Raw genomic sequence first — 288,358 nt, 5'->3', positions numbered from 1 at the left:
CAATGACTTGACCCAAAAAAATCATAAGGCAGTAAATTTCTCCATACTCTCCCTTATCTCTCTGATGTAAATAGGGATGTCCTAAGGAAAAGCGAGTCATTCTGGGATGAAATCATAAACTGGGACGGCTTCTGTAAATCCAAGACTTTCCCTGAAAAATGGGGACACTTGAAGGGTCTGATACCAGTTGCAGAAAGCCACAGGATAGGAGAGCACTCTTGCACTCAGGTCCCACTTGATGGCTTCCCACAGGCATCTGGGTAGCCACTATGAGAATAAGATGCTGGACAAGATGGGCCATTGGTGTGAGTGGGAAGCTGATACAAAATTTCAAGGCGAAATGGTCTGGTGGACTTGCCCCCCACTCTGGCCTCAATTTCCCTTTGTTGAACTATAACTTTCTATTTTTAACAGGCCTCACTCAGTTACTTTTGAAAGGGTATATAACACTGCACTCAGCTACTGTCCACTATAGCGGTGGCACTCGATTAGTGGCAACATTGGCAGCCATTTTGAATTTATTGAAAAGACCTTAACACAAGGCATTATGGGGGAGGGGGACAAAATGGCACCTGCTTCAGTCCTCTACCCCCCAAAAAAAACAATAACCTGGAAGTTTGGGGTTCTAAATTGTGCTTGGAGTCTGCTTGAGTACAACAGGTTTTTTACTGGTTTAGTGGAGGGGATTCTCTATTTAAAGGATTGTCAGGTCTAAGTCTGGTTTAAAGGGGGGGGGGGCGGAATCACAGGAAGGGACAGCAGGAAGGGCCTTGAAATTGCCACTCTGATGAGCAGACACACAGATGACAAAGTTACAATCTGCTTTGGTACAAAGTTGTTATTAGTCAAGGGATATCAGAACCTTGAAATGCCTCTGCTTAGAGGTTGCTTGTGTTCCTTTTCCTTACACATGTTCCTAAGGCATCGGTAGGAAAGTGCCATGACGGCTGGGCAGCTAGACTGCATATGCATTATGTAGACAGACTTGGGGGAAGGGAAGCATTCCAAGACAGTTGCCGCTGCACTCATGGTTAGGAGAGGAGTGTCATTGTGTTCATTGGCCTTTTCCCTTCTGAGTGTCTCTTGCAGCACATTGAAGAAGTAAAAAGGTGAGCCTATTCTGCAGAAGCTGACTGGTACTACAAAGCATGTCATTTAAGCTGGCTAAGAATTGGGTGTATGGCTGAGAAACATTTTGGCAAAGCTCCCAGAAATAAGTTGCCTGCTTGCCTGCCTGAGGAACACATCTCACTATTGCCAAGTTGCAAAGACATTTCCTTCGCCTGCCTAAGAAAACATGTCTACAAAAAGAATGTGATAATCTGCCCTGTAGTCATTAGGGAGTTTGATTGAAGTCCTATTGTGATGGCACGGTGCTGAAAGAACCATTATTCTGAGTCAAGCCTTGTTGCCACACCCCACTGGAAAATAGAGAATGTAGCACTAGGAACGATACACAAAGACTAGTAATAATTAGGATACATGTTAGCTCCTTGTGGAAGCTCTGTGTGGAGGATAACAAGGTGAATTGAGGTAATTTGGGGGTTTTATCCCTGTCCCTGTCCCAAACACACCCAGACCATCAAGGGACAAGCAACTGGATTTTTAGTTCTTTATTGGCAAAACACTTGGTTGCATCAGCTCCTAGTGTGCAACACTCCCCACTAACTAGCTGTCTAGGTTATCTGTAACTGCAGACCTGTGGTCTGTCTTGGACAGCTGGAACAACAGCTTAGCCCCACCCCCCTTGATTGACACGGTGCACTCAAGCACCCGGAGGCTCCACCTCAATGGCTGCTTTATGTGTTCCCATTGCTTCAAGCCCCTCCTTGAGTGTGGAGGCAATGGAGGTGGGGGATCCACTGGCTTTCAAAGACACAACTCTCTCTGAGAGCACTGCCGGTTTTCCTGATTCCATGTCCTCCTTTAGCGCTTCTGCTATCTCCTCTTTTCCAGTCTCTGGTTGCCCAGTCTCCTCCTCCTGACTCCCCTCTTCCACCACCACCACCAGCTGCCTCATGGGTGGCACAGAACCCCACAAATCACTCAATCCTCCTCCTTTCCGGTTCCCTTGTCTCCACCTGCCTCTGCTCCTGTCCATCCCTGACATTCCCAAGTCAAAACACAATTTCAGTACTTCGATACCACCACCACCCCAGTTGGAACAGGGGCCTCCCAAAGTTTCATGTTGCTCTGCTTTATTCTGAAATATTCTGTAATAATAATAATAATAATAATAATAATAATAATAATAATAATAATTTATTATTTATACCCTGCCCATCTGGCTGAGTTTCCCCAGTCACTCTGGGCGGCTCCCAATCGAGTGTTAAAAACAATACAGCATTAAATATTAAAAACTTCCCTAAACAGGGCTGCCTTCAGATGTCTTTTAAAGATAGGATAGCTGCTTATTTCCTTCACGTCTGAAGGGAGGGTGTTCCACAGGGTGGGCGCCACTACGGAGAAGGTCCTCTGTCTGGTTCCCTATAACCTCACTTCTCGAAATGAGGAACCACCAGAAGGCCCTCGGCGCTGGATCTCAGTGTCCGGGTTGAACAATGGGGTGGAGAAGCTCCTTCAAGTTGAAAGGCCTATATCAGATGGCACAAGCAAGCAACATAATATATATTTATATACACATACATACATACATACATACATACATATCCCACCCATCTGGTTGGGTTTCCCCAGCCACTCTGGGTGGCTCCCAACAGAATATTATTATTAATAATAAAAACAATAAAACATCAAACATTAAAAACTTCCCTAAACAGGGAAAGTTAATTTTGTATGTACAAGTGAAAAGACACATCATTTGGTCACATCTTGATTACTTTAAGGTAGGAAAGAAAACAAAACACCACCCCCTTCAAAAATATGAAACTAATAATGCATTTTGGATTTTAATTGGCATGTTGCCCCAATGTGGAATATGGTAAAAAATTCCGCCACAAAAGTCCCTGGACCTACAGTATCTGTGTGCAGTTTAGCAGGCTTAATCCACTCTGGAGGGGCTCCCATGCCTGTAAATTTTACACACTTTGGTCAAAAGGGGAAGACATTATAGCCTTTTTAGATACAGGCATCTATAGTAAATAGGGGAATGCGGAACTTCATTTTATGCAGAGTAACTTGTAGTCCAAAATGCATATCAAAGCAGAGAGAGCACAGAGCAACTCAAAAATACAGGTACAATGTGAGTATTGGGTCTCAAACACTCCTCTGATAAATTTTTTTTAAAAAAAAGACTAATTAAGTAAGTACAATCAAATTAGTGTTATTTTGACATATCATGGTGCATCAGTTTGCCTGCAGCACAGATAAATCCAAAGAAAAATCAGGTTAATAGCAGCCAGATCCTTCCATTAATTGTAAATTGTACTTTAATTAGACACACATAAAGATGTTAGTAATAATAATTTAACAAATAACAGTAAAAGACTAAAACCTGCACAGTGCAACAAGATGAAGTAGCAAAAATGCTGGCTATGTAAAAAGAAGAAGAAGAAGTATCTGCAGGAGATAAAACTGTTCATTAAAAGTAGGACTGCATTCTTTAATTGATTAGATTAATAGTTTTAAATACATTTGACTCAATTAAAAAGTGACCACAAGCATTTAGGCAGAAGGTTATACAGATTCTTTGTAATATTTGTGGGCAGTTTTTAAACATTAAAAAAAATAATCCTGGATGGTTTAGCTGTTTATTTTGTTGCACGATTACTTCACCAGATCTTTTATCAGTTAGTATTTTAAAATATATTTTAATGGAACACCAATATTTGGAATATTTTACTTAAAAGTTGAAATCAAGCTGTTGTCCTCCCTGCCTTTTGACCCCCAGTCCCAATGGGCACCAATCAGTACTGATCATGCTTTGAACCTACTAAAGTTCCATATCAGTCTCCTCAAAGCACTGTTATTGCTTCTATGTACTAAGAACTGTCCAGTTCTATTGTCCACCCCCACTGGTTTTGCTAAAAAGTGTTTTTGTTTAATCCTAACCAGTGAACATCAAGAGCCAGCAGTTCATTCAGGGTGTGCTTCATTCCTTCGTTCATTCATATTCTTGCTTGTTGAACCATTCAGGGGGAGAGCACTAACAAGAGTCTTCATCTTCCTCCTCCTCCTCCTTTTCCGTGGGGCTTCTAACTGGCCATTATATATAATAAAGAGTTGCTGAAGTGCATTGTCTGATGTGTGAACTACTTGTCACACAAAATGCTTGGCAAGCTATTCAAAGAAAGATACTATCTTGGCACCAGGTCACAGTGTCCTCAGCATGTTGAACAGCACCTTCCAACACAAGGGTTCCCTTTAAGGTAATACAGTGATATCCAATCCCAAAATGCAGTAAATGGGAGCAGTTTAGTGCTGTGGCGATACCTGTCCTCATTTCCTCAAAAGTTTACCCCTCCTCTGTGAAAGAGGCTACTGTTTTTCTGCTTCATTTTCAGGGCATTTTAGAATGTCAGTGGCTGTGTGATTTTGAGCTTATATTGCCATTCTGAGGTGGCCGTGGGTGTGCTGTATGTTTTTCTTCACAATAAACATTTCTCCAGTGCTCTGCAGCCTCCCTGGGTGCCCACACCTCCTTATCTGCAAAAGCTCTGTGGAAGAATTGCCTCATGGGGTCTAACCATCAGCTGTTATTGGCATCTTCCAGGAGGGCATTCCCACAGGCCAATTACTGAAAAAGGCATTCTGCCTGGTTCCCTGTAACCTCACTTCTTGAAATGAGGGAACTGCCAGAAGGCCCTCAGTGTCCAGGCTGAACGATGAGGGTGGGGATGCTCCTTCAGGTATACAAACACTCACCTACAGGGAGAAGATTTATTTTTTTGTTGGTACTAAAGCAGTTGTGTACATTGCCAATGGAGTAGAGGGTTGCAACCAATGCTAGTCCCACTCAGAGTAGACTCCTTGGAATCAGATATATAGGTGCATTAATTTCAGTGCATTTTCTTTGATTATCGTTTGGTTGGATACAGCCCAGGTTATTCAATGCTAGAATAACACATTTCCTTTGGGTAACTCTAGTAGCCTATTATCAGCTTCTACACAAGGGGTCCTCCAGACCTTTCTATCTGATGCCTGGAACTCTCCCCAAGTCACACCCCTCAATGGGTCTGCTTTGCAGCCAGAGTGTTTTGGCTAACCTTTAACTCTGACAATGCCTCTTACTTATTTCATTGGAGGATAGAGATAGTGTGTTTGTGTGTGTAGAAACTAGCCAACTATATAAAGCTAAAATTTGCCAGAAGGCCCTCAGTTCTTTTCCCCCTGCAAGAACATGATGGCCATCTTGAGCACAATGCTCTCTCACAATTTTGGGATGCAACCTCATGTAGGTCATGTGACTCATGCAGGTGTGCAGTCCTAGAAGTTGGCATCCCATTTCTGCCCCTGTGTTGCGTTGGAAGGTAAGCAGGTGATCATCAGCCTGAGGGCTCTGCCTGCTTTTGTCTCTGGCCCCAGCCACAACTAGCATGCGGTCCTCCCGCTGACTCCCCCTCAGCTGTAGGGCAGCTGAGTGGGAGGAAGCAGACAGACTCCTTGGAGGCCCCATGGAGCACCCTGCCCTGGCTCACCCCACCCCACGGGCAGCTGGCCCCACCTCTGGGCATAGGGCACACGTGCCGCCCCAGGTGCCCAATCGGCTTGCTCCACCTCTGAATGCATATACAGTGCTACCTCGGTTTAAGAACAGTCCGGTTTAAGAACAATTTGGTTTACAACGCCGCAAAACTGGAAATAGTGTCTTGGTTTGAGAACTTTACCTCAGTCTATGAATGGAAGCCAAATGGTGGAAGGGCACTGGAGGTGGGAGGCCCCATTAGGGAAAGCGCACTTCGGTTTAAGAATGGTTTTGGTTTAAGAACGGACTTCCAGAATGGATTAAGTTTGTAAACCGAGGTACCACTGTACTTCATTACTTGTTTTTCAGCTAACACATACCCTGCAACTGTCTCAGAAAAACAGGGACACCCCTTTTTCCCCTGCAAGAACATGACGGCCATCTTGAGCACAATGCTCTCTCACAGTTTTGGGATGCAACCTCATGTAGGTCATGTGACTCATGCAGGTGTGCAGCCCTAGAAGATGGCATCCCATTTCTGCCCCTGTGTTGCGTTGGAAGGTAAGCAGGTGATCATCAGCCTTTTTAAGAAAGCCTTTGGCTTGATTTAATTGCTCTGTTTTGTAGTTCTTTGTTTCTTTTATTTGTGATTTTTTAATTGTTTGTTTATTTTAAAATGTATACCTGTAGTAATGCTGTGCTGAAAACTTACCCAGCAATATTTTTTTTTACCATCTCTATCAATTAATTCACCAATCAATCTGAAAGCCAGCAGATGTTACAGAACTTTTACAAAGGCTGGATCAATAAAGTTACTACAAAGCCTCATATAGGTAGATAGATATATCATATTAGGTTTAAAAATTAATTTAAGCAATAGCTGCCATGTTGAAAGTAATGGAAACATGCATAGTGCATCTCTGGCAGTTGAAAAAGAAAACCTGCCTTTCATGTGCTGCAATTCACATTTCACATTTGCCTAAATTCAATTGATTACATACCTTTCATGCACAGATTGCTCTCGAAATTATATACAAGACAGCTGCCAGACACCAGAGAAGCAATTCAGTAAATAGAGAAATTTCACCGGTTTCAACTATTTATACTGGAGTAATCCCATTAAAGCTGTCAAGAGTTCTGGAATTAGTGGATTCGTTTTCTAGAGTAAGTGGCTTCTGCTTCTGAAAGGAATGGAGCAACACAGATGTTTGCTATTATAACTCCCTAGAGGAACTTCATCAGTGTTAGCGATAGGTTATTTCACCACATCTTGAAGAGGCTTAGGACAGCAAGGTTTCCCTAATTGTTAAGGATCGTTCACCTTTTTGAAAAACCATACAATAATTAGGAAAAACAACAACCCTAAAATAGGAAAATGTATTACGGGTAGAGTTTGTCTCTACTTGGGGGGGGGGGAGAGGGGTCTTTGGAATACAGCAGTGGGCATCTTGCTTTGCTGTGGATCTAGACAATGCCAGCCCCTTGTAAGGGAGGTACTTAGAAAAGGTGATAATACATTTTAAGGATAATGATGATGAAACAGGGCAAGATCTAGTCCAATGTATCTTCAGTTTCTCTGTAACTCTTTGATAACTCATGTTACCAGACAGAGAATTCCTTCGGGACCTTGTATTGAACCAACATTTCATCCCATCAATTTTCTTTTCTTTTATGTATTTTCTTTTCTTAAATGTATATCCTACTTTTCTAGCATCCTGGAATGCAAGGCACTGTGCAGGTGGTTCCTGGGTTACCTATCTAGGCCCAACCAGACCTGCTTGGTGGCAGCTTTATCTGCCTTCAAACCACACCCTCATATAATGGATGTATGGAGTAGGTGTTTTTATTTCTTTATATGCCAACTTCTTTTACAAGGAGCTCAAAGCAGCATAACTACATTGCCCCCATTTTATTCTTGCAACTACAGCACACTAACTGCTATTATACACTCGCTGTGATGAGAAACACTTTCAACACCAAAGTTAAAAGTTAAAAAAGTTAAAACAAAAATTAATCTCCCTAATTGTTTTTGCTTAACGTGTACTAGTTTGCCGAGTTAAATATTGAAATGCCTTATCTGAAATCCACCTCACCAATCATTTTTTCCTGACAAGGCTTATGCAAAATAAAAGAATTCTCTTCCTGGTAATTTGACATACTCTTTCTCTGCAGCTCATTGAGGAATCTACAGAAGATAGGGCCCACCTCATTCTCTTGGATGTCATCTTTCTTCAAATTTATGTCATTCTGCCTCCCCCCCTGCAAGGACTGCCCATATATAAATCTTTACAGGGCCAGAAACAAGGATGAGCTTTATTGGCCATCTGCCAGGGCCTATAACCCTGCAGGGGGTCCACTCATGACCCACAGAAATCCCTGGCATAGCGATCACTGCGTCTCATTCTTGCTTCCTTTCATGTGTTGTCTTTCCCTCCAGCCATGCAAGCAGTGGCAAGAGCAAAGATCTGGATCAAGTATCGGACCTGCCCTACCATTAAGCAGAATGGTGTGGCTGCCATGGGAGGCTGCCATAATAGCTGCTCCCCTCTCCTTTGGCCCTTTCCCCCTGTAACAGGACAGATCTGTGCATACCTGTGATGGACTACTTGGGGCTCAATAGTCATTTGCTAGCACTTGGTGCTTTAAGCAGGTCACACCAACAGGCACCAACTAGACAATGACTCTTGAGGGGACCACATGTGGATATTGCCTGCAGACTCTACCTAATGGGTGGTGCCAGAGAGGAGCAGGGGGACAGGGGGTAAGGGTACCCCCCAAAAAAAACAAGGAGCTCCCCCCTACTTGCTTCTCCTATATGACCTGGGACCCTCGTATCTACAGGACCACCTCTCCTGGTATGCCCCGCAAAGGACCTTATGGTACGCTAATAATAATATATTGGAGGTTCCAGGCCTCAATGAGGTTAGGCTGGCCTTGACCAGAGCCAGGGCCTTTTTGGCCCTGGCCCCAGTCTGGTGGAACGCTCTGTTGCAAGAGACCAGGGCCCTGGGGGACTTGACATCTTTCCGCAGGGCCTGCAAGACAGAGCTGTTCCACCAGGATTTTGGTCAGGGCTCAGTCTGACCCCTCTCCTCTTACAAGACCCTGCATATAAGTGGCTTCTCTAACCCTTCTCACTGCTCATACAAATAATTGAGCTTGGTGAGTACTTAAGGTTCCTAACCCCTATAGGTATAATTTGTGGGTAGCCATCTGATCTTATTTTGATTTTAATCTGATTTGAAGTTGCATTTCAGTTGATTGCTGAATTTTATGTCTTAGTGTGTTATATATTTTGATGTTAGCTGCCCTGAGCCTGGTTCTGCCCGGGGAGGGCAGGGTATAAATAAAATTATTATTATTATTATTATTATTATTATTATTATTATTATTATTCCCCACTGCTGAACTTCTGTCATTAACATTTACTGTTATTTATCTTTCTGTGGTCCTTAAACTGGACTTTAAAGTATAGGTTGTGGCCTACAGTGATAACAGGTATTAATATGTGCATTCCCCAAATATATTCTAGAGAAATAATACAAATACATTGTATATAGTATTTCTACCATTAGTCATCTACTCAGAAACATGTAAGAATTATTGGCACTTGGAAGAAATGTAATCCCTGGAAACCAACACTTTTCACTTTGGAGTGATTCTAGGAATCATATCCAAGAATATTTTATACATTAGAAAACTGAAGTGTACTGTGCATAACTTGGGAAAAGGCACAGAAATATCCACCAACTTACTTTTACACCAACATTTGAATCAGGGATAAAAAGGAATACATGAAATAATAGTAGTAAAAAAAGAAAATTAAGAGGTTGTTTGTCAGCATAAGTATCTTTGAAAAACTCAACGGGACATTGTGTTATTCCTTCTGTTTTATATGAATTATTAGCAGCTTTCAGCCCAAGAATTTGCTGGTTTGTTCAAATCAACATAGGATAAAAAATCCACCAACCCCTTTCACCTGTTTTTATTGCTCTTGTAGGGTTGCAAGGTCATAATGCTCAGTGACAATAGCAGTATTCATATGTTACATTCAACGTGTGTACAATCTGTGTTCCTGTGTACACAAACAGTAGAGCTGTATACTTGTACAGTTATTCACATGTAATGTTCAATGAGTGTACAATCTCTCTCTGCGCGTACACAATTGTGAAGCTGTACAAATCAACGAGTGCACACTCTATGCAAATAGTTGCACATGTGTAGGAACAGGGTGTACTCACAGACAACATAACATGGGAACAAGCCAAATAACAGGGACAATCAAGAGCATCTCCCTCCCCAGGAACTCAGCCATGCCAGGGTCTATTACCTAGCAACCCTTGGCTCCCCTTGGCTCCCTTGTCCACTATTCTGAGACCTCCAAACTTCCCTCGCCTATTACCTTCTTTTCTGGCAATATCTCCTAGCTTTTCCTATCCAAAGAACCAGAACCATTTTGTCTACCATGCCCCCTGACTTTAAGCCCTTCCTTTAGACCCCCTGTGATTTGCATGGTGGACATCCTTAGGCTATTCTTCCAAAAACAGACAATCACGTTCCTTTTGCTTCACTACACAATAGGGAAGAGCAAGCTAGACTTCTTCCTCCCTCGTGGACCTCAGAGCTTGGAGGAAGCAAACTTGCCTGGGCACAAAAATATATTTATGCTTCTTCCTATTGCATCCTTCTCCTCAACTTCTATGGAGAAACAAAGGACATTGTCCTGCCACAGGGTTTGTGGATGATGGCAAGGGGTTGCGGAGATATAGCTATGCATAGAAAAGAAAGATATGATTTGGCTGACTGCATAAATGCTGCTTTGAGAACCTTGTTGATGGGCAGGATGTAAATGCCAACAGCCAGAAAAGGCTGGATCCAGATTTCATTATCCATCGGTGGGACTTAAGTTAGGTGGAGCATAAGTTAGGTGGAGGATTTAGTTTACATTTAGAGGCAAACCTACCAGATTTGCAGTTTCCAAAACTATTTGTGAATTGAAACATAGTCATCCTTCAAAATTGCCCTGAATTTTATGGTGCAGTACTCCTGCCAAATGCAGTACAGAAATGCATATATTGGGATAAAAGTATGCATAGCATGCGTACATCAGTGGAAAGAAAAGACAAAAATGTATTAGGGGAAATTGCTTTGCAAAAATGTGCATATTAGCTAAAGTTGTATACATAAATGTGTATATTAGGAGATTTGCTCTAAAATGCTAATGAAGCTGGACCCTACTCCAAATGGATCTGGACATGCTCCTAAGCCACAGCCCTGCCCTGATAACACAGGGTTCACTTTCACAATTGTGTGTTGGCTTATAGCATAGATGTAATTAGAATCCCCTTTCAGACTTTCCCACTCAATTCTGGAAGGCTGGAGTTGAAGCAGGTGTACATGAAGGCAATAGGGACAGTACTGGCAAGCATAGCCTAATATCTTTTCCATTAGAAGATTGAGAGCCAGTGTGGTGTAGTGGTTAAGAGCGGTAGTCTCGTAATCTGGGGAACCGGGTTCGCGTCTCTGCTCCTCCACATGCAGCTGTTGGGTGACCTTGGGCCAGTCATACTTCTTTGAAGTCTCTCAGTCCCACTCACCTCACCGAGTGTTTGTTGTGGGGGAAGAAGGGAAAGGAGAATGTTAGCCGCTTTGAGACTCCTTAAAAGGGAGTGAAAGGCGGGATATCAAATCCAAACTCTTCTTCTCTTCTTCATTAGTTGGGACAACTTGTTCAGGAATAATGCATAAACAATGCATCTCCTCTCTATGCAAATGGAAAGTGTTTTGTATGGTGGAGCCACATTACAAATGCAGACTTCTCATTTTAGGTTTAAGTGCTATTTAGAAGACTGGGATTTAAGTGCTTTACTGTGTGCTTAAGTCACATTGATGATGTTCCTAGCTTTCTTCAGATCACCCTTACTAATTTCAGCTTCTGTTCTAGAATCCAAGCCATGTTTATCACCTTCGTTTCCCCTTGGTCTTTTTGCTTGGCCGTTCTTTATTCTAGTTTTTGTTCAGAACCTCCAGAATATCTTCTGCATTTCCTACCCTGTTTTTCCCTTGTCTTTCTCTTTGATGGCACGCCTTTCACAGAAACCTCCCCCTCCCTCCACCAAAGTAGCTTCCTGAACTGTAGCTGTGTAGGAATTGATTGGTAGTACATCAGCGACTTGGCGCTCAGCAGGGAAGTATCGAAGGGCAAATTATCAAGGCGCTCTTACAAAGCTGAATTTTGATAAGTCCAGCTGGAGATGTTATGGTTGTGACCTTAAAGTGAAAAGGCATAAAGCTGGAAAAAAGACCTTTGTCTTATATGACTTTCTGTTAGTGTCAGGGGTAATTCTTCCTTAGAGTATAAGTATAAACAGAAGAAGATATGCTATACTATTGCTTGGATATGGACTTATGCACAGTGGGATTTCTTAGCGTTCCTTAATTAGTAGTATTGGGTAAAATCCAGACTTAGTCATAACTAGAGCAAACCTACTGAAAACAATGGGACTTAGGTTAGTCATGATTAGTCAATTTTGGTTTTTCCAAGGTTCTAAATTTTCCAATCTTGAGTTCAGTTCTCCACATAACCACAACTATTTGTGATTTATTTATTTAATTATTTATTTTTTAAAAAACACAACCTCATGAAAATTTATCAGTGCACATTTCTTCCAATATACACTTTGGGTATGCAGTTTTTTCTAATATACCCATTTTTTAAAAGCCAATCCCTTCAACCTAATGAACATTTGTATGTTAACTGATATATGTGTTACGATGTACACTTAACCCTGGTATATGCATTTTTATAGACATAACTTGGAGAACTGCATTGTAAAATGAAGTGTGATAGCTATTTCAATTCACTTGTTGCAAATTAGGAAAGCTTGCCTTTAAATGTGAACTGAATTATCTCCCATCCCTAATAAAGATAAAGTATATGAGGCTTAGAACAAGAGAACGCCAAGCAGCAAGTTGAGCATTTATCTGGAGGGTTTGGAGGGAAGGAGATGGTCTCTCAGATATTTAGAGCTTTAAACACTAACAGGGGCCCAGAAGCAAAGTGGCAGCCAATGTGGACTAAGCTAAGATGGCGTCAGGTCAGACAGTCAGCTCTGGAGCTCTGCAGATCATAACTGAGTTTTAATTGATTTCAACCTTTTTTAAAAAACCTGGCAGCCAATGGAGCTGCCTTAGAACAAGGGATATATGAATTCTTAAGGTAATTCCAGTCTGCCTCTGCATTTTGAATTAGATGATGTTTCTTCCACAGCAGTCCCATGTAGAGTGCATTGCAACAATCCATTCTGAAAGTTCTTCTTCTTCTTTGGCGATCACTTGTACTCACTCACCGGATCATCACCTTGTCGTGGTGAATGGGCTTGAACGTTCCTATGACCCTTGTGAGCGAAGCCGTCGGGAATCTCATACTCCCAGCAGGGTCACCCAAGGCGGTAAGGTCAAAGGGAAGGAGTGAGACAAAGAATGTTCCAAGAAGTCCTCAATGGCAGAACAGGCAGATGATAACAAGCAGTATGTTACAACGACTGTGAAGGTGGATGAAGGCTGCAGCAGATAAGAATCTAATGGTCGTTGTGACTACTCATGCCATCGGAACAGAGCCTTATTGCAATTCCAGTCTGCTGCTGCATTTTGAACCAGTTGATGTTTCTGAGTTGTCTTCCAGGGCAGTCCCATGTAGAGTGCATTGCAACAATCTATTCTGAAAGTTACCATAGCATGGAATACTGTGGACATGTGATCTTTGCCCAAGAAGGACTGGAGCTGGAAATAGGCACTTCTAGCTATCAAGGCTTCCTGGGGCTCAAATGACAATGTTGGACCCCAAGCTATGAACCTGCTCCTTCTGGGAGGGTACAACCCCATCCAGAAAAGGCCAACTATCCACCTCTGGGAATTGAGAACGTGCAGCACATGGTCTTCCATTGTCTTTTCAAAATTCAGTTTCAGTTTTACTTGTGGACTGCTAAGAAAAGCAAGTAGGCAGGACCAACTGATTGCTAAGAAATGAATTGGCTCCTGCCTTCAAGTATTCTTGCCAATGAGTTCAAAGCACACTTGGATAATTGACAAGCACTCACCCCTTATACTTAAATCTGGGAAGGGGGCATTTTTTAAATTAGCATGTAATGCAAACAAAGCAAAACACTTTTTAACACATCCGATGGCAGTTCTGCATGGATTCCTTATCCCTCTTAGGCACCTCCTTCACAAAGGTTTCAGCTATGGGTATACACGTAGTGTCATTAAGAGATGAACAGAACAATCCTCACCCCTGATTCAGAGCAGCAGAACACAGTGGCAGATTGACTAATGCATATGGGAGTGCTACAAAAGGGCATTTCATTACCCTCATGTAAAATGCCCTGAACTCTTTGGAGGAAGGGAGCTTAGTGGGATAGGGAGTTTTCTTCAACCCAAGGTCTGCATCACCTGAAGACAACCTTCTGGAGGACATATACCAGCAGGATATTAACTTGGAATTATAATGTTTTTATATGCATCATATGTGACTCTGGGTCTGCAAACATGGCTATAGTGTGTTCACTAATAAGCTTATTGTGTTCATTTTGTTTTCAAAAAGTGCTTAACTTTTAGACCTATTTCCACGTGGTGGTAGAGGGATGATTTCAAGGCCTCACAAGGAGCTCCTCACAGAGACTTTTTAAAATACTTCATAGAATTCTGCATTGACCCTCATTATCATTACCAAAGAAGAACCAACATGAAAATTGAAATGGCATTTTTTCCACTTTGGTTTAGGTCTTTGTTTCTTCTGTGGTTACAGCTTCAGTCTATTGACCTTCAAAATATGCTACAAGAGCCATTACATTTCTTGTCAGTTTTTTCCTCCCCCCCCATCCATGGTTTTTGTGGAGGGGTGGTGCTGGAAGGAAGACAGATAGATGCCTGCAGGGTGACAGTGATGTTTACTCATACATCTTGTTTGTGCAGGAAGAAGGAAGCTACAGCCAATAGAAACTTGATCTCAAGAGACCTGAGTTGAGTTTCTGGATCATTCACACACCTGACCTTTGCAACTTTATACAAGTCTGTACCTGCTCACCTTGTTCCTTTATTATTCATCTGTAGCACTTTTAAACTCCAAAAAGAAAGAGGAAGCATTTGCAATAGATACTTGTCTGTATAAATGTAAAAAAGATTTAATTAACTTCCATCTATTTATCTTCTCTTATTTGTGTGACAGAGAGCTCACATGTGAATGAATGATGCTAAAAAACAACTCATTTGCTATCATTTGGGTGGAATTCAACATTGTGCTCTTCCATTCATTCCATCTGTGCAAGCATTGCAGTTTTCAATGTGAAATGACCACCCTCTCTTTCATCCCTGTGCTGGTCTAACATTCCCCTGCAAGTCCCATTGTGCAAGTGGAAGTCCATACATAGGGCTTCTGCAGACAGGGCTGGTTAGGTAAATTCCATCCTTAGTTCCTTGGGATAGTTCATATCCTTCAACATTTCTCCAATGAAAATAGGGATGTCCCATTCCATAATGATAATTTTACTATTTATACCCCACACATCTTATTGGGTTACCCAGCCACTCTGGGCAGCTTCCAACATATATAAAAAACATAATAAAACATTAAACATTTAAAAAACCTTCCCTATACAGGATTGCCTTCAGATGGTTTGGGGGTTTGATAACTCCAAACCCTCCAACATTTCTCCAATGAAAATAGGGACATCCTATTTGCAGATGACGTGGTGAAATCTGTAGAAGAACCAATAGAGTCAATTCCAAAAGCATATATATATGAGAAAAAACAGGTCTTAAAATTAACAAAGATTAAACCAAGCTCCCGCTTAAAAAAACAACCCATGAAAGATGAGAGTAAAAATAAATTACAAAATATATCAGGTCTAAAGATCGAAAAGGTTAAGTATTTAGGTGTATGGTTAACAGCAAAGCATATAAATCTATATAAATATAACTATTTGAAAACCTAGGAGGATGGAGGATATTAAAAGAAATTTGCAAATATGGGGTAGAGTGAAACTTTTGTTGCTTGGTAGAGTGTTGACCATAAAGATGAATATATTACCAAGAATGTTATTTTTGTTTCAATCAATATTGGTGATCGGCAAGACAGATTGCTTCAACAAATGTTAAAAAGATATTTCTAAATATATCTGGCGAGGGAAAAAACTGAGAATAACACATAAAATACTAATAGACACAAAAGATAAAGAATATAATATGAAGCATCTTGTCTGTGCTGGTTGAAGGAATGGTTGCTATTGAAGAATCCTCATATTTTAGAATTGGAAGGTCACAATATTTTAGATTTGGAAGGTCACACTTATCTGTGGTATGAAAAGGTGAAAGTACATGAAGGTTTTTTCTCTTGGGAATTATAGGATTGGAACTACCCAAACAGTATAGAAATTTATTTATGTATGATACTACAGCTGCAAGAATATTATTTGCCCCAAAGTGAAAGAATGAATTGGTTCCGATGAAAGAAGATTGGATACAGAAACTAATGGAGTATGCAGAAATAGTGAAACTTAGCAGAAGGATAAGAAATCAAGACAACAAACTTTTTAGAAAGGAATGGAAGTGGTTTATTGAGGACAGTGGTCTCTCGGGTTATGAACTTAATTCGTTCCGGAAGTCCGTTCTTAACCTGAAACCGTTCTTAACCTGAAGTACCACTTTAGCTAATGGGGCCTTCCGCTGCTGCACGATTTCTGTTCTCATCCTGAGGCAAAGTTCTTAACCCAAGGTACTACTGAGTTAGTGGAGTTTGTAACCTGAAGTGTTTGTAACCCGAGGTGTTTGTGACCCGAGGTACCACTGTATTAACAAACAAACTGAAAACAGATCAAGACATTGGTAGGATTATTGTAAAAACTTGCAGTTTTAAAAATGTATGTGAGATATTTATAAGAATAGATGAATAAAAGAATATGTTAAGACAATTTGGAGTATGGAAGAAAGGACAAAAATAAATATAAGGAACTTCAGAAAGAGGGGGTAGGGAGTAAAACTGAAAATGTTAAAACTTGGCAAAATAATTATTGTAATGTATATAAATCAAAATTATATATTTTTTTAAAAAAGAAGAAAATAAAATAGGGACATCCTACCATACCCTCCAACTTTTCTTCAGTGACAACAGGGACATCCTAAGGAAAAGTGGGGCATTCTGGGATCAAATCAGAAACCGGGACGTCTTCTCTGGATCAGGGATGTCCCTGGGAAATAGGGCACTTGGAGGGTCTGATAGTTTAGGAAGGTGATAAACAATGCAATTTTACACATGTTGTCTCAGACATGTATCATGGGGTTTGTCATTTTCTCTGCAGAGAAAAATGCCTGCCTATCTACCTACCTGCTCCACTCGCTGCTCACTTCAAACACTATTTGGTTTTTTTTGGAGCCTTCCTTTTCAATACTGTAAAAGTCTCAAGATTTTTAAGTTTTCAAGCACTTCAGGAGAACACTCAAAAAGCTCATATGATCTTTGAAACAAGTTGGGGGCAGAGTCTAGAGCACTTTAGAGATGATAAGTCCTGTTTCAGGTAATCTTTTGGTCTTCACAGAACCCTTGCAGAGCAACTGCTGGCGTTCAATGATTTCTAAATTAATTTGGAAAGTAGGTACTGACTTGAGAAGAAAGCCACACCTGCACTATACATTCAAAGCAGAGTCATACCACATTAAACAGTCCTGGCTTCTAGTAAAGAATCCTGGGAACTTTGGTTTGTTAAGACTAAACGGCCTCGGTCCTGTATACCTGAAGAAACGTCTCCACCCCAATCGTCTAGCCTGGACACTGAGGTCCAGCGCCGAGGGCCTTCTGGCGGTTCCCTCACTGCGAGAAGCAGAGGTTACAGGGAACCAGGCAGAGGGCCTTCTTGGTAGTGGCACCTGCCCTATGGAACACCTTCCCACCAGACGTCAAGGCAATAAGCAACTATTTTACTTTTAAAAGACAGCTGAAGGCGGCCCTGTTTAGGGACATTTGTAATGTTTGATGCTGCATTGTTTTTAATATTCGGTTAGAAGCTGCCCAGAGTGGGTGGGGTATAAATAAGAATTATTATTATTATTATTATTATTATTATTATTATTATTATTATTATTAAGTGCCAAGAGTTGCCAGGAGACTTGTTTTCCCCTCACAGAGCTAAACTTCTCAGAGTTCCCTGGGAAGAGAGATTGCTTGTTAAACCACCTTGGGAATCATAGCTCTGGCGGGAGAATAGGGGTCTCCAAACTGCTCTGCACTAGAGCATAGAGATTGCCACATGTGCAAAACAATTCTCGTGCCTGTGTTTTGGGGAATCTGTGTAAGCATGGTGTCATCATAACTCTAGTCCACCGTTCCAGAATTCTTCTGTGCAGTATTAAATGTCATTATATCACCTTATGTTGCAACAAACAAACAAAAAGAATCTGTAGCATTTTGCCTTTAGAATTTAGAAACTGTGAGTTTGTAGACTGTGAGCAACACATCTGTGTTTCAGGGTGTAGCAATTTGAGCGATCGGTACACAGACACATCCTCACCTATGTAGAGGTGTGAAGACATCAATGAAAAGGTCGATGAATTATGTGCAACCACTGGTGTGAAACCATCCATGAATCATCGCCTTAATTCAGCTCCTAAATAACTACCATGCAATCGACAAATCAACCTGAGCTGCTCCCAGAGATGGCCAATGCCCCGTGCCCAGGCTGTGTGCATGGCTTTCTGCTTCTTAGGGTTTCAGCTGCTTTGGAGAAGTGAGCAAGATGTGAGGTGACAGGCTTGAAAGCCTAAAGAGGAAGGCTTCCGATTGTGATCTTCTGAAAATTTAAAAACTGAAAAAGAAGTGCATATTGCAATTTAATATTGATAAGAGGAGGGAAGACAAGGCGTCTGTGCATCTCAAACTCCCCCTTTGTTTGAGCTTCTGTAGTTGCTGTAATATTGATTTGTAGGTTAGCGAATAGGTGCAAAATGGTATTGTTATTCTGCTGAACATGCAATAAGGCAGATTTCCCCAACCTGATGCTTCTTCCGAGATATTTAAAATTACAACTCCCAGCAGTCCCAACCTGCATGACCAATGGTTATGGGTGATGGGAGTTGTCCACATAATACAGCTGGAATGCACAAGATTAGAGAAGGCACAATAAGGTGTTGTTTGTTGTTTAGTTGGCATACCGTCCAACATTTCTTCGGCAAAAATAGAGAAGTCCTATTCTACTACTACTACTACTACTTTTGTTGTTTAGTCGTTTAGTCATGTCTGACTCTTCGTGACCCCATGGACCAGAGCACACCAGGCATTCCTGTCTTCCACTGCCTCCCACAGTTTGGTCAAACTCATGCTGCTGTCCAACCATCTCGTCCTCTGTCGTCCCCTTCTCCTTGTGCCCTCCATCTTTCCCAACATCAGGGTCTTTTCCAGAGAGTCTACTCTTCTCATGAGGTGGCCAAAGTATTGGAGCCTCAGCTTCACAATCTGTCCTTCCAGTGAGCACTCAGGGCTGATTTCCTTCAGAATGGATAGGTTTGATCTTCTTGCAGTCCATGGGACTCTCAAGAGTCTCCTCCAGCACCATAATTCAAAGGCATCAATTCTTCGGCGATCAGCCTTCTTTATGGTCCAGCTCTCCCTTCCATACATCACCACTGGGAAAACCATAGCTTTAACACATGGCTTTAAACTCCATGGACAAAGACAACAATAAGGAGAGGTTGTAACTTTAATTAATCTAAACAACCCAACTCCCCCCAACCAGCTTCCCTCAAAATATTTAGGACTACAACTGAGTATGAGTGAATCTGTTAACTTTGTTGTTTATCCATTTCCCATTTTTCCAAACTTAAGTTCAGTCCTCCATATTTCTACATTTGTTTGCATTAAAAAGAAGAAGACCGACTGGACTTTTGTTGGGGGGGGGGGCAGAATCGACGTGATTGGTCAGTTAAGTATTTCTATTGCTTTACTTGATCGGGGGGGGGGGAGCTGCCCCCCTGCCCCCCTGGCTATGCCCATGCTGCCTGGAGAGATCCATTTCACCCCTTCCCAGTTGGCTATTCGCTGAAGTGTGAAGGTCTTCCTCTTCTAGGAGGACCGTTAGTTGTTACTGATTTTAATGAACTGTGATTGACAGGTTTTTTTTCCTGGTGTTCTTCAGGTCTTTTCTTTCTGGTGTTTGGTGCTCTTTTTCTTCTTTTAAGCAATGATTTCTTTGTGGTTTGTTGTGTACTTTTGTTTTGTTATCCGCCTTGAATTTTTTGGAAGGTCAGGATACAATTTTTTAAAAATAAGTCTGCCCAAGGCCCTTTGAATTCTCATACACAGAAGAATTGAGAATTCAAGGTGGCTTTCATGTAGCACTAATATGGCAGCATGTAGCAGTTCCCAGTGTAGCTGTCAAGTGTCAATCAATAACATTTGGGATAATGTGCTGGAGGGTGGAGACCAGGTCCCCCACCCACTCTGTTTCACTGCTTTGCTCATTTCAGCTGGGGCAAAACAGTGGCCTATCCTCCTACAATAGCAGGCCCAACCGTGGGAGTTGTGTGCTTCATTGGTTATATGAATAGTCAGCAGTGCATTTTGAGGGGATTGTAGTTAGTTAGATTGTGGTGAATCTATTGTTGTTGGCACCCATCTGTCAGGGAGACAATAGAGGAGTGTGCCTTTAGCGGTGAAGTCAAACTGTTGGAAGATTAAAGCGCCTGTTGTGGCTGTAGAGACCGATACAGGAGAGACATGTTTTCTTGCAGTTGGGGCAGATGAAGACATCCAGTTGTGCTGGTACAAATGCACCATGGTACAAATGCACCAAAAAGGGAAATGGTACAAATGCACCATGGCGTTTCTTCTCTCTGCGCTCCTCCCAGCAGTTATTTCTCCTCTGGTCACTGCTGTGGATACACAACCTGACTGTTTGTCTCCAGGTGCTGCAGTCGTCTGCAAGGGATTCCCACATGGCGGGGTTAATGTTGCCAGCCTTCATGTCTTATTTGCAGACATCTTTGTAATGCAGAGTTGGTTTGCCAAGGAGGCTGGTACCTGAAGCCAACTCCCTATAGAATGTGTCCTTGGAGATCCTGTCATCTTCCATTTTGCAGACATGAACAAGCCAGCATAGACATCACTGAGACAGGAGTGCGAACATGCTGGGAATTTGGGCTTGGGAGAGCCCATGTTTTTCTGGGACTATGTCTTGCCAAGTGATGCCCCAAATCTTCCTAATCCAGTGCACGTGGAAGGCATTGTGGTATCGTTCCTGGCAGTTATAAGTTGCCCCTGACTCACTTCCAGAAAGTTGCTTGCTCAAGACACAAGCAATTGCTTATCGCAATGAAAAATTTACAACAAACTAAAATACAGGGCTGATTATTTGAAAAAGCCTCACAGTTTCAAACATAAGATAAATCTTGGCACAGGTTGTTCTGCATCCATTAAATTTTGCTGCATGAAAGCAAATGTTTCATTCTCAGATTTGTAACGCATTGGCATGTCTCTCTGTGTGGCGTAAAACATTGACCTCCCTATTGTTAGGAAGGCCATATATTTTACAGATGCAAATTAGCTGAGAGCATCAGAACTCTTTTTCTATAAACCCCAATTTTATTAAGTCATCAGGACTCTACAGACTCTCATTGGACTATCCTAAGGATTCCACACAAAATTATGTAATTCTCATATAAGCTAACTTTCCCTAAGATTCACTGGATACACATGCACACATGCTTCTAACATCTATGTACAGTGGTACCCTGGGTTACAGACACTTCAGGTTACGGACTCCGCTAACCCGGAAGTAGTACCTCAGGTTAAGAACTTTACCTCAGGATAAGAACAGAAATCGTGTGGTGGTGGCGCAGCGGCAGCGGGAGGCCCCATTAGCTAAAGTGGTACCTCAGGTTAAGAACAGTTTCATGTTAAGAACGGACCTCCAGAACAAATTAAGTTCTTAACCAGAGGTACCACTGTAGCTATTTTACAAGATTGTGCTTGGCAGAGCAGTTGAAGCAACAGTGGGATCATGTCCCACTCCCCCCACCCCCGGCTTATATACCCTTATCTGCCAGAGTGTACACATGCAACTTGAGACTTCTACTGCGTGGAAGTCATTGCTGTACCTTCTTCTTCAAGTCGCTCCTGGTTCTAGCAGACAGTGGGGTAGGAGATGGCGGGGATTCAACCGGCCCACACCTCATCTGAACCTCCTCTTCCTCAACTTCTGACTTGTCCTGTGTCCCCATCTCTGACTGCTCAGACCCTTCCACTTTCCCCTGCCCTGGTTCCCCATAAATAGGTGGTCCCGTCTCCTGGGTCTGAACCCTCTGCCTCCGTCACACACTCATCAGAACCCTGCCATTCCTTGACAACAAATAATCCAACCTAATTTGTAAGATTTAAACTAAACAGGAGAGAGAATCATGCCAAGAGCAACCAATACAATAGCAGCACTACAGAAGATCACCCTGTTTGCACCTAAAACTCAATTTCAAACAGCCACGGGATCCACCCCATCTCCCACTTGGCATAGTGTAGACACAACACCCTCACCTCACACAGAGAGGCCCTATGCCCACTACCATGAGCTCACATCCCACCAGGTAGCCAAAACCTTTCCTTCCACATGGCCCTGCCAATTGCTATACATTGATCCAAGCTGGAAGCTGTAAATGATGTCTGAGGAAGTTACATCCTTGCCTTCATGGCGACCCACAAAGTGGTGACCCCCCAAAAATGTAAACTCTCACTTTAGATGATGTAAGCCCACCATCCTCCAGCAGTCTTCCTTTTGAGCTGCTTCAGTACAGGGAAACTCCCATCAAATTAACTACTGCCTCTCCTGGTATTAAAAAGGCAATGTCTAGATTAGCTTTTGTAAGCTCATAATCCACCTTGACCTGCATGTTTACCTGCTGTAATGTGGATCCTGACCATGAGGGAGAGGTTTTCTTTGAGGGTACCTCTATAGGGTATGGATGAATCTTTTTTATTTTGTTCTGCTTCCAAGGAAGTGGTAAGCCTATATATTTTCATCTTCATGTGAATATATTTTCCCCTGCATGCACATGAGAGTAAAGCAGGAGTGTTCAGTATGCTACTGAAATAAAAAAGGGAAATAATTGTATACCATACTTGGAGGGGAGGGAGAAAAGAAGGGGAGGGAAACCATAACAACAGGAGCCCCACACTGGTAAAATTGTTGCCTTTAACTATGATGCATTGCTGATCCTTTGTACTGCGAGTCATTCTGAAAATAGAAACTTTATGTTTAATTGATGTATCTGTAATGATTTCTGGCTGAGGGTAGAGCTTCTCTTTGAAGCTGATTGATCACTGCGACGCACTTAAAATTTCATACCACAACAAACCTTTTTGTACTAATAAACAGTGGGGCAATAATGCTCTAGGGCACGGTGGTTCCCTTCCCATTAAAGTGAGGATTTGCAACTTAAGTATGTTCAGGACATAGTTTATGTGCTCCCAAGAAGCCAGCATAATGAACTATTTCTTTTAATGGCAGATTATCCCTGTTTCTATTTCCTGGAGTGAAGACCTCGCAAATTGATGTATCTGTCCTCTGAGGTTTTCAGAGAGGCATTATGGCATTTTAAAATATTAATATGAGAGTACATTTAGCTGAAAGTAGCTAGGCTGCAAGTCTCTGGTGACTGCCGTACGGGTCACCAGAGACTGCCTGTCTCTCAAGGCAAATGATTTACTCTAAGTGTATCATTAAGAACTACTTTTTTGGAATTTATGAGCAAGCTCGTGCACAAAGTTATACGTTATTCCATAAAATTTTTAGTATTTTTATGCTGTTTCTTTCTCTCCATCTTCTCTCTCTCTCTCCCTTTCTCTCTCTCATTTTTTTTTTTTTAAATCCGGTCAGTGTCATAGACAATATGAGTGTGTCACACACCTGTAGTATTGTTGAGATAAATGTATGAGACAGGGCTGGGTTTTCATATCTTTTTAAATAACTTTTGAGAGCTGGTTGTTTTTTTCCCCCTTTTCTGCAAGAAGTGAAAATACTTGCGATTATTTCTCCAAAGAGTTTTTTTTTTAGGGTGGGTAGGGGGTGGGGGAGTGAGAGAAATTCAGTGAATGAGGGCCAGGTGAAAAATGGGTGGTGATGGGGATAATATTCAATCCCCACATGCCACACAGAGTCTTCCTTTTGTGGAAAGCTCAATAATCAGTCTATACACATAGTTGTTCAACATCTTCCTTTTTGTGACAGATGACATAGTGAATTAGCCTCTGACCTTTCAAATTCCACGCCTGAATTTTACCAAGTCAACTAAATATTAATCAGAAAGGCATTAGGCTAACAGGGTTCATTTCTGCCTTGTGATCTACGCCTCTGAGCCTGCCACATTGTTTGAATTTTTTTTATCTTTTCCTTATACACAAATGTGTGCATGTGTGTAAGACTCACAACCCCCACTTCCTCATACCATAAAAAAATCCAGAGGAAGTATTATAAGAAAGTAGTGGTGTTGTTATTATTTGTCATTTCTGTACTGCTTTATATATTTTTAAAAAATCTCAAAGCGGTTTACAACACATTAAAACATCAAATAAAACCATCTAGACTAAATCATTACTGAAGAAAGTCAAATATAAAGTACACATTCAAAGCAACACAATTAACAGGAAACTAAAATATTATGTTAAACATTTCAAGAGAAAAGAAGTCAAATAAATTTAAAACACCATAATTAGCAAGAGAATAAAATATTGCTATTATAATTATTCATTAAATTTCTATATCACCCTTCCTCCAAAGGTCACAGGGTGGTTTACAATATAAAAACACAAAAATACACATCAGAATAACAAACAATAACAATAACTCCTCATACAGTAGGCAGTCCCTGAGAGAGCCATTGGGGTGAAGCGATCTAATTAGGTATCTGAACAGTATTTCTTTGCTTATCTCCAAAAGGCAGATAGCAGCTTGGGGAGGGAGGTTGTTGGTAAAAGGGGAAAGGGTTAAGCTGCCCTCTACCCACTCCATGATCCTGAAGATGTTTCATATCTCTGGCCATGGCTGCTATTCAACTTTGAAAAATAAAAACATCCAGAGATATTATCCCAGATTTTCCCCTGTCTCCCCTAGTTTGTTTCTGAATACATTTATAAAATAAACCAACAGCTTTTTTAAAAAATAGTGAATTGTTGGGAAACGTCCCCCCTCCCTTAAAAATATTTTCTTAGCATAAAAGCATGCTGTAATGGATATAATCTTGTTGTATCTTATTGTACCGTTTCTGACACTCTGTGCTAATAAGAACAACAATAAAAAAATAACAGAGAATCATTCTCGTTTCAACTTTCAGAGTTATTAAGACACTCATCCTCACATTTCAAGAAGTATTTATTTCTCACTGTGACCTTTCAAAGGGTTTAAATGTGTTTGGGGGATTGTTAAAGAGGCTACAAAGATGAACTCGCACTTTCACTGAGTCTTCACTTACACCCATCCTTTCCACTTGGGTTTCCTTGTTCTCAGATCAATACTGACCTTTGTAGCAACGTTTTCAACAGTGAATAATATCTCTGAAGTACCCTAGTCCAGTTCCTCTGACTCCAAATGTAGCTGATGCTCTCCATTAAACGCAAAGTGGGTGTCCCTTCATTTCGTAACCTCGTATTCTACTCCTGTCCTCTACTTGATTTCAATTCATCAAAGTATGGATAATGGAACTTGCTTGAGTATATGTGTCATTTTACAAACTCCGAAGATACACAGAAGACACTTAGAGAAATTGCAGGGCACTGTGTTTTCTTCCATTGCCTGTGGATCATTTACAAATACATGTGGACATGGAGTAGGAGCAAAGTCCTTCTTCATCAGCATCCATCTGTCTTGAAAGACAATGGAGCGTGCCTCCGGAGGTGAAGTCGACATGCTGATTGAGTAGGAGCAAAGTCCTAAACAGGGCATATTAACACTACAAGTCTAAATTGGTTTAAGGGTCTGTTCCTCTTCCCAGAGGGCCTTGAGAGCTCTAGTTCTGTAAGAAGGGCTAAGAACCTCTCACAGACAATTTTCAGCTACCTCTATATTTCCCTGAATGCTTTGGTGGAAGCCATGGCCAGATGACAGACAAAAGAGCACTGTAGGTTTGGACTGTTGACATGATCACAGGATGGAATATAACACGGTATGATCCGGTGTCCAACAATGCAATGGGGGCTTCTCCTTCCTCTCCTTCCTCCATCCTGCTAGACCCACCCTCTTAGCAGCTTAAAATGTTGCAAAAAGTTAAAAAGAAGAGAGAGGCAGCCCTTGGACCATCTCATAAGTACACTACAGCACCCAAGTGCAGTTTGGTCAGTTGTTTATGGGGCTTAAACTGCAGATCAGTGTTCCAATCTGTGCACGGGTTCAAGGGAAGTAAAATGGGAAGCCTTGCTCCAAAATGTGAAGCAAACCAAAATTCTCCCCAAACCTAGTAGTGGGTATTCTCCCACATTAGACATTTATCTAACACTCTCCAGCCTCCTTAGCTGCTTTACCCACTGAGTATCTCACAGCAACATGGCTGCTGCTTTTGTTTTTAAGGGAAATCTTTGTGGGATGTAATCCACTAGGAGCAGTCAAATACAACATTCCTTGTTTTGCTAGAGTGGACATGCAAGGGAATGTTTGGTCCAGCCAGTCAAAACTTCCTGCTCCTCCTGGCTGGAACATCCTTCCTTGCATGTGACTAGTGGGTGGGCGTGACCTTTCCGGACCTGGTAAAAGGACAAGGCATGCTGCCACTCTCTCTCTTCTCCATCTTCCTTTCGTTCTGCAAACTTCCTGGAATGAACTGCTGGCTGCCAGCCAAGCAGTCCCCCCCCCAGTCATCTCCCTTATGGGGTAAACCTGTTAGTATAAGGTTGTAACTTTAAACCTAAAGCCTGCCTTCAGGGATCACGCTGTGCTCTGCCTGATCGTGAGTAAAACATCTTTTTGTTACTTATGAATATGACTGTGGTGTCTTTATTTATTTATTTTTTGAGGGATTCAACGGGTCTTACCAGGAAATATTAGAACACATTTCAATCTGGACAAGCCTGATTGAATTGCATATTGTCTTAAGAAACTCACACGAGTTTGCAACTAGTTTTCTCCTGGGTAATAGGGGAATGCACTCTGCTAAGTAAATGAACTTGCTAGCGCAAGTTAGGAAGGATATTAATAAACAATATATCCTCTCCTGCCCCCCTGAACATTCCCACAATCTTCCCTTTAACAGATATATAGGCTCTTTAACTATAAACACCTCGCTTTTAAAAAAATATCAATGAGCAGTGGCCAGGTGTGCAATAAGCAGTACCCCTGTCTTCTGCACTAACATGAAAGGCCAACGGCCATGGTGTTATCAGGATGTGATGGTACCCAGGGAGGCTGAAGCTTACAGACCCACCAGAGGGATAATTTGCAGGATGGCAGAGAGAATATTGAGAATATTAGCCACTTCAAAAGCAAATGAAGCATAATAAATACCCTTGCATGCCTCCCATGATAATTTCTCTAACCTTTCCTCTTCTCTGTGATAATTTTCAAAAGCAATTTCTTTTCTCATTAACAGATGGAGAATAGGGTTTCTTTTTTTAAGTGCATGAGAAATGCTTGGCAGAGCACTGGTACCCATACCCTATATCTGTCCTGCATATGGAAAGGATTCATATGGGCTTTGCAAATTGTGGAGGCCATCCACACACCTCAAAAAATACCTTTCCATTTAAATATTCCCTTAAATGTGGTAGGTGAGTATATCTATGATTTAGAAACCGTGCCCGTCTTTCTGTGATATGAATGAAAGTGATGAATGAAAGCCCCTGCCCGTTTTTCAGATGCAATACAAGAATCAGCTCAAAGAAGAAGAGAACTTAACTTCCCCCACCCCAAAATGAGGCTTTAATAATAATAATAATAATAATAATAATAATAATAATAATTTATTATTTATACCCCGCCCATCTGGCTGGGCCTCCCCAGCCACTCTGGGCGGCTTCCATAGAAACCAAAAACACAGTAAAATTTCACACGTTAAAAACTTCCCTGAACAGGGCTGCCTTAAGATGTCTTCTGAATGTCAGGTAGTTGTTTATCGCTTTGACATCTGCTGGAAGGGTGTTCCACAGGGCGGGTGCCACTACCGAGAAGGCCCTCTGCCTGGTTCCCTGTAGCTTTGCTTCTCGCAATGAGGGAACCGCCAGAAGGCCCTCGGCGCTGGACCTCAGCGTCCGGGCAGAACGATGGGGGTGGAGACGCTCCTTCAGGTATACTGGACCGAGGCCGTTTAGGGCTTTAAAGGTCAGCACCAACACTTTGAATTGTGCTCGGAAACGTACTGGGAGCCAATGTAGGTCTTTCAAGACCGGTGTTATATGGTCTCGGCGGCCGCCCCCAGTCACCAGTCTAGCTGCCGCATTCTGGATTAGTTGTAGTTTCCGAGTCACCTTCAAAGGTAGCCCCACGTAGAGTGCATTGCAGTAGTCCAAGCGGGAGATAACCAGAGCATGCACCACTCTGGCGAGACAGTCCGCAGGCAGATAGGGTCTCAGCCTACGTACCAGATGGAGCTGGTAAACAGCTGCCCTGGACACAGATTTGACCTGTGCCTCCATGGACAGCTGTGAGTCCAAAATGACTCCCAGGCTGCGCACCTGGTCCTTCAGGGGCACAGTTACCCCATTCAGGACCAGGGAATCCTCCACACCTGCCCGCCTCCTGTCCCCCAAAAACAGTACTTCTGTCTTGTCAGGATTCAACCTCAATCTGTTAGCCGCCATCCATCCTCCAACCGCCTCCAGACACTCACACAGGACCTTCACCGCCCTCACTGGTTCTGATTTAAAAGAGAGGTAGAGCTGAGCATCTCTGCATCTAGCCTGAACCAGTAATATGAAGATCAGCTTTCTACTTTTTTGAGCCACTGAGAAGCTTAAGTATAGCAGTGAGAGTTGAGAGAAGACTAAAGTCAACATCTGACATATGTCATGTAGTTTGGTGCTGCACGGATTTTAAATGGAATGCGGGAGCCAGATTGGGGCTGTGGCAAGGAGGAATAAGAGGCATAAACACACACACATACATACACACTGTGCCATGGTCCTGGTCTACCTAAGTCTTTGTTTTGTCCTTTTTATATTTTGTTGGGAGCCACCCAGAGTGACTGGGGCAACCCAGTCAGATGCACAAGTTACAATGAACAAACAAACAATATCATCAGAAAGCATAGCTCAATATTAATCAAATTGATTGACATCACTGTCACAAAAATGCCATTGTCGTCCCCACCTGCACCCCTCATGTTCTGTTTTTAATTAAACACTTTTATTTCTTAATTTTTTGAGTGCTCATAAATATTTTTTATGTAGCATTCACAGAGAACTTTTCCTGGATGTCCCATGCATTCCACAAGCATCATATCCCAACCAGTGTTCAATTTATGAGGAGAGGGGTGGTCATGTGTCCTACTTTCCACGGCAAAATTCTCCATAGCTTGCTGTTGCTCGTTCCCAGGATTTAGGGCCACTAGTTGTCCCACTTTACAGAGAACAGTCCTCTGTTTGATGGAGTCCTCAGTTTGAAGGGTTGTTTAGTCCAAGCCCAGTTCAAATCTAAGGTACTATAAAAAGGGTGAGCAGGGTCCGACTTGAAATAGCCCTTCAGCACAGAACCTCTGTGGGAAAGGAAGCCAGCACACAGGTCAACTAGTCACAGTTATGCTGAGATGTGAACAGTGGAACCTCGGGTTGCGAACGTAATCCATGAGGGAGGCGCGTTCGCAACCCTCAGCGCTGCGTCTGCGCACACGCGTGATGCAATTCGGTGCTTCTGCACATGCGGAAAGTGCGATTTAATGCTTCTGTGCATGCACAAGCGCTGAAATCCAGAAGTAACCCGTTCCGGTACTTCCAGGTTCAGCGCGGTCCGTTACCCCAAAAATGTGCAACCCACAGCATTCGCAACCCCAGGTATGACTGTATTGTATTTGTCTTTAAATGAGGAGTGCGAAACTAGATCCAACCAATGGGTGGGGGCTTAGTGGGACATGCCCACATGCCAGTCAATCAATGCCACCTCCCATTGCCCAAATATTAGCTTTCTGCACCTGGTACAAACATGTAAGATGCCTTACCCCTCAAGATCCCTTGTCTGTTTTGTTGTCATTAAATGGGGGATCAATGAGTGCCTTCCAGCATCTTTTAGTTGCCTTTGTTCAGTCTTACATTTCTAGCTCCCTGATATTAAATCAGTAGCTCCTCATCACAGCATGGCAGATAATTCATGTTAATAATACATGAATGACAAATACTTTTTAGGCATAGTTCGCTGACCCAGAGATCCAGTGCTACCTCTCTGGTGCACTCTGGAGGGCAAAAAAGAAAAGAAGAAACGTTCTTAATTATTCTGGTGCTTGTCTCCCTTTCCTGCTTCCAATCAGCTACCATAACCTGTTGGTTCCTTTTCCTTGTGCGTCACTCAAAGTGGCCAGGAAGCCTCCCCTAAATGAGAACAGGTGTCAGGTTTTAGGGAATCATCTCCCCCCCCCCATGGCAGCAGACAAGCAGAACAAAGAAAAAGGAGTCTTCTTACCAGTTGGAAACTTTAATAGTCATAGCGAGAGAACAAAGAACCCATCTCCTAGAATGGCGGTGCTCCCAATTAAGAATTACACCCCCTTTTGCCCCTATTAATCCATGTCACTTCTGCGTCTTATAATCTGAGCTTGTAACTGCTGTGCTTTGTGTGCTTTGTGTTCTGCCACTTTCTCAGGTCTTCTTGACCCTGGGCTGAGTGGAGGAATGCTTTCCAGAGATAGTGAATCTGTTATCCCCTTCTCTCCCAGTGTTTCTTCTCCTAGCTGTTCCCCATTCAGTATATCCCAGCTTCTGCCTTCTGAACTGTGCCCCTCTGCAAGCCACTGTTCCAAATCAATACTGTCCTCCTGCTCCTGGGATGATTCAGGATCCAAAACAGGAGCTGGGGGGAAGGGGAGGCTCCCACCATTCCTCCTCAGGGCAGTCCTCCTCAGCACGGTTCCTGACAGCAGGACAGCTATATGAAATGCCCAACTCCATCCAGAGACAACTAAGCCCAGTATCACCTTGTGACTATAAACAATATAATGATGACACTGTTGACACAAGATGACACCCTGTCTCTCAGACTACAAATCCTAGAGCCTCAGGAACCTCAGGAATAGGGGCCACATCAGCACTATACCTGGCCCTCAGAATCCTCCCCAGGCTACAACCCTCACTGGTCCTGCCTTACACCTCAAGTGTTTTTGCCTGGTTGGAATGTGTCATTGAATTCTTGCTTGTCTGAGTGGAGGATGGACAATGTGTGCGTAGAAGCAAGCATATTGTACAAAGGTAAACATTGCATGGGTTGTTCTGCACCAGCGGTTCTCAACCTGTGGGTCGCGACCCCTTTGGGGGTCGAACGACCCTTTCACAGGGGTCGCCCAAGACCAGCTACAATAAACCTACCATTAAAATAATGGACCGGTCATTTCTTCATCAGAGGGCAAACGGGCAAATTTAGCAGGGAATCAAATACTTTCCCCCCTCACTGTATGTAAAAACAACAACACAGAGGAAATCATAGGAAACTTTAATGAACTGTATTGAAGGAACTATGCCACATATCATCTTTTGTATTATTAAAGCTATTGTTATATATTATTTTCATTAGCAAACCATCCCATGACAATGGTTCGTGTAGAGAAGAACGTTAAGAAATTGAGAAACAAGGACAACTTTATATATATAAAGAGAGAAGAGGAGTTCTAGGAGATATCTATCTATCATCTATCTATCTATCTATCTATCTATCTATCTATCTATCTATCTATCTATATCATCTATCTATCTATCTATCTATCTATCTATCTATCTATCTATCATCTATCTATCTATCTATCTATCTATCATCTATCTATCTATCATCTATCATCTATCATCTATCATCTATCTATCTATATCTATCTATCTGTCTATCTATCATCTATCTATCTATCTATCTATCTATCTATCTATCTATCTATCATCTATCTATCTATCATCTATCTATCTATCATCTATCATCTATCTATCTATCTATCTATCTATCTATCTATCTATCTATCTATCTATCATCTATCTATCATCATCTATCTATCTATCATCTATCTATCTATCTATCTATCTATCTATCTATCTATCTATATCTATCTATCTATCATCTATCTATCTTTCTAATCTCCCAGAAGTCCTCTTCTCTCTTCCCAGCTGCTTCTGCTGTCTTCAAAATCATGGTCTCGGCCAGTAGAAAAGCCTGAGGACAGCACAAAGTCTCTCCCTTTGAGACTTTTGCCTCTGGCCCTGCCTGCTACTGGAAGGTTACCCAGAAGGAAAAGTGTCTCTTGGACTGAAATGGTTCCCGATTCCTATCCTAGAGCATCCTTTGCATGCAAATCTCTCCTGGCCCAGCAGTTGTTCAAAGTGTTGCTTGTCCTGTTGGCTCCAGCAAATCTCACAAGATCATGCAAATTGTGAATGTTGCACACCCTTCAGCGGGGCAAGTCTGTATAAGCACCTTCAAACAGAAACTGCCATTTAGGCAGCAATTCTGTGTCAATTTACCTGGAGTAAATCCCATTCAGCTCCATGGGGGCTGATGGCTGAATAGCCACGTCTAGATTGCGTTGTTAGCCTCATTTTGCCCTTCAAGTTATGGGTTTGCAGCTTGGGCCTGAACACTTGGGCTCCAGTAAACTGCAGCTTTCTCCTCCAACCTCCACACCATATGTTCTGCAATTACAGTCAACAGCAGCCTTCATCACAGGAATATCTTGAAATGCTGGGAGTAACATGATAACTCAGAGTGGATCCTTCAACCCTGCACAATCTAAACACCCTCCAAAACCTATGCAATGCTTGCAATTTTAAATTTTTAAATAGTCAAGCCAAGAAATATTATATTGCCTAACTCCATCTAGAATCCCACCCTGAAATATTCGCGTGATCTGGTGTTTATGGAGTGCCCTGGGTAGCACACAGAGAGCACTGTAAATAGGTCAGATTTTATTGTTTATTTTAACAAATGGATCCGCGTGCATTAGCATTGGAGAAAATGTATAAATATTGATTTGAAAACCTGGGGCATACAATAAAAGAGCAACCCTTGTAACCCTTTTAGAGAAAGACAGTCATAAATAAAGTTCATCTCCACCACCCCCTCTTCTTCCCACACACAACAAAACAATTAATGCATAATTCATCACCAAAAAGTATTATCCTCCGCGTTGCTGCCTGATAGAAACTGGAATTTCTTAAGTCTTCAGTCTGCAGTTGAAATTTATTTTCAAAATGAAAAGGAGGACATCATCAGGCATAGGGCGGAGGTGCCATTTTCTATGGAGAGCAACCAATAAGGGCAACTTTGAGGATGTCAGGCTCAAGGATGCAGCTGACAAATGTTTGAATTATTCTAACCATGACAAAAACAAAATCAATAAATGCTGGTGGGAGAGGGCTGGGGAATGGTGATGTGCTTTCTTAGCACACAACTTGGTCATTTGCTGTATTTCTTCTTCTAGTTTTCAGCAATATTAATGGCAGACAGCTGTATATATAATTAAAGACCTTTTTGGTTAAGTAAACTTTTTAAGAAGGAAGGATGCTAATGGGCTGACATGGCTCAATTGCTCCAGCCAAGACAAAACCCAAACAGAGTTTGGAACATCACCTCATTTTTGAAGAGGACCAGCCTTCATCACAACTGTTTGAACCTTTGGGCTGGGATGGAACTCCACATGAGAAAAGATTTCAGAGTATGCATGTCTGCTTAGGACAGTGTTTCCCAAACTTGGGTCTCCAGCTGTTTTTGGACTACAGCTCCCATCATTCCTCACCACTGGTCCTGGTAGCTAGGGATGATGGGAGTTGTAGTCCAAAAACAACTGACGGCCATGGTTTGGGAAACACTGGCTTAGAAGATGGATTGCCCTTCTTAATTATGTCCAGTCAGGGAGCAGCTCTGCCTGTCAACAGCTCTGGCGCCACCTACAGTTGGTCTCCCTGCCTCCCACCCTACCAATCCGGATGGGCATCAGACACCACTGAGTGAGTGGGAGATGACAAGGCTGTGGTACTGGCCATGGTCACCAACACTAGATATGGGGGGGCAAAGCACAGGGCACAGGGCGGTCCACCCCTATTTGTCCATTCCTCAAGGATGGCCCTGCACTCAGACACTCACTATGTAAATTAATGAGAAGGAACCTTAGGTAAGAGTTGAGTGATCTGTCTTCCCAAAAAAGGAAAAGAAAAAAGACTGACTTTCCTGGTATGAAAACACACACCTCCGTACACCTCCCTTTCCCCCCGAACTGTTTTTAGGTTATGTTTAGGGTTTAATTCAGATAAATCAGAATCTACTCTTCAGCTGCCACAAAACATGTAAGTAAGACTAGTTCCTGCTCAGTGAACCTCAAAGTGTTGAAGCAGGAGGTTCAGCGGGTTTCTCATCCAAGCTGCTCATCCAGCCTGAAAAAGGGGCATTGTTTTAATGGAAGACTGCCATCCCTTTATAACCTAACACAGAAGTAGAAATGTACGTCAAAAAGACAGCTGACTCTTTGGGGAAGGAGAAGCGCAGTCAATGGATCAAGCTGCCTGAAAGAGATCATTCTGTGTGCACAGATTTGCTTTGCTGGATGGAGATGAGAAGAAAAGGGGTGTGCGGCTGAGAGGGCGGTATCTCACTGGACAAGCAAAGCGGAGGCCAGGCTGCACACTTTGATAGTCTCCAATGGTGCTTGGATTACAGGGAACTCCCTTCCAGGGAGAGAAGCCTAGATCCAAACCAATGAAATTTGGAATGTACAACATAACATTCATTTGATCTTCAAGTGGGCTTCAGAGGACGGTTTGGCTGGTGCAGGAGAGGGAATGAGAGCCTGTGTGGCATAATGGTTAGAATGTTGGACTTCATCCTAACCTACCTAGTAATGATAAAATGGGGAAGAGAAACATGTACACCACCACCTTGAGCTCCTTGGGGGGGAAAGGTGGTATATAGATGTAATAAATAGATTAAGAAAATGCATTGCATTACAATGCTTGAAGTGAGACATCTAGGAAATTGTGCTTTAACAGATAATAAAGGGCTGTTGTTTTTCTTTTCCTTTAGCTTGTTTATATTTTAATCTCAAGCGTCCATACTTGCCCTCATGCTATCCTAGATTGAGGGGGGGCAAGGGGTGGCAGATGCCCAGAGCAGCAGGTTTGGGGTTTTTTTTTGGGGGGGGGGGTCTTGTAAGGAACAAGTTAGCATTTGTAAGGCAGAATCATAGACACATCTTTCAAGATTCCTCCATTCATTTCCATTAGACTGCTGAGCTTGTATACAGAGCTATACTCTGGGAATTGCAATGGCAATTTTTTAAAAAGAAAAACTTCCCAGTCTTCACTTTATTAATAGGAATGCTATATTGTTGCAGTGCACATAGACAGCAATGGGGAAAATAAAACCTTGATTTCGCAAGACCTCTTAGATATAGGAAATGCATTAAATCATAACCACAACATGTTACGAGTAAATATAAGGACGCTGAGACAGATCAACTTAAATAGACCACATTCTCAACACTAAGGCATATCAGATTTAGACTATTTCCCCCAATTCTACTATAGCTTCATTTAAAACTGTACATCATATTAAGATCAGAACCATAATTCATCTGTTAGTGGCAGAGGTCTGGAGAAAACAGCCCTAGTGGCTCCGAGATAAATCAGCAGCCTTTCGTCTATATTCAGATTGGTTTTGATTGATTTCACTGAGATTTCTGGTAGGATAAAGACTGCAGATTAAGTCTTATTATTCCATACAAACTAGAAAATACCACAGTAAATGTAAAAATACAGGTCATTATCCATCTCTACATGGTGCAACGACAGGCTCTCTTGCCAGTATTATTCTGTGTCCATCAAAAGTGTCAGCTGGCAGAATTTAATCCATGGGTTTCACTCAAATTGCTGATGTCATCAAATAATGCCTGGAGATAGAAATTATTTGATCCCTCCTTCACCCCCTTCCCTCAACCCCATTCAGAGATGGGGAGTGTGATCATGACATGAATTGTGTATTCTGACAGGCAACTGTGCATTTTTTTAAAAAATGTTTATTTTCTTTATTTGTTTCACAAGGTTTATATATCGCTTGACTGTAATAAAACCACAAAGTGGTTTACAAAAAGAATAAAAGAATCAAATTATTATTTTAAAAACAGTTTTAAACAGCTTTTTAAAACATAAAACAATTAAACTCAGCAATAACCTAAAAGCCCGATTAAAACATTGTGCTGTTTAAGAGAAACATTTAACCAAGATTTTTTTTTACAGGTCTTTAGGTTACCAATACATGTTCTTTTTATTGTGTATTTTGTGTTTCTATCTTGTATTGTTATGCTATAACGGCCCTGAGATCTATGGATGAAGGGCGGTATAGAAATTTAACAAATAATAATAGTGCATGTGTGATTTGCCAATGTGAGATCTGTTTCGTTGGATAAAGTGTATTTGAAAGAACAGGATCATGCCATCTTTACCTGGAGGACGGGGAAAGTGATTAGTACAATTTGATTCTAGCACTGCTCTAGAAAGTAACAGTAATATTTTAAACATATTGTAAGCCACCTAAAGAACTTTGCTTAGTGGGTGGGGTATAAATATTGTACTCCAAATAGGAGCATAGGAAGTTGCCTTATACTAAGTCAGGTCATTGGTCCATTAAATTCAATATTGTCTACACTGACTTGCAGCATCTCTCCAGACAGGGAACATTCCCAGCCTTATGTGGAGATGCTGTGGAGGGAACCAAGAACTTTCTGCATGTAGAACAGATGTTCTATGGCCCTTCCCAGTACCCAGGACTTAGTAACATCCAACATAATGTTGCTTCTTCATCATGATATGTACAATCCTCACCAGATAGCAATACCCTTCCACTTCCTATATAGGACAAAGCAGCCAGGATCTATGCAAAAGGATAAATGGACACAGATCTGCCATCAGAAACGGTGACATCCAGTATCTCCACCCTTTCTTTCTAATCCTAATCTCTCTGAAGCAACAGAAAAGTCTAGCTTTATCACCCCTCTCTTTCTCTTCTTTGGTCTAAACATCTCATATTCTCTTGTCTAAGTTACACATGATATCCATCTCTTTCAAGTGTTCCTCATAGGGCTTCTCTTTCTGATCCCATCCTGGGGCCCCCATCTATGGATGTGTTGTAATTTGTCACCAGCCTTCTTTAAATGTCCACCCAGCCAGAATGGGACATGGAGTCTGATGCACAGAACAGAGCAGAATTATTAGTTCCAGTCATCTAGGCACTATGCTTCCATTAAATAACCCTCAGATTGCATGAGCTTTTTTTGGCAGCTGTAGCAGCACACTGCTGGCTCATGTTCAGTTTATGTTGAACTCTGGTGTGCTATCAACTGCCCAGAGAGGTCTGTTGGTCCTTGCTATTAGAAATCACCATAAGGTTACAATCTCTTCCCACCAAGCTTTTTCAGACTGAACTGTTGCAAATATACAGTACTGGCCTTCTGAAGTATTCAGCATTTTAAATTCTGTTTTGCTGGTTTGTTCAGCTGCTTTAGGCTGCGATCCAAGTCAGGGAGTGGTGAAGCAAAGCAGAATGGCTGGGATATCACTGCATCCTCTGCTGCTGGCCTGGGTGGAAAGGATGTGTGCCAATGCCTTGACAACATGACAATATTAGCAATGTATGTACAGACCGCTTATAGATGCAGAATTTCTTTGGTTAAGTATAATGATATTTGGAATGAGTTTATACAGAATATATTAGCTTATATTGATAAAGATATTTGTAATAGGACAATAATACTATACATAATAATAATAATAATAATAATAATAATAATAATAATAAAGTTGTTGTTTGTTTGTTTGTCTGCCTGTCTATCTATCTATCTATCTGTCAATCTATCTATCTATCTACCTATACCCCACCCATCTGGCTGGGTTTCCCCAGCCACTCTGGGTGGCTTCCAACAAAAGATGAGGTAAAGGTACCCCTGAGCGTTAGATCCAGTCGCGGACGACTCTGGGGTTGCAGCGCTCATCTTGCTCTATAGGCTGAGGGAGCCGGCATTTGTCTGCAGACAGCTTCTGGATCATGTGGCCAGCATGACTAAGCCACTTCTAGCAAAACCAGAGCAGCACACGGAAACACCGTTTACCTTCCCGCCGGAGCGGTACCTATTTATCTACTTGCACTTTGATGTGCTTTTGAACTGCTAGGTGGGCAGGAGCTGGGACAGGGCAATGGGAGCTCACCCTGTCGCAGGGATTCGAACCGCCAACCTTCCGATCGGCAAGCCCTAGGCTCAGTGGTTTAGACCACAGCACCACAAGTGTCCTTATAACAAAAGATTAAAAATACATTAAAACATCAGTCATTAAAAACTTCCTTAAACAGGGCTGCTTTCAGATGTCTTCTGAACATCAGATTTAGAATACTAATGTATGGAAATGTAATTGAGTATTTTTCTTTTATTTTTATTCTCATTGTGTTTTTTCCTATTTTTCCCATTGCTCTTTTCAATAAATGAAATTATCCAAATAAAATATCAGTAAAAGGTGGGAGGGGGGGTTGCTGGTGTTTGGACAGATAAACACCTTCACAAATCTGGAGCTGACACAGCAATCAGAACCATCTGATCCAGGTCTCTCTCAGCCCCTCCCTCCCTGGGATGCCTGCCCTATTTGGGGTCTTTCTTCAGCATGCTACTAGTAGGAATCCAATGGCAGCACTTCCACACCTGTTTGGGAGGTTGGGCAAAGAGCACCTCACTGATGAAGTGGCACTGATGGGCAGAGGGACACAGAGGGACACCTTCACCCAGTTCAACTCTCCCCTCGCATCTCAGCACAAAAGGGGAGGTTGAATGTTAGTGTTTTGTTCTCTTCAACTCGTTTCAGTTTTAGCATAGAGAGATTGTACATTACTTTTGAGTACATTTTTGGTGGCAAAGCAATTAAACAATAAATTATAAAATAAATCATCACCACTGAAACTGAAAAAGGACACACACACACACACCTCCTCCCCAAAATGAGTGCAGATGAAAAGTTCCTTCTTAATTTGAATTTGAATCAAAATACATATACACATTTCCGTTACCATCCACATTATCCCCTTTTCAGGAGCAGATGTGTTTGTCAAATAAGTTGTGTCAAGGAAGTTACCTGTATTATAAATTTTCAGGCTTTCAGCTCTTCAAAACCCAAGTTGTGCTCGTTTTCTTTTACTCATTCACTTTAATCCAAACAAGAGATATGTGGTGGTAAAAGGCTCTTACATGATATAATGTATGCAAACTAGTGGGTGATTTCCTCTTTGGCAGCTAATGAACAGCAGCCCAACTAGCGATGCCATGAAATGGTGAAGGGTGTGATCAGGTAATAAAATTGATACACTACATCCAGAAATACTTTTTTAAAAAAGAAATCCCTAAACCTTTTAATGAATGTATGCCAAGAATGTAGTCCAAAGCTTGGGAAATCTCTCATTCTCTGTGACACTTGTTTAGATATTACCTTTGCACTCTGAATGGGTCAGGCAGCTGGTTTTGGTCACTGTTCTGATCTGTCAGATTTCTTTTCCGAATCTGATTTGTTGGATTCTGTGACGATCCAAATTCCTAATATGACATAATAAATTATCTTACTATATTCGCCTCAAAATTCTCACTTATTCCTCATTCAGTTCTATGATGAAATGGGGTTTTGCTTGCATTTTGGGATTGTGCGGATAGTGTTGTTATATAGTATAGTCACTAGGTGGCACTGGACTTGTGTTTGGACAGTGTCTGTCGTTTCCTGTTGCTCTTCAGTTCTTATTGGAGAGAAAACAATAAAGTTGAGAGTGAGTGTGGTGTAGTGGTTAAGAGCAGTGGACTTGTAATCTGGTGAACCGGGTTTGATTCCCTGCTCCTCCACATGCAGCTGCTGGGTGACCTTGGGCTAGTCACACTTCTTTGACGTCTCTCAGCCTCACTCATCTCACAGAGTGTTTGTTGTGGGGGAGGAAGGGAAAGGAGATTGTTAGTTGCTTTGAGACTCCTTTGTTGTTGTTTAGTCGTTCAATCATGTCCTACTCTTCGTGACCCCATGGACCAGAGCACGCCAAGCACACCTGTCTTCTACTGCCTCCTGCAGTTTGGTCAAACTCATGCTGGTAGCTTCGAGAACACTGTCCAGCCATCTCGTCCTCTGTCGTCCCCTTCTCCTTGTGCCCTCCATCTTTCCCAACATCAAGGTCTTTTCCAGGGAGTCTTCTCGTCTCATGAGGTGGCCAAAGTATTGGAGCCTCAGCTTCCAGTGAGCACTCAGGGCTGATTTCCTTAGGGTAGTGATAAAGCGGGATATCAAATCCAAACTCTTCTATTGTCAAGCTTCAGGATTGGTGTGTCCTCTAAGTTTTCTATGACTGCTCAGTTGCATTCCAGTGTTCTGAAATTGCCTTTATATGATATCTACATACTCTATATGCTCTTTCTCTCTATACACACACACATGCCTCTTGGTCTGTTGATGGTACAGGTAAATGAATTGTTTGCAAAGTTCCTTTTGGAAACCCTGTCATATGAAGCACTGAGACCCTTCCCCAGCTGTCTTGTTTCACAATGTAAATATTGAATAATCTCATTCGCCTTCACTTGGGTCGGGAGGTTTGAATAATTTAACAATAGGTCATTTGAGCTCTGTTGTGTCATCAGCTAATTACTGAATTTATGTCCATCAATAGCAAAACTGTGGTAGTATTTTAAATTCCATTTATTGCACTTGAGCTTAATGCTTACTGTTACTCTTCCTCTGCATTTTTTCCCGTCATGAAAATTAACCCACAACATATCTTCTTTTTTCCCCTCCCTCCCCCTCTTCTGGAAAGAAAATAAACAACTCCCTTGCCAAGCCCTTCATTACGCTGCTTCTCTCCCTCGTGAATTGTGATCTAACAGCAGCCTAGCAGAAAGCTTGGGGCCTCTGAAATGTTGCACTAATTTGATTAATACATAGTTACATCCTGTTATGATGCACTTTGCCATGTACATTTTAAATGGAAAATGCAGAGTAGATTTCATTTGAGGTTTTTTTAAAACAACAACAACACACACACACAACAGCAACAGCAATGCAGCATACTAAGTGGTCCTTAATGACAAGCAAGGCAGACACTTTCAACATGCAAACGGGCTATTGTTTGTTAGTTAATGATGATTGGGCTAAAAAATATATATGTTTTTGTAGCTAGTGAAACGCTAGTGAAGCTAAACAGCAGAACGTGCAAATATTTCCTTGCCTAGTGATTTGTTATTGTTGTTGTTTTGTATGTCTCGTAACAATCACCACTTGATGTCGTTGTTCTTTTAAAAAGCTATCTATTCAGGAAAAACATCTAGTTTAAAAACAACATTGCCACGTAAAGGACTTGAATGTGACATCATAAAGTCAGTACAGGGCTGTAGCCTGAGTTGCGTCCTTTTCCAGGTCCCTTTCCTTTAAAAAAATGATAAAGTTAGTTTCTAACCATTTTATTTGAGGAAATATCCATCTACCCCAGTGGTTCCCAATTGGTGGTCCGCTGACCCCAGGGGGTCCAAACAACCCACCAAGGGGGTCTGTGGCACCATTCACATAACAAAAACTACTACAGAGATATCAAAATTTTCAAAAGTAGTGGGTCCATGGCTTGGCTTCTGGAAAAACATTGGGTCAACAGTACTTAAATAATTGGGAACCACTGATCTACACCATGGGTAGGCAACCTAAGGCCCAGGGGCCAGATGTGGCCCAATCGCCATCTCAATCCAGCCCGCGGATGGTCCGGGAATCAGTGTGTTTTTACATCAGAAGAATGTGTCCTTTTATTTAAAATGCATCTCTGGGTTATTTGTGGGGCCTGCCTGGTGTTTTTACATGAGTAGAATTTGTGCTTTTATTTAAAATGCATCTCTGGCTTATTTGTGGGGCATAGGAATTGATTCATATTTTTTTCCAAAATATAATCTGACCCACCACATGGCCTGAGGGATGGTGGACCGGCCCACGGCTGAAAAAGGTTGCTGACCCCTGATCTACACCATACATTTAAAACATTTAAATAACATTAAGAGCTACAATTCCCAGCACCCTTAACAAGCAGGACAGTTGAGGTGTATGAAAAGAACTAGAAGAAGCAAAATCCAGGAACTTGAAGTTGCCATTAACAGTTAGCACCTGAACTACACAATTCTTGTAGTGACAGTCTTGCCCATGACAGTGAGCTGCACTGCATTCCTAAACTTGTATCAATACATGTAAATTATCATATGCAAATGTTATGCCACCTTGGGTCCTTATTTTGTTTTGTCTTTTGGCTGTGTGTTTAATCTTCATGTGTGTGCAGACACCCTAGATTGGCCTTAATATTTAATACCCTCACAGAAAGTCATTTGCACCCAATAATTTTGTGCACAATATGTTTGTGCATCCAAGGAAGTGATGGGAAAGTTCAGGTTACGGGGGTACACCACTCACTATTCCTGCTTCACACTCCAAGCATTTTTGCCTGACTGGAATGTGTGCTTGAATGCTCATCTTGCCTCTTCTTTGTCTGGATGGAAGAGAAAGACGGGTGTGTGCAGAAGCTACTTTAATATAACAATGATAAAATTCCCATCTCCTGCACCATCCACCTTTGACTCTGGCTCTGCCCACCAGAATGTGGCCCCCAGAAGTTGCCCAAAAGGAAATGAGGACCTCAGGCTTGGAAATGGCTTCTCACCTTTGATTTATGGAGTAGACTTAAAGCACGACTTTCCTGGGAACTGTAGTTTGTTAAATGTCCTGGGAACTGAAGGTCTGTGAAGTTGAAACTACAGTTCCCAGAATTCTTTGCAGGGAGTTATGTGCTGTAAATTTGTGTTGAATGCATGTTGAGGATCTGCCCCTGGTTTCATATCCTGGGGGTGATCAAAGGATCCTAGCTTAAATCGCTGAATGCAGTTTTTTCTTAGGTCCTTTTTTCTTCAGCTCCAACTGGAGTTTTGTCGCCTTAAAGCAGCGTGGGGCTGAGTTCATGGGTGTAGCCAATGGGGGGAAGGGAGGGGCAGCTGCCCCCCAAATCAACAAAAACCAATAAAAATACATAGCTAACTGAGGTTCTCCCCACCCCAACAAAAGGTTTGTCCCCCCCCCCCCCAAAAAAAAATCCTGGCTACGCCCATGGCTGATTTCCTTCAGTTATGCATGCAGGGGACATTTTAAAACCATTAGCTCCATCGCTGTTTACTTGCTTATGGCAATAAAACACACGCCTGCTTTAAGTTCAGTGTAAATCCCAAGTCCGGTGCCTTAAATAAGTCTAATGTTTTAAATCAAGATGATGAATCACTAGGCTACATTAGAAGGAACAGTTTCAGCAAATATGGTGCAGAAAAACATCTCTTAGTCAAACTCTGTTTCATTTTTTCCACCCCATGTGTAATTCATGAAGCTTTAAACGGTGCAGGATTATAGATAGCTAAACTGACATTTTTACTTTCACTTAGTGGCCTGAATAATTGGAACACTACGAACATTTGAAATGCTAAAGTAATCATTGCTTTGAATTCGTCTTGTGATGTCATAGCGGCTGATGACTGACATAATAAATTTGAAGGCTATGAAAAGCCTAGAGAGAATACTGGAGATGTTTTGGGGGGTTGTGTTGTTGTTTAAATACACAACAATTAAATGATCTATAACAACCACTAAATTCTCATGCTTTTGTTAATGAAATGCACTTTAAAAGTATGATGTATTGTTATTGTTGATCCACTTCTGGGCAAGGAGTGGAGTTTCATTTAAATTTTTAGTGCATTTCCCTCAAAGTCAGAGAACTGTACTGTGTATGAAAAGAATATCAAATCTCATTAAGACACTGAAGAAGACTGGGAGAGAGCTACTAAAAACTGATAACTCAAAAGGACTGTAGTCCTTTTGGTGTGATATTTGCTTCCATTTACATCAACAAGGGAGCTCAAAGTGGGGGTCACACCCCTATTGTCATGTGGGCTTCCCATGATGTCCATACATGTCACATAAACGTATGTAGGGGAAAGGCCTTTCTGCACATATAGCCAGCATCTCTTATTTCCTGTATACTGTCTACTGTTAGTACCTTCTTTGATGTCCATCATAGAGGAGAATGCAAGAACTGCACCTGGTCTGCGGCTGTGATCCTCCCTGTAGTAGCTAGGGGTATACTCTCTGTTTCCTAAGGGAGACCTATGCCTAGAGTAGTGGAGGACTTCATAGAATCATAGAATCATAGAATTGTAGGGACCCTGGGGGCCATTCTGCATTTCCTGCAATGCAGAAATCTCAACTCAAGCATCCATGACAGAGGACCATCCAAACTCTCCTTTAAAATTTCCAAGTAAGGAGAGTACACCACCTTCTAAGGGAGTCTGTTCCACTGTCGAACAGCTCTTATCATCAGAAAGTTCTTCCTGGTGTTTAGTCAGAATCTCATTTCCTGTAGCCATTGCTTCAGGTCCTACCCTCCAGAGCAGGAGAAAACAAGCTGCCTCCACCGTCCATGTGAGAGCCCTTTAGATATTTGAAGATGGCTATCATATCTCCTCTCGGTCTCCTCTTTTCCAGGCTAAACATACCCAACTACCTCAACCATTCTTCATAAAGCGTGGCTTCCAGACCCTTGATCATCTTGGTTGTGCTCCTCTGCACACGTTCCAGTTTGTCAACATCCTTCTTAAATTGTGGTGTCCAGAACTGGACACAGTATTCCAGGTGTGGTCTGACCAAGGCAGAATAGAGCAAGACTATGACTTCTCTTGATCTGGATACTACACTTCCGTTGATGCATCCTAGAATAGCATTGGCTTGCTGCATCACACTGTTGACTCATGTTAAGCTTGATTCAATTCCTGGAATAGCCAGGCTAGCTTGCTGGTGCAGTGGTATCCAAACTTTTTTCAGAGAGGGCCAGATTTGATGAAGTGAAAGGACCAACCAAGGTTGTTGAGGGCTTTTTTAGGATTTTATCCCAAGGAATAAACTGCCACAGGAACGGATTAGGCCCCCAAAATGGACTTTGGACATGCCTTCTGGTAAGGTAATGGCCCTCTAAGTATGGGTCATTAAGGTATAACTCCCTCAACTCTCTATTAGTTAGAAAGACAAAGTTGTGTGTGCAAGTTGGAAGCTAGAAGCTTGCAGACTGCAGGCTGGCAGCTGGGAGACAGAGCTGTACCTGATTTCTGTTGGAATTCAATGCTATGGTTATGGGAGAAGCAAGATTTTCTTGGGTGTTAATGCTGTGAACCTCTCCATCGTAGGCTCAGTTTGTGTGGATAGATAAACAGATAGATAGATAGATAGATAGATAGATAGATAGATAGATAGACAGACAGACAGATAGATAGATATGTATGTAAATAAACCATATATCATAAAAACACCACGGTCTCCAATGTCCCATGTTCCCAAGTAAACTGAATCCTGGGTAGGCATCTGGAACCCCTGGAATCTCAGAGATTAGGGTGGCATACTGTGCTTGAAAACACATTCAAAGCCCATTTTCCAGCCTCAAGAAATTCTGGGCACTGGGATTTGTTAAGGGTTGATGGGAACTGTAACCCTGTAATGGGTAAATTACAATGCCCAGAATTCTTTGAGGACAAGAAAGTATTTTGAATGTGCTTTAAATGCACATTGTGTATGCAGCCTAATTGTTCAGAGGTGACATAGAAATAAGAGGGGGATTTTTAAAAAGCCAGAAAAAGTAAGGAGGAAATGGATAGGAAGGAAGAAGGAACTCTGTTGGGATGGAAGAACGTTCTACAGGATCCTAATTTTCTGGAGCACATTAGCAGTGATGTGTGTTTGTAGAATGTGAAGACCAGCATATGCCTCTGACTTCATATATATAGATTATTTGCAAATTCTGGGAGTCATAATGATCTCAGGTTCCCTCTAATTTCACCATTCATTTCCATGTCTGTTTGGATAAGCAGGGCTTATGACATGAAATAATAGGGACTTGTTTGTGCTAATGCACTTCTTCACATGTGGCTTGAAGGACTTTTCACCCATGTCAATGTGCTCCTCACAAGCCGAACACAAAAAGTCAAATGTTGACAAGTATTACCTGGACTTGCAAAGTACCAAAAGTCATTAAGAAATGTGGCTGCTTCTGTGTGATGTAACGGAAAAGTATTGTTTCACAAAATGCAGAAGGGAACAAACTGTTCACCTGCCTTCGCCGCATTTAAACTACCACAATTCCACACTCATTAGCAATCTTGGGAAAAAAACTCCCAGAAGCCTTTTCTCTAAAATAGGGCTCGTTTTAGATTTATTATTCAAATTAATAAGATGGTCATGGGAAGAAGCTTCTATCCCAGCTTTTCCAGAAGTTATTACACTCCAGCACCCAGCCCCAAGCAATTGAGGGGGAGGGTTGGGGTGTTAGGGTCCAAGCACCCACATAGAGTCATTCTTACTCCACTTGCTGAGGTGCAAGTTACTTGAATTTGGAGCATGAATAACTTACACCTATGCTAGAGGTGGGAATAGGGTATATAGGTCTCTGGCTCCTGACTGGCATGGGCACATGCTATAAGAGGGAGGGATGTCAGGTGTGCTATGCTAGTCCTTTCACACATGAACTTTCTGCCTATGCTAGGATGAAACCTGCCTTAAGCCAGCCTTGCCAACCTACTCCCCTCCAGATGTGTTGACTGGGCTGGTGGGAGTTCTAGTCCTAAACATCTGGAGTCCAGCAGGTTGAACCTACGCAAAGGCACAGTGCAGCTCAAGTTGGGCACTTTGAAGGCCCACTGGTTTGCATAGATATTTAAACAAATGTTTAACAATGTCTCATTGAAGTCAATGGGACTCTGCCTTAGATCCAGTGAGAGGTTTGGGGGTGTTTTGCTCTGGGATTTATATATATAGCTACTTACATATATTCTTGGGAGTCTGATCCAAGATTCCAGCTTCAGCTAGCTGGCCTGTATTCAGCCCTTAACTGGAGCCAGAAACCTAGCCAGATGTAGATAAATCTCAAGGTCGCCTCTCGTGATTCCCCTAACAGTGATTGCCCCATCATTTCTCTCGGTGCTATCGCCTGGGTCCTTCTTCCAATCTCATGAGCAACATGAGAGATAAAATGCTGCCGGACAAGAGTGGAAACTTGCACATTTGTTTGTGGTTCATGAGTGATTGAGGAAAACGAAAAACCTTTGTCTGACCCACAGCACATGTTGTATTAAAGAAGAAAAGGGAGAGTCGAGAAAAGATAGCCAGAATAATATAATGCCACAGTTACATCTAACAACAGATGTTTCCATTTCTTCGTCTTCTTCATCTTCTTCATCTTCGTGTTTGTCTTCATCTTCTTCTAAAAATAAGATTACTAACAAAAGTAACTTAGCAGTTAGCACACAGATGTCTCCCCCCCCCATGTGTGTGTGCGTGTGTTTTACGGAGAGAGGGGGAGAGAGGAATTGTAAATGAAAGGCATAGAGCATTATGCTCCCTTTGCTGCACTTCCAATTGTGATTTCCATTATGCCGAAAGGAAGCTTATGTGCACAAATCTTCTCCACACTGATGGGGAAATAGATACCCACAGCTGGAAGTATGAAGTACAAAAGCCCATCCTTACACAAATAATTGTCTCCAGGTAATAGGGAAAATGAGTAAAACAAAACTAACAATGCAACAACAGAGACCAGACAATGTTGCAGATGAACCAGAGATGTTGTTTTAAATCACAGGCCATTAAATACCATATTTACTCAAATCTAATGCTCACCTTTTTTTGGCCAAATTACATTGCGAAAATTCAGGCGCAGATTAGATTCAATGGGGCTTTCACATTCGCCAGCAAATACTTTTTTTGTTTCAAGGTTCTGAAAATTGAGGTGTGGTGCACATTAGATTTGGTGGCAAATTAGACTCAAGTAAATGTGGTAATTTTGGGGTGAACTTAATGAGGAACTCAATATGCAACTGGTGGAAATAGCATGTCATGGTAGCAGCCTAATAAAAGGAACGTTTTGTGGGCTGCGGAATTCATTCATAAGGGTAGTATTTTGTCATATTGACAGATTCATCCATCTCTGATTTGTACACATATTGTAGAAATCCCAAAGCTTTGAAATTTTGAGTAGCAAGTGGTTACATCCAGTTTAAGGTTCATATGATAAGGAAAAGAGAGGTGGGGGGGGGCTTAGTGAAATTCACAAAAAAGGAGCTAAATCATGTCTCCCATCATCTTCAAAAAAGTCAATCAACTTTCATAATTGTTGCCTTTTATTTTATTTTATTTATTTTTGTCTTCTGTCATTGATCCCAGAGTTCACCCAACCAGTATGTAATATTCACAGGTACACCTGCCCAGAACATGGAGATTCTATTTTGCTATTATGACCAATAGGTCTTGATAGACTTACCCTCAATGAATTTGTCCAAGCTCTTTTTAAAACCACCAAAGGTATAGACCATCAGAATATCTTTTAGTGGCGAATTTCATAAGTTACATATGCATTGCCCAAGGCCACCCACTTAGTTCTCAGCTAGGGTGGGAGTTCAGCTCAGGCACACATCCAAAGCTCAAGCATGCTGTTTGTGAGTGTGCTGGATAAAGCGAAATGCAATGGATAAAGTCTGAATATATGTGTTTAATTCTACAACTTTAGCGTGTAAGGAACAATTCAGCCAAAAAGGGGAAAAAACACTCCTTGGAAAAATTGAAATAGCACCGCAAACATTTACATGGAGGACTTAAGATCACATTATTTTTCAATTACTTATCGTCATTGATCAGTGCAACAGTTTGACACATTATTTATGGGCTACTGTGATGGATCACATCCGTTTCCATGGTAAAGTAAGCAAATTCTCTGTTTATATCTGATTAAAGTTGAAGGTCATTTTTTGATTATATTTTCTTTTCTCTTACAGCAATATCGGTTGAGGTCTTTCGACTTGAAAATTGGCAACCAGTCATAACAAGATGCTTTTATACTTAAAAACTGACTACAAATTAGAAGGACAATACAATTGTCTATCTGAGAAATGGGAGGAAACTGCCAGAGAAATGCAGCTGGAAATGTATGGAGCGAGACCATTGATTTTATGCTGTCTAATACATTATTTAATCTTTTCAAGCAGCACCTAGTTCCAAGCAACAGCAATAACACTTAGCATTGCATATATAGAGCTCTTTCGACTCTATGGAGCACTTTCGACTCTTAGAGCACTTTAAAATGGGTACGTTCTACCCAACTGAATTCTACTCAGAGTAGACCTATTAAAATTAATGGACCTAAATTAGTCATGCCCATTAATTCCAAGGAGTCTCCTCTGAGTATGATTAACAGGGGATAAAAGCCATTATTCCAATACTCTTTACAATACTTCACATGAAGTTGCCTTGTATTGTTGCACTGTTGATTTATCTAGTTCACTCAATATTGATTGTCTACTCCAGGAGTGAGGAATCTGTGGCCCTGCAGATGTTGCTTGAAGACAGCTGCCATCAACCTTGAGCATTGGCTGACAGAGGCTGATGGAGTTGGAGTTCACTGTATGAAATAGCCACAGTTTCCCTTGGTCTACTCAGGAAATAAGAAGAGCCAGTCAATGGCCCATCTAATTCACCATCTTGCTCTCACAGTGGCCAACCAGGTGCCTTTGGGAAAGCCTCAAGGAGAATCTGAGCACAAGAGCATTATCTCCTCCTCTCCATCTAAGTTGGTGGCCACCACTGCTTTCTGTGGGAACAAGTTCCAAAGTTCAATTAAGTGCTGTGTAAAGAAGTACTTTAAAAAATCTGTCTGACTCTTCCAACACTCATCTTCATTGGATGTCCATGAGTAGGAGTAGGAGTAGTAGTAGTAGTAGTAGCAGTAGTAGCAGTAATAGTAGTAGTAGTAGTTCTTCTTCTTCTTCTTCTTCTTCTTCTTCTTCTTCTTCTTCTTCTTCTTCTTCTTCTTCTTCTTCTTCTTCTTCTTCTTCTTCTCCTCCTCCTCCTCCTCCTCCTCCTCCTCCTCCTCCTCCTATTATTATTATTATTATTGTTATTATTATTATATACTGCCCTTTTTCTGTAGCTCTCAGGGCGATTCACAGAGTTCTAGAGTTGCAAGAGAGGAAGAAAAACTGTTCGTTCTCCACTTTCTCTATGCCATATCTAATTTTATAAACTTCTGACAGACAACAGCTCTACAAGGCCTCAAGCCTGAGAACCAGTTGTCAAGGATTAAACTTGATCTCTAGGACCCTGTCAGAGCCCTCATGCCTCCTTCCCGAAGCCGGGCAAACTTTTACCAGGCTTTGAGGAGGCGCCCTCCTCGGCTGTGCACCCAGTACAGCCACACACCTCATACTGCCCTAAACCCTCCTCTGCTGGCTACTGTTGTTATGTTGCAGGTGTGAGGGTTGAGGTGACTAGCCTAGGGCCACCTATGAATTTGAATTAGGGACTTCCTGCTTTGCAGCTCAGTTTCTTAGGCACTAGCTGTTTGAATGTTTACAATGGTGAACGTGTCAGAATAAGAGCTGGGAAAGTACTAACCTTTCCGTGCTTAGCTTGTCATGTGGTATTTATCTAACCCTCTGGCCCTCTGCTGTTGAATTTCTCTACCAGTGTATATTTATCAGTAAGCCATTGGCAGGTGCAAATGAAACTCCACAGAGTCCAGAAATATAATGTATAAATGTAATTTAACCCCTTCACTAGTAAGGGATTTTTGAGCCAGAGTAATATTCTCAAGCGCTGGAGGGGTCTGGATGGCTGAATCTTCACAGCTTTGCCAATTCCAGAATCAAGTGTTGGTTAGCTCGTTGAGTAGCTCATGGTGTTCCTCTGCACACGCTCTTCACTCAGTTGCTGAAACGTCATATGATGAATTACGTATGTGATATGGCCACAACAGATCAAAGAACCCGTACCAAGATCACTTTAAATCAGGGGCTGGCCTGCCAACCTTTCTGGATCAGTGGGCACATTTCAAATGCTGAGGGAGTGATGTTTTCACTAGTCCCAAAATGGCTGTCATGGGGGCATGGCATGATACAAAATTGTTGCCATGAGGGGCAAAACAGAATTATAGAGAGCATAGTAATGGTGAAGATTTCCCCATAACTGCATTTCCATGCTATTGAATTTCTTTCTGTCATAAAACTGTTAAAGGCACAAGAACAAGGGACAAGGTGAAAGAATAGCCTCTGTGGTCATACAAGTAAAGAATGGGCTAGAAATTGGGCAAACTCTGTGCCTATTACATTCTGTAACGTTCCTGAAGGGGAGGTTTGGGGGAATTTCGGAGTGAACAGCAAAGGGACATAGTAAAGTTCATGAGATTTGTTTGTTTGTATACTGCCCTTCATCTGAATAACACAGGGCAGTTCACAACATAAAAATACAAAATGAGAACACAAAATACACAACAAAACTACAACAAACCAATAACACCCCCCCACCACCACAAACACATCTGAAAGATCATTAGGGTGGAGGGGAAAGCCAAAAGGCCCTGCCCAGTCCCAATTCTTCTTCCATATAGATTTCATGCTAAAATGAGACCAAGTCCCTTCATTTTCATAGTAATCCAGTCTTCCTTTCCCAAACTCAGACTTCAGAAGTTGCACACTTAGGGAAAAAATGGGATTTCATCCACAAGGAAAACAGATCCTAAATCAAACCCATTCCATTCTTGTTCGTTGGCTCCTGACCTCCCCCATTGCCAGACTAAGACTATCTAACACGCTTATGCTCTAATTATTCTGTATCATTTTTAATCAGCTAAAAGCACTCTTTACCACTGCTACTATATTAAACAGTTACACCCAGATGTGCTATTTTGGTTGTAGATGGTTAACGGGTTTTTTCTGGTTACTATGGTGATTATCTTCCCAACTGGTTTACTTACTACCCCGATGCTGTCATCGCATAGTGTTTAATTTATAAAGCCAATCCAAACCCTGGCGGAGGGGAGGGGGGCAGTCACCAATATTTCTCACAACTTTCTTTGATTTATTTTCCGGTGTCAGCCAAGGCATAACATTTATTATGATTCACCTTAGCCTGGTGACATTCCATTTTTCTTATTGAAGAAGATGTTCTTGGAAAAGAGAGATCAACATCCCTTTAGACTTTGGGATATCACATAATAAATGAGGAGGTCTGGCTTTCCTCAGGGCCCCCAATAGGAAGGAGTGTTTATGTTGAAGGATCAAGCCCCCATGAAATATTTACAAAATTTGTTGCGAGGTGTCGAACTATAAATCTCAAGGTTGAAGCCTACATCAAATAGAAGCAGAGACCTATAAAACACGGGGTGAAACAAGATGTCAGGAGACAAAAATGTAAATATTTTAAAGAATTATTTAAATCCTTAAGTGTCTGCCACATAAATAACACAAAATTTATGTTATCAAATGGACTTTGGGGCTGACATTCTAAATATTATAAATGAATTAAATATTTTCATTATAGCAACGCTGTAGAAAAAAGCTGCAGCTTGGACCTGAGGGTAGGATGGCAGTGATGCTCCTTGGATTTTATTTATTTTTTGCTCCAGACAGCTGAACTCTTATCTTCAGTGCACTTCAACAATTCATTCCTCATCCATCCTCAAATCAGTTATGCAAGCCAGGTCTTTAATAGTCCCATTGTACAAAGGGGGAACTGAGGTCAAGATGTAGGAATTTACCCAGGGCCACCAAAGAGTTTTTATGGCTGTGAGGAGGGAAATAGGTGAAATTCACTCACAGCCTGGGAATGTGCACACAGTGGCATACCGTGGGCTACCAGCACCTGGGGCTGTGTGGACGGAGGGGGCGGGGGAGAGAAAGGGACAGAGTACACATGTGCATTCAACTGCCTAATGGTGTCTGTGTCATCCAGGAGATCACAGCCACAGAGATAAGAAAAGAGAAGTCATTCCATTGACTGGAGAGGTCACTTCCTGATTCACATGGATAAGCTCAGCACCAGAAGCAAGTAGCTGTATTGAGGCAGCACCAGGTGTTGAAATTTTGCACCCTTAAGAATTTTGCGCCCAGGGCAACTGCCCCTGGAGCCCCCCCCCCCATGCTACGCCACTGTGTGCATAGTTCCAACCCACCCTGAGAAACTCCAGTATTATCAAAAGTTTAGTTTCCCTTGACATTCTCAAGAATGCGTTCCTAGGCATTTGGGCAATGCCAATGATTGGATGCCTTTATTTTGATTATGAAGGCTATGCAATGGCTCAAGTCAAATCCTGAATTCAATCAGGGTGATTCGGGTCAACCTGGGATTCACCTGGTGTGGTTGAGGCAAACCTGTACCAACTTAGTTTAGAATAGGTCCACCTAGAGCAATCTGGAGCTGTTAAAATAATGCGAGAAGGAGAAACTGGCAGTGTCAAAGGTTTTCTGGATCAAGGGTCAAAAAGGCAGAGAGGTGATTTACTCTTGGAGTGACACTTCAGCTCAGTACAATCTGAACTGCAAAAGGTTCCCCTTCAAAGTGCATACTGATGCAGGGGCAGACTTTGGTAATCTTTCATAAAATGGCGCCCTGTGCGAAGCCAAAATTTGGCGTCCCCAAATGGATCTTCTCAATTATGGATCTTCTCAATTTTTTTGCCCCCTCGGCTCAGTGCCCTGTGTGGAGGAACAACCCGCACCACCCTAAATCCAGTGCTGCTTTCCTGGAAGATACAGCACAGATCAGGCAAGTACATTGAAACATATGGTACATAATGGTGAGTTCAAACCTATTGCCCTGGGGGAGGGGGGTACCATCAGGTCCGCCACCCCCAACATGCGCCGTGCATCCCCCCACCATGCTGGGCGCACACCCCCGTAGGCAGCGCACCATGCCCCCAGGATACGTGTCACGCCCCCAGGACACATGCCATGTCCCCAGGACGTGCACCAGCCATGCCCCCGCCTGCTCTCTGCCCCTGGTGCTGGAGCATGCAGCTTCACCACTGCTCTGACCCAAGGCATTTTGGCACCTGAGACAGATTGCAACATGACCATGGGCAAAGCCAGGGGGGCACCGATATTGGGATCTGCTGCCCCAGTGGATCCTGCCACCTGATATGGCTCCTTCACATTGCTTCATGGGTGTGCTGGCCTTGCTGGCCAACCTCTGACACACACAAAAGCATTCTGTGGAATAAAAACAAATTACAATGCCAAATATAATTAAAACCAGTGGAGAATCAATTAATTTAAGTTCCTAAAAGAATCAGAGCCCTGGATTTTTAAGACTTAGCTAACATGCTTTGGCTCAGCTTAATAACAGACACTTGCCAGATCCATTGTTTGACAAGCAGCAATACGGACTCTCAAAATATAGAAGGATAAGGACTTTGTCCTTTTGTAAAAGTGCTCTGTCATTTTCTACTCATCCTTCACAAAGTTAATATGGTGTGGTCTTAAATGTTGTTAAATCATTTGCTTTCTGAGGTATGTGGGTGACCCTATAGGCCCCTCCCATGTTGTTGACTTCTAGCTCCCATCTGCCCCATCTAATGTGGTCACTGGTCAGTGGTGATATAGTCCTACTGTATCAGGAGGGCCATGGGTTCTACCCCCTAGTCCTAAGACAGGGGTGGAAAAACTTTTCAGCCTGAGGACCACATTCGCTTCAGGGCAATGTGCTGGGAGCCACATCCAAGATAAACTGTGCAGTGGATCTCAAGGCTCAGGAACTTACAGGAGGCAGATGGAGGTTCTTCCTGAATTCAGCAGACATACTCATATGTTTCTAGTGTTGCCTTTGTCTCTTACCTGATATTACCCAAGGGTTCTTTTTCTTAACTCTCATATCAACTGATTTTCCCTCCAACAGCAAGTGGTCCAGAATCCATCAGCAAAAAAGGCTAGTGGGGTCATGTTACACCTAAGCTGTGAGGGCTGCACCAGTTTACCAGGTTCGTTTCTGGGTGCAATTCATCATGTTGAGGATAACCGAAATGGCTTAGTAGTAGTAGTAGTAGTAGTAGTAGTAGTAGTAGTAATAATAATAATAATAATAATAATAATAATAATAATAATAATAATAATTTATATCCCGCCCTCCCCAGCCGAAGCCGGGCTCAGAGCGGCTAACATCAAATGTATAACACATTAACATAAAATCAGACAATCAATTAAAATACATCCTCAAATCAGATCAGGATCAAATAAAATCCAATCAGATGGCAACCCGCAGATTAGGGTTGGGGACCTTAAATGCTCACCAGGCTCAACTGTTTGTGCTGAACTTATATGGGCCTGTGAGAAAAATTGGGAGGCCATTTTCATGCAAGTTCTTATGAAAGGGGAGAGGGAGTCAGACAGAACCCCGACCAAAGGCCTGGCAGAACAGCTCCGTCTTGCAGGCCCTGAGGAAATATGCCAAGTCCCGCAGGGCCCTAGTCTCTTGTGACAGAGCGTTCCACCAGATTGGAGCCACAGCCGAAAAAGTCCTGGCTCTAGTTGAGGCCAGCCTAACCTCTCTGTGGCCTGGGACCTTCAGGATGTTTTTATTTGAAGACCGCAAGTTCCTCTGTGGGACATACCAGGAGAGACGGTCCCGTAGGTACGAGGGTCCTAGGCCGTATAGCTCCTTCTCCAAAATGACTTAGGAAACATAGACACCAGCTGACTTGCAGACTTAGATCTAATTTTTGCTAGCTGCCCTGAGCAGCAGTGTACAATCTAAAAGACAAACAATATATCATTAAAGCAAAAACACTGAAGCTAAATTCCATAAAGCAGCAATATAAAATAAACATAATTTTAAAAGGCAAATAAAATGGGAATTTTGACAATTCAGAGATGGGGAGGAGAGCAACTGGTGGTTTCTACTTCATGAATGGCAAAGGGGCTGTGTTCTACAGTTTAGCAGCAACAGCAGAAGATTCTTGTTTTCAAGTGACCAGCCTTTGTAGGGTTCAGTTCCAATAATATAATTTTCCAAGATGATCTAAGTGATTTTACAGGTCTATACATGGGCAGGCAGTCTTTCAGGTAACCTGGTCCCAGGTTATATGGCACACTGCTAAAATACAACGTGATTTTATTAAGAAAATGACTAAATAAAATTAATTCAAATTTATATGCCTTCTAGAATATAATATAACTCATATACAATATAACTCATCTTCATTATTAACATTTGTCCTGCATTTCCTCAAAAGAGCTCACATACTAGTACATGGATCCTTCTCTCCCTATTTCATCTGCACAACAACCCTGTGAGGTAGGTTAGACTGAGAGATAATAACCAACCAAATATCATTTAGCTTTGGTGTGTCTACATGTACAAAATCGAATGTAGTTTTATTCAGAATCCTCCATAAATCAAAGAACTTCCATTTAAATACCTTAGAATACTTGCATATAGGTGTTTTGCACAGACATTTGCTCCTGCATCCCAGCCCCTACCCCAACGCACCATCTCAGTGGACTCTCCCACCTCCTAACTGCAATATTTCTGGCTACAGGCTTTCGTGTTCTGACTTGTCCCCTTGGAAATGACAAATACCCCACACTGGACAATCAAATAATTTTGCTCCTTCGTCACTCTGGCGTATATTACTGCTAAGACTAATAAGATCAAGTGACTAGGCACACTCAGTGGGGAAAGAAGCAGCCATCGTATGACAACAGTGCTCCTCAGAGATAGACGTGGACTATATGTTATAACTTAGAAAACATGAAGCTGATGTGCAGTGCTTTTTGGAGATGCACCTGCAAACTCATGCTTTGCCTGCTCACACAAATGTGTACCTCTGGGGCCTCCCTCCCTTGCACGACAGTAACTACCCTTCAGGGAGCTTGTCATTTCTTTCCTGATCTCGTCCTCTCTCTCTCCTCCTCTCTTTAAAGGTAAAGCGAAGACGCCTGCCACCTCTGCAAAAAAACGAATTACTTCTGTGAATTTTAATCAGGACATCCTTTTCTGTAATTCATGAGCTAGATGCTAATCAGCCTTTGAGTCATACTTGGGATAGATGATTCAGGGTGGTACAGCTTACTGGCAGGAAGACTGAGGAATAAAACTTGTAAATGTGAGGTGCTGTTGCTGAGGGTGATTCAAGGAGTGACATTCATCATTTGCAGTCATCCATGCTTTAGGTGCACAGCTGCACTTTGCTCTCGCTAACAGCTCAAAGATCTGGCCTGGAAGTAGTTCCTCCAGGAAGATGAACTCAAGAAAAAGATGAGACTGTCATACCCTCTGACATTTCTCTGATGAAAATAGGGACGCCCTATTCCATCATCATCATATTATTATTATTTATACCCCACCCATCTGACTGGGTTGCCCCAGCCACTCTAGGCAGCTTCCAACATATAATAAAACTTTAAATGTTTTTTAAAACTTCCTTATACAGGGCTGCCTTCAGATGTCTTCTAAAGGTTACACATCTCCTTGGCTCAGTGGAGTTGCATAACTCAACCCTCCAACATTTTCCGATGAAATAGGGATGTCCTAACATACCCTCCAACAGTTCTCCAATGAAAATAGGGATGTCCTAAAGACAAGTGGGATATTCCGAGATCATATCAGAAACGAAGGTGGCTTTTGTGAATCCAGGACTATACCTGGAAAATAGGAACACTTGGAGAATCTGGAGTGTCCATGAATTTCTTTGAATTCAGCAGCCTGACTTTCAGATACAGTGGAACCTTGGGTTAAGAACTTAATTTGTTCCAGAGGTCTGTTCTTAACCTGAAACTGTTCTTAACCTGAGACACCACTTTAGCTAATGGGGCCTCCTGCTGCCACCACACCACCGCCGCGCAATTTGTTCTCATCCTGAAACAAAGTTCTTAACCCGAGGTACTATTTCTGGGTTAGCAGAGTCAGGTCCGTATAGTTAAAGCCATGGATTTCCCAGTAGTGATGTATGGAAGTGAGAGCTGGACCATAAAGAAGGCTGATAGCCGAAGAATTGATGCTGTTGAATTATGGTGCTGGAGGAGACTCTTGAGAGTCCCATGGACTGCAAGAAGATCAAACCTATCCATTCTTAAGGAAATCAGCCCTGAGTGCTCACTGGAAGGACAGATCATGAAGCTGAGGCTCCAATACCTTGGCCACCTCATGAGAAGAGAAGACTCCCTGGAAAAGACCCTGATGTTGGGAAAGATGGAGGGCACAAGGAGAAGGGGACGACAGAGGATGAGATGGTTGGACAGTGTTCTCGAGGCTACCAGCATGAGTTTGACCAAGCTGCAGGAGGCGGTGGAGGACAGGGGTGCCTGGCGTGCTCTGATCCATGGGTTCACGAAGAGTCGGACACGACTAAATGACTAAACAACAACAGAGTCTGTAACCTGAAGTGTCTGAAACCTGAAGCATCTGTAACCCAAGGTACCACTGCACTAGTGTGAAAGAAACCCTGGCCAGCGTTTCCCCAACCTGGTACCCTGGATTCAGAGCCGGCCCAGCCCTTAGGTAGACTGACGTGGTTGCCTCAGGTAGCAGAAGCCCCAAAGCGAGAGTCTCATTAGTGCCCCACCTGCCCTGCCTCCTCCACTGCCAGCGCAGAAGCAGCACCAATATTAGTGCTTGTGGAGCACAAAAGAACCTGTGCAATTTGGCTAATATCTCACCCAGAATTGATACTGATGCCAGCATAGCTTTGCCTCCAGCAGCGGAGTTGGCAGGCATGGTAGCAGCAGTGGCAGTGGGAGGGCAAGGCAGCACTTCCTGTTTCACCTCAAACAGCAAAGCATGGCACCCCTGCCTGCAGTTGTTTTTGGGCTCCAATCCTCCCTGACCACTGGCAAATAAAAAATGGAGGGCACCAGTTTGGTGAAAGCTGCCATAGTCCAGGGTGCTATGAACCAGGTTTTGTGGGAGCTAGGGCTGATGGGAGTTGTAGTCAGAGGAACATAGGAAACTGCCTTATACTGAGTCAAACCATTGGCCCATCATACTCAGTATCGTCTACAGTACACTGACTGGCAGAGGCTCTCCGGGGTTCTAGGCATGAGTCTCTCCTGGGAGATGCTGGGGATTCACCACGGCACCTTCTGTATGCAAGGCTGATGCTTTGCCACGGAGCTATAGCCCTTACCCAGCGAGAAACATCTGAAGGGCACCAGGTTGGCCAAGGCTGCTGTAAACCATTCATTCATTTGTGTAGAATAGAGGCAGAAGTGGGCTTTCCTGCTGGACCAACACACATTAATTGCTCTTATTTATTTCCTGCTCTTAACCCGAAGGTCCCAGGGCCAGGTACAGCATGAATACACAATATTAAAAACATTTTTAAAAGAATTAAAAACATTTCTATGGAGACCCTGCATGCCTGTACATGCAAAGTGCTCTCTGCACCACGATAAGTTATTGATCATGTATAGAGAGTCCTCCACTGCTCTGCCACAGATTCCCCACCCCTGTTCTTTAGAAGTGTGCTGTGATTTTTGTTATTGTTATTAAATTATTCAGGTAGTCATCACTGTCTGTTCTCTCTGCATTTATTTTCCCTCTGACCTGACATCTCTATATCTCCTCACCCTCGCTACTCTCTGAATATATCAACATGCTATTTTAGGATTACACTCCGTGCATCTGATAAATGTGGTACCAGAAAGCTTATGCCAAAATAAAATGGCTTGTCTTTAAGGTGCCTCAAGACACTTACTCCGCTACAACAGATTAACATGGCCACCCTCTTGGATATTATTATTATTATTATTATTATTATTATTATTATTATTAAACAGGATCACAATGGAGAAAGAACTGCTTTGTATGGTAAACAGATTTATTTTGGCTGTGCTAGTGTTGTGCTACACTGGCATTTCCTTCACCTATAAAAGGATAGATTGATGTTCTTAAACTCCCAGAGTAACATGCTTGGGATCATCAGCCTATCAAGGCTCTCTGGTGCATGTCTGTAGTCTGCATGCTATATTTGCAGTGCCCTTGTTATGTTACATTACTACACCACTCTGCATCACTGGATGTAGGCTGCATCACTGGATGTAGGCTGATGCAGTTCCCACCCACAGGCCACCAAGCAGAGGGGGTGCAAGACAAAACAACAACATCATTTGTACAGGTACCAACTCAATGCCAGATTTTGTCCTTGCTCAGAGTGCCATATTACCAAAGTCTGTTCCTGCTCTCCACCAAGGAACCAGTGCTGGGATGAGAATGACTCTTAGCATTTAAGGGCATAGTTGACGAAATGCCAAGGTTGCAAATAGCTCTACTTGCTTGTGGAAGATTAGCAGCTGAACCTAACAAAAACATTATTCTTGCTAGTTAGCATGAGAAGGCACTAAAACCACAGAGCTGTATTGCTGACAGGCAGATACTCAAACCATAGAAAATGTAGTGGGAAGAGAGGGCTCCGTGTGATGTCATTTCCCCAGTTCTCCTGGGAGGGAAGGAACATATCTAACATTCTGTTTCCTCCTCCTTTCCCTTGACCAGCTGTGAGGGCAGACATGCCCCATTCTTACTCCAGTCCCAGGCACAGGCTTGAGCCTGTTTTTACTGTAAATATAAGTATTCTACCTGCATAGTTTTTAATGCTGCTGTAGTTGAAAACCAGTGCAAGACTGTTGAGTAAGTAAATTATATTTTAAGCTTACTTTCCAGTCTGCGGTCTGATTTCTTGGTAAAGAGGGGTAAGAAGAAGGGAAGCTTTACTGTATTGGATTGCACATACTGGGCCAGTGAGAAGTGGTCATAGTGCCAACTCTCTCTAGCCTGCTGCCCATGCTAAGCCCTATAAGAGCATCTACTGGATCAGGCCAAAGACCTATCTAGTCCAGCATCTTGTTTCCCACTGTGGCCAACCAGATGCCTCTGAGAAGCCCACAAGGAACACAATAGCCCTCTCTTGCACCTGTTCCCCAGTGGCTGGTATTCCAAGGTAGGCTGACTCTGAGACTGGATATAGAATGTATATTGTATAGCCATTAAGGCTAGTCACCATTAACTTCCATGAATTTATTGGCTCCCTTTTTAAAGCCGTCTGATGCAACACGTCAACAACAATATTACATGATTGCCATTTTGTATCCCTGCTGAAATATGGTTTGAAGCTCAACATCAAAAAAAATGAAGATCATGGCCACTGGTCCCATCACCTCCTGGCAAATAGAAGGGGAATAAACGGAGGCAGTGAGAGATTTTACTTTCTTGGGCTCCATGATCACTGCAGATGGTGACAGCAGCCACAAAATTAAAAGACGCCTGCTTCTTGGGAGAAAAGCAATGACAAACCTAGACAGCATCTTAAAAAGCAGAGACATCACCTTGCCAAAAAAGGTCCGTATAGTTAAAGCTATGGTTTTCCCAGTAGTGATGTATGGAAGTGAGAGCTGGACCATAAAGAAGGCTGATTGCCGAAGAATTGATGCTTTTGAATTATGGTGCTGGAGGAGACTCTTGAGAGTCCCATGGACTGCAAGAAGATCAAACCATTCTGAAGGAAATCAGCCCTGAGTGCTCACTGGAAGGACAGATCATGAAGCTGAGGCTCCAATACCTTGGCCACCTCATGAGAAGAGAAGACTCCCTGGAAAAGACCCTGATGTTGGGAAAGATGGAGGGCACAAGGAGAAGGGGACGACAGAGGACGAGATGGTTGGACAGTGTTCTCGAAGCTACCAGCATGAGTTTGACCAAACTGCGGGAGGCAGTGGAAGACAGGAGTGCCTGGCGTGCTCTGGTCCATGGGGTCACAAAGAGTCGGACACGACTAAACTAAACAACAACAACAACATCCCTGCTGAAAGAAGGTCCCATCTTGGGCTTCCTTTTTACAACACCACCTGAGCGGAGTTTGCAGTCAAAAGTAGCCAGCATAGGCACAGCAGAGTTGATTGACACACAAAGGGTGACAAAGTGTTCTGCCACGGATACGCTGCAGCTAGAGGTGCTTTTTCCTCTCCAAACTGTTGCTTTAAAAGTGTCCATCATCAGCCTGGTAGAGCACATAGTCTGGAGCCAGAGCACCATTGAAATGACAATGGAAATCTAAATCCTCTCAGCAGGAACCATGGCCCTTCCAGCAGTTGGCCCTATCATTTGTAGTTCATGAGAAAGGTCATTCTCCGAGCAGGGCACATTATTAATATTAAAGGGGTAAAGGGGGCCCCTGACCATTAGGTCCAGTCGCAGACAACTCTGGGGTTGCAGCGCTCATCTCGCTTTATTGGCCGAGGAAGCCAGCGTACAGCTTCCAGGTCATGTGGCCAGCACAACTAAGCTGCTTCTGGCGAACCAGAGCAGCGCACGGAAACGCCGTTTACCTTCCCGCCAGAGCGGTACCTATTTATCTACTTGCACTTTGACGTGCTTTCGAACTGCTAGGTTGGCAGGAGCAGGGACGAGCAACGGGAGCTCACCCCATCGCAGGGATTCGAACCATTGACCTTCTGATCGGCAAGTCCTAGGCTCTGTGGTTTAACCCACAGCACCACCCACGTCCCTTTATTATTGTTATTATTAATAATAATATTATTTAATTATAATTAATAGTATTAATATTATTATTTATTAAATTTATACGCTGTCCTTCACAAGGCAGTTTACAGTACATTTATATTTTTGTGGGGGGTTTTATTACTGCATTTATATCCCACTATTCCTCCAAGAAACCCATGGGGGTGTGCAAGCCCCCCACCCCAATATTCCCCTCATAACAACCCTATGAAGTAGGTTAGGCTGCCAGTTGGTGACTAGACCAAGGTGACCCAGTGAACTTCAAGGCTAAGTGGGGATTTGAATCATGGTCCCTCAGAACCTAATCCAACACCATCACCACACTAATCTGCATAGAGAAAACTTCAGGTTCAGTTCTGCACCATGCTCAGTTAAAAGGATAATGGGGGGGGGAGATTGGGGGGGGGTGTTCTGGGGCTGGGTTTCGGAGACCTACTTCCAAACTAGGTCAGTACACCACCAGCCAGGCTAAAAGCTCTACTGGCCACTGACCAAGGAAACTTGGCCAGAACCTCCATGTATAGGAGCAAAATATCAGTGCAGGGGTGGTTCGCTCGTGGTCCTTCAGATATTGCCACCATCGCTGACCAAAGTTGGCTGTGACAGCCAAGGATGATGGGAATCAGAGTCCAGCAAAATTTGGGCGGCGCCAGGTAGCCCCCACACGTAGAAAGGTTGCCTTAGAAAGAATAGTCAGCAGGGCAAAGCTACAACATCCCTGCCTGGAAGATAACGCTGGAGCCCTCTACTCTAGCGGGAAGAATTTTCTTCTTAATATTCTTTAGCTCGGGGCGACTTGTAGCCTGACCCTCCACGCTCCGCTGCAGGCAAGAGGGTACCTGGGCGGGATGAGACCGGGCTCCTCTGTCTCTCCCGCTGCAGCATCATTTGTGAGTTATTCTCTCTCTCCTCCAGCCTCTGGGCTTGCAGAGCCTCAACCCAACCGTAGGGTGCTAACAGCACGTTATTATCCAAACTAGTCTTCCCTGGGTTTAGGATCCGGCTGGCAGAGAGAGAGAGAAAGAGAGAGGGAAAGAAGAGGGGCAGGGACTAATCGGATTGGGAGGGTTTCTCATAATCCCGGCTCGATCTGTTTGTTGCTCCCTCTCCCTCTCCCTCTCTCCCTCCAATATCACTAATGTCATCTCTATTGGCTGCATTAGACAGATGTTCAAAAGCCCCCTCTCTCGCTTAATCTGATCCCTCTGTAATACTTTCACTGCTATTAAAGCCACATGCATCTCTCTCCTCCTCCTCCTCCCCCCACCCCGCCCTATAAGCTTTTACTTTCCCAAGCGGACTTGAGTGGAGTTAGACCGCCTTTTCCAGGCCAAAACGAGATCTGCTGCGCTGGGGAGGGGCGTGTTTGTGTGTGTGGAAACAGACAATCGGATTCCCTCTTCCCTCTCACATCACACACACACACACACACACTCCACCCCTCCATCTGTCTATGTTTCAGGGAACACCCGCAAACAGGGAATGCCGTGGTCCTCTGCCTTTTCTAGGGTACCGCGCAATTGGCACCTTCCGAAGCGAACGGGAGGGGGAGGAGAAGGAGGAGGACAGCCACGTTCGATGGGTTTCCAATGCCTCCCTCTCGTCCAATGGGAATTCCCTCCGGAGAAACCTATGGGAGAGCAGGCACTAACCAAAAGCTGGTGGGCTGTTTGTTTTCGAGTATTTATTTAGAGAAAGTAGTCAAAACAGTTCTTCTGGCCGGAGGCTGTGGAAAGAAAGAAAGAAAGAAAGAAAGAAAGAAAGAAAGAAAGAAAGAAAGAAAGATGGATGGATGGATGGATGTTTTGGCTGCGATGCATTCCATGTTAGCCATACTCAGAATACACTCACTGAAATTAATGAACCTGGTGAAACTGGGTCCATTAAATCCAGTGCGTTCTACTCTGAGTAGAATTTAGTTGGCTAAAGCCTGCAGGATATGGCAGACTTAAGAGGAATAAATGTGCAAGAATTGGATAGTGCAGAGTCGCAACGTCGGATCTGTAGCGGGGGGGGGGGCAAATATACTGACACCCTCATTGTTCGATTACTTTTCTCCCCTCCCTCCCTCTCCTTGCCCACTTAACCCCTTCGCTCCCCACCAGCTTCGCGCGCTCTCTTCCCTTTTGGGTACCATTCGCATCCTTTCCTGGGTCTGAAGCCCACCTTGAGCAGACTTCCACTGGCCTGAGCTGCTCTTCCTGCGGACGCACCGCCTCCACCGATTCCGCCCCATTAGAGAGGTCCATCCGCAGCCTGGGGGTGGCTTCCCGGCGCAGGCCAGGAGCAGGAGGGGATCTTTGGGCGGAGGGGGCGTCTTCCTTTTCCTTCGCGGCCCGGAGCGGCCGAAATGGAACACAGCTGGGGAGTTGCCATCTCTCCTCCCTCTATGTTGAGGGATTTTTTTTCCCCTTCCTCCCCCGCCCTCCCTGCAACTATTGTCCGCCGCAGTTCACTGAACGTGCAAACTGAAAGCAGATGCACCGAAGATAAGAGGCTCTATGGCGAGGGGAGCGGCGAAGGGATTAATTGGGATGATTTACCACTGAAAGAGTAGAAAGAGGGGGTGGGACTCCGCGACATAAAAACAAATAAATAAGCGCATTATTATTATTTTTATTCTGCATATGAGCAGAGAGGAGAGAGGGAATAGATAGATGGATTCCTGCTCAGATCGGACAGCGTTTTCTTTGCGCCGGGACAACGATCGATAAGAGGAGAAATCTTTAAATCAGCGTCGGTGTCAGAACAAATCCAAATAATGCTTCAATTATTTCAATCAATAAAGCATTTTAAGCCCGAAAGATCACATCCCTTTAGTGCATTTTTGTTGCGAGCGCCGGAGAGAGTTTGTTTTGTGGGGTGGTGCGGCTTATTTCAATTGGGTGGTTTTGGAGTGAATTAGCAGGAGGAGGTTGGGGGGGGGGGGAGAGACAAAAACAAAAAAACCTACCCGTGACCCTCAAGAACAACAACAACAATTTATTCGGATTTAGAAGATTTGTTATTTATCGAAGGCTTCTCCCTCTCTCTCTTTAAAAAAATATTCCTCAGTTTTTGATAGAGATAGATAGATAGATAGATAGATAGATAGATAGATAGATGATACATAGATAGATAGATAGAGAGAGAGATGATATAAATATAGACTGATAGATAGATATCAGCTTTGAAGGACGTTCTGGGTTGGCTTTGGTTAACTATCAACCCCCACCCCTTGTAATCGTATAAGCCCGCATGGTGGAGGGGAGGGCTGGAGATGGGGGGGTCTCCCTCTTAATTCATCACCCCCCAGTTCTTTGTATCCAATCAGCAGGTGCATTCTGAGGTCACTGGTGGTTGAATGGATTTCCCCTCTTCCTCATCCCTTCTCCGCTCCCCCACCCCAACTTGTATTCGTCCTAAGTAGATGATACTCGAAACATTTTCCAGGGGTTGTATTTAATTTAAAATAATGATGGGAAGGGGGTGATGGGGAGATAAAATAGAAGTAGCCTGTGCTAACCCAAGCAAAGAGAGATGCGTGCTTGGGAGGAGAGATCCTCTGTCGCTTACCCCGCTTTAAATCCAAAATTGCGCCATCTCTCTCTCTTTCTCTCTCTCTGTAAACAGTTATATCCAGTTAAAGGGAAGCGACAGAGTTAAAGGAACCAGAGGCATTTCACTCCCCTTTCGCCATCTCTGCAACAACTCAGTGGCTTGCTTGTTTGTAAATCTCTCCCCTCCCCCCGCAAATAATTCCTCCTAGCCATTACAAAAAAGAATAATAAAAATCCTCTCCCCTTTGTTGCTTTCCAATCGCCCCGTATGGCTCCATCTGGCTGATATAAACGAATAATCCCTCTTGATACCATTTCTAATCCATTTCTTCTTCTTTTTCTCCTGCCCCCACCATCAGAATTGAAAGTGGAGGGAGGGATTAATAATCATCAAACATGGAAACGACTCCCCCACCCCATTCATCTCTCAAAACAATCGGATCGGGGTTGCTCCGAATTAAACAGATGCCCCGCCGCCCCTCACCCGCTCCTGCACTCTCACTTCCCATAATTTAATATAAGACGGGGGGCGGGGGGGGGGAGAGAAAGAAGTTGAAAAAGAACCATTTCCCTGGTTGTTGAAAATAACGATGACGACGATCATAATAATTGCCGCTGTCCATTTGAGAAAGTTCTACTAAGAAAAGCAACCTATTGATATTTCCCCCCCTAAACAAATCAATACTACGGAACGTTTAAAACATTTCTGAATCAGCCAGGGGCGAAGCAGACCCCTACCCTGCCTCGAATACTTGGGCTGGGTCTTGGGAGAGGACATCTCCTTTAACGCTGAAGCCTTTCTATTTAGTATCCACTATCTTCCATTAAGCCTTCGTCTTTAATTTACTTTCGGCGTGTGTGTGTCCGCGCGTGCGTTCGTGTGTGTGGTGGGGAGTTTTCCAGGAAAGATGAACAGGAGGAAGAGAGTTGTGGTTTTGGGTCGGTGGTGGGGAATCTGTTCTCCATTCTTTCCAGATTTTATTTTCCTATTTTTAGCATTTGGGGAAAATCGTGATTGAGCAAGATTTGGATATATCTTCCCTTCCCTCGTACTTATCTCTCCTATTCCAAGAATCTCCATTGGCTTTGGGTTGGTCCAGATAACACGTCGACTCTTGAATCCTTCTACTTTTCTTTAAAAAGGAAAAGAAAAAAGTTTGCGTTTGATTCTAACGTGTCCTCGCCAGTTCAAGGCCCTTAAAAATAATAAAAAATATTTTTTTTTATGAACAACGAGAAATTTCTTCTGAAATTTCCAGTTTGCCATATATATATATATATATATATATATGCTCAGATTATTTTCCCCCTCCTAAATAATAATAATAGAGAAGCCCTATAGGCTTTCAAAAACCAAATTAAAACAAAAAACCCCCACCAATCCCAATGATAATCCTAATAATGACAGTAATAAATACTGGGGGGGGGGCGGGGAGGAGAAGCGGGGGGAACAGACCAGGCTATGCCTTTCTCCTCACTAGAAGTCAACGGAGATAAAAAATTATAGAGGTGGCGCATTGTTCGGGATGGCGTCCCAGAATAAGAGTTCGGAGAATTGCGGACTCCTTCCTTTTGCTTGTAAATAACTTCGTCGCCGTCGTCCACATTCCCCTGCCAGCGTCCGCATCCTCTGCAGATCTGGAGGAAGAAGCAACTGAGCATTTGACGCAGGGGAGCTCCCGATTAACGGAGAAGCGCCGGACTACGGAACGAACGAGGAGAGAAGGACTCAACTCTCCGCATCACTGCTAAGCCTTGGGTCGTTTCGATTTGATCTGATGCCGGAGATTCTTATCTGAAACCGAGTTGGCGATTTTACAAAGCCTGGGAAGGAAGAGAGAGGAAAGGCAAAAGGGGATATACGGGAGGGAGAGTAAGAAAAAAGAAATAAATCCCAAAAACAAGCGAGCGCAATTTAAGGGAGCCCCTCTCTGCTTTGCAGTTCTGAGTCCCAAATCTTAAATAGTTGATAGCGCATGAAGAAAGTCTGGCAAGAGGAAATCTGCCAGTGGCAGGCGATTTTAAAATTGGAAACACACAGATGCATACTACAATACATTAGAAATTGTTTGCATTTCCCAGGGAAGGGCATTTCCCATTTCTACCGAACCTACATGGATGGGACACACACTCCTATACGAGCCTAATTATATACCTCTGGTGTGCGTCAAACACCTGTAAGCTAGGAATGCGCGCCTCGCACACTGATCCAAAAGTACCGGTGCACACTGTTTATGGCTCCGGTTATGATGCCCGTTGTCCCTCTACATGTTTTCTCATTCAGAATAAGGAAGCCATATTTATTTCAGTGGGACTTACTCGTAGGTAAGGAGTGCTCCGAGCTGCAATCATTTCAATTTTGCTGCTTCCTTTTTTTTAAAAAAGGCAGCAAGTCGCTTTCGGAAGCGCACGACCACTTTGGTCAGGGCGTTCAGAAGATGCCCCTTCCCCAAATTGTTCAAAATCAGGAGCCCTTCCCTTCTGTGGCTCCCGTCCCAACGCCCGTTTCCTTCCTCCAACTCCATAATTTCAAAGCGACTTAAGTGCTGGTTCATCAGGTTTTCCCTTTGTCCGCACCAGCTGTAAATAATGGTTTGGAGATTAGCTAATTAAGCCGCATTAATCACTGATAGAAAGGGGATAAATCAAGGCCCTGCGCCAAATCACCCAAACTCTCCCCTCCAGCGCCAAAGGGAGGAAACGGGCAACTCAATCCGGAGCGGACAGGTGCAGTTTCAATTGCTGCTGGAAGGCAAACTCGTCCACTTCGTCCGTCTTTCTTTCTTTCTTTCTTTCTTTCTTTCTTTCTTTCTTTCTTTCTTTCTTTCTCTCTTTCTCTCTTTCTCTCTTTCTCTCTTTCTCTCTTTCTCTCTTTCTCTCTTTCTCTCTTTCTCTCTCTCTTTCTCTCTCTCTCTCTTTTGGTGGTGGAAAAATCGGATTCATTTATACTTACCGATTGCGAGGCAAAACCCGCCACTTTCGGAAGCCAATTGACAGCAGAACGGGGGGGGGGGGGGAGGGAGAGAGACAATATCGGAGTATCGACCGGAAAGAAGAGCGGGGAAATTCAGAGATTATTTTCCGTTGCCCTGTTTTGACTATCAGCCCCAACCCCGGTCCCGGCACATCCCTTTCAATCCCTCATTTCAGACGAACCCTCTATGGAGAGAGGCAAGGCACCGCGTGCCACTTTCCGTGCAGAAGCAGAATTATAACTCTGCCCACCCCCGTCACAAAATGCCCCTGCTTTCGTCCTACCTCCACATTTTTTAAAAAATCCGGTCACTCCATTGAATCTTACTGTGTGCTCCCCCCCCCACCGCCCCCCTTGCAATGGAGTCGAGAGAGACAAACGGCGCAAGGACTTTGACCTGGTCGTGCTAGCCTTTCCTTAGCCGCGCTAGGGAGCGACGAGCCAACGGGGCACCTGGGTCAGGACCGGTTCCCAGCAAAGCCAAAAACTTTTGCAGAGAAGCCGCCTCCCCTCAGTCCCTTTGCGCCACAGCTCCTGGGCAGTTTGGATACAGATCTAAACCGCAACTTCCTCTCTGGTGCTCAAGAAATATTTTCATCCCGGTGGCCTGTAGAAAGAAGCACCGGTGCGCACCCCGCGGAGAACCGCTTCTCTCTGCAAGCCCTGCTGGACATCCTTCCTTCCCCGCTGCATCCGCAGCATCAGCAGCCAAACTGAGCCGGGCTCCATCCATCCCTCAAGTGCCCTCCATCCCTCCCGAGGTGCGCACAATACTGTCTGTTTTTCTCTGGGCAGCGCTGCCAAGCGCAGGTGGCTCATTCTCTGAATACCAAACCCTCTGAATAGCGCAGCCTCCCCTCTCCCCACCCCACATCAAGCCTGTCTCCCTTTGATTCTCCCACTCCCTTCCTCTTCCTCTTCCTCCTCCTCTCGCTCTCTCTCTTGGTCAAGAACCTTATAATTAATTTTAAGTTAGTCAATGTACCGTATCATTAAAACAGTCTGGGGGAAAAAGCAGCGCCAGAGAGACACAGGGGAGGGAGGGAGATGATTGGGGGGGGGGTTGTGCGGGGGGGGGGGAGTTCGGGGGTGCGAAGAGTTCCACTCACAGAAGAAGAAAGGGGGGGATGGGAGACAGGAGGGTCTATTTGCATAAAGCTTTGTTTTTCGCGTCTGTAGAGCTGCCAAGGGTTATAACGCTAATTGCGCAAGATTAATGTGGCCATTGTTGCGCGTTGCTGGCGACGGTTTTATTTCCCCAAATCTCTCTCTCTCTCTCTCTCTCTCTCGGGGTGGGGGGAGATGCATGCAACCTCCAGACCTGTGGATCCAAGTTGTAAAATCCATAGGATGTGGGTGGGAGGAGGCCATCTTCCTCCCATAATAGCCCCATCGTTCATATTGAAAGAGCCGCTTTATGGGACAGGTGTTTAAATGTGCTTCTCCACTGGAAAAAAAAAAAAGGAGCGACGTTCCGGGGTAGGGATGGGCGGCGGGTGCGCGCTCTGGGTTGCTACATACCGAGTTTCCTAGCTATTATCGTACGCAAGGCTGGATCTGCGCGGCTGGGAAAACCTGTGTAACAGCGCGGTTTAGCGGCCAGAGCGCGTATTTCCAGGGAACCGGAATGGTGGCTCAGAAAAAGCAGGCGATTAAGAGCGGAGCGATGCTGTCCCTTAGCGGACTGAGAGGCAAATGGACGGTTCGCTTCTGCTGTTAAGCAAAGAAACGTGCTCATAAAGTGTGGCTGTGCATGCAGCAGAATTAGGTGGGTTTTGCTGCCCAACCCAGGGGTCTATTTCTCTCCCCCCCCCACTAAAATGGGTGGGATCTCCAAGAGCCAGTGTGTGTGTGGGGGGGATCCCCAAACAGGGATTAAACCACCCCTGCTTGGTTCATTACACCAAGATTTGGTCAGGACTCTTTACAAATCTTAGGTAAAGGTACCCCTGACCATTACATCCAGTCGTGGACGACTCTGGGGTTGCACGCTCATCTCGCTCTATAGGCCGAGGGAGCCGGCATTTGTCCGCAGCCAGCTTCTGGATCATGTGGCCAGCATGACTAAGCCGCTTCTGACGAACCACAGCAGTGCACAGAAACACCATTTACCTTCCTGCCGGAGCAGTACCTATTTATTTACTTGCACTTTGACGCACTTTCCAACTGCTAGGTTGGCAGGAGCAGGGACCGAGCAAGGGCAGCTCACCCCGTGGCAGGGATTCAAACCGCCAGTCTTACCCAGTGCCAAATTACTAAATAGGCAGAGCAGGCACCTGTCTACGAGACCCATGCCTTTTAGGGGCTCTGCAACAACGGATCAAAATATTTCTTTGTTCTTTAAAGAAAATTACAATCAAGCTTTGTTAGTTCAGTGTTATCCCCCTGAGATTTTGACTGCCTAGGAGCCTCCACAGGGTTTTATCCAGCACTGATCTTACCTGGAGATGCTGGAGCTAAACCTGGGTCCTACCCTCCCATAAAGGAGCTGCCTTATACTGATGGACATTGGAACATCTAGCTCAGCGTGTCTACACTGGCTGGCAGCATCTCTCCCAGGTTCCATATGAGATGTCAGGATTATCAGTCAACTGACTGATTTCTAGACCGCCTCTCCAAAGCCAAAACCAGGCTCAAGGTTTGAGATGTTTGTGGTGAGTTCTGGCACCACTTTTTCTGGAAAAATGGCACTGGTTGCAACCGTAACAAAAGTACAGTGGTACCTCGGGTTACATACGCTTCAGGTTACAGACTCCGCTAACCCAGAAATAGTACCTTGGGTTAAAAACTTTGCTTCAGGATGAGAACAGAAATCATGCTCCGGCGGCGCAGCGGCAGTGGGAGGTCCCATTAGCTAATGTGGTGCTTCAGGTTAAGAACAGTTTCAGGTTAAGTACGGACCTCCAGAACGAATTAAGTACTTAACCCGAGGTACCATTGTAGTCGTAAACAATAAACGAAACATCAAAAAATACACAGCCACACCAAACAATTTCCACACCAGTTGGAAGAAGATCTAAAATAGAGATACAAAAAATGACACCCCAGCCCACGAATCTGTTCAGCAGCCTCAGCTTTTGTAGCTGGAGTCAGTCAAGGCCATGCCCACCCAGGCAAAGTGGGGAAACGCCTGCAAGGCAGGAAGCAGGTTTTCCAGGACTCACTGCCAAGAGGGATAAAATCTGGGACCTTCTGTATGCTGGCATAGCAAGCCCTGCTGATGGCGAGGGCGAGTGTGCTGTGCTGGGGGGGCAGGGGACCCTGTGAGGGTGGACCACATGCCAGAGTGACTGCGTCCCTCCTGGAGCTCTGGCAGCTTGGGACATGATGGCTCAGGTGCCCTGCAGGCCCAGAGCCACCCAGGGCAATCTGCCCCTCCTGCACCCCCCTAGCTATGCCAGTGTCTGTATGTTTCTACACAGGTTCTACCACTGAGCTCCCTGCTTTCTCCTTAGCTGGTGGGCATCCTAATGATAACAGGATGCAGCACATCTGCAGACAGGTTTCTAAAATGGCTTCTGGCCCGAGCTTTTCCTAGGAGGTCTGTTTGTTTGAAGTACAGAAGGGAAGAAGGGAGGAGGCAGCCTGTAGTGTGAGCATTGTATTTCAGGCTGAGAATTGATGAGAATTGATTAACCTGAGTTTTCACTTCCGCGGCTTCACCAAGCCTTTTAGCTCTGATGCCTCACTATTACTTAGGGACCTTAAAATGTAGGCCCATGAAATCCTGAGAAAGTTAATATTTCGCTGAACACCTTAGCTGAACAGCTACCCGGGGTTATTCTCACACTGGTGATGCTTTGCTGCCTAGGAAATGTACCCAATAAACTTTTAAAAACCCCAACCTAACAACCATTGCAGTAAAAGTTGAGTGAGGGAGTGCAAGCCAATGTTACTGTTATACATCAGTAAAATATAAAAGCAATTTCTAATGGCAAAGTGAGTATTTAGCAATGGACCTAGCAGAAATAAGGAGCATTTTGCCTTTTCTTCCTCCCACCCTCTTTTATTTATTTTCATTCTGTCCCCCACTTCCACCCCTGTGCACTTCTGCAAGTTTTGGGCACATTCCCATGGAATGTTATCTTAGGATCACAGAATTGTAGAGCTTGGAGGAACCTTAGCAGTAATCTAGCCCAACCCTAGGCACAGTACAGGCTCCACAGTGCAGAATACATGAAACAGTAATAATGATAATAATGATAATAATAATAATAATAATAATAATAATAATAATAATAATAATAATAATATTATACCCCACCCATCTGGCTGGATTTCCCCAGCCACTCTGGGTGGCTTCCAACAAAATATTAATATTAAAATAATGTTTTTAATATTTAATAATATTAAAAATAAAATGAATAAAATAAAGCATCAAGCATAAACAACTTCCATAAACAGGGCTGCCTTCAGATGTTTTCTAAAAGTCAGATAGTTGTTTATTTCCTTGACATCTGATGGGAGGGCATTGCACAAGGCGGGTGCCACTACCGAGAAGGCCCTCTTTCTCTCCACAAAGGAGAGTCCACCATGTCCCATGACACTGTCTTTTCCGCGGTCAAGCAACTTCTAATAGTGAGCCAGAATCTGATTCCTTGCTATTTCCTCCTGACATCTAGAGCAACAAAGAACAAGACTTCTGTGTGTGGTAGTTCAAATAGTGTGTCAGCAGCTGCCCTTTGGAACTCCCTGCCTATTGACATCAGGCAGGCCCCTTTGCTGTATTCTTTCCATCACCTGTTTAAAATATTTGTTTTTGTTTTAGGCAAGCCTATCCAGACACATAGGAGTTACATTTGTTTTACAGTGGTACCTCGGGTTAAGTACTTAATTCGTTCTGGAGAACTGTTCTTAACCTGAAGCAGCACTTTAGCTAATGGGGCCTCCTGCTGCTGCCGCGCCGCCAGAGCATGATTTCTGTTCTCATCCTGAAGCAAAGTTCTTAACCTGAAGCACTATTTCTGGGTTAGCGGAGTCTGTAACCTGAAGCATCTGTAACCTGAAGCGTATGTAACCCAAGGTACCAGTGTATTTCATTTTAGCTCTTGCTGATTTTATTCACCTGTTTTTAAGAATTCATTGTAACCTTTTATATTTTTGTAAATTTTCTTTTAAATCAAGCCTGCTAGGTCAGTACTTGAGAAGGTGGTGGACACCTAGTATGATGCTCTTAATTTCTACACCACTATTATGGGAACGTCTGCAGTTCTACATTTTTGAATGATGGGTTTTGTTTTTGTTTTTTTAAAAAAAACGTTTTCAGTTTTTGTGTGTGTGTGTGTGTGTGTGTGTGTGTGTGTGTGATTGAGAGTTACTTTTTAAAAAGGAAATATTTCATTCTCCGGATTGCAGCGTGCTCAAAAGGAGAGACGCCTTCCTCTGATTGCCTGTTGTGAAGTTTGGTCATTTTCCTGTAGAAATCACTCAGAGGGCAGCCTGATTAATAGACGGAAGCACCAGTATAGCTGGCATTGGCTCAGTGTTGCACTGCTAGCCAGAGAAAGGCTATGTGCTTCCCTTTCAATCTTTCCACCAGCGGAAGTATCTATCTTGGGAGGCGGGGGAGCTTATCTTTTTCAAACATATTTTTAGTCATATTTATTGCACAGTTGTAAATTGCCTTGGGACTTATGTGAAAGGCAATTCATAAATTAGCAAAATTTTACAGATGGAATGAGAACACGCCATGGAGGGGAAGAATTGAGGCATCATCTGAGGACACTTCTCCTTAGCCTGAGCTTCCAGTTCCATAGTCCAGCACATGAATGGCAGTACAGGAAGTAGAAATGGCTCTCTACATGGGGGTGGAACTGCTGGAGTAGCTTTCCAGCAGCTGAGTCAACGTTGAGTACTGGAAGGCAGAGGAAGAGGGTCGAGAGAGCATAGAGGTCATTGCAGTGCAAAAGATACAAAGGAGCTAATCTGGTGCTCCTGCTGGTGTGTTTGCACCTCGCCAACTGCACCGCTAGCATAGTGGTTCCACTCCACTCATGGACCACGTCTGACACAGGAACAAAGTGTCCAAAAAAGCAACAAACATACTTTATCTCTCGGGTGATACGAACATGAACTGGGCGAGCCAGCCTGCACCATTTGCAACCAAGCAGGCAACTTTGAGCACCATCATATTGCTTCCTGTTCACCTGCCCTCTCTAAGTAAGTGACCAGTAACAGGACAGTGGGGAAACAAAAACAGCTTCTGCTTGGCCTTACCCTGCTCCTTTTGGGGGATGTTATTGCAGTCAAACCAACAATTCCTGTTTTGCCAGGCCTGAGGTTTCCCACCCCTGCCCTAGATGATGATGTCATTTTGGGTTTACAAGGATGGGCAAGTCAACAACAGAATCAAGAAGATGAGGCTACTCAGGAAAGTCTTTTGCCAAGCCACCACCTACACTCCAAACCTGGAGCTGACACTGGTGGGGATGCAGTTCTATACATGCCAAGAATTCTGTGTTACATATGCCCGACCCTCCAAAGAATGACAGTTTTCCAGGTTTTCTTGACTGGGGGCAGTTTGAACATCCATGAAAATATTTAAAATTTGCAGTGCAGACTTGATCTTTATTGGAGTTGCACATATGTGCTAATTGAAACCTGCAGCCCTGATTTCAGGTCACAAAGGCTGAGCTGAAGTGCTTTATTTTTGCTGTTTTTGGGAAAAAATAATCCCTCAAGGACAATGGGATTTCCTCCTCCTGGATCCAAATACTCCCCCACTTTTTGCAGATTGCTGCTTGGCAATCAAGGTGTGTTTCCTCTCTCCTCTTGGCAAGGAGGTCTTCCTCTTCCCTAATGGGTGTTATTTCCAAGGCAAAGTGTTGGTGGTGAAGTGGGTGGCCTGGCTTCAAAAGAAGTTGAGCATGGCCTGCCAGATTTGCAATTCAATTGGCAGGCATCCTAGGGAGAGGCTGGGAGCTTGGGGGACTGGGAAGGATGCAGGAACTGACTGTACTCAACCTTTACGATTTCCAAATCACCTAAAATGCAAAATGAGAATTTGGATTCAAGCATGTTTTCCAGATCCTTGCGAGAGCATCAATTCAGCCGGGGTGCATCCGCAGTGAATTTGGAGTCTCAGCTTTTGTAACGGTGGTGGGATAGATTTATTAGCTATGTAGGCAGCTCAAGCACATTTGGCGCTGCACATTCCGTCAGGGGGAAATGGTTCTACTGAAACATCGGTGGTGTTATGTACTGAGTTGAATAGGTTCCAAAATGCAGCAGTCTGATTGGTCCTAGAACAATAGGATCCAAAATGCAGCAGACTGATTGATCCTAGAACAATAAGATTCAGAATGCAGCAGTCTGATTGGTCCTAGAACAATGCAGCAGTATGATTGGTCCGCAGGAGCCACCCAATCCAGCTCCAGGTGGAAGTGAATCCACAACCTGATTGGCCTACAGGAGAATCCTGGAATTAGCCAATCACGTGCAGCCCATTGTGTAAATAATGTATATAAAGCAGATATTTTGAGGGAACTTTCATTCCTCCTCACCACTATGAGCTGAATAAAGAGCATGAAATCCACTCTCGACCCCAAGTATATTTCAGGTTGCCAACCAGCTTTCAAGTGATCACGTCAGCACAGGGGTGCCAACTTGGATGAAATATTGGGGGGGCAGGTAAGCTCTGCCCTGCATAATTGATGTGGGGTGTAATCCTCTGGAGCAGTCAAGTACAAAACTTCCTGTTTGCCTAGAGTAGACATGCAGGGGAATGTTGGTCATGCTAGTTGAAGTTCCTGTTACACCTGGCCTGGAGCATCCTTTCCTTTGCATGTGACTAGTAGGTGGGCGTGACCTTTCCAGACCTGGTAAAACACCGAGTCACGTAGCCATCTCCCTTCTTTTGTGACCTGCCTGCTTCCTGCTTCACCTGGACTGCACTGCTGCACTGTCAGCCCCCAGTCCCTTTGTTACCTCCCATATGCAGCAAACCTGTTTGTACATGTTTGTAACTTTAAGCCTAAAGCCTGCCTTCAGGGATCACACTGTGCTCTGCCTGATTGCGAGTAAAACTTCTTTTTGTTACTTATGAATAAGACTGTGGTGTCTTTATTCTTTTAGGAGGGTTCAAAGAGGTCTGACCAGGAACAATAGAATATATCTCAATCTGGGCAAGCCTGATTGAGTTGCTTATTAAGAGACTCACACGAGTCTGCAACCAGCTTCCTGCTGTGTAAAAGGGGGAAAACACTCTGATGTATAAAGAAACTTGCTAGTGCAAGTTAGGAAGGATTAATCAATACTGTATATCCTCTCCCGTTACCCACAACATTCCCACAACTGATCACATGACGTGGTGCACACACACAATGCCCATCAAATGGGGGGGGGGGAGAGAAAGTGTAGTTTGTTAAGGGTGCTGGGAATTGTAGCTCTGGAGGGGAAAACTGCAGTTCTCAGGATTCTTTTGTGAGTGGGATGTGCTTTAAGTGTGCTTTAAATGTATGGTGTGTGTACAGCTCTAGACAGGAGCAGGATTGCATCCACTGTAAAGGTAAAGGGACCCCTGACCATTAGGTCCAGTCGTGGCCGACTCTGGGGTTGCGGCGCTCATCTCGCTTTATTGGCTGAGGGAGCCGGCGTACAGCTTCCGGGTCATGTGGCTAGCATGACTAAGCCACTTCTGACGAACCAGAGCAGCGCACAGAAACACTGTTTACCTTCCCGCCAGAGTGGTACCTATTTATCTACTTGCACTTTGATGTGCTTTTGAACTGCTAGGTTGGCAGGAGCAGGGACTGAGCAACGGGAGCTCACCCCGTCACAGGGATTCGAACTACCAACCTTCTGATCAGCAAGTCCTAGGCTCTGTGGTTTAACCCACAGCGCCACCCGCGTCCCGTTGCATCCACTGTGTTCCTGCATTAATCTGAGCTTCCCATTTTAGTATCTATGTGCATATAACTTATATATGCATAAGCCCAAGGAGCATGTGGAGATGGCAGTCAGGGAGACTGGACATGGTACTTTCCTATCCACCATATGTCCAGGCAACAAGGCTGGTCATCTGATTAAAACTCCTGCATTCCTTTTGTATCTAATATTCATGCAAACAAAACATGTACAGAGCAGATGTAAACCTGCTGTGGAGCAGGAGGCTGGGACTGGGATCTGCTTAATGGCTCCCTGTGGTCAGGTCTGGTAGCAGATGTATACTTTTAAGTCACTGCGTTGCTTGTTGTGTAAGATAGAAGAGAAACAAGCAAAACTAAGAAGTATTGAAGGGAAGAAAATTTAAAGCTTGTGAGAGTTTCACTATGATTTCCAGACTACAAATTTCCCATGCGCCAGGCTTTTGATGATTATCCGAAATGAACTTCTAAATGTTTGGAAGCCTTCCCAGGAATAATCAACACATGTGAAATATCTGAAAATGATATACACTTTGCATTGAAAGTCATGATAAAGAACCAGCTTGGTTTTAAACTGGAAGCTCCAATGGGGACTGCAATGGCATTTCACTCTAATCTTTCATTTTCTCACTAGGGTGGTCTCCAAGCCATGTGGTTAGCACCGTTTTGAACATATGGCTATGACAAAGACTTGTAAATTGTGAGCCCTGCTTTCGTAATGACACTTGAGTCAATCAGTGACAAAATGCATCATCAACCCATGGGGGTAGCCAGCCAACTTGGTGGCGTCCAGACTCATTTTTTGGGGAGTTTGGAGAAGTGCGTTACCAAATCCAGAGATTGGGATATTTCAACGGGTAGCTGTATTTTGCTTTGTGTATTGTTTTAGGAAATGTGAATTTAGGTTTGCATTAAAATGAAAAGAATTATGGGAATTGTAGTCTGGCAACATCTTTTTTAAAAAAAAAATATTGAATTTTATAACAAATAATGATGCAAATCTCATTTGTCATGTTATTTACAATTATTCTCCCTCCTCTCCTCTGGACTTCCCTCAACTCCCCCTCTGCTGAGTTATTTAGTTTTATTTATTATATCCTGCTTTTCCTACACAAAAATAAAATCCCTTATCAGTTCTCTAAAATATCTGTTAGTCAAATGAAATTGTGAACTTTTATTCAAATCCTGCCAGTGAATCCAGTCCATTCTGTTGTTTCTGCAAATGAACTGTAAATGGTTCCAAGACTCTTTTGTTTGTTTTTTTAAAAGATATTTATTGAAGTTTTACAAACAGAGGAAAATTACAGAATAAAAAGAAAACAAGAGGAAAAAAAGAGAAAAATACAAAAAATACAAAAATACATAGAAAAAAAGATACAAAATACAGAAAAAATATATAGAAAAAATTAAAAACAAATCAATTTTTTCATGTCTTAAATTTCGTTTGCTTATTTCCCTGACCTCCTCACACCTCCCTTTTTTGTATTCCCATTCACATGGTTAGTTCAGCAAATCCTTACCCTCTTTCATTTATCTTAACTCTATATCTCAACATATTATAACTATATATTTTCATCCGTTATCAATCCATTTTTACATATTCTTATTGACCTTGTTACTAAGGCCGCTTAATTTCAATCCAACATCTTTTTAACATTCATTAATTTTACAATGTTTCTGCAAATAGTCTTTAAATTTCTTCCAATCTTCTTCCACCAACTCTTCTCCCTGGTCTCGGATTCTGCCAGTCATTTCCGCCAGTTCCATATAGTCCATCACCTTCATCTGCCACTCTTCCAGGGTGGGTAAATCTTGTGTCTTCCAATACTTTGCAATAAGTATTCTTGCTGCTGTTGTAGCATACATAAAGAAAGTTCTATCCTTCTTTGGCACCAATTGGCCGACTATGCCCAGGAGGAAGGCCTCTGGTTTCTTCAGGAAGGTATATTTAAATACCTTTTTCATTTCATTATAGATCATCTCCCAGAAAGCCTTAATCTTTGGGCACGTCCACCAAAGGTGAAAGAATGTACCTTCATTTTCTTTACATTTCCAACATTTATTATTGGGCAAATGATATATTTTTGCAAGCTTGACTGGTGTCATGTACCACTTGTATATCACTTTCATAAGATTCTCTCTTAGGGCATTACATGCCGTAAATTTCATACCAGTGGTCCACAACTGTTCCCAGTCAGCAAACATAATGTTATGTCCAACATCTTGTGCCCATTTAATCATAGCAGATTTAACCGTTTCATCCTGAGTATTCCATTTCAACAGCAAGTTATACATTCTTGAAAGTATCTTAGTTTTGGGATCTAACAATTCTGTTTCCAATTTTGATTTTTCCACCTGGAAGCCAATTTTTTTGTCCAAATTATAAGCCTCCCTTATTTGATAATAGTGAAGCCAGTCTCGCACTTTATCTTTTAATTTCTCAAAACTCTGCAATTTCAATTTGTCTCCTTCTTGTTCCAAAATTTTCCAATATTTCGGCCATTTGGCCTCCATATTAAGCTTTTTCTGAGCCTTTGCTTCCATCGGTGACAACCACCTTGGGGTTTTATTTTCAAGTAAGTCCTTATATCTTATCCAAACATTAAACAATGCTTTCCTGACAATATGGTTTTTAAATGCTTTATGTGCTTTGACCTTGTCATACCACAAATATGCATGCCACCCAAAAACATTATTACCGTATTTTTCGCTCTATAGGACGCACTTTTTCCCCTCCAAAAATGAAGGGGAAATGTGTGTGCGTCCTATAGGGAGAATGCAGGCTTTCGCTGAAGCCTGCAGAGTGAGAGGGGAGACCCCGCCGCCAGCCCCGCAAGCTCCGGGGACAGTGGGGAGGCGCAGCGCGTCTTCCCGCTGTCCCCGGACCTGATCTGAAGGCGGACGGCGGGGAGAATAGCGCTTCTCTCCGCTGCCTGCCCCGCAAGCTCCAGGGACAGCGGGGAGGCGCAGCGCGTCTCCCCGCTGTCCCCGGACCTGGTCTGAAGGCGGGCGGCGGGTAGAAGAGCGCTTCTCCCCGCTGCCTGCCTCGCAAGCTCCGGGGACAGCTGGGAGGCTCAGCGCGTCTTCCCGCTGTCCCCGGACCTGATCTCAAGGCGGGCGGCGGGGAGAAGAGCGCTTCTCCCCGCTGCCTGCCCCGCAAGCTCCGGGGACAGCTGGGAGGTGCAGCACGTCTTCCCGCTGTCCCCGGACCTGGTCTGAAGGCGGACGGCGGGGAGAATAGCGCTTCTCCCCGCTGCCTGCCCCACAAGCTCCGGGGACAGCGGGGAGGCGCAGCGCGTCTTCCCGCTGTCCCCGGACCTGGTCTGAAGGCGGGCTGCGGGAAGAAGAGCGCTTCTCCCCACTGCCAGCACCACAAGCGCCTGGGGGGGGGGGGAATAAAATTTTTTTCCTTTATTTCCCCCCAAAAAAACTTGATGCGTCCTATGGGCCGGTGCGTCCTATGGAGCGAAAAATACGGTAAAACCTTCTAAATCCAAAATGTCTGTGTTCTCAAGAAGCAGCCATTCTTTCAACCAGCAGAATGCTGCTGATTCATAATAGAGTTTAAGGTCTGGCAGGGCAAATCCACCTCTTTCCTTTACATCAGTTAATATTTTGAATTTTATTCTGGGCTTCTTGCCCTGCCAGACAAATCTAGAAATGTCTCTCTGCCACTTCTTGAAACAGTCCATTTTGTCCAAAATTTGCAATGATTGAAACAAAAATAACATTCTTGGCAATACATTCATCTTTATAACAGCAATTTGACCTAACAAGGAAAGCTTCAAGTTTGACCATATCTCTAGATCCTTTTTCACTTCTGACCAACATTTCTCATAATTGTCTTTAAATAGGTTTAAGTTCTTAGCAGTCATATTAACCCCCAGGTATTTTACTTTCTTAACCAATGTTAAACCTGTCTCCTTCTGAAACCTCTCTTTCTCAATCGGTGTTAAGTTTTTCTCAAGAACTTTAGTTTTTAACTTGTTCAACTTAAATCCTGCCACATGACCAAATTCTTGAATCAATTCTAATACTCTTTTAGTACTAGATTCTGGCTCCTGTAACGTCAGTACTAAGTCATCTGCAAAAGCTTTCAATTTGTACTGTTTGGCTCCGACCTGTATACCTTTACTCAGACGGTCCCTTCTGATCATATGTAGCAGAACCTCCAGGACCGAAATAAAAAGCAATGGGGAAATTGGGCAGCCTTGTCGTGTCCCTTTCTCTATCTTAAATTCCTCTGTCACCACGTTGTTAACTATTAGTTTAGCCTTTTGTTCTGAATAAATTGCACTTATACCATTTTCAAACCCTTGACCAACCCCCATCCCCTGAAGATTTTTCTTCATAAAACTCCAAGAAATATTATCAAAGGCTTTCTCCGCATCTACAAAAATTAAAACTGCTTTAGTATTAATGTTCACTTGCAACTTCTCCAAAATGTTAATTATATTCCTCATGTTGTCAGACAAGTGTGTACCCGGGAGAAAGCCAGCTTGGTCTTTATGTATCTCCTCCACTAATACTTTTTTAACCTTTTAGCCAAGATATCTGCAAAAATTTTGTAATCCACATTAAGCAGGGATATGGGGCGGTAGTTCTTAAGTTGTGTCTTTTCAGACTCATTTTTCGGTATAAGTGTAATGTAGGCTTCCTTCCACGACTCTGGCGCTTTTTCCCCCTCCAAAATTTCATTACAAACCTCCTTTAGTGGTTGAATTATCCAATCCAAGACTCTTTTGAAGTCCTTTTTGTCCTTCTCTCTAGTTTATCTGTTAGCTTAGCCAATTCTGCATAGTTCATCAGCTTTTCTTGCCACTGGAATCTGGTGACATCTTGAGGGTTACAAGTTCCACTATCTCTGTTTCTACCTTGCTTTTATGGAAGAGACTGTTCTAAATGGCTTGGTTACAGCATCATAGAATGGGACACTATGCCCAGATTAGCAAGGGAGCACAGAACTCCAGCTGGGACAGAAAAGGAGATCTTTGGTATCAAAGCGGTTAATCCACATATGTTTGAGAGCATCAGTGGTCCATATGTTTCCAAGTGTCCGGGGCACCTGCAAGACCTTGGTGGTGATGGTTTATAAATAGTCTCTGCTATGGGTTTAGAAACACTATAATGCAATGGGATAAAGTATGGCAAGTAAAGGGAGAGAAACTTATATCATTTGCATTTTGAAGACCATATGTGCCTCTGAGCCTTCATCCACCTTACAGGGACTTTGTGGCCAGGCTGCTGAGGCATTTCCTGGACTCTTTTCAAGGTGTGCCATTATGCTTTTGGGGGTGTGTGTGCTGGCTTTATTGTGTTCGTTTATTGTCTTCAACGTTAGTCCTACTCAGAGCAGACCTATAGAGAATAATGCACACAGCTAACCTCAGCCCACTGATTTCAGTGGGTCTTCCCTAAGATAGTGCTCAGTTGAATACAACTGTTTGTTTGTTTGGTAAGCCGCTTAGGGACAGTTCTGAGAATAAGTGGTATACAAATAGACAAAGTAAATATCGTATTTTTTGCTCTATAAGACTCACTTTTTCCTTCCTAAAAAGTAAGGGGAAATGTGTGTGTGTCTTATGGAGCGAATGCAGGCTGGGCAGCTATCCCAGAAGCCAAAACAGCAAGAGGGATTGCTGCTTTCACTGCGCAGCGATCCCTCTTGCTGTTCTGGCTTCTGAGATTCAGAATATTTTTTTTCTTGTTTTCCTCCTCCAAAAACTAGGTGCGTCTTGTGGTTTGGTGCGTCTTATAGATCGAAAGATACGGTAAATAAAATCACATAATATGGAGGCTAATTTAGTTGCACTTATTTCCAGTTGAAATCAGTGGGGTTTCTTAAGTCATGTTTAACTTGTCCCATTGACTTGTAACTTGGGCTGCTGTCCTAATCCCACTTTCCTGGGATTGGGGGTAAGCCCCATTGAATTAGAAGAGACTTACTTTGGATGCCCCATCTGTATGCTGCATCATTTAATGCTGCATCAAAACACTTTAAAAGGTTGTGGATTCCCCTCCAAAATCCTGGGAGCTGTAGTTGGCTAAGAGTGCTGCGAATTGTTAGGACACCCCTATTCAGTTTCCTGGGAAGAGAGATTGGTTGTTAAACCACTTTGAGAATTGTAGCTCTGTGAGGGGGAATGAGGGCTTCCTGACTGCTCTCAGCATCCTTTGCAGACTGAACTTCCCAGGATTCTTTGGGGGAAGCCAGTACAGTTTAAAGTGGCATGATACAGGTGCCTCTCCCTGCACTTATGCAGGGGTTACATTCTGGACCCCCCCACACACAAAAGTGAAATTGCATAAAGTGGGGAACACCTACTAAAAAGCCTCTACATGCCTATTTTCCCCTGATCTCCTGCTCTCCCTCACACTCTCTCTCCACTCCAGACCAAAATATCTAGAGTTGAATCTCGGGGGCCAGCTGGAGGATGCACAGGAAAGCAGCAGCTGCTGCTGAGCTACCCCACATGTCAGCTGTTAGGCGGAGAGGCTGAGCAGCCTAAACAAAGTCCCACTGTGTCTCCAGTCTCTTTGGAGCTTCCTCCGCCCTCACTGACATCCTCTTCAGGCTCTGGGGAAGGTCTCCTCGGGAGGCATGAGGGCTTTTCAGCTCTCTCCTGCCATTTCCTGGTATACTATTCTCTTTATTTATTTCCTGAAAGACCACGATTTTAAAAAGGAATGGGGAAAATTTATGATAATCCAAATCTTTTAAGTCTCTATTATACCCAAATCTCAACATTAAACTACAAGTGTTATTGCAACCCTACTCATAATTTTAATTGTTTACAATGGTTTTTAAGGTAAATTATATAAGATGCAGGAGGGAAAAGATCAATACAAGGACCCACAAAGGGGAGGAGGGAAGTCCAGGAGATTCTCTGGAATTCTCTTTTTATGTTTGATAATTGTTTGTAAAATCTGAAAAAAAAAATCCTGCACGTATATGCAGTTGCACGTGAGTAGAATGCGCATGGGGGGGTGCCTGTACTGCTTTAAATGTATAGTATCTGAGTCAATGTTATTAGGAGTGCAGTCTTGGGCTGACTCCAACTCATAGTGCAGAATTCCAGAATCCTTTCAGTTTTGCCATGTCCTTTCGATGATGTATGCCTCAAATTGTCACTTCACCCTCCTCTTTCCTCATTGCGGTCGCTTACCAATAGAGTTGTTCAAACATATGGGGCTTACAACTTTGTGTATAACGGGTTGGACAGGTTTTGCTTCCAGACATACGCCTTCTTGCATCTTTTGTGCAAAAGCTCCAGGAAACGAAATGGTACTTTCCACCTTCATAGTGCCTCTCAGTCAAGCTAAGCTGTTTCTTCAACATCTGGAATCCTTTATTATTTTTTTCTATGTCTAGTTTAAGAGAGTTTTGTAGGTGGTAGTCTAGTAAGGGGGGGGAATGGAGAGGGCATACAAAAGGCAGTTGTCTCTAACATCAGGCCCAAAGCAATTTTGCCAGGAAAGTTGGATGCTAATTAACAAAATATTACTGTTACTTCTACTAATAAAAAACAATTATCTTTTGGACTTTAGCTCAGGGCAGCGCTCCAAAAATATTCTGTGTCTGATCAACAGATAAATCCATGGATGTTTCACTGATTTTTCTTGAAGTGACCTCAGGATGAAGGAATGATATAAAAGTGAACAATTTTGAAGAGCTAGCTATCCAAGGGGAAATGGTCCCTGTTATTTCTTATCGCACTGATCTACAAAGCAAGATTTCTTGGCGGTATGGCTTTTAGTTCTCTTTCCATTAAAATAAGGCAAGAAAAAAAGATATTTTAGTGTGGCAGAACCTTTACTTTGAAACTCCTTGCCTAATTATACCAGGCAGGTGCTGTCACTCTGCTCTTTGTGATGCCTACTTACCGTATTTTTCGCTCTATGAGATGCACTTTTTCCCTCCTAAAGAGTAAGGGGAAATGTGTGTGCGTCTTATGGAGCGAATGCAGGCTGGGCAGCTATCCCAGAAGCCAAAACAGCAAGAGGGATCGCTGCGCAGCGAAAGCAACAATCCCTCTTGCTGTTCTGGCTTCTGGGATTCAGAATATTTTTTTTCTTGTTTTCCTCCTCCAAAAACTAGGTGCGTCTTATGGTCTGGTGTGTGTCCTATAGAGCGAAAAATACGGTAAATATTTTTGTTTAGGCAAGCCTTCCCAAACATATAGAAGTTACATCTGTTTTGCTTCCTTTTTAGCTACTGTTGGTTTTGAATCTTGAGTAAAAAATGACCAGGCTGTACCATTTTCAGGAATGTGGAACAAGTTACATGATCGAATGCTGTGCCAACATCTGATCTCCAGTTTCTTGAAAGTATGGATGGGGGGAAAGTTCAGTTCAGTTCAGTTCACATTAAAAGTTGACCCTACCTAATCTGCTGTGTGGGAATCTGAACTGACTGCAGTGCCTGGAGACAGATAGGTCGTGCATCCATAGCAGTGGCCAGAGGAGGAATGACCACTGGGAGGAGCACAGAGAGAAGAAACGTCATGGTGCATCTGCAGCAGCACAACTGGGACTCAGCTACATTAGTAAAGAAAAAGTGTTTTATATGCGTTATAACACTGCTGATGAAGCTGTGGAGTCCCGTCTTTTGCCAACGTAATTGGTCTTTCCTATTCTAATTAATTTAAGAGGGTTCTGGAAGCTTCTCTGTATGAAAGAAACTTCATGATGTTTGGGTTATTCCTTCAGAGAAGCTGCGTACAGCTGGTTTAAAATGGTTCTCTTATCTCTGTCAAGCTCATGCTGACTATAATAATAGGCCAGAAGGAGCCTGGCTCTCTCTTTCTGCCTCTCTTTCCTTCTGGTGTGGTGTTCTGTATGTAGTGTTAAGGTTTAGTCCAGGGGTCAGCAAACTTTTTCAGCAGGGGGCCGGTCCACTGTCCCTCAGACCTTGTGGGAGGGCAGACTATATTGGGGGGAGTTATTATAAGTTTAAGTTAAGTCTGCTGCAACTGGATTTCTTATGGACAGTGCCAAACCTGAATATATTGGATTTGTGACCATTATGCTCATTTGCCTTCAGTAGCAGTAAAGCTCTGCTGGATGAAATGCCTCTGGTCTATTTTTTTTGGGGGGGGGGGAATCCTGCAACATGTTTAAGTTGTTACTCTGCTAACTATACACTGAAATCTACTCTGGATCAATAATGACATAAATAAACATATTAGGCAAAACTGCAGGCAAATATTGCATAAACCAGGAGAAATGTGGACTAAACGTTGATGAATTTTCATGAGGAGGGTTTCTGTTTTTCTTTTTTAATCACAAACTGATGAGGAAATGCAGAGACCTAAACTTAAGAGTGGGAAAAATTAGAAACCAAGAGAAACTGAAATTGACAGATCCACTCATCCCTTACTCAGTGGGGCTTGCTTTGATTGTGCCGTATGTTTGATTAAGAAAGAAAGAAAGAAAGAAAGAAAGAAAGAGAAAGCAATTGCTGGAGAGATACATTCCCCTTGGAACAGACAGAGACACACAGAGAGAAAGATGCACAGCCACAGCATAACGTTGTACTGATGGCCTGTGATGGCTGTATAGAAAAGGAAACTAAGGGCTAACCTTTCATTGGGTGCTATCATTCTCATGACCCTCTAATCATGGTGCTTATCATCAAGCCTTTTTGTTTCTAATTTTCCCTTTTCCTTAGAAGAGCACCTTCCCCTTCAAGTCAAGATCATTCAACAATCTCATGTTTCAAATTCGCCGGCTGGAGAAAGTGTCATGTTGTGTTGGATACGAAGAATAGGAGGGTGCTCATCAATCAGCGGTTTTGCAGGGTGCTAATCCCCGCCACAGTTAGCTGATTTGGCACTCTGAATTTTGACCACTGCCATGGTCAATCACTAAGCAGTTCTATTCAACTTCATCACCCACTATTCTTGTCGAGTATTTTTGCTCTCTTCATCTTGGACACCTAGATAAATACGAGAGAAAAGGTGGCGGCGAGGGGGGGGGGAGAGAGAGAGAGGACAAAACAATCAAAACTCATAATTCCTGAGAGAAATAGACAATGTAGTAGGAATTCTTTCTTTCCTTCATTTATGAGCCCAAGGTATCTTAACATAATTTTACAACTCTCTTCCTTTTGATCGTATTTATTAAAGCTACACACTTTCATTGTTTTGCAGCTCGATCCTACGCATGTATACTCAGGAGTAAATCCCACTGCATTCAATAGGGATGGCTCCCAATTAAGTGAACAAAGGCTTTCAGTCTAGCATTTTCATCAGTAGAAGTTTTAGTCAATTAATCAAGGTGGGGTAGGTTGATTTGGTGTGATAGGGATGGCTTTTTTAAAAAAGCATATTTTAGTTCTGGGGAGCTAGTGAAGTGGGAAATGGAGAAGGGAAATGAACATTAAATTTAAAGAAGAGTCTGCTCACATATGTTTCCCTGCCCCAGACCCTCCAAGTGTCCCTATTTTCCAGGGATAGTTCCAGATTTACAGATGCTGTCCCAGTTTCTGATTTGATCCTGGAATATCCTGCTTTTCTTTAGGATGTCCCTACAGTGGTACCTTGGGTTAAGAACTTAATTGGTTCCGGAGGTCCGTTCTTAACCTGAAACTGTTCTTAACCTGAGGTACCACTTTAGCTAATGGGGCCTCCCGCCACCGCCGTGCGATTTCTGTTCTCATCCTGAAGCAAAGTTCTTAACCTGAGGTACTATTTCTGGGTTAGTGGAGTCTGTAACCTGAAGCGTCTGTAACCTGAGGTACCACTGTATTTTCATTAGAGAAATGTTGGAGGGTATGAAATTAAGTGACCCCTGAGGCAAGGAAATAAGTAACTATACAACCTTTAGTTGGAGGGTAGTTAGAGAGTTTTCTGACCCCTGAGCCGTCTGATGACAGCCCTGTATAGGGAAGGTCTTTTTAATGTTTAATGTTTAATTATGTTTTTGGAAGGCACTCAGAGTGGCTGGGATAACCCAGTCAGATGAGCGGGATATAAACAACAACAACAACCAACAACATCAACATCCATCAGAGAAATCTTGGAGCATATGCTGCCCCCATAAAGTGAGATTGGTAGATATTTCTTTGGCTGCTATCTGCTCCTGTGGCAAAACTGAAATCTTTTTCAGGAGTAGAGTTTTATTTGTAGGACTTCCCTCTGAAGGAGGTATGTCAGAACAGCACTTTTGGCTTTATGGGAGAGATAAGAGAACAAGTTTCATTTCACCAGGCTTTTGAGCTTGAACTCACAGCCCAATCTTAACCATTTCTACTCAGAATAAATCGCTTTGACTTCAGTAGGTGGTGTTAGGATTGAAGCCTAAAACTGCCTCAGATATTGCCTCCTGCTACTGTTAATGCTGTGACGAAAAGTTCAGTGGGTATTGTTGTTCCTTTTACCATCCTCCATTACGGAGAAAATAAATTACATCCAGGAATTGCCTTGAGAAGGAGGCAGAACAACGGGAGCCAGTTTCACAGGGGAAGAACACTTTTAAGAAACTGAAGGATGGATTTGGGCCCAATCCTAATATACTTACTAGATTTTATTAACATTAATGTTAGTTGTGGCAGTGGTAGTAATGATTTATTATATTTTGGGTAAGCCACCTTAAAGGCTTTTGTTGCCAAGTGGCAGGAGAGTGAGGCCTGGGTAATGTGCACATTTATTGATTTGTAATCAATTAATCCAATGAGTCATCGACTAAAAATGCTTTTAACTGTGTGACACCCATGTAACAGATTCCATATTTCACATGACAAACCGAGTCGCTAAGAATCCATGCCCATGTGAATTTTATTTCAATGGATTTCATTCATTCCATTCTCATTCCCATAGGTCTCAAAAGCGGAGGCAGAGGAAACTAGTGCTGTTAGACTACAACTTTCATCATCCCTGACCAGTTCTTTAGTAGTGGATCAGGCATTGTTTCAGGAGACCTCCCATGTAGGCATCTGAGGAATTTTGCTCATTCTCACCACTTCCATTGCCTTCAGTCTTCACATCTGTGCTTTGGAATAGATTTTATTTAAAAAAAAAATTAGTCCAAACAATAAAACCTTGTTGCTGTGCTCACTGCGCAGACTGGGCAGGTACACTTTGAGTGTAATTCTCTGCTTGCCTCTGAATAAGTAAGTCTCACTTAGTTCAACAGTAAATCGGATCCTCCCTTAAAGAGGGAGAGACCTGTTGCAGTGAGACCTGGCAACCAAACCCTGTGTTGTGGGTGGGTATGTTTGGATAGCCACAACACCCAATTGGTAGGTGCCTTGATGTAGGGTTTAATCAGACCAATGGGATGCAAGCAAAACGGATCAAGGGACCTATGCAAGTGACCCAGAGCTTCCTCTTTCGGAATGTGCATCGGAACACCCGCCCACCTCTCCCTATATTTAGGGCTTGACCTTGCTATGCCGTCATGTATTGTCTGTCGTTGGGACAGGGGCACAGCAGGAATTTCCCCCACTTGGCTGATTGGCTGGTGCCATTTGGGTTTCACCTGCCGCGTAGCAGATCTTCACAACTTGTAAGGTTGCGGATAGGTTCTGGTTCAGGTGATAGGGATGGGGAAACACTCTTGCCATCCCTATGTGAAGGGTATTCTGTTAAAGGAATCCAGGGACTCAACGATTTGGTCAACCCCTGTGAGGGGTTGTGCCCGTGCCTGAGTCCAGGGGGACATCTGGGTGGTGGACATAGCCTGTTCCCGGCTTTCCACCTATCCGGGTGTTCACCCTAGGCTAACCTATGCTGGTGCCCTGGGTCAGTGCTACCTGCAACGGTGCAGGGAGCTAGTCGAACCAGAGCCTATGCAACCACTCACTTGCTGTAATCAATAAAGTTGTGGCCTAAATTCTGCCAAAAACAAAAACAAAATTTTGAGTCTTGTCTGAATTTATTTAAGGGGAAGGTTTAAAGATCTGAACACGCAAGTGGGTTTAGGATTGCAACTTATGTTATTCCTCTGTGATGATGGTTACACTTCCCATTTTGTTAGTGATTTTTCTTGGCCTTTTAGTTCCCATATCTGTTAAAGAACGTAATTTTTTATGCACTTGAAGTGCGATTTGATCATAGCGTTGGAAGGGACCTCAGAGGGCATCTAATCCAACCTCCTGCCAATGCAGGAAATCCACTGTTTGGAGGCTTTGCTTGAAAATATCTCACAAAGGAGAGCAATTCTACCTTCCACACCTGCATTGTTGAGCTGTTTGTAGCATTAGGAAATTCTTCCTATTGTTAGTCGAAATCCCCCTCCCCTTTTTTTGGCAATTTGAATCCATTCTCTCAGGTCCTATCTTCTGAGGTTACTGAAAACTTATTGAATCTATCAGCCATGTAATAGCCCTTCAAATATTTGAAGATTGCTATCATGTCACCTCTTAATTGTCCCCAGTGGCGTAGCGTGGGGGGTGCAGGGGGGGCCGGCCGCACCGGGCGCAACATCTGGGGTTAGGGCAAATCCACGGGTTAGGGGGCGCAAATCCACGGGTTAGGGGGCGCAAATCCACGGGCTAGGGGGCGCAAACTACTTGCCTTGCCCCGGGTGCTGACAACCCACGCTACGCCACTGATTGTCCCTTATCCAGAGTAAACAAACCCAGCTCCTTCAACTTTTCCTCACAGGAATTTATCTCCAAGACCCTCGCAAACTTTGATGCAGACAAGCTATGAGCATCACACCAGATTATTCCATATTTGTTGCATGCATTCCTTTACTAAATATATATCCCACTTTTCCTTTGGTTTGTTCCTTGGTATCGGCTCCCAGGCTTGTTTCTTCAGCTATGGTGGTTCCACTCTTGTCTTTTTGCAAAGCTACTTTTGGTGCAGTTTAAAGAGCTACCAAGATAAGGTAGAGCAGGGGTCAGCAAACTCTTTCAGCAGGGGTCCAGTCTACTGTCCCTCAGACCTTGTGGGGGGCCAGACTATATTCTGAAGGGAAAAAATGAATGAATTCCTATGCCCCACAAATAATCCAGAGATGCATTTTAAATAAAAGGACACATTCTACTCATGTAAAAACACACTGATTCCCGGACCGTCCACGGGTCGGATTTAGAAAGTGATTGGGCCGGATCTGGCCCCCGGGCCTTAGTTTGCCTACCCATGAGGTAGAGCTTCATAGATGGTTTTTAAAAAGGATAAAGTATGGACTACACTGACCTCTTGTGGACAACTTGATGAATGCAACAATACCTTACGGATTTGCTCATCAGAAATCACTGCATGGCTTCTAGTTGCGTTGCTGTGTGTTTAAAATGAGAATGAGGATTCAACAAATGACTGGGTTGATTTATACATCCCACAAGCACTTAGACCAGGGATGCAGAACTTATGGCACTTCAGATGCTTTAATGCCCCCCAGATGTTTCCCCTGCCCAGGCCTCTCTGTCTGGCCCCTGTCTCATCAGGTAACAGTGGTACCTTGGGTTACAGACGCTTCATGTTACAGACTCCACTAACCCAGAAATAGTACCTTGGGTTAAGAACTTTGCTTCAGGATGAGAACAGAAATCGTACGGCAGTGGCGGGAGGTCCCATTTGCTAAAGTGGTACCTCAGGTTAAGAACAGTTTCAGGTTTAGAACGGACCTCCAGAACAAATTAAGTTCTTCACCCAAGGTACCACTGTACTCAGAACCTATAGAAGGAATTCCTTCACCGGTTCCATCGCTTCTGCCTCAAGCAAACAGTGCCCATGGATGATCTCTTGGCTGACAGAGAATTTGTATTGCATTGGCAACACCTGTAGTCCATTGCTTTCTTGTAATCATTTCATATAATCTAGGTCTCCAATGTGGCTGCACACTGAGAGTGCTGTAACCTTAAAATTATGTGACTTGTTAGGTTGTTCTCAGGATGCTCATTCTACCTGTTGTTGAACTGTAGAACAATGGTAATCGAGGAGCGTCAGGAAGATTTGGGGCATCACACGGCAGGACAGATTCTCAAGCAAAAATGTGCTCTCCCAAGCCCACAATCCCAGCATCTTTGCACTCCTGTCTCAGCAAAGTGTACGCTGGCTTGTTCATGTCCATAGAAAGGAAATTGGCAGGATTCCCAAGGACCATGCTCTATGGGGAGCTGGTTTCAGGCGCTAGGCCTGTTGGTAGACCAACTCTGTGTTACAAAGATGTTTGCAAACATGGCATGAAGGCTGGCAACATTAACCCTGCCATGTGAGAATTCCTTGCAGAAAACCACAGTGCCTGAAGACAGGCAGTTGGGTCATGCATCCATAGCAATGACCAGAGAGGAAATGACCACTGGGAGGAGCGCAGAGAGAAGAAATGTCATGGTGCATCTGCAGCAGCACAACTGGATGCCTTCATCTCCTTCAGCCACAACAAAACATGCCTCTCCCCTATCAGTCTTTACAACCACAGAAGGCACTGCAACCTTCCAACAGCTTGGCCTCACCCCCAAAGCTGCACTCCTCCATTGCCTCCCAAGACAGAAGGAAGCCAGCAACAGCTTTCATAGCAATGATAATCCATGATCCAGCAGGCACCTCAAAGGCCATCTGGTTCCTTGCCAATATGGGACACCCACTACTACAGGACTTGAATAGATGGCCATTTAGCCTCTGCTTAGAAACCTGGAATGAAGGGAAAGTCCACCATCTGGACGGTGAGAGGTTTAGGCCATGGGATTTTTTAAAACACAGGGATGCTGTGCTGGAGATCTTCCTTGATTAGGACCCCAAGGATGTAGTGGCATTTGGAGTTGAAGAGGGATGTTTACCGTAATTAAACGATGTCAGGAATTATAAAAGCAAGGTAAAAGGAGGGATCAAGGCCAGCGTGCAGTGCTTTTCACCAAACCCAGTGCAGCCCACCCATCATGTATTTTATATAGCTCATCAGGGGTGTGATAAGGCTCCTGTTTGCGCTGTCTTCATGGGGGTGAAAAATGGGGAAGCTGCATCAAACATCTGGTAGGCCCCTTTATGTGTCCAGAGGTGGACAGATGAGAAAGAAGATGGAGTTTCTGCATCTTTAATAGTCGCATGACAAGCGACGCCAGATGAAATCCTCTCTCCTGCACCACTATTAAAGGTGCCGTGTGTGTGTGTGTGTGTGTCTGTCTTCCCTCTTTTTCACCTGGCCAGATTCATTCAAGGCAACATCTGCAAGTTTAGTCACTGAGAGGTGATGTCAGGAGGGAGACAGCTGCCGAATGGAATTCTCCCTGTAGTTTCCCAGCCGCTACACCAAGAAGGCCTCCCTCCCATTAAGCAAATCAAAAGCGAAGCCGATTCTGCAATTAATAGAGAACGTCGTTGTTTACAGCCGCTGTTGCTTTCGATTCAAATCCCATTCATGCAGGGCTCCAGTAAGGGGAAGCTGAAGGCTGTGTCCCCGCAATAGCAAGCATGAAAAATTCAAGGAAATCTTGATAGGATTTGGCACTTCATAAACAAAATATGAACACTCTCCCTATCTTGCCGCACAGCTGCCTTGCCTTCAAAGCGATATTATCCTTAAAAAACGTGCCACAACAAATCTATTTGTATATCAAAATCTGTTTGGCTGCATGTGATATATAGGTCATCTGTTCCAGCTTAACTTGAACTAGAAATTGCCAATTCCCAGAGCTTAGATTGGCTCAGTATCTTATCTTATCTTTTCTTCTTCTGTCTTCAGCCCTCAGTCATGCTGGTGGTGTTTGGCTTAAAAAACCAACCAACCAATCTACTACTTGTACAAATTAGAGCATGGGTAGGCAAACTAAGGCCCGGGGGCCAGATCCAGCCTAATCGCCTTCTAAATCCGGCCTGTGGACGGTCCAGGAATCAGCGTGTTTTTACATGAGTAGAATGTGTCCTTTTATTTAAAATGCATCTCTGGGTTATTTGTGGGGCATAGGAATGTGTTCATTTTTTTCTTCAAAATATAGTCCAGCCTCCCACAAGGTCTGAAGGACAGTGGACCGGCCCCCTGCTGAAAAAGTTTGCTGACCCCTGAATTACAGGCTCATAGAGGGTATGCAACCCATCAGCATTTGACTTATGAATGGATCATATTATATAACATCCTTAGGCTTCAATCCTATATGTGCTTACCTGGAAGTAAGACCCGTTTAACCTAATGGGATTCAGAGTAGACATGCATAGGATTGCATTGCACCACTAATTTACTTGGAGTAGGTATCCAAAATAGCTCTTTCTCACCTGTAACTGTGCAGATTGACACCTGACCCCAAATAGGAACGGGCATTTAATTTCATATAATTTATTTTAAGGGCCTCTCGAGTTCTCCTTTTCTTGCACATTCAGGATGAATTGTGTTCTTGACGGCACGGGGGCAGTCACATGCATTCCTGCTTTCAATACTGTTTATTGTCACAAATGTCTTGCGGTTGCCACCCTGCTACACTTCCCACCAGTGCCTAACCTGTAACATCCTGCTGAAATTGTCAAGGATCGTGACTTTTATGGGTGCAGAACTTTCTTGAGCTTTCTCAAAAACATGCTCTCAGCTGTTGTTTATCTGAGTCTGTGAGACTTGAGGTTGTTGCCCAGAGGTGGGTAATATATATTACTTGCCACCGAGCTCAATTCTATGTTCTCTTTCTGTTTTATGTCTATCTTGGTTGTTTTTTTGCTTCTGTAACTGGATGTGCTCTTATGAGCTGCAGTTTTGAACCTTGCTGCCAATCCAGTACAATCCTGTGCGCTTTTGAACCTCAGTAAGCTATTACTGAATAATTCTATTGCCTGTGTGTGTGTGTGTGTTTTCCTTTGAACTCTGCTGGAGAGCTGGACTTCAAGCATTTGCTACTCTGCTACATTCTGCCCATGACCTGGAGTTGCTGTACTCATGCATGGAGACAAGGGTGTGTGTAACGGGATATTGCACCAGCCCTGTCAGAAATCCTGTAGCTTTTTATACAACCCATGTTCTGATTTATTTTTCTCCTGCTTTGTTGCTCTACAGCGTCCCCTGGAAAACAATTATGTGGTGGCATTGGGGAAATAACACAGAACAAACTAAAGCAGAAAAAAAATCTGCCACTAACGCACTATTATTGTGTTAGGTATTTGTGGCAAAATAAGGTAAGGGTAAAGGGACCCCTGACCATTAGGTCCAGTCATGGCCGACTCTGGGCTTGCGGCACCCATCTCGCTTTATTGGCCAAGGGAGCCGGCGTACAGCTTCTGGGTCATGTGGCCAGCATGACTAAGCTGCTTCTGGCAAACCACAGCAGCGCACAGAAATGCCGTTTACCTTCCCGCCAGAGCAGTACCTATTTATCTACTTGCACTTTGACGTGCTTTCGAACTGCTAGGTTGGCAGGAGCAGGGACCGAGCAATGGGAGCTCACCCCGTTGTGGGGATTCGAACTGCCGACTTTCTGATCTGCAAGCCCTAGGCTCTGTGGTTTAACCCACAGCGCCACCCACGTCCCTGTTGCAGAATACATCTACAATAAATTACCAGTCTGGAGGGACCTTATTTTCACCTTATTCTCTATAAGAGTTTCAGAACAATAATAAATAACATTGAAGCCAATTGCAATCCCCACTTCCACTTCAGCATCAAAGGGGGCATCTATAGAAGCCCAGATAATGACTGAGGAGCAGGTGCATATCATGATGTATATTTTCATGGCCCAATATGCAGAAGTCTCCTTCCCTATGCAGCTCTCAGCTGCCAGAGGACAGGCTGATCTGTTGACAGCCATGAAAGCTGGGCCAGAAACTTCATGCCCTCCAACACGACGTGACGAAAAACCAGGACACCAACTACCACACTCCCACACAAGTCACGGGACCCACGCAAGATTGCGGCCCCGAAAAAGCACTTTCTTGGGACTACAACTCCCATCAACTATTGGTCATGCTGGTTGGGGCTGATGGGAGTTGGAGTCATCTAGAGGGTCACTTCTGCAGTGCACCATGCAGTTCACAGTAGATTATGCTTTTGTATGTCATCCAGTCCTTGTGGTGCTTTCATAGTATAGTTCTTGGTTTCTTTCTGTGTAACTGTCTCTGGTAGTCTTTCTTTCCCTTAAGATTCTAATGTTATCCTTTACTGAAGGTCGCCAGCAATGGTAAGAACTATTTATAGCACTGTTAGAAAGAAGAGATCTTCAAGAAGCTATTAATGCCCTAGGCAAGAAACCCCATAAATATTATGTTGAAATGTGATTATAGACACTGAAGCTGAGGACAGAGTGACAGGCCAGGAGAGGTTTAAGCAGACTCTTTAAAAGAAAAAGAAAGAAAAAAAACCTACTTGAGCAGCATGATTCCTTATAAAACATTGAAATGTTCTTGTGACTCTTCAGCCAAGATCAAGAGCAGCTGACAGTGGTGCAGCTTAAAACCACATTTCTACCCCTGTTTCCCAGTTCATATTGTTGTGTGCCACCCCAATCTCCAAGCAATGTGAGATTCCAGGGGTTCTTTGTGCTCACCCAGGGCTCAAGTTTCCTTTTGCAAATGAGGCACAGCAGAGACTGTGGTGTGTTTGTGATATATGGTTTATTTACACCTGAACCTACGATGGTTACAGCATCAACACCCAAAAGGGTCTTGTGTATGCCATAGTTGCAGCCTTCAAAAAGATATCAGGCATTGTGCTCTGCTTCTCTGGCTTTTCAGCTTGCTTACTTTACAAGCCTGCAACTCTTGATTCTCTAGGACAGGGGTAGGCAGCCTAAGACCTGGGGTCTGGATCCGACCCAATCACCTTCTCCATCTGGCCGGCGGATTGTTTTTAACAATCAGCATGTTTTTAACATGAGTAGAATGTGTCCTTTTATTTAAAATGCATCTCTGGGTTATTTGTGGGGCATAGGAATCCATTCATCCCCCCCCCCAAATATAGTCCGGCCCCCCCACAAGGTCTGAGGGACAGTGGACTGGCCCCCTGCTGAAAAAGTTTGCTGACGCCTTGTTTATAGGTCTGTTTGGATTATTTCGTATTTTCTAAGATTTTTGGATGTATCTTTTGATGTTTCTGTTTTGTTTTGAATAGTTATGCCAGTAAAACTTTGAATAATATTTTTTATGGGTTTGGACAATGCTTTATTTCCAAAAGGTGTCAGTTCTTATGCTTCCAGTCGCTTCAAACTGCGCAGTATTAATATCTGCAATAGAGACTACAAATGCATTGTTAACTTTCCAGTGGCCTCACATTCCAAAGAAACCAGTAGCAATGCTGCCCCTGGAACTTCCTGCCACATGGAAGTTTGGAGTGCACAATAGCAATCCTATTGGATAATAACCACAAAACTGGCTTGCAACAGATTTGAGAAATATAGTTAGATTGCAAAACCAAGCTAAGGAAGAAGTGTTGGGTAATTGCCAAGTACAGGAAGACTGACTGTGAGAACAATATTGCATTGAAAAGGCAATGATTCTTGCCACATATAAGGCTTTCTCTATTTCTGCTATTTTCATTTACTACCTATTATCTGACATTCCTAGGAAATGCTGAAAGTGCTGAGATGCTGGGAAAGACTGAAGCAGAAGGCACAGGGATCACTGGAGACGGCTAGAAATTAAGGTGAGAGGCCTCTCAGCAGACATTGCTCATAGGAGGCCTTGTTTCCCAGTCTTTGGAAATTAGTTTACAGAGGCAAACAGCTGAAAATGTAATATACTCCTCCCACCCTCCCCAACCAAAGCAAATAAATTAAGTAATAAACAAGGAGTTTGGAAGGAGAAAAGGAAATACATTCTTCATGGAGTGGAGGAACAAACAGCTCGGTAAAGAGGAAATGTACAAAAACAGACCAAGTCTCGTGTGGTTTGACCAGACTGTGCTATTTCAGTGTATAGGTTTGTGATGCCTCAGTATATGAGAAAGGAGATACAAAAAGGCAGCATGGAGGAAATACTAGCTATACCAAGTGATATTTGAGATAAGCATCGAATCAAAGCTAGTATCTCCCAGACAGGGTATTAAATAAACACACTACTATACTAGTGCTGGGATGCGGGTGGCGCTGTGGGTTAAACCACAGAGCCTAGGACTTGCCGATCAGAAGGTTGGCAGTTCGAATCCCGGCGACGGGGTGAGCGCCCGTTGGTCGGTCCCTGCTCCTGCCAACCTAGCAGTTTGAAAGCACGTCAAAGTGCAAGTAGATAAATAGGTACCGCTCCGGCGGGAAGGTAAATGGCATTTCCGTGCGCTGCTCTGTTTCGCCAGAAGTGGCTTAGTCATGCTGACCACATGACCCGGAAGCTGTACACCGGCTCTCTCGGCCAATAAAGCCAGATGAGCGCCGTAACCCCTGAGTCGGTCATAACTGGACCTAATGGCCAGGGGTCCCTTTACCTTTACCTTTTACTCTACTAGTATTCAAACCCTCTAACTTTGTGTTTGCTCCACATTATACAACTACTTGCTATTTTTATGGCACTGTTACATTTTGAAGTGCTTGGTGGTCTTCATTTTCATTGTGTTCACCTGTAACAGCCCAGGGATGAAGCAGTTGACTAATATCCCCATTTTACAAGTTATTTTACAGACAAGGAGCTAAGGCCTCCGCCTTATAGTAATTTCCCCAAGTGTACTTGCCAAATCATACCAGGAGTGGGACTTGGTTGCCATAGCACCGACAGGGAGCTAGGTGCTGTATAAATAAATACTTTCTGGACAGGGAGTTTATCATGGAATATTGAGATGTGAGACACTGATGCCAGGATCATTGCCAGTGCTTTTTTCCTAGGGGGACACAGGGGTACTCATACCCCTAAACATCTAGGGAGAAAAAACTAATTTATTTATTTTTAAGTTTCTTCTCTAGCACGGTGAATCATCAGTTCCGTTGCGACCCCGATGGCGGCCTCATTTCCTGTCACAGTGTTCTCAGATGGAAGCGAGCGTTTAATGTGTGAAGTAGTGTGGAATGTGGATGTATGGTGTTTTACTCAAGAAAGGTTGGCCTCATTGAGGGGCAGTATTTATTTTTCCCGATTTGAACTATAAAATGGTGCTTTTCTTGAGTCAAAATGAGAGTGCCCTTTATACAAGCACTGTATAAAGGTGTTACCTGACTCATGCTGTAACTTGTTATAGCAGTTCTCTTGGAATTGCTATAATAATTCCAGAACTTCTGCAATCATCTGGTCTGTGTTGGAACATTCCAAATTGTATTTGTTTCTTTTTTAAATCCATTGAAAAAATCCAATTTATATCACCCTTATGATAAAAGTGTCTCTCTTTCCTTTCTCTCTCCTTTTTAAACAAAATAAAAAATGCTAACACTGTTTATCACCCAAGTGTAAAATATGAACTATAAAAACCGCCCCAGAGAATTTCCCCCTTACTTTGCATAGTTTTCCCGGGGGGGGGGGGAGCACTGATCATTGCTAATGTGAAAGGAGGACGGTGCATTTGTACCTATAATACTTGCATAGATGAAGGAATTTTGGCAGGTGCAGATTCTGTCATCTCTACCTGACAAGCTGTACCTACCAAAATTCCCTCTCCTATGCACTGGTGCACTTTGTTCCATATTCCCAATGTTTGTTCACCTGATAAATGTTTGTGTTTGATGTGATCTTTGACACGACGCAAAAACACTTCTGGAAACATGGCAGAATCTAGTGAAGGTTTAGTGCTCTTTTCTGTGCTTAGTAAGAGGCTTTGGGTCAGGTTACCATTCCTATGAAACAGTGTTGTAGGAAGGCTAAAATTAGATAGCGTTCATAGATAGCCACCTTGAACTCCTGGGAGGAAGTGAAGGGGGCTGGGTAGGCTAGAAATATGATAAATAATAACTGTACCATTTACAGTGGTACCTCAGGTTACAAACGCTTCAGGTTACATACGCTTCAAGTTACAGACTCCACTAACCCAGAAATAGTGCTTAAGATTAATAACTTTCCTTCAGGATGAGAACAGAAATTGTGCTCTGGCGGTGCGGCGGCAGCAGGAGGCCCCATTAGCTAAAGTGGTGCTTCAGGTTAAGAACAGTTTCAGGTTAAGAACGGACCTCCGGAACAAATTAAGTACTTAACCCGAGATACCACTGATGCTCATTCTGAATGCAACATTTTAAGTAAATTAAATTAGATTCTGCTTAGGTGCATGGCAGGGTGATTAACTATCAATCTCTATCATCAGCAACAGGCATCATTTATTAAATGCTTAAAGAACAGGCAGACACTGTGTGGTCAATAAAGAGCAATGAGCAGGATGTAGCTCAACGGTAGAGCTTTTGCACTCAGGTTCAGTCCCCTGCATCTCCAGGAAGAGATGGCGAACAAGCACACCATTCAGTTTTTATGCTATTTGCCATTGTTGTTGTTGTTTCAAAACATAATTGGTGCATTTATATGTACACGGAGCCCTGTGCAAATGTGTCATCTGCCTCACATTTAGACATCTGGCAAGTTGTTTTGGGTATGCTGCTTGGTAGGCAGGGCAGAGGACAGAGTCCCTCTCTCCCTGTCCCAACCTCCCCCCACCCGCTGGCCGACATGTGCAGCCTGTAAGGCCATCTAAACCAAATCCTATATTTTATTACCCTGGTTGCACATTCTGGAAGATTAATGATCAGTTTAAATGCAGAGCACTTTTATTAGCACGCTGATGTGCGTGTGTTTTTCCCACTTAATGAAACCTGGGGGGAAAAGGAATTAGAGGAAACACAGATGTGATGGGCAAGACCCGACATGGTTATACGCAAGGCAGTTTTATGTGTGGCTGGCTTGTGTATAGAGATTTGGGGGCTACTCTGAGAGGCCAAGAGGACATGGTGACAAGCAGGATTTGTCTGAATATGTCGCATGTGTGCTCCTCATTATGACCTCCTGCAATGTGGAAAGCAGTTCTTTCCCTCTATTCCCCCACCCACCCAGCACTCCCCAGTGCTTAAATTCCCTGAAAATGTAGACCAATACTCTTATAAACGTCATTGGTATGCCAGCGGGTGTTAAAGCGATGCTTTTTGCTGTGAATTGCACCTGTGTTTTGTCTGTCAGAGCACAGTCCATCAAAACCCAGGAAAGAACCTGCATTTCTAACAAAGCCTACCCCCTGCCAACTAGGGAGAAAACAACATTTAACAGGGTTCTGTTCTTCAATTTCTCTATTGCTCTGTGGATTTCCTGTGCCTTGGGTTCTACTCCTTGGGAAGGCCAGCTTCACTAGAAAAGGATTATAAAATTAATTTCAGAATGTACAATATGCAGCACCAGGCTTGGGTTCATCTGCAACTCCCCTGCTCCCCCACCCAAATCTACGTTGCTGAGTGATTACCCATGCATGCACTGATAAAACACAGGAAGGAAGGAAGGAAGGAAGGAAGGAAGGAAGGAAGGAAGGAAGGAAGGAAGGAAGGAAGGAAGGATGCTTCCCCTTACACCTAGTGAGCAACAGCTGAGAGGGAAGAAAGAAGGGGAGAAAGCAGTAGGCTGAGGAACTCCAGTCATAATCGTTGGGGGGAAAAAAAAGAATCAATGGATTGTCTCCAGCTAAGTTCTACTTAGGGATGCCGATCAGAAGTTCGGTGGTTCAAATCCCTGAGGCGGGGTGAACTCCCGTTGCTCAATCCCTGCTCCTGCCCACCTAGCAGTTCGAAAGCATGTCAAGTGCAAGTAGATAAATCGGTACCACTCTGGCACGAAGGTAAACGGTGTTTCCGTGCGCTGCTCTGGTTCACCAGAAGCAGCTTAGTCATGCTGGCTACATGCTGTCTGCGGACAAACGTCAGCTCCCTCGGCCTATAGAGCGAGATGAGTGCCACAACCCCAGAGTCATCCGCGACTGGACCTAATGGTCAGGGGTACCTTTACCTTTACCTTTAAGGTCTACTTAGAGTAAAGCCATTGAAATTAATGTACCTGCATGGGATTAAAGTTGTAGTCCATTTTTGATAAGATTTTCTTTTCCCTTATGGCAATATCAGTCAAGGCCTTTCGACTGGAGAATTGGAAGCCCATCATAACAAGATGCTTTTATACGTAAAAACTGATCACAGAACAGGAATACAACACAATTACCTATAAGGGAAATGGGGGGAAATGCCAGAGGAATGCAGCTGGGGATGTACAGAGGAGAGAGACCATTGATTCATGCCTTCTAATACATTATTTCATCTTTTCAAGCAGCACTTCGTTTAAGCAACAATAATAACATTTAGTGTTGCACATATAGAGATCTTTAGACTGTCTGGGGCACTTTACTGAGGGTGGGTTGCACCCAAGTAAGTTCTACTCAAAGAAAACCTATTGAACGGATGCAACTCACTATGCGTTCTGCACATATGGCGAAGGCAAAGAAGAAATAGCAACAAAGCCCAATCCTTGCCTTTAAAATGTAGGCTTTATGAACAAAAATTGTGACAGCAGGCCAGGACACAAAACTATTATACAATTGCTTGCTTATTTTCTTGACCAAACTAGTTAGGTTAGAGCTAAGTCTCCACAAATCTACAACAAAATGAGGAAGGCTTCCTGTAGCATCCAAAGCAAGCTCTCCGAAACCTTTGCCAATATTTTGTGCTATAAAACTCTGCCAATATCTCTTAGATAATTACCAGAGGTGCAGTGAGACTCACGGACATCATTCCTCCAGCTGAGATTCAGAGCTGGCCCAGTAGTGAAAAGGGAGGCATCTTAACACCATGTAGGAGATCCGGGATCATAGCCTAATTTTGGAATTTGTTCTTCCCTGAAAGCAAGAACATGAAAGGTTGCATGGGAGAACCTTTTGAAGTCATTGGTTTAAGGCTAGCTTTTACAGAGGAGGAAGCGACTGAGTCTCCAGCCATTCACAAAGCACATCATCCTCTGATCCACATCTCCTGGAGCTGGTCATGGTTACTTAGTGGTGATGGATGGATGTATACTCTTGCCTGCAAGCCTAATTTAGAAAAGGAAAGTCTGAAACCACTACCGGAAGCCTGGAAATCAGCATTCTAGTGGATATTAAACATGTTCCGCTGATGTTAACTCTTGACTTTCATTAAAATGGGGCTTAAGTCAAGAGTTAGTAGATTTTTCCAGATGTGATCCCTTGAGGCTCAGGCTGTTGTTGCTTCAGACTCTGCTAGTGGTCCCATTTCCACTAATTCTTGTAGGTGGTCAAATCAAACTATGATGTAAAACACCGCTTTCCAAATAGCCATTCAGGTTTCCTATTGCCTTTTGATGAACTGCAGTTTGCTGAACAAGGATGAAATCTCCTGCAATTAAATGTGTGGACAGATGTGCCACTGTGAAGCTGTGCATTTGTGCTGACAAAATGCAGATGCATTCCAAGAGTTGCCTGGGTCTTTCAGAGAAGTTGCTTTCCATCCTTGAGTGCAAGCCAACACCCATTGCGTGGCAATCTCTTCACATTTGCGATGCTGCACCACATTGGACCATCATGTGCTGTATGAAACCACTGGATGAAATCTATTTAGAAAGCTGTGAGTTCAAATCATCCCTCTCCTTCTGAATAGCCTTGGGCCAGGCTCACTCTCTTTGGTTTAGTTTCCTCGGGGGTCGGATAACTTTATACCCTCCAACATTTCTCCAATGAAAATAAAGATATCCTAAGGGAAAGTGGGACATTCTGGGATCAAATCAGAAACCAGGACAGCTTCTAAATCAAGGTCATCCCTGGAAAATAGAGGCACTTGGAAAGTCTGTTTTTATTGATACTTTTATTATTTTCCTAAATGGTTTTGGGTTTTGTCTTGGGTTTTTTAAAAATCAAACACTACATACATTATATGTAACAAATAAAAGAAACCATTTTAGCACATATTCCACATGTTGTTGTTTTTTACCACAAATCATCTTATGAGGGGTTGTAAAATCCCAGATGACCAAGGAAACCTGGGACAGTTTAGTCATCTGAATGTGGACTCACAGACATAGGGAAGATTCCTGGGAGCCTGGCTGAAGGTCTGTTTGATTTCTTGCCTTACTCACCAAAAAGCACATAAGGCCAGCCCTCATGCTTCTTGAAGCATTTTGCAGTGTTTCCCAAGCAAGACTCAGATACTCGGCACACATTGAACAAATTCAGGATTTATTGAAAGTAAACATTTGCATTGGCTACAACGTTATAACTGTTACAAAGCTGAATAAAAGAGCTTAAATAGCAATAAGAAAGCAAGTGCGGTAAAAAGTGACTGGAGAAAATATTTGGCCTTAGTGATCTTTTGGCAGTTATTTACAGTATGTACAAATTGTTCAATATCTGTAATAATCTGAAGGCACCATAGGCTAAAAATTAGCAGACTGCGAGAAGGTTTTGTGCACAAAATTCAGGACGTTTGTTGGAAAACAGGTTGTTGAGAAACAGAGGCCTATGAATGCATTTTCTTTAAAATGCAAATACTGTATACTGTTATGAATTGGGTAATTTTATCTTTTAAATTTTATTTTTAAAAATTATTTTAAAGAGCACAACATGCTGCAATGATGGTGTGTAAAGACTCCATTTTTTCGGAACTGCTGGCAGTAGATGTTTGATGTCACCTGGGTATTTAACAGAGTTTCACATTCTAGGGTTTGTGTTGTTGTTGTTTCTTCTGACAGCTACTTGAAATGTATTTCTCTACAAAAGGCTAACATCTACCCCACTGAACTACAAAACCCCAGTGCAGAATTGGACAAATTGTAATGTACATCTGGGCTGCCTTAGTCTGAGCAGGCTTCAAATGGAGCAGGAAGCAACTGGCAAGCGACCCATTTAGTACTTGATAACTAGGCTTAAATAAAAAATTGCTTGGGTCCCATCAGCAAACCAGCCATCATTACGCACATCCCACAGTGCAAATGATAAACAGAAGCCAAACGGACTGCAGACTTAGCTCAGTCTCATATCACTTGAACTGCAATGGAATTCTCTTCCAAAGAATTCTGGGAATTGTAGCTTGATATTAGGGATCGCTCCCTCTTGCCAGCTCCAACTACCATCCCCAGATTCAGAGAAGAACCTATGAAACTAGGTTGTGTATAGCTATACGGAAAGTGCTTCATATGTTGAACTCCTAAGAGCAAACCAGAAGCCAGTGCCCTTAATTCTTAAAAATATAAAAGCTTTGCTTTCTCCTTGTACAGCAGCAATGGAAGCCACTGATTCCTACGCCTTTAATGATTGGATGGGAGAAGTTCAAGTAGCTGTTGCCACACCTGGATGACAAAATAGCGCCTGCCAAAAATCTCCCCTTCCACACAGCTATCAAAGTCCTCCTTTGTAGTCAGTCTACCTAGTCAAGTAGGTAAAATTAGTCAAGTAGTCCCTAGTCAAGTAGGTCAAGGAGGTCAAATTAACGAAGACAGTTGCATCTGTAGTGGATCAGACCCGACATATTCTGCCAGCTAGGTCTTCTTTCACCATGTTGACTGGAAAAGCTGTTCCCTGTCTTTGGCACAAACAATAAAAGGAACAATGGAGGGGAAGTGTTATAACTCAGGGGTAGAGTATCTTCTTTGCATGCAGAAGGTCTCAAGTTCAATCCCTGGTATCCCTAGGTAGGGCTGGGAATGTCCCCTCTGTGAAATCTTGGAGAACCACTGCCAGTCACTGAAGACCAGGGTTTCCCAAACTTGGGTCTCCAGCTGGTTTTGGACTACAATTCTCATCACCCTGAGCTAGCAAGACCAGTGGTCAGGAATGATGGGAATTGTAGTTTGGGAAACACTGGTGTAGACAATGTTGAGCTGATTTAGGATAAGGCAGCTGCCGTGTTCCCAGGAACTCAGGAACTCTGGCAAGGTCTGGCATTGAATTAGCCTCAGTCCATAACTCTCTGTGTGTCCAGTGTGATGTGCAAGTGGAATTCTTGCATGCACAATCCCTCCATTCACTTTAATGAGAAGGTCAACTCTGAAGGCCAAAGGAATGCATAACTAGAGCTAATCTTCTCCATCTGAGTTGCCATGGGTATGGCAGTAACAATCCGTAGGCATGAAGTGTCCTCTTCCCATTGATCCTGAGAGCAGGATCAGGTCACTGAAGAAACTCCCTACACTGACTTGAGCAGAACATTTATGAGTTTTTACAAGCCGTGACCTTTAGTGGATTTGTGTACACTGAGTTTTTCTTGCTTTTCAGTTTAATGGGTTTTGTGATCTGGTGCCAATACATCACTGGAAATCTTTTAAGATTGAGCCAAACTAGACAATCGGCCACAAACATGGGTTTTAGTAGTTAGGTTGTCACCAAACACTTGCAAAGCAGCAGTGGCAAGGGTCAGATTCGCCTTGGAGAAGTGGTGAAGTGGCAGTGAAGTATTCAGCTCTCTATCATCCACAACTTTCTCCCCTAAAATTTGTCACCCTCCCTCCCCCATAAAGCAGCAAATAAGCATCCAGGAAGCACTTAGGGAGAGGATGCAGTTTCCAGCAGAAAGTTCAGCTAATCTCCACTTTTCCATTCCACAAATCATGCCACCTCACCACTGCTTTGTAGCTATTCATTGACAACCTGGCCTCCCAATAGGGTGGTCCAATAGATAAGAAGAGTTGTATCTGACCACTTTAGGTCCCAGAGCCATTTGGTACAGCCCAGATGTTCAATCTTAGTTTGAACATCTGCAATATCCATGTGAAACCCACCAAAAAAGTCAATTTGTAAATGGTCCTGAGATTAGGACAGATGTGTTTAGGATTATGCACGGAGATTCTATTCTATTCCTATCTCCCAAAGTAGGCAGATACAATTCAGAAATAATGGTGGATTGCTCTGTGCAAAGGGCTATAGGGTTGCCATATTTTGAAAAGCAAAAAAGAGGACACTTTTGCCGACTTCTACTTTTAACTATGAATTGCTATGATGACTCTACCCATGAAAAAGAGGATGTGTTAACAACATATCTTGGGGTGCCCCTGGCTCCTTATAAGATGTATTTCACCTCCATAGCACCTCTTGATCTTCCCTACTTTCCTAGGAGTGACAACACACTTTCTTAGCATTGTAAAAGGAGCAGATTTGTAAAAGGATGGGGAACAGAAAATTAGGATACAGCTTGTCAATGAGGAACAAGAACTAAACACCGCATAAGCTATTATGATTAAGTGCAGAATCACCCCATCACTGTGCTTTCAACAGCAGTTTGATACATAGGAATGAGAAGAGGATGCTTTCAGGGCATGGAGATGTATGCTCATCAACATTTACTGCACATTAAGCCATTGCTAAAGACATGGCAGTAGAACAGAATGAGAAAAGAATCAGTACTTGTTAGCTCTGCATTAGCTAGCATATATAAATGGCCCCACCCCCTGCTCTTTGAGGTTCCAGGTATAAATGAAGATCACCACCCCACCATTTCTAGATCAGTTCTAAAAAACTGGACTAAACTAGACTAAACAAAAGTATCCAAGTTCTAATTCCATATCCAAACAGAACACCTTATGTTAGATTTGGGGTGCAATCCTGACACCCCCTGTATCCTGTCAGTTGCAATAACTAGGTGCAGGATGTCAGTCCAAGTATCAGGCTGCTCTCCTTTTATCTTGAGGTAGTGTTTGTAATGGAGATTTTCAATGAGACAGGTGACTACTTCGAACCAAGGTGCAAGTCCTCTGATGGGATTGTATCACTTTAAAGTTGCTTGGGATGGAGGGAGCTGGCCTGGACATCTTTTTGATGTGTACTTTTCCCACAGACAAGGAAAGCATTTCCCCTCACACATTCTGGAGTGGTAGAGTCTCATGAGAGGACTGTACCATGTCAGTGAATGCACTTGAAATGGCTCACTGTTGATGGGTGGGTTCCCAAGGAGAGAATCAGAAAGCAGTGACAGAATCCAGAAGGGATTTCTCTAATGTAATGGCCACTGAAACAAGTGGAAGTTGCCCCCAGACACATTTTTAAAACAGTCTAGCAAGCATAAATCCCACAGGAGAAACATTCTACTTGGCAACCAGATGTTCAATGCACAGGGCCCTGTCCACACCGAAAAGTTGACTGCTCTATTTTTGGCTTGTGTTTTACCCCATCACTGAATTTTCCACAAGCATGGCCAATTCCAAAATGGACATTTAACAAGCACATATTCCAAGCATTTAGGGCATGTGAACAGGTTCCCCATTTCCTGAATGGCAGGCAGAAATTCAACAGATGTTGGGTCCCCTACCACAAAGATATTGTGCATCTTGAAATTCTGCCTGACATTCAGCTACAAAAGGCACTGCAGCCCGAGGAATGGAAGCAGTCCTGCTTAGCTCATGCTGCAATTCTCAGCATTACTTTTCTTTAAAAATCCCCCTGCTTTTGCTTAGGAGCCATTAGCAGTGCTGTGTGTAACTGCACCATTTTTTTGCTGGTATAATTGGGCATGTTGCACAAAACTGGAAACTGGGGCACCAGTGCTGAGGGATACAATAGCATGTCAGCACTCCTTGTTGTAAGAACAGAAGAATGGCTCTGCTGGTTCAGACTAATTGTCCATTTTGTCCCAGATCCTGCTTCCCGAAGTGGCCAATTAGATGCCTCTCAGAAATAACCGACAAATAGGGCATGAGGCCAATGGCCCTCTCCAGCTGCTGTTCCCTAGCAGCTGGTATTCAGAGCCATCTGATGGCATGAAATGTGTGCAGGAGAAAGGACTTGATGAGATCCTAATGGACAAGTTGTATGCCGAGGTCTTATTTTAACAATGAAATACAACAGCACTCCAGAGAACTGAATTCCAAAGAAATTAACCAAGCAGTATAAAAATCACACTTAGGACACTGCTGATAGATCAGCCTCACGCACCATAGTGGGGGAAAGGAGATTCCTTGCAAAACAATCCCACAGGGCCATGATGTGAATGATGCCATCACATGGTCAGGGCCAATTTGCACAGATCTAGCCATTTCACTCAGTCAGTCCTTCCCATTACATCAAGAATCCCTACAAGATTGGCCTTGGGGATATGGTTGCACCATTTACAAATGCTACAGCCACATGAGAGAACACTGCACTGCAGATGAATGCAAAGGGGGCATCCCACCAATGTTTGATCCTCGTATACTGTGTATATATGCATGAGAGAATGAGTGAGCCATGGAATTTTGTTTTAGGGACTGCTGGTGAGATGGTGAGGCTTCATAGAGCTGGATACAAGGAATACAAAAGCAGCAAAGGGTGGCTCAGGAAAGAATGGCTGAACTTGCAGAATACCACTGTTTATGCCTTCCCCCAGCCATAAACACATTCAGCCGATTCTTAATTTCAAGGTTCCACTATAGTGGCATCAAGATACAAAGTGCGGCACCGCAATCTATTTCTGACTCAAGCAAGACTGATTTGCACGTGGCATTGAAGCTGACGAAGGCCAATTTAAGTATGAGATCCATGTGTGACCTTCTTGCAGCCATAGTAGCAAACCAATGAGTGAACAAAAACTGGGGAAATCAGCAATATATATAAATTTATTCCCCCCAGCCTAGCTGCTGTTCAACAAAGAGGAGTTTGAAGTTCTCCAGAAAATTTGTGGCACCATCTCTGTTATAGAGCTGGTGGCATTCTGTCAGAGGAATTATGCCAAGAATGGGGAATCTATGGCCTACCAGATGGATGTTAGACTATAACGCCCATCATCCCTGGCCACTGGTCGTGCTGGCTGGGGCTGATGGGAATTGGAGTCCAACAACATCAAGAGGTTCACAGATTCTCCAGCCATGAATGATGAAATTGAGGAAGCAGATGAGAAAAAGCTGGATTTGTTGGGAGTGAGAAGCAAGGATTTGGGTAATACAGTGAGCCCATTAACCTGGGAAATAATGGTGTCTTACTCTAAAAATGTCATTGCTTCAGACTATGTCTGCATGTGTATATGCTATAGCAAGCGTTAAAAAATAAGTGAATGTTGTTGCATATTGACAATTCCTAGTTAGAGGCCTGCAGGAAATGTGTTCTTCTGAAATTCAAATATATTAAAAATGTCAGCATTTTTGATGGGTCTCATAAAGTCTTTGGAATTACTGCCACATGTCAACATTCACCAAGAGTGATAATCCATCACAATGCAAGTAGACTTCCATTTCCTCTTCCCCTCCCTGAAGGCCCCCCCACGAACACACAAATCTGTGGAGGCTACCCCAACCCTCCAGAGCAGACCCTGGAGCACGCAGGATCTCATTGTGCAGGTGGATGCCTATTGCACAAATGGACAATAACAATTAGATGTCACCCAGAGGTCTCTCCCCCCCCCTCCCGTTTACAATAACATACATACTTAGGATTTTACCTTTTGCAAAGGCCTTTTCACCCATTCATTTTACTAAATGCTTAGTTTGGCATCCAGGACATTTGCATGACAAATTTGGTACGTTAAATTACGCCTAGAATAGAAAATGATAATTTGAAAGTTTTCTCAAGTGGGAATGCCCCAGGCTAAGCCTCCTAGCCAATTATCATTGGGTTGATCAGCTGAAATGCATTCCATTAGGTATGCACTGTCTCCCTTATTAGGTACTCAAACTATTAGGGAACATCAGTTTTACTATTAGCTGTTTCTGCTGAATTCTGGTTTTGGAAATCTTGCGTTTCAGTGCTTTGTTTCCAGCAGGCTGAAATTTTGTATAAGTAAGAAAATTATTATTATTTGCAGTGGCGACTGCCTTCCTGTCAGCAATAAAAGACATAATAATAGTCCTGAAACTGATGGGCAGTAGATGCTCAGCGTAATGTAGGATTGGTCCCTATGCCTGGCTGTGATCTTGTTTCCACGTTAGTGGAGGAAAGAACCTCCACTTTTAATTTGGCAAATAAAAATCAAAACGTGCCAGTTCTTGCATTGCCCATTGGTTTTGGTAACGTATGCACTGAAGACAGATGCAAGCCTTGGACCCATGCATCCTCCTACATTGCAAATAGTTTTTTCATCGTGAATCAATGCCTATGTAACCAGCAGCCATTTGAATCATCTGCCTGCCACACAAAAAAGGCAGTGGATGAAAGCAGTGTACTTATGTGGTCCCCAGCTCCCATTAAAAAGCTGTGCACACTGTATGAAGACCCGTGAGCATGAAACTCACTTCTGCACCCTAAACGACACACTGCACATGAAGCAGCTCCACAAGTCCGATATATGTGACTTTCTCTCTCTGTGGATGCATGGATTAAAAGAACATGGTAGATTCAAAAGTACATTTCCATTTCACAAAATAAATGAAAAAAGTACCAGTACCAGACAAATGGAAACACACAGAGGCTTTTGTAAAACACTTATGAATATTCCTGCTTTGAAGAACAGGGCTACTGCCACACAATTCAATAAGAAACCTAAGGCAGCTAGATTTTCCAAGCAATAACGACTCAGGGCTTCACCTGTCGGAACATGAAGATTTCACAGGGGCAGCATTGACAGTTCAGGTACTCGGCAGCCCCTTACATATTGATCCACTGTGATGACTGCATGATTCTTCTGCCCTTTAAAATCCATGAAGGACTTAGTCGACCATCTTCACATTAATGAAAGAAGGATGCTCGGGCTGAATCCACTGGGAACTTTTTCTCCAAAAGCTGCACCTAAATGAATGAAAAGCGCGCAGAACCAAGCACATACCCTTACGCTGATCATCAGCAAAATAATCATTTTCATGTTGGCATATGTCAGCACGACAGAAAAGTCCCTTTCCTGTAACATTGTGGGTCGTGTACATGATTTGTATATAGCAGAATGAATATATTACAGCTAACTTTTCCCCACTTTTTTTTTTTTTTACATTCCAGGTAACCAGTTTCTATGGTGTATTAAAATGTGAATATTCTACTTATTGCAAAATATCCTGTACTGCGTAGGCTTCCACTTTTGTTTATTTGTTTTATAAAAAGACTTTCTGTTCCAGTCATTGTAAATTTAAAATACAGGTAATACAGTACTAAAATGATCCAATTCAAGTCTTTAATATAAAAATATCAGCACAAAACTCCTTTTCAAATTCTGTTTATTGTGAACAACCGAAGCGTCTGTTTGACTATCAGCTGTCTTGTACCAACAGACTCTGTGTCCCTACAGTTGTTTGCTTAGATCCCTTTCAGGTTTGTTAATTTTCCCCTCTCCCCGGAGTGATAAGAAATGCTAAGTAAGAAAAAGTATTCAAAGGGTTAACTTGTTCAGAATAACAATAAATTAGGGTTGTTTCCCCGCCCACCCCAAAATTTCTTCTTCAGTTCAAAATCCAGCTTTGAGACTGAGGAAGGCTTCCAAATCGCATCAAGGAGTTAAGAGTGGTCCTTTTAACCAGTAGCAGTTTGATTACCAATGACCCGGAGTATTTCTTTATGAATGCTTGGCTCTTGAGTGTTTATACTTGTATCCCCTACTTGGCCATCTTCATAGCTAAAAAAGAAAGAAAGAAAGAAAGAAAAGTGCACAAAATTAATTTTTTTTAAAAAAATATTTCGAAACCTTCCACAGTACAAGAAACAGTGTGATCCTCCACCTGAATAAGGGGAGTTGCCAGAGTGAGGCCTTCTAGATCAGGGGTCAGCAAACTTTTTCAGCAGGGGGCCGGTCCATTGTCCCTCAGACCTTGTGGGGGACCAGACTATATTTTTTTTTTGGGGGGGGGATGAACGGATTCCTACCTATGCCCCACAAATGACCCAGAGATGCATTTTAAATAAAAGGACACATTCTACTCATGTAAAAACACGCTGACTCCCGGACCACCCGCAGGCCAGATTTGGAAGGCAATTGGGCCGGATCTGGCCCCCGGCCTTAGTTTGCCTACCCATGCTCTAGATGCTGTTGGACTTCTGCTCACATCAGCCCCAACCAGTATGGCCAGGAATGAGGCGAGTTCGAGTACAGAAGTATTTGGAGGGAACCACATTGGCTACTCCTGCTGTATATGGTTTGAATTTCTGGCTTCTAGCAGTTTCCAGTTTCTGGCAGTTTCTGGCACGTTTCTGGCTTCTGGCAGTTTCCAGTACAGTCATACCTTGGATCCCGAATGCCTTGTGACTCAAACGTTTTGGCTCCTGAATGCTGCAAACCCAGAAGTGAGTGTTCCGGCTTGCGAACGTTCTTTGGAACCTGAATGTCCGACGCTGCTTTCACAGCTTCTGATTGAGTGCAAGAAGCTTCTGCAGCCAATCTGAAGCCGCATCTTGGTTTCTGAATGTTTTCAGAAGTTGAACGGACTTCCGGAATGGATTCTGTTCGAGAACCAAGCTACCACTGTGGTGAGGCTGGGAAGTGGAGAAGCAAGTGGAACTACAGCACAGGCTAATAGAATGCACATTTAATATGCATTTGGGGATGTTATGTAAATGGTGGGCAAGCTATCATTTGGTCGTGTCTGCCATGAGCAACTCAATAAAGAATTTGTGACAAACGTCTTGTGTCAACTGGGTGGTGGTGGAAGCAGAGTTGTACCTAGGCTCCCCCCACCCCCGCCAGTCCCTTGCACCCTTGGCAAGGAGATGTATCAGCAGCCCCTTGTCCCTAGAACAGTTTGTAAACCACTATCCTAGGAGACTGTAGCTCTGTGAAACAGCAATGCAAATCTGATCTAGGGATAGAGATTGCGGAGGTAGCTTGGAATAATTTGCGGGGTAAAAACCCACAAAAATCAGTATCAACTCGGATCTGAGAAAATACCTTTAAATTACTGCACTGATGGCATTTGATGCCATTGCGGTGTAGCTAGATTAGTAAAACTACTGGAGATTCTGCAATAGTATAGGTACAACATTTCACATGTGGTGGATGTGTGAACATATAAAGCCCTTTGGGCAGAGGGTATTTGCAAAAATGAGCTATATTATGGGTCAACATGTGTAATGTACCCCAAGTTTAGAATGTGTTACCTATTTTTAAAGAAGGGCAATCTAACCTTTGCAATAAAGAAATAATTACTTTTCTCTTAGTAGCGGAATGCCTACTAGTGGTACAGAATTGGAAAGGATGGGAACATCTGTGTATCTCTTGTTGGAAACAGAATTTATGGTCTATTGATATATGAGAAAAATTAACAAAGAGATTACACACATTCAATAATACAAATGGTCTAGATGATTTTGTTGGAAGTATGGCTTCCTTTTATAAAAGACTTTACTGATAACCCTGAAGAATGGCAGCTACCAAAATCACAGACTGGACTTTGGCAAACTTGATTAGATTGATCTGTCCTGGAGGGAAGAAAGTTGGAGGTGAATAAAAATATATTCATGTTTTTAAAAAGAACAGAATAAAAGAGAAAATAAAAGCAGTAAAGGCTTAGGCCTGCTCAAAGGGTTTAAGTGAAGCCCAAAGCAGTTTGTTTGATTGGGAAAACAGGCAGGTTGCATCCTCTCTTATTTTAGCAAGCTGTTTATTTAAAAAGAAAAAGAATAGCAAGTTATGAAAGTGACAAAGCAGTAAACTTTTTTTTTTAAACATACAACTGAAAGTCCTCTGTACTTACACAAAGAAGAATCTCGTGCACACATGATCAGTGTTGGGAACTACCCATATCTCCCCATGTTTGTGCAGATCAGGTGAAGTTATCACTATAAAGAAGAGAAAAAATATTGACAAAATGCCTGCTGAGTTTCTTTATTAGCGGTCAACAGACCATTAAAGCGTTTTAAAACATCTGACAAGCACAAACGATGACATTAATAAAAATGTAAAAGTAAAGATGAAGGTAAAGGACCCCTGGCAGTTAAGTCCAGTCGCGAACGACTCTGGGGTTGCGATGCTCATCTTTGCTTTCAGGCCGAGGGAGCCATCGTTTGTCCGCAGACAGTTTTTCTAGGTCATGTGGCCAGCATGACTAAGCCACTTCTGGTGCAATGGAACACCGAAACCAGAGCAGCACACAGAAACGCCATTGACCTTCCCACTGGAGTGGTACCTATTTATCTACTTGCACTTTGACGTGCTTTCGAACTGCTAGGTTGGCAGGAGCTGGGACCATGCAACAGGAGCTCATCCCGTAGTGGGGATTCAAACCACTGACCTTCTGATTGGCAAGCCCTAGGCTCTGTGGTTTAGACCACAGTGCCACCTGCTAGACTACAACTCCCATAAGCCCCAGCCAGCATGCCCAGTGGTCAGGGATGAAGGAGTTGCTGCCCAAAACACCAGGTTGGGGGTGGCTGGTTTAGACCTATGAGGCTAAAGTGCTCTCTCCTAAGTAATAGACCACAGTGCCACCCACATCTCTTAATAAAAATGTAAATATAGCTAAAAACACTGATTTAAAATGCTAGACAGTGTGCATATGTCAGGCAGTCATGAGAATGTCTAATAGTATTCAAAAACTTTGCCACTTGCTCTGTGATTGACTTATTAGATAGAGCCTTGAAGCAAAGTGATCAGAAGAGAATCAGAGGAGTGATCGGGGACGGACTGTGTGGATATATCAGATCTTTCCTAGCCCCTTGATGAAAGTTATAATAGAAAAGGGCATGCAAGAAAAGAATCCACCTCAGCATTATTACAGAGGGCAGCATCTGTTCTCTGAGTTTTTATTATATCTGCCGTCTAAGAAATTAGAGGGGAGATCATTAAACTTTTCCTGAGAAAAAGTCTTCCTATATTTAGGGATAGCTAACCACCCCAAGTATGGCATGGTATCTCCAGTGACTTGGGATAACAAGATCCCTTGGAAACCTATATCCAGGTGCCTCTGCTTAATCATTGATTTGGCTTCCTTTAAATCCATGGGTAGCCAGGTATGAGGGTGATGGACCAACTGAGGTAACTTTTTGCACCACAGCCTTCAATCAAGGTGATTCAGAAGAAACCATTGTTGCCTTGGAGACCAAGGAACTTGGGGTAGGCACAAGAGAACAATGGAACCAAAAAAGATGGAATAAATCCATTCTAAGCACCTGCAGAATTCAAACCAGCTGTAGAGAATTCTCTGTTTAGAGACCCCTACCACCCCTTCACAATTCCCAGGCTTCCTGTGAAGAGGAAATGATGTCACTATGCAACCAAGTTAGGTTTGAGATGTAGTTGCTTCACTCTGACTGTGGGAAGAAGACACCGTCTTGTCTTTATTGTTCTTCTTGCTTACCTTCACATAAGGCTATACATTTTAAGTTTCGGCTTTGCAAAAACTGAGACTGCTGTCCTTTTTTCTGCGACTGTAAGGGAAGGCAAGCGTTGGAAGACAAAATTATACTAAATACAGATCACTGACTAAATAGTTACTAAATATGAAGCTGTGCTCTAAAAAGAAAGCAATTTGAGGAAGGGCTGCAGCTCAGTAGTAGAACAACTGCTTTTCATGCAGAATGCCCCAGGTATAATCTCCATTGGCATCCCCAGGTACCTCAGGGAATGGCTGATGCCTGGATCCCTACACAGTCGCTGTCAGTCAATGTAGACTGTACTAAACTAAACTAAACTCATAGTCTGATTTGGTTATAAGAATGCTTTCTCTGTTCCAGTGGTACAGTATTATTATTTTTTTTAAAAAAAACCAATGTTGGCCAATGAAGGAGTTATTAATAGGTCCGGTTGACATATTCTTGCTAGAAGTACTGATATCATTACTGTTCTGGCAAATCTATAAACATTCTCTGTAATATTGCTCATAGCTATCAGTTCAATCCTTGGTTTAATAACATTTCAAATTTCTCCTAGCAGTAGGAGAGCAGAAAAATTTCCTTACAAGAGACATGTATTTGCTGACAGATGAACGAAAGAGTCCAGATTAGGATAATACATGTGACAGTGTAAATCTTTTTTGATTACCAATCAAGCATGAGATATTTGAGCTCTCATTAGCCCTTCCTGTGGAGTTGTATATATACCAGTTATGTCTGTTAGTGCCAACATAGAGCACAGGGCAACAATATTGGGATGGGGAACCTGTTGTCCTAATAATAATAATAATAATAATAATAATAATAATAATAATAACAATAATATAATATACCACTCATCTGACTGGATGGACTACATCTCCCATCATGCCTGACATTTGGCCATGGTGGCTGGGGATGCTGGGAGCTGGAGTCCAGCAACTTCTGAAGGGTCGCAGGTTCCCCATCCCTGCAACAGAGGAATGGCAGTCCAACAACTTACTATTTGACACAGAAAACAGTTCTTGTAGAGTTCTCAGTTGCCAATGCAATGCCCTTATGGATTCCTCCATCACCACTATCTTATGTGCACATGAATGCTCTGGGGCTAAATAAGCCTCATATCCAGTACCTGCCCTGAGCTAGCAAGGACATAAAACTAAAATGTCTTTTAGAAATGCTTCATATATTTCTTTACCTGTAACACATTGCTGTTTTTACTGCCTGAAGCAGGCTCATCCTTCGCTGACACCTTCTGCTGCTTCTTGTTCATCCCTAAAGACATTAGATTTACATCAGGCATACTGGTGCGTAAAATGTCAGATGTTCCACTTCATATAAATGGAGAGTGCATGCAGACACGGATGTTACAGCTGATTCTTCTTTCCAGCAGCTGACAATCCTGGTAAATTGAGCACTTTCTATGCTGCCAGCGAGATGGTACAATCTCCTCTGCATCCTGTGCTGGCTCAGTCCTGTCTCATCACTTCTTCACGGCTTTCCACTGACCATCACCAGCAGAGCTGTCATTAGCAGTAGCACCTGCCTGCCCACCTTTTGTGCAGGTGCATTGAAGCGCTCTTCAGCAGTGCAGCACCCCCACCAGCAGGGCCAGCCAGGGCTGGGTGGAGGGACAGCCAAACCCACATCCCCCCTCAGATGGCAGATTGGGGGTTTGGATTGCTCTGCATGGTTTTTATTTCAGGGATTTCAAAACTATATTTTATCAGAAAGGAGTTTAAGAGAGTTACGTTTCATGCACAGATATGGCCATAGCTGTCAACTTTTCCCTTTTTTAAAGGGAAATTCCCTTATTCCGAATAGGATTCCTCACAAGAAAAGGGAAAAGTTGACAGCTACTGATATGGCTTTTTGGGGGGCAGCAGTTTTGTTGGCCAACAACAGAATAAAATTACAATAAAGGAACAAACTGGAATCCCTCTGTAGCCTATGATTTTTATTTTTATTTTTTGCTTTGGATTTTCAGTGTTTTATAACACAGCTTGCCTTGGATTTTTTAAAGGATTATTGTTTTACTATAAATATTTGTAAAGCAAATACACTACCATGTGGATAATGAGATGTTCTCTTTTGATTTGTACGCTTTTTCTTGTGGTGAAGACCAAATCAATTAGCAACAAAGACAAAATTGGGAATGTGGGAGGCAGGTGCCATCTCCCCTCCTGCTGCAGCAAAAAATCCTACCCACCTCCCCTGGACTTCATAGTTTGGGATTAGCCAATCACCCAATCAGTCACCTGCTTGGAAGTAAGCAGGAATTTTCTGGGAGAGCGCAGCAATATCTCCTACACCTAAGAATACATTCCCTCTCTCCACCAAACTATTGCTGCAAATGCTCCTGGGGTTTACATGACAATCTGGCAGATGACTTTTTTTGGTCACAGCTGGCATGTTCAGTATGAGTGGGGAAGGCATTAAACCAAACTGCAGAAGACAAGTGAAACATTTTAAATCATAATAATAAATATTTTTTTATTTATACCCCACCCTTCCCGATTCAGAAAACCGGGCTCAGGGCAGCTAAGAACAAATTTAAAACACTTAAATGATGCAACAAAAAAACAGCATGCAGTATAAAACGTGAATAACAATAAATTCAGAATTCAAAAATCAATTTAGGGGGGAAATCCATCCAATAAACATTAGATGATCACCAGGGCTAGCTGGCTAAATTAGTCCTATTTGGGCCAGTGAGGAGACCAGGGGAGAATTAGCTGTGGGATCCCAGAGCAGGTAATCTTCATAAAAAGGGGAGGGGGAGGAAAGGAAGAGGAATAAAAGATCAGGCTAAGTTCAAATTGAAAGCCAGGCGGAATAGCTCTGTCTTACAGGCCCTGCAGAAGGAAGTTAAATCCTGCAGGGCCCTGGTCTCATGCGACAGAGCATTCCACCAGGCGAAGGGCTCATTATTCAACCAATTCTTCACAGCCAACTGGCTGGAGGGTACATGGGAGGAGAGCTAACTGGGGGAACTGGTGGCTTAGTCACATCTATGCCTGTTCATGTGACATGAGATGGAGCTTGACACACCTCTAAGCCTGGACCAGTGAATGGACTGATTTGGTGCTTGGAGCCATGATGAAATTGTTGCCTGTGTAAGCTGGGAGTGTTAGTTTTCTCCTGCCTCTCTCCCCGGGGAGACCGCACTGTGGGGCTGCTGCCAGTATGCTGCATATCCTTGAAAAGGTACCAGGTGTATCCTAGCAAGGATGGCCCTTTGTGAATCTATATGTCTGCAACCCAGTGTGCATTGTGAAATCTAGATCATATATGTCCTGTGCTGTATCCAACTAAACTGTTGTGCAGGCAGAACAACTTTATTGAGTGCAATGTAACTTTGCGCCCATCTGCTCCCCCTGCAGGTCCCTCAAATCTGCATGAGCAGATATGGGGGCAGTGCGGGGTGTGTGCAGGTAAAAGAAAGCAGAGTTAATACCACTGGGCTTGTGAAAGTTGTTCCACACATGCAATAATTTAGTTGGATTCAACTCCCTCTGTTGAGCCAGAAAACTGCAACAACTTCCAGCCTCCACAAAGTCTTCCTGTGAGATATGACTATCTGACTTCCACTCCTGCTTCTCCTTCCTCCTCCATCTTTTAATCTCTCCAACAAACACAGCCTTGAGCCATATATAGAACGAGGAGGAAAGTTGCCACAGGCTAATTCAGTAGGCATTTGGTTCTCTGTTTTAAAAATACATTCACTCTGTCATATCCCACTCCCCTCTGCACATAGAGAGATTTAAAAACATCACCTGAGTAACCAAAAGATATGCTTGACAATGGACTAAGGTAGATTCCACTTCCAAACATTGCACCATGGAGCTGCAACAAAACAAGGACCTTTTAGCTCATTCTTAAATCGGTACAGTTCTTAGACCTGCTGCAGAATAAGAGCATACAACATTTGAATTGTTTTAGTCTCATCTCAAACTCTCAATTTATTTAGTATTCAGTGGTATACAGTCTTTGAACTGCTGTTAGCTATAACGGCTAACATTATAGAGAGCTGAACCCAAAGGACCTGTAGCTCAGTGGTTAAGCATCTGCTTTGAATGCAAAAGGTCCCATGTTCAACCCCTGCCATTTCTAGGTAGGGCTGGGAGGGAACCCTGTCTGAAATCTTGCACAGCCTCTTTTACTCAGTGCTGGCCTTGCTAAGCTAGCTGGAATAATCGTTTGACTTGATGCATGGCATCTTCCCATGTTCCTTTGAGACCCTTATCTTTATTGCTTAAGCTGTTCAAAGCCATCAAAGTTGGCGGCCATTGCTACACCTGCCACAGCAAATTCTACACATCAAGCAATGCATTATGGGTGGGAAACCTGTGGCCCCTTTGAAGTTTTTGGATGCCAGAACCCACCAACTTCAGCCAGAAGAGCCAAACGTAGGAGTTGTAGCCCCAAAACAACTGGGAGGTCACAGCTTCCCCCCTGCTGCATTATGTGAATTAGTACAGTTTTGTCTGTCTGGCATCTACTTTGTGTTGCATTTCAATCCTATACAAGTCTACTCAGAAATAAAGACCCCTGAGTTTACTGAGACTTTCTTCCAGATAAACAACGCTGTTTATAAGCTTGTAACTTCAAAGTCTTGCACCCAAAGCTGCCTTTTAAGAAACAACCCATATATTTTCCTTTTCAATTTTACTTTTACCTGCAATCTTGTATTGGAAGCAACTACTAAGCCATTCCTCAGGATAGAGTGCCAGTTTTCAATGTGTGACCCACTTTCAGAGGGGGGAAAAACACACAGAGAGGAAATTAGTACTGTCATAGAGAAACCAAAATGAAAAACAATGTGTTTAGTTTTTTTATTATTATGCATTTTGTGTTCTCAATTTGTATTTTTTATGATGCAAACAGCCCTGTGATCTTCAGATGAAGGGCAATATACAAATTAAAAATAATAATAACAATAAATAATAAAACTAGCCATTTGCTCTAAAACCATGTGCTGGAAGAAGAAAATTATGCCTTTCAGAATATTTCATACTGGTGATTTTTTAAAAATTTGTAGCTTTGGATACTCACTGAAATGCAAAGGTACTTCCATAGAGATTTTTAGCAGCTCTGAAATTGGATTCTTTGGCTGGTGGACTGCTGAGCAGAAGAAACTGATGTGGGGTGTGCATAAACTTCAATTGCTGAAAAAGAATAGGAGCAAACCAGCAAAGGGAGGTTAGTGACGTATTCTAATTCTCATGAATTATCTAGTGTAAACATGTTTTTAAGGGTCAAACTAGGCTTAAAATGAGGGATATGCAAACAAGATCTAAAAGATCAAAGCAACCCCTCATCCCCGATATGCAATTAGCTCTGTGGCCCTTAACTCCTTCTCCTTTGCACTGTTTACTTGCCCACCCTGCCCTTGATTGCTATTTATTCCCGAGGAAAAATAGGCTTGGAACCATATATCTGTATTTTTTGTTGAAGAAAAGCAAACAGCAGTTGATTCAATGGGAGTTAGAGATGGGAGTTCAGCCAGGAAAACTGTTCAGGGTTCACCCTGCCTAACTCCCATAACCCACAGTCTAATCTCCGAAAAATACCCCATTAGATATAACAATCACATAGCTCCTACGTCTAACATTTTATTTTCAGCTTATCAAAAAAACTTGTGTTTGGAGATTTTTAAAAATCCAACAAGGAAAAAAGGATAATACCTCTTGTGTTTTCCTATTCTCCGTGACATTGTTTATACTGTGACAAGGCATGCAGCTAAAGATGGGTGAACATTCTCTGACTTGCCTTATGCTTTTCTGAGTTTTCTTCAAAACATCTCAGAAGAAAAGCCTAGGTCTTTCTAAGTTGTTCTGGTTTCTTCTGAGAAAGCCTTTTTCAAAACCGGATTTTGGGGGGCATATGCCAGTGACTTCTCCCAGTCCTTTCAAAGCAACCATAGTGGGGGAACCAGGGAGAAGGAAGGTTCACTCATTATAGCAGATACCTTGCAGACCTCTTCCTTCTAGCCTAGATCGTCCTGAGCACGCTCAGGAATGTCACCACGGAGAGTTCATTGTTGCCTGCTGAATTGCACAAGACCTGCCATTTCCCATGACCCTTGACTTAATGGATTTGGCATAGAGATATAGGGAAGTGATAGTGATGATGATTTCTTTGGCACAGAAATGGAAACAAGAAGAACTACCAATGAAAGAAGAATGGCAGACGTAATGAATGGACTATGCAGAATTGGATAAGATGACAGGAAGGATTCGAAACCTGCGGGATCAGAGATTCTCAGAGGACTGGAGTAAATATATGAACTATTTGAAAAGCAATTGTAATCAACAGATTATGCTAGTAGGATTGCAAGAAGTTTTGTAAGGAGGACTATGCGAAATATTGCAGAGAAAACTATGATAAGAATTATTAGTGAAGGAGTATTAAATGTAATACCAAAAATAAAGACTGGAAAATCTTCAGATGCAGTTGATGGAAGTCTCAAACATTGTATAAGATAAGAAAGTATGTTATATGATTTTTGGAAATTATTTGTAAAAATCAATAAAAATATTAATTTAAATATTAATTAATTTTTAAAAAGATAGTGATGATGATTTCTTAGCCACTCTTCGCCCTGAAGTCCAAGGGCAGGTAACAGCAATTCAAAAGCACAACACACCCCAAATTCTGAGAGCAGTGATACTGCCAAGAGGATTCCTTTCTGCTGATCTTAATACCAGGGTCTGTAGGGAAGGAGTGAGTCTTCCAGATCTCTGTCCAACAAATTCCAGTAGAAAATGATGCTCATGAACCTACTAGAACTTAGGCTTTAAGGATGAGTCCTACAATGTATGTATGGTATTGCATCCGGTTTTCTCCACCACTTAGAAGAATAAGTTGGCACAGGGAGACAGTGGAAAGTAGGAGCAGTGGCTGGCTGACTTGGTGGGAGTTTGGGCTCTGTTCACAACGGAGCTCAGATTTCCAAACTTTGGTGGGAGAAGTTTGTGCTTCAAACCCTTCTCCCCACTTTCCAAAATCCATTGTCATTTCTACATCCAACCTATCATGTCATCACCCAGTGCTATCAGATGGTGGATGGAATACTTTATATTGAAAGACAGAGCCAATAATCCATAAGATGATCTAAGTTAACACGGCTTGTTCCGAGACATTTAATTAACAGTGGGCTGCACAGAGATGGCTTTAATGCAGTTATTACCCATCAAAATAAATTGGAGCCTACATGCCTAAGTGAACATTTCATCTATTACATTTTGTTCTATCCTCTGAAGTCAACTGACTGCCTATTTGAGATTTATTTATCAGGAGTGCAGCCCAGAAAAAGTGAAGCATGGCTAAGTCTTGCTGAAATAAATGGGACTTATCAGAACAGTCCTACACATATCTCCTAAAAAATGAGTTCTGTTAAGGCCACTGAGACTTATTTCTAGGTAAGGGTGTATAGGATTGCAGCTGTAAACACAGTCAAATGCATTCATTTAAATGGCTCTTGGAAGGGTCTAACAATATTTTGCAATATAACTCATGCCTATAATGAGAGCAGGCAGGGAGGAAACTATAATTCTTGAACTCACTCACTTGGACATTTCCTGATGTTCCAATTTTGCCAATCTTTCAAGAATTGACTTGTAGTGGCTGGAACTGAACAGGTGCTAAATGGTCTTTGGATTATGACTTTTAGATATTTTAATGACTGTCTTTTAATTGCTTATTTAGTTAGTTATTTTCATATGAAGTTCCTCAGTCCAATTCCAGCACAATCGTTTGCAAGTTTGCAGGAAGTAAATGCCCTGTTCTCCTGGTCAGCTCCCTGATAGCAGCAGTAGGATGAACATCTAGCAAACAGGCTGGAGGTTAGTCTGAACAGCTGTGACTGCACATAGATGGACATTCCTTTGAAATCAGTAGGACTTGTTGAATATGCAACAAGACCAAACCAATAGCCAGATGCAATGGATTCAGAAGCATTCAATGTATATTGTACTGGGTGATGGGCTGCTGAATGTTAAAAAGCAGTCTCATAGCCAGCATTCATTGCTTGCCCAAGACATTTTGTTGCCTGAGGTGGAGCAGCAACTCAGTCAGTCAAGCACGAGACTCTTAATCTCAGGTTCATGAGTTTGAGTCCCACACTGGGCCAAAAGATTTCTGCATTGCAGGGAGTTGGACTAGATGACCCAAGAATTAAGAGCTTTAAGAGCAGGAGTACTAGACATAGCACCACCACCTTTGGGATTGGAAAAACAAAAAGAAGTGATACCACCGTCAGAACAAGAAGAACTTTTGGGAGCAGTTGGAGGAAAATAGAATAACTACATCATGTCTCTGCAATTATTAAGTTGGAATATTCATGGATTTAACTCCCCGGAGAAGAGGAAGAAAATCTTTCATTTACTGAAAAAGGAACAATTGGACTTAATTTGTTTACAGGAAACTCATGTGATAAGGCTTCACAGGAAAGTACTGATTAATAAAAGATTGGGTCAAGAGTTTATTTCATCGGACAAGGTTAAAAAGAGAGTTGTTATTTATGCTAAAGAGAGCCTATCACCGAAATTTGTTTTTAAAGATGAACAAGGAAGATGGGTGGCAATTGAAATTCAATCACAAGGAGAAAAATTTTTGATTGTAGGAGTTTATGTACCAAATGAGGGGAAATCTGATTTTTTTAGGAAATTGCAAGAGACATTGCTTGACTACATGGACTATAATATTATCCTGATGGGAGATATGAATGGAGTGGTATCTACAAATATGGATAAGTCGCAGAGACAAGTTGTAACTAAAGATGGCAGACTACCAAAAACCTTTTTTGAATTGACTGACAATATGGACTTGATTGACATTTGGAGATCCAAGAACCCCCTTGGAAGAGAGGGAACATTCTTCTCTGAAGCCAACATGACAGGGACAAGAACTGACCAAATATGGATAACTAGAGGACTGGCACCTAAGATTCGAAAAGCGGAAATTTGCCCTAGATGACCCAAGTGGTCCCTTCCAATTCTACAATTCTATGATTATCCTTCCCTCCTCCAACCCCCAGCCTAGTATCTAAGACTGGTCACTTTATTTGGCCCCTGAAGAAGACAATCCCACAAGCACCTCTTCCCCTCCCTGGCAGTAAAATGTAATAAAATATATAATAAAAATAACAATTTGCTGCCTGTTCAGGACAGCCATTTTCCTGTACCGAGGGTAAGGCCATTTCTGTCATTACATCTCTATGCAATCAATTCACAAATATGCCCCCCCCCCCGCAAAGTGTTTTAATTTTATATTGTAGAAGATCCAACATAACTTACCCTGTTCACAGGTAGCTTCACAATATGTGATCTGTTACTTGAAATAACCCTGAAAATAACAATAAATTATATATATATATAAGATATCCCACTGTTGTAGTACTAAAGTATCACTAGCAACAACTAAAATCATATATAAAGAAATGTTTGTTTTTGGAAAAGCTTGCCTAAACAGCAAAACACTGATAGATGAGGGTATTGACAAGTGAGGGGCAGAGTGTTCCTCTGCGCTGACACAAAGAAGGCCATTTCTCTTCTTTCCATTAGCTGAGCCTTCACATGAGTCAGGGCATAGTGAAGGGCCTCTATCTCAACACTTAGGGCACAGGGAGGCAGGTATGGGAAGAGGTGGCCCTTAAGGCCCCTGTATATGAAACAAGACAGGTAACTATCAGGTTGGTTTTCCTATAAAAGTACTGGCAGGTACCTTCATTCCATTTTATTTAAGCCCACACAGATGATGGAAAGCCCCCAAAGTCTGGCTCCCTCACCCCAAGATAGCTTGGCCATTTGTATCATTCTGCCAAGCAGAAATGGGGATTTTACCACGCATTCGTTAAATCAGCGTCTTAATGTATCAAATGCATTTAACTTCATGGGCTCCTTGTGTATGCAACAAGTGAGAATTTACAGGTGTGAAATGATTTTGGATAGTTAACCCATTTTTCTGGGGGCTCGTTTTCAATTTTTTCCCCAATTGACATTCACAAATGAATGACATGATTCATCCCCATGGGGTTGCTTTTAACTTTCCCAACAACTGCACTCCTTTTGAGTAATGGGAAGCCTGCGCCTCCTTGTCATATGCCCATTCTATGGCCCAGATCCATCTTTAAAAAGCAACCTTAAAATTCAGTGAATGAAATGGAGCTGCTGAATGTGCAGGATAAAAAAGTATGAATGGACTTCCCATTACACCAAATAGACAGACAAACTGCACTGCAACATGGGCTGTATTGAACATGGTAAGATCTTCTCTCAAGGAGATGATGGATTGTGCCCTACATTCATGACAAATGGGATCTGCTAAGAACGAATCATGTCATCAAACACCTAGCATGCCATCTAAGTGAGATCTTTACCACTGCAGAAGAGGATGAGCAAGTGGGTCTTGTTTGTCCATCTGCTTCTTTATTTCTAAATAAGGTGCCTAGGAAATAATAACAGTGTTACAGATAGCCAAGGGAACATTCTGAAAGCTAGACAACAGAAGCTTGGGTGGATTCTGGTAACTCTCCCCACCGGAAAAGGTGCAGGAACTTTCACCAATAGCCGCATCTTATGCACAACAAATGGAATCGCCCAACAAAATCTTGCCATTATCCTTACCTCCTAATGGGAATCTGTTCAGGGTTCCAGTTAGCCAGCCCTAGTTCCCCAGTTTCCTTTTCCAACTTTCACTCAATGCTCAGTTCTCATTGGGCTGGGTATTTTTCAGAGGGGGCTGCATGCACCTTAAGGGATTCTTTGTTTTGTACTTCTGCAAGTCTTGACATTTCTCTGATTAAAGCATTCTTAGCCTCTGTTCCCCCCATGGACTTGCTTTGGCTGCATTTCTGTTGGCACTCAACACCTGAGCTTGCTAGCAGAGGAAGCAATTCAGTGCCAAGTGTAGACAGAGCTATCTTTTTTGGTGTGGAAACCATTCTTCTTGTACTCTAAGACACGTTGACTTGCAGCTCACCAAGACTCATCATCGAAACCAGAATTCATGTGCACCAAAAGGACCAGTTAATAGTGGCTTCACTTTCAAAGCATTACAGATGCTTGTAAGACTCAGACATCAAGCCAGTCTCCCTAGAGATCCATTCACAATGATATCCTCATATGACAAACTATCTTTACCCCCATTTTGTAAAGGTCAGCTCACTTGTTTATGCTTCATACTGACTCATAACCCTTCACAAAAATACATGAGTGGATCCTTGCAAAACAGCGGTAAAGATAGCATGCTCAGGAAAGAATGCACAATTGTTTAAAGAGAACCACGGGAAAAATCAAATACTAGAATTATTACAGGAGAATTCTAACTGAAATGTTGTCTATGCAACTAGATTATGTCTACACTTACTCTTTTTGGATGTAATGATAAACCACAATACCAGCAGCACTTAGCCTCAAATTCAAGTGCTGCTCCTCACTCCCTTCCAGTGTGACTGTGAGGAGATCAGATGCCTTTACATCCTGTTTAGGTTGGCCAGTGTTTGTCTTACAGATAAATTAGTGAGAACTCTGGTTAGTTTTGTTTGCTTGGAGAAGTCAGGATCCAACCATGGTTTATGATCCCAGCTTTGTAACAAATAAGAGTTCCCACCAGTTCAGAGATAACAAGAGTCTTTCTGAGCTTCCCCTGCACTTGACTTTGGATGTTCACAAGAAGTCCTGATTAGTTTAAAACTGGAAGAGGATACCTTCAGTCTTCCCTTCACAGCTATGTGGATGGAGGAGACGGGAGGAGAGAGCATGTGACCTTGAGAATTCACTGCTGTTCATGCAAATAATGATAAATCATGCATCACACCTGAACCGAACTGTCCAGAGCAATCTTGTGTACCCTCCTAATGTACAATTCTTATGGACTCATGGATTAATGAAGTGTATGGCAAGGCATTCACTTTGTCAGGTTTACAGCACAACTTGAAAGGATATAACAGAAACTAGCTTCTATGGAGTATTGAGAAGATTCACACTACAACCCCCAGCCCACTCCCCTTTTACTTAAGCAAGCACACTTTTAGTTGTAAAGCCATCATCACAGCAGATCATCACAAAATCAATAGAGTTGGATCCAGAGAGGAGCCATGCTCAGAGCACATCCATTGGCATCAATGAGAATTAAGCTAGCTATGAACCAGTCCAATGTCTCCCCTCACCTCTGGCCCTTTAGAAGGCTTTGGCTTGGCTGTCATATTGCATTCAAATAAATACATACAAATACACTGAGCAGCCACTGATCACTGCTCCATTCCATTGATGGTGGGAACAATCTACTGCTCCTAAGCAGCCTCCGCTGAAAATAAATACTTTTGTGTAACTCTTGCTCATTTCCATTCGAGCTTTATGCGCCTGCCTTCTGGTTCATTGATTTTATGTTGTAGCTTGCTGGACTTTCAAAGTCTATTACTTTGATAGGCTTTTCTTGTATGGCTCTAGTAAAACAACCGCACAAACAACATTGCAAACTCATAAACAGATGTACCTTACCAACAGTTAAGGAACAAAATGAGTTTTATGCTTACCTGCGTCATTTCTCTTATTGAAGTAATACTATCCAGTGCTTTCATGACTCGGTCATAATTCTTCTTCTACGGCGAAACAAATGAATAGATTAAACACAATAGATTATGAATGGATTAAATGCAAAGCATTAAAAAAAACGTAACAGTGTACTCACAAAGAGCAGGAATCATTGTACAATAGTACATAGATCTCATGCATTACAGATAATCTTCTATTATAAACATCTGCCTATTTGCAAATGAGGTTTGGATGGGCCAATCTTTGCTTGAGAAGACTTCTTTTTTGGGGAGGCTTTTAAATTGTCAGAATTGAAAACTTAAGTTGAAAACTGTGTGATAACTGATTTGCCTGATTGAATTTGCTGCTCCTTCTACAGTGGTACCTCGGGTTACATACGCTTCAGGTTACAGACCCCGCTAACCCAGAAATAGTACCTTGGGTTAAGAACTATGCTTCAGGATGAGAACCGAAAAAGCGCGGTGGCAGCAGGAGGCCCCATTAGCTAAAGTGGTGCTTTAGGTTAAGAACAGTTTCAGGTTAAGTACAGACCTCCGGAACGAATTAAGTACGTAACCAGAGGTACCACTGTATTCTATTTTTAGTTTGTGATGCTTATGTTGTGGTTTTTATAGCACTGAGATTGTTATATTGTTCTGTTGTGATTAACACTGCTTGTAAGCTGCCTTATTGAGTAGCTGTGCATCAGACAGGTAGAATATCTTTTTAAATAAATCTTTTGTTTTGTGTTCTTTGGTGTCCTCTGCCCTGGGCCATTGTTGGGGTCCAGAGATTACACACATACATGAGGGCAGTGGATGGTTGGTGGAGGGATCCTGAGTGAATGGCTGGGAAGTGAAGATCTCCCAGGGTGAGAGGCCAGGAAAAGAAAGGAGGGTCCACCACTTTCTGCAGGTAGCAAGGTTTAAGAGCTATTTTTGAGATAGGACTCTGTGCGTTCTTTTTCTTTCTCTGTTTTTATTTACCGTATTTTTTGCATCATAACACTCACTTTTTTCCTCCTAGAAAGTAAGGGGAAATGTCCGTGCATGTTATGGAGCGAATGCCTGCGGGTGGCGGGGGGGATTTGCTGCAGTCGTGAGCAGAGGATCCATGGTTCCCCTTCCTTCCCTCCTCCGTGGTTACAAAGCATGGATCCACATGGACCCTCAGGGTTTTTGCATTGGGCTACTCCAAACTCTCTGTCAGATCACATGTCTGTGGCCACAGCATGAACCACAAAAATCATATATCCACTATTTCGTTTAGAATATTTTTTTTCTTGTTTTCCTCCTCTAAAAACTACATGCGTGTTATGGTCTGGTGCGTGTTATAGAGCGAAAAATACGGTAGCTTAGTTCCTTATTGTATTATGTAAAAGCTTTAATAAAATATTATGGAGGGGGAAAAGATGGCAGAAATTGTAATCCAACATTATCTGGATGACCACAGGTTCCCCAGCCCTCTCTAACTGTTCTACAGCACTGTTTTAAGCATTCAGAAAGGGCTGTTTCCCAAATGTGATCCATCCATCCTTTTGCACAAAGCCATACCTTTTCTTAATATTGCACTGTGCCCCTGAAGAAGGATTCACATTCAAAACACATTAGACTCAAAAACCATAAAATGTAGAATGTACCTACCCTGGGATTAAAGGCCAGCATCTGAGAGTCATTAGGATCAACTACAGAAGGATATGGCTCAAAAATGACAACTTTCCTGGGTGATTCCAATGCAGAGCGGCACATGGAGACCAACAAGTCTACAACCTGGAGATAAAAATGGAAACATGCACAGTCTCTCTTTCTCTCTTTTTGCGAGAAATAATATCTTTGGCACTTTTCCCCAGGGCTGATTCATCCTTTTTCAGTCTGAGAGATACATTCTCTTCTGGGCAAGTTCAGGAGGCCACACTCCAGTGGTGAGCATGACCAGAGGGGAACGGGAGCAGAGCAAAGAATGTAAATATATGCAATAGACTAGCTTTACACACAGTCTCACACATCCCTCTCTTTCTTCCAATGAAGTAAGCAAGCAGCATTATCGGAATTCAAGGATACATTCCAGACAGGCAAAAACACTTTTTTGGTAGGGCTGTGGCATGGGAAATAGATGGTGTGACTGAGGGGAGGCTATGCCATGATGCACAGCCACCACTGCAGATGGCTAGGAAGTAATACTGCAGCTATCAACTCAGTAGGCCAGTAACATAAGGGGCCAATTGGGTTTCACCCGATTATATAAAGCTGCTAGTTCTGGGATTTGGATCACTCACTCAACCAATAAGCATAGGGCAGCAAGTTCACACTTCCTTATACACTCATTCACTTAGTGACTGGATGGTGCCATCACAGAGGTCTCATTCAACAGGATCAGAAACACGGTGGCACAGCTCCTGATCATGAACAAAGCCCTCTGCATTTATATATCTGTCTGTGCAGGGCATTCACTTGCTTACTTCCAAAATATCACTCTCAGCTAGTGATAAAGTCCTGAGCTGAGAATCTTATCTTTCATAACACATGGAAAGAATGATTCCTCAAAACGTAGCTTTACTTGGATAAATTAGTTAGCAAAAATAATGGCACTCTAAAAGGAGACCATTTCTGAAGAAAGAAAGGAGGGCTTTAAAATAATTAAATAAATGATTTGACCATGTGATATCAATATTGATTTCAACTAATTGTCAGATAGACAAATCACCTGCCAAATATCCTGAAATTCTAAGTTGCACATATATTATTATTCTGACATGGCACGGAAAGAAATGAATGATTTTGTTCAGAGTCCATCCCTCTGTCTTTTTATCTTAGATTTAAAATAGTTCACTCACTGAACCCATTTTAAAAAGAAGATGGATTTTGATTAACACTTCCCTCTGGTTCCACCCACAACCCCAGACAGACTCTGACTCATGCCTGTTCTAAAACCTTTATGTTCAGATCTCTGGAGGGAAATAAAAAAATAATGATCCTTCCAATAAGTGAAATAAAAAAGGAAAAACACCAGGAAGAGGAGGCAGATCAAGGCTAAGTTCCTCATCCTCCTTTGCACACTTGGAATGATTGCCACCTTCTAGTTGCCAGTGAACCAGCACACCAGTGCTGCCCAGAAGGAAGACTAAATGAATGAATTGCCAATAAATATGGATTCAAATACCAGCTTAGTCAAAGAACAACTGGGTACCTATTGTCCTTTGACCCTCCAGATGGTGATGAATTCCAGTTCCCATCATCCCTGGCCATTGGCCATGCTTACTGGGGCTGATGTGAGTTGCAGTTCAGCAACATCTGGAGGACCAGATATTTCCCACGCCTGCTCCAGGCAAATGTAGACAGATGGTACTTTAAGGTGACTTGACCCACTGAAATTCTAAAACTAGTTTACAAGCTGTTGGGAATCACAAGTGGGGAGAGCACTGTTGTACTCAGGTCCTGCTTGTAGTCTTCTCGTGAGCATTTGGTTCACCACCACGAGAACAACGCTAGACTGGAAGGATCTTTGGTCCGATGTGGGGGTCTTCTTACGTTGTTATCTAACGTGGTGACCACTATTGTGACAGACCCAATGGCCCAGTTGACTGCTCACCTCTTTTTTAGCCATTTAACAGAGAATCAAAGTCTCCAAAGAGAGCCAGAGAAAAGAACATCTTGGTGCACATTTATGAACAACTGAACAGAGTGAATCTCATGGAGACATTTTGGAGACTACTAAGTCTCTGTGTTTATCTTGGTGTCTGCTGTGGAAACTAGCAGCTCAGCTGTCCTTGCTAGCTGCTTGAATTCCAGACTGAGATAGTATCCAAGTAACCAAGGTCTTAGCACAGGAAGAGAGAGAGAATGGTTTAAGATTTGAGATTGGGGAAGCAAGACTCATCTGTGCCAGGGCTCTGTTTATCCGCTTGTGTACCTGCTTTAGTATTAAGATGCTGGGAGAAGGGAAATCAATGAATGAATGAAATTTTTATCCATTCTTACTTTTTACCTTTTGTGCTGTCCTGTTTTGTTTTGTTTTTATTTATTTTGTTTTGTTTTGTTTTTTAAATTATTTATGCTTTTCAGGTTTATACATTTCACTAATTTTACAATCATTTTAACATTTCAAAACTTGACTTCCTTCCTCCTCTTTCTGTGGTACCTTAAATTTATTTTTAATATGTTCTGCATATCCAAAGTTCTATCCTGTTTTATTAACATACAATAGTTTTTAAAATATATAATAAAAGGCTAAAATAAGGAAAACGACCCCTGCTCTTACTTGTCTTGACAATGCGCTTCCTTTATAGAGTCAGAGGCAATGGCTTTGATTAGACCTGGGAATTTGGAAAAGAGTAATATTGTAGGCTTCCCATCTTCTAGGAAAGGGCTATCACTGAGGCAGGAATTCTTGGTCTTTGACACTACGCCACCATAGAATCACAGAACTACAGAGTTGGAAGGGACCACAAGGCTCATCTAGTCCATCTAGTTCTGTAATGCAGGCATCTTTTGCCCAACATGGGACTTGAACCCACAACCCTGATATTAAGAGTCTCATGCTTTACTGACTGAGCTATCCAGCAACCAGTAGTCTGGGCTTCTTTCACTCTAACACAGGGTCTGTGGGCACAGGTTGGGCTGTATGTGTGGAGCCCCCAGTTCCCAAAGGCTGACAACCCCTGCTGTACCCAGAGTGCTCCAAGGGGAGCCTACAGGCAATGGTTCCCATTCCACAAAAATCTGTGCAAAATTAGACATGTCACTGTGAAGACTTTAGAATCGAAATTCCTTCATCTCTCTACTCAGCCATGAAGTTAATTGGGTAACTTCTCTGTCTAACCTCTCTCTTAGGGCTGTTGTGAAGATAAATTGGGGTGGGTGGTGGGGGTTAGGAGAACCAGCTTGGAAGATACTCTTCATTCCCTGGAGGGTTTTGGATAAAGTGATATTTTCCTAGAAGGGTTGAGAAAAAGAAAAGTCTCAGCCGTTTTCTCAGGAAAACGTCATCTGTGATATTTTGGCTCCGCTCTAAATAACACTGCGTTTAATGTGAGATTTCTTATACTTCAAGTGCAGGCAGAGTTTCAAAAGAATAAAATGAAAGCTTGAACTTTTAACTCAACTTTTCATTTGCTGTAGGGTGAAATTTGAGCACTTCTGAAAATACCAGCTGCTCAGTAAAATCATAGCACCATTAGTCCTCAGTGCTTTGGATGCAACAGGGGAAATATAAAATGTAGCAAAATGACATGGGAAGATGGGAAGATGCTTAATAATAATTGAGCTGGCAATGCAAACATCATTCATGATCGTGTATTTGTTTCACTTTACCTGAGCCCCTGTTGCGATTTCATCTGCTGCTTCATTCATCACACCGAGAGTTTGGAAAGCAAATACACACAGCTCCCGTTCACACACGGTAGGCTAAGATCGGGGTGGAAAAAGAGAGAGAGAATCTGCATGAGTTGCATTCATGAAAATTTAGGGAAATGCCCAGCCTTATGAAGGCTTCTATACTGCAAGGGCTTCATGGAGTACATACAGTTATATGTCCTTGTTGCATTAAAAGGCAGGCTATGAAACAACAACAACAACAACAACAACAACAACAACAGTTTGTCTCTGTAGTCTTTGAAAAAAAGAATTATCATTATCACCACAATCATCGTGTTCATTTGTATGGCACTTTCCTACAGAATTCTGTCCCAAGAAGCTCACAACATGTCAGGTGAACCATTAGGTGTAACAATCCAAGAAATATATACGACAAACAACTGACAATTATAAAGAACAGTAATATCAAATACAGAAATACAACCCCGTCAATCCATACAGGTTTATATGAAGCAATGCAAATAACTCAATCTAATTTAACAGCTCAAAACTAAACAGGAGAGAGACTAATGCCTAACACAAAAATAAAAAAAGTAGTTCTACAAAACATCCATAGGCCCCCGACGCTGCTATTTCCAATAATTCAGATCCAAGGTAAAAACTCTGCCTCTCTCACCTGGAATACTGCAGACACTGCCAGACTGGCTCTCACCTAGAGGGGCCTTATGACCACTATTATCATGGGCTCTCACTCCACACAGAGGCCAACAACTTTCCTTCCACATTCTCCCACCAATGAGCACAGAACCATAGAATAAACGTCATTGCAGCAGTGACCTGGGCCTCTGATCCTTGGGAAATGGTAGCTCCTAGCTGATGCCCATAGTAAGGACACAGTGTTTAATGAATGCCAGAGACTGCAGTAGGTTAACTGTAACTGACACTTTTTTGTCCAAAAGCATCTATGCACCAACCCTAAGAAAATCACTAAGAGCAGAGCCACATCATAGCTACAATTCCCAGCATGCTTGACAAACTACAGTTCCCAGGATGCTTTGCGAGAAGGCATGTGCTTTAAATGTGTGTTGAATGTGCTTATGTGTGGTGTGGATCTGCCCTAACAAAGAACTTGTGCTTCAGTCCTCCTTTCTAGTTTCACTTTCCGTGCCATTCCATAAAAAGTAATGCCTGTGCATTCAGAATCCCATTTCACCACAGGCTGCATTTTCTGAGCCTTCCTGGCAATATAGATAATTATTTCTGCTAGTTTCCTTCATTGGCAGAACCTTGATTAAAGTAGAGGCACTTCCAAGTTTCCTGTTCAACTTCTCAGCTACTTGTAAAACTCTTTATGCTCTGGAGACAGAAAACACTCCATGGCTTATCCTGCCTATGCATTTATGCCTTTGGCTGCTGTCAGGATAACTGACAAATCCGTCTAACTCTAATCTGGAGGTCACTCTTGGCAGAAATGAAAACCAAACAAGAATGTGTGCCAAGTGTTGGAAGAAATAAATATAAAACTATAGAAGGGATTTGCTCTAAGAAAAATAAATTTTAAAAACTGCATCCCTGGCTGCACAGATGTCCGCACCAACAGATTCCCCTTGCATTTTGAGAGCATCTAAGCCATTTTGTTTGCAGGAACTTTTCCCCTCCTCTCTGTCTCTCTTTACCTCAATGACTGCACGATGTCTACAACACTGAAATATTTTCACAGAGATTGCTTTAGAAAAGCCATCATCTTTCAAGTCCTATACGGCATCAGTCATTTGATTTATCTCATCTGCCGTGCTACATTGAATTAGGCAGCAGATGAAGCTGAACACCATCCAATTCACTGTAGCATGGCACTCTAGTAACAGAAGAAGAAGTGTGTTTATTACCTCCAGCGGTGCTCTGTGCGCACACTTTATTTAGGAGCCTCGGGCATACAATCAGTTACTCTGCATTTGGCCCATGTGCTTCAGTGGGTCCAGTTCTGAAATTATCACCCTGGGCAGGGCTGGGCCAAGATATTTTGGCAACTGAGGCAAGCTGCAATGTCACGCTCCATGCGAAGGGATGATGGGAGCGATAGCCCACCGACAAAACGGTGCTTCTACCAGGGAAGAAAGGGTGAGTGAAGATCTACATTGGGAACAGGAGGGAGGGGAGGAGACAAGCAGTGCCTCTTGATCCCCAAGATACCGCTGTAGAGGCGGCATGGAGGTGGTACAGAAAATATTGGTTTAATGTGTAGAAATCTTTTCTATTCAGTTTAAGAAGTTTCTGGAAACTTCTCTGTGTGATACAAGCTGGTGCAAGCTGGAAGTTTCTAGCTGACAAGTAAGTTTCCATTCTGCCTGGAAACAAACTGAAGGTTCCTGATGTTTGGGTTATTCCTTCAGAAAAGCTGAGTTAAGCTTGTTCAAACTGGTCCTGTTATCTTTCTCTCTGAAGGTCATGCTCTGGACTATAAGAACAGGGCAGAAGGAGCCTGGGTTTCTACTTACTGTCTCTCTTTCCTTGTTGGTTCTCTCTACTTAGTTCCTGTGTGGGAACTAAGTATGTTTAAGTGCTAAGTGTCAGCGGCGTAGCTAGCCACTCGAGTGCCGGGTGCTGCACGGCCAGCGGCCAGGAGCGGAGTGAGCCACCCATGGGTGCTGGGCGCACTGCGTGCAACCTCTCTGCCTCCTCCCCTTCAGCTGTAGGGCGGCAGAGGGAGAGGCAGAGGGCAGACGCAAGTCCACGCTGCCATTTTAGGCAGCGCAGAGCCTGCAGGCACCCAAGCCACCACATCACTCCTAAGAGAAACGCATGGCTCGGGCACCCTGCAGGCCCCATGGTATGTGCCGGGCCCCACAGTGTGGCGCCCAGTACCAGCCATGTTTCGTTACGTTTGTTGACTGAACTAAAAAATTCTGTGAGCCCAAATTACTATTATTAGTATTCATAAAAACTCATAGTTTTGTCATTTTGTCACCCCCCTCAGTGATGACACCCAGGGCGACCCACAGCCCCCGCACCCCCTTCCTCCGTCACTGCTTTAGATCATTATGGAGCAAAACTACGACAGGGGATGCTAAGGAGGCAGCAGACCTGGCTTCCAATGAGTGCCATTGCAGCAGCAGTAGCAGCAGCAGGCAATGTGCTCCTTGATGGACAGATCTGCCGACCCTGTGAATCCTGCTGCCCGAGGTGGTCTCCCTGCCTTGCCTCATAGGTGGGCCTGCCCTGGCCTTGAGGGATTGTCCCCTAAACATGGATGGCTAACAACCCTGGGAGACAGAATGGTGGTAGGACTAGCCCAACGTTTAAGGGAAAGGCCGTAGCTAAGGGAGATGCAGCTAAGGAAAGCTACACCTGCTAAAAATCTCTTTTACACAACTCACAAAGTGGACATGTGTCTGGCTTTAAAGAGGATGATCCTCATTTGGGGAGAAGCCCCTTCTTGAAGGGCTGTCCATCCACAGTTAACAGCGGGCTGAGCAGGGGCACAGGCTGGGAAGCAGACTGAGCAGGCAGACAGGTTACCTGGTTGTAGCGTAAGATTGCATCTCTTTAAATTCTAGCAATTAATTCCAGATTTGCATCTATAAATATAAATTAGCATCTGGATGTTTTATTTCTTTTATTAGCTGATTCAAATGCAGCTATTAACAATAGCAACAGATCACATTCTTTAAATTCTAGTATTTATTTTCAAATTAATTGCATCTATAAACTAAGCATCTGCATGGCATTTTTTTTTTCTATTTGTTGATTCAAATACAACTGATAATGACAGTAATGACAGATCACGTTCTTGACAAATGGGAGTGTTACAATCATCCAGAACGCAACCTGTTACTATTGTCGTAAGTTAAATTTGTACGAACAAATAACATAAATCCATAGAAAGCATACGCATATTTTATGTTTTTTAAATTGTCAACTTTTTCTCTGTTTTTTGGTAATTCGTTTTTGGGTGATGTGTAAGTGGTCATACTGGATTCAAGATGCAGGAGCCCAAATTTGCATCTGCTTTGAACACAAGATACCAGAGTTGATCCCAGGCATTTCCAGTTAAAAGGTCAGGTAGCAGCTGGTGACAGCTAACATACTGCATTAGACCCTAGACATTCAATGTAAATAAAATTGGAAACAGAACTGTTAGACCCCAAAACTAAGATACTTTCAAGAATGTATAACTTGCTGCTGAAATGGAACACCCAGGATGAAACGGTTAAATCTGCTATGATTAAATGGGCACAAGATGTTGGACATAACATTATGTTTGCTGACTGGGAACAGTTGTGGACCACAGGTATGAAATTTATGGCATGTAATGCCTTAAGAGAGAATATTATGAAAATGATATATAGGTGGTACATGACACCAGTCAAGCTGGCAAAAATCTACCATTTGCCCGATAATAAATGTTGGAAATGTAAAGATAATGAAGGTACATTCTTTCACCTTTGGTGGACGTGCCCAAGGATTAAGGCTTTCTGGGAGATGATATATAATGAAATGAAAAAGGTATTTAAATATACCTTCTTGAAGAAACCAGAGGCCTTTCTCCTGGGCATGGTCAGCCAACTGGTGTTAAAGAAGGATAGAACTTTTTTTATGTACGCCACAACAACAGCAAGAATACTTATTGCAAGGTATTGGAAGACACAAGATTTACCCACTCTGGAAGAATGGCAGATGAAAGTGATGGACTATATGGAATTGGCGGAAATGACTGGCAGAATCCAAGACCAGGGAGAGGAGTCGGTGGAAGAAGACTGGAAGAAATTTAAGGACTATTTACAGAAACATTGCAAAATTAATGAATGTTAAAATGATGCTGGAATGAAATGAAGCAGTTTTAGTAATAATGTTAAAAAGGAGTATGAAAAATTGATTTATTAAATAGACGAAATTATAAGGTTGTAATATGTTAAGACAAAGAACTAAGATAAAAACAAAGAGGGAAAGGATTTGCTGAATTAACCATTCAAAATGGAATGCAAAAAAGGGAGGTGAGAGGAGGTCAGGGAAACAAGTGAAGGAAAAATAAGACATTGAAAGATGGACTCATTATTTTACTGTTTTCTCTATTTTCTTTTTTTTCTACTCTGTATTTTTTATTGTTTTTTTTCTTTCTTTATTATCTTATTATTTTTGTAAACTCTTTTTTTTGGAAATTTGAATAAAATATCATTAAAAAAAAAAGACATTCAATGTAAATAGACCTGGGCTAGATGGGCTGATTTGGTACACAGCAGTTTCATATATAGGCAGGTTAAAGAGTGGCATTTGGCAGGTTGGAAATGGCCCACTGGTGTTGCACTGATGGAGGCAGTAGATAATTTATTATTTTAAACACACTCTGGGATCCATTTGGGTTCTCTGTCCCTGGTCTCAACAGTCAATATGTAGGAGCTAAAAGAGGCAAACCATGCAATGCAGGGAGATTGCAAGGGGGAGTTATGCTTTGCAATCACCCTGAATTCCCCCAATGCCAGCAGTAAGATCAGCCAGGGCCTTCTTGATAATGGCCTCATTATTATGGAATGCTTTTCCTGCAACAATTCTGCTAGGCCGCTGAAGGTCAGCTTTTAAAATGGGGCCCTCAAAACTTATTTATTTCAGGCTGCTTTTGTCTGAAAATATTCCTGTAAATCTTGTTTTACGTGACCCTGAGCTGTTTATTTATTGATATTCTTATAGTATTGCTTGGATGTACACTCCAGGTATTTCTAGACTAAAGTAAAGGGACCCCTGACCATTAGGTCCAGTCGTGACCGACTCTGGGGTTGCGGCGCTCATCTCACTTTATTGGCCGAGGGAGCTGGCATACAGCTTCCAGGTCATGTGGCCAGCATGACTAAGCTGCTTCTGGCGAACCAGAGCAGCGCATGGAAACGCCGTTTACCTTCTTGCCGGAGCGGTACCTATTTATCTACTTGCACTTTGACGTGCTTTTGAACTGTTAGGTTGGCAGGAGCAGGGACCAAGCAACGGGAGCTCACCCCGTAGCAGGGATTCAAACCGCTGACCTTCTGATTGGCAAGCCCTATGCTCTGTGGCTTAGACCACAGTGCCACCCGCTAGACTACAACTCCCATAAGCCCCAGCCAGCATGCCTAGTGGTCAGGGATGAAGGGATTGTTGCCCAAAACACCAGGTTGGGGCTGGCTGGTTTAGATCTATGAGGCTAATGTGCTCTCTCCCAAGTAATATGTACCAATTTGATATGTATTTTTAATGTTAGGTATAAATCATTTTTTGTGTATACCATTTTATGAACACATGGGCAGCTCACAAGTACAATCAGCTCCATTTCAGGAATGCAATGGATGATCTGAACCCAAACAGGTCAATGTGAAACTTTTCTGTTCCCGCAACCACAGTAAATGAGGCCAGCTACTTTGTTTTTTCTATACTACATTGCACCGCGAATGCTTCTAGGTGGTTTTCTCACAGTCTCAGCCATTCATCACGAACATGCAATGCAATCCAAAATACAATGCCAGATAAAAGCTACATTGTGTTGGGCAATCAATCTAAACACGCACGCCCCACATGACAGTAACAAAACCAGCAGCAATAATCAGGCAGCGAGGGGAAAAGTCTAGCTATTACTTCCCAAAAGCTCAAAAGGATAACTTTGTTTTAACTTGGTGCCTAAAAGATAGAGGAGCAGAAACAAAACAACTGTCTTTCAATAGTGTCCCATGACTGGGGTGCCGCTGCAAAGGTCTTCTCCCTGATACTTATCCACTTTAGCTCAGTGATGACCTCAGTAATTGGGAAGGCTTGTTTGGGAAGGAGGAAATCTTCCAGGTATGCTTGGTCTCAGGCATTTGGGGGCTGGGGCTGATAGAAGTTGGAGTTCAACAATATCTGGGAGGCCACAAGTCAAAACCGGTACTTTGAATTGTGGCCAGAAACACAGTGGGTTTGAAAGAGAGGCACATTCAGTACAGTGGAGCCCAGTAAACAACTCAATCATCAGTTTCTTTTGTTAATTATCCCACTGGCCACATAATACTGTAAGGTGGGATGGAGAGAGGAAAGTACTTAGATTGCGCAAGAAAGTATTGAATATACATAATCCAGGCATGTCCAAAGTCCATTTCGGGGGCCTAATCCAGCCCGCTGCTTGGTTTAATCTGGCCCCTGTGGCAGTTTATTTCCTGGGGTAAAATCCTTTAAAAAAGCTCAGTCTTAAAGAAAGCTCAACTTCAATCCTAAAAAAAGGTCAACAACTTTGGTTGGCACATTCACTTCACCAAATCTGGCCCTCTTTGAAAAAAGTTTGGACACTCCTGAGTCATAATTGAACTGTTCAAGTGCCCAAGCTTTCTGGGACCTGAGGAAATAGCCATCTCAGTTTTTTCATTAGAGCTGTCCCATTCTTCAGACTTCAGCTCCCTCTCCCAACATCTCTAGAACATCAGCCTCTTGGTAGGCCACAGCTGGTCTTATCCCTAGTGTCCATCAACGTTAATACATGTACATCCAAAGTAGCCGACATGGCAGCCTCCTGCTGTTGGTGGACTACAACTCCCATCAGTCTCAGCCATCACAGTCCATGGGCAGGCATGATGGGGGCTGTAGTCCACCAACATCTGGGGAGCACCACATCGGCGGTCCTGATGTACATGAACACTAAAGAAGCCTCATAAATAAGGCCACAAAAATTACTAGTCTGCCATTTTTTAAAAACTAGCATAGTAACAGGCTAGTGGGGTGGGAGTTTCCTACCAAGTGGATTGGCAAAAAAGGGCAGATCTAAGAGACAGGATTCCTGTCCTCCACTGGTCTCATGGAAACCATACAGTGACCACTCTCCTATATGGAATTCCATTGAGATGGGTAGCCATGTTAGTCTGGATGAATGGCTAAATGCATGGCCACAACATGCAAATTATGGCTCTTACATTGCACACACCGAAGCTTCTGAGTTTTGTTTTAAATTGCTGGTTTTTCTAATGTACCTTTAATCAAAATAACACACACTGGCTTTGCTTTTTCAATCCGTGCAGGGCAGGCGATTGCACAGCAAACGAATGCAGCAGACATGAGGCTAAGCCTTCAACAATCTGTATTTCTGGAAGGGGGTGAGTTTCATAACAAGGCAATGATCCTTGTTATGAACAGGTGCTCCAAGCGTGCCTCTGTTTTCGCATGTGAAACATTGGCAGTGGTGTGACATTCGTTCAATGATATGCTGGACAGCAGGAGGGCAAGATATCTCGGCCACAAAGGCATGCTGTTTGTGCTAATTTATAGCCTTCCGCTTCTCTTTCCATTAAACACAGACGCACAAAGTTCCAATCCTATCGGAGGAAGTGATCCAATTTATCCGGTTAATTTCTCAAAGCTTTTATGAAGCTCAGACGAGGAATGATTACAAGGACACTAATAAGGCTAGGACATAACTGGCACTCCAAAGTATACTATTGATCTAAAAATAGTGTAGCGAAAGGAACGGTAATCTCATAGCGGCTGTCATTAAGAAAGAAAAAGGAAGCATTAACAGTTTCCCAAGTTCTACTTTAAAAAGTTTTTTTGCAGTGGGTATCAGCCTTGAAGGCAATCCCCTTTCTGTTCCTTAGCTATGAGGACATTTTCTTCATGAGACTAATAAACTATAGTCAAGTTACCTCCCAAAGTCAAGAAAAGGAGGATTGTTTCCCCAGTTTAGTTTGCCCTCTGTGCTATAGAACTAAGATGTTCATTCGAATTTCCCTGCATTTCTTTTTCTTTTTTGTGTAGAAATGTTTTATATATATGGTACCACTCATTTTCTTAATGATGAAAATTCAGCTTCATTGTCTTTGGGTGAGGGGGAAGTAGTTTGTTTTATTTATTTATTACATTTATATCCTACTCTTCCTGCAATAAGCTTTCTCCATGTTGTCCATGTAGCAACCCTGAGAGGTAGACAAGGTTGAGGGGCAGGGAGGGACTGGACCAAGGTCATGGCTGAGAGGCAATCTGAACCCTGGTCTCTCAGGTCCTAGTCCAACCCTGTCTCAACATGACACCACAGTTTCGAAAAAGTGCTTGAGAATCTAGTTTCTACACACACTCAAAACACCATACTCTATCCCCAATCCAAGCAAGCAAGTTATTATCAGGGTTCAAGGACACATTCCAGCCAGGCCAAAATATTTGGAGTGCAAAGCAGGGCAGCCACTGAGGGTTGTGGTCTGGGGAGGTTTCTAGGGGCCATACAGGGAGCCCCAGAGAGCTGCATTTGGCCCTCGACCCTGAAGTTTTCCACCACTGCACTACAGCATGAAAATCACATTTGATCTTCCAGATTCTGATAGTGCATCCCCATCATTATGCCAGAAGCGCCATAAAACAGCCCGAGTGCATAAGAGCTGGAGGCTACAAATTCAGATAAAATGTTTTGACATTGGATTTGCCTTTCCCTTTTGCCTTCAAAGCATCAGGGGGGGGGAGGGGGGAAACTCTCCCAGCAGACGAGAAAAACGCTGCCTAGATGCACCTTTGCAAAAGTGAGATTCTCTGAAATGCGAGGAATAAAAGCAGGGCAGAAGAGAAGCCTTGTCTCTCAGCCCTCAATGCTCTTCTCTGTCCCGCACACTTGCCTTCCTGTGCTTTGCGGCAACATCCTGTATCTCATCCCAAGACAGGCTGTGCAAAGTTTGCACAAGCCCGCCAGCAGTGAAGAATGATAGAAGTTGGAAGGGGCTGTGAGGGTCATCTAGCCCAGTCCCCTACAACAATGCAAGAATCTCAACAAAAGCATCCATGGCAGGTGGCCATCCAACCTCCACCTAAAATCCTCAAATGCAAGAGAGTCCACCACCGTCTGAGGGAGTCCAAGGAAGAAGACAAAGACTGAAATGACTACACTTTCTAGACACTGGATTTCAAATATGCTGAATAGTATGTTTTCCCACAATAGAAACAGAAACAATTTGGGAAATAAGTCAAGGGGGGGGGGAGCAGAGGTCCAGTGGGGAAGGAAAAAGTCCCACTAGAGCAGCGGTTCTCAACCTGTGGGTCCCCAGATATTGCTGGACTACAACTCCCATCATCCCCGAGCTCTGACCTTGCTAGCTAGGGATGATGGGAGTTGTAGTCCAACAACATCTGGGGACCCACATGTTGAGAACCGCTGCACTAGAGGTTGACCATTTCAATAATTAGACTGAATTGCAAAGGATGGCATTTTGCTGGCAAACAGCAATTTTGAAGTAGTTGGGATCTCAAGACAAGTTCATCTGCCTGATCTGGATCGGGGACCCAGACCCGTTTCCTGGCAAAAAAACCAACCAACCCACATCTCCCTCCACTTGGTGCTATTTGCCCTGGAAATAATAAAAAAAAAAACTTTTCAGGGCAAATGTGAAACAGGGGGAGGATTGGTAGGAAACAAGTGTGGAGTCCTGATCCAGATTTAAAACATATTCTGGATAGGGGCTTCAGGGCTGCTATTCCTTCGTAATAAAAGTAGCCACTTTTAAAAGTGTGTCTACTGAGCCTGGATAGCTCAGTTGGTTAGACCATGGTGCTGATAACGCCAAGGTTGCAGGTTCGATCCCTGTATGGAACCAGCTGCATATTCCTGCATTGCAGGGGGTTGGACTAGATGATCCTTAGGGTCCCTTCCAACTCTACAGTGCTATGATTCTGCTACTGTAACATGTAGCACGGTGCTAAAAGTGTGTTTTTGTCACAGATAAAAGCAAGTTTAAAACTCCACTGTGCCCTTCCTTCAACTTTTCTTGCATTAGTGGCCACAGAGCAATTTGGGATTGCAGGAGAGTTGTGCTGATCCAGACCCAGACCCATTCATTTTTTATTTAAGGGCAATCCAGACAGGAGCTTCTGTGGCAGTGGTAAAACAGTGGAACATCTAGCTTGTGCCAACAATGGAAAACAGTGATCACCAGCTGCTAAACAGTCTATCATTCACAATGGGCAACAATGAAATGTCGTCGCAGAAAGGTCAGCATTTTGCAATTAAGCTGATGTGTAGTTCTGCCAGCTATAACCCCTTGAGATTCTCAAGGGCTTGTTAAGAATAGATAGATAGATAGATAGATAGATAGATAGATAGATAGATAGATAGATAGATGATAGATAGAGATAGATAGATGATAGATAGAGCATTTGAAGGGCTTCAAACCAGTGATCTTAATAAGACACAATACAACCCTGTAATGTAGGTTAGTATTCATCTGTCCATATTACAGATTCCAAAGAGAACATAGGAAGTTACCTTATACCAAGGCAGACTACAGGTCCATCTTTTTACCTCAGTATTGTCACTCTACACAGACTGGCAGTGGGTTTCCTGGGTTTCTGACAGGGGTCTCTCACTGTCTTACCTGGAGATGTCAGGGATTGAACTTGTAACATCTGTGTCACGCTCCTAAAGCTAAAGGCAGAAACTAAAAGAGAGTGACTTGCTGAGGAAGCAACTGAGCTGATTCCTATGCAAGTTTATAGTTCAAATACACGGCTGTCAAACTACATTGGCTCTCCTCTACAATGCATATCTTGACACATTTCGTTCATTTATAATATTATTTAATTAAAAGGTCAGATGATTCCATTTTTAAAAAAAGATCAGCTCAAAAGGAGTTGCTGATTATTCTGAAGATTTATTTAAAAAAATAAAACCAATTATTTTAAATAAAACTATTTTAAAATACTTTTAAAATGACAACTACACTCTTGTCTGTGAGAGGGGGATGTCAATTATGAGAGTGCATCATTTAATAATATAGTATGCTTATTCTTCAGATCTCCTCTCCCTCCAATTTTACACATTTCCCCTATAAATGTTTCCCTAGAAGTAAGCCTAAATGGGTTCAAGGCAGCTCACTTGTGGGTAAGTAGCACCATATTTCAAGAAACTGGATTGTGATCAGAGGAAGGCGATTGAGATGGTACAGGGTCCTGGAAGCCAATTCCTATGCACAATGGCCGAAGGAGTTGGGGGTGTTTAGCTTGGAGAAGCAAAGATTAAGAGGAGACATGGTAGAGATCTTCTTTTGAACTAAGTTCCTATGAGCTTCATTGCCAACCTTCCTGCTTCTTTAACACTAATGGGAAGGTTGGGGGGGGATAGTCTGAGATTTCAACACAAGGTGGCACCCTAGAGGAGAGTTTGCAAGTTGATGGAGAAAGCACTGAGGCATATTCCTGTGCCCCCCCCCCCCCGCGCTCACTGAAAAGTTCCATCAGTTTATCTGGTATACCATTCATGCTAATGCCTGAGACATAAGTTGTTGCTGGTGCTGTTTTGAACTACAGTGGTACCTCGGGTTACATACGCTTCAGGTTACATACGCTTCAGGTTACAGACTCCACTAACCCAGAAATAGTGCTTCAGGTTAAGAACTTTGCTTCAGGATGAGAACAGAAATCATGCTCTAGCGGCGCGGCGGCAGCAGGAGGCCCCATTAGCTAAAGTGATGCTTCAGGTTAAGAACAGTTTCAGGTTAAGTACGGACCTCCAGAACGAATTAAGTACTTAACCTGAGGTACCACTGTATTCCAAATATGCCTTTTTTGCTAGGTAAATTATTCAGAAATCATGCAGAAGAACTTTAGCAAACAGAACATACATAATTTAAGGAGACTGAGAGGGCAGATTCACTGTGTCACGACACTAACCATCACGATGACCTCCTTTTCTTAAATAGTTCAGCATCTTTAGTTATCAGCATTTTTCTTTAGAGTATCCCAAAGAGCAGCTGATAACATACAGGGGAAGGGCCTTCGCTCAGTGACAGAGCATCTGCCTTGCATGCAAAAGGTCCCAGGTTCAATCCCTGGCATAGATAGGGCTGCTGGGAATATTCCACACCCCAAACCCCAGAGAACTGCTGCTATTCAGTGTAGGCAACACTGAACTAGATGGATAAATGGTATGGCTTGGAAGAAAGCAGCTTCCTATACTCCTATACTCCAATACTTTGGCCACCTCATGAGAAGAGAAGACTCCCTGGAAAAGACCCTGATGCTGGGAAAGATGAAGGGCACAAGGAGAAGGGGACAACAGAGGACGAGATGGTTGGACAGTGTTCTCGAAGCTACCAGCCTGAGTTTGACCAAACTGTGGGAAGCAGTGGAAGACAGGAGTGCCTGGCGTGCTCTGGTCCATGGGGTCACGAAGAGTCAGACATGACTAAATGGCTAAACAACAATAATAATACTCTTATGGGTTCTGTCAGTACAGCTTATTCTGGGCTAAAGGGTCCAAGGATCTGAACCGTATGTGGAAGCTTCAAACGGTTGCAATGTTAAGAGAACTTTTCCCTAGAACCAGGGCTGGCCCACCCATGAGGCAAGGTGGGGTGTCTGAATCAGGTGGCAGGATCTACAGGAGCAGCAGATCCAGCCTCCAAGGAATGCATCACTCACTGCAGCCACCGCTACCACAGTGGCAGCAAAAGCTGTGGCATGCTGCATGGAAGCTGGATATGGCACCTTTTCAGTACCCCCCCATGCCTCCTCTTTTCTCTTGGAGAATAGGAGGCACTGCTAGTCTACTACCACCCTTGTTCTTGGTGTAGAACTTTATTTCTCCCTTGTTCCTAATTTAGATCTTCTCTCCCCTTTTTCCCTGGCGGTGGGGCGGTGGGTGGGGGAAGAGGGGAGACACACACCATTTTGGGGTTCACCTCAGGTGCCAACATGCCTTGGGCCAGACCTGCCTAGAACAGGCATAGGCAAACTCAGCCCTCCAGATGTTTTGGGACTACAACTCCCATCATCCTTAGCTAACAGGACCAGTGGTCAGGGATGATGAGAGTTGTAGTCCCAAAAACATCTGGAGGGCTGAGTTTGCCTATGCCTGGCCTAGAATATTAAAGTTGCATTCCATGCATGCTTCTTGTTTGTTATTTATATATTACTATTATTAATAATTAAATTTGTATTCTGCCCTTCATCCAAAGATCACAGGGCGGCTCACAACATAAAAATGGAAAACGAGAACACAAAATGCGTAATAAAACAAAACCAAAACAAAGCCATTGTAACCCACAAACACATTTTAAAAGCCACGGGATGTTAATATGTGGATGATTCAGACTTTTATCTAGTGTCATCAGTATGCACATCATTTCACAGTGTAGCAGAAGCAAAACAAGGTGTCTGCCCTCAGGATCTTACAATCCAAAGCTGCAATCTAACAGAGAGTGTCGCGTGCTTAACTCTACTGAAAACCCAAGAGATATGGGGGGAATATGCTATCTGCTTTTGAACAGAAAATCAAGTTGGTACAATAAGATATTGCATGTCCTGCCTCCAAGGATAAATTTAGGGCAGCGTACATTCTGCAAGCATCAGATCATAGATTTCATTTCCTGAATGCCAGCATCTAATGTCTTGAAAACGGAGAATAACTCTCAAAAGTCAAAGTGGAAGGTGGGGGAGGAATCCCTAATTTAAACCAATTGAAGAATTTAGCTTGCTGCAGGTTGTGAGCTACCTTGTTGCAGCATACACAAAGATGGGCTAATGTAAACAGGATAATGCTGGAGAATCATATCCCATCCTGGCTGCACCCCTTCCTGCCTCTAATCTTGCCCCAAGAGAGTTAGCTCTCCCTGAGCCAATACTCTTCATCAGCTATGAAGTTAACACTTGATGGGAGGATGGAGGGCACTATATATTTAAGAACTTTTAAAGCATAACGCCCTCAAAGAATCCTGGGATCATTTACTTATAATTAACAGTAAAAAGTACTAAAACACGTTGACATCTGTGTGGCTGGATGGGCTTCCCTAGCTGGGCCCTCTATGAAAAGAATAGTCCAAGGTTTGGTGCATTCCCAAGTCCAGAGGAAACCCTATCAACTTCTATTGCCACAATTAGCATTTCGTCTCTTTTAAAGGTCAAATCACATGCCTTTGCCTTTTTTAGAAAGAAAAAAAATAACAATAAATAAATGGCTTGGCCAAGCTCAAATCTGCCACAAGTCTGTGTTGTTGTTGTTTTTTTAAAGAAAAGCAGGGAGCCAATTTCCTCCCCAATAGCATTTGTTTGCTAGTTCGCTTGCATGCTTGCTTAGGTCCAGCTGTGGATTGTCACCTCGTCAATTCTTAATCTCCTTCATTGTTATTCTGGGATTCCTTTGAAGCTGTTTATCTAAAGGGAGAAGGCAGCCGAGGCCAGCCTCTCTCTGCTATGTGCTAAGCAGCTGAATGAGAAATCCTGACTCCCTGAGGTTCCCCCTCAAAGAGCCATGCCTAAGGGGCAGAAAATGAAATGAAAATATCCCGGCAGCTCTGCTTGAATAGAGATGGAGGGTGTTTGTGGTGGTGTGGGGTGCAGTGCTGAGTGGGTGGGGGCACAGTAAGAAATCCACCCTGGATATAATGCTCAGTGTCAGTCTGCTCTTTTTCAGTGGAAAGTTCTGCCTCCCTTCGACTTGCTGCCCATGCAAGTTCTTTAGCAAACAGCCTGAAGTTACTCTGGCTGTCCTGAGTGCAAAGGGGGATGGGAACCTAGGTCAATGTTGTCAGCAACCTGCCCCCAGCAGATTTTGGTAGTCAAGGACCAAGGAGAGGTTGCCAGTCATCTAGCTGTGAAGACCAGCAGAGTCCGTGCGGGGTTAGTGTATAGAAGAAGAAGAGGAGTTTGGATTTGATATCCCGCTTTATCATCTGAAGGAGTCTCAAAGCAGCTAACATTCTCCTTTCCCTTCCTCCCCCACAACAAACACTCTGTGAGGTGAGTGGGGCTGAGAGATTTCAGAGAAGTGTGACTAGCCCAAGGTCACCCAGCAGCTGCATGTGGAGGAGCGGGGAATGGAACCTGGTTCACCAGATTACAAGTCCATCGCTCTTAACCACTATACCACTCTGGCTCTCTAGGGTAGCTAGCTGAAGGGTGGGGAACCTTTTTCAGTCTGAGGGCCACATTCCATTATGGAAAACCTTCTGGGGGCCACATACCAGAGCCAAACGCAAGAGTAGGCAGAGCAATGGATGTGGCGACGCTTAAGGTTACATTCCAGTCATGCAACAGTCACAAAACAAATACACGTAAGAAGAGCCTATTGGATCAGGCCAACAGCCCACGAATTCCAGCATCCTGTTCTCACAGTGGCCAACCAGGTGCCTGTGGAAACCTGAAAAGAACATACACACACACACATCCTGCCTTCCAGCAGATGCTTTTTAGCCAGCCACAAGCTGGAAAGGAAAGGGGTGTCCCAAGAGCCAAAACAGACTGTGTACAGTAATGTTCCTTTCCACCACTGCTGATTTGCAGTCAAATCTGTGCAGGGGTTGCTACAGATGGCTCAGTTCCTGTGCCACATGGCACTGGCACAGAGGCCTTCTCCCACTGCCCAAACCTGGATGTAGCCACCACTTTCTCTGGGCAGTGATGGTCAGTATGTGCAAGACCACTTGGCTGCTTATGTCTGCCTCCTTTCCACACAAATATCTTTCTCCCCCCTCACTTCTGTCTTTGAGTTAACTTTGCCTAACAATCTCAGCTGTTGCTGTTTTTCTGTGTCTGGCTGGGTAGGAAAAGAGAGGGTGCCTTTTTGCTGGCTGCACCCAGATTAGGGAACACTTTGCCTTGTGAAACACCGTAGGCTCCGCTTCCTCACTGTTTTTCACTGCTTGTTGAAAACCTTAAAAAAAATCCAAGCTGTTTTTTTATGAATTAGGCATATGTTTAAACTGCTGACCCTGCCCTTTGGTGAGCTTTTTGTGTGATTTTACGCTTTTGTTTATTTATTACATTTCTATCCCCTCCTTTCTTGTAAGAAGCTCACGGTGGCCTCCATGGCTCTTCCCCTCCACGTTTCATCCTCATAGCAACAACCCTGTGAGGTAGGTAAGTCTGAAGGACACTCACTGGCCCAGTTAGCTTCATGGATGGGTGAGGATTTGAGCCTAGTCTGACTCTTAACCACAACAGCACCATGGCCTATATGCTGTAAGCCCCCTGAGTGATGTATTTACACCAGAAGATGGGTGTACATATAAATGCTCTAATAGAAATAAAATAGTATATGTTAGTTCCAAAGGCAAATGGGTAACATTTGACCTTCTAGCTGTTTTGCTTTAAGAGCATCTATCTGCACAATGACAGAGGACAACACCGGAGGGTATCAGCAATCAGCAAACCAATTTTTTATGACAGGAGCATTTTATAGATGGACTACAACTGCCCTAGGCCACAATCCTGGCTCCCAGTCACATTTCAGAAAGAACCAGCCGAGTGCCAAGACCAAAGGCCCCTGAAGAGTTCTGGCTGCACTGCTGGACGAAGGACATCACACAGGCCCATTCGCACATTTCTTTCATTTCATCTCTGAAATCTGAAGTGAAAGAAGTGAATGGTTTATTTGCTTACATACATGTGCATCCAACTGACACGCGATCACACATGAGCGCATTGCGCCGAACTTAGAAGCGACTTTAAAAATGGCAAAGGTGTCCCTAAGAGAGCCCAGAAATGGCACAAAAGGCACAAAAACAGTGCCTAGCAATCCCGCGAGCCTTTGAAAGTGCAATCCCAGAAGCCCTAGCACTGACTGTTGAGGCCTGTGGAGAGCTTGAGTTGAGCAAGGAGGTTTGGAAGAATCAGTTGTGGTGGAGTCTGACGGAATTTGGAAAGTGCTGCTGGTTTTTTAAAGGGTTTTTCAAGGGTTAACAGAGGTTTAGAGGGTTTTCCAGTTGGCACAGGGAGCCAACACACAATTTGTTGTACACTGCCTTGGTATTCTATGGGGGGGGTCCATTTTAAATAAATAAATATAAATAAATGAACTGCATGAGCATACAGTGCAACTAATTGAGCAAGTAGATGCACAGATTGTACACTCACTGAACGTAAGGTACAAATGCCCCTATGTGCTTTACCAGCTGTTTATTCCAAAGTACTAAGGAACATGCAGACACACACAAAAACACACCACATGGTTACATTCAGCTTCCCCCAACCTGGTGACCTTCAGATGTTTTGGGCTACAGAAAATGGCTGTGGCTGGTGGGAGTTGTGGTCCACAACATCTGGAAGGTAGCAAGTTGGGGAGGCTGTTTTAGTTCAAAGAGCAACAACATACCCTGAGCATGGGCCCATTTTGAAACACATGTGGCTCGTCACAGACCACGCAGTATTCGTTGAGCACTGGAATCCGCTGTTCCGCAAACTCAATCGTCTGAGGACAATGAAAAAGAGAACAATACAATCTGCTTAAAATAATTAACAAGCAGCTCCACGTCCTCCAGCTTTCCGAAACAGAGGAGGCATTTTGTCCTACCTGTACGAGGAAGCCATGGTCTCTTATTGGAATGGATTTTGCACCGTAATTTGGCTGTTTTAAAAGAGAGAAAAGTAGCAGCAGCATTAGAGAAAGTCTGGTATACTGAAGCATTAGTTTCAGAAACAGGAGATGCATTGGTCTTTATTATATAAAGCATGAAATTGTTGACATTTGCACCTGGAACACACTTAAGGGAAATCCATGTCTTATTCCAATGGTTTTCACTTGAGCATGTTTAGCAGCAGCAGCAGCAACAAAAATTGGGGCCAAACAAAGAAAACAGGGGCCAAACCATTTGCACAATTAGCAAACTGCATGAATGTCTTTTCAAAAGTAAATAGGTGAGGTCAGGACTGGGAGGGAAGGCAAAGGTTTAAAGTAGGGATGGGGAACACTTTTCATTCCAAGGGCCACATTCCCTCCTGCAGAACCCTTTGGGGACCATATGCCAGTGATGGGTGGAGTCAGTGGCAAAAGTGGGTCGTGCAACAAATGTGAATTGTATTTTCATGGAATAGGCTAGTATCTGTACACACACCCATCTGTATCCTCCATTGAGGCAAACAAGAAGCATTATTGGAACTCCAAGACATATTCTAGCTGGGCAAAAATACCGTATTCAAGGAGGGGACAAAGCAGGGTAGGTGGCCTGAAGGACTCCCCACCTTAACCACATGCCTGAGTCATAGCCTGAATTGAAAGCAATTCAAATAAGCCATTCATGCAATTTGCCAGCTGTGTGCATGGCACTGCATCTTGTTTGGCCCTCCTTTCTGAAAGACCTGCACCTGTACCTAAATGTCGTTCTATGTTCTACCAAAGGAGACTGGACACCATTCTTTAAAGAAAAAAGGCAAACATCTGTCCTTTTAACACCGCACTTCTACGCATCCATAACCAGATCCTGAGCGAGGCCAATGCTGATCGGAGCTGGGCTTCCCATGCCACTTTCCATATTGACTACAGAGATCAGAAAGGGTGCTGTATGAACATCTGCTGCTGAACTCCACATGTTGTGAAAGCAAAAGGTTACCGATTTAATCATCAACTCTGGCTAAGAGGGTAGGACTGGGTAAGAGTTTTGCCTGAGATCTTGGGAGTGATGCTACCTCCAGAGTGAAACCATACTGGGTGAGATGAACCAGTAGCCTTGATCGGACATCCGCTAAACCACAGTACAATGTGATGAAAATGAGTCTCCCTTCCCTTCTTCTGAAGAGCCCACAATGGGGAATATAAAAGCTTTGACTTATATCCCAATATTCCTCTGAAGATCTCAGGATAGCGTATGTGCCTGCTTCCTGACACCCACCAATTTTATGATTACAATCACCATATCAGGGAGGTTAGGCAGAAAGAGATCATGAGCGGCCCAAGGTCAACCCATGGAAGCTTCATGGCACTGTGCCCACATTGCTTATCATGACATGGCTGAGCCTAGCTTCCTCTGGGGCTACCCCCGCCCCCCAGTTTCCATCTCTGGCAAAAACACCAGGAAGAGCTCAGAAGCTCTTTCAGTTTTGATTAACCACAGATTGGCATGTCACCTGAATCCAAGAAACTACGGTTAATCTTTGAAACAATCTAACTTTTAATCATGGGATGTGCAGCTATACTTATATTAAGCATAGTTTCAGTTTCAGATGCTATGCTAGTGCTGTTAATCAAAGCCAGAGGTGACAATTTCCAGTCTCTGCCTTCCATCCATACTAAAGATGGAGGGGGGAAATGGAAGCTTACGTAAGCTCATTCCCATCACATATTAACCATTTTTTCCTCATGATCTCTTAACACAGCCATTGTGGAACCTGGAGCACAAATTTACCTCTCTGGTGACACCTACTTTATTGGGTTGTGACTGCTGTATTGTGCAACAAGTCCTTTCTCCAAAGGCTAAACTATCATCAAAAGTAGTATTCTAAAAAATAATTACTGTACTTTATCCATGAATTTGCAACAGCAGGAATACCAATATGGTGAGGCGGAGAGAATCTCACACCTTTCATTCTCTTCACATGATTTTCCCAGAGCAAATAACAGCTGTCTGCATGAATAAGATTTTAAATATCTGTACCAGCACTCAAAATAATAAAGTCATGGCAGAATTACTTCCATGATCATTTTCCTAATCCTTGTTGAAAAACAGACCGTGCCGTCATTAAACCTAGAGATTCCTCATAATATTTTGTGGTATTTTTTTAGACATGATTCAATACTTCCTTGGGAGATATTCCCAGAATTCACAGTATGAAGCCTGGCTATATTATCACTACTAAATATTGATATAGTATCAAAATGTGCTGGAAACTAAATAAATATCTCTATATATCTTCTTATCTTCTTGATATGGATTAAATATATACCATTCAGACATGATTTTCCAGCAGGATTGGCACAAAGTATCATGGTTAATGGTTGCCTTCTGTTGCAAGATCACAAGGCCCATTCTTTTAGTCACAGAAATGTTAACATGGCAAAATATCATGCAATACATTTGTTGATAGTAAGTCCCAAGGGGACAGATCAAATCAGAAAGGTTCACCAGTGTGAGTGGAAGCTGAAATGTTTTCTAAGGCAATAACATATATTCAAGCTGGACAAGTTCCACTGACTTAAGTAGAAAATGGTCAAAAATGGACTGTGTGACAACACGTATATGAACAAAGGTACAAATTCATGCAGTTTACCAAAACTCTGTTTCCACTTCTGCATGTATTGTATGTTTAACTCCCCCCCCCCACCCAGAAATATGTGGAGAAGAAAAAAAGAAAACCCACAGAACAAAACTGGTTACGCACAGCAGATTGTGATGGGGATGATGAAGATGGTGTTAAGATACCAATAAGCCCTGAGGTAAGAGAGAGCCTCCTGCCCTCTGCTATGGTGGGTTCTTTGAAAAGATCCATTTTAGAAGACTTGGGGACACCAGAATAAGTCTTGCTGAGCAACTTGTGGTTCTTCAGCCCGTCTAATTCATCCATCCTAAGGTTACTGGAGTAAGACCTGCTCAATAGTTTGTGGGGCTTCAAAGTACTGTTGTGCTCACATCGAGTATCCCCAGAGCATGGTCTACTGAGCAACTTGTGGGGCTTCAAAGTGCCACACTCGTCCTGCTTGATGGCTGCCGAGCACGAGTGGTTCAAGAGTTTGTGCGATTTAATGGTCATTGTGTGTTCAGCCCTGGGATCGCTAGACAAGGAGCGGCCAAAGGTTCGGTGGGACTTGGTGACACACGCATCCTCAGCCTTAACTGTGCTAGAACAAGTCCTTCTCAACAACTTGTGGGTTTTTGAGATGCCATCTTGTTCGGGTTTCAGTTTTGATTTGTTTTTCCCACAGCCTGGTGGAGGATAACTCGGCGACCTTGAAAACAGGCAGAGAGAAAAATTAACTGGAGCACAGCTTGCTATGAGAAATACCAACAACATCTTGCTTTTGTTCAGGTCTCAGTTGTTGTCTTGACCTGGAAGTGAACCCTCTTATTCTTTCCCCAGGTCCTTCATGTGAATGCCTGTCAACAAACCGTCAAGCCAAGCTCCAAACAGGGGAAGGCCACAATTGAGTAGTAGAGTGTATACAATCCAAGTTTACTTCACAGCATGAGCAATTAAGAATGTTACTGGATAACATCTGCTCTTAAATGAAGCTTCAGGAGAGGCAGAACCCCAACACTTCTTCACACAACGCCTGACTAAATTGTGAAATTCAGTTTCACAGAATGTGGTAAGGACTAGTAGCTTACATAGCTTTAAGAAAATATCGACAAATTCATAGAAGGTTGGTTTACAGCAGTGGTGTCCAAACTCGGCCCTCCAGATGTTTTGAGACTGCAACTCGCATCATCCCTAGCTAACAGAACCAGTGGTCAGGGATGATGGGAATTGTAGTCCCAAAACAACTGGAGGGCCGAGTTTGGCCACCACTGGTTTACAGGTTAACCAAATGAAATTGCTGAAATTAGAGGGAGATAGTACGCGTGGTATTCAACTAAGTTTTACTCAGAGTAAAACCGCTGAAATTAATGAGCTTGAATAAGTTAGACTCATTAATTTCAATGAATCTACGCTGAGTAAACTAGCCAATGTTTCTCATAATTAGATACTGTACTAAGGACAAATAAACTATACAGAATGGTTGGCCATCATCATGTGCTTGAGAGCGTTCAGAGACAATTGTCTTCTGCAGCTTTTGGTATATCTACCAAAATTAAAAACAGTATCTTTGAAAGAAGCTATGTTGCTTAATTAATCACAGACAGCTTTTTAGTCCACCAAAAATATTTAATCAATTAATGCCAACCTTTGAATCTAACTAGTTAATTTATTAAATAATTTAGCCCAGCCTTTGCCAACCTGGCAGGGGCTGATGGGAGTTGTAGTTGAAAACATCTGGAGAGCAACAGGTTGGTGAACTGATGTAAGCCAATCTCCCTCCCATCCTTTCTAAGGTATGCTAAAGAAATAATGGCATCGATTTCAACTAGGTACCCATGTACAGAAGGGTTCTTCTCATGCATGGGTGATGGAATTGAGACCTAACAGTGGATTCCACCTGCAAAATTTGGGATGACAATTTTTTTGGAATCCCCCTTAGTCCCTTAAGCCAGCTGAACTGTTCCTGCTCTGGAGAATCTTTGGAAGCCACCAGAAATAGATTTGCAGGGGGTATAGAAAGTGCTGTGGAGAAAGAGGGAATTGATGTATGTTATCTCTCCCACTAGTAGGAGCAATCCAACTCTGCTCAAGGGATGATTCCACCAGCAGAAAACATGTTAAGATCTGAGTCATTCAAATCACCCACAAGACAGTGAACAAGGCACTTAACACAATAATGCAAATAATCTAATGGAGAAGATGACATATAATTTGAAATTGCAATAAGGACCTCCAGACATTTTCTTATATGATTTGGCACTTCTTTATGACATATACTGTGGAATCATCATATTCAAGACAACCCGCGTCACAAGCCTGGCAAATCTGGAACTATACTTGATAATCTGATACCGTTGAAAGTCTTTACTTGGACTTTTGTTATTTTAACTCATGTGAAACTACTCATTCTACATGCCTATTTTAAGGTTTTGTTTCTCGTATTTCAATTTTTGTTGTTATAATTGTTCTCTGTTTTATACACAATATATATATATATATATATATATATATATATATATATATATATATATATATATATATATATAATTATGGAGTGTAAAGCCTTAATTATTATATCACACCTGTGTGACTTTCCCCCCAGAGCTGGTCAAGCAGATCTGCAGCACTCCTTATGGTAGGCACTTAGCAGCAGGAGCTGAAAATCATATTTAGCATTTTTGCACTCTGCAGTGTTCACCCCCTCAATGGTTGCTGTTAATAGAACTCAACAAGGCACAGCTGAAGCCCTTACAGGAAGTGGGATGAAAGAGATTGTGCAATGGGGACCTAAAGAACTTATTGTGTGAAAAGTCTGAGAAAACCACAACCTTCTGAACTCAGTTTATGTGATTTGCCCCACCTCCTGCTCAGTAGGGCACTGAAGTATTGTATACACAAAATCTAGCAGGAATCCTGATTAGCCCAGGATTCTCCCTCGCATGGGGGACCCCTTCACAGGAACATCAAAATGTGAAAATGGCCTTGCCCAAATTGCATTGCTGCCAAACGCACAGCTAGTAGGGGCTTGGTCAGATGCACACATCAAGAATTAGGGGAGAGGGTCTCACTGGTATGACATTGTGGTCCCCTCATACATGGAAAGTATGTTTGCAATGATCTGAATGAACCTCTCTCTTAAGGAACCTGAAAGACTTTATTCAATCTTCTAGTAGGATAGCACCGTGCTGCTCCATGATCACTTGTGCCTACCTGCGCAGTGTAGAAAAGATGTGCAGAGGAGACTTCACCTTCTTCTCTGACATTTTTTTGTTGTGCGTACTGTTTGATTTCTCTTTGCCATTTTTCCATTGTTGCGTGACAAACGTTTGCATGATTCTGAAAGTTGAAAACACAGAGACAAATCTTTGATGTGCATCTGCACACATACATAAGACTCAAAAGGGTCCCTTTTCCCCAATCTAACCCTGAAGATTTGCCCTTTCTAATTTAGCTCACTGGATGTTTCTTACATACAAGACATATATAGAGATAGCCATCCTTAAACATGCCATTGAGAGAAGTGATGAAGCTACGAAAAGTTTTTTAGTTGTATCAGCCTTGAGGCAGGGTGTGGCTTCCAGCCAGCTTCTCCAGCTGGGATCGGCTACTGTTGTACAACCAATGACAACCCTGTAATGCAGAGATGGGGAACCTGTGGCACTCCAGCTGTGGTTGGACCACAACTCCCATCCTCCCTGACTACTGAATAAGCTGATGGGAGGTGGAATCCAACAACATCTGGAAGCGTTACTTGATAGCCACCCCTGCTGCAATGTGTGAAGGAATATCTACACTCTGCTTTCCTCAACTGGTTGTGTTCCAGATACTGTTGCACTACAATTTCCATCATCCCTGACCATTGATCATGTTAGCTGGGTGCAACAACAACATCTGGAATGAGCCAGATTGAGGAAGCCTGGACTACATCAATAAAGGTATGACATGATAGACCTTGATCTGTCTTTTTTTGGATCCTTGGAAAACAGGTGCCCATGGCAATGCTGTTATTAATTCAGACTGCATCAGTCCAAATGCAGCTAGACACAATACGTTGCAACAAAAACACACACAATATGGGATTTTTTTTTAGCAGAACTCACTTCTTCAGCTGATGCCCCAGTCCAAATCTTTCCTTAGTAGAGATCTGAAATACATCAACGGTGGGCACTGTAGGACAGAAGATATCGTTGAAAAATTGAGAGAAGCTCACATATTCCAAAGCCTACCATTACTATAGTGGAGTATTAGAGCCCAGTCCCCATTATATCTGATGAAAATTGTGTACAAGCAAAGTTCACAAGACTGTAGAAGCGCTGAACAGAGAAAAGGTTTTGGGACACTGAGACTCGTGGAAGATTGTGAGTTTCTTGCATATCAATGGAAAGGACCTTCCCCACAGGTTCTGTGTTGGTAGAGGCTATGATGTCTAGCAGAGGCCATGGCAGACAGCATCAGGGATAGCCATGAGTAAGCTTAACTGGGTTCAATTTGGAATGGCATTGCTAAAAGCAAGGGATTTGGACTCTGTTGAGATAGGCTCTGAATTAGCTTGTTTCAATCTTGGGCCCATGCAACGCTTCAGGTTATGTCACATTCTCAAAAACACAACACAGCTGGAGGCTTCTTGCCTCCAACCCCCAGCACATTCCCCCACTCAGATTCCCTTTCTGTAAAACCTACTCAGCAGTACTGGAGTCAATCAGAAAGACTGCTGTGGTGGTTTTGGCCAGACATTTGGATGCTGCAGAAACACCAACCTGGACATAACAAGATATTTTCCTTAGGAGCCCTGGGAAATGACAATTTCCACAGGTCTTCATGCCCACAAAGCATCAGCTGCCCTTCCCAGGGCCACTCTCTTCACCAGGCTATTTGAAGATGGAAAGGGATTTCTGTGGTACTGGGAAGGGCTCTTAAGCCCACCAAATTGTGATCAGAACACAAAACTTCAGAGAGACATGGGCCTAGTTTATAATTTGCCTGTCAGTTCTGAAATAGGGATGTTCATACTCTAAACTCTCCCAATTGGTCAACAACTTCAAAAAAAAAATCCAAGATGGGTGAAAAGTACCCTTAGAGAAAGGGCAGGGATGATGGAGGATCAGGCTTTCTGAAAAGCAAAGCAAAACAAAACAAAATCTGGGAAATTACCAGATGAATTGCAGAAAAGAGGAGGCCATGGCAGTCCAGCAATAGTGTTGTCAGAATCCCTGGATTTTCAAGAGGGCTCAAAGAGGAGCAGAGGAAAAATCTTAAATAGGTTATTACTTCTTAAGAAACCAGCTGAGGAAAGAGGGCGAATATTTGCACCTTATGTAATGTGGAGCAGGACTCATCCGCTTTTAGGAAACTGGCATTAGCTACAGCAGGAGCAGCTTTATTATACTTGTATGTTAAATCAGATTCCCAACCTCTACACATGCATTAGCGTGGCATTTTTATTCCATAGGGTTCAAGTGCTATTTGCACTCAGCTGCGCCATCAAGGCTTGCGACCATGGCTTTCAGCTTGTGAAAGGTTACAGATTATTGCTACATTAATTTCTTGCAAGGGCAAGAAAGGCAGGTGTTGATCTGGCTGCCCTGCCACTGACTGTGACTGCTTCACTGCTGGATGCGATCCAAAATCCACAGAAGGGCAGTACCATTGTTAGGATCAACGAAATAAAGAGAAAGCGTTTGCAGTCTGCAGAACAGAAAACTAGCTCAGGCAAGAAGTTAAACAAGGATATAAAGCCAAGAGCGGTGTAGCCTGCAAGTTACAACACCCATCAACTGGAGTGCTTGGCTGCATAGGATTTTCATGAGACTATTGGACAGGTCTGTCTTTGGACACGTGCAATATTATTTGAGTCACTACTTGGCTGTGGAGAGAGAACTTCTCCTGCTTCCAGGAGAAACATCACCTGAAGGCTTTTAATGTAAGTACTGGTGAGACACAAGAGGGATGGGAGCAGAGAGAACAGAAAGGGAGACAAAAGTATGGAAAGGTAATGTATAATTTACAAAGCAAGGCACTTGGTGTGGATAAAAATTGGCTGCATTCACACAGCAGTTTATTCCATTTCCCTGTTAATTCCAGGATTGTATTTGACCTTTCATAGAGTGTGAAAGCCACTTCCAGAATATAGTGCATTAACCTAGAAAACTGCAGGGGTAAAATGACAAAATTTGGGGCAATAGATCAGCAGAAAGGGTGGGGAGTAGTGGCATTGTCCAATGGTTCCCTGGCACAAATGAAATTTAGTGTGGCATGGCGGTATATTGGTCTGAAAGTTCCATAAGACAACCGATACTGTAATGTGACAGGAACATCAGAGAACAGGACAGAAGTGCCAGCATTATTAGCAGGAAAACCAACACAATATTCCTCACGTCTGAATGCACCCATTGATACAAGTGACGAGTGGGTAGGTGTTGAAATCCTTTTCTTTTGGCTGTTTTGGACTGGTGACAGAAGTGCACAGCCAATGCAGGATTTAACCCCAACCCCAGATGATGTCACAGATACGGCTTGGAGAAAATGACCTCACGGGTCAACTCAAAAATATAAACGGGGCACAGATTGCTATAACAAGGAGACGGCTGAGTTCTTTCACAAATGTGAAAAAGTAAACAACTATTGAAAGACGGTCGTTAGTACAAAGATAATAAGTGTTCATCTACCACTTGATTAAAAAACCCCAAACACTTCTTGCTTAATTTTCAAAAGGATGCTACCTCAACAATTGCTCTGAATTAGTGTTAATGGTGATGCTTAGACAAGAGAGTGCAAAAAGAAATACTCATAAAGAAAGAATAGTTTTGTCAAGTGATGAAATTAATTGTGCGAGTGAATGAACAGCTTATCAAATAATTGTGTTGGTGACATAACAGCTTATCAGAAGTTCATTTCAAAGTTTTTAAAAACTGAGTAAAGGCTGGTCCCCTATGACTGTTGCTATAATGAATTTTCTATGCATAGAAAAATCATAACACAGCTTGGTTTAAGGCTTACAGTGAAATCTTAGCGATACATGTTATTGCTTGTAGGGAACTGAATTTTTCTCTCTCAGTGGGTCTTCTGTGTGTCTCAGGGCTTTTCTTTTCAGCCAGAACTCACCAGAACTCAGTTCTGGCACTTCTCAGGTGGGCACCATTACCATTATAAGAGAATAAAGGAGGTGTTCGTGGTGTATTCTGGCACCTCTTTTTCTAGAAAAGGGGAAACTTGAAGCCCAGTGATGTAGCATCACAGCCTTTGGAGCATTACGTGATACACAGAAAAGGAAAGGAAGAAACTGGCTGAAGTTTTCAGCAGTAGGCATGCATTCTTCATAATATCTTCTGACTTTCAAACCATTTCCCACAAAACCCTCGAGTTTCCTGCAAGGTTATCAGAGCTTCCTCAATGAGATCACCACAGTGGGGGGAAAGACAGATTGCCAGCCTATACTGATCTTCCAGTGCAATTTGTAGCCACGGAAAGGGTGGGTTGGTTTGCCCTCACTGCAGCCCTGTGTGAATGGAAAGCTGCCACAGATTTGTGTCCCAGAATTCTCTGCAAGGCACCACGGTTCTTCAGGAGGTAAACAAATGCAAAAGGGTTGTGGGTTTGCTAAGTGTAGGAAGTTGCAAAGTTAAATCTTAAGAAGGATCAGGAATCCTAACCTGATTGAGAGTCCATCACTCTACTTCATTAGCAATCCATTCTGACTGATAATCGCCCACACAGATTTAATAATTGAATTTCTGTAGTATTAACAGCCACCCATTGATTATTGCTATGTCTCTGTCTGCTAAAATTAAACAGCCCTTCAGAAGCCAATACTCTCTTCTTGAGAATATAATTATGCACTACAATCGAGTCTCGTAATTGCTTGGTGGAGAAAAATCATCATGGGCGCCATGTGCAGGACTCCCTACAAACGCATCACATAGGAAAAAGGAACAACAAAAGCGACTTACCGGGGCCATTTAGATATTGCGTGAGTGAACAGTGCAACCGCACAATTATAGGCTCTGTGCGGATCACGTCCCATGCCACTGCAATCTCTTCCTGAATCAAGAGCACAACAGAATCCATTAGCCATTATCATCAGGTTCAAATTCCGCCATTCTCGCTTCCAGGGCTGGCAAAGGAAATGAATGTGCTGGCCTAAGTTGCTGTCTAGATTGATTTGCCAAGGCATGAGTTCTATCAGCTTCTACTTGATAAAAGTAACTGGAAAGAGGTTAGTAATAAAGCATGAACTGGATTTTGACAGAAATGGGATTCACAAATGAAAAGAATATGGAACTTTCCCCTTCCCGTGGTACCTATACAAATCTCTGCCATGGGCATCATTTTATCCCATAGGTTTGCAGAAATGAAGCTGTACAAAAGTTAGTCTTCTTGTTTTATTCCCCCAGAATGGGGAGCGAGGGATGTGCTATGCAGGCATCTACGCACTATGGTTTCCATCTTCAGTCACATGCAACCTGATTCTATACAGATTTACTTGAAGTCAGTCCAACTTACCCCACAGTGGCTTACTCCTTGTGAGTATAGGATGGTTGCCTTTGTCCAAATAAATTCATCCCATTACTTCTGGATATATATATATATCAAATATATTTCAGTTTCAGAGTCAGAACTAGGATGGATTCATTAAACTATAGTCTATGGTTAACAGCTTTTACTTAGCGAGGTGTAAGTTATAACAAAATGGGCTGTTTTTTCCCATAAATTGCCCTGAATTTCCTCCATGAAATATCTACATTTAAAATAAAAGTTCTTCTTCAAGCATGAGAACTGTTGAAGGAACATACATTCCTATATGGTACAGCTGTTAAATATGATAATGGACAAAGATCTTGCAAACCATTTGAATCATGAGAGATTGCCATCTACAAGCCACATCAAAAATGTTAATTCTGAACACAGTCAAAGTTACATAAAAAGATGATTAGAATCCAATTCCTGATTTATTGGTCAAAGCTATGATCTCTATACCGATAAATTTGAACTAAACATCCCAGGCATTAAAAGCCGACTGAGCAAACCTTTGGGGTTTTGCAGTCATGGAAAAGGTCGAAAATGGTTTTAAATGAAGAAATGCTAAAATTTATTCCACTACATTTAAAACAAAATAGTGCTTTCTTTCACCATATTGTCAGGAAAGCATTGTTTAATGTCTGGACAAGATATAAGGACCTACTTGAAAATAAAACCCCAAGGTGGTTGTCACCGATGGAAGCGAAGGCTCAGAAAAAGCTCAATATGGAGGCCAAATGGCCGAAATATTGGGAAATTTTGGAGCAAGAAGGAGACAGATTGAAATTGCAGAGTTTTGAGAAATTAAAAGATAAAGTGCGAGACTGGCTTCACTATTATCAAATAAGGGAGGCTTACAATTTGGACAAAAAAAAATGGCTTCCGGGGGGGGGAAATCAAAATTGGAAACAGAACTGTTAGATCCCAAAACTAAGATACTTTCAAGAATGTATAACTTGCTGTTGAAATGGAATACTCAGGATGAAACGGTTAAATCTGCTATGATTAAATGGGCACAAGATGTTGGACATAACATTATGTTTGCTGACTGGGAACAGTTGTGGACCACAGGTATGAAATTTACGGCATGTAATGCCCTAAGAGAGAATATTATGAAAATGATATATAGGTGGTACATGACACCAGTCAAGCTTGCAAAAATCTATCATTTGCCCGATAATAAATGTTGGAAATGTAAAGAAAACGAAGGTACATTCTTTCACCTTTGGTGGACGTGCCCAAAGATTAAGGCTTTCTGGGAGATGATCTATAATGAAATGAAAAAGGTATTTAAATATACCTTCCTGAAGAAACCAGAGGCCTTTCTCCTGGGCATAGTCGGCCAATTGGTGCCAAAGAAGGATAGAACTTTTTTTATGTATGCTACAACAGCAGCAAGAATACTTATTGCAAAGTATTGGAAGACACAAGATTTACCCACCCTGGAAGAGTGGCAGATGAAGGTGATGGACTATATGGAACTGGCGGAAATGACTGGCAGAATCCGAGACCAGGGAGAAGAGTCGGTGGAAGAAGATTGGAAGAAATTTAAAGACTATCTGCAGAAATATTGTAAAATTAATGAATGTTAAAATGATGTTGGATTGAAATTAAGTGGCATTAGCAACAAGGCCAATAAGATTATGTAAAAATGGACTGATAATGGATGAAAATATATAGTTATAATATGTTAAGATACAGAGTTAAGATAAATGAAAGAGGGTAAGGATTTGCTGATTTGATTATCTAAATGGGAATACAAAAAGGGGAGGTGTGAGGAGGTCAAGGAAACAAGCAAACGAGCTTAAAGATATGAAAAAAATGGATTTGTTTTCAACTTTTTCTACTTATTTCTTTTTTGTATTTTGTATTTTCTTTTTTTATTATGTATTTTTGTATTTTTTGTATTTTTTCTTTTTTTTCCTTGTTTTCTTTTTATTCTGTAATTTTCTGCTTTTTGTAAAACCCTAATAAATATCTTATAAAAAACAAAAACAAAATAGTGCTTTCTTTCATAGAGATTTTGGGCTGAACTTTGCATTTCTTGGCTTGGATAACAAATCTTGGCAACTCATCATCTTCCTATAAGAGCCAAGCATTGCCACACGCACGCCACCAAATTCTTCTTCAGTTCAGATAGTAATCCAAGATGGAGATGAACACAACTCCTCCCTATCATTGAGAATCTGTTCCCTCTGGGTGTGGAAGGAAAACAAACACTAGCACTGTTTGATAAGAGTTCACACAGTGCTACAAAAGATAGGTCCTCTCACAGTTCTCGTGCTCCTTTGTGTACAAGGTCTTGGGCAAAATTTTCTCATGCAACACTAGTGTTAAGGCATGTTGAATTTTTCAACTTTCAAATTCCCAAAATGAGGGGTTCTGAAAAGTTGTAACATGATTTGGGAATTCAAAAGATATTTTGGTTAAATTAATATAATTTAGTTTTGCTTGGTAAGGAAAATGTGCGTAAAATTGCATAGAAATCACTAAAAATGATTGCCAAGTACTTGCAGTTGTATATTATTATTATTATTATTATTATTATTATTATTATTATTATTATTATTATTAATTACCTGACATGTTCAAAATGTAAAATTAAAATTCTTTGGTTTTCCAAAAGCAGTTTATGTGCTTAATCAAATGCAAACCTACCAAGGTCAATGTTGTCCGATCACAAAAATAATAGCAGATTTGAATTCCTCACACCCAAAAACATATTTTTAAGAACCCTCACTGAAGGAATTTGCAAAAATTAAGGTTTACCTCCTAAATCGGCATGCTCTACCCTAGTGTGCAGTAGGCCACTTCTGTGGATGACACATGCCATTCAAAAAGGCACTTTTGGACCAAAAACCGTCCGTCCATGGAGTAAATGGCCAGAGGATATGCAGTAGGGCCCATGGGATGTCTTTCCTGTCTTTCCTAAACTTTACACACTTTTTTGCAAACACGGCAAACCAAAACTTAACATAAAGAACTATTGCAGAGGACTGTGACACCAGGTCCCTTGTCTCCTGCTGTAAACTTTTGCTATTAATGGAGAAAGCAGTATCATTTTAAGTCATCATGACATAAATGTCTACAACTACACCAAATATTTAAGAGTTGCATGGAACCTATCACAACAATGTTTCCACTGAAAACAGACTCATGCAACGGAAGCTTCTGGTGGTAAAAAAAAGTGATGTGCCAGTGTGTGGCTGACTACACATCTTGATGAAAAACAAAGGCAGTTATGTATTAATGGTTGCTATATTACCATATGGTTTAATTACTTACATCAAGAAAGCTAACATCAATATGCAGATCAATGTCTACATCATCAATGGCTCCATATTCCCTGAAAGGAAAGAACAGCATGTTACAACTAACTTTGATACTCGTGACCATAAGAAAGAGATATCCTATCAGCAGACTGAAGAATATAAAACTAGAAGACAGTCAACCGTATATATAACCCGGTTTCCTCTAGCATAAAAATGGGATTTCGTGCAGTATTGAATAGGTTCTGTTGCACCCGCACCAAAATGGTTCCAATGTCACCTCTGGGTGGCTTTTGCTGAGACCATACCTCAGTAGCAGAGCTGATAATCTGCACACAGCAGATATTATGTACAGTCTCCAGTATCTCTGGATAAAAAGCTCAGGTAGCAAGTGAAGAGATATATATCTTGCCTCATACCCCAGAGAGATACTAACAGCCACGGCAGACATTATAGTAGTGAGCTGGATGGACATATGTATAGTCTGATCTGGTAGACAACAGCTTCTTGTGTCTTCAGCATAAAGAAGTTGGAGGAGATTGTGGCAGGATAACCTCCAACAGGAAGCCTTTGGGAAATGAGTGGCATTTTAGCTCACGTTTGGAGATGTGGTTTTAACGGTGAAAATGTAGTTTCATGCTAAGCCACAAAAATGAAATGGAAGAAAAGAATGTGCAATCCAAAACAGCCAAAATAATTTCCATTCTAAGACACAGCTAGTGCAATGCAGCAAAGAGGAAGTCATGAAGCAGCATTGCCACATGTTACTGACTTTCGATCCACCAAGGCATTATTTTGAAATCATTAACTTTTGGAAAAAGCCACACAAAATGGACACCTCTGTGAAAGGATGGTTCAGGATGATACACAATGTGCCATTCTGTTCTTTGTACACCTCAACTTGTTTTGTCTGTTCGTGGAAACAAAACCATTGTTCTACACGATAAGGGAAAGCCTGGTCAGGCACAGTGCAACCACTTCATAATACAGTGGAATCTCGGGTTAAGTACTTAATTTGTTCCGGAGGTCCGTACTTAACCTGAAACTGTTCTTAACCTGAAGCACCACTTTAGCTAATGGGGCCTCCTGCTGCTGCTGCGCCGCCGGAGCACGATTTCTGTTCTCATCCTGAAGCAAAGTTCATAACCTGAAGCACTATTTCTGGGTTAGTGGAGTCTGTAACCTGAAGCGTATGTAACCTGAAGCGTATGTAACCCGAGGTACCACTGTACTGGACTACATCAGATGGCTGTTGTAAGGATGACTAAAATAGTATATGTAAAGCAATTCAATCATGCAAAAAAAAAGATTAAGAAAAGGAGGTGGGGAGAACCGCATACACACCAAGGTACATTTCAGGAAGAATCCACTGATTTCAGTGGATAAGATTTGATTGATTGACTGACTGACTGACTGATTGATTGATTTATATACTACCCTTCATCAAAAGATCTCAGGGCAGTTCAGTAGATAAAAATACAAGATAAAAGCACAAATAAATAGTCAAATGGATACAGAAATATTAATCAGTCAAAGGCATGGTTGAAGAGGAACTATTTTCTCCTGGCACTTAAAACTATACAATGAAGGCACCGGATGAACGTCCCTGGGGAGAGCATTCCACAAATGGGGAGCCACTGTAGAAAAGGCCCATTCTTGTGTTGCCATCCTCTAGACCTCACATGGAGGAGGTACACAAAGATGGGCCAAAGTTGATTAATGCAGTGTCTGGGTTGGTTTATATGGGGAATGGCAGTCCTTGAGGTATTGCGGACCTGAGCCGTTTAACAATGTACTGAACTTTCCCACTGAAATAAAGCGCTTTGTTTTAAATTTCGCTGGACTACATCTTAAATATTTATGATAAAACAAACATACAATAAAAGCAGTAACGTCAAATATTAGGGCAAAATCAATTGACTGTTCTCTTGTTGAGTAAGCTATACAGAGAAGATGTTATTCCAACAGTGACTGTAAAATGAGCGTGAATGAAATTCAATAATGCACATCCAGTGTGACTGGCGAATATTTGACGATTTTGCTGTTTTATTTTGTTTCAATTGACTGATTGCATTGGCTGTGCTTTCCTTGTCTCTCCTATATTAATATGTCATTCATCACTTTGGGTGCATCTGGTCAAATACTACTACTACTACTACTACTACTACTAATTTATTTATACCCCGCCCATCTAGCCGGGCCTCCCCAGCCACTCTGGGTGGCTTCCAAAAAAATATTAAAATACTGTAATACATAAAACATTAAAAGCTTCCCTAAACAGTGCTGCCTTCAGATGTCTTCTAAAAGTCTGGTAGTTGTTGTGGCATATAAATAAATCAACACACACACACAAATTCAAAAAGAAAATTGGAATAGTATTTTAGAACAAGAGCAACCCATCTATATTAAATATTTTGATCAATATGCATATGGAGGGAAGAAAACCTGAACTTTATAAAGTTCTCCTCTTAAAGCTATCAAGGTCATTGACTGCCTGGCCTTCCTGCTACAAGCTGTAAGAGCAGAATTCGCCAATGCATAATATACGCACGAACTTCTAGAACTTCAACAAGATTGCATGTGCCAGTTATGCTTCCATGCTATACTTTACACATTGAGTGTTGAGAGATAGGGCCTTAAGACAAAACCACACAGTTAAAAATTGGTTTAGCAACACTTACAACCTATTGAGTAAAGCAAAGAGATTAAGAATACATTTTTATGGGTCTGCCATGTTTGCTTAGGTTATGCCTTCTTTGCCTCAGTCTTTTCCAATAAAGAAAACAATGCCCGACCTGAAGAATTTGGAGCAAATGATTCAGCAGAGGAAACACAGCCCAGAATAACTAAGGAGATAGTACAAGAATACTTGGCTAGTTTAGATGTATTCAAGTCTCCAGGGCCAGATGAACTGCATCCAAGAGTATTAAAAGAACTGGCAGATGTGATCTCAGAACTACTGGCAGTCATCTTTGAGAATTCCTGGAGAACAGGTGAAGTCCCGGCAGACTGGAGGAGGGCAAATGTTGTCCCTATTTTCAAAAAGGGGAAAAGAGAGGACCCAAATAATTACCGCCCAGTCAGTCTGACATCAATACCAGGGAAGATTCTGGAGCAGATCATTAAGCAAACAGTCTGTGAGCACCTAGAAAGGAATGCTGTGATCACCAATAGTCAGCATGGATTTCTGAAAAATAAGTCATGTCAGACTAACCTGATCTCGTTTTTTGACAGAATTACAAGCCTGGTAGATGAAGAGAATGCAGTGGATGTAGCCTACCTTGATCTCAGCAAGGCATTTGACAAGGTGCCCCATGATATTCTTGTAAAGAAGCTGGTAAAATGCGGTCTTGACTATGCTACCACTCAGTGGATTTGTAACTGGCTGACTGACTGAACCCAAAGGGTGCTCATCAATGATTCCTCTTCATCCTGGAGAAGAGTGACTAGTGGGGTGCCACAGGGTTCTGTCTTGGGCCCGGTCTTATTCAACATCTTTATCAACGACTTGGATGATGGACTCAAGGGCATCCTGATCAAATTTGCAGATGACACCAAACTGGGAGGGGTGGCTAACACCTCAGAGGACAGGATCACACTTCAAAACGACCTTGACAGATTGGGCCAAAACAAACAAGATGAATTTTAACAGGGAGGAATGTAAAGTATTGCACTTGGGCAAAAAAAATGAGAGGCACAAATACAAGATGGGTGACACCTGGCTTGAGAGCAGTACATGTGAAAAGGATCTAGGAGTCTTGGTTGACCACAAACTTGACATGAGCCAACAGTGTGACGCGGCAGCTAAAAAAGCCAATGCAATTCTGGGCTGCATCAATAGGAGTATAGCATCTAGATCAAGGGAAGTAATAGTGCCACTGTATTCTGCTCTGGTCAGACCTCACCTGGAGTACTGTGTCCAGTTCTGGGCACCACAGTTCAAGAAGGACACTGACAAACTGGAACGTGTCCAGAGGAGGGCAACCAAAATGGTCAAAGGCCTGGAAACGATGCCTTATGAGGAACGGCTAAGGGAGCTGGGCGTGTTTAGCCTGGAGAAGAGGAGGTTAAGGGGTGATATGATAGCCATGTTCAAATATTTAAAAGGATGTCACATAGAGGAGGGAGAAAGGTTGTTTTCTGCTGCTCCAGAGAAGCGGACACGGAGCAATGGATCCAAACTACAAGAAAGAAGATTCCACCTAAACATTAGGAAGAACTTCCTGACAGTAAGAGCTGTTCGACAGTGGAATTTGCTGCCAAGGAGTGTGGTGGAGTCTCCTTCTTTGGAGGTCTTTGAGCAGAGGCTTGACAACCATATGTCAGAAGTGCTCTGATGGTGTTTCCTGCTTGGCAGGGGGTTGGACTCGATGGCCCTTGTGGTCTCTTCCAACTCTATGATTCTATGATTCTATGATTCTATGATTCTATAAATATACAGGACACAGTTTGTTTACTCACATTCTCATTAAGTACATGGCTGGGGCATGTTCAATTTCTTTTGTTTGTTTACAATGGGTGGGATTCACCTAATGCACCCAAACAACAGAAGCCCTGTACAAGGACTTCCACTTGCACAATGGGGCTTATCCTCCTCTCCTCTCATGTATACCCCCTCAAAACTGGCTCTGGGGAGGTGAGGAGAACACTCAAAACAGCACACAATAGGGAGGAGAGGGAGGATATTTCCATCTGGCAAGCTGTATTGCATGCCCAGATGGAACAGTTGTAATAGTCTGACGCTGATCTCTACCCAGTATTTTTAACCCACCTCCATCACAGCATGATCCCAGGGTGGGAGTACAAAGATCATGTAAAAAGGAGCAATAAGAAGTTAAAATCCCAGATAAGGTAATTAAGCCCCAATAATAGCCTGTTGGATGGCGAGAGATACTGGCTATCTCTAAAAACTCATCAAGTGTTAGTATATCAAGGTACCAGTCACATACATTATCCCACATACATACATTATATTGTAACAATGCTAAGTTCTACCACAATGATTCTTTGCACATACTGTGGAGCATTCAGTGCAGTAATGATATCATGGCATCTGTCCAGTCAAGTATGGGGAGGCTACACTGAAGATTTGCTATTTGGATTTTCTAGCACAAGATGTCTTAGGCCAACTGTGTGGATAATGTCATTATATGGTTTAGCCACTAGGTGGCACTGGATTGAGTTGCATGTTGACGGAACTCAGGAGATTCCTGTTACTGCTGGTACTGCTGAAGAGAGGCAATAAAGTTCATGTCTAGCTTTCTGATTGATGTACCCTCTAAGCCTTACATGACCCTGTATGACAAGTCATGTAATGGTCACACATCTAAAGAAAATGTGGCAGGTTGGAAAATGTGTGAAGTTGCTGGTTGGCTGGTGGAAACTGCAGATATTCCCTAAGTGCCAGGTGGACTTGCAGGCCAAAGAATAACCAACAATGCAAAGAATGAAAATTCAGAGGAGCATGTTTTGACCACCAAGGAACTTGTAAGCACTTTCAACAGTGGCACAGAGAAGAAATGTAAAATGTTTTGGGGTTGTTTGGTTTTTTTCTTTCCTTTTGCAAGCCAGAAGCAGCCAGTTATTAAATGAATTGGGCCTCAGAAGATCACACAAATTATAACGAAGCAGGTACTGAAGAAATTATAACGAAGCAGGTACTGAAGAAATTGAGCACGCTGACGTTTTTATAAGAAGTTAACATTTACTTTCATAGCCTGTGGAGCCTGAGGGAGCTTATTATGAAGGTATGCATAACTTCCCCAACTATAGCTGTTATCAGCCTTGCAATTAAATGATTATCTTCTTCATTCCATGTCTGGCCTTTAATTTCCAATACGCTCTGTACTTAATGAATTTCCACTTAATTCAAAACGGCACGTAATGAAAGTAAGATTTTCCTTTAGTCGTATTGTCTAAGGAACTGCAACATACATTCACAAATTCAATTCATATGCCACTCAGCAGAATGAAACAAATGAATTCTAAGGAATATTAATTTGGCTTCACTAAATGGAGAGAGCAACATATGCACAGCTCATGTTCAAATTCTGACAACTTTTTATATTTTATTCTATGCTAAAATAGAGACAGGCTAAAACGGTGATGAGGAATGGTCACTTGTAAAGTACTCTAGGAACTGAATCCATGAAGATGAAATGGCAAATTAAACACAATGACAGAAGCAGACTATTCTTTTAGGTATTCTTCAAGTTAGCTAAACATTTGACTAATCTCTTTCACTAAAATTATGTTGGATATACAGGTACCACAGAGTTTATGAATTAGCAGCCTGACCAAGTTCAGACATAATGCTCAGGCAAACCATGGTTTAGCATGAATAACCAAATGTGTGGGTGCTATGGACTAAGTCAGAGTTTGCCATCCAAACCCAGGCTTGTGGTTTATCTTGCTCCAAACAAACCTTGAGCTGTAGCCCAGGTTTGTATTATGGCTTACCACTTGTGGTTTGTCTGGGGGAGATAAGCCACAAACTTATGTTCGGACATTAATGCTTAAGCCAAACTGTGGCTTAGTTCACAGAGGCATTGTAGCAACAGGAGCAGAGGAGGAACAAAGCAGACACCATCTTCTCTGTTTTGTTTGTTTGTGCTAATCCATGGTTTGGCTGAGTGTTATGGGTGAACTTGGCTAACTATGATGCAGCACAATCCGATGAATGTTTGCTTGGAAGTGAAGTCCCAGTATATTCAAAGTTTAGCAAGTGTGCTTAGGATGCAGTCCTAAACTGCCAAAAACTGCTTATTTAATCACCCGAAGGCTTCACTGTATGTTCAGAAGTCTTCAAATGGCCAAAGACATTTAGCAGTGAAGCCAAGAACAGTATCTTAAATTTCAGTAAATCCAATACAACCAAAGGGGGAGAAATCCAGATACCTGGAAAAACAAAACACTATTCAATTTATTTTTCCTTTGTATATGCAGGAAATGACAGGGCATGCACCTGCTTGTTCTGAAACCGAGATTCCCTGTAGAAGCCTTTATTTACTCAGTTTTAGATACCAGATATACAGCTTGCCCTCAGTGCTAAGCTATATTAATTTGCCATCTTCTTCTTAGCTACAAAGCCATCCTTAATTCACCTTCACAAAGAGATATATAGATACCTGAGAGAAACTGCATTTGGCCCATAGATCTCTCTCACTGCTGCCAAGTCCGCTTCCAACTGTGGGTGCTTGTGAAGTTCTCCATCATAACTAACCTGCAGAGAAAAGGGAAAAATATGTTTTGCTGCGAGTTTTTCTTTCTTAGTAACTCCCCCCACAACCCGTCTTCAACGACTGGCCCAAAGTTGAGGTCACCTTGTGGCAGAAACACTGGGAAGTGCAAAAACGTATAAGAGAATTAAAAAAAAAGAATTCTCAGTGGATGAAACCAAATGTCCGCTTTGCTTTCTGCAAAACTAGGCAAGTGCGTTTAGGATGCCCACAACAAGAGCATGGCAAAAGGGTTGATTGTACAGTGGTACCTCGGGATACATACGCTTCAGGTTACAGACTCCGAGAACCTAGAAATACTACCTCGGGTTAAGAACTTTGCTTCAGGATGAGAACAGAAATCGTGCTCCAGCGGCGCAGCAGCAGCAGGAGGCCCCATTAGCTAAAGTGGTGCTTCAGGTTAAGAACAGTTTCAGGTTAAGAACAGACCTCCGGAACGAATTAAGTACTTAACCCGAGGTACCACTGTATACACTGTTCGGGTATTCACTGAATGTACAGTAGCTTGTAAATTCTGAAATAAATTCAACAGTCCTTGCCTGTTGATGTCCCCAAGCAACTGGCATTTATAGCTATCCTGCAGTTACATTATACAGAGAACAGTAATGTTGGGTGGCCTTATACAAATACAGAGGAATAGTGGGAGGAACCAGCTGGGGAACCACCAAGGGAAGAAGGCTCAGAGTCTGGGAACTGGTGGTGGGACAGTGATGGGTGGTCACAGGGAGAAGGAGGAGAAGACTGGGAAGAGGAGGTGTCAGAAGCTGAAGGGGTAAAAGGGCTCAGTGAGTTGGGAAAGTCTTTGACAGAGAAGTCAAAAATCAGAGGAAGAAGCTGAAGCAGACGAGTGGAAGGAGGGAGGTCAGGAGGCAGAGATGAGTCAGGCTGGTTGAGAGTCATAGGTGTTTCCCCCTCCTGCTGCAACAAGCTTTCCTCTCCCCTTGTCTCCCAGAACCAGAAGAGGCATGAAAAGAGTGGAGGAGAGATTGACTGCATGCACACAGGCGCAGTCTCCGATTACTTGCAAGAAGCCCTAGGGAGGAGACAGCTGTGAGGCAGTAGGGCTTTTAGTCTCAGCAACTATTTAATGGAGCAAGACCTACAGGGCAAGAGCTGCTGTGCTCATTAGGCCTGAAACTCAGCCAAGTCTGTGAAGGTCATGTTTCACTAATGAGGAGTTAACTCCAGCCTGAATTGTGTGACTTACTGACCAGCTTCCTCTGTGGCAGTAGGAAATTGCCTTATACCAAATTGCCTTATACCAAATGGACCTCTTCCTCAGTACTGTCGCTACCGACTGGCAACAGCTCTTTGGGGCTTTAGGCAGGATCTTTTCTCAGCCTGACCAGGTGACACCAAAGAATGAACCTTTTGCATGCAAAGCACACTCTATCACAGACCCCAGACTGGTAATACCACCACCAAAACAATAAGGTCATAAGAGATTCCTGGTCTTTGGGAGGTTAAATAAGTACAATACCTTCTGTCAATGATCACCCAATGACAGAAAACTCTGATTAAAGGAATCTCTTTGCTGTGTGATCTCCAAAGTCAAACACACACACAGAGAGAAAGAGGTTCTGCAGAGGGAATTTCATTTATTGGATCATTTTGCATTCCCTCTGTACCACAATCCCACACAGTACCAGCAAAAATTCAGTCCCCCTCAGCAGTATTTTCACCTCATCTGGAGCCCTTAAAAATTAATTATCCTTCATTAAATAGTCTATTTTTTCTTGGAAATGTAAATGAAAGGGTTTTGCAAAAAGTCTTTTGGGTAAAAATGAAAAGGAAGGAAAGTGATGCAAACATTATTTGGCCTGTTTAAATTGAAATAGGGCTCATATAATAATGTTGAGGTACATTACTGTAGAGCTAAAATGGCAAGAAAGAGGCTGCATTCCTTCAAACAAAATCTGATTTAAACTATCCTGCTTCAGGAGAGGTTTTCTTTGATTTAGGGAAGTTAAGAATTAAATCTTTGTGAATTCTAATATGAACTGACATGATATGCACCTCCTGAAAGAATGTGCAGATTGCAACAGAACTATCTATTGAATATTGCACTTCTCCAATGTTGTGACACAACTAAAAAAATAAGTATCAAAATGTGCTTTAAAATGCCTGTTTTGAATTAAACATTATTTTATAGAAAATCCATTTGGGGGGGTGTCACAAATTAATGCAAAAATGGGATGGAACTGACACCTGAGTATGAAAGTGATGTGTGAAAGTGACATTGACCAAAAGGAAATCCACCCATTCCCAACCTAGGTGCACTGAACTTTGTACTGGGCAGGTATATGTACATTTATTTGTTTGGGTGCACTTAGGGCTTACCCTAATAAAACTTCATATATGTCATGCAGAGTTAACCCCCAGTCTTCCTGGACCAATGACACCGTGCTCTATTTCAAAATGCCACAGCAAGAATCTAAAGATTATTTCCCCCCACAATGGAAGTAGATCAGGCAGCCCCAAACTTGGCCCTCCCAATGTTTTGGGACTACAGTTCCCATCATCCCTGACCACTGGTCCTGTTAGCTAGGGATGATGGGAGTTGTAGTCCCAAAACATCTGGAGGGCAGAGTTTGGGGATGCCTGGAGTAGATGTTTGCATTAGGAGAGCAGCCTCCTCCATTGCTCTGCTCAACACTTTTAGAAGACACAGGACAGTGGCAAATTATGTGATTATAACATCATCACCCAAGAAAGGGAAATCTCAGCATGGGAAGCAGCCACACATCTTGCTGAACTTTTTAAAATAACTACACTGCCACTGAAAGCCTTGAGGAATCGCAGCCACAGAACTGGTGGTGGGATGGTAAGAAGAGAGTGGGAGAGAGACAAAAAGAAGAAATGGGTTCACAATAAACTTATAACAATTATAGACAATCTGCCGTCTTCTGAAAAAAGCTACAGTTGCTATGAACCTGGTGCGGCAGATAGCAGAAAATATTAGTCATCCAAGTAATGACTTGAAAACTTCCATTATCCCTAACTCGTCAACCAAACCCACGGGAATTTTCAATGACTCTAACAGCCCATAAAGCTAAGACTCCAATGAAGTCAATACAAAATAGATTTACATTAATATAGTGTAAATAGGAGGGAACAGGGTGGTCTTGTATCTCGTAGAAAGTCAATTTTGCCTGTGATGATGTCAGGGAGTCTCAGACCTTAATCAGAATAGTGAATATGACATTCAGTTCTCCTGCTAAGGGGCTAATGACTTGATATTCAGAGAAGTCACATTCAGCAGATGCTTAACATGACTAGGCCTGAAGCTTAATGCTAATATATTATTTGTTTGTTTGTTTAAAAACATACTTCCGAGGCAGCTAACAAGTCAAAAAGCCAGACTAGTTAAACTCAACCGATGATTGTTGGGATGCTGGCCAGGAACACACCTGTTAAACAGGATTATTAGAGATGCATACTAGCAACACTTATATAAGAAAGGAATCCGAGATTCTGTCTGGGATACTGCTGAAATCAGGAAATAGCTAGGACTGATGGGATATCCGGAGGGCACCAGGAAATTCTTTTCTTGGGGAAAGCCTTTAAAAATGTGATCCCTTACCTACACTCTGAAGAGTACAGCGAAGTATCTTGAGAAATGAAAGAGTTTTGTTCATGGGTATGGACCTGAGCAGGATGCATTTGCCCAAGCAGCAGATGTCTCTGTGTGTATCATTCCATCAGCCTACGTTGGTATGTGTTTCAGATCTGTCTTTGTGTATGTGTGTGCACAGGGATTTGTCTGTCAAGACGGCCTGTGCACCAGTCTCTGCTTGTGTTATCCATCTGTCTGGGAACTTTTAAAGGCAAATCTTTTCTTTCTCTAGGTATGTTTGAATAAGCCTTTTTTTCTGGGAGAAGAGGAAGAGGTTTGGTATCTTCATTTAAAGACACACTTATCTGCATATAGATACATTCAAACGTCTGGTGGGATGGGGTAGGAGAATTGGATGACATACGGTCTGGATGCCTGTGTATCACGTTTCAAAAGGTTCACAGTTCTTGAATCAGTTTACAAGGCCCATAACAACATGAGTCCAGGTTATCTCAAGGATCACCTGATCCCTTATATCCCAGTCTGATCACCGAGATCTTTGGGGGAGTCTCTGTTGGTGGTTCCCCATGAATGAGATACATGGCTTTTAACTATGAGGAGCTGTGTGTTCAATGTAGTGGCGCCAGGCCTGAATAATTTCCTCCCAGGTACCCTCTTTGCTTCAGTTGTATGACTAAGACTCTTAAAACTAAGGCAGCATTTTAAGGTAGCATTTGGGTTTTGTGATAATTTTTTATTGTTTTATTATCTCATGTTCTGTGCATTGTTTTTCTCTACATTGCTTAGAAATGTGAATAATTAAGTGATATATAAATGCCTTAAATAAAACAAACCTATTTCTGACATAACACTTCTAGTGAGTAGAAACAGAATCCAATTCAACAGTAGCACATGTTATAAGTAAAATACGTATAGTGTCACTCATTCTAAGGAGAAACACATACAAATAGCTGGCGAGTGTCAAATTTAAATATAGGATTGTTGTTTTGTCTGTCAATGAACAGATTCTAGGAGCAGCACAGCCAAAAACTAACCATACATGCTTTTGCTTGGACAAGCACATTTCTGTTTACTATTTAGAGAAAAGAGCAAACAAAAACTTTCACAGTGAAAAGTAAAATACCTGCGAAGATAAAAGGTATCACTTTTCTGTGTCTGAATGGATTGTGTTTAGAAGAGATGAGCCGTTAAACCGAGACATGATATAGATTTTTGACTGTTGTTCTAGAGAAGGAAAGCATTTTTTTCTCTCCTGAAGAATTCTGCACAGGTGACTGGCAGGAGTAAAGAAACCCTTTTATCAAAGATCAAAGCAGAGTTTTCTTCTTCGCCGCCACTGTCTTATAATCTCTCCATCACTCACAGCTCTTTGTGTCACTTCTGTTTGGTTCAGACTACTAAAAACTGGAGCTGTGCGTAAAAGGCCTGTTGAAATACTTCACCCAGTTTGTGCACAGAGAAATATGGAATACCATTTCAGTGAATTTCTCCAGTAGTTTTCTCAGGGCAGACTGGCCGCCATCTTGGACCCTCCACAAGACCTAGCTTTGTTGTGGGACACTGGGCAGGAGGGAGCCACCAGACAAAAAATAACGGATAATGTTTAGAGAAAATACTGTAGAGGGACCTTTTTCTTTGTGGGTGAGAAAAATACAGTCACACAGCAACAGGGATACTATCCTCCAAGAAATCCATAGTTTCAATGCTTTCAGCATCTACATTTGTAGCTTCTTTATGATGGTAACAAGGAATATTGGAAGTTCCCTTCTGGCTACAACATGGTCTGATCCATGCCTCACAGTGGTCTACACCCAGAAGCATGGGTCTGGAGTTGAATATATGCCCTGCCTACTTTCTGCATTGAGGGTTGAGACCAATGGAGCTGATTCTGCCAGTGAGCAGTTGCTTCTCTCAGATCTCCGCCCACCCCCCCCGGCAAGATCTGGGCAAGTAAATGCTCCCAGAATTCCCCCTTACAAGGAGATGAGAGATTCAGGAATCCCACCAGTTTGTTCTGAAGTAAAAACTGAGGACCTGTGGAATTTCATAGCATCCTTTTTCCTAATGATGTTCATTACTTGTTATCTTAGGCTTCCATTGCTTGACATCCTTCCTTCCTTCCTTCCTTCCTTCCTTCCTTCCTTCCTTCCTTCCCTCCCTCCTTCCTTCACCTACCATCTTCTTTCAACTCTGTTTCATCTTTCTGGCTCTGCCTTTTAAAATTCCATTTCGAAACCTGTCTGCCTGTTTTCCCTCTTGAATGCTCGTTTGTACTAATCCCTCATCTTGCCTCATATTCTATTTGCCTTCGAATATACAATTTAGGTGTCTTGCGTGCCGAGTGCCAACAAACTATGCCTCTTGTACTAATTTTGTTTTCCTTTAGGACAAATGTAATTGCTAGTTTGTCCACACCAGCATCCACTTTATTGCTACTTCTCTTGGTTGAATTCCTCCAGGATATTATAAACACACCGAGAGAAAATGATTCATAACACAAATTCACTTTCTCAAAAAAAAAGAATCTGCATAGCTATTGCCCAAAATTTCACTACCAATCATTTGCTAATTTCATACTGTGTCGTTATAGGGTGCAGTCAGTAAGCATCACTGAACTAAGTTGTATATGGATGGAGCCAGGAATTTCCTGTTACAGCCATGTCCTGTTTAAGAGAGGCAATAGAGTTGTCTTGCCTACCGACAATACTGTTCTCCTAAGCCAGGCAGCCCCAAACTCAGCTCTCCAGATGTTTTGGGACTACAATTCCCATCATCCCTGATCACTGGTCCTGCTAGCTAGGGATGATGGGAGTTGTAGTCCGAAAACATCTGGAGGGCTGAGTTTGGGGGTGCCTGGCTTAAGCCTTCCATTATATACTGCAGTTGTAACTGGATACCCCTTCATGGATCACTGCCTTGCCGTGGCGAAGGGGCTTGAATAACTCAGAGAAGCTATGAACTATGCCGTGCAGGGTCACCCAAGATGAACAGGTCATATTGGAGAGTTTTGACCAAACGTGATCCACCTGGAGCAGGAACCGGCAAGCCACTCCAGTATCCCTGCCAAGAAAACTCCATGGACAAAGACAACACAGGAGTGCCTGGTCCATGGGGTCACGAAGAGTCGGACATGACTAAATGACTAAACAACAACAACAACTGGATATACAGTCTGAATTGTTTAAATGGGACAGATGGATTGCCACAGATGCTTTGGGGGTTCTCTTTAAACTTTATGATTCTATGATCTGCACTAGGCATTTAAAGCCATGTCAGGACAATTTGAACAATCATGGTTTCCTGACAAGTATCCTGGGAACTGCAGTTTGGTTTAAAATGCTGAGAGAGTTGATGCCTATTCCCCTCCAAGGGCTGCAATTCCCAGAGTGGTTTCACAGTCAATCCCTCTTCACAGGGAACTCTGGAAATTGTAGCTCTGTGAAGAGAATAGAGGTCTCCTAACATGCTTTTGGGGGTCTGAGGTTTCTTTCTCCTGCTCTACAATCATCTGGTAGGTCATTGTTGAAGGGAGTATGCTGGATCAGATGGGACTTTGTTCTGATCCAGCAATGCAAGTTTTACCTTCTTATGTAAGGGGAATAAAACGGCAAAGGATCAAAGGCAGAATACAGAGGAGGAAGGTTACACAAAAAGGCCTGAAATGTTCCCAGCCGGCGTTTTGAGGATTTCATAGAGGACAGTCTTTCCAACAATATTTCATTAACGATTGTACAGATTCACTGACATTTTGTTTCAAATGTGTCTTACAAAGGACCTAAAGCATGAGAAGCAACTTCTGAGCACCAAAGAGATGAGTTGAAGAAAGTGCCCTAATCAAACCTTTCATTGTTCTCACAAAAGACACCAGAATGGGGACAGCACTTTCATTCCTCTTTTGGAAAGAGGCTGTGCTAAGTATTTTCAATTCCACTGAGAGAGCAAGAAACAAGGCAGGGGGAAAAATGCAGTCCTGCTTTAAAAAGGAAAAATAATAATAATCAGCAAATCTCAAGGTGAATCAGATTTAAAAGCTCCAAAAATGGACACTGCTATTCCAGATTGGAATAAAAAGTTATGTAACTGACTTTTTAATATTGAAAAATACTGGGGTACATTTTTAGCTCAGTGGGAACCATATAACACCTTGGGGGTTTTTAGTGCCATTTTGTTAAGGCTGAAGTTCCTAAACACATTTACTTGAATGCTATATTCCATTGGAATTAAAGGTAAAGGGACCCCTGACCATTAGGTCCAGTTGTGGCGCTCATCTTGCTTTATTGGCCGAGGGAGCCGGCATACAGCTTCAGGGTCACGTGGCCAGCATGACTAAGCAGTTTCTTGTGAACCAGAGCAGCGCACGGAAACACCGTTTACCTTCCTGCTGGAGCGGTACCTATTTATCTACTTGTACTTTGACGTGCTTTCGAACTGCTAGGTTGGCAGGAGCACGGCCCGAGCAATGGGAGCTCACCCTGTCGCGGGGATTTGAACTGCTGACCTTCTGATAAACAAGCCCTAGGCTCTGTGGTTTAACCCACAGCGTCAGTGGGGTTTTATTTCCAAGATGCAGTATAAGCCTATGCATATCTACTCAGAAGTATATCACAGTGAATTCAGTGGGGCTTGCTCATAGATAAGTGAGTCTAGGGTTGCAGATGGGTAAATGTGTTAAGGATAAATATATGAAACTCAACTCTTCAGATCACATTTTAAGATTGACATTAATTGAACGTGTTTTGTACAATTTGCTAAATTACTTGGTCTTTTCCAGAAGACAGACTTTGTGAAACCCTTCCTAGGTATGTGTGCTCAATCCATTACATGTGGAAGCATGCATATGTCTTCAAAAATAAGCAGTCCAAAAGCATGAATGTATTTTCTGTAAACAGACTTTGCTAAACCCTCCATTATCTATCTGCTGTCAATCCATTACATGTGTGCGCTTGCATATGTCTTTTTTTAAAAAATCGTAAGAACTGCCAGGCTCACCTGCTCCCACCTCCTCCTCTGGCACGGCTGCAAAAATAATACTGCCAAGCAGATCAGAAGCTTCTATGTTCATATAAGATTAACTGCAGCTTGCCATACTGTACAAACCTATGCAAACTGTGGTTAAACACAACTATGCTTAGTGGAAACAAGCTATCTTCAAACCATTGTTAATGAAGTTGGCTTGCTTCACTAAACATAGTTAAAATTAACCATAGTTGAGTGTTTGAATGACCCGCTAAACTGTGGTTAATCTAAAAGTCAAAGCTTCCAGTCCTCCCCTCATGGTCACACAGGAAGAGGCATGGGGTACATAAGCTCAGGGGGAGACTGGGCTTGTTCACAAATGTAGCTAAGGGACCTGTCCTACAGCTTCATAGGCAAGCTACACAGGATTCATCACTCATATAGAGTCAGCACATGAGCACCGTGATGCTGCAACCAGGCTTCAAATAAATGAAATCCAGTACTGTGTTATTATTGGTGCCATGCCACTATAATCTCTCTTAAGAAGTGATGGCTCACTTATTTCAAAGCAAGTTACCATCAAAAACTAGGGGTGTGGGTTTTTCTTTTAAATAATAAATGTTTACCAAATTAAATGTATTTTCCAAAGGGAAGATGAAAAAAGAGCTGCAGAGGTGATTTTCCACCTGCACACTCTTCAGATAACTTCTGCTTTTAATTTTTAACAAGATGGATAATTATTCTCTCTTACCTGCCCGCCATAGTAAAACTCTTCTGAGTCATTATCTCCTTCTGAATCTTCTTCAACCGCACTACTGTGCCTTGATTCCTGCTTAAAAGAAAAGCAGATGAACTGAGTAAACTTGAAATACAGCTTTTTTTACCTTCCTCTTCTTCAACTATTGGAAGCTTGGGCAGCACTAGCTAATTCTGAGCAATGAGCCAGGAAGTCCTTGGTTTGAATGATACCTCTGCCATGAATTCACTAGGAAGCTTTAGGTAAGCCCTTCTATCACAGCCCTCTAAGACTTCCCCTATGGCCCTCAGGACTCCCTCTAACCTTGCTTCACATCCTTATTGAGTGGTTTCTTAGCCTGGCTAGAATACATCCTTGCGCAGGAATTTAACCTTAATTATTTACAATTTTTGTTTAACCCACAAGAAAGAAGGGCTTTTTCACTAGCTAGGTTCAATTCTAATCCTTCTAACCTCCTTTGGGGTAGGTTTGTGGGTATGGCAGAAGGAGATAGGATCTGCCCATGTGATGCCCACCTGGTGGAAACTCTAGCTCACATGGCCCTTAAATGTAAAATGTATGATGAACTCCGCCAACAATTTTTAGACCATCTATGTATTCCAACATGGAAACCAGAGATGGAGGTTATACACTTCTTATTACAGGGGAGAGACCAGGAGCTCACCAAGACCGTAGCTAAGTTCCTCTGTTTGATTTTTTTGTCACCTAAGTACGCTACAGGATCCTGCCCTTGCTAGAGACCCACAGAGATGAAATAGGTTGCTCTCCTCTTCTTCCCTTTGGCAAATGACTGTCCTGTTGAAATGGCGACGAGATCGCACTGGCTTATTTATTCTGAATGTTTGCAAGTGATGCCAATAAAGGTTTGATGATGATGAATACATCCTTTAATAATGCTATGGGATGGAAGTTGGGGGAAGCGGAAGCTAACCTGTGATACAAAGGTAACACTGCATTTATTGTTCCACCCACTTTTGTATCTGACTCTGCTTGCTATATGGTCCCTAGAAGGTTGCCTAGGAATTAACGTGGACCTTTGGGCTGAAAAAAGGTTGCACACTCCTGATCTACAATATGGGCTGTATGTGTGTGAGAGAGGAATAATAATATTGCCAATTTGCAGGGTGGTTGAAGAATCACAGCTATGAATGTGACGTGCTCTGAACACTTGAAAGAGCTACGCAAAAGTGAAGTGTTGTTACTAAAAAGAAACAAGTCTCTACCAAAGCTGGGTCATTGCCGCACTCGCCTTAGGCCTCAGAGTATCCCATGTAAAATGGTCGGCCTCAAGGAGGTCAGCAGGAGCTTAGCCAAAGGAAACACCAAACTACCTGACAATGTCATCACACAGGGTGGCACACTGATCCAGGTACGAGGCCATTATTAGCTGTGAATACATTCTTGGGGATTCTTTGAAGCAGTAAAGAGATATCCCAATTTATACAGTTCACAAGTGTGACTGTGTACACAAGCGTGTCTGTAAATGGTGCATGACCCAGGTTGAATGCACGAGATCTCTATATGGTCACAACAGCCTAGAAAGTACATATGGATATGGGTGCTGGCTTCCTGTGTGTAAAATGGAATATACCAGATATTAGAGAACCTACCCAAGCAATGTAAAATGCTCATTGACTTCAGTGCAGTGACTGCAGTGTCCATTACATTCTAAATATAAGAGAATCTACATGAAAATAAATGTATAAAGCAACTCTTTGGGCTCCTTTTCTATCTGTAGTAACTGTGTCAGCTCCTGTTTAATGAAGAATTGTTTGACCAATCTAAGGCATGTCCAAATCACATTCAGTATACTCATTCAAACTAGTTTTTCTCTCTCCTTTCCTTCTCTCTCTCTCTCTCTCTCTCTCTCTCTCTCTCTCTCTCTCTCTCTCTCTCCCCCCCCCCATGCACAACGGTGTGTAGTATTTTAGTTAATTTTTTGATCCAGCGAATTAGCCTTATGTCATTACTATGTACTAACAGTGACTTGTAACATATGCAGCCAAGGTCCACAAAATAAATAAATCCTGGGCATTTAAATACTTGGTGCTGGTCCCTAAGCATTTTAGCATTTTTCCATTCTTGCAAAACTGTTGTCTAAATGTACAATTCAGACACTGAGAAACTGAAAATAGTTTCCCAACTCTTCATGCAATAGACTGTCCTGGAGGAACCCTTCACATAATAGCATGCTTCATTCATTTCTCTATTTGGAGGAAATTTCAGTATTTGAATAATCAGAAGGTTGCAGAACCAGGAGGACAGCTATTTAAACAAGGATCTATAAACACTGAGCTACACAGAGGACACATAGCAGGTAACTAGCAATGTCATATCCCTGCAGTTTACATAATGACTACATTACTGTATATATTAGAATCCCATTACCCACATTTCCCTCTTTGATCAAAACCATTTTTGATCTAGGCTATTGTACTTTCTTCATTCATGTCTTGTACACAGGTCTGTAACTGAATGGAAATCAGCTGTGTAACTATCAGAGAGTGAAAGCAAGAGAGATCTGCTCAAAATCACATTCCATTTGCCAGCAATTTCCACAGCTTGTGATTCTAATCTTTTTACAGTTATCTTCAAATTCTTGCTTTACAGTATGTGCTTCATGTACATAGACAGGAAAACTGTACTGCCAAGAAGTATTAAACAACAAGACTTTTTTTTTAAGGATCACCCAATTTTCTGTAAAAATATGCTGATTTATTTTATTTTCTCCCTATAAGTAACCTTAACGAATGGGGGAAACGTGCTGCAACATCTACAGTTCGCTGTAACAAATAAGCCTTCTCAAATGCATCTTCATCACAGATGATCAAATCATAAAATGGAATAGCATGCTGTGAATGTTAGTGGGCACAACTCTTCCCCAGTTCCCACTGAAATGAGAATTTCACAGCAGCACTGAATTTTATTAAAGAGAGGCACCTAATAGATTGCACCCCCTTGGCTAAACTAGGTTTTAAAAAAATCCTTTTCCAGGCTGTTTGGCTTCAAGGTAGTCTCTGCCATGCAACAAGTTGAGACACTTCTAGGAACATAAGGAACTGCTTTATATTGAGTAAGACCACTGACCAAGCGAGGGAAACAGCAGACAGAGTCTCTTTATGCAGTTAGATATTTGGAAGATGAAGGTTCCCAAAGCTTGGTGAGAGAACCTTTTGTTCTTTCTTCCCATAGGCCCAGTAAAGGTAAGGTACCCCTGCCCGTACGGGCCAGTCGTGTCCGACTCTAGGGTTGTGCGCCCATCTCACTTAAGAGGCCGGGGGCCAGCGCTGTCTGGAGACACTTCCGGGTCACGTGGCCAGCGTGACGAAGCTGCTCTGGCGAGCCAGCACCAGCGCAGCACACGGAAACGCCGTTTACCTTCCCGCTATAAAGCGGTACCTATTTATCTACTTGCACTTAAGGGTGCTTTCGAACTGCTAGGTGGGCAGGAGCTGGGACCGAAAGACGGGAGCTCACCCCGCCACGGGGATTCGAACCGCCAACCATGCGATCGGCAAGCCCTAGGCGCTGAGGTTTTACCCACAGCGCCACCCGCGTCCCATAGGCCCAGTAGTGCTTTCTTATTTCAACCTGTTTCCACAACCTTAAAATCCTTCTTCCCCCTGCCACCTACTTGATGTAGTGTGTGCAAATCAGTTGGTTGCCAGCATTAAAATCAATACAAGTCAAAAAAAACAAAAACAAACAACAGCTCTCTGAACATGTTCAAAATCTTGTTTTCCCATTTGGAGCTGGAAAGAACTTGGGAGAGATATAATATTTGGGAATTACTGTTTCTGAGCGTTACTAGGTCAACAAATTTGTATTCTAGACCAGATCATAACAAGTGCTGCAACATCACTACTGATGGAAGATCACACCACTTTTATTTATTGCTTGATTGATCAACTTTTATTTACGACTGGAATATCAACCAGTCTTCAGACTTTTTATTCACACCAGATAACCTGTACACACAGGTTCCATGGACATAATAGCATCCTATTCATTTCACTGGCAGGGACAATTCTATGTGCACATTCCACGAAAGAGTGAATAGACCTTTAGACAAAAGCTGGGGCTCCTCTGAGCATGCTAACTTGGCAGAAGTGGTTTCTCTGACTTTTCTTAATTTACTCTGTGATCTGTTTGCAAGAATTGCACTAACAAAGCAATACTGTACCTCTCCATTTTCCCTTTGCAACCTTGATTTTATGGATAAACAACAGTTGACATCACTGGTTTTTCGCAATTCTAAAAAAAAGAAAAGGAAAAGGGGGAAAGAGGACAAAGTTAGCAGGTAAGGGTGTGAAGGGAAACTTACTTTCAGTGTCCCTGGACTTTGATATAAATACCTTCAAGACAGAACTAAACCATAAGAATCTGCCTGAGACTGGGTCAGTCTGTTTGTCTGTCCCTGTCTGTTTATCTTTCTATGACTGTATTATCCACGCTGGCTTAGCAGATCTCCAAAGCGTCTATCAGAGGTCTTTCCCACCTCCACCAACTGGAGATGAATGTAATGAACATGGGACATTCTGTGTACGTATCATGTCCTCTACCACTGAGTTATTGACCCTTTTTCACTTTGATGTGCAGAAAGCAGTGGGGCAGGGAAACAGACATGGGGTTCTGTTTTCTTTTCTTTCTTCCTTTTTTATAAGTTTTTATATTTACATTTCAACAACAACAAAAATTAAACTGTTCTCACATATCAAACGTCGACTTCCCTCCCCCTCTTTCAGTGGTTCCGTGAATTTACCCTTTTCTTCTTCTTTTTCTGCATATCCCAATTAACTCTATTTATTCTTTTCCTTATCTATTTCATATATGTTTTAGAAACTGTAAGTTTTTCCAGTAACCCTGCTAATGTCTTAATTTGTTTACAATTTATTTGTAAATATTAAATAAACGATTTCCTTTCTTCAATAAAAAGTTTGTTGTCTTGATTTCTTAATTCTTCTGGTACGTTTTGCCATTTCTGCATAGTCCATTCTCTAGCCATTCTTCTTTTGTTGGGACTTCTTCTTCTTTCCATCTTTGGGCGAATGTCATTCTTGCAGCAGTAGTTGCATACACAGACATAGGGTTCTGGTGCATATGGCAAGGCTAGTACAATAACTGGAAGAATCCTCAAGGATTTTGCTAAAAATCAGATTCCAGACACTGACTTTTCAGTGCCTATCTGTGTTTAGAGAGCACCTTTCCTGAGTACTGCCGCCTTCCACTGAGAATCTTCACATTCCAGCCTGAGGCTGCCAGAAACATCTGGCAGGGGCGTGGAGCCTCTTAATGTGGTGGTGATGAACTGTGTGACAAGGCACTCAAAATGTTACAAAGAGGGTGTGATTAACAAACCCCAGGGAGGATGTTCCCAGTGCCACCCCCACGGTAAGTGTGAGGCATCAGCCCCAAGTAAGTATTTCATACTCTTGTAAATCTCACATTTTATTTTCCCGCCAGCTAGTGTTACCGTGCTATTTTAAAACTAACGTAGAATGAATGTTCTAATCACATCTGAGTTGTTGATTTTAATTACAATTCCTGTAAAAGCTAATGTGAATGTATTCCAAATATAATTTATATTCTTAAGCACGGAGGTAAAATTGGCCGTTAAGTCTTGATGGAAAATACAAAATTAACGAATTATGTGTAAAGAAATGGTCTATGTTTACTGTGGCCAATCAGAGCTAGCCTAGCACATTTTGGCATTGTAATAGCACACGGTAGAGAACCAACTCCAACTCCCACCAGCTCCAACCAGCCTGGCCAAGAGTAAAGGAAATGGGATTTATGGTTCAATAAGCTCTGAAGAGCCATTGGTTTTCCATCTATCTAATAGCACAATCCTATACATGTCTGATTGGAGTTCAATGTGGCTTACTCTTGGGTGAGTGAATGTAGGATTCCTGCCTATATGTATTATTATAGTTGTTATGCAACACTCTAAGCCCTCAATCTTAAAGCAACCTGCTAAATAATAGCCAGGAAATAATTATATGTTAAATACTAACCAGCTACTCCTCAACAATCCTTCCCAATGTTTTATCATCTCTTATACTTCTTTTGTCCTTTCATTCCCCAAATAATCACCCACCTGCTACTTATAGAAAGCATTTTGACATCTATTGGTGTCTTCAAGGCTTTCCCCCCCTTCATTATTATTTGTACCCTCAAGAATACTGGGGAAACTTGGTTCCTGGTGTGTTTCACAGGAATACAGTCAATTCCAGATGATCTAAAACATGGCATCCCAGTCTTCTTCATCTGCTGGTATTGATTTGTGTAGCTTTAGAAATATGAGATTTATCCTAGGCTTGCATCAGGTCACATCAGAAAAAAAACCAAGAACTTTCCTCCAAAAGGTGGGGAATAGCTTATCTTGCAATCCAGACCAACTTTGCAAAGAAAGCCCACAAAGGCTGAGGCCACTGAAATCCAAACCCCTTCCTTCTTTCCCTTAAAAGCCCCACTTACAGCCCGGGTCAGTGATGGCACTGCAAATGGTTGTGGAGAGGTGGGTCTTTTCTTTTCTTCCCTCTCCAGTGCCCAGTGGGGCTTTCAAAGAAGAGGGGTTTGGGCAGGATGAGGACTTGGATGATAGAGAATAAGCCTGGCATTCTTCTTCATCTTGAATTTTAATCAAAGGTGAAGGAGTTTCTGGGGTTCAAATGCTCAACTCTTCTTTGAAATGAGCACTACAAGACCCCCAGAGCTCACATTTGACCGAAAGCCCTAAGATCATGCTTGATCTTAGGGCTCTTTTATCTGTTCTTCCTTGCAGTCATTTTATCATCGCTCCCAATTCCCATTAATTGCTTTACAATTTTGAGGACCAAAGGAAACCCACTGGTCTTTTACCATACTGGAATTCAGTTCCAAAAGACTTGCTACAAGTCCCACACAGCCAACAAGCATGAGAACTGCCACCTCAGACTTTACTTCTCAGAGATTAAACAACATATACGATAAAAGAAACCTCCCACCCTTATAATAACCACGATGGAGCACAGAATATAGCCACGTCAAAGAAAATAGAAAATCCAAAGTTTAGTCCTCAAAAAATCAGTCCTCAGGACTTGCCTTTGTTGAGTTCCCAGTTGATTCTGAAATCACACCTATCCCCTTACTTACTGATATCTATGTCCTGGCTGCAACCTTCATGTTTCTTACTATGCAAGAGCAATCAGAGCAGTGTGATGGTGCTATGCAGCCACCCTCCCAAAAGCAGGGCAAGGAAGGCACAAGGTCAGACATGTGTTGGTGCAACAGCAGACTTTCCTCTGGTGTACCCACACAGTCCCAACCTCCTTGCCACCCAGCCACTGCACTGTCCTGGTAAGCGGCAGCAACAATGCGATGGGCAGAGTAGCAGGGTGGCACTGCCGACTCAGGAATGGATTGCCCTGACTAACAACTGAATTATCATTGGTATAAGACACTGCTTTCTTCTCTCTCTTTTGCCTTTTGATAAGCCTTGTGGATTGTTGAACAGATCTTCTTCCATGGTTGAAGGAGCTTTCCACTGCCAAAGCCATGCATTCCCACCTCTTCGGTGCAAAGGTTGTGTTCTGTCTGCCTTATTCAATGCATCACAAGATACTTTGGTCATCTCAGAATTACCTGTAGAAATTCGGTGGAAAATTATTGGAATTGGCTCTGTTGTAACTAATACATCTTCATCATTATCTGAACTGGACACGTAGGTATTGTCTGTAAAAGGAAAAAGAAAAACAACAAATGAATTTAATGTGTATAAGGATTTAATGTGCAAAGATCACATATACTCCTCAAGCACTCCATGCCATGCAGCCATCATTTTAGGATAAAAACAAGCTCATCATTAAGCTTTCTGGTACCTGCCCCCCAGTCTAGCAGTAGATACCCGCACTTCAAATCCTGAGCCCTAGAAACCCTGTAGGAGAAATTGCAGCCCAGCACTAGCTTTGGCATACCAAAGTCAGAAAGCCAAACTGTGGGAAACAGCTTTTCCTTGCCTCTGATAAATACATGAGAAAAAGCATACTCAATAATCAGTTGTATGGATTTAGGCTGCAATCCATAACCCACTTAGTTGAGGCCTTAAACTACTTTTTTTTCTAGCTGTTCATTGATTTTCAGTCTCATCTGGAAACTAGAAAATGGTTCCCCACCACCACCTGAACCCATTTCTCTTTGATTTATTTGGTTTAAGCCCCCTTCAGGATATAATAAAACTTGAAACAAAGATACCCATTATTTTTTATTTACTTTATCTTGTCTCTACCAGGGCACACGTTGGTGCTGGCACACAGCCTTTGCAAAGGTATATGAACACACTGTTCAGGGGAGAAAGTTCCATGCTTCCTGAGTTCAGTAAGTGAAGGATGGGGGCTCTCTATCTGCTGCAATGAGGAGAAAGAAGGCTTAGGTCTCGGAATACCTCTTGCTAGTTTGCAGAGCCCAGACAGATTCTTAGTATAAGAGACAGTGCCTATGTCTGTCACCAGGCATTAGCTCAAGCAGTTATTCATTGGAACCTACTCTTTAAACTATAATGACTCCTAAAGGGCTCCTAAAAGAGTCAGTGTGCTATATTGTATTGATTCTCAGTAATGGAACTTTTAGTTTCCACTATGTGTATTGTTAGCTTGCATGTGTGCTGTAAAGATTTTCCCCATGCACTCTGAAAAACATACTAAAGTTAAGTCTGTCTCTCTCTCTCTCTCTCTCTCTCTCTCTCTCTCTCTCTCTCTCTCTCTCCACCATATATTTCCGTGTATAAGACGACCCAATGTATAAGACAACCCCTCTTTTTTGAGGCCAAAATTAAGAAATAAATATTTTAAACACCAAACAGAACAACTTTGATATTTTATTAAATATTCAAAACACCAGTATATTTAGTATACTCAGCAAGCTGAGTAATGGCGGCTGCTCCTGTCAGCTCAGTGTAACTCCACTGTAGCTGCAGCTCCAGCTCTCCCACCTGTGTGTTGCACTTTTGTCTCAGTATTTACGGTATGTACCGTATTTACTCCACAAACGCTGGCAGATGCGAATGTGGATCGAGGAGCTGCGGCTGCCAGAGCTGCCTGAGTGTGTGTGCTAGGGGAATGGGGGGTCTGGGTAGCCAGGGGGCGGCTGAGGGACCTGGGTGGAAGGGACAATGTCCGGAGTGGGGGCTGCTGGAGACTATCTCCTCAGCCATCATGCACCCCTGTCCCATGCACCCACTGCCTCCTCCCACTCGGAAAATTCCCTTCCACTCTAGCACCACACAGTGGCCTTTGATGGTTTCACTTAGCAAACCACTTCACCAGTGGCATACGAATCATAGTGACATGAGAGAGGCAAAGATTTGTGCAAAAGATCTGAGCCCCTCAAGCCTTTATGAAACATTGTCCGTGTGTTATCAAGTGAGACATGAAGATTAGAAACTCCCTTTAGCTTCTGAATGAGATCAGAGAATGGGCCCTTTAGTTACATTGGCAGTAGATTACCCCATCACTGATGGCTGTAGGCAGAGAAAATCTCTCTCTCTCTCTCTCTCTCTCTCTCTCTCTCTCTCTCTCACACACACACACACACACACACACACATTTAAACACATTCTGTCTCACACAGCCTTTCACAAATTCGATTCCTTCATTCTCACCCTGCCTACAAACGAAGGCAGAAAAACAGAAATAACAGTGCAAATGAAGTGGCTAATGAAATGTGATTAGCACAAAGGTGATGCAGGGGCACAACAATGGTGTTTCAAATGCCTTCAGCAGAATCTTTTTTTAATATATAAAAAAAACCAGCAGCGGCACGGAAAGTAGCACTTTACCTGGATAATCCTCAGAGACGTGCACCGAATAGGATATGCTGTTTAAAAGAAAAAGAAAAGATAGATAAGGAAGACTGTAAGAAGCGGGGTGCGGGGATACGGTAATTGCACTGAACTGTCAATGTTTATTTATAGATTTTTGACAGCTCTGTAAGACTACTAGTGTGACAGCTTTCAGAGCATGGCATGCAAACAAATAAATAAATAACCAAACACAGTGCTAGCACTGCTTCCCCCTCCCTCACTAAAAGTGTGCCGCTCTAATCCAAAACCACATTTAGGGAGGCGGGAAAAGAGAAAGAATGGAGATTGACTGCTCATGAGCTCAGAGTAGTATTTCTGCACCGTCTCTTCTCTCTTGTCTTTTTTATTTTTATTTCTAAAGGAAAACATATTAGGGCTGCAACCTACAAATCACTTACGAGCAAAGTCCCTGCAAAGATTTATGAGTTCTTTCACGACTGCTCTCTTATAGCCTGCAGTCTGCAGTTACATGTACTGCAGCCTTTGGACCCAAACTTATGAGCACAACTGGTGAAGAAGTAGCCTGTCCCTTCAATGACAACTATCATTCACTTACTGTCTTGGGTCTTTTTTTTTTTTTTTTTTAGGAAGTCGGGGAAATTAATCATCCTGCAAACTGTGTGACATGCTCTTCTTCCTGAAGGAACATGCCATGGCTTGTTCTTTATGCATTAGTCTCCAGAAAGCAACCCTATACGGAGTCAGATTATCAGTCTATCTAGCTACACCAAAATCTTCAGTCTTTTCAGACCCACCTTTAATCCAAACATGCATTTTTGGACCCATCTCTCTGTGTTTTCATAACTTGCCTTTGTATGGTGGCAGTCTCGCTACTATGACTCATCATAGATAAGGCCATGATGAGTACTAACCCACCGGCTGAAAACCAAAGGTCCACAATGACTGCCAGCGGTTCTCTAGGATTTCAGACGAGTATTCCTAGCCCTATCTGGAGATGTTGGGGAATGACCCTAAGACCTTCTGCATGCAAAAGAAGATCCATTGAGCAACATCTTATCTCCTTAAGTCAAACTATTGGTCTACTGAACTCAGTATTATCCATCCTCACTAGCAATATCTCCCACTCTTCACCATAAGATCCTATGGCCAGTCACAACAGTATAATACACATTTATAAAAATAAAACAATTACAGTTATTAAAAAAAAGATAAGTAAAGCAAGTGAAACCATTCCAGCCAGAACAGAACAGTATAGATTCAGCAAAAGAGGTGCATCCCATAAAACAATGATGGACTCCACTTTCAGTCCATTATTTGAAGTCTGGCCACTGGACAGTATTGTGTTTAAATGGCACTGGGCAATATTAGAAGTGGTGATTAACCTGCAATGCCACATTCATTGCAGCATCTGATACTACAACCAATGAATTTGATACTACAACCAATGAATGAATGAATGTGAATCTTCTCACCAACTGGTGCCACAGTAGCTGAAGTTGGATCTTAATCCTGGCAAAATTACTCTAGCCTCAGACTTTTAAAGGGGGAGACTGAGCATCGCTGTCTACCCTCTCATACATTAAGAGTATGTCTGGCTTTTACCATGGGACACAAAGGATGTACTAGGCTGTGGGTACCATGTAAAGGAATATGTTCACAACTGTGTTCATCATACTTCAGAATCCAGAACTGCATAAAACACAACATGAATTACATTTGTACAAAGCTATGCATAAACCAATGGAATGTAATCAAAGGTGCAAATTGTGGAAAAAATATTATAATTATTGTAATTCAGGCATCACAATAAATCAACTGAAGTGTGATAAGAAGCCACAATGAGTTGTGGGCTTACAACCCCCACCCCCTTCCCCTCTTCCTCTGGTGCAGCTGCAAAGAACAGATAGGAAGCTTCACTTTTAATTTCAATTAACCATTATTTAGCATTACATCTAAACCTTAAGCTGTGGTTCATGTCAACTATGGACTGCTTTGACATGCCAGCTCCATAACCAATGCTTTAAAATTGATTTGTTTCCAACAAACCATACTTTCCAACAAACAAATTGCCAGGTTCAGTTGACACAACAAACTAATCTAAGGTGGAAACTAATCCCCCATCTTCCTCCACATAGGCAAGCCAAAAGTGGGAGGGGATGAGCACATGAAACCAGAGGTGCTTGAGAGAGAACTTTAAATAAGATAAACGATTCATTACTGGCGCTTTAAGAATATTCAGTAATTTTAGTAATACTAATAAAAAAAATGTTCCTGGTGCCAGGAAGAATGCCCACTCTCATTGGAGAAGATTTATAAAAATGTACAGGGTAACATTAAATCAATGGATGACCTCTTTGCTAAAATTTGCAGCAACTATTTCAGGTAATGCAAACAGTAGAGTCTGTGAAATTGATGGCATGAGCTCAGTCTCGCCTAAAACTGCTGACTCTTTCTGCATGGGTACTTGTACAGCTGTTGGGTGCCACCATTTCTTATTTTTGCACTAGTTCAGTCTTCTTACTGCTTAGTAGGAAGACTGTGTGCACCGCTTGTTTTGTTGCCTATGGAAAGCTTAAATAAGTCTTTACATTAAATATTAAACAAATGTCATAATGTCCCCCAAGTAGACTCTGCAGTTTCAGCACCTTGTGAAAATGATAGGTGCTTGCTTTGATCTGTTTTGCTTAAAGAAGAAGAGTTCTTAGGGAAAAAAGCTTCCCTTGCCCCACTTATTATTCTAAATCAACAATGGATCCAATATTTTTAGAGTCTTATAATATGAACATAGAAAGATGACTTATATCAAGTCAGACAGCAGGTCCATCAAGCTCTCCATAATTTCAGCCGAAAGTATTTCTCAGCTCTACCTAGACACATGTGTATTCAGAAGCTGTCTCCATCACTGGAGGTAGGACACTTCTATCACTGCTGGTAGCCTTGTTCTCCATAAATTTCTCTAATCCTCTTTCAAAGCCATCCAAGTAATCTGCCAATTCATAGCAAGTCAAGTGTCAACAACGGAAACACCAAAGAATAGAAGGAATGGAACCAGTGGGAATTTGGTTCCAGCAGAGGGGAAAGAAGTGAAGAAGGGACATGTCAAGCACCACTCCATTTGATAGTGATGAGATAAGAAAAGGTGGTGGTCCACCAAGAAAAAGCAAGTCATAGAATAGTAGAATTGAAAGGGACACCTAGTCCAACCCCCTGCAATGCAAGAATCTCAGCTAAAGCATCTATGACAGATAGCCATCCACCCTCTGCTTAAAAACCTCCAAAGAAAGAGAGTCCATAACTCTGATCAAAATAATGATCATCAAAGAAACAAAGTTTGAGAACCACTGATCTAGGACAAATAATTTTTCCTTCACCTTTGAACATGCTTTTGTATGAGTGATACAGAATAGGTGGATAGAGATACTGGGTACTATCCAGTATTATTCAAACTTAAAGAGTATGCCAGCTGAAATCAATTGCTGTAAGCAACTTGAATTCATGGAGTTGGGTGGGTTTAAAGATCAGTGTTGGTGCTGACCTTTAAAGCCCTAAATGGCCTTAGCCCAGTATACCTGAAGGAGCGTCTCCACCCCCATCGTTCACTGAGATCCAGCTCCAAGGGCCTTCTGGTGGTTCCCTCACTGCAAGAAGTGAGGTTACAGGGAACCAGGCAGAGGGCCTTCTCAGTAGTGGTGCCCACCCTGTGGAACGCCCTCCTATCAGATGTCAAGGAAATAAACAACTATCTGACTTTTAGAAGACATCTGAAGGCAGCCCTGTTTAGGGAAGTTTTTAATGTTTAATGCTGTATTGTGTTTTTAATATTCAATTGGGAGCTGCCCAGAGTGGCTGGAGAAACCCAGCCAGATGAGCAGGGTATAAATATTATTATTATTATTATTATTATTATTATTATTATTATTATTATTATTCATAGTTTAAAGAGAATTCCAACTCAGTGCAGAGCAGCTAAAATAGAAAATAGAAAAATAAAATAGAAAATATTGAACTGGATGACTCTACTATTGTTTCTGGAGAAAGATGCAATAATTCCGTGAAACAGAAAGGTGGGGGGTGCTTTTCTGGCCCAGATCATTTTTTCACTTATTGTTACTGGAAATCAGTAAATTAATGATGTGTTGCAGATATCCTGAAGTGGAATCTTGCATGATGAACAGTGTGATTTATATATAGCCTCTAGCTTATCCCATAGTCACCGCATAGACAAAAGCTTTCCAGTGGCTCAAGGTCTCTCAAGTGTGATGTCACAGCTACTGCCTACAAGGAGCTGAGAAGCTGCCTTATGAGTACCTGGACAAGGGGTGCAGCGATATATGCTCTGTAATACCTAGCATGCCCATAAGCAAATTTGTCATTCTTTGGGCTGGCAAGCTAAACCACAGATACATGATACATGAGCAAGAAGCCAGTCGTGCGTTGAAAATTTTTCGTCCCCCTCCTTTGCTACAGTGCCTCTTGGTGGAACACAGATGCTGAGTCAAAGGTACTGAACATTTGCATTTTTCACTAAGAATAATTCTCACAGTTAGCTTGTCCATGTGACTCAACCACAAGTGAACTAAATGGCAAGTATCACTTGTAAATTGATGCTTGAATTAACTTGCCATGCAAATGGACTTCTGCTGCACAGCCACCTCTGCTTTGCAAAGTTTCCACTACAAAAGAAGCTCACAGCAATTCCACTTCTAAGATGCTGTTTATAGCCTCATTGCTAACAGTCACTTGTTTAGGGCATTAGGATGAGAGCACCTTGGAAGGTCATATTCGCTAGTCAAACCAATCTGGTAAAAAGTTTTCCTTACTTCTCAACAGTGGTAAAGGCTTCTCTAAAATTCTGGTCTCTCTCAAAGGATGAGCAATTGCTAGGGGTCAATCAAGATCTGGAAACATAAAGTTGGAAGCAACCTGAAAATTCAGCTAGACAAACCCCTTGCATGTCGAGGTCCCCAGGGCCACCCCAATAACTCACACATCACACAGAAATTTTTGTTTAAGGTTTTTGGCATAATTTTGGCTACAACTTTATTAAAATACAAATTTGTGAGTGGTTGCTTAGGCATTGGTTGCGACTATCTGCCCCTCCATGGGGGACAGACTGACATTACGCACACCTGCAAAAGACAGAATAGGGGAATACACTTGGGGGTAGCGACGGAGCAGGGAACCTGCCCTCAGCCCTTCCCAAATGCAACCAGGAGCTCTTGCAATGGCCCGAGCCCCTTGACAGGGTGGACAAGCAATAGTTAGCCCCTGATTCCTTTAACAGAATCCCTTGCAGCAGCAGCATTAGAGGGGCAGGCACAGCCAATCCATGCCCCTCAACCAACCAAACCATAAACCAATGCCTAACCGCAACCTTACAAGTTGTGACAATTTGCTACGCAGTAGGCAAAAACCAAATGGCCCCAGCCAATCAGCCAGATGGACAAAATTCCTACTGGGCCCCTGCCCCAAGAGCAGACAACCCCATGACAGGCATAGCAAGGTCAAAGCAAACAACCCTAAATATAGGGGGTGGGGACAGGCAATCCGATGCACGGGCGAAAAGAGGAAGCCCTAGCCTCATGCAGGGAGTCTTAGCATTTCTGGCTGTCAGTCAACAAATGGCAACATTACCTTCTTCCCAACAACAAGGGAAGCCCAATCACATCAGTGGCCAACAATCAATTAGCCCGCCCCCAACTTTGGAGTGTCCTGGTGGCCCCCACCGCAACACATGCTCTCCATGAAGGAGAACACGCTTTGCCATATAAGTGGCTATCTAGCCTCTGCTTAAAAACCACCACCTTTCCCAGGTAATCTGCTCAACACTGTCAATCAGCTCAGGCCACTTAGCGAGACCTTTTTTGCCCCAACCCAATTTTGGATGTCTCTCAATGCATAGTACTTTTTCTTTTTCTAGTCCTAGTCTCCACAGTTCCTAACACATTGCCAATTGCCAGTGAACATTTACTGTTATGAGTCGCTTGGTTCCTTTATCATCATCCTGATAAGCACTACCTTCTATATAATTTCACTCTCTTTCATGTTTATTTTCACTTAGGGAGACCTTAGGGAGACTCAGCGTTACTCACACAACAACAAAGTCTGTGATCCTCCCCCACTCGGCCGGCTCAAGAATAGTGTTGACTACCAAGTGCTGTGTTATGACCAGAGCAGCAGCAGCTTGGAGATGAGTGTTGTGCTTGCTCTCCCTGGGAATGGCTGAGCTCCCTGCAATCCACTCATGAAGGGTGCAGGATTGCAGACACAAAAGCCAACAGCAAGAGTGGCAGCAGTAAGAAGAGGCTTTGCAAGTACCTGGTGTATGTTACAGGCACTATTGAAAAGATAAACGACAACAGCCGGACAGCAACGCAGAAGAAGGTCAGTCTATGGCAGGATAATATGTACATTCTGCAGCTGCACCACCTAAGCACAGAATGTTGACACTGCGTATGCTGTTTGGCATATTAAGAATGTCAACTTAAAAGTAAAAAAAAAGAAGAGATCTACAGGTGGTACGTGACACCAGTCAAGCTTGCAAAAATTTATCATTTGCCCGATAATAAATGTTGGAAATGCAAAAAGACTGAAGGTACATTCTTTCACCTTTGGTGGACATGCCCAAGGATTAAGACTTTCTGGGAGATGATCTATAATGAAATGAAAAAGGTATTTAAATATACCTTTCTGAAGAAACCAGAGGCCTTTCTCCTGGGCATGGTCGGCCAATTGGTGCCAAAGAAGGATAGAATTTTCTTTATGTATGCTATAACAGCAGCAAGAATACTTATTGCAAAGTACTGGAAGACACAAGATCTACCCACCCGGGTAGAATGGCAGATGAAGGTGATGGACTATATGGAACTGGCGGAAATGACTGGCAGAATCTGAGACCAGGGAGAAGAGTCGGTGGAGGAAGACTGGAAGAAATTTAAAGACTATCTACAGAAACATTGTAAAATTAATGAATGTTAGAAGGATGTTGGAATGAAGTTATGTGGTTTTAGCAGAAATGTTATAAAGGTTTAGGAAAAAACAGACTGTTAATTGGTGAAAGGAGGGAAAGTAAAGTTACATTATATTAAGATAAATTACAGGACAAAAATTGGAAAAGATGGAAAGGATTTGCTGAAATAGTTAACCGAACTAGAATACAAAAAAGGGAGGTGTGAGGAGGTCAATGAAAAAAGCAAATGAAAGATAAGTTATGAGAAGATTCGCTGTGTTTTTTAACAGATTTTATTTTTCTGTATTTTTTTTCTTTCTTTTTCTTTTTCTTTCTTTTTTCCTTATTGTGATGTGTTGTTTTGTTTTTTCTTTTTGTAACTTTTAAAACTTTAATAAATATTATTTTTAAAAAAAGTAAAAAAAAAGAAGAAACCTGGTAGCAATTGACCTACAAATATAGGTTTCTATCATTCACATACCAATGTGTGGATGATCAATATATATACAGTCATACCTCGTGTTACATCCGCTTCGTGTTACATTCTTTCAGGTTATGTCCCACGGCGACCCGGAAGTACTGGAAAGGGTTACTTCCGGGTTTCACCGCTTGTGCATATGCAAAAGCACAAAATGACATCACACGCATGCGCAGAAGTGATGAATTGCAACCTGCACATGTGCAGAGTGCCGCTGTAGGTTGCGTTCTTTTCATGTTGCGAATGGGCCTCTGGAATGGATCCCGTTCGCAACCAAGAGGTACCACTATATCAAGGAATCAGACCAGTGGGACTGCACAAAACACTCCCTTCCTCATATCCAAACATACCTATTCAATCACGTCCACACATAACACCCACAGACCCTCCAAGCATCAGATTTTCCAGGGACAGTCCCGCTTTTCCTTAGGACGTCCCTATTTTCATCAGAGAGATATGGGGAGGAGGGTATAGCAGGATGTCCCTATTTTCATTCATTCCCATACATAACACACACCTGTTCATTCATGCATGCACCAATTCATTCACTGTCTCTTTGTCCCACTCTTACATACACTGCCCATCCACTGAAGCCAGTGGGAGACTCCCCCCCCCCAAGCCTGTTTACTGCACAAGGAGCAGGGTTGGATGAGGAGAGGATTTCCCCATCCCCGCTGCAGTCAAAACTCATTGGACTACACAGTATTGCAATGTCATCCTATTCATTGCATAATCACTATTTAAGGACTACTACCCTAGGGAGGGAAGAAGAGAAGAGAAGAGAAGAGAAGAGAAGAGAAGAGAAGAGAAGAGAAGAGAAGAGAAGAGAAGTTAGTGAAGTGACCTGTCCAGTATCACAGCTTCAGAGGGATAAATGCACAAAAGTCCTAATGCACAGGGTTAATGTGAATGGGGAAAGCAGAACAGAAACCAGATGGGAAGTAGAAAGTCCTGTGGTCACAGGGTCAGGCTTCACTGCTCTGCATAATACCACACTCCTTTCTCACGATGACAGAAGCCAAATAAATTAGGCAAAATAAGCAAATTAAGCACCTTTGCCTACATAAGCTTACAGAATCCAGCTTTGGGAGTACATACATGAATTCATTGTTCTTTATTTTATTTTTCTTTAAGAACAGACCACTGATAATCCCGCTTGGAAATAAAAGAAGCCATAAATATCTGAGGAAGTCAGTAAAGGTAAAGGTAAAGGGACCCCTGACCATTAGGTCCAGTCGTGACCGACTGGGGTTGCGGCGCTCACCTCGCTTTATTGGCCAAGGGAGCTGGCGTACATGACTACCATGACTAAGCTGCTTCTGGCAAACCAGAGCAGTGCACGGAAACACCGTTTACCTTCCCGCTGGAGCGGTACCTATTGATCTACTTGCACTCTGACATGCTTTCGAACTGCTAGGTTGGCAGGAGCAGGGACCGAGCAACGGGAGCTCACCCCGTCGCAGGGATTTGAACCACCGACCTTCTGATCGGCAAGTCCTCGGCTCTGTGGTTTAACCCACAGCACCACCCGCGTCCCTGATAGTCCTGCTTGGAAATAAAAGCCGCCATAAATATCTGAGGAAGTCAGTATCTCCCTACAAAAAATTCTTATATCTGAAACTATATAAAGACCAGCCTGTGGTGAACACTACACCAGTTCCCAGCAGTTGCAGATAGTTAGTAACACCAGAAATAGGAGAGCAGTTAAATCAGGACCATGAGAAGGCTGGCAAACATCAATTATCTTAATCTGTAGTCAGCTGAGAGAATTTGACCGATCTGAAAGATGGAATAGAAGCAATCAAAATGCATGTTTGTAAAAAATCTATTGAAATTGATTGTGTGTATATGCATATGCATATATAATGAGAAAGTATCAAATAATATGTTCCTATTTGAGCTCCTGGTTTTTAAAATGAGCACCCAATGGCATCATTTTAAGTTTTGACATCCTTTTAGATCCAGAGAGGGAGAGAGAAAGTGAGATATTTGGCTTGAGCACAAAACCCCATTTTGCATTGGTTTTCCTATTTTAATGAAGCAGGACCCTGTTACTTTTTATGCCACAATAAAGCACCCAACAGCAGTAGTTAAACTGAAAGTCTGCATTATATTGTTGGCCACAAGTATAAATTTCAGAGACAGTCCAAGTCTGTAGGATGAAGGCAAAATACAACTTAAAACGTCTGCAATAGATGCCAGGAGTCCCAGTGCCATAAATACGTCAAACCAATTGGAGAGAATTCAGGAAGCAATAACCTCAGTGTATCCCAAGGAGTATGAAATGGATAACAGCAGTGATGGTGGTGGTAGAGCTAATGAATACATGTAGAAGCAAATCCAGAAGACAAATTATTTGTAACGAGGGCATGCAAGACATACACAGAAATCAAATCTGTTAGGTCTATATAGTATTCTTCTTTGGCGATCACTCGTAGCCGAGTAAGATTGTCTTCCATGAACATAGCCTTAACGGTGTGTCCGTCAGTGACTGTGGAGGATCCATACATCCTTCCACAGTGGGGATATAGGTTTCCAGGCGGGAGTTGATCATGGTGAGTTTGCCAAACATGCCTTCCTCTTAGCGTGTTTCTCGCTTTCGTCCTGAGTTCAAACGTCTTCAAAGTTCATGACACCTTTGGTAAAGGTTGTTCTCCAGTTGAAGTGCTCACAAGCCAGTGTTTCCCAATTGTTGGTGAGAGAGTCTTTAAACCTCTTTTGTTGACCACCAGCATCACACTTTCCATTTTTAAGTTCGAAATAGAGTAGTTGCTTTGGAAGATGATCATCAGGCATCCAACCAACGTCATGAGCACCCCAACGAATTGATGTTGAAGAATCATTGTTTTGATACTGGTGATCTCTGCTTCTTGCCTGACATCTCTGACCATCGGCCATTCTGGTTGGGGCTGATGGAAGTTGGAATCCAACAATATCTGAGGTGGGGGTAATACATTGGCTATTCTGGGTCAACAGTGACTTGCAGTGGCTAGCTAGTGTTTCAGAAAAGAGTGTTTCCTAACTTAGAGATGCTGGAGTGTGAAAATTGGATCTTCTGCATGCAAAGCATACTACTGAAGTATGGCCCTATATGACTTGGGCACTGGGTACCTGAAGGAACACCTATGTGGCACAATGGGTCACTGCATCTGGCTGTTAAGCAGAAGGTTGGTGGTTCAAGCCCACCCTGGGATGGCAGTGAGCAGGATTCCTGTATTGTAGAGAGTTGGACTAGATGAGTTGAGTTCCTTCCAACACTCCAATTACAATTCTATGGTTCTATGAGAAATATCTTAAATGGAAGAAGAGGTAGCAACTGAAATACCACACCATGACTGAGGATGGGGACTTCTCTGTTTCTTTGAAATAGTCACCTGACCCCCTGCACTCACATATTTGCAGCAGTCAACAAAAGTTGTTTAATGTCCACATGATTTTTAAACCTTCTGTTTCATGCTGAAGGCTTTTGCTGGAGGTTTTTTTTTTTTGTCTAATTTTCTGTAGTTTTAAAATAGAAATTATGTATTAAACAAATAAAGAAGATCTCATGAATCTGCATCTATGTCCTATCCAGAATATGGCATTTTGCCTAGCAGTTTAATGTTAAGTTATTTACTTATTTTTTAACATATTCATATGCTGCCTAAAAACAAGGTCTCTACAATAATGATTAACACAAAAATACAAACATAAGACCATAAGGTCTCGAATATTAGCTTATGTGTATCTATTGAAAATTCAATTCGCTTTTTAAATGTATTTATATCGAGCTGCTTTCTTTCAAATAAATAAACCATAATATCTGATACAACATAAATATCTGTTGGGTTTTTATAATGGAAAACATAGCCAAGCTCCTTGCTATAACCATCAATGCCAGACCACACAATTATTGTCTGTATTTTTAACTATCTCTGATTGTTCGCAGGTTTTATTGCACCCTTGATTTAAAAGACACATTTTGTGTGCACGTATATTGTGAATATTTTTCTCCTCTGCTGTGGTTGCCTTGATAACTTCACACTGCAGCTGCTGTTTAAGGTCCGTAGATCAAATATAAACTAAACTTGAGCAATAAATAAATAAATAAATAAATGAAAAGAATAAATTGAATTCTGCATAAAACCCTGTTGGCAATTGTTGTCTGTCAGCTGTTTCTGACATGAAGCTTGCTTTATCATTCATGATGATACATGACTAGTAGGGAAATAGGAAGCTATCTTACATTGACTCTGTAATGCCTACACCAACCGGCAGCAGCTCTCCAAGGTTTCAGGCTGTTGACATGCCCAGCTCTACTTGGAGCTCCTCAGGATTAAACCCAGGCCATCCTTGAGGTACTGCAGTCCTGAGCCATTTAAGGCTTTATAGGTGAAAACCAGCACTTGGGCCCGGAAGTATGACTGAATACAGTGGTACCTCGGGTTAAGTACTTAATTCGTTCCGGAGGTCCGTTCTTAACCTGAAACTGTTCTTAACCTGAAGCACCACTTTAGCTAATGGGGCCTCCTGCTGCCGCTGCACCGCCAGAGCACGATTTCTGTTCTCATCCTGAAGCAAAGTTCTTAACCTGAAGCACTATTTCTGGGTTAGCGGAGTGTGTAACCTGAAGCGTATGTAACCTGAAGCGTATGTAACCTGAGGTACCACTGTACCAGTTTCTGGGAATTGCAGGGAAGAGAGTGCTATTGTCCTCTGGTCCTGCTCCTGAGTTTCCCACAGGCATCTGTTTAGCCACTGTGAGAACAGGATACTAGAGGAGATGGGTCACTGGCCTGATCCAGCAGGGCCCTTATGCTCTTTCACATGCAAAGGCCCTAACAGACCAAAATAGACAGAAATAGAGGGAACAGAGGGAGATCATCTTCTGAAGGGAGATCATCATGATTTGTGTGCCTCCTCCTCGAGAGGTCTGGAGGGTGGCCACATGAGAACAGGCCTTTCCTGCAGTGGCTCCCCATCTGTGAAATGCTCTCCCCACGGCAAAAACGATCCTTTTTAAGCAGGCCTTTGGTTGATTTGATTGACACCCTATGGCCTTTTGAAATGGGGGGGGCGTTATTGGGTTCTTGTTGTTTCCATTTTGATTATGTATTTTGTGGTTTTGTATTCTGATTTTATTCTGTGAACCGCCCTGAGACCTGGGGGTATAGGGGGTGGTATAATAATAATAATAATAATAATAATAATAATAATAATAATAATGTTGAGTGTGTGTGTCACATACATTTGGCATCTTCCAGTGTAAAACATGCTAATTTAGCTGCAGCCCTCTGGTTTATGATCCATTTCTGACGTGGCCCTCAGTACTGAACAAGTCTGCCAAACCTGGTATGGAAACCAGGAGAGGTTTAGCATATTTACTGGATTCCCCAAAGGAGAAATTAAAAGACAAGTGTAATGGGGCTGATTAGAGTGATCGCAAAAACATAAAATAGTCTTCCCAAGAGAAGAGAAGGAAGCCGCATCATTCAATAACATTAAAATGTGGAATGGAAAATGCTGTAAAGTATAATTAATGGAACAGTTCCGCACTGGCGAGGTCATGAACCCATATGATTCCCATCACTAATTCTTACGATTCTATGATGGGAAGAACTGATAGAGGCTGAGGAACGGCGTAGACATTGGCTATCCTCAAGGTGTCAGGTTTTAGAAATACATGTAGGGAAATGAAAATTCGAAGTATACCCTTTCTACATACACTGGTATGCAGAATACTGACAGGGCACAAGAGTTCAAGAGCATCGTAAGTATCTGAACTGGCAGAAGCAGCTGAAGGGTGTAATCCACCAGGCACTCTTTTCCATACAGGCCTTAGTCAAATAAATGAGGTTGTGAAAGGGCCATTCTTGGTAGATTATGCACCCTAAGGCTGAAACAGTCCTTTACAAACTTCTCATTTATTTTAGCAACTTGCATATACAGTGGTACCTCGGGTTACAGACGCTTCAGGTTACAGACTCCACTAACCCAGAAATAGTACCTCGGGTTAAGAACTTTGCTTCAGGATGAGAACAGAAATCGTGCAGTGGCAGCGGGAGGCCCCATTAGCTAAAGTGGCGCTTCAGGTTAAGAACAGTTTCAGGTTAAGAACGGACCTCCGGAACGAATTAAGTTCTTAACCCGAGGTACCACTGTATAGCTTTGTTGCTTATATTAATGCCAGACTTGCTGCATCCCATTTAGCAATTGAGGTCAACTTTCAGATTTGAAAATAAGGGATCTCGCAGCCTCACCTGTCCCGGAGACAGTCTACAGGATATCTAAGAATCCGGGATAGCAGCGGGAAGCAGCGCTGGAATAAGGGAATTTCCCACCCCCTGCTGCAGCACAAGCATTTTTTTGCTTGCCAAACAAGAACTCTCTCTCTCCTCTCCTGTCCTCTCCTCTCCTCCCCTTGTGTCCTGTTCTGGGTGTTCTCCTGACCCTCCCAAGTAGATTTGGGTGAGAACACTGGGGACACACCAGGGGAGAAGGGGGCAGAGTCCCAATGTGCTAGTGGGATTCGTTGCACCGGCTTCTAGCACAATAAGCTGAATCCGGACTTCAACTAAAGTGCATTGTGAAACAAGTGGAGATAACTCCTTCAAGGGGACTTTTTCAGATCAGGAAGCCTGAGCAGCTGTGGAGGCAGCGGAGAACTGGAGAAATGTTTACTGCACAGAAAAACACATGCAAGCACACACCATGGTGACACCACAATGAAATGTGTCCTGAGAACGAAGCAAGGGGTGGGGGAATGGAAGTCACAGAAAACGGAAACTTTCAAGAAACTGGAGGACCAGATTTTGGCACAGTGCTACTGCAAATGCTCTCCTCGTTCTTCTAATTGCTGCATTTGCATACTGGGGAAAGCTTCATTAGCTAAGCTTCTGCTCATCATGCACCTATTAAAGAATCAGGAATCCTTTAAAGGAAGAAAATGGGGGAAAGTGGCAGAGATATAACCCCTTTTTGCTTTTCGGTGAGCGTTGTCCTTATTGTCTGCTCTGTTTTTATATTCTTTTTGGCTGCTTCTAGCATTGTAGGTTTGTGGGATTTTAAATTTTATTTTAAATTATTTTAAAAATTGTATATCTATCTATATCTATATTCTATCTTTCCATATTCTGTATTCCAAGGAGCTCAATGTGGTATGCATGGTTCTTCCCTCTTCCCATTTTCACAACAGCCCTCTAAGGCAGGGGTCAGCAAATTTTTTCAACAGGGGGCCGGTCCACTGTCCCTCAGACCTTGTGGGGGGCCGGACTATATTTTGAAAAAAAATAAAAATGGACGAATTCCTATGCCCCACAAATAACTCAGAGATGCATTTTAAATAAAAGCACACATTCTACTCATGTAAAAACAGGCTGATTCCCGTCCGTGAGCCGGATTTAGAAGGTGATTGGGCCAGATCTGGCCCCCAGGCCTTAGTTTGCCTACCCATGCTCTAAGGTAAGTTAGGCTGAGAGTCACTGACTGGCCTAAGGTCACCCAGAGAGCTCTGTGGCTGAATGGGGACCTATATCGTGGTCTCCCAGGCCTTCTGTTAGGTTATTTTATGTTGAATTCCAGTCAACTGTTAATAGTAGAAAATTGGTAGCTCTCCTAGCAGCTATAATGATATATGCAAAACAGTGGGGGAAATTAAAGAAATTCCTCGTCTAAGAGACTGGTTGATTAAACTTTGGGACTTTGCAAGGTTCAGTAACATAACTTGGGTTTTATGGGTAGGAGGAAGGAAGCAGATAATTAATCAATTTGAGCAAGAATGGGAATTATTCAAGGCCTTTAGGAATATGAAGCAAGATATGATTGATTGTAATACTTCTCCGATACTGTGAGGAGAACTTGAACTCCTGTACTGTGGACAGAACTTGTCAAACTTGTGCAAGGATAGTCTGTAAGGATAGTATTATTTGTATTAGTTATTTATTTATCTAGTTTTATGTTTATTCTTTATCTAATTATATGTTTCTATGGAGGCCTGTCCCTCCTGGTGTCAGATACGTGTATTTAAAAAATAGAAGTTGTATCTGAATATTGTAAATAGCAACCAACAAACAAATGTGGAGATAATTTCTGAGAAGACACAGAGAAGTGAGTGGGTAGGGTAACAAACTGAAACTCTTGAGGAAGAGCACTCAGTTCAACAACCCGATTCTCTCTTGTCAAGCAATTGTTTGGGGTTTGTGCGGTGTGTGTTTTTTCACCTAAAAGCAAGCTTTAATTCTTCTGCAGCTGCTCTACTTTAGCTGTGCTGAACAGTTTTGGTTAGAAAACAAAAGTTGAAGGAAGTAAGCAAGCAAGAAGACAAAACCACAAGGAATCCCTCCACTTCCTCAGGTACATACTGCCTTAGGAAATGTTTTATGAACTCGACACCTTTGCTCCAATAAGCAATGAGAGAAAGAGAAATGGGGGGGAGAAACCCACAGCCATTTTGCACACTTTCCGTGGAAAATACTGTGACTCCTTGCAAGTTCAAAACGAAAGAAAAAAGGATGAAATGAATAGGAATTACTGTTCTTGCATTCTCTGACCCATCAAGGGAGGCCACGTGTCCTACTTTGCAGAGGACAGATCTCTGTTTGAAGGGCTATCCTGTCTAAGTCCTGTTTAAAGATGAAGAGCCAGACGGAGAGCAGCAGGACCCTGAAGATGTTAATCTGTAGTCAGCAGCTGGACAGCAGATTGAGCAGCCACATGGGTAACCTTGTCAAAATCTTCCCCACTGAGGCGAGGTGCGCTGTATTACTACTTAAATTATCGTAATTATTTCAAAACTATCACACACAATTTTCATACATATCTCAGTCCTCTTTTGTAGGAACATAGAAAGCTGCCTTAAGCTGAGAGTCAGAACATTGGTCCAACTCAGCTTAGGATTGCAATATTGCCTGGTAGATGCTCTCCCGTGTTTCAGGCAGGAGTCTCTCACAGCCCTATCTGGAGATGCTGGGGATTGAACTTGGAACCTTCTTCATGCCAAGCAGCTGCTCTGCCACAGAGCTACAGCCCAGTGAAGAATTTCCTCTCAGTGGCAATTCATAAGTGGTCACTCTACTCCTATCTTTTATGCAACTAGGCCCATTGAACAGCACTGGTTCCTGCCTCTTCTATGCCAACGCCTTTGAGATCGCATCTTCTACTTATTATATGACACTCCACAAATGAAACTTTTCTCCACTGAGATTTGTGGTCCATTTCAGTGCAGAGGAAAGATTCCATAGGATTCTGGATAGCATGGAGCTTGACACTGTGGATTCAGGATGATATATGCAGATGTTCATGAGCCAGGGAGCATGAAGTCGTGAAAGGGCAGGGTTACAATGGAGATGGATTTGTTTATTACATTTCTATTCTCTTCTTCCTCGAAGGAGATCAAGGTAGCATCCACATCGTTGTCCTCCTCCCCATTTTATCCTCACAACAATCCTGTGAGGTAGGTTAGGCTGAGAGTGAGTGACTGGCCCAATGACACTCAGTGAGCTTCATGGCTGAGAGGCGATTTGAACCCTGGTCTCCAAGGTCCAACACTCTAACCACCACATTTACCACTTGCCATCCCCATTTTCATGGGAATCCCCAACTGAAAACCAGCCTGTGCGGCCATAGGTTGATTGTCCATTGCTGGTAGAGTCCACCTCAATTCTAACAGAGAAAGGGTCCTCAGTGTAGTACGGATCTCTAGATACAGGGAAATATATTAGCCCCCTTCACAAGTTGCTTTTCATGAATTCACGGGCACATGAAGGCAAGGAGTGGGATGAACATCATGATAAGGCAGCTTTCTGTGTTCCTATGTTGGAACCCTACTATGGAATCCCACATTATAGGGCAACATGCATGCTTAACAGAGGTGGAGTCGATAGTGTGGATCTTTCCTCACTAAGTCATGGTTAGCCCTATTTGGACCTGTCCACACACACTGCCCTGAAAGCTCAATCTTCCTCCATAATGAACTTTCCAAGCTGACAGGAGTGCAAGGTGTCCACCTTTTTGTCATGCCATCTGCCTTATTGGTGGCACAAAAAGGTTTGGGTTGGGGCAATCTGAAGGAGTGAGAAATGTGGTCTGAGGTTCACAGCTGGCTTACGGTTACAGCAGAGGCCTGAAAGCTTGCTGGAAAGCAGAACACTCAGTTGAAAGCAACTTTTCATTTTAAGATGTGTATATATAAATCTATGCATATTGAAGTTAAACTCCCCACTTGCCTTTCCATTTATCTGCACTCAGACACCTTCAGGGAGTCTGGATCAATGGATAAGTATATTTTCCTGTACAGCCGGCAACTGGGATGCCACAGGGCTCTATTACTCATCCTGCTTGGCAGGGCTGCAAATGAAGACCAGAATGGGGACTGCGATTATAGCTCTTTCATTTGGAAAGGTCACTCACCTCTCATCATCCAGTAGTATCATTAAGCTTGGGAGAAATGGGACTGAAGTGTCCAGAATTAGTGCCCAGGGCAGAAGGGAACAGTTAAACAGTGTCCTTTATTTGCACCAGGAAAATTAACATGAAAAACACACATCTTTTTCTTCTTCTTCTGCGAAAGCCTCAAAATCATTCTAGCTTCTGCAAAGGCTTTAGATGACATTTTTAGATATATGGACACACACACACACACACACACACACAGAGAGAGAGAGAGACCTGGTTAAACAGGCATTTAAAAAGATGTTTATGGGAGGATGTGTGGACAATAGTCTTACCAAATCATATACACCAGTCCACATTTCCTGGAATATGTTAAATGGTCTCACTGCCTCATAAGGTCAACATAAACTGTGATAGTTCTACGCTCTGGCAAATATGATCTAGGAGACTTAAATAAGACTACAGATTGTATGAGGCAAATGGCTGCAAAAGGGGTCTGTAAGGGTTCAGTTGTTAGGAGACTCCTATTCTCCTCACAAAACTACAATTCCCAGAGTTCCCTGGGAAGTGGGATTGATTATTAAACTCTGGAGATTGTAGCTCTGTGAGGGGAATAGGGGCCTCCTTCTTTGGCGATAACTCATAGCCAAGTAAGATTGTCTTCCACGAACATGGTCTTAACAGTGAGTCCATAAGTGACTGTGGAGGCCAATTCTGGATCCACACATCCTTCCACAGTGGGGACATACGTTTCTGGGTGGAAGTTGATCACTGTGAGCCTGTTTAAAGTAGCATCATAGTGCTTCACGTATATGGTGTGGATGTGGTCTAAGGCTGCAATCCTAACACCAGGTATCTTGGATTAAGCACCACTGAATTCAGTGGAACTTTCTTCTGAGTAGACATGGTTAGGCTTGCAACTTTTGTCCTATGAAGAACAGTTTAGGGAGAGTGGTTATGTTTAACCTGGAGAAAAGATGGCCAAGAAGCAATATAGGAACCATCTTCAAATACCTGAGGGGCTCTTCTGTAGAAGATGATGGAACACATTCGTTTTCTCTTGTTCCAGAGGGCAAAGTCCAAACCAACAGATTCAACTTATAGAAAAAGGGATGTCTATTAAACATTTGCAATATCTTCATGGCAGAAGCTGTTTGACAACGGAACAGCCTACTGTGGAAGGTAGTGGGGCTCTTCTTCACCAGAGGTTTTTAAGTAGAGGTCAGATGATCATTTATCAGTAATGCTGTAGCAATGGATTCCCTGCATTGGCAAGGCATCGGACCAGATGATCTTTGATCTCCCTTCCAACTCTTATCATTCAATACTGATATATTTTATTATACCTGTTCTGCTAACTTTTACTATGTCGCACAATTCCGCCCCCCCCCCAATTCTACTAGTACTGGAGCACTGAAGGGAGCTGAAGTAGCACCCTCAACAACTAGAAATCTTATCCAGCCGTCCCTCTCACTTCTAAAATCTCAAAGCATCCCTTTCAGGACTAGAAACCAACCCGAAACAGGATCGACGAGAAAGCCAAAATGGTAGCAACAAGGGGAATGCCGGAACCACAAAGACCACCATGATCCCGAACAACAAACAGGACCCAAAAGAAGATGACCTGAAATTAAAATGAGGACTAGAAACCTTACTGTTCCATTTTGTTCCATTTTTATTTATTTTTAAGAAAAGATACCCATAGATTCTTGGGAAGCTGAACAGTGTGCAAGATACTCCATTCTGCCAGTTCCCTGTGCTCCTGTAGTATCACGATGTACACACAGCCCTGCTTATGAATAATGCATGGAGATGCCTGAATATTCAAGCAATGACATTAACAAGGATCAGGTGAGCAGCCATCTTTATAGCCAGCTGCCGAGAACTTAAAAGTGAGAACCAATCATATTTGGGGATTTATGAGCAACCTTTTCACAGAGATGACATTGGGAGTCGGGGTGCCAGGATGACGATTTACCTAAATTGCTTTGCCCTTAAATCATGCAGAATATAAAGCAAAATACACTAGAGAGCTCCAAGAGCTCAGTTACACCTGAAAGTGATCCTGAGCATATTAATCACCGTACAAAGCTTCTAAGTTGCTGGAGAAAGGTGAGTTAGCTTCCTGTAAGAAATGCCCTTGACCTCTGCAAATAAAATAATCTGGCATAGTAATAAGTAAATTAAAAACCCTGGTTGTCCTCCTGTACAATTTTGTTATTTGCACTGCTGAGAGGGGGATAGGAAACATTCACAACTGTGTTCAGGTAATCACAGAATATATGAATTGTTACATGAGGAATAGTTTTCATTAGTGCACCAGCACATCTGCCTAACTGTGAGCCACTACAGAGTCCTTAGATTAACACAGTAAGCAGCTTTGTCAGATATTTCTGTTGCTCACTGTATGACTTCAGACCACAGGTGAAAAATACCCCATTCCACCCACCTCAGTGTTAGCAACTCAGATGTGCCAAATGGCTCCTTAAACCAAGGTTACAGTTGCCAAAATGGAATGTCTAGTTGCCAGATGGCTTGAAAGTTGAATTTTCAATACAACTTTTTGATTCCTGAAATTTGTTCTGCTTGTGCCGATAAAGTATAACAGATAGACTTCCACAGGATGTGTTGTTAGTGTGTGAAAACAGGCAAGATTCAAGGATCCCTAGGCCTGCACCTCCAGATGGTGGAAATGTCAGATACCATCCAGGCACCTTCACTTGGCTGCAAATGGCCGATAGCCAAGTGCAAAATGCAACTGATGAATTTTGAACGCTGGCCCATCCGCAAAACTAATCTAGAGCCTTTTCATGGACATGCTCATCCTGAACATTCTGGACATGTGGGCAGGGACCTTCTTCCCAGGAGCAAACCCTGACACATTTGATACACACATCCCACCTAAGAACATAGGAAGCGGCTTCCCACCAGGTCACTTAGTCAATTTAGTCCAGTATTGTCTACAACATTTCAAGTTGCTGGTTTATTACAGGAGTAGCCAATGTAGTGCCTTCCAGATCTTATGGGACTACGGCTCCCATTATTCTTACCCAAGGAGCATGCTGACTAGGGGATGATGGGAGTTGTAGTCCAACAAGTTCTGGAGAGCAACATGTTGACTATCCTTGGAATTTATTGATCGCCGATCAGAATGTATTGCATCTTTTGCTATTTCTTCTAGGATGCAGAGCAGGGATAGGACATCTGTGTCCCTCCAGGTGTTGCCAGACTCCAACTTCCATCATCCCTGACCAATGCTGGGTAAATCAAAACATCCCAATGGTAACACCTTTTGGCTGTGTGAGCCTGACTATTAGTTATAATAAAAATGAACTTCACTCACCCATCAGAACACATGTTCACTTTGAAGTGAATGCCCTGATCACAGTGGTAGTGAAGGTGGTGGTTCAGTTGTGGAAATGATTTGGGAATACAGTGGTACCTTGGGTTAAGAACTTACCATATTTTTTGCTCTATAAGACTCACTTTTTCCCTCCTAAAAAGTAAGGGGAAATGTGTGTGCATCTTATGGAGCGAATGTAGGCTGCACAGCTATCCCAGAAGCCAGAACAGCAAGAGGGATTGCTGCTTTCACTGCGCAGCGATCCCTCTTGCTGTTCTGGCTTCTGAGATTCAGAATATTTTTTTCCTTGTTTTCCTCCTCCAAAAACTAGGTGCGTCTTGTGGTCTGGTGCGTCTTATAGAGCGAAAAATACGGTAATTCGTTCTGGAGGTCCGTTCTTAATCTGAAACTGTTCTTAACCTGAGGTACCACTTTAGCTAATGGTGCCTCCCACTGCTGCCACGCTGCCGTTGTGCGATTTCTGTTCTCATCCTGAAGCAAAGTTCTTAACCCGAGGTACTATTTCTGGGTTAGCGGAGTCTGTAACCTGAAGCGTCTGTAACCTGAAGCGTCTGTAACCCAAGGTACCACTGTATAAGAAACTACCTTTTACTCAGTCAGGCCATTTGTCCATCTAGCTCAGTACTGTCTATACTGGCTGGCAGCACCTCTTTGGGGTATCAGGCAAGGAGCCCTTCCCAACCCTACTTGGAAATGCCACAGGGTGAACCAGAGAACTTCTGCATGCATTGCAGATGCTCCTCCACTGAGCTACAACCTTTCCCCTCCGAGTCATTAATCACTTGGGGAGATGTTGCCTAAATCACAAAGAGCTGTTCTGTCCCAATCTTAAGCTATTCTGTTTCATCCTCTGGCTACAATATTCCAGCTCAAAATTATTATTTTTCCATTCACACATACATCAAACCACTGCTTTTATATATATTATTATTTCTTTACATTTTTGTGTCTTTTGAGACTGCAGCAGTTCCTCCAGAGCAAAATCTCCCGCTGGTTTTTATAGTCCTGCCTTGCCTCCACACAAGGACTGAGCTGCAGCATCAAGCTGTTTGAATAAGGACGGGTTTCACAATCTCAAAACGCAGTTCAGGGGAGGTCACTCAAAACTTCCTGCCTATCTGCTGCCGTCGAAAAAAATATTTCACGGATGACTCACATGCCCAACCAGCAGCCCATCTGAGGATGAAGAAGAGAAGCTGAAGTGCTTTTGTTGACTGAAGCAAATTGTGCAGTCAGCCTTTATTCTCACATGATGTGGACTTTGGATTCTGCTGCTGCCAAATGTTCCCTGCAGGTGAGGAATACCTGCAGTTTGGGAAAGTGTAACCCTCACAATGCCAAAATAAATTTTTAAAAAATCCAGTAGCACCTTAGAGACCAACTAAGTTTGTTCTGGGTATAAGATTTCGTGTGCATGCACATTTCTTCAGATACCTCACAATGCCACTGTTTCTCTGTGCAGGGTCACAGAAGCCATTGCAAGCCTACAGGAGTGGTATTACAAGATGTTGCTTCAGGTCCCTTCCATATCTCTTTATTTCTACTTCCATTTCCACATTCTTCACTAGCATTATAACCCCACCACCACCACACCCCCTGCTTCCCTGAAACCTTGGCTGGGTCGAAACACGCAACAGTATGAGAGGAGACGACATCATTTCAAACTGCAACTGACTGCCCTGCAGATAGAAAACTAGAGTGTTAGGTAAAAAATGCCTCTTTCTCCCTGAAATACTAGTAGACGTTTTTTGCAGAGGCTTAGTTTTTGCATGGGATAAACATTCAAAAGTGGTATCCCTCACCCAGCAGTGGAGCAAGCCGAACGGGCGCCTGGGGCGGCGTGTGTGCCCTGCACCCAGGGGTGGGGCTAGCCGGGGCAGGACATTCCTCTGGGCCTCCGAGGAGACTGCCTGCCTCCTCTCATTCAGCTGCCCTATAGCTGAGGGGGAGGTGGTGAGCAGACCGTCTGGGGCAGTTTGGAGCCTGCGGACGCCCAAGCACCGCATCACTCCCAGGAGAGACACATGGCTTGGGTGCGCTGCAGGCCCTGTGGTGAGTGCTGCCCGGCATTTTGTAAAAAAATACAACCAGTGGTGACACCTGGGGTGGACCACCCCCACCACCCCCTCTTCTTCTTATGAGAGCCACTGTGGTGTAGTGGTTAAGAGCAGTAGTCTCGTAATCTGGTGAATCGGGTTTGATTCCCCGCTCCTCCACATGCAGCTACTGGGTGACCTTGGGCTAGTCACACTTCTCTGAAGTCTCTCAGCCCCACTCACCTCACAGAGTGTTTGTTGTGGGGGAGGAAGGGAAGGGAGAATGTTAGCCGCTTTGAGACCCCTTCGGGTAGTGATAAAGCGGGATATCAAATCCAAACTCTTCTCTTCTACTCGTCTCTCTTCCTCCACCCCTGCCCTCACCTGTAATCCAAAGTGGTACAAAACATCCCTCATTTCCACCTCATTCTAGTGCAAGTCTGACCTTAGACTGGTTTGGACTATCTGCCTAGGTGGTCCTATATCCTTTCGAGTTTGGGATAGATCGGACCTTTTGGAGTCTGCCCAGTGCCATTCGGCATCAGAGGCAGTGCACCCAATAGAGAAGTCCACACAGTCCAAAGCTAATCAATAGTGCCACCGTATAAGCCTTGAAACCAGAACTCTGCCATTTTAAAATTCTATGGGAGTGATGGAGCTTTGGCACTCATCGCTCTCTGCTGGGGAATACAAGGGCTCAATTAGGCTTTGGGCTCTTATCAGATCAACAGCTGCCTCCCCTGGGAGAGATTTCCTAGATCCTGCAGAGCCTGAGACTAACACTGCTTCCATTAGCAGGAACTTGTACTCTTGACCAGCTACACGTTACTGGACGACTCCAGGTCTGGCTCAGTGCCCTGAGGGATCACAGCCAAGCACAAACAGGATATTTATTTGGAAAACAAGATGAGGCTGCTTGAAATCACTTTCCACTCAGTTTGCACAATAGGTAACCTGAGCTTGATCACATGGAACAGTTCTCCTGGGTCCGTACCAAAAATGCATGCAGGGTTTGTCTGTCTGAATACTCTTCCTACGTGCAAAACTAGCACATACAAAATGCAAAAATGCAACAATCAACATCACTACTCTCTGTTCTAGATAAAGTAAATACAAGGGGTTGTTCCTCGTGGGCAATAACTGGTTGTATAGTAAGTGAGGAGGAATTAAAGAACCTCTTAATGAGGGTGAAAGAGGAGAGCGCAAAATATGGTCTGAAGCTCAAAAAAACGAAGATCATGGCCACTGGGCCCATCACCTCCTGGCAAATAGAAGGGGAAGAAATGGAGGCAGTGAGAGATTTTACTTTATTGGGCTCCATGATCACTGCAGATGGTGACAGCAGCGAAATTAAAAGACTCCTGCTTCTTGGGAGAAAAGCAATGACAAACCTAGACAGCATCTTAAAAAGCGGAGACATCACCTTGCCGACAAAGGTCCGTATAGTTAATGCTATGGTTTCCCCAGTAGTGAAGTATGGAAGTGGGAGCTGGACTATAAAGAAGGCTGATCGCCGAAGAATTGATGCTTTTGAATTATGGTGCTGGAGGAGACTCTTGAGAGTCCCATAGACTGCAAGAAGATCAGACCTATCCATTCTGAAGGAAATCAGCCCTGAGTGCTCACTGGAAGGACAGATCCTGAAGCTGAGGTTCCAATACTTTGGCTACCTCATGAGAAGAGAAGGCTCCCTGGAAAAGACCCTGATGTTGGGAAAGATTGAGAGCATAAGGAGAAGGGGATGACAGAGGATGAGATGGTTGGACAGTGTTCTCGAAGCTACTAACATGAGTTTGACCAAACTGCGGAAGGCAGTGGAAGACAGGAGTGCCTGGCATGCTCTGGTCCATGGGGTCATGAAGAGTCGGACATGACTAAACAACAAATAGTAAGTTTGCATCACTAACTACAAAAAAAATAATAATGAAGTAACTTGGAGTTCAAACCCTGAAGCAGTTCTGCCACTGAAGTGCAAGATGCTCAAGCTTACAGAGCATAATATGGCAGAAGCTATCAGGAAGCTTCATATCATTATCTGTAAGCTGCATTGAAAGTTGATCATCTCGCCCAATGATATCTACATCCTAATGGATTTTACTTAAAATTATTGCTTGGGTTATATTGAGCTAGGCTCATTAGCAGAGAGTTTATTTCTCCCCATTCATTGCTACATTTTCCTTCCCATTTCTCTTTCCAAACAAAGGAGCGTGTTATCATTGACCCGGCTCCAACATAGACAGGGAAAAGGGAACATGCACTGCCTAAATCTTTACCAGACGGTATCTTAGCATGTTAGAAACTGTTGTGATGTGAGGCACACATATTATCCTATGGGCTAGGTGCTATAAGCTGCAGTAAAGGACAATTAGAGCTGCCATCACCCACTCAATTTGGTACTTTATTTTTCAAGGCTGGGGAGGAAAAAAAAACCCACTTCAGTTCCTCCCACCATCTCATCTGAAGGGAAGTTGCATTAGTCAGAGTGCCTGCTGTTCTTCTGTTATGGAATCAACCAGCATCAGAGAAGACCAGATAGCCATGTATCAGACTGAATGGGAAGCTACCCTGTTATATCACGTTTCCCTTAATAAAGGACAACAGAACAGATAGAAAGTGCAAATTCCTGCCTAGAAACCAAGCAGTCTCTCACCACTCAAAGATTGGGTGACATGTCATAGTATTTCTGACTTTAGCAGCTCAAGCACTTCAGAGGGAGTAGTTATGCACTCACTCCTGATGGCAGCCCACATTTTCCTGTGGCATTGGGGGGGGGATTTCAGGAAGCTACCATTCTTTCTGTCATGTGAGAAGCAGAAACAAACGTATTCTCAAGTGCCAAAGTATACAAATAAAAGGCTTCAGATTATCTTTGATCTTGGCACAACTGTAATGCGCATGCACACACACACACTCGCCTACACTTACTTCAGTGTGGAAAATATATCGTGCTGATACCTAGACTTTACTGGGCCTAGCAATGAGGCCTTGGAAGAGTCTTTAGCACCAAAATACATTTTTGTGATTCTTTCCCCCTCATCTGGAAAAGTCAGAGTGATAAGCTGCTTTCAAATGCAGGCCCCGGTGTGCAGCAAAGTCTGCCTCTCATATTTCAGAATCTAAATCTGTTTGGGAAAATGAAGCATGAAATTTCAAGGCACCTAAAATAATGTGGTGGCCATCTGTCAAAAAGCAAATGCACCCACACTGGTATAAGCAATGCTATTTGCTCTAACACAAGGGTAAAAAAAAAAAGGTAAAGGACCCCTGACAGTTAAGTCCAGTTGCAGAAGACTCTGGGGTTGTGGCACTCATCTCGCTTTACAGGCCGAGGGAGCTGGCGTTTGCCTGCAGACAGTTTTTCCAGGTCATGTGGACAGCATGACTAAGCCCCTTCTGGTGCAACAGAACACTGAAACCAGAGCAGCACACAGAAATGCCATTTACCTTCCCGCCGGAGTGGTACCTATTTATCTACTTGCACTTTTTTTTGGCGTGCTTTCAAATTGCTAGGTTGACAGGAGCTGGGACTGAGCCACGGCAGCTCACCCCATCGCAGGGATTTGAACTGTCGACCTTCTGATCGGCAAGCCCAAGAGGCTCAGTGGTTTAAACCACAGCGCCACCCGCGTCCCTTAACACAAGGGTAGGGAACCTTCCCCCCCCCCAGCCTGAGGAACATGTTCCCTCATGGACAACCTTCAGGAGGATGGAACCAGAGGAGGTGGGGAATAAGCAGAGCAAGGGAAGTGATTTTTCCCCCTTTGTAGAGTAGGGTGTATTTGAGGCACACAACAGCTAGAGGTTTCTGCATGTAACCAATGGACACATTTGTCTGTCCTCCAACCAGTCAAGCAAGAGGTACAGTCACAGATCCACAGCAGGTGACCTTTTGGTGGAAGTTGGTAGTTCACCACACCTCAAACAGTGTAATGTATCAGAAGAGCATGTGGAGCCCCAGCAAAGCCTTCAGAGATTTCCTGCTCCCAGCAGAGCAACTACTTTCTGCTCTCTTCCCAAGTGGTGCAGGTCGATATTAAAAACTCTGTTTGCTGCAACCAGTGGCAAAGGAGTAGAAGGAGTCGTGAGGGGCAGAAGTCACAGCTGCTGTACAATCTCACACTGTAGAGTTCAAGGTCAAATCAGGTTCGGCAGCAGGCTGGGCTCTCCAGTTCCTAGAGATTTCTATGCAGTGTCTCCTCTCAACGCACTGTGTGCATAGCACTCTGGTCAGTTTAACTCGGATTTCTTTTCCTGTCTCATATTACTTTTTAAATTTTCCTTCTCATATCCTGGTTGTCATTCAGGCTCAGTGGCACATCCTTGGTCGTTTTATAGAAATTTGTGACCTTTATTCCAAAGAGCTTACAAACAAATGGCTCTAGCTGCAGTTTATTGGATCCCAGAGCATGTGTGTTCTAACCTAGAAAACCTGCAGCAATCTACAGTGTAGATTTCAGTCTCTTATCTTTAACACTGCAGGGAAACCAGACCAATATTCAACAAATGTAAACAAAAGCTGTCCCCCCCCCAAAAAAAAATGTATCCAAGTGAATGAGTACGAGCATGAACCTTTCTAGTCAAACTTATTGGGAGCTGAAATAAGAGGGTTGACATTCCTATGAAGACAATGGGCTGCTAAGGTAACCTTGTATAAATCACTTTTGCTCTGTCCCTGTTCTCTAAAAGGAGAAATTCTATCTATTCCCTTATTTATACTGGGTTGAAGCCAACATTGCATGAGTGGGAGGGAGCACATCCAACAGATCTTCCCCTTCCACTCCTCTTCCTGCAGTCTCCTACACTCCTCACTTCTTTAAGCCACTTCAGAGGGTGTGGGAAAGCAGGGGAATCTATTGAATATTGCATTTATGGGTCTGGAGTAAGAGGGGGAAATCATCCCAAATGTGATGGAGGATTCTTGCACCGCTCGTGCAAGCTTCCCAATTTGGGGTGACTCCTTCCTCATGCTGCAGGCCCGTAAGGCAGAGCCTTCCATGTTTGGAAGGTCTCCCCTACCTAACTTATGGAGAAGGCTTCGGGAGAGGGGAACTGAAAGGAGGAAAGGAAGAACTGCTGGAGAAGTGTGCTCGCCCAACATCGGACACCATTAGAGATGTACTTATGGTGTCTGCTGCCCTTGCTTCAATAATAAATTCTGCACAAGTTTGTTGAATGAGAACAGTAAGAACAGTAACTCGGTTTGAAACCCAAAGATAAGATCGATTTGTTTTTCAAAAAGCCTTTTGACATTACAAAATATATGCAAGTGAAACCATTTCACCCTGTACATTCATACTGTATCTGCATTTTCCCAGTAGGTCTGTTACACTTATAAGTACTTTCGTCTTTGGAACCTAAAACTGAATGCCTCAAAATTTTATCATGTGGCAATCTGATAATTTAAGATTGTTAAAACTTAAGAAAGTTGTTGCAATATGATAATTTCATTTCAATGGAGTGCTTAATGAAGGGGAACAGGGAAGGAGAAATAGCTTATCTTGACAGAATCCTGCTACTCAAAAGCCCCACTAACTCCAATAGGGCCATAACAGGCAGGGGAAATTTTATTTAATCCTTAGTTGTGTTTTCAAAGACACCTTTGATTTCCCCCTTGATCCATTCGTGGAGATCCAAATTACCCCCTCCAGTGTCATGGTTGGGGTCAGTGGGTCTGAATTCTCCCATTCCCCAGTGCTTGTAAAAAAAAATTCTATGCAATAACAAGTATTCCATAATATCACTTTGCAGCTGCCTGTCATTGTTCAGATGTGCCTGACTTTCTCTGGGGTATATCCTGGCATCAGACCCTGCCTAGCCTTGTATGCCAGCTTCCTCAAGATGAGGGAGCATGAGTTGCACAAATTGGGCTATAGGGGCATGTATTTCATCTGCAAGTTTCCACTTCAAAAAATGTACCCAGCAGCCTTTAGCTTCTGGGAAGAAAAGCAGGATGCAAGTATATTTGGCACTGACCATGCAAAGAGAAATAAAATGCAGAAAGCCAGGGAAGCAGGCTCCCGCCACAACCCTGTTCATGCTTTAGCTGCAACCGTCCTGATATCTGACAGCAAAATAATTTCTTTAACTGTCTGCCAAAACAGAAAAAGAAAATATCTCTGCATAAGTAGTTTCAGAATTCAGAAAACGGCAAAGAGCACGCATGGGAAGAAAAACACCTCACACATCCATCTCCAGAACTTTCCCAACTCTCTGTTTGTCCTGACTAGGGCTGCAAACCTAATCCCCTTTACCAGCAAGTAAGCCTCATTTAATTCAGTGGGGCTTACTTCTGAGCAGACATGGTTAGGTTCACAGCCAGAGTCAGGGCTGCTTTAGTTTTCCACCCAACCCCTGGGCTGCAGCAAACAACTTGAAGGCAACTTGAAGGCAGAGAGATGGTGAGGAAGAAGCAGCGCTCAGATGTGCCTTTCCAAAGCTTGTGCCGAGAACACATAACTTTCAATTGCTGCAGTAAATAAATATGGCACTTTTAAAGAGCTCTTCCCGGTAGTCCCTAAAAAGTATTGCTATTAATCATTCACAGCTTTAGAGCTGATATCTGATGTGCATATTTTTCACTCTATAAGACGCACCAGACGACAAGACACACCTAGTTTTTGGGGGAGGAAAACAAGAAAAAAATATATTCTGAATCTCAGAAGCCAGAACAGCAAGAGGGATCGCTGCGCAGTGAAAGCAGCAATCCCTCTTGCTGTTCTGGCTTCTGGGATAGCTGCGCAGCCTGCATTTGCTCCATAAGACCCACACACATTTCCCCTTACTTTTTAGGAGGGGAAAAGTGAGTCTTATAGAGCAAAAAATACGGTAAATCAAGGATGGACCTGGGGGGGGGGAATCATACAATTAAGCACAACGTAGCAATGGTGGATATGGAGATTTTCCCTCAACCCTACTCCATAATACTAAACATTTATTTTTTTTTACATTTACAGCCAACGTATCTTCCATCACAGAATACAAGGCAGCATACAGTGGTACCTCGCAAGATGAATGCCTCGCAAGACGAAAAACGCGCAAGACGAAAGAGTTTTCCGTTTTTTGAGTCGTCCCGCAAGACAAATTTCCCTATGGGCTTGCTTCGCAAGACGAAACATCTTGCGAGTTCTTGCGAGTTTGTTTCCTTTTTCTTAAAGCCGCTAAGCCGTTAAGCCGTTAATAGCCGCTAAGCCGCTAAGCCGCTAATAGCCGTGCTTCGCAAGATGAAAAAACCGCAAGACGAAGAGACTCGCGGAACGGATTAATTTCGTCTTGCGAGGCACCACTGTACTTGTCAGTTCCTCACCCATCCAGGCACTGACCAGACTCATCCTTTAGTGATGTTGATAATATTTAATCTAGTTTGATTAATTTTCATGGTAGTTGTGCCTTTGCTTGTGTAATATGTGTGTGTGTTGTTTTTCTGTCTTCTTCAGTTGTTGTAATACAGGAGTAGCCAATGTATTAAGGCAACGTAGTCCAACAACTTCTGGAGAGCACCATGTTGACTATCCCTGGCCTACGGTATTTATATTTATTGACTGCTGATCAAAATGTATTGGATCTTTTACTACTTTTTCTAGGGTACTTTTTCAGAGGTGGGGAACCTGCGGCCCTCCAGGTGCTGCCAGACTCCAGCTCCCATCTGCCCTGAGCAATGGCCATGCTGATTGGCTGGGGACTGATGGGAGTCAGAGTCCAACAACACCTGTAGGTTCACAGGTTCTTCACAACTGGTGTGGAAGAATGTGTGATTATATATGCTCAAAGTCCCCTGCCACCCAGCAAAATCACCCACACATGATATCAGGCCACTGGAGATCAATCATAGAATCGTAGAATTGTAGAGTTGGAAGGGACTCTGAGGGTAATCTAGTCCAATCCTCTGCTATGCAGGAATCTCAGCTAAAGCATCCATGACAGATGGCCATCCAACCTCTGCTTAAAAACCTCCAAGGAAGGAGAGTCCACCACCTTGTGAGAGTCTGTTCCACTGTCAAACAGCTCTTAACTGTCAGAAAGTTCTTCCTGATGTTTAGGCGGAATCTCCATTCTTGTAACTTGAATCCATTGGTTTTGGTTCTACCATCCAGAGCAAAAGAACACAAGCTTGCTCCATCCTCCATGTGGCAGCCTTTTAGATATTTGAAGGTGGCTATCATATCTCCTCTCACTCTCCTCTTTTCCAGGCTAAACATATCCAGCTCCATCAACACTCCCTCATAAGGCCTGCTTTCCAGACCCTCAATCATCTTGGTTCCCCCTCCTCTGCACACATTTCAAGTTGTCTAAATGCTTCCTAAATTGAGGTGCCCCAAACTGGACACAGTACTCTGGATCTAGACAGATCAAAGGAGCGATTCAGTTAGACGCATTGTAAATTTCATACAGATAAATCCCATTGGTGAAAGACAGGACTCCACAACACCATCTGGTGTCACAGTGTTATAACACACATAAAGTGCTTACGGATGTAGCTGAGTCCCAGATGTGGTCTGGCCAAGGCAGAATAGAGTGGGACTATTACTTCCCTTGATCGGGACACCAGGCCAAAACTGAATCAAAGGCACAAAAGGAAGTTCTTAAAGTTCTTGGCGTCACTAGAGAAACCAGAAAATCACAGGAAACAGACAGGACAATTCTTGCAACTCGCCCCAAACCACTTGGCAATCTAAATCCAGCCTACCAGCCCTCCATCAGTACCCCATCTTAACTAATAAGACTAATACTTTTGCTCTTGGGAAAGCACTTCAGCCTGCAAAAGCCTTTAGCTATATTCAAAATACAGAAAAACCCTATTGAATAAAGTGTACAGCCACATATCCTCACTTGCAATGTTGTGCTCCATTTTTATTCTAAAAGACACCAGCTGCTTTGGAGCTATTTGGGAAGCTTTGGGGGAAAACATGTATTTGAGTCAGCTGCGACAACCGTTCTGGAGCATTTCATAGCGGTGGGTGGGGAATCCTGATAAACCACAGGATATTCAGATGAAGCTGCCAAGTTTGGAATGTGACTCCCTGGCACTCAGATACCAGAAGATGGAACTGGCAGAAGAGACAGAGAAAGAAAAAAGATTGAGGATGCAATCTGGCACGCCTGGAATGCACACGACCAAGCCAAACCATTCATCTTTAGTTCAGTATTATCTACATTGGGTGGTCCCACCTGGAGATGCCAGTAGGAACCTAGGACATTCTGCATGCAAAGCAATTACTCAACTACTGAGCAACAGTCCTTAAGAACATAGTGAGTCCCTGCTGGATCAGGCCTATCAACTGCAGCATCTTTTTTCCACAGTGGCTAACCAGGTGCCTGTGGGAAACCCACAAGCAGGACCTGAGCAGAAGAGCTCTCTCCCCTCCTGCGGTTTCCAGCAACCTCCTCCATTTGCAAAGGCACAGCATAGTAGCCATTGAGAGCAGTGTTGGAAACTCATATATAAAAACTCATATATAAAATGGCACCTTAAACCTAGGTTACGGTTGCCACAACAGAATGTCTAGGCGCCTTTTCTTTGCAATAATTATCATTTTTATTAATTTCATTTCTATACCGCTTTAGATTTTAATGGGGAAAACTTCCAAAATGGTTTACAACACATTAAAACATCAAAGAAAACAATCTGCTATAAAACAAAGCCAAGCTTCAAGAAAAAAAATTCAGATCCTTCTCTAAGTGACATTTTGCTTTCCTCATATTTTACCTACTTAATTTACTGTATTTTTCACTCTATAAGATGCACCAGACCACAAGACACACCTAGTTTTTGGAGGAGGAAAACAAGAAAAAAAATGTTCTAAATCTCAGAAGCCAGAACAGCAAGAGGGATCGCTGTGCAGTGAAAGCAACAATCCCTCTTGCTGTTCTGGCTTCTGGGATAGCTGTGCAGCCTGCATTCACTCCGTAAGATGCACACACATTTCCCCTTACTTTTTAGGAGGGAAAAAGTGAGTCTTATAGAGCAAAAAATACGGTATATTGCTGCCCCACAGCAGAAGTACTGTAGGCTGTCAGTGTGGTGTAGGAATTAGAGTATCAGATTAGGACATTGGAGATCCCTACGCAGTCATGAAGCTCAATGGGTGACCTTGGGCCAGTCACAGCCTCTTATCCTACCTCACAGGGTCAATGTAAGAATTAACTGAAGAGGGGAGTGAAGAAAAGGATGAGATATACATGCAATAAATAAGCTCTTCTGCTCCTCTGCTTACCTGCTTAAGAAAGTTGGAGGGGCCAGCCAGATGGAGATATCAGCCACATCCAGAGATCTCCATGTGGTCACAATTGGAACCGCTCCGGTCAGAAAATGGGAGAGCACTGATTGAGAACCTTAGCCTCCTTGGAGAATAATAGTTCTTCCCTATGGAAGCTATTATAAGTCCTTCCCTGCTGCTATGCTGTTGAGCACACAGCCCTCAAAATTACACCCATGACCATTTCATACTAACCAGATATTTTGGCATATACATGGTATTTACACATGGATTCTATCAGCAAAATTAACTCAACATCAGCTCTTGTTTTGCATAACTTGCAATCTAGTATTATAATAATATAACCTGCCCAAGATATTATATTGACACTGTTAAAACAGACTGCAGTTCAGAGAAGAGGGGAAAGTCCCAGTCCTACTTGGAGATTGAACCTAGGACCTTCTACATGCAAAGCAGGTGTCCTACCACTGAGATAAGGCTGTACTCCAAGCCAGCACAATGTATGGAAGGGTTCGACACCAAGGGGAGCATCACAGCACAGACTGGGAAAGGCCACATGGCCACAGGGACCAACCAGGCAGACCTTCATGGTGGCAACACACCACGGCCCAGCTGTCTCTGGACTGCTTGTAAAAGGCAAGTCCCAAATAGCCAACCTCCCACTACTGAAGGAAGCTGATCTGCTGAAAACTTCCTTATATTAGTGAAACAAGACCTCTGGGTTGGAGAGGCAGTTAAGAGTCTTTCAGAATAAAAGCATAACAATCAGTGAGAGGAAATGAAAAGTTTCTATATTCGAACTGCTATCTAATAACAAGGGCAGACAAAGACACACACTTCTCTACAGGTTCACAGATTCATTTTTTTATATATATATAAATTTTTATTAATTTTCCAACATATATTAAAACACAATACAAATGACAATACATAAACAAACAAACATAAAAACACGTATAATTTCATAACCTCTTTTCCTTAAACCTTGTTTCAACGACTTCCCCATACCTCCCTTTTCTGCATCCCTGTTTTAAACTTTTCCAGCAACCCCTAATTTCAATTACTTATAATTCACTTTCTTTAATTCTTTTTCTCTTACCCAATTATTTGTCGCTGCAATTCTGTTTTACATTACCCATGACATTTTAGCACTCATTAATTTTACAACAGTTCTTGAGATAAACTTTAAATTTCTTCCAATCTTCTTCCACCGTCTCTTTTCCTTGGTCGCGGATTCTGCCAGTCATCTCGACCAGTCCCATATAGTCTATCACCTTCGTCTGCCACTCTTCCAGCGTGGGTAGTTCTTGTGTCTTCCAATTACAGGTTCACAGATTCATGGCAGTGCAGGGGCAAATCATGCCTGCTGACCATGGCCCTCACATGCTGGTGGCTGGGCATCCAGCAGCATTGTGAAGAAGCTATACAGATGTGCATATATATGGTTCTTCTACAAAATGGAAAACTGTATCAGTGTCCAGGGGGTGCAGCCAGCAGGTGACTTCCTACTTCCCCAACCAATGCATGAGGGGTATTCATTTGCACATCCTTAAATTCATCTATGGATGAACTGACCAAGCTGGAAAAGGCTGAGGTTCTTTCTAGCTGCTGTCTGGAAAATGCAAGCATTTATTCTATACGAGTTGGCCTGTTGTTGTTTTTAATGAATTCTTATAGTTAGCCAGTCTCCCACTTAAGGCATTTTCTAGCTCTTAAATCTAGATCACCTCTAATATATTTGTGGATGGGATGTCAAGATTTATCTCAGGTTAAACAAGACATATTGCCAAACTCAAATTACAGCAGACAGAACTGGGTTGGGGAGATAGGAGAAAGAGAGAAGGGGAGAGAAAGAGAAATATGATGTGTTTATATTTTGCAAAGAACTGGGCGATTAAGGAGAGAGTTCAACTAATGTGTCCCATCAGTGCAAGGATTTATTTTCACTTGAGCAATGGAACTTTCTTCCCTCTTCTCTCCCCATGCACACCCCCATGCCCTCTCCAAAGCTGCTCCAGAGGATTGAGAGAACACATAGAACAGATTTAGGGGGTGTGCAGGGCGAGTAGAGGGGGATAAAATTCCATTTTGCAAGCAGAAATCCTTGTCTGGGTGGAACCTTCATGTAGAGCTACTTGGGATACTTAACTTATTTTAAATTGCAGTGGGATTTTATGGTACTGATTCGCTTTTTTAGAAACATGACCTAAAGCAGGGTGGAACAGTATGCTTTTGCTCATTTTGAACCCTGAATGAACATTGTCTCCCAATTCTTGTTCATAGGTCACTTGTAGCAGAGCTTCCATTACAGTGGCATCAACTGTTTTGAGACTCAAAAGGTGCAAGCATGGCAGTGGTAAACCTCACCTTCCCCTCACCAGTGATCTCACAGTTGTCATACAGTAAGTATCCATGTCACCTGCGTACTGATTAACCACACCACATTCATTAGAGACAATGTATAGTCTTCCAGAGCTGGGAGATGGGCTCACATCTCCCTAGCAACAGCCTATTGTTGCTTGTGTCTTAAGATCTTCTACCAAAGTCCTTCTCTAATTGCCTCCTCTGCCAGAAGTGCATCATTCAGTTAAAAGGGATAGGACTTATTTCAGTGGTGGAGCTTCAGTTTTGGAATGCCCACCGTAAAGAGACTCACCTGCAACCCACACTGAAATTCTTTTGGCACTAAACTAAACATTTTTATTTGTCGTAGCCTGTGTAATGGTTTTGATGTGGGTCCTTATTTTTGTTATTTTAATGTGTGTGCATGTGTGCCTTGTTGCACACCACTCTGGAATCCAAACTGCATGAAGAGTGGTGTGTAAATGATTTAAATGCTTTTTAAAAAATAATAATGCATGAATATTGGGGAAAACATTATTTCTTTCACAAGAGTTGTGCTTCCTTAAAGTAGGCCACCCAGATTCCCTTCAAGAACTGGGAAATCACTTTACACTGAACACTTTAAAAAGAAAACAATAATCCAGGAAATTCAATGGCTCACAGTTAAACAATGCTGTTTGCTTAATCCTGTGGTGCATGTTATTGCTGTTTCTCATTTATAAATTGGAATATCTAGAGTTGGGGTGGTATCCAAGTAATTCATTCCATCAGCGCAAATTCCATACTGACAAAACTGAACAAAACACAGAAAGGCAGTGGCATAGCGTGGGTTGCCAGTGCCCAGGACCATGCGGAGGGGGGCGGGAGGGAGGGAAAAGGACAGAGTATGCATGCACATTCAACTGCAAAATGGCATTAGGGTCGCCCTGCAGATTGCAGCCACAGAGAGGTCTGGAGAGGTCACTTCCTGGTTGGCATGGAGAAGCCATTTTCAATGGAGCTCAGCAACGGAAGTATACAGCTGTATTGAGGCAGCGCTGGGTGTTGAAATTTTGCCCAATTTTTGTGCCCAAGGCAGCCACCCTTGTACCCTCTTCGCTCCCCCCCCCCCATGCTACACTACTGCAGTAAGGAGAATTTGAGAAGAAAGAATTAGAGGTTTTGGCTTTTAGAGCAGACTTTTGTACATAGCAGGGTTAGGTATACAACTAAACTTACAGGGGAATACTCTCACAGAACTACACAGCCAATCAGAGCTTGTTCTACCTCAGCAAAGATCATGCCACTCTGACAGGTTGCTAAGCAACACTTCCACCACTTCCACCACCTTGGTTAGCTGCAGTTGGCTAATTCTTAAGTAGAATTAGCCCTTAAATTACACATGCTAGTCGACATAGTGATCAGTGAGCAACACTTGTTTATCTTTCCTTTAAGGCTATACATATACATAAGGCTATACATACTGCACACATACGTACAGTAGGTATATTCTGCACAATTGCAACCACTTTTCAGCCGGGAGGAAATTCAATTCGAGTAATACTTAATGCAAGATCCCCACAAACACATTGGCCCTCCTATCTGTGCCACAACGAACCGCAAAGGATTGTTTTAATATTCATAGCATGTAGAGATCATAGTCATAGATAAGCTAAATCCTCTGTCAAACAAAATGTCAAGCACTCTGTGCTGAACTAATTTCCCAATGTTCCAGCAGCATTGCTTGCACTACTATTTTCAAATGAAAACCTGCTTCATTTTGCAGTTCAGCTTCAGAGTTACAGCCACATGAAATTTCGGAACAGGTGGCTGTTAAAGATGGGCAAGCAAAATGAAGTGGTTTAATTCAAGCATGACTACAATGATCTCCATGACAAAACTATGTGCTTGGGGCATCTTCACTGATGGATTTAAATCCATGAAAATAAAACAAACAGCACAAAATCGCACCTCAAAGTCACAAGGAAGAGGCAAAATTACAGGGGCTGACTAAAGGATAGGTGGGAAAGACACTAGTTCTTACTCAAAAGTCTTCAATCAACTGAAAAATGAAGGAGTGGTATTAGTTCACTTCTCCAGATTGGCTAGCACAGTTTTCTTCTCAAGAGTTTTCTTTATGAAAAGGACAGTGCAATGATTTTGCTGAGGGCAGGCAGAGATTTAGCACCACCCACCGCCATACAAGTCACTTTCTCACTCTTGCATCACTCGTATAAAGTGACTCCAGAGTCCAACAGAGTAAAACCACCACCTGTCCACCTTTTATCTCTTTGCTTCCTTAATTCCTATGTAAACTCCCATACATTGTGTTGTTTTGACACAGCCATACATATGAGTGGCCTAACACAGGTGCAGGAACTTTGGGTCCTCCAGATGTTGCTGAATGACTATTTCCATCAGCCTTAGGAAGCATGGCCAATGGGCAGGGACAATGGGAGTTGTCATTCAGCAACCTCTGGAGGGCTAATGGTTCCCCAACCTGGCCTAATTCATGGCTAAAGATTAACTCCACCAATAACATTCAATTTGGTATAAGCCAGGGACATTTTCACAGGCTTAGAAGTAGCCATAACCATTGACATCTCATCCACTGGATCTCTAGACCTCCTTTAAACCTTAGCCAAGAAATTCAACTAATCAGCAGGCAGTGCAAGAGAAGCTGATCCATATCTTACCTCTTCCTTGGCTTCCACTGATTGAAGAATAGTTATGTTTAAAAGTCACATTTACTAACTTTCCCCCTTTATCTTTACGCACACATATAGACGTTTGTCACTAGCTGCCAACAACGGAAGTGACAATAGACTTAGTGCTTAATAAGCCAACAATGGGACCAAGCTAGAATGAGCAAGTCGAGCTCTCAATTAATTCTGATTTAATTTGTTTACCTGAAATGGAAGTGCCTTGAGGTTCTGCCAAGATTTAATCGGCTGTTCTGCTTAGAATTTGCAACTGACTACAGGAGTTGCAGCAGAACAAAATGAGGAAGTTGGAGCCAACTTCTTCTGTGATTTATACCAATGTAATCCAACTAATCAAATCAGGTTTGTCAAAGGGAAATTAATGTACATTTTTTGACATTGGGAAGAGTCTAGTATGTAGGCTACCTCTAGGGCAGTGATATTCAAACTAAAATCCAGGGAAGCATGGGTTCCTGAGAGGCGTATTAAGTGCTTCCCAATGAAAAATCAGGAATGGTGTGGAAGAAAGCTGTCCAAGCATCTCCTGCCATATGCAACCACAGGAAAGCATTGGCTTTGTTCTGTGGCAGCCTGGGCTCCCGAGTTTGGGGTGGAAGATTTCTGGGGACAGATGACTTTGTAGCAATTCAAGATAAGGTCAGGAGTTGGACTAGAGAAAGGGAGACTGCCTGGGAAAGAAGAGCAACAACTAAATTACTTTCCAAGTCTTCATATTAAACACTCAACAATCCCATTGAGGATTTTCAAGTGTTCGATACAAACACTCCAAAAACAATTTAATTTGAGGATGAGTACACATCCTATGTCCTTAGGCATCTTTGGCTCAATAAAATGTGTCAGGAATACATTTCACAGCACTGCTGGGACCTGCACCTTATGGAAGGTAGGAATCAGATGGCATAGGGTCAGTCATGAGGAAGGACACTCCAATGCTCCTTTAGGAAAAGGCACATTGATCAGTGTTCAAAACTCCCATTGTTCTAGGCGTGTTTTGCAATAGGGAATGGCAATAGTGCGAGCTGTTCCTGAGCTCTAGGCGCAGTACTGTGCCTAAGTTTTCAGATTAACACTGCAGAGTGGAAGGAAAAGAGGACCTTTTTCTGCCTCCTCACTTCCAGGTAGTCTCTGAAGACTGGAGAAGAGACCCTCTTCAGACTATTAGGGGGGTGGACAGGGTAGACCGTGTGAAAAATGAACATAATATTTTAGTTTCAGTTCATTCATTTTCAGCTTTGTATTCTTGTTATAAAAATGTGCGCCTAGACATTCCATTGTTGCAGCCATAACCTAGGTTTAAGGTGCCATTTAGCTCCTAGCTTTCATAACTGTTTCTAACACCGACGTTGATTCATATCAAACATCCAGTGAGGGAACCACCAGAAGGTCCTTGGAGCTGGACTTCAGTGTCTGGGCTGAACGATGAGGGTGGAGATGCTCCTTCAGGTATACTGGGCTCATACAACGGTAATATTTGTATTTGTTGTTCTACCTACTTTTGCATCTGTTCCCCAATGGCATGTGGCCCCTGGAAGGCTGTCCAGAAGGGAACATGGCCCTCAGGCTGCAAAACATTTCCCATCCCTATCCTAGTCTCTCAAATTGTAAGCCCTAGAGCTGTGCCTTTTATTTCATTCTATGGTCAGCAGCTAATTTCTGTAGGCACTGCAGAACAAAACTCTACACAGTGTGCCTTTCCTGCTAAACAATGCCTTCTAATTCTTGAGGAGGAGACAGTCTTTCAGCCTGAGGTGTTGGAGAGGTGGCATTTCATTCTGAAGGGACACCTGGAATCATGATTTAGCGCTGGCCCTGTTCAAGCAGCTCCAGCTGGGAACTGCTGGCTGCTGCACGTAACACTGGTGGCCCCAATCTGATTTTTGGTCTATTTTTAGCCCCTGAAGGGCATCCAAAGTAATACATAGAGTGTGGAGCACCATTTCCTCCCCCCCCAAAAAAAATTCTCGAGAATGGCAACGACGACAGTGATATCCAGCATTTCCTGCAATGGTTCTGCAAACCCTTGAGTGTTTTATGCCACATAATGAAATGTGACAACAAAGTACCCTTGGTTGAGACATACACCAGAGAGTAAGGGAAATTATGGCAACATTTGCATAATCAAATTGACTTTAAGGATCTGCAGCAGAATTGACCCAATGGTGCTGTTCATTGTAGAGAGCCCCAGATGTCCACGCCGATACAACACAATGTCATTTTATGGTACGCCAGAAATAAACATCCTCAAAATGATTCAGAGATCTTAAATGTAAATGACTGCATTCCTATCATACGGTTTGTGGGATTCATAAATTCCTGATTGAATTACACCACTCAGTTAATGCAGCCGTCCATCTGTGAAAGATAATCTCCATCTCATATGCTTACTTCTCTGTAACAATTTATGAACGATTGCCTGGGAAATCACCTCAGAATGGGAATTGCTTAGAAAGGATGTTGTGCTGCAGCTGATTCAGGTGAATTTTATGGGATTGTTATATATATTCCAGTCTCTAAATACACAAGGCTAGGGAAAGGATAAAAAAAAATTGTTTAAAGGGTGAAACTAGGAATAGAAACACAAAATATTTCAATATGCTTGACCACACTGGAAATAGAACCCAGGACTGAAGGCATAAGCAAGTATTGTTGTTGCTGCTGCTTAGTTGTTTAGTCATGTCTGACTCTTCGTGACCCCATGGACCAGAGCACACCACACACTCCTGTCTTCCACAGCCTCCCGCAGGATGCATGGGAGATGCCAACCCTTTTGTATGCTTTTACTGTTTATTTGGGTTTTTCAGGTTCTTCCAAGTAGCTGGGAAATCCTCAACGCCTTCCACATGCGCTGCAACAGTAGAATTTTGGGCATCTAATGGCAGGACAGAATCTCAAATAAGGATGTGCTCTCCCAAGCCCACATCCCCAGTATGTTCACACTCCCGTCTCAGCAACATCTATGCTGGCTTGGTCATGTTCACAGAATGGAAGATGGCAGGAAGATGCTCTACACAGGATGCTGGCTGCATGCACCAGGCCCATGGGCAGGCTAACTCTGCAATACAAAGATGACTGCAAATGTGACATGAAGTCTGGCAACATCCACCCAGCTGTGTGGGAATCCCTTGCAGATGACCGCAATGTCTGAAGACAGGCAGTCAGGTCATGCAGCCATAGCAGTGAGCAGAGGAGGAATGGCCATTGGGAGGAGCACAGAGAGAGAGGAAATGCCATGGTGCATCTGCAGCAACACAGCCAGAGGCCTGCATCTGCCCCAGCTGCAACAAAGCATGTTTCTCCTGTATTGGGTCTCTACAGCCACAGCAGGCTCTTTAATTCTCCAATGGTTTGACATCATCCACAAAGGCACATTCCTCCACCGTCTCCTGAGACAGACGGATGCCAACAGACTGCTGCCAAAACTGGAAGTGAAACAAGGCACAGGCTTATTTTGCCAATGATTCTCAAGTGTATGCAGAAGACATGGGTTGGTGGTTCTTGTTTCATTTCCTGTAGAGCTTTATGAGAAAGCTAGATGTGGTTTGGATCTATCTCATAGCTCTCCCCTTCCCGGTGCTGAGGGAGGTGGGAAGGAGGAAGAGTCAAGGGTTCTCAGAAGATGAAACCTCTCTGGGGGTACAATACCACCAAGAAGCTCTGTAGCAATTTGTCAGGTGCAGAAGACTTGGCGAGGGGAGTGAGGGGCCGGTGACAACTCATAATATGACTGGCTTTTAAGCCAAATTTAAACAGCATGAACCCATTAGGAACTATGCTTTTTCAAAACTTTTGTAGCCACTCATTTTATCTGATGTGCAGTTTGGATGTACTTAGTGTGACTGCAGTTTACTGTTGCCTAACTTAGCTTTATAAGATGCTTATAAGGGAAGCAACTTATAAAAGAATGAAAGGGTGAGGCCACTTGTCTGCATATGGCAAACAGGAAAGCTTTACAGTAGCTGTGTGTTTTGTCACTTTGGGGCCATAAATGTTTGGCAGTGCAATCCAAGCCCTCCTTGTTCTGCGCTGAGTGGGCAGGTTGGATTCAACGGAGGTGTCCCTAATGCATAGGCCTGCCAGGTGTGCTGGCCTCTTGCCAGTGGCAGAGGAAGGGGATGCAGGGGTGCGGTGCACCCCAGGTGTCATCACTGGGGTGTGTGAGACAAAGTGAGGGTTTTTTTTTAAAAAAAATGGACTCATGAAACTTTTTAGGAGTGACGTGGTGGCTTAGGTGCCTGCAGGTTCCGCGCTGCCTGAAACAGTGGCGTGGGACGTGTGTCTGCCTACTACATCTCCCTCAGCCCCCCTACAGCTGTGGGGAGGAGGCAGAGAGGCTCCAAGCATCAGAGAGGCTTGCCCCACCCCATGGGCGGATCGCCCTGCCCCCAGCTGCAGGACATCAGATAACATGAGTGGCCCCCGCACCAGGCACCCGAGCAGCTAGCTACGCCACTGCCTCCTGCTGGCCGATGCCCGCAGTGGTCAAGAGTGCTGTTGCCAGGATCCCCACTGGCAGTATTCAGTGGAAGGTCCTGAAAAGGGGAGTTTGAGAGAAAGGGAAGGGCTGAGTCAGCTGAGGATCCATAGGATCCCAAACTGAAGGGAACAAATCCAAACCTGTCCCCAACTTTCTACCACAGCTGCTAAGTCCTGCTGGAAGCTGGGTGAGGATTGGATTAGACCCCAACACAGGTTATCAAAAACATTAGCTATGGACTAGTAACTTTTAATTCCCCCCCCAAAGCTGAAATGAAAGCTGAGAAGTGCTGCCCTAGATGGTAGCTAGTGAGAACAGAGTCCCTTGAGGATGCCACATAGCAAAGTTAAAATTAAATATGAACAATGTTCCTGCATTACAGTTCTGCAGCAATGCATGACATTTGATTTACCCAGCTGCCACCAAACTGTGATGCATGATGCCAGATGTTCCAAAGATGCTCTATGATGCAGCTCCAATAAAATGAACATCCCCTGTTTGCAACTGCTGTAAATTAAAATTCACAAATGACAGGCTGACTGCCAAGGCCATGCATCCCCCCCCCCCCATGAATGATTCCTATCATAATTCCATGTTATTTCTACTGTAAAGTGACCCACTGCCAATGGACAGGAAAGGACTGTTGTCTCTAGATCAGGGTTAAGAAACATTTTTGGCCTAAGGACCATATTCCCTCATGGGTAACCGTCCAGTGGCTGCATGCCGAAGATGGGTGCAGAGGCAAAAGTGGGCAGAGAAACACGTGCAACACTTGGCTTTGGGGCACATTCCAGCCACACAAAAGGTTTCTGTGTGCACACACGTATCCGTCCTTCACCCAGGCAAGCAAGATCACAATTAAACAGACAACATCTCAACCAGTTTGAAACAGTCAAGTGGAGTCAGTGAAATGTGTGGCTTGGAGAGAGGTAATATGGCCTGGGGACCAACCTGAGAAGTCATGAGGGAAAGATCTGGAGGGCCACAATCAGCAGGTGGGTCTCAGGTTCTAGAGACTTTGAACACTGGTATAAGATTCTACAAAGGTGAAAGTTTGTGGGCAGTGGTAAACAAATTGCTACCTCTCTTGGTTTCCTTGCAGGCTTTGGTTCAGTCAGAAAAATGCCCAGCTCCCGAGGCCTTGACAGGACTCACCATCACTGACATCCACTCCTCCTCCCCAATCTTGTCCCACTCCTGCCAAGACATCTCCCCTGGACTCATGAAACTGGTCCAAAGAACTCTCCCCAAGCCCCTCACTGGCTCTGCTGGACACCCCAAAGTGTTTCTGCCTGGCTGAAACATATCCTTGAATGCTGATCCTGCCTTCTATTTGCCTGAGTGGAGGATAAAGAGGGGTATCTGAGTGTGCACAGAAACTAACCTACTGTTTAAAGGTAGGATTTAGTTTTGTTGCTCCTCTCACTTTTGCATCTGTTCCCACCCACCACTGCCATGTGGCCCTCAGAAGCTTTCCCAGAAATGAATGCGGCCCTCAGTCTCGGGGAGAGGAGTTTCCCCATCCTGCTCTTGGGCAATGACAGATTGAAACCAATTGTGGGGAAATTCACACTTACCATAATAATAGCGTAGCATGTTTGTATAAATATTTTCAGACAAGGCAGGAAATTTTTGATGGTTCTGATCAGATTAAGATGCATGGAAATGACAGAAGCTATTTCTGATTTGCTGTTTCTTCCTACTTTATTAACTTCAAAAGGGCAAAATAAAGGCAACTCAGAGCTCTCTCCCAAGAGACACCAGTGATTATTTCTATCCATCAAATACTGTCTCTCAAATCATAATCTGTGCTATCATTAGCCACTCCAGCAGAAATAGCTTCACGCCAGCTAGAACGTATTATATTGAGAAACACAAAACTCGGTGCCCCCAAAGCTAATCCTAAACGATGCTGCTTGAAGGAGAATCCCAAAGTTGTGTGAGCAAAAGGTCATGCAAAAAATAATCATGTTTGAATCTCTTTAATTAATGCAGGCTCAGCTGAGTACAGATTGTTCCACCAGTGTTATTTAACAATCTATGAACTGAACTGATCAGTGCTGGTGAAAACATAATTATGACTGTGGTAAAAAGAAGGGGTATTCCTGCATTGTACTCCACGCGGGTGGTGCTGTGGTCTAAACCACAGAGCCTAGGGCTTGCTGATCAGAAGGTCGGTGGTTCAAATCCCCGCGACGGGGTGAGCTCCCATTGCTCGGTCCCAGCCAACCTAGCAGTTCGAAAGCACACAGTGCAAGCAGATAAATAGGTACCACTCGGCAAGAAGGTAAACAGTGTTTTCATGTGCTGCTCTGGTTCGCCAGAAGCAGCTTAGTCATGCTGACCACATGACCCGGAAGGTTATGCCGGCTCCCTCGGCCAATAAAGCGAGATGAGCGCTGCAACTCCAGAGTCATCCGCGACTGGACCTAATGGTCAGGGGTCCCTTTACCTTTATAAATGTTTTGAAATCAGTGAGACTCAAAAGGGCTGAAAGTGGTTTGACTCTTGCACACAGAGGTCTAGAAAAGTGCATGGCATTTTGAAATGCTCATGTTAATGCAAGGACTTTTTGCCCTTCTGTTTTCATGGCACATAACTTACTGTTAACATAACATAGTGGGGTGGTAGCTCATGATGACCTGCTTATTGAGCAGTCATCCTAATTTGTTTGCACAAAGCTTACATGGTGTTTAGACTAGGTCTGGGGGGTGGGGTATTAAACAGAAGGGCAAAAAGTCATTGCATTAACATGAGCATTTCAAAATGCCATGCACTTTTCTAGACCTCCGTGTGCAAGAGTCAAACCACTTTCAGCCCTTTTGAGTCTCACTGATTTCAAAACATTTATAAAGGTAAAGGGACACCTAACCATTAGGTCCAGTCGTGGCCGACTCTGGGGTTACAGCACTCATCTTGCTTTACTGGCCGAGGGAGCCGGTGTACAGCTTCCGGGTCATGTGGCCAGCATGACTAAGCCGCTTCTGGTGAACCAAAGCAGCGCACAGAAACACTGATTACCTTCTTGCTGGAGCGGTACCTATTTATCTACTTGCACTTTGATGGGCTTTCGAACTGCTAGGTGGACAGGAGCTGGGACTGAACAACGGGAGCTCACCCCGTTGCAGGGATTCGAGCCGCTGACCTTCTGATCGGTAAGCTCTAGGCTCTGTGGTTTAGACCACAGCAACCCTAACTCATAAATAAGTCCCATGGCATTCAGTGGAATTTCCTTCCAGGTAAGTGTGTACAGGCTTAAGCCTTGCTGAACATAGTGGGATTTCCTTCTTAGCAAACAGACGTAGGATTGCACTGTTAAGCATGTACTTAAATCTCCCATTGATACCACCAGGACTTAAAAATGCTTACCTTTGGCTGAATTGTGTCCTGAGTAATTAATCACAAGCACATTGTAATTGCTACCTGCTGTAATAAGCTCAGTGTTTGCTATTTGGAATGCTCCGTTGCTACAGCAATGCCTGATCACTGTCAATTGCATTGTAACTCTAGAACTCTGTGAAATCAATTAATCTAATAAGGAAATTAGAAATGCTGCAAACAGATCAGTTAGTATTTTCCTCCTGTTCAGATTCTCTCACACATCTGAACCAAATGCTGCAATGGAAAATTAAATATGCCTTGCAAATGGAATCCTCTCTATTAAAGAGGAAAATTCTCAGTTCTCAGCAGGTTGAAGAAATGCAAATGCCCCCCCCCCAATCCTGAGCTGGAAGAGAAGGAACAGCTTTGGATGTGGAAGCCTCTCCCTTGCTCCAGTCCTCCCCCAGTTCCTTTTAGGATCACTCTGCCCAGTATACAGGGGCATGTTACCCCAGAAACAGCAACTAGTGCTTTGAATCCTGGACAACCCAGCAAGCGAAAACCTAAATTGTGAAAAGATGGCTGGATCCTCCTTAAACCACAAGAAACAAGTTTACAGAGGTAAAAAAACACAATAGTTGAGAATACCCATGCAGTGGATTCGAAACCTGCGGGACCAGAGATTCTTAGAAGACTGGAGTAAATATATGAACTATTTGAAAAGCAATTTTAATGAACAGATTACGCTAGTAGAACTGGAAGAAGTTCTGTAAGGAGGAGTATTTGAAATATTGCAAGAAAGACTATGAGGAGAATTATTAGTTAATGATAATTAAGAGTAATAGAGAAATTATGAAATGCAGAATAAGTGATAAAGAACAGAAAATTATCAGAGGTGTTGATGGAAGTCTAAAATATTGTATAAGATAAGAAGTTATGTTATATGATTGTTGGAAATGATATGTTAAAAAAACTAATAAAAATGTGTATGTATATATCTATCTATATCTATATCTATATATCTATATCTATATCTATATCTATATCTATATCTATATCTATATCTATATCTATATCTATCATCTACATCAAGAGAATGCCCATGCAGTAATTGTTTTGGCCTAAATGAAAATGCCTTTAGAGAGTAAGAGAACAGGGCACTTGTTCCTACTGCAGTCAAAATGAGGAAGTTAAGAACATAAGAAGAGTCTGCTGGATCTAGACCAGCATCCTGTTCTCACAATGGCCAACCAGATGCCGGTGAGAAACCCACAAGCAGGACCTGAGCACAACAGCCCTCTCCCCTCCTATGGCTTCCAGCAACTGCCATTCGGCACCATTAGTGCCTCTGGTTGTGGACACAGAGCATAGCCATTTTGGTGCATATCAATTGATTGCTCCACTTCCAAATGTTCACAGAGGATAAGGCGAACTTCTTCTGTGATTTATAGTGATGTAATCCAATTAATCAAATCAAGTTTCTGAAGGGAAATTGCATACTTGTTTACATTTGGAAGAGTTTAGTATGTAGCCTACATCTAGGGCAGTGATGTTACAACTATATTCCAGCATGAGTTTTGTGAAAGTTTCTCAGATGTTTCCCCAATGGGAAAACTGGGAGTGGTGTACAATCTTCCCAGAAAGACGTCCGCCCACTACCAACTGTTTCCTGCCATATGCAAGTACAAGAAAGAGCCGGGCTTGTTCTCTCACAGTCTTAGCTCCAGGATTTGAGGTGCAGGATTTCTTGGCTCAGATGTAACGTAAAGGTAAAGGGACCCCTGACCATTAGGTCCAGTCGTGGCTGGCTCTGGGGTTGCAGCACTCATCTCGCTTTACTAGCCGAGGGAGCCGGCATACAGCTTCTGGGTCATGTGGCCAGCATGACTAAGCCACTTCTGGCGAACCAGAGCAGCGCACGGAAACTCCGTTTACCTTCCCGCTGGAGTGGTACCTATTTATCTACTTGCATTTTGACGTGCTTTCGAACTGCTAGGTTGGCAGGAGCAGGGACTGAGCAACAGGAGCTCACCCCGCTGTGGGGATTTGAACTGCCGACCTTCTGATCGGCAAGTCCTAGGCTCTGTGGTTTAACCCACAGCGCCCCTTCTGGGTCAGATGACTTCATAGCAATTCAAGGTAAGGGCAGGTGTTGGACTGGGGAAAGTGTGACTGGCTGGGAAGGGGACGGAACAGCTAACTTGCTTTTTGAGAAAACTCCAAAATCCCTCTGTGGATTTTCAAGTGTTTGATAGGAATGCTCAAAAAACCCTTGAGGATCAGCAGTAAGAAGCATCCATTCCCTGTCCTCAGCCATCTTGGGCTCGATTAAATGCATTTGGCCCATGTCAGGAGTATATATCACACACTGCGCTCCTGCGACCTGCAGCTTATGGAACTGGAAGGCAGAAATTGAGAGGGGCAGATGAGTCACAAGGAAGGACACTCCCAGCCTCCTTTGGGAAAACCCTCAGCAATTGAGCTCAAATGCCCAAATCCAATGCATTTGACAAGACTGAAGCCTTGCAAATGCCATTACCAAGTCCTTCTGCTCCAACAACAGTCCACTGATAACTTTTAGGACACTTCCCCCCCGCCCTCTGCAGTTTTGCCACACTAGCTCTAGGGCTGATACTGCTGAGAGGGACTGATAACCAGACCACAGGGCTTTTTGATTCCTGCTACTGGTACCCCACCCCCCCAAATGCCTCCATTCAGGTGTTAGGAGAACCACCGGCAATAACTTTCCACCCAGTCGGATGGAAGTCAGGCCTCTGCTTCTGGGGTGGGAAACCTACCTACCACCCCATCAGCAGCATTCCTCTCCACTGGGGGAAGTTGGAAGGCACAAGTTTGCACTACATCCTACTCCTGCTCCCTGCAGCTATCAACATCAGGCAGGTTAGAGCTGCAGCTAAAAGCTTGAAATTGTGAACTTGAATGTCCTTGGTTGAAATTCTCACCATCTTCTTACAACTTCTGCACCAGATCACCAACATGGACATGATAACGCTGACTGACCTTGCAAGGGTTACAACAGTTGCAGTTAACCTATATGGCTGAAAGCCCTCATTCACAGGACTGGTTTAGTAACCAAAAAGGCAATGGGTTTTATGCCACCAAGTCCTTACACTTCTCCAGGCTACTGCTGTGCTGAACCCTATCCAACAGTTTCTTGAAAGTTTTCTTCCCTCATTACAGGGGCTTATATTTTCTTCATTAGCTGGGTGCTTTAGAACTTTTTTAAAACGTCAGAAGGTTAGGGTTAAGCTTATTTCACTGTTGTCAAATGCTTCCAGATACAGACTGTGCAATTTCAGTGGTTATATCAGCAGATATTTAAAAATATACAGAATTACAAATTACACAGATAATGCATATTTGTAAAGATGTACAGTGGTACCTCGGGTCTCAGACGCTTCAGGTTACAGACGCTTCAGGTTACAGACTTTGCTAACCCAGAAATAGTACCTTGGGTTAAGAACTTTGCTTCAGGATGAGAACAGAAATCGTACTCTGGTGGCGCAGGGCAGCGGGAGGCCCCATTAGCTAAAGTGGTACCTCAGGTTAAGAACAGTTTCAGGTTAAGAACGGACCTCCAAAATGAATTAAGTTCTTAACCTGAGGTACCACTGTATGCTATGTAGTGCAGCAACTAAAATGCACTACTGCAAATCAGGAGAAGAGTAGCTTCAATTTCTTCTCTGCTGTGAACTCACTCTAGGCGGTCTTAGTCAAGCAACTATCTCTCAGCCTCAGTTCCCTGCAAAATGGAAATGGCAACATGAGGGGAGGGAAAACCTCACAAACTGGAGGATGGATGAGAAGCTCCAGTAAGATACAAATTTATTATTTTGTTTTTCTGCATGGAGAAAGAGGAGTGGGTCCCTCTGACCATAGCGGTACTTGGGGGGTTGAGATTGTGAAAGATTTTTGAGATTTGGGGGGAAACTTAAAAAAATGCATGGCATTTCACTTGGTAAGGGTATCTCCTGGTTGTCCTAATGAACCAGCTTCCACTGGTTACAGTTTGGTAGTATATGTGAAACACTTTGAGCACTTGCAGACACCATATGAATGCTAAAAATTAGTATTCCATCGTATTGTAATTCATTGCTGTTTACTGTTTGCTCCCTGCCTGTTTTGAAATTACTGTGATGAAATCACAGCCAGAAGGGAAGAGAATAGAGAAAATTCCACTTTCCTCTCAAGGCCTCATGCCTGGCATGCTCATGTATAAATCAACAATCCCCACAGCAATGGGAATATAACCTTTTGTACCGCCGATAATCGCAGCAGTAATTTACCATCAGCCTGTGAGATTCATGGCTAATTCACATAGGAATTAAGAACTAAAGAGAAATACAAATCTTGGGTTTTAAGAACCAAAAAAGGTAGAACAAAGGAAAGAGATTTCCCAATATCTTATGTTTTATTGTACCTGCATATATCATTGTATTTGAGTAGGTGGCTTATAAATGTTCAAACAAACAAACAAACAAACAAGGATGAACATACAGGAGAAGCCTGCAGGTTTCATTATAATGCTAGTCTTTTAACCCTTTCTTCCAGCTCTTCCAGTAGAACTGAGCATCATTAACTAGGCTACATTCCCTGGCACATTATATCCCTTCAGCTTCCTCCCACTTGGTGCACTCAAAATGTTTCTGACTACAACTCCCATCAGCCCCTAACAGCACAGCCGTACTGGCTTGGCCTGATGGAAGTTGTGATCCAAAACATTGGTACCAGATTTGGGAAGGCTGGTTTAATAAAAGAAGCATTCTCACTTGGGCTATATATACAGTAACAGAGTTTTTGTGTGCAGCAATTTCTGAAGAATTGGGTGTTTCATGTTCTTGGATACAACACCTTATATGGACACTCTTTATTTTAGAGCAGACCCTCACAATCCACCCACTTTACGCAAGATTAACAGGCATCATTATTTCAGTGATTACTTCTCCTAGACACCGCACTCCATTGCATAAAGAATTCTGTCGTTCAGTATAAATATGGATCTTTATATCTTTATGAAAGACTATCCAATAATATCAAATACTATGAAAATCATCTTATGTTATTTTATATTATTCTCTTTTAAAATTCAACTGACATATTTTGCATGTACTGTTCCCCCCCACTAACTTAACTTCCAGCTACTTTTTCACCTAGAAATTATTTTGAAGCTATTTTTAGGTACTTAGTTCAATATTAAGTACGCATTCAATGGAACTGACAGATTTGGCTTTGCTTAAAGATTTAACAAATTACCCTCCTTAGAAATTAATTCTGTGACATCCTGTTTCTCCGACACGAAGGTTGAAGAAGTATCGAAAGAAAAATGTGACTTTCAACAAGCAGCCTTCTAGCTATCTCTGTCCTCTGAAATTGCAAGAACTTGATAAGAATACATGAAAGGAAGCCTTTTCTCCCTTAAATTGCAGGTCTCCCACCATCTAAGAAAGTACTCAAAAATGAGAACATGTCTCAAAAGGCAGCAGTTATAAAAAAGAACAGGGCACGTCATAACTGCCCCAGCATGAAAAATTACCTGCATTTCAAAACACTAGAACACTCAGGGTCAAGCATACTATTCAATTGTAGTGAAATAAATCTACTGCTCCACTCCACATACCAATGATGATTCTCTGGATTTGCATCCATTTTGCAGAAATTAGAATTTGGACCAAATAAATGCTTTTTTCCCTCAGTTAGGCTTATTGTCTGGTTTGCAACTCATTCTTCTAATGTGACACAAAAGCAATGTCAATTAGCAGTGTAGCTTTACTTAACATGGATGGCTGAGAGGAACCCTTGTCATTAAAGAGAGTGGACAGAAAGAAGGAGCAGAGAAGAGAAACAGAGCAGGAAATCAGATATTCTACCATGAGCAGAAAAATCAATGACCCAGAATAACTTCTGTCTCTGTCCTTTAGATTCAGAATAACTTTTGTCTCTATCCTTTAGGCCAGGGGTGGAGAACCTCTAGTCCACGGTTTCCCAAACTTGGGTCTCCACTCCCATCATTCCCAGCTAGTGGAACCAGTGGTCAGGGATGATGGGACTTGCAGTCCAAAAACAGCTGGAGGCCCAAGTTTGGGAAACCCTGTGTCTAGTCCATGGGCCTCATTAAGATCACCAGGTTCCCATTTGGCCTGTGAGGCCATTTTGGCCAAACCATGCCCATCTGTCCTGCACTAAATATCATATATGACATCAGGTGTGGGGGGCAGATAAAACCTGGCTTGGCCTAAAGGGCATTTGCAAGCACTGCTAATCAATGGTGCCTGCAAACTTGGCACTTGGCATGGTCAAGTGTTGTGGTCCAACAATATCTGGGAGGGCCACAGGTTCCCCATCCCTGCCCCAGATGATTGGAACCAATCAGTTCAGGCCAACCCTATTAAAATCAAAAGAAATCCTGATGTTTACTTTAATGGCAAGCCAATTACAAGCTATGGGACACGGGTGGCATTGTGGTGTAAGCTTGCCAATCAGAAGGTTGATGGTTCAAATCCCCATTTCTGGGTGAACTTCCGTTGTTTGGTCCTAGCTCCTGCCTACCTAGCAGTTCAAAAGCACGTCAAAGTACAAGTAGATAAATAGGTACCGCTCCGGCGGGAAGGTAAACGGCATTTCCGTGTGCTGCTCTGGTTCACCAGAAGAGGCTTAGTCATGCTGGCCACATGACCTGGAAGCTGTCTGCAGACAAACGCCGGCTCCCTCGGCCTATAGAGCAAGATGAGCGTGCAACCCCAGAGTTGTCCGCGACTAGAGCTAATGGTCAGGGGTCCCTTTACCTTAATTACAAGCTAGACATGATACAGAGAATATAAAGCATGTATTGCTTTCATGGAATTCAGTGGGAAATTAGTGAAATCACAGTTGCGCTGCTACTACTGCTACTAATAAGAATAAGAATAAGTTCTCATCTAGCAATGCAATCAAAGACGTCTGCACACTTCAGCATAAGGGGATGTGCCAACACATATATGGCGTTTCAAAGCTATGCACTGCAGCCAATATCTCTGGCATATAATTTTATGGTCTTCATTTTACTTTGGCGTGACTCCAATCCACTAACTAGTACTACCAGATGAGGCCATTTATATGGTAGGCTCCATCCTTGGATGCCGTGTGTTAATTTTATCAAGTATAGCTTCTTGCCATGTGTCATCAGACTTCAGCACACGTAATTCCTTGAATGAAGCACTATAAGTTCCTTTGTGCTTTTAATGCAGTCCAAAGAAAATTGCAGAGAAAACATCATCATCATTCAGAGGCAAATAATTAGGTCAGTCTTGCTGAAATAACACAATCGTTAGGCTCTTTGCAGGGATTCATTTAGTATAAGCAAGGCCAGAAACATTTGTTGGGTTTTTTTTTTCCTTTTTGCTTCTGCCAGATTAATTCTCATTTCAAAGTCTATATCATAACAAACTGCTGGTGACATAAAATAAGTATTTCCTCCAGTTGAAGGCTGTCAGTGCAGGGTGCGAATGGAAATCTCCATTCTCAGGGCTGGACAAAGAAATGTTGTCACTTTAGTCCAAGTAACCAATGTGTGCCCCTCCCCTCAAAACAAAAAACCCTCAAGGTGTTTAATGCCCAAGGTCTGCCAAGTTATTTTGGCACTTGAGGCAGAAAATCCCAGAACTGCCTTCCCCACTACCAACAACAAAATATGAATAATAATCAGTGCAAATTTTCTACAAAAATAGGTACTGGAGCTCACAGTTAACTTCTCCCTTGTTCTCTTAGAATGGCAATGGCTCCCACCTGACAGGTGCCAGAACTGAGCTTCGGCTAAACGAAAGCTCTGATAGCAAAAATAAATAACTATCAATTTGCAGCCTTTAAAGTTCTCCTCAAGGTCTACTCCTCCCCCCCAAAAAAAGCCAAATGTTTTCCTTTCTCTTCTGCTTCTCCCTTGCAACCAACCCTTCTGTTCTAGAGACGTTTACTTGGAGGTAAGTGCAGGGCTGCAAAAGCATTGCCTTGTATCCTACAAATAGACGTTAAGTTCACAGAAGGGTCCTATCCCCTTCAACACTGTGCAGAACTGTGCTCCCCCCAAAAAAAATCTTCTCTGGAGAACTGCGGGGAACTTCTGAGCAACGTTGGACAAGGTGGTGTTGCGTCATCCAAAATCAGAAGGTGCTGCCACTTGATTTGGGGCAATTTTCACCTGCCCTACCAACAGGCCCCATGCCTTCCACAAAGGTTTTAGGGGGACAGAAGCGGCCTCACCCTTCACCTCAAAGTATTAAAATACAATGGCTTGCAGCCAGCACTGCTGAGATGTATTTGTTTATTTATTTTTGCATTATGTACCTTCTGGTCAACATTTGCACAGCACTCTGAGGAATGTCATACACTAACTCCACTAAAATATCTTATCCAAAGATGATCTGGAGCTCTTGCTCTCTCTTAATTCTCATTGCTGAAGGGAATACAGTGGTTCAACAAAATGACTGTGGATTTCAGCACCCCTCTCCTTTTTCTTTCCTGTTTTCGAATCAGTTAAATATGGATTGTGCAAGCTTCACCCTCAATGTTTACCTCCCATTCATGCAACTTGGAAGAAGACCGTTAAGCTCTTTTGTTTCCAGGCCACAGATTCTTTAAAGTCCTTGAAAAAAGATATCCACTCATCTTGATATGTTCCCCCACAGCTATGCTAAAAATGCCTTCAGAACTATTCCCCAAGAGCCACTTTACACATTATAAGCAAACATATGAAGCTGCCCTTAAACTGAGTCAGATTATTCTGTCCATCCAGCCCAATAGTTTCTGCTCTGACTGGAAGTGATGTTTCAGGGCCTCAGGCGGGGGGGTTGTTTCTCCAGCTCTGTTTATTCATATCCTTTAACCAGAAGTAACTGGAACCTTACCTTAAGAAAGCAGGACACACACATGTTCTACCACCAAGCTATTTCTCAATTACATTATTACTAGGGCTAAACTGTTAGATTAATTAATTACAAGCTCAAAAGTCAAGGCTGGCCCTGTCATTAGGCAGAATGAGGCAGTAGCCTTAGGCAGCAGATACTGAAGGGCAGTGAATGAACAGAGCTCTATGTGTGTGTCCTGTCCTGCTGCCCTCAACTGCCATGTAGGATGTTCAAGCAAGATAAAACTTCCAGTCTGGTCAGCTTTTAAGCATGGAATAGAGGTTCAAGGGAAGGCTTCATTTTATCCTTTGTTTCCGGCAGCAAAAATGTCCTTTGTTGTCAGACAGACATATTTAAAGGCCCCCCCGCAAAAAAAAATTATGTGATTTTTAAAATCTTAAAAACCATAGATGAAAAGCACCTCCTTAAAAGATGGAATGATGAGATTCTTCTTCCAAGATGCCACCTGATGTGACATATACATGCACCGTCTCAGTATTATTATTATTTTTAAACCCAGTTGTTCAGAATTACTGGGCCAATGCATACAGATTTAATAATTACAGTTAATTTGGTTCAACTAAGGCTTCCTGAACTGAATGGCACCCCAAATTCTACCACTCCTGCCCTTCACTCTATCCTTTTTTTTAAAAAAAAGCTGAGTTTCCCCTCTGGTTTGCTTCCCTACCCCCTTGTTTGCTTAAATCACTTTTATAACAGCATACAAAACCATAACCAACACAAACTTTTCTCGTTTATAATTGCCTGTGTGTTTTATTTGTTTAATCTCGTTTTTAAAAAACAAGTCTTGCAACTGTTTCGGATATTTCTTTAAGTTTCCAGGATGAAAGCCAAGCGGAGATGTTCAATCTCTTGAATATCATTCACATGCGTTTATATTTGCATTACACTGTGAGCTATAAATAACAGTTGATTACAATAGTTTATCACAGTGACAGTTGACTAACTTGGTTTTTTGTAATTAGCATTCGTCTCTCTCTCTATTACATTTCTAATACATCAGTGCTCTAAGTACTTGACCAGGATTTGGAATGAGAAAAGTAACTGCAGCAGCAGCAGGAGCCAGATGAGGATAATCAGCCAAGAGGATGCTCCTTCCACCCTAAGCTAGAGCAAGTTGTCATAGGAAGTTTGCTTTTAATGAGCCATACCATTGGTTCATCTATCTCAGTGCCACCTACACTGACTAGCAGAGGCTCTCCAGAATTTCAGACAGGATTCTCTCCCAGTGTTGCCAGGGATTGAACCAGCATCAAACAATGCTGGATCAAGGGGAACTTCCAATCTGTGAACCTGCATCTTCTTAAGAATACTGTAACACCATTAAAAACAGACTGCAACTCCAACAACAGATTTTTGAAGAGGCTTACAAACCATCAATGACAATATAACATACAGTGGGTTGGTTCAGTTGTACTGCTAAACCAGAGTTTAGAAGTACTGTACAAGAAGAAGCCTAGGTAATCCTTGAGCTACCATGTTCCTTCCTCCTCCTCTGGCCTAACCAAAGTTGGGAAGCTTTTGCTTCCATTTTAGCCACAGTCATAACAAACTGTGGTTGATTTTGATGACTGCTTATTGAAACAAATCAACTTCGCACCATAGGTTTAAAAGCTGGCTTCTTTCAGAAGCAATAGATAAAATTAATCACATTTTAGGATTTGGACATATTGCTAAATTGTGGATGACCTAAAATGGACACTTCTGTTCTCTTTGGGGCTGCACTTGAGGTTTCTTGTGTCTTGTGCCTATAACACCAAGCGTGAGAACTGGGTCCGAACCAAATATATTGTTGGTTGTGAAGATCCAATTAACCCTATGTGTATGGAGCTCCAGCTATGAATATGGAAATCATATAGAATAAGCATACTCTAGAACCTGTAATGATGTAATAACTGACAGGGAAAGGGATCAATCTGAAAAATATTTAGCACAAGACATGGAACTGATAACAGAGGGCATTTAAGTTGAGTCACACCATTCCATGTCTCAAGAACCTGGTGCAAAGGGGATACATGAGCTGGCTCATTTATGGGCAATACAAACATGTCTCAGAGAGGGAGATACTAAGGTCATTCTTTGTACAACACTCTGGAACATAGTTTTATCGGCACTATATCCCACTTTATGGCCCCAAGAGGCTCTCAAAGTGGCTTAGATTTGGGAAATGCAATTATATTCAAGTGCAGTATCAGGAACAGAAATACCAGGGTGTCCCTCTGGTGCCAGGATTGCTCAGGCAGTATTTTCTGTCCTCATCCCTGAATGGTAGCCCTTTGGGATTTCCCTTCAGACATCATGCAGAAAGCTGCAAGCCCCCCAAGGGCCCTGAAGACAATTGCTGTGGGGCAGAACAGTTGGAACTCACCCAGGCATGGTGGAGTAAATCTCCTCTTGCTGTCAGTTCCCACTGAGGACTTCTGAGGCAAGGGAGTGGGGGTGAGCAGCAGGAACTCACTCAGCCAATGATGGAAGCAGCATTTCCCAATCACATTTTTTTCAATGTGTCTGCATCAAGTGCAGATACTACCTCCAGCTATTCCCAATTTTCTTCCTCCTAGGAACATAGCTCACTGATCCTGGGAGGATGGCTGCATTAGCTCTGGGGGGATTTTAGAGGGAGTCAATCACTTTAAACAACTGCAGCCTAAAAAGCCAAGGACAACGTTGGAAAACAAGGCTTTGTTTCTTCCTGCTATAGCACAAGCTGGAGGGGGTGAGGGAGACTGCGCTACATATAAATTTGTTATACACTCCTGTGGAATAGGACAAAAAGCCTTTTGGTTCTCTCTATAATACGGTATATCAGCTCTCCTGACTAATGAGGCCCCTGAAAAGATTTGATTTACCATGGTAACCATGGCGCAGATGACAGGTTTCTCTGTTCCAGTGTACTTGATCTGCTGCATGTACGATCACATGGTAAATTCAATTAAGCTGTTGTAATGGATGGTCCTCAGAAATCCTGTCAGTATCCCATTAGAGGAGAGGAAATTAGCAAACGAGAATCCACTTATCCTTAGGTTGTTGGGAAGGGAGATCTCCAAATATAAAACATGAACAGAGCTACCGATGTCAAGGATCTGTCCAAGGTTCTGATATAGACTGAGTGTATACATAACATTGTTCAATCTCCTAACTATAGATGGAAGGCACACAGCAAGGCTGGGAGAACCTGTGGTCATCGAGATATGGCTGGACTCCAAATCCCATCATCCCTGAGTATTGTCAATGCTCACTGAGGCTGATGGGAGTTGCAGTACAAAAGCACCTGGAAAGCCACAGGTTCCTCATCCCTGGTCTAGACTGCCCCCACATTATCATAAACACCTAGCCTCTCACACCCATCTTCTGCACTGCCTTCCATTTTCAGATCAAACTGTTTTTAGCGTTCACATCCACACCAGCATTTCCAATTTAGCTAGTGCCAAATTGCAGAGGGCAGCCACAGACAGACATAGGTTCACAAACTGGCTAGGCACTAAACATAGTACAGCAAAAGAGCCACAGCAAATGTAGTAAAAAGGCCCCATCGGCACTATTCATTTACAGTGGTACCTCGGGTTAAGAACGTAATTCGTTCTGGAGGTCCGTTCTTAACCTCCCGCTGTCACCATGCCGCCGGAACACGATTTCTGTTCTCAACCTGAAGCAAAGTTCTTAACCCGAGGTACTATTTCTGGATTAGTGGAGTCTGTAACCTGAAGCGTCTGTAACCTGAAGCGTCTGTAACCCGAGGTACCACTGTAAATCTGTATCATACCACTTTAAGCCACCATGGCTTGCCTCGAAGAATCCTGGGAACTGTAGTTAGATGGGCGGGTTAAAGAGTTGTTAGGACACCCCTATTCCCCTCCTGGAACTACAATTCCCAGAGTGATCTAACAATCAATCCCTCTTCCCAAGGAACACTGGGAGGGGAGTAAGGGTCTCCTAACAGCCCTCAGAACCCTTAACATTCAACACCTCCCAGAACTTTCCCAGGACAGCCATGACTGTTATGATACTGATTTAAATGTATAATGCAGATTGGGCTACTCTCCCAAAATATTTTTCTGGCATCTCTCTGACCCTCTCATTCTCACTTTTTAACTATTAATTATTATGTGTTAATTATTGTTGGGATGGGCTGCAATTCTCAGGAGTTCCCTGGGAAGAAGGACTGGTTGTGAAACCAGTCTGTGAGGGGAATAGAGGCCTTCTAACAACCCTTAACAAACTACACTTCCCAGAATTCTTTGGGGGAAGCCATGACTGTTTAAAGTGGTATGATGATGCTTTAAATGTTTCGTGCATTTAAAGGTGCCTAACCGTGGGTGGCTCCAAAATTTGAGAAGGGAGAGTGATTAGCCTTTTAGGGCTTCAGCATTCCAACATATTCTACAAATCTTTTTCAGTTGTGCTCTATATCCTAAAGCATGTCTTGTCTTGTTTTTTTTAATTTAAAAATTAATAAAAGCTTATCGTGATATATTTGCCTGCAAATTTATACTATTTGCCATCTCCTCAGGGCATGACACTTAAGCCAAAATGCTCCTCGCAGATGCAAGAACTGCTAAGTTCAATTCCATCCTGACAGTCAGCTTTCCCTGCACGCCTGGAACTCCCATTGCTATTATCATTCCTCTCATGTAGAGAGAAGAGCACATCATGGTCAAAAGCCGCTGTGCAGAGCTAAGAGAGAATTTTGCTGACAAAAAAAATTAAGTCTAGGAGTTTAGGAGTCTGAAAAGTTCTGGCTCAAAGCCTGATTCTAGGAGCCACTGTGGCGAGACTGAGGTGCACAGGATAAAGCAAGCAGGTACCTTCCCTGTTGCTTGGACCATCCCATAACCAAATCAATCTTTGGTGTTCATGCGCTAGCACTTCTGCCCCTTTCTCCTTTGCATCCCAGGTGTGTTGCACAAAGGTCCGATCCCAGCAAGGCATGAGTAGGACTGGCAACAGCCCATTTGTCACTACTCAGTACAACCTAGTGCCACTTTCCTTCTAGATACTATCTGAGGGACAGCATAAGATGATTCTGCTCAATTTACCACATGAAGAATTTGGGTTGGTTGGCATCTGTCTGTCTCAAGAGACAATACCCTCAGGGGCTAAGTCAAACTGTTGGAGAGCCACAGCGCCTGCTATGGCTATAGAGACTAATACAGGAGAGACATATTTTGCTGCAGATGGGGCAAATGAAAGTGTCCACTTGTGCTGATGCAAGTGTACCATAGCATTTCTTCCTTTCTGAGCTCCTCCCAGAAATCATTCCTCCTTTGGTCACTGCTGTGTATACACAAGCTCCAGGCACTGCAGTCGTCTGCAAGGGAGTCCCTTGCATTAACAGTGAAGTTAATGTTGCCAACCTTCATGGAACGTTTGCAGACATCTTTATAATGCAGAGTTGGTCTGCCACCAGGCCTAATGCCTGAAGCCAGCTCCCCATAGAGCATATCCTTGGGGATCCTGCCATCTTCCATTCTGTGGACATGGCCAAGGCAGTGTAATTGTCACTGAGACAGGAGTGTGAACATGCTGGGAATTAGGCTTGGAAGAGCCCATCTTTGTGGAAGGTGTTGAGGCATTGCTCTTGGTAGGTGTAAGTTGCCCATGACTCACTACCATAAAGCAGGAGGCCCAACACGCAAGCCTTGTAGGCCTTCAAATTCATATTGGTTGTTAGAATCTCATTCTCTCATACCCATTTGGAGAAGTGAGCCATTGCTGTAGCTGCCTTGCCAATATGTTTGCTCAGATCAGCATTGATGCAGAAGTTGCTGGTTATTGTAGAACCCAGGTAGACAAGATTGTTTGCCATCTCAAGTGTGCGGTTACCAGTTCTGATGTGTGGAGTACTGGTGACACCTGACCCAGGATGTTGGTCTTCATCAGGCTAAAACTATTAGTTTTATGACATACAAACTGAAATTACCAGCGTTTCCTCTTTTTTCCTTTGTTATTTTTACCAGTGCAGCTATACAGACACAGATTTATTTATTTTTAACCAGTAGATATATCAAGGCGCCTGTACCATGAGCACTGTCCCTGTCTCTTATCTGCCTTCTATGTCAACCCACTGCAATTGACTGACCTTAGCTGTTTTTCAGTCTCTGTTATCTGTTTCTGAAGGATGGTGTTATTTTTCAGAAGGGTAACAGTAACAATAACATTAGTTTCCTAGCAGTAGTAACAGAGAACAAACAGTATCTGTTTATTTTCAGCTTTATTTAAGGGGGTGGGGAATAGTGGGCCTTTACCAACAATTAAGAAAAATATATTTTCTGGCAAAAGCCAGTTCCTTGACAATGTAAATGAGCCTAGCTGTGTTAAGCAGCTAGCTCCATGTTAGATGCTAATGCATGTAACAGAACCCTGACACCATTTTCTTTTAAGGGAAAGCAAACCTGTGAGGAGCTGAATGAAGCAGTAGGCCTTGCAAACACACCACCACCTAAACCAGAAGGTGGATCATGGGGCCCATCATCTCTGACCATTAGCCATGCTGGCTGGGGCTGATGGCAGCAGAAGTTCCAAATCCTCTGGCAGGCCACAGGTTCTAATCCAGAGGTCAGCAACCTAAGGCCCATGGGCCAGAAGCAGCCCATGAGGGTCGCTTAACCGGCCCATGAGCCACCCCTGAACCAAGCTGCCCACTCAGAAAGTCCCCATGTGCTGTGCTAAACTGGTGCAGCACAGCACAGGGACTCTCTTTCGCAGCTCCGGAAATCGCTTCTGCGCATGCCCAGACACCGAAAATCGCATCTGCGCATGTCTGTGGCGCTGAAAATCACTTCTGTGCAGGCGCAATTTCTGGCATCTGGGCATGCGTAGAAGCGATTTCCAGTGTCATGGACATGTGCAGATGCGATTTACAGCGTCGCGCTGCACCAGTCCGGCCCACGGAAGATCTCCACGGGAGTGATCCGGTCCATGCCCGGTAAGTCTTGCCGACCCCTGTAATCTAATTTTCCAACCTAAACCTTAGAGTGGAAACATCCAAGCTTAATCACATTAATCTTGCCATTTTTACTGACTGGGTGGAAGAGAATTGTAAACGAGAGTCCAGGAACATTCAAGAAAGATAAAACTGGGGGTGGAAGAATATGGTGGAATTTCATGGTCTATGCCACCTTATAAGCTTTCTGCCTCACATTTTGGCTGGGTACAGAATTAGTATTTACACAAAGCAATAGGAGTAGCTTTCTTCTACTGCAACAGTAGCCCAACTTCAGCAAAAAAAATATACGCAAAGAACAGCGTTTGAGAGATGAAGTCTCCTAGCAGGAGGAAATGGGAGTGCTCTCGAACATCCTGATTCTTTTATGACCACCACTTCTCTTGGCTCTATGCAGGTAAATGGAACAGTGAAATTGACTAGACCAGCAACCTCCGGTTCAGATAAGTTTGCTGTTCTGAGGAACTTCACACTTGAATGCCTCTTTCTTTAGAAGGCTGCATAGATATATATGCATGTGTGTGTGTGTGTGTGTGTGTGTGTGTGTGTGTGTGTGTAAAATGTGATATGCTTTTTAGCATATAGATATAAAAGCCAGGATTTTTAAAATGAGTTAAGGAGAAAGGTGTTATGTGCCTCATTTGGACATCATGATATGAATATGCAAGCAAGTGCACAAGGAGTACAGGAAGATAAGAACTTAGGGAAGTTGTATTGTACTGAGTCAGACCACTGGTCCATCTAGTCCAGTAGTGTAATGCTCTCTGGGATTTTAGGCAGGATTTTTTCCCAAACCCTACAAGGAGATGCCAGAAACTAAGCTGGGACCTCCTGCATACAAACAAATGCTCTACCAGTAAGTTACAGCCTTCCCCTCTTAATAACAGCTGGTTACTAAGTGGGACTGCCTAAGGGAAACACATTGCACCACTCCTGAAATTGGTCCATTTCTAAGAAACTACAGTGGTACCTCTGGTTATGAGATTAATTCATCCCAAAGGTCCGTTCTTAACCTGAAACTGTTCTTAACCTGAGGTACCACTTTAGCTAATGGGGCCTCCCGCTGCTGCCATGCTGCCATAGCTGTCAACTTTTCCCTTTTCTTGCGAGGAATCCTATTCGGATTAAGGGAATTTCCCTTTAAAAAGGGGAAACGTTGACAGCTATGCGTGCCGCCGGTGCACAATTTCTGTTCTCATCCTGAGGTAAAGTTCTTAACCCAAGGTACTACTTCCGGGTTAGTGGAGTCTGTAACCCGAAGTGTTTGTAACCAGAAGTGTTTGTAAACTGAAGTACCACTGTACTTATTTTACCTTTAAAGCAGCCTTCACCAACCTGGTGCCCTCCAGATGGGGCAGACCACAGCTCCCATCACCCCTGCTTTCACAGCTGAGAAAGGGTGTGGGGAGTCTGCAGCCAAGCCTTGCCCCTGGCAGATCAGTGTTATTCCATGCAGAGCCCTACACCAGGTTTAAGGGTGAAGGGAGTCATGTGACAGCTCCCCACGTGATTTAGAAACCCTGATCGTGCAGGAATCAGCTCCAGAGAGGCCATTAGAAATCAATTTGTTAACAGGAAAGCCTTGTTTAAAGCAGACAGAGAGAGGGAGCGAAAGAAAGAAAGAAAGAAAGAAAGAAAGAAAGAAAGAAAGAAAGAAAGAAGTACTAAGCCTTCATTTTACGTAAACTGAGTACAAATATCTGCAGACTCCAGGGCACAATATGCCATCCTTTGCAAAGGTGCCAGATCAGCACTCCTTAAAGTCCTCTGGATTCTGGAATGGCCAGCATCCCACAAAAAGCAGGGCAGCAAAGTAGAACAACAGAAATACGTGTTGCAATTCTAAATGTCATTTTTTCGTTCCTGCGGAAATAAATAAATAAATAGCCAAGCTGCTGCTGTTTAAATGGAAAGTAAATCTTGCCCTGTCACGGCACCTGACTGAGCATCGTGCAATATGGGAGGGAGGGGGAGAGAGATCTCTCAACTTGTCTGAGAGCTTTCCAAAAATGGCAGTTTAAAAATTATCAAAATTGCTATACAGTCCTGTTCCATATTTAGTGCCCAGATTATCCCACAAAGATGTTCTCGACTAATAAATTCCTAATTACAGTCTTCCTAAACCAGCAAACACTTCAGGCCTGTCAAACAGCTCCAATAATTCAGAAATGTGAACGCAGATCGTTTTTCGAAAAATGAAGCGGTGCCTGGCCAGTCAGACAGCCAAAAAATGATTACTCAAGCCTCACAGGGAAAGGATTATTTATGATAATCCATGCAATTCACAGACTTGAGCTCCACAGGAGATTTTCTTTTTTCTTCCTTTAACTTTATTTGAAGTGGGAGCTGGGGGGATGACAAACTCCTTCAAATGCCAGCCCTGCTTTGCCCATATTTATGTCCAGTCTAAATCTGATTGTCACGTAATTTCCACAATATTGCAGCTCAATACCGTTTATGAGTAAAGATGTTCTTATTGATCCAACCACCAAAATCGCATGCTGGGCTCTACGGGAAGCCAGAACTGAAATGACAGCAAAACTACAGTCTTAGATCCTGTGCAGAAACTAGGGTGAATAAAGCCTTTTCCTTACCTGCCCGATTAATTTCATTGCATTGCTATTTTTGAGATCAGGCCCTGAGCAATTAATTGCTAGGGAATCCATGACTCTGCATGGCCACAGTGATGATGCCAAAGAGAATGGATGTGGTGCAATGGTTATAGCACCAAATTAAGATGGATGAGACCTTCTAATACCCTTTCAGCTATGAAGTTCACCAGGTGACCTTGTGCCAAACACTATCCTTTGGGGAAGGACTATAACTCAGTGATAAGAGCATGTGGTTTTCATGCACAAGGTTCCAGGTTTGATCCCCAGCATCTTCAGGTAGGACCAGGAGAGAAGACCCCATCTGAACCTTGAAGAACCACTGCCAGTCACTGTAGACCAGACAAGAGTCAATGTGGTGATACTGAACTGCAGCTCCCATTGACACCAGCCAGCATGGCCAATGGCAAGAGATAACAAGAGTCTTACTCCAACACCATCTGGAGGAAATCACTTTGGCTGCCCCTTGTGTAGACAGTACTGACCATGGGTCTGCCTCCAATATAAAGGCAACTTCCTACATTCCATTTCCTGTTTTCCTAGGTCTCTCATCCTACCAGCATATAGTGAACCTAACTTCCAGGAACCTGCACATTGGCACCAACTGAACAACATCAATTAGCCACTCCCTACTGAGAAGCACTCCTGCCAACCTAGCAGTTTGAAAGCACGTCAAGTGCAAGTAGATAAATAGGTACCGCTCCGGTGGGAAGGTAAACGGCGTTTCTGTGCGCTGCTCTGGTTCGCCAGAAGCGGCTTAGTCATGCTGGCCACATGACCCGGAAGCTGTACGCCAGCTCCCTCGGCCAATAAAGCGAGATGAGCGCCGCAACCCCAGAGTCGGTCACGACTGGACCTAATGGTCAGGGGTCCCTTTACCTTTACATTACTGAGAAGCAATATGCCAGCAAGCATTAGTTTCTAGGATGGATTTGGGAGAAATTCAACTCAGTTCACATTTAAAGGCGAACTTACTTAATTCACACTTTTGGAAACAATACGAGAACCAAAACACAGCCATCCTTGGAAATTTGCACTTCTCCAAATTCTGCAGTGCAGTTCTCCAGCTAAGTAATGTGTGCAAAAAATGCATCTATTAGAAAGGTGCGCACATACATGCACATAAATAACTTACATAAATGCATTATATTTGAAAGAAGTATGTATTAGAGGAAAACGCATACAAAAATGTGAGCATTAGGAGAAATTTGCACTAAAATGCAAAAGAATTTTAATGAGGACATTTTTTAAAAATGCAAACCGATTTGAAAATGTAGAGAACTGAACTTAAGATTGGAAAAATGAGAAATGGGGAGAAACCAAACTTTACAGATTTGCACATCTCTAGTTACCAGGGAACTGTTCTCCTTTTTATGCCCTGCTTTATGAGATTCCCTAGGCATCTGGCTGGTCAATGTTGGAAACAACAGGCTGTATTAGATAAGCTTGGAGGTCTAATACAGCAAAGCCATTCTCCAAATGTGCAGGGAGGCTTCCTGTGGGGAATGGAAATCTTTCCTAGAATCAAAAGAAGCTGCCTTATATCCAGTGAGGCTGATTTGTACATCTAGGCCAGTATTGTCTATTTTGACTAGCAGTGGCTCTCCAGGGTCTCAGGCAAAGGATCTTTCCTGTGATCTCTTCCCTGATCCATGACAAGCTAGAGGATCCACACATTGAACCTGAGACCTTCAGCATTCAGAACATGCACACCTACCACCGATGTGCAGGCTGGAATGTGATCGTAGTCATGAGGCTGCAATTTGAAGCACAGAATCTGATATGCATCGTTAATATTGGGCAAAGCAATCTTAACAGCAAGGAATGAAACAGAAAGATAAAGCGGGGAATTCTTACCATAAAAATAAGGGGAGGGGAACCCCAACAAACCAGGACTATGAAAATATGCAGACTGGTTCTCACTTTTGTGGAAAAGGCAAATTCTCCACTTATTGTAGCCTGTTTGAATTTAACATCCCTGAAAATGCAAAGTCAACCTGTGCCCATCAACCTTGGCCAATTTTACCTTTTGGTCATACAGTTTCGGCTGTGAATCTCCCTTCTGGGCACAGAAAACAAGAAAATATTTTTCCCCCTACCATGAAGGAAGGCAGGATGAGAATCCCATCCTGCATGCACTTGAGCGAAGCCAGTTGAGACAGAAGTGCTCTTCATTCCCTTCACAGGCAGAAACATGCCACACAGTCACGGAAGAAATGCTAACCTCTCTTTGCCTCGGCCACAAGGGATGCAGGTCTTTACAGAGTCAACATTATCCATCCTAATAAAAATGTCATAAGTCAGCCGGTTTGAATTCCCCTCTCTTCAGCATCAGGCATCAAGAATTATAATCGACTTTCAAATGCTTAACTCAGGCAGGTGAAAGGAAAACTTAACAATGTGAACTCCTGGCAGTTTAGCATTCGAGGGCCTTCAATCACATCTAAACTTAGCAGTGAAAAGACCTTCACACAAAAGATGGAACGGTCTTGCTCTCTCTGTCGCTCCACGGGGCAGGACTAAGCCAATGGGTGGAAATTGCAGGGAGGCAGGTTGGGATAAACTTTTTTTTAGGGCAAGATCTGTTTGACAGTGGAACATACTGCCTGTGGAGATGCAGGCTGCCCCTTTGCTGGAGCTCTCTAAGCAACGGCTGCACAGCCATCTGTCAGAAGTGCTTAGTTGCACCCATCATTGTCGATCCTGCACTGACCACCAACATCCCTTCTGACTCTAAAAGGGTGCTTCCACAAAGCACATTTAAAGCACATTACTTTCCCCAAAGAATCCTGGGAACTCTAGTTTATGCCTTGCAGAGCTACAATTTCCAGCACTCTTTTAATCAAGATTTACCAGACAGAGGGACACATATGAAAGCATCAGACAAGTATCTTTTGGATCCTGGTAGTGTGCAGTTAATCACTAAAACCACATATATTTTTACACTGACTGACAAAACAGAATTGCTAAATTCTGACAGCAAAATGTTTCAGCTTCGGCCTTTGCAAGTTGCTCTGATAAAATATAACGCTGTTTCCAAGGTGACCATTACTGAATTCTGAGCTAATGCTGGATTTTCCTGGGAAACAGCAGATCCAGTTTAAATGCAAACCTAATATGGGGCATTGTGTGGACACTGTGAGAAGCTTGCATGCACAATTAGTTCCAACTCCACAATAAACTGTCTTGCGGAAGCCCACAAATTCTACGATCCCATGGAAAGCAAAAAAAAAAGTTGGATGAACTCTTTCTTACAAGTAGATGCAGGAACAAAGTCATTTCAGTGTTCTGAACACACAAACCCTTCCTCTCCAATCCCCTCACCTGCTCACCTGGTTTCCTGCCCACCTGGCATGCTGTTGGCAGTGGTAATACCACCATAAATCCTAGGGCAGCTGCATAGAGTGGGACACAAGAAGCCCCATTACCTCCACCACTCCCATGCCTCTGCTGCTGGAGGACCTGCTGAATGCATATTATAGGCGGACACTTCTTTTCAAGAGCTTTAAAAGTGAGCAGATTTCTGGAGTCTTCAAATTGCATTCCAATTTACAAATGGAAGCTGCTGTTTGCTCACCCCAACTTACGGCACAGTGACTCCTCCCCGCTAGTCCCATGTGTCATAGAATCAAGGGACCACAAGGGTCATCTAATCCAACCCCCTGGAATGCAGAAAAAATTTTTGCTCAACATGGGGCTCGAACCCACAAGCCTGATATTAAAACTCTCATGCCACACTGACTGAGCTATCCTGAGCTATAGACAAGACAGATGCAAAGACCAGTGCAGAAGGATTCAATTTTTAACACAGGAGTCAGGGGATAAGTAGCTGCTGCTTCTTGATCCATACCCTGCCATGTCCCTGAAAGGAGTTGTACTCTTAGTGGGACATCTATATTTCTGGAGATTTATTTGGGGGTGCTGGGAGCCTAGTTGCAGTGGATAGAACATTCAATGAAACAGCAGTTCCACCCCATCCTAACCCTCCTCAGGTGGACTTCTGTGGGTTAGGATTGCTTTGCCCATTTATCTCACCAACTAGTAAAGCTTTTACTATTACACTGATAATGCAAGCCCTGTCCATCTCCTGGGTTGGATCTCAACACATCAAAGAAGCATTTCAGTTAAAGACATTGTAAACTTTTTATGAGGAATTGGGATTGCAAAAATAGAACTCTACAGCGCCTTCTGGTGTCACAGTGTTATAATGCATATACAATGCCTATAAAGCGCTTTCTCTTTGCCAATGTAGCTGAGTCCCTGGAGATCATATGCCATTGGCAGCAGAAGCAAAGCTATACAATCATCTCTCGGTACGGCAAAACTGGCTCAAACTGGCTGCAGTCTTTATTTTAATCTCTGTTGCCTATTCTTTCATTTCCCTTTTCTCTCTGCCCACTAAAAGGAGGTGTTGCCGTTTAAAGGTAATCCCTTCCCTGCCCTCTGTGAAATGAGGATTTGCCCTGGTGCAGAGAGGGTTAGAAAAAGCCAGAAGTGTGAAAAGGAAGGGTGTTAATGTGTTTCTGAATTTGTTAACTGACCTCAAATTCTCTCTCTCTCTCTCTCTCTCTCTCTCTCTCTCTCTCTCTCACACACACACACACACACACACACCCCTTTTCTCTTTTCATCCAAACAGCCCTGATCTTCTGGGGAGAAACAGAAGGAATAAGCTAGGCAATGGCAGAGGCAGTCAACAGCACGGCTGTGATTCTAATGACACCACATCCAGCTGCTACAATCATGGAAATTGCTCCTAGCATTTAACTGCTGTAGCCCAATTCACACATTATGATCTCCCACGCTTGAGGATTGCCCATGCAGAAAAACAATAATAATTCTGGGACACTGGTATAGTATGGTGGCTAAGAACGTAAGTGAGAAAACTCCCTGTTCAAGTCTCAACTCAGTCAAGAATTCATTACGTGGTGTTACACAAGCCAGTCGTTCCCAGACTCAGAATCTGATCACAAATAATTGGGAAAACAATTTCTTGGTTCAGGAGTTTGGTATAATGGGTGTTCAGTACCCACTTCCTAGAATGTGTCTATCCAGTCCCACAATGATGTCCAAGTATGTGCAGAACATGCAATGATGCAAGACAGGTCTATGAATGCCAATACATGGATGGCATGCATAGCAGCTAACCCACATGAGAATGAGGGTCCCAGGACAGCTGAAACTGACCTATCTCACAACAGTGCTGTAAAGATAACAAAGATAATAATGTGAAGTTATTTGAACAGTCAATAGAGTGCTTAGCAATATCATCATTCCACTGTGATTTGATGCACAAGGCTCATTACCCATTGCAGGTTCAAGGAATGAGATTTTGGCTTCTGAGGACAATCATTAGGAGCCAATTTCATATATCTAAGAATAATAATAATCAGCAAACCAAATCACCAGCACCCATCTGAGTACTAAAAATGTTGCAAGAGTTTTCACGATAAATCACACAGCACCGAAAAGGTCATTTGAGTCCCAGCCTTGAGCTATTGATCATCCGTACAAAGCATCTCTAAAATTGCTGATGAGAAAGCAAATGCATTAACTTCCTTGGTTATGAAATTTAATTGTAATTGTAAATGCTGTTTGCATTTGTTTCTTGCTTGAAGCTAAAGGACCTAAAGCTGTGAGGTTAAACACCCTAATGTGAATTCCAGTATCTTGTGAAATCTGAAAACACTCTCAAATCTAGTGCTTTTTCCACTAGATAGACATTTTAAACTTTATTGTAGATACACACGGACCCATCAGTACACAGTCCAAGACAAACACCTTAAGTTCAGGGATTTCAACAGATGTGTGAATCGATCCTTTGCACTCAAAAGTAAGTCCCGTTGATTACATAGGGGTTTACAGTACTTCCAAATAAGTTTCCACAGAACTGCAGCCTAAGTCTGCAATCCTAACACACCAGCGAGTGTGTCATATTGGACACAGTTGGCCTTACTTCTGAGTAAACATGCTTAAAAGATTTCACTCTTACACGCACTTCAGTCTGAAATCATATGCACATTTGCATGGAAGGAAGTCCTTCTACTGAGTAAATATGTTTAGGATTATACTGTAACTCTTGTTTTGAATTGTAACCTAAGACAACAGTTTGCATTTCATAGGACAGCGGTTGCCATACTCCCCACCAACCATGGACCACTTGAAAATCACTGGAGGACCACTTAATAATTTTTCTAGCTTTTGTAGCAATTGTAATGCACTGTGCTAGATGCTGTATGATTTTAAATTGTACTTTTATTGCTTCCTTTACTCCAGATAGACTGCATTTTATTTTTCTACATTTTCAATTCCATAGGATTTGAATGGTAATACAATAAAATGTAATAGAAGAAACGAAGAAGCGCAAAAAAGGAACCCAATTAAAAATCAATAGCAACATTTAATGTGATGGATCTGCTGCCTCTTGTCGTCAACTGAAAATTCACTGACACACCACAGACCATCTGAATGTAGCTCCCGTTAGACCACCATGTAGCTCCACAGACCACAATTTCCAAACCCCTCTCATAGCAGACTTCACCCATTCAAAAACCTCACCTGTGACTGAAATCACATCTATTTGTCCTGTGCTGGGAATATAAAACCGTGTTTGTCACTAACATATAGCAAAAGTAACTGGCATTTAAACTTATTGCCATAGCTAAATTGGGGTAATAGAAAGTTATTCTCATTAATGTACTCATAGCATCTTCAACATATTACTCCCGATACTGAACATATTTACTAGGAAGGAAAGTACAGCGGTACCTTGGGTTAAGAGCTTAATTCATTCTGGGGGTCCATTCTTAACCTGAAACTGTTCTTAACCTGAAGCACCACTTTAGCTAATAGGGCCTCCCACTGCCACCACACTGCTGCTGCGCGATTTCTGTTCTCATCCTGAAGCAAAGTTCTTAACCCAAGGTACTATTTCCGGGTTAGCAGAGTCTGTAACTTGAAGCGTCTGTAACCTGAAGCGTCTGTAACCCGAGGTACCACTGTATTGCTTGCTCTATTGGAATTTATGGGGCTATTTCCAAATAAATGCCCTACTCCTATAAAGAAAATCTATGGCATTCTGGGGCTTTTAGTTGAAAAAGAGCACTATGAGTGAACGTCACAGAGTATTATAAAATTATGTGTCTAAAAAGTGGGAAAGGTTTTTCTCACTCTGATAGCTTATTTAACTGATGCCTAAGTATTAAAAATTGTGTGTGAACACGTTTTCTCACAAAATATGTACTTCTGAATGCACATTCTGAGTTTGCTTTTCTCAAAAGTAACATATTATATGCATTTTGGCATCACAAAAAAATCGGAGAATTGCAAAAGTCACCGGAAAAGTGCATTCTGATCTGCACATTCATCCTTGAGTTGTAGATCAGGTCAACTGATACTGGAATTCACAAAGAAGGAATTCCTCAAGCATCCCTGTTCACAGTGCTAAAATCCAGGGGGATCCAATGAAGTTGCACAATGGGAGATTTGGGACAAACAATAGGAAATCTTCACACACTACATAACTCACCACCCAAAGATGTGATAGCCATTGGCTTAGGCAGCTTTGAAAGGAATCTGACACACTGATGGAAGGCAAGCCTAGCAATGGCTATTAGCCACTAGAAAAGGGATCACAACTCAGGGATACAGCACACATTTTGCAATCAGAAAACCTCAGGTTCAAGTCTTGGCATTTCTTGTTAAAACAATTTGGAGCCTCACAGATGTAGTCCAACAACAGCTCCCATTTATCCCTGACTTTTGACCATGCTGGCCTGGGCTATTGAGAACTAGAGTCCCAGAACACCAGGAAAGCACCATCAAAAAGGCAACACGTGCCATACATCCATCACGTTGGCCAGCCCTGGGTTAAAAGAATCAGGTAGCAGGTGATCAGGAAGACCTTGGACTGAGACCCTGGAGAGCCCACTGCCAGTCAAAGTACAAAGTGGAGAACCAGAGTCGGAAAAAGAAGTCCACATGTCCCCTTGTCCGCTGCTGGAAGCTGATTGCAGATGCTGCTTTCTTATCGGGGATGCAATCAACAGCAAGCCTTAGTTAGATGAGGCAGTCTTTGCATTGCATAGAAACAATTCAGAAAGGTTTTGTTTTTGACCTCAGATGTGTCATCCTCGGACCTGTGAACTGGACCACCAGCTCCTCTCACTAGCACATATGTGCACCAATGATGTCGAGGAAACAAACATACTGGAGCAATCCAACTCTGACCAGCTTGTGTCACACAAGGTGCCACAATAGCTGTCACAACACAAGTTTGGCTGTTGCAACAACACCTACAAGAATGGCTACAAAGTCTGATTACAGTGCTCATGTACTTAGGATCAAGCTGCCAATCATTTTAAATCTTAAACAATTCCACCGAACTGCTTTTTAAGCACATCTAGGCTGCAGATTCAGAAGGGAAGGTGCCCTTAGCATTTAACAACAAGCTAAACTCCTGCCCCACAAGGCAGACAGAAATGACCAAGGTGCAACCCTAAAGAGTACCGTAACTCATAGGAACCTTTTGCCGGAAGTTCTCACCAGCAACCTCGTCTTATGAACAGTTGGGTCCATCAGCCTAGGACCACTTATCTAGGTGTGCCTAGCTCTGCATATGATAGGGCTATGGATTGGGCTGGAGTGATATAGCGATGGATAAATACAGTTTAATCTGAAGAATGCAGGCCAGAGTCCTGAAGTAGATAAGATGCTGGGAAATATGCAATCAACATTTTGATTAAAAACCTGAAATCCAACCTGGCAGGGACTTCAAATATGACGTGTGTGTGTGTGTGTGTGTGTGTGTGTGTGTATTGGGGGTGTTGCTTAGTATCATAAAATCATAGAATTGAGGAGTTGGAAAGGATCCTAAGGGTCATCTAGTCCAACCTCATGCAATGTGGGAATTTCAGCTAAAGCATCCATAATTGATGGCCATCCAACCTCTGCTTAAAAACCTCCAAGGAAGGAGAGATCAGCTTTTACCATTTAAAGTTCTTCCTGATGTTTAGTCTGGATCTCCTTTCTTGTAACTTGAAGCCATTGAGTCCTAACTTCCGGAGCAGGAGAAAGCAAGCTTGCTCCATCTTGCATGTGACAGCCCTTTAGACAGTTGAAGATGGCTATCCTATCTCCTCTTAGTCTCATCTTATCTAGACTAAACATACCCAACTCCCACAACTGTTCCTCATAAGGCTGGTTTTCCAGACCCTTGGTTACCCTTAACCATTTTTCCCCCTTGGGCTACTTTTTCCAGTCAAAATTGACCCAACTGTTTTTCCACCTGCAGACAGAAAGATGTTGTTGTTTAGTCGTTTAGTCGTGTCCGACTCTTTGTGACCCCATGGACCAGAGCACGCCAGGCACTCCTGTCTTCCACTGCCTCCCACATATACTGCCCAAATTAGCCCCATGGGTAGAAAAGCAGGTGTATGGGGGACAATTCTAATTGGAAAAAAGTCTTTTGGCACCTTGTTCTCATAAAACTTCAATGTATTGTCCTTCTACAGAGATCACTCGAAAATATTTTACAAACACACACACACACACACACAAACCAGGTAGGAACTGCTGGAACTATCACCAAAATCTGCTTTCATGTATACACAAAAAGCAGATATGAACTGCTGAAACTATCACCAAGATTGGCTTCCATTTCAAAACTCACCACTTGCTCCTGATATTTGAGGGATAATGTTAACCTAGTCAGTCTCTCAACATAACACCACAAAAAGCAACTTAATCTAGACAATGGGCAACAGCTTTTCCTTTGAAAGTCCTTCTGCCTTGCAGCCAAGCCTCTTTGCCCATTAATACAGCACATTATGCAATAAAAAAATTACATAGCTGTTGCAGGGTTTTTTTTATATAAAAAAAATGAAACACAGGGTGAGATTTATTCAATGAAGTGAAGATTACTGTAGCCAAAACAATGTCCACCAACTGTGAATAACTTCAAAGTGTGTCACAGTTAATTGGTTCATTGCTCAGCTGTTAAAGAAGTGATAGTTATATGCACCATAAACTTTATTGAATATTTCCCCCCCTTATTTCAATTATCTGCAGCATTAACACAGAAAATTGCATACAGTGTTAACGTATTGCAGCCTTGCCTTCGCTGCTGTCATTACTTCCTTTTACTTTTGCTGATGGTTGACATGGGATCTGAATTTCCATGGGCATTGCACTACAAACATTACTCATTCCTGACTGTGCTCTTTCTACACCCACGCCTCTCAAAACACTTACTTTCTGTTCTGGTGATCCACCTCCCTCTACACCTGTCGAAAATAACCCTGCATATATTCAGAGCAAGAGCAAGGAAAGGCAAAACAAGCAAGAGCAGAGCCCTTGATCAATGAGCCTCTGATGACGAATCATCGCCCCACAGAACACCTGTTTCCAGACCAATATTTCTTCCAAAAGAAGCCTCAAGGCATCAACACTATCTTCAAAGGGAAAAAAGGAGGGGGGAGAATTCTTAACTTACTGGATACAAGCTGGTTTGGAATCAATAGAGAGTCAAAGGTAATTAAGCTGCTTCAACTTACTCATACCTTTTGGATCCTCCGACGTAGGTGAAGGTAAAAGTGGAATCTGCGTATCTGAAATCTGAAACACAAAAGAGCTGTGTTGTTGCTGAACGCTTATTGTTCGTTTTGTGCATGACGCCTAGCGTGTGAACTTGCTTCTCGTGTTCAGCCCACCCCCAGCCGGCCACCAATATGGGCACAGGGATTAGTCTTAAGGGGGGGGGGGGTGGAGAGAGAAATAATGTTACAGCAGGAACCCCCCTCCCCTCCCTGCAACAAGTGCTGCCTCGGTACTATGGCAACGGAAAGAATTTCCATTGTCAGTAAAGGCAACAGGCAGCAACAAGCCAGACTGCTAAACGCATATTAAACATTGCAAGTAATGATCATAGAGGAAAGCAACAAGCCAAATATTGAGGAGGGAGAGATGGGGTGGAGAGAGAGAGAGATCACAAAAAGGAAGACAGCCCAGCTCTGGACATCTGTAGATAATAATCTCTCAAGTTCCACCTTGGAAGAAGCCTTCTTCTATGCCACCATCAGTCTGCTCCCCATACACACAAAATATGGGCACAGTTTTGTGTTGGGTTTTTAAATATATATATATATATTTGTTTTTGTTTAGCTCTGCTGATCACACACACCAAAAAACAAAACGGGGGAGACTCTTGAGAAATCAATCAGATGGAAGATCTGACCAAATAGATCAAAAGGCAACCTAACTGAGGAAAGCATCCAGCGCTTGAGGTTCACTTAGGTGCCCCACAGAGCATTAGTGTTGTGTGTGCGTGTCTGTATGTGCCGGGGTGGGGGTAAGGAGGGAGAGATCCTTGCAAGCTTTCAGGGGGGGAAAGATCAGCGTTGTTCTCACAGAGAACTGTCAACAGAGAATCGTGATGCCATTTGGAGGGGGGGAGGCGACACCAAAAGAACACCCCCCCCAAAAAAAAAACCCACACACGCCCGAAAGCATTTCATGGGCGCGGGAGTGGGGGGCATCGAGGAAGAACCAAGAGCAGCGGCTGGCAAACTCACCTGCAAACAGGCAGTCCTTTTCCGCCTTGCACTTTTGGATCACAATGTCAATATCCTTCTGAATCCTCTCTTGCCTTGAACACATCCCCATGAACTAAATCCCTGGGGGAGGAAAAAAATTAAAAAAGAAAAAAAAAGAGCAGCCTTCGGATTTCCAACCCCGCCGCCGCCACCTCCTCCTCCACCACCACCACCTCCTCCCTCGCTCGCTCGTTGGCTTCCTTCCTTCCTTCTCTGCCAGTGTTAAGAGGCAGTTAAAAGATGGAAACCTCCGAGGAAGGATGGGGGGTTAGCGGGGAAAGAAAAATAGCCAGAAGGCGAGGGGGGAAAGGTCTTCTTCCTCCTTGTTTGCTCCCCACCCCGGAGGAAAGGTCGATGTTGCATGCCCAGATGCGCTCGCCCAGATGTGCAGACCGATGTCCTCCTCCTCCTGCTCTTCCTCCTCCTCCTCCCGGCTTCGACAATAGATCCGAGAGTCAGGGGGTCGAGAGGGATCCTGGCGCTCGGGGAACCGCGGGGGGAAGGCAGCCAGGCGGCAGCAGCAGCAGCAGCACCCGGGAGATCGAGGCAGAGCCCACCGAATCGGAACCGGAGGCTTCACATCCCGGCTCCCCTCCGCCACCGCGGGGCGGGAGAGATGTTGACAAGGAGGAGAGGAGGAGGAGGAGGAGGAGGAGGAGGAGGAGGAGGAGGAGGCGAAAGGAGAGCAGCCCCCAAGAAGCCTCGGCGGCGGCGGCAGCTGGAAGCGGCAGGCGGGCGAGCGAGGCTCTTCCCCCGTCGGCATCCACCCGCGCGCGCACAGTGGCGGCTCCCCGAGAGGCCGACACTTCTGCAGCGACGCCAAGCCGCAAACCCCTCCCCTCGCCGCCGCCGCCGCTCCCAGCCCAGACACTCCGCCCGCCACACGTACTGTTGCTCGCCGACGCCGGAGCCGGTGGAGGCGGAGGAGCAGCAGGAGGAGGCGGAGAGGTCTCCAGGCGAGCGGCCGCCGCGCTCCCCTGCCAGGCGGCTCTTCCCGGGAGAGGTAGCTCCCTCGGGGAGCAGCCAGAGGAAGAGGAGGCGGTTCGTGGTGGGCGCGGGGCAAAAAAAGGCTCCTTTGCGCGCGAGTCCCGCCAGCTCCTGCGCTGCCCTTTTAGGATACTGGGTTGGGTTAGGTTAGGCCTCGGCGCGGCCAAGCGGGGGGGGGGGTTGGGGCGGGAGGGGACGGACCTGTGGCCCTTCAGGGGCTGCTGGCCTGCAACGCCCGTCGTCCCTGACCATTGGGCGTGTTGGCCGGGGCTCTTGGGAGTTGGAGTGTGGCATCGTCTGGAAGTCCAACTCCCAGGGGCTGAGGTCCTCCGATAAAAGATTTGAGGGGGCTGCCTCCCCCAGTCGATGGACATTGACATTCAGATGGTGTGCACCATCATGCGATCGATAATACGGGGCGGGGCTTAGCTGAGCCCCCCAGTATTTTTTTCGAGTTAACATCCCTGCATATACCTGTGTAAGGTATCCTTGTCCTGGCTTGATGTCTGACCTGTGAGATCAGGGTTTGAATCCCCACTCAGCCATGAAGCCTCCTGGGTGGTCTCATTGTTCAGTTTGTTCAGCTTTACCTGCCTCACAGGGTTGTTGTGAGGATAGCTCAGTTGGTAAAGCATGAGGCTCTTAATCTCCAGGCCATGCGTTCAAGACCCACCTTGAGCAAAAGTTACCTGCGTTTCAGGGGATTGGACTAGATGACCCCCATGGTCTCTTAAAGGTAAAGGGACCCCTGACCACTAGGTCCAGTCGTGGCTGACTCTGAGGTTGCAGTGCTCACCTCGCTTTATTGGCTGAGGGAGCTGGCATACAGCTTCCAGGTCATGTGGCCACCATGACTAAACTGCTTCTGGCGAACCAGAGCAGCACACGGAATCGCCGTTTACCTTCCCACCGGAGCGGTACCTATTTATCTACTTGCACTTTGACATGCTTTCGAACTGCTAGGTTGGCAGGAGCAGGGACCAAGCAATGGGAGCTCACCCCATCGTGGGGATTTGAACCGCCAACCTTCTGATCGGCAAGCCCTAGGCTCTGTGGTTTAACCCACAGAGCCACCTGCGTCCCCCATGGTCTCTTAGGACTCTACAATTCTAAAGGTGATCACTGTGATAAATAAATTCTCACTTGGCCCTGAAGCTTCCTGGGTAGCCATGGGTTAAGCACCCCTTCTCATCCCAGACTACCTCACATAATTGTTGTGAGCAGAAAAAGTTGGAGGGGGAGAAAAGAGAAATAGGTGAGATATAACAAAGACAGACATGTTACTGGTCACACTTGGGAAGTTTAAGCAAGGAAGGGCTTTTATGCCTGCCCTGAATCCTATATAAAGTGGGCCTTGAAATCAGTTCTCCTGGCCTTTAGTGCTCGTAACTTAAGCACAGCCTTGGGGCCAAGCCAGATGCGACTGCCATGATGGGTGTCTGCCTAACTCTTTGGTGTGTGCTCCATCAAGTTCAGGCATGTGAATGGGTCACCCCACATAGCAAATGTGTTTATACATAGCAGAGTCTATGTGGTAGGACTTTTACCAGCAGTGGAAGTCACATGCATTCCAACGCGGATGGCTTTAAAGGACAGGACCCATTCATGGAGAATAAGGCTATCCGTGGCTTCTAGCCATGATGTCTATGATCTACCTCCACAGTTTTCTGAATATTAGATGCTGGAAATCCCAGGAGAAGAGAGTTTCCCACAGGCATCTGGTTGGCCACTCTGAGAACAGGATGCTGAACTAGATGGGCAATTTGCCTGATCCAGCATGACTTTCCTTATGTCAGCCTTACAAAATCCATAGACCCAGGAACCCCGCAACATCCAGGGCCTTGCAAGAATTTTGCATATGACGCTAAAGAGACCTTTATAGCTCACCTGGATTTGGTTCACACCTGTGTTGAAACCAGGAATGGGGGGGGCAGTTAAACAACTCCCCCCAAAAATCCCAAGTCTCCACCACAGCCTCTAACTAAGGCCAGGACAATGACCATTGACACAAGCACCATACATACGCAACAGAAAAGAGGCTCAGAAAAGTAGTCTATAAAATGGTAGCAATAAGCCATGTATCGTACTGTTTCCTCTGACTATCCAATATAGAATCTAATAATTGCCAAAATTCAACATTTTAACTGATTTCCTTGGTGCCAACACCTAATGACTCCTCTGGAAGAGGGGAATCCAGGGCTCCCCCTGCCTCCATAATCCCTTAAGCATAAGGTTACATACTCCTTGCCCCTTTACAAGGTGTGAACTTAGCCACACAATAGAAGGCAGGAGGCAATCAAGGGCAGCAGTATCCCAGACAGAAATCGGTGGATTGAATCCTGATACTTTCAAATGAGAAGCACACAAAGCCTTGCAGCTAGGGGGATGTGTAAATACTTTTATTATTCTTAGGGGAAGAGGGTAGTTAAAAGGTGTTGGGAACTGGGGTTATTGACAGGGGTGGGTGACCAGCTCATGTTTCTACATGCCAAACATTCCTACTTGGTGACATATTTGTGATGCATTGATGATGCTGTTGAAAAATGTATTATGGGAAATGGGGAGAGGTCTTAAAAGTTCACGCAATCCTATGCATGGGATTCCTACTATTTGTGTGTTTCAACCTTATTGCAACAAATAAAGATCAGGTCTACTGACCACTGTTTGCTTCTTTAACTTGGCTTTGAGACTCCTTCTTTTGCTGACCGGAGAGACCCACAGGGAGTGGTACCCAGATGAGCTGGGCAGTGGACTAAATCCACACCCCAGGATTTTTCTTTATCACCTGCATGTAGGCCACTTGATTTCTTTACACTTGATTTCTGTGGCCTCTTACCAGCAGCTGAATGTGTCTACTTGTTCAAACTTTAAGCCGTGGCAGAAGATCTGACTTTTCTGCTGTTACCTGTTATGTCCCATTTGCAAAGGCTGAACATCATCACCCAGCACCCTTAGACAGCTCCCATGGCCCACCAGCACTGATGCCTTTGGGTCTGTGAGCTACCAGTTTAATTCCCGGGATGTCCCTAACACTCCAGGGTATTGTGGGAAATTCAAATCGTCACCTTGTATTCTCACTGCCGCTTGCCAGGCAAAACCACTTTGACTACTTTTTTTGCCCTTGCATGGTCAGGCCAAATGCCCCAGTAGGGCTGTTGTTAGATGTATACCTGAAAAGTATTTGGCGTGCCCCTTTTTTTTAAAAAAAAAATGCAATGTGTGAAGAGGCAAGCTATTAGTGTGCAAGAGAGAGAGAGAGAGAGAGAGAGAGAGAGGGAGAGAGAGAGAGAGAGAGATTGTGATTAAAGCTCAACAAGAAACAGGAAGAGGTCATTTTTAAATGAAGGGTGTATAGTTGATTTGCAAACACAGGAAATGCACATAGCACTTTTCAATGCTATGTGTCAAAATGCCTTCAGCCTATGTGGGGAATAGGCAGATTAAGCAGCAAATGCACCACTGGCTAGGAGAGAAAATGAAACTGTAGGCTAACAAAGAGTGAGCCACTGGCTAGAACACAACTAGGGCACCATAGTTTGGGTGAAGGCATGTAGATCAGTGGTAGAGCATCTGCTTTGCGTGCAGAAGGTTCTTGGTTCAATCCCTGGTATCTCCAGGTGGGACTGCAAGAGGTTTCTGTATGAAACTCTGGAGAGCCAACTCTGGTGTCAGCCATGTAGGCAATACAGACCAAGATGGACCAGTGTCTCTGGCTCAATGTAAGACAGCTTCCTATGTTCCTCAGGAACAAGGGGTGTGCCTGGTTCTACCATTAGGCAAGTGAGCAGGCGGCCTCAGGCAGCTGCTTTTGGGGGTCATGAAAGGGTAGCAAATTGTTGGTGATGAAACATAGTTTCATTGTCTTTGGCCGGTCCAGGAGGTTTCCTCTAAGCCGGGGTGGACAGAAGGTGTTGGAACCATACCACTCATGTCAAGGACATTTAAAACACATGGCTTCCCTCTGAGAACTGTAAGCATGTGAAGGTTCTGGGAATTGTAGCTCTGTGAGGGATAAATGCCCAGGATTCTTTGGGGAAAGCTGTGTGCTTTCAAGGTATGGTGTGCATGCAGATCTGCTGTTATGATTTCCAGTAGGTCGTCAAGAATTTCTTACTCCCGGTTGTTTAACAATGACAGCAATAAAATGACTGCACACAAAGAAAAACAAAATAGATCCTGCAAGTCAGCTCACTGCTCTAGGTCTTGCATTGCCCCAGGCAAAAAGTTTCCATGCACATTTGTCAGCTGGGCTAGATATATTGCCTAAAAATTTCAGATCTCTAATAGTATGCAGTCCCTTGTAGGTTCCTTGCCCCGTCTGCAAAAGTGATAAGTCTGTACATGTCTCTCGAAATTCTGCAGAAAACTCAGATGGAAGGAGAAATATAATAGAGCTTCCTGGAAGAAGGCATGGCTGGCTGGCTGGCTGCAACCCTGAACTGGAGCTGTCCATGCTGCAACATTTTGTTGCGTGTCCCACTTGTACACTCTTGAATACTAGGAACAGACAATGAAGGAAAGCCACCAGAGTCATGCTTCCATAGGCATCTGCTAGTCACCGCTCGGAGTAGAATACTGAACTAGATGGATCTTGGTCTGGTACAGCAAAGAAGTTCTTACGTTCACAGACACATTTTTATGACTGCAGAACTGCATATGTGAACAGCTCCCTTGGCGTTCTCCATCCTTGGCTGCAGACCAGATTACTTTGACCCCAGCTGAGGGCTCAGTGAAGTATTGTTAAGTTAATTTCCTACTCGTCCAACGCCTGAAAGTGCTGGGGCAGGAGGAAAGTAACATTGAGCAAGGGAGACTGACATAAAGAAAGGGCAGGGAGATCTATGTTGGCAGGCAACACTAGCTCTGCATTTTGTTTTTTTATTAAATCTTCCTGTTTCCATATAAGTAACATAAACACCTTGTTTCCATTTAAGTAACAGTATAAATCTTGTTTCCATTGAAGTAACAATATATACTCTTCTCTTTTTAAAAAATGATAGATACATTTGCAATTTGTAACATATGGTATATATAGTGGCAAGCAGTTCCCAAACATCTCACGATAGTTCATCTCCAGAACAGGGCTCTAAACCTCACTCAGATTATACACCCATATCATCATATCCAGAATTCCTCATGGTTCAGAGTGAATGTTTCAATATTACAATGACCTTTATCATGCTTAAGGGCTCCTGCAAAAAAACCCCCAACTACACCTCCTTTATCTACAATTACTCGTCTGTGAATTTTAATATAGGGTAAAGGACAACTTAAGGAAATGATTGCTTAAGGAAGATTGTCATGGTAAGAAGGGAAATGCGTCTGAACCAAGAAAATAAAAGTTATTGTTTAACTTACATGCTTTCAATGCTAAAAAATTCATAAGCACCAATATATGCCTAAACCAGGCTTCCTCAACCTTGGCCCTCCAGATGTTTTTGGCCTACAACTCCCTTGATCCCTAGCTAGCAGGACCAGTGGTCAGGGATGATGGGAACTGTAGCCTCAAAACATCTGGAGGGCCGAGGTTGAGGAAGCCTGGCCTAAACACTTGACATTGGCAAGAGGGTTCTAGAAATATCATATGGCAGCCCCACCTAGTGAAGAAGGCTAGCAAGCCTGCTCTTCTCTTTCTGGTCTGTAGATATGTTTATCTGCTATTGAAGTTGTAGGATCTATCCTCATATCAGTGTGTTAAGAGCTGAGTCCTGTTCCTATGGATAGTATATAACCATTTGCACCAAAACATAGGAACATGGGATGCTGACTCAGAACATTAGTCAATTGAAAGGAATGTAGCTCAGGGGTAGAGCTTCTGTTTGTAGGCAGAAGGTCCCAGGTTCAATCCCTGCCATGTAGGACTGGGAAGAGGCCTTTGTCTGAAACTCTAGAAAGCTGTTGGCTTGTTTCCATGAGCTACATGGGCCAATGATCTGACTCAGTATCAGGCAACAGCACTGCAGTGGGTTGGACTACATGACCCTAGTCCTACCAACTCTACCCTCACTGGCAATAGCTTTCTGGGGTTTCAGACAGGGGTCTCTCCCAGTCCTACTTGGAGATGATGATGTAGAAGAAGAGTTTGGATTTGATATCCCACTTTATCACTACCCTAAGGAGTCTCAAAGTGGCTAACATTCTCCTCTCCCTTCCTCCCCCACAACAAGCACTCTGTGAGGTGAGTGGGGCTGAGAGACTTCAGAGAAGTGTGACTAGCCCAAGGTCACTGAAACTGACCCAGGGACCTTTTGCATGAAAATCAGGTGCTCTGCCCCAGAGCTACAGCCCTTGGCATATCCCTCACATTCCCTTCAATGCTTTCTTTCCACAATGAAACTTGTCTTGGACAAATTGATTTGCAATGTTGGACTAGCCTAGTGTCATGCCCCAAGTCTTCTCTTGCTCCCATCCACTTTTCTACTTTTCCTGATACAGGATAAGATCAGGTCATGCAATTCAGAGGTTTGAAAAATTCCCAATGGCAAGCAAGGTTAAAGAATGTTGCTGGGAATTTACGTTTATGGCACTCCTTAATTCTGAAAACAATGGATTAAAGGGATTTCTTAAACTTCACAATAATGCAATACATTACTGTGTCTCCTTCACTATGAGCCTTCTATTGTCTGAGGGCTATTTGATGTTTGTGAAGTACTTTGTTACTAACAATCTTGTTTTCATGGAACTAACAAGCCTTCCATTGTCTGTTATAACTTGTTTGTATGTAAAGCTAAGCATCAGTCTTCTCATTTCTAGCCAAAGAAGAGTGCTGTCCCTTCTGAGAGCCACCACACTTGATAACAGGATGCTGGACTAGATAGGCCTCTGGCCTGATCCAGCAGGGCTGGGCTCTTCTTACAATGAGAGAAAACAATTAATGAAAGACTTGCCTGAAAAGTGTCCAGGTTAGATCAAAGCAACAGGAAAAGCTGGCAGCTTGAATCCAAAACATATTTGTCTAGAAGAAAATGCCATGGAGGTTTGTTTTTCTGAGTAAACTCACTTGACATTTGCAGCCAACCACTGGTACTTCAGAAACAAACTACTTTGAAGTCCCATCTCATTACCAATAATTAAAGATGTCACCTGGACAAAGGTTGTTGTTTAGTCGCTTAGTCGTGTCCGACTCTTCGTGACCCCATGAACCAGAGCACGCCAGGCCCTCCTGTCTTCCGCTGCCTCCCACAGTTTGGTCAGACTCATGCTGGTAGCTTCAAGAACACTATCCAACCATCTTGTCCTCTGTCGTCCCCTTCTCCTTGTGCCCTCCATCTTTCCTAACATCAGGGTCTTTTCCAGGGAGTCTTTTCTTCTCATGAGGTGGCCAAAGTATTGGAGCCTCAGCTTCACAATCTGTCCTTCCAGTGAGCACTCAGGGCTGATTTCCTTAAGAATGGAGAGGTTTGATCTTCTTGCAGTCCATGGGACTCTCAAGAGTCTCCTCCAGCACCATAATTCAAAAGCATCAATTCTTCGGCGATCAGCCTTCTTTATGGTCCAGCTCTCACTTCCATGCATCACTACAGGGAAAACCATAGTTTTAACTATACGGACCTTTGTTAGCAAGGTGATGTTTCTGCTTTTTAAGATGCTGTCACAGCAAGGATTAACTAATGTATTCATCATCCTTCATGGACTTATCAGATTGTAAATTTCATCTCACTGTGGTTTTCCCACATTCCTAGGGTTGGACCATTTTGGTCCATTTCACTTCTGTGATTGTATTATCTCTCCCTTCATTTTCTCAATAAAACTGGATGCAATCTAGGCCAAAGCTAAACACCCTCCAACAGGGTTGTTACTAGGTACTTGGGACACAGGCCCATCATAAAACAAATTTGCGCCTGGGACAAATCAAGATGACAAGTGGCATGCACACCCTGTAAGAAAATAATAATAATAATAATAATAATAATAATAATAATAATAATAATAATAATAATAAATCCTTCCAGTAGCACCTTAGAGACCAACTAAGTTTGTTATTGGTATGAGCTTTCGTGTGCATGCACACTTCTTCAGATACCTGAACACACACGCACCTGAAAGCTCAAACCAGTAACAAACTTAGTTGGTCTCTAAGGTGCTACTGGAAGGAATTTTTTAATTTTGTTTCGACTATGGCAGACCAACACGGCTACCTACCTGTATCTGTAAGAAAAATTAAACAAAAAAATTAAAATATGTTTCCCAAGCTGTTGTTACAGCTGAAAGCACTGATTGTATACTGTAGAAAGTGAGGTGGTGCAGGAACACTTTCTAATGCAGTTGTTGGGAGCTGGATTCCAGGGGTTTTTTCTTCACCCACAACACCCTTCTGCACTGGTTGTATGGGAGATGTTCACTGACCATAATTGAAAATTACAGCACGCTCCTACACATGTCTACACAGAAGTGAGTCATTGCTGAATTCAGAAGAAATTTCTCCAAGCAAAGTTGAATACAGAACTGTAACTTCAGTGATGTACCAAACCAGCCTTATTTCCCACTGGAATGAATGGAGGTGGCATGGGACTAACTTTTGGTGGCTTGTGCCTGAGATCCATTTTAGTGGCTTTCAGCAATCTAGTGTATAAATAGTCACATATTACACAGTAAAATTCAAATAGGTTCCTTAAACCCAGCCCTGCACCTGGAAAACCAATTAATACCCATCTGCCCAAGAGGCCGGTGAATAATTCATAGCAAATAAATGGGCATGAATCTAGTGGAAGGAGATTTGTTTAAGAATTCAAAAGAATATACGTAGATTTTTACACCATACTCTCTCTTCTAATCAGCGCCTATGGTTTATTCATCATTGAGCACAATTGCTTTAGTGCTTTTCCATTAGGCTAGTCTGTATTAATCATGTATTGTTAAAGTCAAGCATGGGGGAGCAAAAGCATTGTTTTTAATAAGCACTTGGAACTGCAAATTTAAGAAAAGAATTAAGACCACTCCTTGACATTGGTTTAGGTGGGCTTTACAGAATTCAATCACAGGCCTAGTGACCTGCAGGCTTTGACAACAAACCATTAGACAGCAAATAACTCATCAAGTGTTGCTGAATTCTGTATTTATTTTTTCCACCAGTTGATCATAACCACACTCTCCCTATGCCTTGCCCCTCTTTCTCCTTGCTTCCTTAAGTATTTTTGCCTGACTATAATGAGTCCTTGAACCCTGACAATGCCTGGATTGTTGAAAACAGTTTATTGTGCAAAGGTTAAAAAAACCAAAAACATGTTGTTTGGTCTGCTTTGCCTCTGTTCCCATCCACTAAAAGGAATCTGGCCACCAGAAGGTTGCCCAGAAAGGACTCTTTATGTACTACTTCTTCTTGTTTTCTAAAGGAGAAAATTAAACCAAGCATTTCCAAACTTGGAAAAACCGCAACACTCTTATTATCACTGGATTTTTGTGTGTTTTATTTTGTTTTTTGCTTGTGAGAGGTTCCAGTAATCTTTCGCAGTCATAATACATGAACACAACAAATGATTTATTTCTGCTCTCCGTCTTCAAGGCAATCAGAACACAATCAAACACAATAGTTTCATAAGCCAAAACTTTTCAGAATTTTCATCAGTCAGCTTTACCACCAGGTTCCATTTTCTTCTGATGATGACTTTACTTTTGTGATATCCAAGAAAGGGTGTGTGTGTGTGTTTGTGTGTGTTTGTTTTTAAAAAATATATTCACTTAGCCTTGGTTCTGAGTCTGACTAAGGGACTGGTGGCTACTGAGTGTGTCAAGATGCTTGTTGTAGCATTTGGTCTAAGCCAGAGATTTTCAAACATTGTCATAGCAAGTCAACATGGATCAAGAGAACTCTCTTGACCCTTTCCAAATATATCTGCTCTTCCCTTCTGTCTTCTGAGCCCCTTGTTACCACTGCCTTGTCAACTCTTTAGCTCCTCTGTTCCATCTCCCACAGTCAGAAGTTAGATGAGTGATGTCACCAAATGTGCTGTAATAACCTGGTTTGGAATATGCTTGTAAAATGTGCTCATACTCAAAACCTGGCCATTTCCCCCAAAAAGCTCTTTGCCAACTTCCATTCAGTTGCCTGGCAATATGTTGTAAATTATGCTTAACCCTGCTGGAGATTTATTTTATTATTTTGACTGAGGATTAGCTGGGTTTTGTTCCATTAGTGGGGATGCTTGAGAGTGTGGTTGCAAGTGGAATATTGCTAAGAATGTATTATTATTATTTTTAGATGTTACTGGTGGGGAGGCGGGATGGATGCAGCCAGTGTGGTGTAGTGGTTAAGAGCAGTAGACTTGTAATCTGGTGAACCGGGTTCGCGTCTCCGCTCCTCCACATGCAGCTGATGGGTGACATTGGGCTAGTCACACTTCTTTGAAGTCACTCAGCCCCACTCACCTCACAGTGTTTGTTGTGGGGGAGGAAGGGAAGGAGAATGTTAGCTGCTTTTAGACTCCTTTGGGTAGTGATAAAGCAGGATATCAAATCCAAACTCTTCTTTGATTTCAGTTATTTTATTTAGCTGCTAATTATGGTGTTTTTGGAGGGTTGGTTTTTTTTGCATTTGACATTCTAATCTATAAAGTATTTTGCGTTTAAGGAATGCTTTGTTTTGCTGTCAATCATGCTGCCTTAAATGTGTACAGTGGTACCTCGGGTTAAGTACTTAATTCATTCCGGAGGTCCGTTCTTAACCTGAAACTGTTCTTAACCTGAAGCACCACTTTAGCTAATGGGGCCTCCTGCGCTGCTGGAGCCCAATTTCTGTTCTTATCCTGAAGAAAAGTTCTTAACCTAAAGCACTATTTCTGGGTTAGTGGAGTGTGTAACCTGAAGCGTATGTAACCTGAGTTACCACTGTATTTTGTATTTCACCTTCATTTACAATATTTCATTTTGATATTTTGGCCATCGGTCAGGGATGGTGGGAATTCTAATCCACAGCCTCTGCAGGGAACCAAGTTGGCTCTTTCGAAATGAGACCACAGAAGATAGCTGCACTCTTTAGCCAGCCTGCAGGTGGTCAAATCTCTCTGCTTCCTTGCCCCTGTGCAACAGTAGCTAGTAAAATTAATGGCCTTTAGAAAATCCAAAGTAATTCTCATTTTTCTTTGTTCTCAGTGCCCATCCCCACCCCCACTTCTCTCTGTGGGCATAAGTCTTGCTTCTGTAACTGTGGTAATAATCAAGTTCAGAATCTTCCTCAATATTTCTGTAGTTTCCTGCACTTGCAGACTGCAAGAGAGAGAATAATACCACTGAGATATATTGAAGACTATGGATCATTGTTTCCAGAACCAGATTCTTTTAAGCTAGCATCAATGGAACCCATAAAATGGCTTTTTCTAAAAAAAATTTTTAGCAATTTTTGTGCTAAATTTTTTAACCAGCAAGATATAACTTCTGCTTTAGAGTTTTAATGTTTTCTCATTTAAGTGAATGATTGGCAGCTATGGTGACCTGCACTTTCTGTAATTGTGGCTAATGGCTAAAACAAAGGATTATATCTGACAGAGTCACCCTGTATGTGCGAAGAATTCCAACTGAACAACATAACTTACTCTTCACCCACTGTGCACTGTTTTGGGGTTCTCCCACACTTCAAATCAGATTCAGGGGGAGTCATTGGGAGATGAAGCTCCATTGTGTAAGTAGAAATCCTTGTGTGAACAGGATAACTTTGTCAGAAGAACCCTAACAACAAACTGATTGCTAAAAATTAAAATAAAGTACTGGCATAATGTACTCCATCCAGATGGTCCTGGTCAAGAGTCTAGCAAAGAGCTGGCCCAATAATTTGTGCCACCTGAGGCAAAGCAGCAAATAGTGCTCTCCTGTCCTTGCCACCAAGCTAAGGTACATATAGTACCCAAGGCTAGCCAAATTATTTTAGCACCTGAAGCAGAAAATCCCTCAAGCACCTCTCCTCTTGTCTGGTAGGAGTAATTCAGAAATAATTACAGACAACTGCTCTTTCATGACCCTAAGTTCAGTTGCCTAGGGTGGCTGCTAACCTCTATCTAATGGTAGGCTTACCTCTGGAATATTCTGGACCAACAAACGTTTCTGAGTAGTCTTCAGAAATAGTCCCAGGTACATATATGTAGGGCAGTAGCCCAGTTTTCGAGAACGTGTGATCACATGGATAACAGTGGCCAAAGTTATTGGTAGAAGGCACTTTGGGACCAATGCCACGTGAACATCCCAAACTGGAGGGGGGAACCTAACAGCGCCCCCCCCAACTGTGAACGTGAGCTTTTGAGTGAAAGCACAATCCAGCCCAGAAAAGGTTGAATGCTACTTCCAAAGTCAGATAAAGAACCAACCACCAGTAGCTCCATTTTGTCATAAGATGATCAAGACTATGATCATCAGAGTCAGTTTTAAGAACATATGAGATACTTTTGATATATTAAGCAGTTTAGAAATTAAATACTCAATAATCAACATTAGAAGAGCCTACTGGATCCAGTATCCTGTTCTCCCAGTGGCCAACCACATGCCTATGGGAAGCTTCCAAGCAGGACCTCAGCTTCAGTCACCAGGTGTTGTTGGACTACAACTCCCATCATCCATATCCAGTACAGTCATACCTTGGAAGTCGAAAGGAATACGTTCCAGAAGTCCGTTAGACTTCCAAAATGTTCAGAAACCAAAGCACGGCTTCTGATTGGGTGCAGGAAGCTCCTGTAGCCAATTAGAAGCCGTGGAAACCCCGTTGGATGTTTGGGTTCCAAAGAACGTTCACACTCACTTCCGTGTTTGCGGTGTTTGGGAGCCAAAATGTCTGAGTACCAAAGCGTTCGGGAGCCAACGTACGACTGTATAGACAATGACCAGGAATTATGAAACTTGTAGTCCAAGAATGTCTGGTGACCTAAGGATGAAGAACACAGATTTAGCCTTCCCCTACCATGCCCTCTTCTAGATTGACCTCTGCCCTTGTTTCCTGAAACTGCATCAGTGCAATTCCATGCCATAAATACCTTTCACTGCCATACTGTTCATAGACAGCTAAATGACTAGGCAAAAGAAATGTGCTATTGGAAACTTTATTGCCTCATCAAGCTTCTCTTTCTAAATCTGCAGCTCCTTTCAATCAATGATTAATACGTCAATTGTCATTGTTAAGCCATTTTTGTTATAGCAGTTGGTAACAGGGTAGGTTGTGGTGTGCACAGCAATGATAAAATGTTACATAACAAGATTTATCTCAGTCATTAGGCCTTGGTGAATTTTGCTATGCATCAACAAATACAGTCGAGTCTTATAAACTCTATTTTGATCTGAAATTAATTTTCCATCCTCCTAAGTAATTATCTCAATTTTCAAAACCTCTTTGATTTGGCACAGTGTTGAATACTGACATGAATCTTTAAACAGGGAAAAATAAAATACTTGCGATTTATGAATTTAGTAAATTGAGAAATGCTGCCCTGACAGTAGCTAGGAGATAAAGCTATTAACAAGCACTTTGTTAATTTCAGGCAAGATATATATGTTTATAATTTTTTTGATTGTATATAGGAACACAGAAAGTTACCTTGTACTCAGTCAGATCTGTGGCCCATCTGGCTCACTATTATCTACGCTAACTGCCAGAGACTTTCTGGGATTTTAGACAGGACATATTCCCATCACTACCTGGAGACACCAGGAATTGAACTTGGCACCTTCTGTTTGCAAAGGCAACGCTGTGCAAAGACTGCAGAAGGGTTTATACCTGTGGAGAACACCTATAAGCAATCACAAATGAATCTGTATTCCTTTTGTCTACAAATTCACAACAAACGTTGGAGCAAATTCATGTGCTTCAGACTGCATTGATTCAAATATAATAATAATAATAATAATAATAATAATAATAATAATAATAATTTATTTGTACCCCACCCATCTGGCTGGGTCTCCCCAACCACTCTGGGCGGCTTCCAACAAAGATTAAAAATACATTAAAATGTCACACATTAAGAACTTCCCTGAACAGGGCTGCCTTCAGACATCTTCTAAATGTCAGGTAGTTGTTTATCTCTTTGACATCTGATGGGAGGGCCTGAAATGGTCTGAAAACACACACACACCCCAAACAAAAATGAAGCAAAATTTCAGAAAACTAAACTTTATAATGTGCCAAAACGCCTAGAGTTGCATTCAGACTAGCAATGCAATCCTATACACTCAGAAACAAGTCCCAGTTAAGTTCAGTGGGGTTTCCTCACAAATAAAGGGTTTACGATTCCAGCCTTAGCTGCATTTAGTTTCCATTGAAATCAATGGGATATCAGTGCCATGCTGTTATTCATTCATTCATTCACTGGTATTTTCTTTTCTCTTCTTTGAACAATATAAGCATCATTTAAAAACCTAATGGGAGCAGGGAGGGGACATGGGGGGAAAGAAAGAGGAGAGGTACCTGGATTACATTTCTTGAAAAGAATCGTTGTCTGCCCACAGCTCATTACACAGCAAGCAAGGAATGGAACATCAGTGGCAATATGAGAGTCCCATTCATTCTGCTGGCTAGGACAGAATTTTTCCCACAGAGAGATCAAGATCCAGCAGCTCCTTGGCTGACTCAGCTCTGCTCCTGCCCCACCCTGCAAAAAACACCCCATTTTGGAGCCTTCCCCCGGTGGTCGCTCCTCCACTGGCAGAGGATGCTGGATCCTAATTCTCTCCAGCAGCATGGACTGACACTCTTAGCAAAGGTAAAGGTAAAGGGACCCCTGACTGTTAGGTCCAGTCGCGGATGACTTTGGGGTTGCGGTGCTCATCTCACTTTATTGGTCGAGGGAGCCGGCATACAGCTTCTGGATCATGTGGCCAGCATGACTAAGCCACTTCTGGCGAACCAGAGCAATGCACGGAAACGCTATTTACCTTCCCGCCGGAACGGTACCTATTTATCTACTTGCACTTCGTGCTTTTGAACTGCTAGGTTGGCAAGAGCAGGGACCGAGCAACGGGAGCTCACCGCGTTGCGGGGATTCGAACCGCCGACCTTCTGATCAGCAAGCCCTAGGCTCTGTGTTTTAACCCACAGTGCCACCCACATCCCAACACCGTTAGTAGTGTTTGGTTAAGTTTTACTTGAAGACAGGCGTGCCTGGCATGCTCTGGTCCATGGGGTCATGAAGAGTCAGACACGACTAAATGACTAAACAACAACAAGTTTTACTCATAGTAGAGCCACTGAAATGAATGAAAATGGCTAAGTTAGGTCCATTAATTTCAATAGGCCTGATCTGAATAATACTAAGTTGAATAAAAGGTAAAGGTAAAGGTAAAGGTACCCCTGCCCGTACGGGCCAGTCTTGACAGACTCTAGGGTTGTGCGCTCATCTCACTCTAGAGGCCGGGAGCCAGCGCTGTCCACAGACACTTCCGGGTCACGTGGCCAGCATGACGAAGCTGCTCTGGCGAACCGGCACCAGAGCAGCACACGGAAACGCCATTTACCTTCCCGCTAGAAAGCGGTACCTATTTATCTACTTGCACTTAAGGGTGCTTTCGAACTGCTAAGTGGACAGGAGCTGGGACCGAACGACGGGAGCTCACCCCGCTGCGGGGATTTGAACCGCCGACCATGCGATCGGCAAGTCCTAGGTGCTGAGGTTTTACCCACAGCGCCACCTGCGTCCTGATCTGAATAATACTAAGTTGAATACCATCAGATATCTGGATCCAAACGTTCACATGCTGCCATTCATACTTACTCAGAAGTTAGTCCTATTGGGTTTGTTCCATGGGAAGTGTGTGCAAACAGGCTGCAGCCCTATCTGGTTAATATTACCAGTAGCACAACATCATTTGCCAGCGCATCATTATATTTTGTAAATTTGTATTTAGCATTTGTCACTGTATTGTTTTCACATTGTTAGCCTCTGGGTTTATTTTGAAAAAAAGAAAATCCCATCAAAATAATCATTTGGGCAGATGAAACATCATAACAATATAAGGATTGTCCCATTGGTTCGGACCAATGATCCATATCTTTCCTGCAACAATAAAATATTAATAACAAATATTTTTAAAGTGTTTCCTGCAACAGGTGGAACATTTGTCTTTGAGGGAGTTCATAAAACGGGTTATATATAGCCTTTCTCTATGCTGTCTCCTTTATCTCCCAAATCTGATATCCAGGGGTATACTGCCCCTGTCCATGTGGGTTTCATATTGCTATCATGGCCAACTCAGCCTGAACACATCTAGTCCTTTTCACAAGCTATCAAAGCTGCAGTGAAATGTGATCCTGAGGAGAGATTACTGAGAAGGCCGAGAGAATGCCTAGGACATGGAAAGTGAAACACAGAAGGACTGGAAGGAAGGCAGGGGAAATTTTAAAGGGTGGCTTTGTTGCGAGAGTTTTTAGACAATAAAAAAGATTCTGTGAAGCTATTGAACTCATTGGCATTCATTAAATATCACTAACAGTTGTTATGCTTTGTTCAAACTCCTTATCCCCAGTCCTAACTTGGGATGGGCAAAAATGTCCATTCTTGTTCTTTCATTTTCTCTTTTGTCCAATCTTAAATCCAGCTTTCCACTTTTTGCAGCAATCTGAGGAGAATTCATCAGTATCTAAGCATGAATTTCTCATAATAAAGACCTTTCGTGTGCATTTACATTTACATGGTTCTGTCCATCATTGGCTCTGGCACCAGCTTCTGTTGGTTTCCCTGCCTTCCACCCTACCAGTCCTGATTAGCACTGGGCACCACTGCTGCATGCAGGAAAGAAATGAGCAAATGGATTCTCAAAAGTGACTAAGTTTACTGAAGCCTGACGTGGAAATTGTATTTCTGCAAATGCACTGAGGTTCCATAAAAGTCAGGCACTTCTGAGAATCCCCTTCTTTCTCATTTCTTCCATGAGCAATTCCACCATTCCTTCCACTCAATCAAGGGCTTCAAGTCACCTGCATGTTTTGATCATAAGATTTCCTCACTTGCTATGCTGATCTAATCCCCTGCTGCATGGCTTGTAACATTCCTACCACAAATTAAGCCAACCTAAAGACAACCAGGACACTCATAAATAAGCCTTAGGATAGACTGTTCTTGAATTTAGATGAGTTTGTTGGCATTTATGACAACACTCTTGGTTTGTTTCCCCACCAAAAAAGAGTAAGAGTTAATTATGAGTACTCCAGATTGTGCTCAAACTGTACGAGTCCTTCTGGAACAGTAATTTTTAGTTATGTACTTTGTGGAGCAGTTTTCATCCACTTTTTGCCTTCCACAAATCAACTTGCTTGTAAAATACTGTACAAAGGAGAGGCAGAACAAGAACAGACCATTCTATATTTGTGAAACAAGAAAGGACAGGAGCTTAAAGAGAGCTGGTTTGGTTTATGATTGGTTTATGGCTCAGAGGTAATAAATAATATCCTCAACTTGCCTTATTTTTTTACCTGTACCAAAGTTGGCTACTTGCTACAGTCTACAATGAAGGCACCATATTTTTCGCTCTATAGGACTCACCAGACCATAAGACGCACCTAGTTTTTGGAGGAGGAAAACAAGAAAAAAAATATTCTGAATCTCAGAGGGATTGCTGCACAGCGAAAGCAGCAATCCCTCTTGCTGCTCTGGCTTCTGGGATAGCTGCACAGCCTGCATTCGCTCCATAAGACGCACACACATTTCCCCTTACTTTTTAGCAGGGAAAAAGTGAGTCTTATAGAGCAAAAAATGTGGTACCTGAAAAGTGATGAAAATTAGGGGATAAATTTGGGTGCTAATTTGCTTCTAAAATTCTAGTGAGAAACAACAGTACAATGGTCAGATGCTGTCTAG

The 288,358-nt window shown here is 43.0% G+C and overlaps 1 protein-coding gene and 1 long non-coding RNA gene across 9 annotated transcripts; one reads left to right on the top strand and one right to left on the bottom strand.

The window, feature by feature from the left end:
- The first annotated feature begins 60,640 nt into the window (after window positions 1-60,640).
- On the top strand, window positions 60,641-61,747 carry LOC310745205. The gene is made up of 3 exons (XR_014540022.1): window positions 60,641-60,740; window positions 61,448-61,619; window positions 61,660-61,747. It is a non-coding gene; the product is annotated as an uncharacterized lncRNA (long non-coding RNA).
- A 50,555-nt stretch (window positions 61,748-112,302) lies between these two features.
- PARP8 (poly(ADP-ribose) polymerase family member 8) lies at window positions 112,303-270,588 on the bottom strand. 8 transcript variants are annotated; one of them, XM_083576064.1, is made up of 27 exons: window positions 270,496-270,588; window positions 269,586-269,687; window positions 268,569-268,629; window positions 193,312-193,349; window positions 191,121-191,210; window positions 187,681-187,751; window positions 183,492-183,572; window positions 174,097-174,191; window positions 166,986-167,046; window positions 163,133-163,223; window positions 159,287-159,353; window positions 158,397-158,522; window positions 155,310-155,895; window positions 152,530-152,583; window positions 152,332-152,427; window positions 134,286-134,378; window positions 130,620-130,745; window positions 128,979-129,044; window positions 126,822-126,889; window positions 125,740-125,788; window positions 121,496-121,608; window positions 121,119-121,191; window positions 120,217-120,286; window positions 117,639-117,715; window positions 116,428-116,497; window positions 114,826-114,910; window positions 112,303-112,754 (listed from the first exon to the last, which is right to left on the bottom strand). In XM_083576064.1, exons 2-27 carry the CDS (start codon window positions 269,674-269,676, stop codon window positions 112,652-112,654), a joined length of 2,601 nt encoding a protein of 866 aa, XP_083432190.1. In that variant the 5' UTR covers window positions 269,677-269,687; window positions 270,496-270,588; the 3' UTR covers window positions 112,303-112,651. The 8 variants fall into 8 exon arrangements, with proteins under 8 accessions (XP_083432190.1, XP_083432195.1, XP_083432196.1 ...); XM_083576069.1 differs by lacking the exon at window positions 270,496-270,588 and adding an exon at window positions 269,945-270,415 and having other exon boundaries at window positions 155,331-155,895; window positions 183,492-183,569; XM_083576070.1 differs by lacking the exon at window positions 270,496-270,588 and having other exon boundaries at window positions 155,331-155,895; window positions 183,492-183,569; window positions 268,575-268,629; window positions 269,586-270,446.
- Between the last annotated feature and the right edge of the window lie 17,770 nt (window positions 270,589-288,358).

The sequence above is a fragment of the Podarcis filfolensis genome (assembly GCF_964270895.1).
Source record: "Podarcis filfolensis genome assembly, chromosome: 11".
Taxonomy (NCBI): Eukaryota; Metazoa; Chordata; class Lepidosauria; order Squamata; family Lacertidae; genus Podarcis; species Podarcis filfolensis.
Note: the sequence above shows the minus strand (reverse complement) of the source record. Positions and strands in the feature narration are given on the sequence as shown.

What these genes read in the sequence shown, in the direction of transcription:
- PARP8 (XM_083576064.1), bottom strand. Translation starts at nt 269,676, where the DNA reads ATGGGGATGTGTTCAAGGCAAGAGAGGATTCAGAAGGATATTGACATT. An exon ending in CTGGGGCATCAGCTGAAGAA is followed by an intron (nt 158,523 to 159,286) that starts GTGAGTTCTGCT and finishes TTCAACTTTCAG; the next exon opens with AATCATGCAAACGTTTGTCA. An exon ending in GGAAGTACCTTTGCATTTCA is followed by an intron (nt 121,192 to 121,495) that starts GTGAGTATCCAA and finishes CCCCTCTGAAAG; the next exon opens with TGGGTCACACATTGAAAACT.